Source organism: Trachurus trachurus, assembly GCF_905171665.1.
Source record: "Trachurus trachurus genome assembly, chromosome: 7".
NCBI classification, from domain to species: Eukaryota; Metazoa; Chordata; class Actinopteri; order Carangiformes; family Carangidae; genus Trachurus; species Trachurus trachurus.
The window spans coordinates 29,616,411-29,874,679 of NC_139901.1; the positions used below are offsets into that span (position 1 = coordinate 29,616,411).

The 258,269-nt window shown below is 42.1% G+C and overlaps 9 protein-coding genes across 11 annotated transcripts; 4 read left to right on the forward strand and 5 right to left on the reverse strand.

Moving 5' to 3' along the window:
• Positions 1 to 520: 520 nt before the first annotated feature.
• Positions 521 to 13,851, reverse strand: plp2b (proteolipid protein 2b). The gene is made up of 5 exons (XM_083975386.1): positions 13,426 to 13,851; positions 6,767 to 6,922; positions 4,664 to 4,762; positions 3,029 to 3,125; positions 521 to 1,642 (listed from the first exon to the last, which is right to left on the reverse strand). The coding sequence occupies exons 1-5, from the start codon at positions 13,519 to 13,521 to the stop codon at positions 1,629 to 1,631; spliced, it is 462 nt and encodes a 153-aa protein (XP_083831512.1). The 5' UTR covers positions 13,522 to 13,851; the 3' UTR covers positions 521 to 1,628.
• A 6,846-nt stretch (positions 13,852 to 20,697) lies between these two features.
• Positions 20,698 to 40,377, reverse strand: sypb (synaptophysin b). The gene is made up of 7 exons (XM_083975363.1): positions 40,356 to 40,377; positions 38,343 to 38,408; positions 30,103 to 30,227; positions 28,594 to 28,795; positions 26,589 to 26,780; positions 25,341 to 25,656; positions 20,698 to 20,814 (listed from the first exon to the last, which is right to left on the reverse strand). Exons 1-6 carry the CDS (start codon positions 40,371 to 40,373, stop codon positions 25,372 to 25,374), a joined length of 888 nt encoding a protein of 295 aa, XP_083831489.1. The 5' UTR covers positions 40,374 to 40,377; the 3' UTR covers positions 20,698 to 20,814; positions 25,341 to 25,371.
• Positions 40,378 to 47,822: 7,445 nt separating this feature from the next.
• Positions 47,823 to 82,472, reverse strand: cacna1fa (calcium channel, voltage-dependent, L type, alpha 1F subunit a; the record flags this gene model as incomplete). Its single annotated transcript, XM_083974670.1, has 46 exons — positions 82,287 to 82,472; positions 81,482 to 81,586; positions 79,590 to 79,729; positions 79,325 to 79,470; positions 77,707 to 77,859; positions 76,229 to 76,425; positions 75,937 to 76,040; positions 75,167 to 75,309; positions 74,936 to 75,004; positions 74,784 to 74,850; positions 74,641 to 74,667; positions 73,369 to 73,529; positions 72,563 to 72,788; positions 71,318 to 71,525; positions 70,008 to 70,128; positions 69,816 to 69,888; positions 69,010 to 69,073; positions 68,867 to 68,924; positions 68,671 to 68,767; positions 67,718 to 67,847; positions 67,556 to 67,615; positions 67,364 to 67,470; positions 67,175 to 67,262; positions 66,052 to 66,159; positions 65,880 to 65,932; positions 65,523 to 65,669; positions 65,122 to 65,323; positions 64,452 to 64,610; positions 64,241 to 64,351; positions 64,049 to 64,132; positions 63,337 to 63,357; positions 62,452 to 62,580; positions 62,286 to 62,351; positions 62,048 to 62,139; positions 60,541 to 60,700; positions 58,467 to 58,594; positions 58,269 to 58,365; positions 58,069 to 58,171; positions 56,380 to 56,481; positions 56,109 to 56,233; positions 54,991 to 55,343; positions 53,915 to 54,166; positions 52,661 to 53,046; positions 50,968 to 51,080; positions 49,896 to 50,234; positions 47,823 to 48,029 (listed from the first exon to the last, which is right to left on the reverse strand). The coding sequence occupies exons 1-46, from the start codon at positions 82,437 to 82,439 to the stop codon at positions 47,823 to 47,825; spliced, it is 6,234 nt and encodes a 2,077-aa protein (XP_083830796.1). The 5' UTR covers positions 82,440 to 82,472.
• A 2,655-nt stretch (positions 82,473 to 85,127) lies between these two features.
• On the reverse strand, positions 85,128 to 94,991 carry LOC310988694 (mitochondrial import inner membrane translocase subunit Tim17-B-like). The gene is made up of 6 exons (XM_083975381.1): positions 94,953 to 94,991; positions 93,426 to 93,525; positions 93,279 to 93,342; positions 88,916 to 89,044; positions 87,779 to 87,889; positions 85,128 to 87,389 (listed from the first exon to the last, which is right to left on the reverse strand). The coding sequence occupies exons 1-6, from the start codon at positions 94,976 to 94,978 to the stop codon at positions 87,283 to 87,285; spliced, it is 537 nt and encodes a 178-aa protein (XP_083831507.1). The 5' UTR covers positions 94,979 to 94,991; the 3' UTR covers positions 85,128 to 87,282.
• Positions 94,992 to 95,014: 23 nt separating this feature from the next.
• On the forward strand, positions 95,015 to 99,807 carry pqbp1 (polyglutamine binding protein 1). Its single transcript, XM_083975375.1, has 7 exons — positions 95,015 to 95,090; positions 96,413 to 96,480; positions 96,603 to 96,714; positions 97,442 to 97,542; positions 98,054 to 98,230; positions 98,328 to 98,385; positions 99,409 to 99,807. Exons 2-7 carry the CDS (start codon positions 96,414 to 96,416, stop codon positions 99,557 to 99,559), a joined length of 666 nt encoding a protein of 221 aa, XP_083831501.1. The 5' UTR covers positions 95,015 to 95,090; position 96,413; the 3' UTR covers positions 99,560 to 99,807.
• Positions 99,808 to 99,904: 97 nt separating this feature from the next.
• Positions 99,905 to 109,397, reverse strand: gpkow (G patch domain and KOW motifs). The gene is made up of 11 exons (XM_083975321.1): positions 109,203 to 109,397; positions 108,232 to 108,431; positions 107,605 to 107,750; positions 104,869 to 104,975; positions 103,567 to 103,771; positions 103,344 to 103,476; positions 102,063 to 102,258; positions 101,799 to 101,919; positions 101,604 to 101,673; positions 100,187 to 100,272; positions 99,905 to 100,087 (listed from the first exon to the last, which is right to left on the reverse strand). Exons 1-11 carry the CDS (start codon positions 109,385 to 109,387, stop codon positions 99,959 to 99,961), a joined length of 1,578 nt encoding a protein of 525 aa, XP_083831447.1. The 5' UTR covers positions 109,388 to 109,397; the 3' UTR covers positions 99,905 to 99,958.
• Positions 109,398 to 111,374: 1,977 nt separating this feature from the next.
• magixb (MAGI family member, X-linked b) lies at positions 111,375 to 180,656 on the forward strand (the record flags this gene model as incomplete). Its single annotated transcript, XM_083974671.1, has 22 exons — positions 111,375 to 111,457; positions 123,693 to 123,982; positions 127,507 to 127,623; positions 135,918 to 136,037; positions 138,600 to 138,773; positions 143,330 to 143,543; positions 145,784 to 145,854; positions 147,340 to 147,501; positions 150,281 to 150,845; positions 154,076 to 154,343; positions 154,386 to 154,469; positions 154,551 to 154,778; positions 154,891 to 154,954; positions 156,020 to 156,454; positions 164,385 to 164,585; positions 166,152 to 166,228; positions 166,325 to 166,471; positions 168,694 to 168,832; positions 170,117 to 170,208; positions 172,369 to 172,585; positions 173,180 to 173,551; positions 180,415 to 180,656. The coding sequence occupies 22 exons, from the start codon at positions 111,375 to 111,377 to the stop codon at positions 180,654 to 180,656; spliced, it is 4,362 nt and encodes a 1,453-aa protein (XP_083830797.1).
• Positions 180,657 to 181,868: 1,212 nt separating this feature from the next.
• iqsec2b (IQ motif and Sec7 domain ArfGEF 2b) lies at positions 181,869 to 223,959 on the forward strand (the record flags this gene model as incomplete). The annotated part of the gene is made up of 14 exons (XM_083975268.1): positions 181,869 to 182,401; positions 210,502 to 210,826; positions 212,008 to 212,325; positions 213,523 to 214,616; positions 215,548 to 215,709; positions 216,727 to 216,849; positions 216,952 to 217,118; positions 217,925 to 218,064; positions 218,647 to 218,772; positions 219,873 to 219,972; positions 220,085 to 220,246; positions 220,985 to 221,176; positions 221,379 to 221,428; positions 222,664 to 223,959. 14 exons carry the CDS (start codon positions 181,869 to 181,871, stop codon positions 223,957 to 223,959), a joined length of 4,788 nt encoding a protein of 1,595 aa, XP_083831394.1.
• Positions 223,960 to 228,808: 4,849 nt separating this feature from the next.
• Positions 228,809 to 255,150, forward strand: kdm5c (lysine demethylase 5C). 3 transcript variants are annotated; one of them, XM_083975265.1, is made up of 30 exons: positions 228,809 to 229,182; positions 230,974 to 231,121; positions 232,694 to 232,771; positions 232,882 to 233,004; positions 233,102 to 233,272; positions 234,289 to 234,423; positions 236,345 to 236,401; positions 239,537 to 239,660; positions 239,884 to 240,164; positions 240,791 to 240,856; positions 241,206 to 241,364; positions 241,467 to 241,586; positions 241,693 to 241,851; positions 242,555 to 242,736; positions 242,867 to 243,029; positions 243,801 to 243,920; positions 244,027 to 244,221; positions 244,373 to 244,554; positions 245,082 to 245,206; positions 245,307 to 245,454; positions 245,539 to 245,629; positions 246,764 to 247,146; positions 247,267 to 247,405; positions 247,530 to 247,709; positions 248,001 to 248,129; positions 248,617 to 249,390; positions 250,027 to 250,069; positions 251,355 to 251,554; positions 252,714 to 252,896; positions 253,868 to 255,150. In XM_083975265.1, the coding sequence occupies exons 2-30, from the start codon at positions 230,978 to 230,980 to the stop codon at positions 253,874 to 253,876; spliced, it is 4,863 nt and encodes a 1,620-aa protein (XP_083831391.1). In that variant the 5' UTR covers positions 228,809 to 229,182; positions 230,974 to 230,977; the 3' UTR covers positions 253,877 to 255,150. The 3 variants fall into 3 exon arrangements, with proteins under 3 accessions (XP_083831391.1, XP_083831393.1, XP_083831392.1); XM_083975267.1 differs by lacking the exon at positions 240,791 to 240,856; XM_083975266.1 differs by lacking the exon at positions 236,345 to 236,401.
• Positions 255,151 to 258,269: the final 3,119 nt, after the last annotated feature.

The following is a 258,269-nucleotide window of genomic DNA, read 5'->3' on the forward strand; positions in this document are numbered from 1 at the left end:
CACGGTGGAAAAAAACAAAATAAGAGAGGATTTTTGTTTTTTTATATATAAACGCAGTGTAATCTCAAAATGAAAAGAGGGGAACAGCGTGTATAACTGCGAGAAGATTTTCAGATGAGATTAGAGAGCACAGAGATGCATGCTGCACAAGGTCAGTCAGGATCTAACCAGAGAGGGAGGAGGACTGAGTAAAAACAGAGCATTTCCTGATCACATCTGAAACACAAACAGTCTGATAATCCTAAAACAAACCCCTTCCACAACTGTGTTGATAATTATTTCACTGTTAATTCCCCCAGTAACAGATGAGACAGGAGGCTTATCCCAGTTAATAACAGTCTGCTTCCATCTAGTGGCAATCTGATAGAAGACAAGTTAAATGAAAGCAAACACATCCAGACTCATGCGAGCAGAGGAGGTCGCTGTTGAGTAAAAAGCTGCAGGATATGGCAGATTACTGAACAACTTAAGCTACAAAACAGATTTCCTTTGCAGTAACAATGGCTTTTATTTCCCAAAGCATGGCTGCTTTTGAATTTTGAAATGACAAACCGCAGTAAAGCTTGTTAGAAAAAAACAAAAAAATAAAAAACAAGGCACTGTTTAAGTTGGACAAATAACCACCAAAGGAACAGTTACACAACATATTAAAACTGTGATATTCACAAAATAAAATTCCAACTGCTAATTCTCTCTGTACTGTATATTCATTTTCTTTTCTTTATCTGCTAAATCCATTCAAAATATATAGATTTTATTTTAAAACTGGACTGTACTACTACTGGACTGTGAAAAGTGACAGCAGAGAAACACTTTGCATTTTAACAATGCGTTACAAATGTAAGAAGAAAAACAAAAAAAAGAAACACAACCTGAGCAAGAATCAAAGTAGACAGGTAAAAGTGGAGGATGACACCGACTAAATAATGAACACGTGGTTGGTAGTTTGACAGCAGGCCACTTCAAAGAGATTCAGGAATAAAGGATGAAGGAACTGGTTAATGTGAATGTGAGTGAGATTTTAAGGCTCTGTAACACACAGGACGCACTCCGATTAAATAACAGACTCGCTGTGAGACCTCGCCGACATTACAGAAGTCATCAAACCCAAGAACAACACAGCACAACACAACACAACAGCACAACGATGTTAAACAATTCATAAAAGCACCGATTCATGTGTCAGTTACTTCTCCAAGTGACACAGTTACTATTTAATACAGCAGATGTGTATTAGACAAGCGGCTTGACGACATCAACCAAAGTTTTACATGTTTTCCTGTTATTTTTTTTTTACAGTTTCCCTTTTTTAATGGTGGTACATTGAGGTTGGACTAAAGGGGGCGGGGTCGGTGGTTGGTGGTTCTTGTGTGTAGTAGACAAGGTTTTGTTTTGTCCGACATGCAGGCACAGGTGTACAGTACTGTACCGCTCACTTTGGCTACGTCATCTTCTTCCTCTCAGGCACGGTTGGTTCTAAAACACATCTATTCTTCACCGTACAGTGGCGCATTAGCTTTAACTGTGACCTGTTTCATTTTGTCTGTCCATCGTCCTCTCTGCTCCACCCTTAACCCTTTACTTCTGCACATGTGGTCTTGACAGAGGCACATGTGTCTTGGGAGTGTTTAAACTCTGTCGTCTGCAAAAAAACAAAAAAAAAAAAACAAAGAGTCAGACATGTTGTCAGAGATGTTTTCAAACAGGATATTCCACAAACCCCCTGTAGTAACATTATTGGGAGCAATTCCTGAGGGTATAGAAGGAACACTGCAAAAACTCAAATATCTTACCAAGAATATTTGTCTTATTTCTAGTCAAAATGTCATTTTTAGTCAAAACAAATCTCATTATACTTAAAATAAGAAACATCACATTAAAAAGTAGCTTGTTTTTAGACAGTTTTTACTTCTTTCAAGCATATTTTCACTTGAATTAAGTAGAAAAATCTGATAGTGGAGCAAGTTTTTCTTCCTTATTACAAGCACAAAAAATTGCTTTCACTGGCAGATTATTCTACTTATTTCAAGTGAAAATTAGTTTGAAACAAGTGAAAATTATCAAAAAACAAGTTCATTTTTAGGTGATGAGTCTTATTTTAAGTGGAAAGAGTTTAGTTTTGACAAGAAATTGGACATTTTGACATGAAAAGGGACAAATATTCTTGGAAAGATTTTGAGTTTTTGCAGTGAAGGGATGTGAAATACCTCTTAAACATTTTGCTCACAGCAGCGTTACAATGCATAACCATCAGATGGCTAATAAAAGCCAGACCCTCCTACTTATAATGTGTGGATTCAGAAAATATGGGACATTTACCAGATGGAGCAAATTATATAATCATTAAGACTTCAAAAACCTATTTTTATTAAACGATGGAAACCTGTCATAGCTCTGCTAATACAATAAGTGTGTGGCATAAGACTCTTGATCAGGCAAGATGGCACTGTAGAGATGGCAGCCTTTCCAGTTGCTCCACAGCACCAAGTTCGGTGCTGTGCTGCTGCTGGAACCTCAATTTCCCTGAGGGTAACCTCCAAAGGGATCAATAAAGTACTATCTATCTATCTATCTATCTACTAAACACATTCACACCATCACAACATGTCATTTGATACCTAGAGTGGATCTCTCTCCTTTTATTTCTTCAAATTCAAATTATTATTATTATTAACAATATTATCATTCTTTTTATTATATTCCATAATTTATCTTCCTTTACATTCTTTTTTTTTTCTTTTTCTCACTTTAAATCTGTGTAATTGATTTTATGTTCTAATTATTATTATTTTTTATCATACTGCTTTATTATACAACTCTTGATTATAAGTGTTAAGATCATGTGCAGCTGTAAAAAGGGAAAAAATGTACAGTATATGAAGGGAAATGGATTTGTCATGTTACCATTGTGAAAAAAATAAAAAAAATAAAGTTAAAAAAACAAAACAAAGAGTCAGACTTTAGAGAAATAAAATCAGATTATAGGTCATTAACAGCATGAAAATGAGTGTGTGTGTGTTGCTCTCACCGGTGGGAGCTGCTGTGTGCTGCCTGTTGCTCCTGACGACCAGGAAGACGGTGTAGGTATCATAGGCAAACAACAGCCCGGCAACCAAACCAAATACCTGCGAAAACAACAACAAAGACAACTGATGAATGATGAAGAATAAATGTCATAGCGAAGCAAAGTGAAGACGTCAAGTGTTTGAAAATGTCAGAATCTCTTTCCTGTTCACACCACAAGAACTTTAGTCCCAAGTGATGCAACAAGTGCAAATTACAAAACCTTCTCCACTTTGAGAAATCCCCGACTGGAAAAAAAAATCCCTTCAATATTTCAAAGAACAAAGTCAAAGTTCATGTGGTTCATCGTACATTAACAAAATGACGTGCCTAAAAAGTAGTTCATGTTGCGTTTTACATGAGCAACAAGGAAAGTTGTAGTGGGAAATTTCCCTTTAATCAACAACACACATCTCCCTGATATCACACAGCACAGAATAAAAACTGAATAAACTAACAATAGTAATAAATATAAAACACTTCTTTATTTAACCAGATTTGTCCCATTGAGATCCAAGATCTCTTCTGCAAGAGAGACCATGGCAGCACACAGAGCCGACCCAAGGAATAAGCAAACTAAGCACCTGCTTGGGGCCCCGTGACCATTGGGGGGCCCCAAAGGGCAAGTAACTTTTTGAAATTGTAGTGCGTAACTTCTGTCAACCCTTGGAGAAACTCTGCGTAATTAGAAAAAACTTGAATTGTTGTTACATTTCAAATTGTTGTTGCACAACCAAAAATTTTAAAGAGCAGATGATGTGTTCACAGTAAATGCATTGTCTGTTGGTTTATTTTGTAACTTTTAGTCAATCCCAGTACTATATCAATTTAAATACTAAATGTAAATCAACCGCAGGCTGCACTTTTAGCTGAATTTGGTGCCATTTCAGAATAAAAACCATAGATGGGTAAAGACCTGCCAGGATATGATGATTCATAATGACAGATTAGAAAAACGAAATACAGTAGTATTATTGGCAGTAATAGAGGGCACCAAAATAAAGATTTTGCTTCGGGCCCCATGGAGGCTTGGGCCGGCCCTGGCAGCACATAAAGTTTCAACACATAGTCGCATTAATCATAGACGAAAAATTTGGCTGAATATCATCACTAAACCACAAAACATAGAAGAAGTGTAACTAGTGTAGTTACTATGTGCATGTTCTGCACATTTTGTAATGCCACTTCCCTTCCTGCTCATTTGCCAAATGCCTCATTCACTATTGCTAGAAAGTAGTGACTGTGTTTTTAGCTACTGTATGATAAAGTCAAACACAAATTTGAACTGTCACAGCCTTTGGGACAACTCTGAGGGAAAAGGCCGAGCCTCTGAACCAGAGGACATTACTGTATGTGGTGATGGATTATTGATTCAGTTGGAAGGAACTTTTCTGCAAAAGTCTTGTGGTTTGCACTCGATGTTCACAGGAAGGAAATGAGACATAGATTTAAGTTGATACACCACTTCTTGATCTTACACATGGCAGCTACAAAAAAACCAAGGAAGCCACGGTTGTCAAAACAAACAATGAATGATTACGAGCCATTTCAGAATTCAATGTAAAAAACGCTCAGACTGAGTCAGAGCGGATCGACTGACCCCGCCTGCGATGCGAGGGCCGTCCCCGGCTCCTCCGATGACAGTGATGAGGGAAGTGATGATGTAAGCCAGAGCGCCGCTACCGGCACGGAAAAGATCCTGCACAGAGAAGCAGCAGAAGTAGAAGATTTGCAATTGTGCATGATACAAATGAGTGTACATGTATGTGTTTGTGTGCATTGTGTTACAGTTTTAAAATCTTCAATCGCTTTTATTTTTGTTTAGCTTGCTTTTTTATTTCAGTTTAGTTCAACAAGTGATTAAGCACTTTTAGTTTAGCTTTTGTTTTTGAGGAATTGATTAGTTTTATTTTAGTTTTTATTTACAGTAGTCTTAGTCTTAGTTTTTCAGGTTTTAAGAGAAAGCCTCTGTGAGACCTCTGAAGATGAACTTCCGAATTTGTGGGATTTTCCCTTTTAGTTGCATCCCATAAATGTTACCATGAGTCCTCATCACGTTACATTCACTCTACCGATGGGTCGTACTCGAAGTCTGTGGCGTTTTCTTCCTGCAACTTTAGCCATCTCTCAGAAAACTAAAACTGTAAGCTAAGGTTATCTGCACTTCAGTTTAGTTTAGTTTAGTTTAGTTTTGCATTGTTCATTGTAGTTTTTATTTAGTTTCTTCGTTTTGTTCGTTTTTGGAAAAAAATGTCATTTTAATTTCAGTTTACTACAAACAACTTATACACACCTACAAAGGCAGACAGGTGCGTAGGAGAAGACCAGCGCGCGGTCAAACGATTAAGTATTTGCGCATGCGCGTTACGCAAGTAAACTACATCATGTAATTTTACATAAATACATTGAAATATCATCATTGACAGCACAAAGCCGATATAGTTCCATATTCATGATTTTTTACAACATTAAATGCGTTGAAATTACGTTTTGTTTAGACATAATTTTGCCTCCCTCATTTAGAGAAAAAATGTCAATCTAATCAATACAATCTCTTTTGAGAGCTACAACTGAAATAATTTACAACTGAAATTAAACAAATATGTGTTTTGTGACACATTGATGTTGTAACCGCTTTCTAGATGGTTGAAAAGAGGTTGAGAAACGTTCAAACCTTATATCAACCTGTTTTCAACTGGAAATCAACGTTGAAATTACGGTTTGTGTTTGCTGGGTTAAATCAAAGGAGGCTCCCGCACACTGTCTGAACTTGCATTGTAGTTTTAAAGGTACATTGTGTAGGAATTACTCCCATCTAGCGTTGCGGTTGTATACCGCAAGCAATTCAATCGTATTTTTCATGCTGCATTCACGTGAAATTGGGCAGACGGCAGACGGACGACAGCCTTAGAGCTTCATCAGGTTACATGATGTTCCTGGCCGTTTCCGGGGTCCAGTGGATGTTGTCTGTCCGGCACAGGCCTGAAGCCGGCCACTTCCCTGACGAAGCTCCAAGGGACCGAAACGTTGAGCTTTCATTAAAACTACAATGCAAGTTCACTTCATACAGTGTATTTTCTTTGTTAATAGAGATATAAATATTACAAAAACCATTGTATTATCTTAGTTTAGGCCCAGTCCATTACGGATTATTTACCTCATTGTTGCATAAGATTTATTTTTTTATTTTATGATCTTGGCCAGTGCGGACAAGCCATGTTGCTATCGTTTAGTTACAAAATGCTCATTTTTCTCAGTGGTAATGAAGTTGTTAAGTTGTTTTATCAAGATACAGCCTACGTAAAATGTTTGCGCCGATAAAGTTCTAAGATAACAGCTAATGTCATCTCCCATAGCCGCAGAGTTATCTGACGATAGTTACAGTTCGTGTTTACCTTTCAATAAGCCGTGGTATGCGGTGACTTTCAGCTGAATATGTCTGTGGTTTATGGTTATTTATACAGATTATTTGTTTGAAATATCAACTTATAACTAACTCAACTCACTGACACATCTGCATTTAAGGGGTGTCCCATTTCTAAGTCACAAAATAGCACATAACACTTGGTTTTGAGGGCTACTAAGATTAAAGGTTGAGTCTGAGGGTTAAGATAGAAATTGGAATTCACCCTTAGTCTTAGTTTTAATTAACTATAATATAATATAATATAATATAATAATAACCCTGGAGTGTGTCACTTACAGTCCAGGCCCAGTTGACCACTTGGATCTGTTTGTCGATCTCCATCATGAAGAGGAAGAAGAAGACCATGGAGAAGATCATCTCAAAGATGGCGACAGTGGAGAAGCCTTGATACACGGACGCAGCATAGCAGCAGATGATGACAAAACTCAAAAACTAAGAGCGATAAGAGAGGAAGAGGGGGAGGTGGGGGTGGGTAAAGACAGTAAAAAAGAAAAGAGACAATAAATATCACAAAAAAACGAACAGATGCTTCCTACAGTAAATTCCTCCTGTGTGTGTTTTGACTTCAGGTCGCCTGACAGAGCGACGGCCGTCTGAGCGCCCAGCGGCCATGACAGTAACAGATTTGTGTCCACTCAATAGCCGGGGCCAGACAGACAATAAATCAGTCCAACAAAGCCGCCACTGTTTCATTTACTCCACTTCACAGTTCACAATTCAACAACCACATAATAGGTAGGAAAAACTCATTTTCTACACAAATATACTGAGACGAGATGGATGGATCACGTTGCTGCAGCCGCAGAGTCGATCAGTCAGTTTTATCACATGGTGCTTTCTTGTTAGATAAAAGAAACAAGATCGTGTTGTGGTGTCGTTCCATAAGAGGGAGAAAAGCCCGCGTGCATTCTTCTCCGTGAATGCCACTGAAACGCTGCCAGTGTGGAAAAATCATAAACTTAATATGCAGCCTACGAGTCAGAAGCTGCTGCTGCTGCTGTCAAAGTGTGTGGGAAGATGCATTCACACAACAGGGGCATGCTCTATCTGTCTAACTGGACACTTTATTAGGAGAGCCACACACACACACACACACACACACACACACACACACACACGCACGCACGCACACACACACACACACACACGCACGCACACACACGCACGCACGCACACACACACACGCACGCACACACGCACGCACGCACGCACACACACACACACACTGCTGCTGGGAAGGGCCTCCCTTTGGCTCTACAGAAATAGCCTCAGTACTTTGTAGCAGGAATTCCACAAGATGCTGGAAACTTCCCTCTGAGAGTCACTAACAGTGTGGTGTTTAAAGGGATGCTTCACCCAAAATCGATAATTCACCAATCATCTACCCATCGTCATGCCAAGGAAGGTTTTGGAGAACTTTCAGAGTCATCAAAACGCTTTAGGAGTTCCAGGGGGGGTCCGGCTGGCAACGGGTTTTCATATAATGGCGGCGGATAGAGTTCACTTGTGAATCGTCCAAAACACACACTATGAAACATCCAGATACCTCCATACTGCTCGTCTGCACTGACCCAAGTGTCCTGAAGCCGCCACATGAAAAAGTTGTTCGGAAAAAACTTATCTGATCTCTGTTTTTATCCTTGTTGTAGCAGCAGCTCCCAGCGGCTGCATGAGATTTGCTGCGAGATGTTCGTTCGTCGTTGTAAACCACTGGATGTATGACGTAAACACGGAAGAACATCTCGCAGCAAATCTCGTGCAGCCACAGGGAGCTACTGCTACAACAAGGATAAAAACAGAGATCAAATACATTTTTTCCGAACAACTTTTCCATGTGGCGGCTTCAGGACACTTGGGTCAGTACAGACGAGCAGTATGGAGGTATCTGGATGTTTCATAGTGTGTGTTTTGGACGATTCAAAAGTGAACTCTATCCGCCGCCATTATATGAAAACCCGTTGCCAGCTGGACCCCCGCTGGAACTCCTAAAGCGTTTTGATGACTCTGAAAGTTCTCCAAACCCTTCCTTGGCATGACGATGAGTAGAGAATTGGTGAATTATCGATTTTGGGTGAAGTATCCCTTTAATAATGCTGCTGGAAGTTGTCAGACAGAGACAACACAGTGACAGGGAGGCTGTGGCAGGTTGTGTCCGTGGATTCGTGGCGTTGGTGCCAGATCGTGACCTTGATATCTGCCGCCTCAGCAGAAACCCTGTGTCCACTCACTGCAGCCTCCGATCTTCCTCTCATCTCCTCTCTCTTCTGACTGATCAGTTTGTTTTCCATATGCAGAAACAGTCAAACCAGCCCATCTGCTGCTGTCATCTGATTGGTTTGACTGCACACAGGTGCACAGATGTTCTAATAAAGTGTATAACATCTGCAGGAGCGGAAACTTAGCTACAAGTCCTATAGACCCTTTCAGAGAGTATAAACAAAGACAGGTGTGGCTCATTAGAAAACGCTCTGGTACACTAAATGGAATGGAGCCTTAATTAGTATCCTTGGTAACACCTGTCTTTGTTTATACTCTCTGAAAGGGTCTATAGCCTGATGATGAATGCTTTAATTATTTATTGCAATATAAGAGAGCAAATAGCATTTACTTCATATTCAATTTACTGTGAGTCAAACAAGGTAAATCAATCTTTTGCATCTTTGCTTGATAAGTGATGTTATCATGTGCTACAGCTGCATATTAGTAGCTCCCGGTTTCACTTTCTAACGTTTATTTTAACTCTTAACACCCAAGCTATTTTGGCAAAGCCATATGATACCGTGCAGGTATCATATCAGCATGTGACCTTTTATTAAAGTGGTTAATTATCTCATCTGCACTTACTGTAACACTTATCTGCTTCCTTGTGAGATAATTTTATTCTTGGAATTAAAAACGGCCTCTGATTCGGATGTGCAGTTTAAAAAAAGCACATTCTGCACATGGCTGTGTTTTATTCTCAGACACAGACAGACAGACACCTCCAGTGGTCAGTGTCAAATCACTGCCGTCCATATGATACACACATGAAGTAACTGACACGACGAACGACACCGACACCAGCCCTGCATCTGTCAGTGCTGCTGCTGCTGCTGCTGCGGCCTCACCCTCCCCTTCGCTCACAACTGTTACACAAACGCCGCAGCCAGATGCATCAGTAGTTCATGTGTTTTCGAGACTGGCACAAACTGCCTCTGTGGAGTAGCGGGGCGGACGGACGGACGGGGCCCCGAGGTCCCGCACAAAGGAGCCTCTATTCAGGCTGGAGCCGGCTGCTCTGAGGGCAGCAGCCGTCACACACAGAGAGAGAAACACCCACTACACTACAGAGTCCCGGAGAACAAGAAAGAAAGGCTCAGAGATGTTGACACCTTTATACAGCAGCAGATCTGTTTCCACGACTCGGCTTCTTTTCTTTTCATAAAAGATCCTCAACTAGGATCTATTCACATCAGTACTGTCCTACAAAGGCAAAGTGCAGTATCTGTAACTGAGAAAAACAGCTTTTTGTGTTTTTCATTGTCAGGTTAAGCATCAAATTATGAATAACTACGAATAACTAAGTCTATAATTGATTAGATAAAGGTGGACTGAATTAAATGTATTTTGTAGTTTGTCTTTTTGACCAATTTTGACCGTTTTATGGCAGATAACTGCACATTTGCCTTGGTATTAGCTACAGATACGGCACTTTGCCTTGGTTTCACAGTGCTTTTTTGGATGGACAGCAAAAATAAAAAGCCCAATAACTCTGGAAATTTTGAAGAGAGATTTGAAGAGAATACTGTATGCCACACTTTTGATTGGCCATTGGCACTTTGCCTTTGTAGGGCAGAGTAATAATGAGCCGCTCTTCTGCCCAGAGAGAGAGAGAGAGAGAGAGAGAGAGAGAGATTGTTGTGAACTGTTTGGCTAATTATAGTCGGCAGCAACACGAGAGCCAAGATGTAGTCCCGTTGTGCAGAGAGGCACCCCCAAACAGCAACAGTTGCTAGGGAAGTCTCTTACATTTTGAGGCGGTTTTTGCTGCGGCTCACTAAAGTGTATACCATGTGTGCTGAGAGGAAGATGGAAAGGTCGGTTTCGTCACTCCTCTTACTCAACATCTATTCATTTCAGTCTTTCCCTCTCTCTCCCTCCCTCTTTCTTCGCGCTACTTTTCTTCCTCCCTTTCTTCTGAAGAATTTTCTATAAGAAAATAGAAAAAGAAAACAGTTTGCAGTCTCTTTTACATACATGCATAACAGGTGGTGAGGTAGAAAATTAACTCATGACTCATCCTCACTTATCGCTACGGGTTTAACTGTGCTCCATGACAAACGGATATTTGCACTAGATGGGTGTGACTGTGACACGCTCAAAATTGTTCAAGTGTGGTCATGTCTGTGACATTTAGGATAAAAAAGCAACAGAGAGAGAATAAGTCTACATGTCGTTCAGCAGGGCATGGAAACATTCCTGCAAAAAAGTTGCTGACAGTGCATGAAAACATTTCTCCTCCAGACTTTTGGTTCACTGTAGGCTACAGTAACTGGAGGATTTGACTGTCGGTATTCCTGCCGTCGTCTTCCCAGGGGTTAAATATCCTATTTCCTATTAGATTGGACATAATAAGCAGTAATGACATTTGACTTCCTGTTTCACTCCCATAGCCCTCGCTGGCTCACTCCCTGCTCTGCAAACTATTTCAGACATCCAGCAGCATCACAGGCGACTTCCTTCAAGTGAAGTCAAGTGCCCAAGTTTGGGGAAAAGCAAACAACACAAACTCATGGAGGAGAGTCGTACGTGTGTCCTGCGGCGAAAGCACAAAGTTATCCTTGAATGAGATGTATGTGTGTGTGTGTGTGTGTGTGTGTGTGCTGCTAAGTAATTCACACATCCTTTGTTCCTCCTGGGGCCAAACTTCACACACAACCTGGAGTTTCCATTACATCCAGAAAAAAAAAGAAAAGAAAAGGGAAAAACGTTGGGTGAGTGGGAGGACCGACTGACCACCAGCATCATGTGAGAGAGAGGCTGCTGCTTTATAATGAGCTCGCTGAGTTATGAGAGCAGAGCTTTTCATCACCGACACAAAAAGCTTCCCTCAGATTTTGGAAACTGAGAGTGAGTAACAACATTGTTTTACAGTAACCCGACACATGTTGTTAAACTCTAACGCATGAGGAGGAGGAGGACGTGATAAACACTCACTGCAAAAATGCACAGGTGGTGGAAGAAGTATTCAAATGACTCGCTTCACTGTAAAAGCACACTATTATTGTATAGTCCTGCACTCTGTAGCTGCACTTAAAGGAGAATTCCGGTCATTTTTGACCCCTAAATGGTTTTCCTGATGGTCACCCAGTGTTGATGCAGGCAAACCGGAGTTAGGCTACACCATGGCTACCCGGAGCTAGGGATAGCGACAACGCCCATGGGGGCAATTCTTTCAACCACAACAAACACTCATAAAACAATCAAATATCTATGGTACATGACTGGAATCCTTAGAGACACCACTGAACTCATATAGTGAACAGTATAAACAGTATAAACTTTGTGTTTTTGCATGTAGTCAAGTCACTCACTTCAGATAGCCGAACTCTGAAACATCCTGGAAAGACATTACTATCCGATCGCAGAGCGCCTGCTCTCCCCGCCACAGAAACAAACACTTTTTCCTTGTTGTGATGATTTCTTTACAAAAATAAACGGTGGAGCAGTGCAGTGGTAATGTCCAAAATATCTCCGACCGTTTATCAACCGTTACCGTTATCAATTTTGGTCGCGTTTTTTGCTCCCCCACAACACTGGTTGACCATCTGGAAAACAATTTAGGGGTCAAAAAGGACCGGAATTCTCCTTTAAAGTAGCATGTGTAACTGTTTTTAAGTGAAGTTTCTAACAATGCATCATGTGTTTTTATAAATCCATGACATATTTATTTAACCTGTAAAATCTGAAGGTGCAACATTTCTCTTTGAAATGCTGCAGAGAAAAAGCATAAATGTGCAGAGTTAAGTGCAACAACCTCGAATTAGCACCGAATAAAGTTACTTTAGTTGAGCGTGTTAAAGAATTAAGTGCAACAACCTCAGATTAGCACTTTAATAAGTAACTTCAGTCAAGTGTAGGCCTATGTAAAGAGTTTAGGGTCAAAGTGACTCATGTGTTAAGAGAAACAGACCACTGAGACATGCAAACAAAGGTAATGAAGTGAAAATGTTGGTCAAAGACGGTATAAATACTTTCATTTTTAAAAGTATTCCCAGAAAAGGAAGTGGTCGCACAGTTTGCTGCAAACCTATTTATGATTAAGGACTAAGGTGTTTTATCTGGTGGTTCTGTTTCCTCCTGTGTGCCAGATGTGCAAAGGTGCACTGTAAGTTTATTTCCCTTTATACTACTGTAATAGGAATGTGATGTCCATTGCATTTTCTTTTCTTTTCCATATTTGGGGTTTTCTTCCTCTACTTCCCTGCACTCCCTACAAATAGTAGTAGTATACAGCCTCTCTGGTAATGAGGAGTTGACCCACCTGTCACCTTTTCATGTGCCATTAACACTCAGCATTTGGCTCTTTGGTGTCAAAAAAAGAGAAAACAGTGGAGCACATGTGACAGGTGGAAACCCTTAACCCCCTCAGTTCATGATCCTTCAACCCCCCACCCACATGCTTCTCATTCCCTGCTGACCAGACTGAACACATTGCATTAGAAAGCACTTGTAACATTTTAAATCCAATCAATAAATAGACTATACCACTTTAAATTTGAACATCTATCAAATATTGATACAGGTTGCTTGAGCAAACCATACACATACACATACACATACACATACACACACACCCACTCTGTACACACTATAGGAAAAAAAGAAAAAAAAAAAGAAAAATGCACAACAGAAGCTGAAAGTTACAGGTTTTTCCACCAGGTCAGTGAACTTACTACTTCAGCCGCCAGAATCATCCCTTTCTGGGTCCTCACGTAGCCTTTCAGCCGCCCCACGCAGTTCTCCGCGGTGCTGGAGGTTGTATCAGCCATGTTTTTAAACTAATAACTAACTTATTACACCGACGGAGAGTCGATTTAGTCGAAACAACCGACAATTAAGAAAAAAAAAAGCGAAAGTTTTCCCGAGGGGGGGAAGGTAAAGTAACGTAGACCTGCTGCTGCTGCTGCTGCTGCTTGCGCTCAAGCTTGCTGTGCTGGACGTTGTGGGTTTTTTTTTTCTTTCCTCCCCCCTCCACAACTCGGATGAATCAACTTCTCCGAAAGAAAAGTGCTGGTGTGAAGCCCTGGTTGATCTTAGTCACTCAGCACCGCCACAGACACAGTCGCCTTGTACAAACTGCTTTCGCTCTAGGGACAGAGAGAGAGAGAGGGTGGAGCCCAGGGAGACTTGACAGAGGGGCGTTGGCTTGTTCTGGTCCCGGGAGGAGCGGCATGCCAGGCGGGCAGGCAGCCTCCTCTCTCCCCCCTCCTCCCCTTCCTCCCCAGACGCTGCTGCCGCTCCCACTAGTCCTATATGGCTGCTGCAGAGTGCAGACCCGGAGACCTGCGCAGTCAGACCCCTTGGTTCTTCTTTGCTACAGCGCCACCTGTTTTGTATGCTAATGGTTAAAGGGATAGTTCAACATTTTGGCCAATTAGCAGTAGGTTCATCACCTTTAAAGGGATAGTTCACCCAAAATTGAAATTTCACTCATTATCATCTACTCACCCTTATGTCGACTTTATAAGGGCTGGGAGAAGTTTCAGAGTCCTCCGTGGCTTGTTTTGTAGCGGAAGCTTCTTGAAGCTCCTCTTCCTGGTTCGTCAAATTTGGACGAACTGGGAAGAGGAGCTTCTGCTACAAACAAGCTTGAAATATAGACTTATTTAATTTTTTCCAGGACAATTTCGCATTTCGGGGCTTCAATACAAGACGGACATTACATACGAGCAGCATGGAGGTATTTGGATGTTTTTTGGTGTGTCTTTTTGTTACGAAGACAGTTGGTATCCATTTGCAACCGTTATATGGACATGCACTGCTACGCCGAGACCCCCTGTAACTCAGAAAAGGCACGGAGGACTCTGAAACTTCTCCCAGCCCTTAGTCGACATGAGGGTGAGTAGATAATGAGTGAAATTTCAATTTTTGAACTATCCCTTTATTATCGGTGCATGTTGTTTTGAGATCCTCGGGGCAGAGACGTGAGCTGCACATTCACCACACTAGGAAATTATCACGTAACATTACACATGAAGCAAATACTCAGAACTACTTGCACTTTTGAAATCACTCCGCCCAGCAGCCGTGTCTGGAAAGTAGTTCCGGCTGCATTTGCCTCTAAAACAACTCTGTCTCGTAATGTTACATGATTATCTCATAGCGTGGTGAATGTGCAGGTCACAACTTGTCCACCAGAGCGCTGTGGAGTTGTTGGGTTGTGTATTTGATGAGTTTGATGAGGGACAGGGGACCTGTACCGTTCACCTCCATTGTGTTCACTGAGCAGCTCACGTCTCTGCCCCGCCGATCTCAAAACAACATGCACCGATAATTAAAGGTAATGAACCTACTGCTATGACTATGGTGATTATGGCGATAGGAGAATTTGCCAAAAATGTTGAACTATCCCTTTAAGTTAATGAAACCGAGATACTTGTAATACCGTGTGTTTAAATTAAACAGAAATAAAATTAGAGGCTGTGTGTGTGGGCCAACGTGTTCATAAAATATAAAATGTCATACTTTTGTGGAAACGTTGGCCCACACTGTCAGATAGATTTTCGACAAAAACTTTTATGACATTAAAGCAGATATCAGTGGAATGTTTTTGTTAATATAAGTCCTAAATAGTCCTATTTTCCGTCAGCAATCACTTACATGAAGTATTTCAGCCTAAACACGAGTCTCTCCGTCACTCTGCTCTGCTGTAACCCGAGGAGAACATTTTCCTTGTGGGATACAAGTGTTATCCAATGAGGAGAGAGAACGGCATGAAGGGCTGTGTGTGCAGCCAAGGGATGCGCGTGAATGTGGTGACGTAGCACGAGGACCAATTGATGCCTGACAAGGGCGGGGGCTGCTAACTCATGGTGCGTTCAAAGAAACTCGTACTTTGTGTTTTTCCTTCCTGTGAAGTCATACCAGTTCGATCTGGTACGAGTTCACGGGTCGGAAGTTACGAGTGGCCGTTATAGGGAACTTTCACAGACAACAGGATGGTAAAAACACGAGCTACGGGTTACCTGGAACGCTACCAAGTCGTAGTTGTGACTTGAAGCTGTAACTTACGGTTTCAAAAGCCTGCCTTGAACGCAGCATTAGCCGAAACGGCCGTGAAGCTGATATCTGCTTTAAACGAACAATGTGATTCACATTCAATACTCACGTTCCTACTGCCATATTGTCCATATTTCGTAGCCCATCTGTCATATCTGTATCCATTAGCGTACAAAACCAATAGTAACCCCATGCAATAGAACATTTAAAAGCATTTTATTTCATTATAAAACCATAGTGCAGGTCCAGACTGTGCAGTTGCAATTTTACAGTCAAATACTAGGTGGCATAAAGGGGTCTGAACATGCGGGTCCAAGTGTGGGGGTCTCCAGGTCTGCAGCCATATCCAGGCACTGCTGCTCCGCTTTGCCCTCCTCGCCTTCAGGGGCCTCACGGAAACTCCACAACTCTCAAGACTTGTTGCAACAAAGGTTTCCTTCCTCCCCTGCTGTGCCAGTTTTAACTCTGCACAGAGGTGAGATATATAGGGCTCCAGACTAACCTTTGTGCAGTGGCCCCTAACTTAAAATTTTAGGAGCGCAACCAGACAGGGTAAACACCATAAACTGACTTGGAAAGCAAACATTCACATTTTCCTTTTCCTTCATGACCCTCACATACATTGGCCTGACCCCTGTAATGACAGATTGCAGATTATTTGAGTTGCAGCTTCAATGTTTCACCAGTGGTAATAACTAAAGGGCAAATTTTACTGGTTGCACATGTGTAATAGTAGAAAGATTTATTTTCACTGTCTCAAATTTTAGGGGCAAAATGCCCCATTTAGGGGCAGTCTGGACTCTGGAGCCCTGTTGTCTCAAAAATCTGTGTAGCTATAGAATAAATAACAAACAAAAGCAGCATCGCAACACCATTTAGTTGATCTACTAGAATCACAATAATGATAACAACAACAACAACAACAATGCTTATAATACTACTACTACTACTACTTCTAATATATGAATATAATAAAAGTAATAATTAAATTAAAATTAATAAATAAAAGCATCATTATCATCATTATCATCATCATCATCATCATCATCATCATCATCATCATCATCATCATCATCATCATCATCATGGCCCTGGACCCACAAAGACACAGATGTGCAACAAATTAAAATAAATGAATTGCTGCAAAACCACAACACAAAATTAAATGTTTCCAGGGACACATAAAAAGTGACGGACCAAGCGAAAGCTTAAGCCTTGCTAACATATTTGCAAGTCAGTATCATATGATATATATATTAATAAATGATATAATAATAAACCTACACAATCTCATCTTATTTTCAAACACCATGAACAGATAGCCATCTTCACTATTTCTATACAGGCAATCAACGCTGCGCTGCACTAAAACGCCCCACACTCTGTCACATCCTCATCTTTTTGCAGGTTGAAAACTGACTAATACTAAGACTAATAATGTGCATTATTTGTATTTCATTTTTGCATTTCACAGTGGTCAGTTCTCTGAATACACGCCACACTTTGATGTTCAATTTATTTAACGTCATCATTTACATAATGTTTGGCCATTTTTAGTCGTGGAAGTATCTGTTTCCTCAAGTACTGTTTTTAGATACCTTTAATTCATTTGAGTATTTACATTTTATGCTATGTTACACTTCTTTTCACAAGATTAATTTAACAGCTAGAGTTACTTTTCAGATTAAGATTTCACATACACAATGTATGGTTTTCTTATGAACAATAATATTGTAGCTAGTCAAGGAAAATGTTTCAACTGCTTCACATACTGATGAAATAGCTGACTTACCTATAAGCTGATTATGATTTTGTATGTAGAATCTTTATTAGTAACGTAACAAGACACCGTTAAATGTAAATAAACGTCACTATTTGCCTATAAATTTGAATGAGGGGGAGTGTCATGTCTTCGCTGGAAACTTATTGTGAAAGGTCACTCGTATTATCTGTTGTGTGCAACTCCAGCAACAAACTGATAAGACCGGCGCACTGATAACAAAGGCGTCTCTGTGTGGCGCACATACACATTAACCCAGTAATATTATGATGTGCGTTCATTATTGCTCACTATAGGTTTTATTACATCGACTGAAGTCTTTGTAGACACATTGGCCTCCATACAGCAGAATATTTTAACTGTGCATTGCACTTCAATAGAATAAAAGTAAAAGAAATATCTACCTTTTTTTCTTATTATGATAACCTAAAGTGAGGTAGACTGTGCTCATTTAAATTCTGCTCATATTTATCTAAACTTATAGGAGGCGATCCCCTCTGTGGCCAGTAGGCAGCGTTCACCAAAACCATGAACTGGGCCAAATCATAGACTGAAAAGTAAAGTTTGAGGGTTATTTTTATATTAATGTTGAGCCTGCTGCTGAAGTTAACCTACATTTTGGCCCACAGCCTGCACGAAACTGTGTTTAAAGGGCACTGAGAAATATAGGCCAACCGAGGAAACACCATTAGTGTGACCTTTTTAACTATATACTGTAAAAAAAAATGAGAAAGCAGTAACAACAACAAAAATAAAGTGGTGTGTACGGTTTACTTTGAAGATATGAATGAAATATATTATCATTATTATTGTTTTTTGTAATAGAACTGGGGGGAAAAAAGATGGACAATCAACTCCTATGAACAGAAGTGCACATTTTAACCTTCAACAGAATAATTTCAAGTTTATTTCATTTTGTTTCACATGGATCCCATATAATAAGAATACAGCAGAATTCTGGAGAGAGTCTTGGATATTTTTTTTTTCTCTGACGGACTTATCATTATCATAAATACTAATATGTATACATCATCATACACAATAAACACAGCACTATCCAAAGGCGTAGAGAGAGTATCACAAGACATCATTCACCACTAACAACAGAGTATATTTCATTTCAGCATATTTATAAGAACTACAATGAAATAGAGGAGGAGAAGGAGGAGGAGGAGGAGGAGAAACAAACAAAAAAGAAGTGTGGGATGAAGAGGAGGAGAGAAAACCATGTGCTTCTACACTGCCTGAATCAAAGAACCCTGATTTTTAAAAAATAAAAGTGTGCACCGGGTTGATACAGTATACTGGAGATGGACGACGACGACGACGACGACGATTACGACGATGACAACGACTCCTTCTGATGAGGACTGTGGAAGCAAAAACTACCAATCGAAACAACCCATTTGGCAAACATGATCTTATATATATATTATCCAAACAGAGGAATTGGCATTAGTGCTTATACAGTATATGTTATGTATGTATATATATCTGGACAGGAGTAATTATTGCAGCACTTCCTTTGTGCTTTGAGTGGAGTACTTATAGCAGAGCTGCTGTATACTGTAGTCTACTGTATGTGCCGAGCAGAGTCTAGTACCGTGGCGGTGGATCAACGGTATACTGCAACATTACTGTTTAGTCTAATAATAATGCAGCTTTGAGCCTCAGCCTCTCAAACATGGCGCTTCAGGTGTGAGAAGGTGTACAATGCATGCAGTAAATTGACTTGCCTGCAGAAATATAGGAGATAAAGAAGGACTGTAGATGCAGAAGTAAATACGGAGATGCCTCCTGATAATATATGTTTATCATGGCATAACCAAGGTATGTATAATATTAGTGTGCATATTTTTTATTCTTTATTTTTTACCCATGGTTCATGTTGATGTGAGTTTGTGCATGTCGCTGATTGACAGTGTGATAGAAACACCAGTTTTAAAAAACTATATGACTCTTTCTGGACCACGTTATTATAATTATTATTATTATTATTATTATTATTAAAAGGCGATCGAAGAAACAGGACGAGGTTCACTTGACAAAAAAAAAAAAAAAAAAAAAACTCCGCTGGGAATAAACGAATAAACAGTAAAACAGTAAAACGATAAAACAAACACACGCCGCTAAAAAACTGACTGTTGTTCTCTTGCCCCGACTCACAATATTCATACTGACAGCACACGATAGAGCACACAGCAAATATGAGATGCTACCATGCTCACTAAGTTTCTTAACCCTATAAATGCTAGTTTTGTGATTCTCGGATGTCTGTGGATTTACATCCCAAGAGTTCGTCCTTTATTCTTGACGTTGATATTTGATGGAAAAATATATATAAAAACAAAAAAAACAAAAGTTGACACAACCTACATACAGTATAACCCTCTGTTGTCATATATTCACTGCTACTACTACTACTACTATATATACTGTATATATATATATCTCACTCTTTCTCGGCTCACTCTGATCAATAACTCTCCTCTGTTTTCCCTTCAACACTTGCCATCACACGAGGAAATCAAAAAATAGAGATGTTCACAGATTCTGAGATGAATACAGAATAAAAACCATCATCGTGGCATCATGAGTCATTTAAGGGAATTGAAGGGCAAAGGCTAAACTATGTGAGCTCCTAAACAGAACCAAAGTAAATGCAATTGAATAACTCTGTGCTCAACATTTGTTGTATAACAACTAATATGGAGTGCACAATTATTCAACTGTGTACATAATATAATCATATATATATATATCAGCATGTTGATATTTACACAGCACAGACAAATACATTCTCCCAAGTTAAATATTACTACAATATGTTTTTGTTTTTGTTTTTTTTCTCGTCATAAATGTCTTTTCCGTTACAAGATTTTCTCTTAAATGTTCGTCAACGAATGTTTTGGTATTTGTATTCAAGTTTTTCTCGTATAACCAAACAGACAATCCTCGGTTGTCTTCTACAGTTAAATACATCACGAGAATAAACATCATGTTACAGCAAAGACCCATTTCCCACATGTGTGTTTGTGTGTGTGTTTTCTTTTTCTTTTTTTAACCCTTTGCCCCCACCACCCTCCTCCAGATCCTGCTCCCCCCCTCCTCCCTCCCTCCCTCCCCCATCCCTCCCATCCCGTCCCCAGGGCTCCCACCAGTTTCTGCCCTCATGCTCGCCTCCTCTCCGCCTGTTAACGCACAGATACACAAACTGACAAACAGTGGAGTGTGGAAATGCAGGTGGTGGTCGACGGCCACACTCCGAAATCACAAGGTCGCCCTGAGGAGAGGAGGAGAAAAGGAGGAGAAGGAGGAGAAAAGGAGGAGATATTAAGATATTAAATAAACAGCAAACATGTGATTGGTACAAGTTGGATATAAAGGTATGTAATGATTCAGTCAATATAAAGATCAAAAACTGACTCTATGTGGAAAATGACACTTTATATTTATATGTGACATATTTCGGTAACACTTTATACTGTAAGTACACATTATTAAGCATTAGTTAAGCATTAAATACTGAATTCATCATTTATAACACATGAATACTTATTAGTATGTAGTTTATAAACACAGTTAAAGGGACAACAAGGAGTTTTGGAAAAGCGAAGCGTTTTCACACTACATTTATGAGCCTCCGCGCGCACCGTAAAATTCTTTGACCGGTGCAAGACGGACTCATGTTTTCATTCATCAAGAATTAAAGTCAGAGGTTCAAAGACGATCACATACCGTCGTAGTTCCGACCATAAACAGCGATTCGGCGGCGTTATTCTCATGACTCGCCACTAAACCGAAAGTAAGGAAACGCTGGTCGGCTCAACCAGCATTTCCGCCACCACTAATAATAACAAAATAACGATAGAGACAAAACGATATATTTATCGAAAATGGGCCCATTAACAAGTGGTAACGTAGATTCATCCACATTAACGTGAGACTTTTTTTTATAACCAAATAGAAACTCCTCATTGTCCCTTTAAAATGTTTTACTCGTCATTGATAGGCACTAACTGTATTTAGAAACTACATACTAATGAGTATTCATGTGTTATAAATGAAGAATTCAGTATTTATTCATTTAATGCTTAATAGACACCACACACACCACCTCTGCCACAATGGGACTAGAATGTGGACTTTTCATGTAGTGTTGATTTTGGCGGCCCCTGTGGACAAAAGCGGTGGAATGAAGACTAAATTTCCCACTGAAGACGATTGTCTGGCTGGCGCATGTAGATTTGTTTTGGAAATTTTTTTTTTTTAAATTTTTTAGCAGCTATCTGCAGAGTGTGCAGTAATGTATCTATTCGTATGGTTTCGTCAGTGGTCCGACCCGACCATGCCTTCCAGAGGTATAGAATTAGACTATTAGAAATAGCGTATCTTCACACTGATGGGCTCATTTGCTGTTGTAGGAAACAGAGACACATCAGCAGAAACCAGAGACTTTTGCGTATCCAGTTAAAAGCTCCGTAGAGGGGCTTTAAGCCCTACTTATGCACTTAATGTAACATATTAATGTCTTTGCGTTGTCTGTTTGTTTATGTTTATTTATACTATTGTGGATGAGTGGAAGTGTGGTTGTTTTTTATGAGCTACTGAACAATGTCTGTCTATCTATCTATCTATCTATCTATCTATCTATCTATCTATCTATCTATCTATCTATCTATCTATCTATCTATCTATCTATCTATCTATCTATCTATCTATCTATCTTGGTTTACAATAGTTAAATCTGATTGATTGGTGTATGGAAATACGTGAGAACACTTTTTCCCGATCGAGCACCTTCGACTTTGAACCAGTGAGATCAGTGGAGAGAAAAACACAAATACAGAAATTCATGAGGAGAAACAGACAAATCCCCTCTAACGTTGTTCTGTGGTTGTGTTTGATCCCAGTGGTGCATGTTACTGTAAAAAAACCTTTAAGTCACAGAATAAGACTCGATTTATCCAAAGGTTCTCAACACAGAGAGATTAAAATACCAGTGAACCAATGATGTTAAAAGATCTGGCTGGACGTTTTTCTAAATCTTTTGAGGACTGAGAGCACTTTTATCCAGTCACGCTTTTACTAAAACGTCTTTAGTATCAAAGCATCAGAGCGTCACCGGCTCTTTGACTGGAGCGGAGCAGCAGGTAAAGTGAATATACAGTAGCTCCGCCAGCCAGATAAGAGCTGCTGTAACAGGGGAACGCACTGTAAACCGCTTTGCAAGTCAGATGTTTTGTACACTCAACGTCACAGCTGCTGCTCAGCATAAAGACGTGTTGTGTCAATGAACAACTGCTTTTCTTCTCAGGGAAATGTAAATACAGGTTTATTTGTAGGTTCACATTTGGGTTGTTTCTTACTGTAAGTCCATTTACTGTTTATAAAACAAGTCGCTGTTGAGATGCCCTTGTGCAAAAAGAAATTTTTTTTTATAATCTGTGTACTATAATATTTTTTTTGGCCACTTGGGAGCAGCCAAGCCAAACATCATCATCATCGCGCCCTATCTGTCCTCCAGTAGCTGAACATTATGTACTTAGCTCTTATTTGGTCTGAACCAGCTCCTCTGGCTCTTTAATGGCTCAATGTTATGATTCTAGTCCTGTCACAATTATTACGTAATCGTCTGATCGCTATTATATGAGCTGACCGCAATTATTTTCATATAATCGTTAAAACCGTTTCTGTACAAAAAACAGCTGGATGAAACTAACAGAAATTTCAGGATTCAAAATTCAAGATTCAAGATACTTTATTGTCATTGTACATATGTGTACAACGACATTTAAGGTGCACAGTCAGGTATGGACTCATACATTTCATATTTCCATCACTATTATTTGTTATTATGAGCTTTTAGGTAAATTGATATGTAATTTCAGCTGTATTTTATTGCTTTGCTTTGGTTCTTAGGTTGCTGTAACATCTGGCCAGGGACAACGGATGAAAATTAGCCTTACTGGTTAACTCTGGCTCACTTGCAGTTTTTTTTTTAATTCTGTTGATCAGTGTTGCACTGTCCCTGTCAAATAAACCAATAAATTAAATTAAATTAAACTATTTCCTCATTGTTTTCCACCATTTCAGGTTTGAATGGTCCTCTTTTAATGACATCATCACATTGCTGTGTGCCACAAACTGTTTATCTCGATGTCTCTTCTTCTTCATAAGCTGTATGTGTATTGGTAAACTATGTTTGGGACTCATACTATAATAGCAGCATAAAATGACCAGAAAAAGACAATTAAATCCTTAATCGCAATTATCTGTATGACAATTAATCGTCAACTAAAATTTCATGATGTGGCGACCATAGTTATTAGTTAGTTGGAGCTTTTTGTGGGTTAATCTACAATAGCCACTTTCAGATTGTCAGATTATGTTATCAATTCATGTGTTATTGTTTAATAATAGCTTTAATAGTATCTGTTTTAACGTGAGCTGACACTAATATGAGCTTTCAGCAGTTAGAATTGCACAAATCCAGGATCTTCAAGTGTACAGGAAGTCCCTTTCTGCCTTTCCCCAAGATAGTTTTCTTCAAAGGACAGAAATACAACAGAGGGAATCTCGTATCAAACGATACTTTCAAAGATTCACACTTTGGTTTGTCAAACTCTAGACTGGTAAAGCCTCAGATTTTGTGTCGCTGAACTCTTACGTGGGAGTTACACAGAGGGGGAATCTCTCTGTGGCCTGGATCTAAATAAAGAATCAATGCTGCCGTTTTGCTCTTTTTTGAAAAATCTGTTTCTAAATACGTCGTAATTTGTCTCGTGACATTGTGAACAAGAAGGTTCAGGTCAGGTTATCTGCTCTACTGAGCTATAAAAGCCTGTGTGTGTGTTGTTGATCTGGACGACTTATGGTTTTTGAGCTGTGAAGTGTTTTCGGATGTTACAATGCCTCCGTATTTGAATATCAGCCAAGGGAAGAGAGACGCTCAGGAAAAGGTTTGTTTGTCATTTGCATAGCAATAATAGGCTACCTCAACTCATACTTGCTGATCACGGGCCCAAGGGACCAGCAGACAATAATAGAAACATGAAAGTTCAGCTAATATTCAGCAGAAACTGTTGGAATATAACACCAACTCCAGATTATTATTTACACTACCTTAAAGGGATAGTTCAACATTTTGGCAAATTGGACCATTGCCATAATCCCTATAGTTTTAGGAGTAGGTTCGTTAGCTTTAATTGTCGGTGCAAGCTGTTTTTAGAACGGCGGAGCAGAGCCACGAGCTGCTATGGGCTACGGCTAAAGGGATTTCTTGGTTTCCCTCATCAAACTCATCAAATACACAATCCAACAACTCCACAACGCTCTGGTGGACAAGTTGTGACCTGCACATTCACCACGCTATGAGATAATAACACAACGTTACCAGACAGAGTTGTTTTAGAGGTAAATTCATGCAAAACCGCTGATGCGCATTCCCGTCGGGAGCAGTTTTTCATCAAGCAGTCTCTGCATTTCCCTCTAAAACAACTCTGTCTGGTAACGTTCTGTTATTATCTCATAGCGTGGTGAATGTACAGGTCACAACTTGTCCACCAGAGCGTTTTGGAGTTGTTGGATTGTGTATTTGATGAGTTTGATGAGGGAAACCAAGAAATCCCATTAGCCTCCGTAGCGTAGCTCTGAGCAGCTCGCGGCTCTGCTCCGCCGTTCTAAAAATAGCTTGCACAGACAGTTAAAGGTAAAGAACCTACTGCTATGACTATAGGGATTATGGCAATGGGCCAATTTGCCAAAATGTTGAACTATCCCTTTAAAGACAGTGGTCCATGAACTCACCATCCTTCAGCTGTTGTTGAGCTGAGCATGTTTACATCTGATTAGAGAAGGAGGTGGGCTGCTGCTGCTCGTAGCCCTGGCTGTAGCCCCCGTCCTCGCTGTAGCCTCCCTGCTGTCCGTAGTCGGGCTGGTAGCCGCCCTGGGAGCCGGCGTACGGGTCCTGCTGGGCGTAGCCGCCCTGGCCGAAGGAGTCGGGCGCCGGCTGCTTCTCCTGAGACGGGGCGTACGTTCCAGCGAAGGCGGCCATCCAGCCGGTCTCCTTGAAGACGAACCACAGGTTTCCAATCCACAGGATCAGGTTGATGAAGCCGAAAGCCTGAGGAGCAGAGAGAGAGAGAGAGTAGAGGAGGAGGAGGAGATCAGAGATGGACAGAGTACTCCACCCCAGTACTTGAGTAAGAGTACAAATACTACTGGTCAAAATTTACTCCGTTACAAGTAAAAGTAGCTTAGTCAACATGTTACTCGAGTAAGAGTAAAAAAGTACTTGCTTCTAAAGGTACTTAAGTATCCAGAAGTACATGCTTTTAAATTTACTTTAAGTAAAAGTAAGAGTAAGAGTAAACTAAGAACTTAAAACTTTATCTATTTTCTTTTATTTTACTTTTATTTGCTCTTGCTTTTAACTCTGTTTTTAGTGTTTTGTTTGTTTTTATTCTGTCCTATGCTTCTTTTTTTTATGTTTTGTCTTTATGTAAAGCACATTGAGTTGCCTTGGTATGAAATGCGCTATATAAATAAAAATGCCTTGCCTTGCCTTGCCTTGCATAAAGAGTAAATGTCTTATTTTTCACATAAATGAATTACTATATTTTTTTCTAAATGAATTTAAGGACCTTTTAACTGTTGTTTCTGAGAATGAACTCTTTGAAAGCAGCTGCACTGATGTGCTGCTTTTAGGGGTTAAGGTTTCCTTCTTTGATAAACACAGCTTGTGTCCAATAGGATTTTAGAAAAGAAAAAAAGGAGCAGACCTGAAAGTAAGGAGCACTTTTCAGCCTTCCTAGAAATTAACTTGAGTAAAAGTAAAAAATATTTGTCTTGGAAATGTATTCAAGTAAGAGGAATAAGTACCAAATAAATCTAATACTCAAGTAAAGTACAAATCCTCTGGATATGTACAGTACTCAAGTAAATTTACTCCATTTCTGTCCACCACTGGAGGAGATGCATGTTTTTTTTCTTCCAGGGAGTAATTTAGTGTCGGTGTGCTCGCTCAGCGTCGTTGTTCAGGATGTCGGGACCTACCACTGAGGTGTTGAGGCCGGACACCTTGGGGTCGTAGACCTCACGGCAGCGGTTCTCCTGTTCGTCGCAGGCTGTGATCAGAAGGATGACCTTCTCTGGATCGGTGTTCGTCTTCACGTCCGACAGGCCTTTAGCCCAGGCACAAGACGACACCAGCCACATGAAGGAAAACACCGCCGTCACAACAAAGTCCTGGGGATCAACATGACAAAAAAAAAATCATGTTTAGCTCCAGCCAACAGTTGTTAAAGGGATAGTTCAACATTTTGGCAAATTCTGCTATCACCATAATCCCTATAATAGTCATAGCAGTAGGTTCATTATATTTAATTATCGCTGTTTTGAGATCAGCGGGGCAGGGACGTGAGCTCTATCTATCTATCTATTTTTAAAGGTACTTTATTTGTCACATATACAGCTAGTACAGTGAAATTCTTTCTCTGCATTTAACCCATCCCTGAGGAGCAGTGGGCAGCCGCGGTGCAGCGCCCGGGGACCAACTCCAGATTATGAGCCAGTGCCTTTGGTCAGGGGCGCTGACTGGAGGATTAACCTAGCTGGCATGTTTTTGTGGTTGGGGAAACCGGAGCACCCGGAGGAAACCCACGCAGACACGGGGAGAACATGCAAACTCCACACAGAAAGGACCTGGGCGGCCCGGGATTCGAACCCAGGACCTTCTTGCTGTGAGGCAACAGTGCTAACCACTGTGCCACCGTGCTGCCTCATCTATCTATCTATCTATCTATCTATCTATCTATCTATCTATCTATCTATCTATCTATCTATCTATCTATCTATCTATCTATCTATCTATCTATATATATCTATCTATGTATCTACCTGACTATCTACTGTATCTACCTATCTACCTCTCTGATTTTAACTCTGTCACTGAACAGCAGAATAAAATATTAAAATATTCAGTAACCATCACTATAAACACTCATAAATTACTGTAAGGCTTTATAAAGAATAAGCATAACACATCATAGAGCATTTTATAATGGCTTATAAGGTCAAGTATTATAATAGAGTTATAATGCTCTGTAATGTGTCATTCTTATTGTCATAAAGCCTTCTGATAATTTATGAGTATAATGACAATGATAGTTATACACATTTATAAGCCAATTATAACACATTATAACTATATTTATAATGCATTATCAATTTGGGCATTGTCAGCGAGTTACTAACAATTATAACGTATTATAATACCTGACCTTATAAGTCATGATACAATGCTTTATAGTGTGTTATGATTATTATGATAAAGCATTATGATTTATGAGTGTTTATAGCTATAGTTATATAGTGCTATAACGGCATTATAACTCAATATAAGTATGGTTATAGGCTGTACTACTAACACTTTTTCCCAATCGAGCACCTTCGACTTTAAACCAGTGAGATCAGTGTAGAGAAAAACACAAATACAGAAATTCATGAGGAGAAACAGGCAAATCCCCTCTAACGTTGTTCTGTGGTTGTGTTTGATCCCAGTGGTGCATGTTAAAAAGCCTTTAAGTCACAGAATAAGACTCGATTTATCCAAAGGTTCTCAACACAGAGAGATTAAAAAACAGTGAACCCCCGTCCAATGATGTTAAAAGATCTGGCTGGACGTGTTTCTAAATCTTTTAAGGACTGAGAGCACTAGTTCCGGCTACATATTTGCCTCGAAAACAACTCTGTGTCGTAATGTTACATGATTATTTCATAGCGTGGTGAATGTGCAGGTCACAACTTGTCCACGAGAGCGTTTATGGAGTTGTTGGATTGTGTATTTGATGAGTTTGATGAGGGAACCTGTACCATTCACCTCCACTGTGTTGACTGAGCAGCTCGAGTGGATCTCAAAACAACATGCACCGATAATTAAAGGTAATGAACCTACTACTCCTATGACAATAAGGATTATAGCAATAGGCGAATTTGCCAAAATGTTGAACTATCCCTTTAATTAAAAAAAGCTCCAGGTGTGGAGTATAAACAGACTCACGATCTGGGGTCCTTTGCAGTTTTCACGGTACTTCTCCAGGACGAAACAGTACGTGGCGAGGGCCGCCATGGAGTAGAGGAAGGAGAAGACACCGATGGTGACGAAGAACTCGGCGGAGGAGGAGTAGTCGCCGACCAGGAAGAGGCGCTCGGGCTTCTCCCCCGCGACACAGGAGGGGGCGTCGAAGTAAACCTGGTGGAGCCTGAGATCAGAGACACAGACATAGACACAGATCAAAGCGTGACACAAACAGACACAGCTGTAAACGTGTGTGTTCACAGCGTTTTGAAGGACAGGTGATCAAAGACTGCGGCATTGTGGGAAACGCTCTAGTTTGTTGTTGTTTTTTTCCTTGGAAAGATTTAGGTGAGAAGATCAAATATGAAGCTAGGAGTCGAGGACAGAGGACAGGAAACAGGGAGAAACAGCTAACTTTACTCAGTCCAATAAAGGTTAAAGAATCAACCTTGTTATATATTGTTTGTTTAAAGGGATAGTTCAACATTTTGGCAAACTGGCACATTGCCATAATCCTTATAGTCATATAGCAGTAGGTTTGTTACCTTTAATTGTCGGTGCAAGCTGTTTTTAGAACGGCGGAGCAGAGCCGCGAGCTGCTCAGAGCTACGCTACGGAGGCTAATGGGATTTCTTGGTTTCCCTCATCAAACTCATCAAATACACAATCCAACAACTCCAAAACGCTCTGGTGGACAAGTTGTGACCTGCACATTCACCACGCTATGAGATAATAACACAACGTTACCACACAGAGTTGTTTTAGAGGGAAATTCATGCAAAACCGCTGATGCGCGTTCCCGTCGGGGGCAGTTTTTCAGCAAGCAGTCTCTGCATCTACCTCTAAAACAACTAACCTATCTCATAGCGTGGTGAATGTGCAGGTCACAACTTGTCCACCAGAGCGGTTTGGAGTTGTTGGATTGTGTAGTTTGATGAGTGAAACCAAGAAATCCCATTAGCCTCCGTACTGTAACTCTGAGCAGCTCACGGCTCTGCTCCGCTGTTCTAAAAATAGCTTACATTAAAGGTAATGAACCTACTGCTATGACTATAGGGATTGTGGCAATGGGCCAATTTGCCAAAATGTTGAACTATCCCTTTAAACCAAATTTTACACCTTTACACTACTAATTTAAATGGTTCCTTCAACAAAAGGCACTAACTTTAGCAAATGTCCTGTTGTAATCACTCTGACACAAGCTAATGAGCTAATTATATGAATTAAGAATGTACGTAAGTGAGAACCAATAGAAAAACTCAAACTAATTTATCCAATTATAGATAAATAAACACATTAGAGTACAGAGTGGGTCATATAGGAACGACTCTGACTGGAACTAATTAGTAATAATAGTTAACTCAATACTAGTAAACAAAATAAAATCTTACTTTAAGGTGCTGAGTGTGTGTTTACAGTTTGCATTAGCCCTTTGGCACTTTATGTTTTATTTTCTATTGTCTGAGGACATTATTACAGTATCATACAAACCTGAATGGGTATTCAAATTCTACTTCTATGCCCAGGTCGCTCTCCGACCGTTCTTTACACTCCACGCTCAACTTGAACATGCCGGAGTAACTGCCACATGTCGAGAAGGCGAAGATGGCAAAGATCTGCAGGAGAGAAGGAGGAGGAGGAGGAGGAGGAGGAGGAGGAGGAGGAGGAGGAGGAGGAAGAGGAGGAGGAGGAGGAAGGCAACAGTCAGACAAACCCACAGATACAGATAAATACAATTTGTTTTTTCGTTTTTTTTAATGTCACACCTCTCCTCCCTCTGACTCAGTGATGATCACACATAAAAAATCTCTACACTCCTGTTTGGCTCAGATGATGTAACCATGTAAACAAAGAGCTGCACTGTAAAAAAACAAAAAAAAAAACAGAAAAAATACAAAAAAACAGGTGGAGGCTCCACTAAGACTCTGTCCCGCAGTGTCTCAGGCCGACAGACTGACTGACGTCTCCACCAATCACGTCCGAGCTGCTGAAAAATGCACACGGAGTGCAAATCAATGCGGCGTTATCACCAGGTTCCTTCTATGCAGGGGAGGGGCCTGCCCGCCTGCCCGCACCTGTTGCCATGGTTACCGTCACATTTATTTGAAATGGCTTTTCTGTCAATGTTTTTATAGTATTTTTTTTTTTAATGTTTGTTTTTTTGTGTGTGTTGTTCTTGTATATTCTGTGGTTTAGTAACAACAGTGACTGTGAATTCAATCGGTGACTGTGAGAGTCTTAGTCGTGTTTCCACATGCAGCTCTCCCCCCTCGCTTCGCCTCGCCTCGCCCGCCGCCTGTGGTGGTCACGTATGCAGCACAAACAGACATGCACAGAGATAAACTCACACACACACACACACACACACACAAAGAGCAGATTAGACACGTCAGACTATTTTTACCACACCCTTCCTACGCTGCAGGCCAGATCCGATTGGATAGAAAATCCAGCTATTAATCTGACTGAGGTGCTCCACCATCTGTCACCAAATACTCAACTACAAGCGATTGTGCATGCAGCCAGTCACAACACACACACACACACACACAAAGCCACACACACACACACGTGAGCTTGCACACAAAGGAATGTCACCTCCTTCTTAAGTCTGGTCCTGTAGTACAGTCTACCTGCTGCAGGCACCAACACACTAAACTATTTACAGTAATCTTTCAGCTGATGTGAGTCTTACACACTTAAGTGGCCTAAAGCGAGACTTCATTGTCATCACTTCTACTCCTCCTCTTCCTGCAGGTCTGTTTTCATCCTTCAGCTCAAACACCTTCCTCACACCACCGCCGTCTGCTAATTAACACGTTTTTTAGAGTTCAATGCAAATGCAAAATGCAAAAAAGAGGTGAAGCGTTATGGCGCTTTATACATTTGAATAAAAGGGTTGTTTGTTTGCCGTCTGCATGCAGGGTAAATTTAGAGATACTAAAATCCACCCTAAAACTCAAATAACGTCATATTATCATATATCACCAACTTAGATTTTTTACAATCTTCAGAACATGCAGCTTTTTAATCGTGTTTTTATGCAGCAACTCCGAGTTCAAACTGGTGTCCATTCACTCTGCATCAAAATCAAACAGAAATCCAAAGACGAGGCAGTAAAAAAAAACGTGATGTGACGTAACGAAACGTGGAAAAACCAGAGTGTAATGCTGCAGCAGCTCCAACTGATCAATACCTACAGCATGTGCAGAGTATCACATCTGCAGTGTTGGCACAATCCAAACATGTATGTGTGTAACATTGTGTTTTATCCTTAAAAATTACAAGTTATTCATCTTGTTTTGTTTATTATTATTATTATAGCTGCCTTAGGGTGGACCTGTTTTTTTAATTAATGAGGCCGTTCAATGGTTTTCAAGCTCCCCAGTATCTGTATCACTCCTCACTCCATCCCCCTGAGATGATACACAGATCAGATTTCATGAGACGGATCAATATGCAGATCAACATTTGGTGCTGCAGCTGTACGTTTGGATTTCCTGCCTCCTCCTTCTTCTTCTTATGTGACATTTTAAAGAGGAGAGGAGAGTAAAATAAAATTCACTCTAACAAGAAAGAAAAGGAGCCGTTTAAAGCGGCTTCATCTGAATCACCCTCAAGTGATTTGAATCGCACTGATACGACGTGAGGAATTAATGGGGGGAGCAGCTCGTAGCTACTGAGAGGAGAGGATGTAGGAATCCTCGCGTGTGCCGCCGTTGTACACGTGTATTTAAATATAATGAGACAGCAGCAGCAGCAGCTCTGGGAGCAACGGGCTACATGCTAATGTCAGCACGTTCACCATCTTGACTCTGCTGTGCTAACATTTGCTTTGAAACGTTGAAGGGATAGTTCAACATTTTGGCAAATTGGCCCATTGCCATAATCCCTATAGTCATAGCAGTAGGTTCGTTAATTGTCGGTGCAAGCTATTTTTAGAACGGCGGAGCAGAGCCGCGAGCTGCTCAGAGCTACGCTACGGAGGCTCATGGGATTTCTTGGTTTCCCTCATCAAACTCATCAAATACACAATCCAACAACTCCAAAACGCTCTGGTGGTATGAGATAATAACAGAACGTTACCAGACAGAGTTGTTTTCGAGGGAAATGCAGAGACTGCTTGCTGAAAACTGTCCCTGAAGGCAACACGCATCAGCGGTTTTGCATGAATGTACCTCTGAAACAACTCTGTCTGGTAACATTCTGTTATTATCTCATAGTGTGGTGAATGTGCAGGTCACAACTTGTCCACCAGAGCGTTTTGGAGTTGTTTTACGAGAGAAACCATTAGAAATCCCATTAGCCTCCGTAGCGTAGCTCTGAGCAGCTCACGGCTCTGCTCCGCCGTTCTAAAAACCGCTTGCACCGACAATTAAAGGTAACGAACATACTCCTAAAACTATAGGGATTATGGCAATGGGCCAATTTGCCAAAATGTTGAAGTATCCCATTAAACACCGCTGAAACTGGTGAAACGTCCGGGTCAAGAAATGCACAGAACGAGGAGATCACATTATTACTATTCAATCTGAATTCAAAACCTGAAATATCAACGTCGTTGTCGACATGAATTATTATTTCCCAGCTGTATTGTTTAGGAATCATGAATTCTTGAGATGTTTCAAGTCTTTTAAACCAACTGACCGACCGGTACGAGCCACAGCAGCAGCACTGGCATGGCTAAACAAACCAGTGGCATCATCATCATGGAAACAAAACAGTGAAGAGAGAAACGGTGGCAGAATTAAGAGCTCTACTTTTATGGTGACAGATGAGTGGAAGGACGGAGGGGGTGATGGAGAAGGAAGGAGAAGAGGAGGAGGATGATGAGGAGGAGGAGGAGGAGGAGAGGCACAGCCGGGCCGAGGAGAGAAATGGTGGCACACTGAGTGTTAGGTGCCATGGAAACACTGCTGGCAGCATCACGCAGCGAGGAGGCCGAGGCTGGTTTCTACCCCTCCTGGTATGCTGGAGGGTTGAAGACACACAAACACTGAGACACAAACAATCTGTCTGCTGCTGCTTTTCTCACGATGTCTGCTTCTCTCTCTCTCCTTAAAAACTGATCATCCACTCATGAATAAAAGTAAAAGCAGTCAGCGGTAAAGCCCAGAATATGATATTTATATCACAAATATCAAAAAATACCTGCTGATATTCTCCTTTTACATGTTTAGATTCGAACTTGGCTGTTATTTTTTTTTACAGTTTGTCATTTCTCTCTTGTGTAAATCATTGCTAAAATTATCTTTGGTATTCCTGCGCTGGCTTTTACAACCGGTTGTCAGCCAAAATAAACATCTGCAGTAACCTAATAACACTCGACTATTTGGTTATTTTATTCTAAAAATATCACACACTTGTCCAACTTTGAAACTCACCCTTATCAGAATAAAACTGTAACATCTAAATCCACATTATCTGCAGTGATTGCACTGTGCAGCGTTATACTGTATAAGGGAAAATAGAATGCATGCCAGCGTATATATATATACCCCAAAACCACTAAAAGTGCAAAAATAAACACAGTGTGGCTGTGTGAGGCTTCCTGGGCGGCCCTGGAGTAATAACCACAGAGAGTGCCTGTACAACAAAATCAACAGCCTTTATTACACATTAGGGACTGCAGCAAAGTGAATAAAGGCTCTCGCTTCATGTTCTCCCAAATAGCCATTTTATTCTCCGCCTGCCGGGTGTGAGTCAGAGAGTGAGTGAGAGTGAAATTTGAATGCGGATGAAATTCAACATAGCGGTGTCATCGTGCATCGTAGCTGTTGTACTGTAGCAGGAGAGACGTGTTCGCCTTGCTGCCGCCGCCGCTCTGTGGTCGAGCTCCAACATCAGCTGTGTTTGGGAACTCAATGTCTTCCAACATCCATCAAATCTCAGCTTTGTCAGCACTATTCCCAAGAGACAGAGGCAGAGAGGGAGGGAGGGAGGAGGGGTGGGGTTGGGTAAGGGTGAGGGAGGCAAAGCTACATGATTCACTCACACAGGACGCTGCTGCTGCTGCTGCTTAAAGCTCACACATTCACATGCTTTTGCACGTCGGTGTAATTTTGTTTTTAATGCTCAGGCGGAGGAAACAAAACCACAAGATCTCACACCTTCAGCCCACGAGCACGACTGATGCACAGAGATCCAGTCCAACTTTCTCTAACGTGCTAATTAAAGGTGTAATATGTAGGAATTCCCCCCATCTAGCGGTGCGGTTGCATATCGGAATGCATTCTTGATGTTGCATTCACCTGAAATCGGGCAGACGTCAGACAGACAAGCTATGACAGGTTTCCATCGTTTAATAAAAATAGGTTTTTGAAGTCTTGAAGGTATATTGTGTAAGAATTACTCCCATCTAGCGGTGCGGTTGTAGATCGCAAGCAACTCAGTCGTATTTTTCATGCTGCATTCACGTGAAATCGGGCAGACGTCAGACAGACAACAGACGCTGCATGTAACAGGATAAACAAGCGTCTATGTAAACAAGTGGTCCGCCAGCACGAGGCAAAACAATACAGGCGTGACAATATGTTGTCATGGTGATGTTGAGTAAAATGACATCCGGTTGGTTTGCCGACGGCCGTCTGCCTGACTGCACCTGAATGCAACACCAGTGCCTCCGTCCTTCCTCACACTACACAGTGGTGACAGTTTTAACAGGCGCTACCTGAAAAACTTTCTCCCCGACAGCTCCGCTGAGTTTCCGTGGTTACCTACGGTCACGCTGCCACTCAACGTAAAAAATGGCGATGCAACATGGCCGCCTCGGTTCGGTGCGTCGTCCACTTATGTATTTGTAACAACTTGTAACAACTCATTCTAAGGTACGAGAAAGCTTTCATTTGTATGCGGGTGTGATTCGACTTCGGTGAAATACGTATTTATGAAAGACATATTTGATTTTTGCTAATAAAAAGCCAAATAAGTTACACACTGGGGCTTTAAGATAAAAATGAATTGATTTGATCAGTGCAGAAGCTTTTTTTTCTTTTCTTTTCTGTCACTGCATGATGTTTCTGATGTTTCCACTGAACCCTTTGCTTCAGAAACTGGAAAAATACTTTTGAGGAGTGGCTCCTCTCTCTCTCTCCTCCTGAAAACACTGTGTTGCTGGTGGTGCATGCCCATATTAATCCAGAAAGAGCAGCAGCAGCAGCTCCAGCTCCAGCTCCTCCTCTTTATAGTCTGACGCTGAGGCACGCATGCCCTCTCTCCCTCTCTCTCTGACTCTGACAGATGATTCATGGGGCCCTGGCTTCCTGAGCGGCGCGCGGCTGCTGATTGGTGGTTGGGCTCGCCGTGACCCAGGCAGGCGGTATGATGAGGTGCTGGCACACTCACACTGCTCCAGGGAAGGACTACAGAGTCATGCGGTACACACACTGACTGCTCTCTGGCATATCTGCAGAACCCATTACAGCGACGGACTGCTTTGGCACGCACGTTTTCATCTGGGCTGTGTTATGATCGCAGGGCGTAGCTCAAGATTATAGGAGGAGGAGGAGGAGGAGGAGGAGGATGAACCCCCTCCTCACTTGTTCTTTTAATTAACATCCTAAAATGTGGACAGAAATATACTGTATGCATGTATTTAATGATCTGTTGTCAGGAGAGTAAACCTAGTTAGGGCTAACATGTTTTAAATGTTAAAGGTGACCTCTTCAGGTAGCCTACTTTGCTAGAAGACCAGTCCCAAACCCAAATATATTCTGTTTATTATGAAGGCAAAGGTCAAGTTTGCACCTTTGAGAAGCCAGAAAAAGGACATATTTGTAGTTTTTGCCCTATATGTTGTAAATCTATGTGTGTGCCTTTCTCTCTTTTAACATTTGTATCTATTTATATTTATTCTATTTCTGTCGCTCTGTCAAATAACATTCTTTAAATTTGAACTGAACTGAATTGAAATGAGTTGAGGATAATATATCACAGCCACAATAAAGTTCTAGTTTTACTTAATCATTTATTTATTTGAGTTATGATATTAATTTATGGTGCGTGCATTAAAAGTGAGACATATGTAGTATGCAGTATAGCACAGATATGTTTTGATCTATTTCTATGTCGTTAAATGTATGTTTTGTTGTAGATGTTTGTTGTTGAATATGTTACGTTATGTTGTAGTCTTATGTTGAATACGTGTTGTTTTGTGTTTGTTATAATAAAAAAAAGTTCTAGTTTGGACCAAATCGATTGTTCGCTCAACACCAACATGGCCGCCGCTGTAACCACGCAGAGCCACAAAAACCAGAATCGAAGCCAGAACGAACGAGGATGTCACAACATCACAATGAGGGCTTTAACTTAAGAGAGAAGCAGCAGCAGAAGAAGATGAAGAAGGAAAATAAAAAGGAAAGGACACTGGACTCCACACATCTGAACTTTAGCTGCGGGGTCTGCATGGGTAATTAGTACGTTACTATTCCCACCACCGCTGTGCATGGTGCCCCAGCTGTAGAGGAGAAAAAGAAGTGGTGCTGTTTCACCCTGCAGCTCCAACATGCTGCTGCTGCTGCTGCTGATGGTGATATGTGCAACTATTAGATAATAATATTAATGCTATAAATGGATGGAACTGAGATTTCAACTGTCATTATGGATCAATCTGTTTATTATTATATAAAAGGCCAAAGATAGGCAGTTTATGACTGAATAAGAAAAGCAAAACTGAGTGTTTTTGCTTGAAAAATCATAAATCGGTTGGTAAAGTATTTGGTTATTGATTGATCAACCAATTGTTTCTCATCTAAATGGACATGGAGGAACTCTCCATCACCATATCCTGTCTGATTATACACTAATGAATGTCATTTATATTTATTCTATTTGAATATAAACTGTCGCTCTGTCAAATAACGTTCTTCAAATTTGAACTGAACTGAATTGAGTTGAGTTGAGGATAATATACTGTACCACATTCACATATAAATGTCCTAATGAGTGAATGAACGCCTCCCCCCTCACATAATAAACAAATATAAGCAAAAATGTATCTTTATAATGCATAACAGTTCCTTAATCCTTAATTATAACATGCATTAAATAACCCATCTTAGATAAACTGCCATGTGAGTAGGTTGGTGGCTCCATCATCTGGTGGAAGAGACTGAGCACAATCAGAAATAAACGGTTCCAGTGTGCAGAGGTCGTGTCCTCTGAGAAGCATCTGACAAACTGTCATTATTATATTCCTACGCCGTGTTACTACAACAGTGACATAATAATCATCCGCCCTGCTGGTGCCTCCTGCTCGGGGCCGGCTGAGGGAGGAGGAGGAGGAGGAGGAGGAGGAGGAGGAGCCTCTTCCTCCTCCTTCTCCACCTCCTTAGTGTCTGTACATGAAGTTTTCTCCTCTCTAAAGATCAGACCTGAGGTGGAGTTTCATGTTTCAGGAGGAAATATAAAGACACATTAAGAACAAATGCGCTGAGAGGCTTTTTTTTTTTTTTTTCCCCTCTGAGAGTCGACTATCATCTATTATTAAGCTCCATGCAGCGTTATGACCTCTGCGTAACAGAAGGTCACAGATCTGTCAGTCAGAGACAGTCAGTGCTGTTATTATGATTTAATGCAAACAGCACACGAGACCAGTCCCAAGCTCTTTATCCTTATTAATATTTCCTTCTTTTTTCTCTTTTTTTTTAAATAAAAAATGGAAAATACTCATTCATTATTGCTGTTTGTTGCCATCACTGATATATATAAAAAAATTAAAATAAAAGACTTACCCATTGTAGAGCTTTTATAAATCCCAGAGGTTGTTTGATTATCGTGAACTGCCCTTGGGCCACCAACTGTCAAAACACAAAGAACAGAAAATCAGTGGTTATTTTGGTATTTAATTATAACATTTTTATCCTTTTACATGTGTCTCCCTGTGTGAGGAGGAGGAGGAGGAGGATAAGATAATGCTGATTAAAAAACAACAACATAAACCTAATTAGCTGAATACACACACACACACACACACACACACACACACACACACACACACACACACACACACACACACACACACACACACACACACACACACACACACACACACACACACACACACACACACTGCTCTGGCATCTGCAGGTGTTTATTTAGCAAATATTCTGCCTGTGAATAAAGTGAGTCAACTGTCACAGCTGGTGCCTTTAGGAGATGCTGCTGCACACAACTACACCACATTCATTTAGATATTGACTTCAAATGCTGTATGTGTGTGTGTGTGTGTGTGTGTGTGTGTGTGTGTGTGTGTGTGTGTGTGTGTGTGTGTGTGTGTGTGTGTGTGTGTGTGTGTGTGAGTGAGTGAGAGAGAGAGGCAGAGGGAGCTCCTGCCAGCATTACAATTACACAAAGCTGATTAACTGACTCTCTTCTCTGCTCTCTACACACTTCACGGCTCCAACCACCTTCTTCTCCTTGTTGTTGTTCTTCACCGTTAACCCGGATAAGTTGATTGTACTTAAACAACTTTCATCAAGTATCAAGTGATCGAGCCTCAAATGGTTTAAGTTATTGACAATAGAGAAAATGAATTTGTTCCAAGTATAGTCAACTGAAATATACAATGGTCAGAAGTCAAATACACTTAAAATCCTATTTTTTGTGAATTACCACACAATATAGTACATTTTATTAATTTTATTTCATTTTACACACAACAAAGCATCAAATATGTATTAACAATGATGCTCTGTGTGAAATTACAACATGCAAATCCAAAAATAACAGAGCAACTTAAAAAAAAAATGTGTCCTCTGTAGACTAATTGCAGTAAAATTAGCAATATCTGGTCTTCTATTTGATTCATTTAGGAGGAACCTGCATGTGCAGCCGAGGTGGAGGCGTCTGCTCTGCGCGCAGGTGAATGCGACACCGCAAAGAAGGCGGTGTGTGTATGTGTATATGTGTGTGTGTGTGTGTGTGTGTCCCTTGTGCATGTGCATCAATAAATGGCCGCACAGGAATAATAAGCAAAGCAGCAGCAGTGATGGAGACACTCGCTCCTCTCCAAAAAAAAAACATCCATATTGAACAGATGACGCATGAACTGAGTGGGGAAAAAAGGAATAAAAATAACTCCCGATTGTCTGCTCGTGTTAACCTGATTGGTTTTGTCACAAACCAGAGCTGTGAGCTGTAGTGGCCGTGTGGAGGTGCAGCAGCAGCAGCAGCAGCAGCAGGAGACCGTACATCCCAGTGTCGGGGCCTGTACACTGCGGCTCCTTGAAAACACCGAGGGCCTTGGAAATTAATCAGATTCCCCGTTTTGTTATCTTAGCAACGGTGCGGACTAATGAGACCTGAGCAATCTGAATCAATTAGCGGGATCTCTGGAGAAAGACTACACGGTTCCTGCAGCCTTCTCCTTCCCCTCTGCTACATGTCATTGCAGCAGCAGCAGCTCTGGACATCCTACACGTTTTTTCATTTTTTTTTAAGAGACTGCCATCGGGCCACTCGCATCAGCATCAACACTGGAAAATGATCCGGTGCCGTCGTGCTCTGTCGCGCCTTTACGCAAATGCATCCTTTTAAATACATGCAAAAAAAAAAATCTTACTATTTCGGCTCCAATGGAGAGAAAACGCTGCGTTAAACCCTTAAAAGGTCGCTGGTTATTGCCCAGAAAATTACATTTAATCAAACGCACGATAAAGGAGAATAAGAGAAATAAAAAATAAACATCAACCACCAAACGGAACAGTAATGAAATATATATTTTTTCCTCCACAAAAAGCCCTTACCTGGTTTGCAACATCCATCTTGGCCGCTTACTCGCTGATAAGAGGATCAGAGGGGCGGAGGGAGGGAGGCGTCTCATCCGGAACAGCCCAGGGGAGGAAGACGCCCATGGAGGAAGAGCCGGACTGCATGCGTCACGACGAGCTGGCGCGAGCAAGGACGTGCTAGGGGGAAGCGTCGTGACGTCAGGTTGCATCGCAGGGACTGTGGAGAGACTGGACTGTGTGTGTGTGTGTGTGTGTGTGTGGTGGAGTAAAAAAGAAACAAGCTACAGTATTACTCCAGCACCCGCCGGTCTCGACCAATCAGAGCGCAGCTTTATTCTAAGGGGAGCCGAGGTGGTGGTGGTGGTGGTGGTGGTGGTGGTTGTTGCCTGGAGGGGGTTTTATTCTAATGAGGAGCATGGAGCAGAGCAGAGGAGGCATGGAGACAGTTCACGCTTTAGTAGACAGGAGGAGGAGGAGGAGGAGGAGGAGGAGGAGGAGGAGGAGGAGAGATGGAGGGAGGGAGGGAGGGAAAAAAAGGAAGTGGAAGAGGAAGAGGAGGGGGGAGGATGAATAAAAAATTTAAAAAAAGGTCGGTGAAGGTTCGTGAACTGCTGCTGGAAGCATCATCATCATCATCATCATCACCTGGCTGCAACACAAACAGAAGAACACGTCTTAACTCTGCACATTCATTTAATTTAATTCAGTTTATTTGATAGGGACAATGCAGATTAACATAGTGACACTTCCACTCGTCAGGGCCGTTGTATAGGGGAGAAAGGTGATGATAATTCTAGGGGCCCAGCGCCCAGTAGGGCCCATAAAAGACCCCAGTAGTCTAATCTTTGTATGACTGATTTATTCTGCGTAAGACCCTGACTAATACTCATAGTACACTGTAAAAACTCAACATCTTTCCAAGAATATTTGTCTTATTTCTTGTCCAAATGTCTCATTTCTAGTCAAAACTAATCTCTTTCCACTTAAAATAAGACTCATTACCTAAAAATTAAAGCAGAAGTGAGTGATCCGGTCATTTTCGCTAATGCTGCGTTCCAGGCAGGCTTTTGAAATCGTAAATTACAGCTTCAAGTCACAACTTACGACTTTGTAGCGTTCCAGGCAACCCACTCGTGTTTTTCCGACCTGTTTTACCGGTGAAAGTCACTATAACGGCCACTCGTAACTTCCGACCGGTGAACTCGTACCAGATCGAACTGGTACCACTTCACGGTCGGAAAAATACGAGTTTCCTTGAACGCACCATAACAGTCCTCGTCGCTACGTCACCACATTCACGGCGTTCCTTGGCTGCACACACAGCCCTGCATGCCGTTCTCTCTCCTCATTGGATAAAAACTGTAGGATACGATAAATGTTTTCTCTTCGGCTCAGAGCAGAGCAGAGTGACTGAGAGACCCGTGTTTCAGTCCAAACACTCTATGTAAGTGATTGCTGTCGGAAGATATAACTATTTAAGACTTATATTAACACAAATATATCACTCACTTCTGCTTTAACTTGTTTTTAGATCATTTTCACTTAAATTCACAATAAATAGAAAAATCTGCCAGTGAAAGTAAGTTTTTTGTGCTTGTAATAAGGAAGAAAAACTTGCTCCACTATCCACTAGATTTTTTCTACTTATTCCAAGTGAAAATATGCTTGAAAGAAGTAAAAAGTGTCTAAAAACAAACTACTTTTAATATGATGTGTCTTATTTTAAGTAGAATGAGATTTGTTTTGACTAGAAATTACATTTTGACTAGAAATAAGACAAATATTCATGCTAAGATACTTGAGTTTTTGCAGTGTAATGCTGCATTAGCATCAAAACAAAGAAGGCTAAATAAAAAACGATAATACATACAGGTACGTAGTCTAAGAAAAAAAGAGGAAAAGTTAGGGGGAGGGGCCCACTTTAGTATTCTTTAAGGGGGCCCAGAATCCCTAGCAACGGCCCTGCCACTCGTTACAAACAAGTCAATGTGACTAATGTTCTGCATGTACAGAGATTATAGCTAATAATGCTAGTTTCCAACTCCCGTCCCTAGTTAGGCTTTTAGTAGGAAAAAAGAAGGTAAGAAAAGAAAAACATCAAAGTTACATAACAACATTATAAAATGTACAATACTTCTAAAATCATATACCAAGTCATGACACATTAAAAATGCATACAGCTCTGATTTTGTTCCAGCCAGATTTTAACCTTTGTATTAAAAATTCTAATGTCTCGAGTTAGTTTTATTTCGGTCGGTAGAGAATTCCACATCTGGGAACCCTTTATAGAAAAGGCTGATTGCTCAAAGGAGGTCTTACTGAGAAGTTGGTTGAAGGTTCAGGAGGAGGAAGAGTTTGATTCATCTCATCCAGATCCACACAAACACAACAGAGAGAGAGGGAGAGAGAGAGAGAAGTTCATTGTTTTGCATGTTTTACTTTGTGTTCTTCTGTTTTCTTTTCTTTTCTTCCTCATCCAAAAAGGAGAAGTGAAACCCAGATGTTGTTGCCGTCATCGTCCATCTGCCCCGGTCCATTAATGGTTGATTATGTAACTCGTTTTCCTTTTGTGTTTCTCTGCGGTCTTCAACGTAAACCATTATGGTGCTGACTGAGAACAAAAGTAGTACACAACTACTGTACATACAGCACCTTTCAGCTTCACTGTTCTCTAATGGTGTGTGCGGATAACAATAATTACAACAACATGCCTTTTTATACCAAACCCAGGCAATGTGTGTGTGTTGCTATATCCTGTTTACCAGACTTCTGGCAACTTTAACCCAAAATGGAAAAGAGGGGGAACAGCTTCGTATCATTTATCTTGGACGTTGGCTCTTATCACTATGTGTGTGTGTGGTGTTTTTCCCAATATTTCCCGGCTTTCCTGATGTTGTTGTCAACTTGTTCTGCGCCTGTACGGGTCATGTAACCTATAGTTCAAATCTTGGGTGTCCTGGGTTTCGCAATCCTAATGCCGCCCGGCCTACCAAGAACATGAGGTGGTGATGTGATTTGCACTTTTATTCTCCTACAAATTCTACAGGCAAAAGCACGCGGCTGTGCAACGGGCTCACCAGTATCGCCCATTGTGGCCAATCTATACATGGAAATGGTAGAACACAAGGCCCTATACTCCTACAAAGGAACGCCTCCAAGCCATTGGTTCAGGTATGTGGATGACACATGGGTGCAGATCAAAACCCAAGATGTACAGCCTTTCACTGAACACATCAACTCAGTGGACAAAAACATCAAGTTCACTAGAGCAGGGGTTCTCAACTAGTCTCACCCTGGGACCCACATTTTTCCATGGTCATTAAGTCGCGACCCACTGAATAGAATTCAAACCAAGATTTTTTTTTTTAAAAAGCCTTTAAAAACTCATTTTGCTCTTTATTGAGCAAAGTGCATTTCAGAGCACATGAATGAAACTGAGGAGGACCATGACAACTGCATGTACGGAAGTGAATAAAAAAATATCAAACTGCACAAAATGGAGACCAACAAAACGATATATTTGACTTCTAATGCATCTCTGCATTCAGAGCATATTCACAAAAGTGAATAAATATCAAATTGCACAAAATAAAGACCCACAAAACAAAACAAGATTCACTGCATTCAGGCCACATTAATAAGAAACCGATATCTTTGCATTCAGAGCAACTGCATGTGTTCATGTGACGCGTGCCTTTCAATATAAGTTATTTTTCAAAATAAAAGACATGTCCAACATCAGATGTGCATTAAATATTATTTACTTTTTTGACCAGCTGTCCGCGACCCATCCAGAACGGGTCCGCGACCCACTTTTTGGGCCCCCACCAGTTGAGAACCACTGCACTAGAGAAGATGTCAAAGAGAACCACTTACCATTTTTGGACGGTGACGTTCACTTCGATAAGGACAGGAACATCAACATTGGAGTATATACAGGAAACCCACACACACAGACCAATACCTTGACACCCAGTTCACGGCTCCGCAAATCGCGCGAGATTCCGGCAGAGCAACACTGGGCGCTTCCGCTACAAAACAAGCTTAAAATATAGGCCAATTTAATTTTTTTCGGAACAATTTCTCATGTTGGGGCTTCAATACAAGAGGGACATTACCAGTGATGGGAATAACAGCGTTAAAATAAACGGCGTTACTAACGGCGTTATCTTTTTCAGTAACGAGTAATCTAACTAATTACTCCACCGTTACAACGCCGTTACCGTTACCGACAATTAAATGAGGCACGTTACAAACTACTTTGAAGCCGTTGTCCTCCGACTTGGCTCATCTCATCTCAGACACAGAAGCTGCTAAACTGTTGTTGTTTTTTCCTCCTCTCCTTTGGTGAGGGGAGGGGGGAGGAGGGAGGGACGAGACAACCGCATAAGTGATGATGATTGGTTGAGGCAGAGTAAGGTTTCATGCTAAGCCAATCAGAGGCAGTGTTCAGTTTGTACACAAACCACACACGCACGCAGTTTAGCCTCACACACACAGACTAGCAGAGGGAAGCTGCCGAGATCGGAGGGAAAGTGGAAACAGACACTACTTTAATCTCCCTGAGGTAAAAGACAAGAACATGTGAGGTGTAGCTACATTATGTCCCGGAGCGAAGTGTTTGTCCTGAGCTTCTGCTCACCTGACTCTGTGCAGCTTCTTCATTAAATCCAAACAGTCCGACACAGCGACGCACTGCTCCTCTTGACTCTAAAGTCTCTGTAGCTCATCAGCTGGAACTCTCCCAGAGCAGCTACAGCAGCGTTGTGACCTCAACCATGGTTGGTGAGAGCAGAAATGTTGTTGTTGTAGTGAAAATGGGCGGGCTCGTGAAGACGCGAATTTACACAAAGTCAAAACGAGCGATAAATCGCATTTCTCGCGTATCTCGCGTTTGGTCGCGCGTATAAACTCGAGCGAAAAAAAAGCGTTCCTCGTGTTTGGCGGGAAGCCCCTTGCGGGTCTTCCCGCCAAACACGATGAAAAGGACGAAGACGCGAAGGTCCCGTCGCCATAAAAGAATCGGGTGTAGCGTCGCAAAAAAAAAAAAGTCGCGTATACCGCGTCTCGCGCCTAATCGCGTCTCGCGCCTAATCGCGTCTTTGCGTCACGGCCTTTTACACCGCGGACGTAACGAATAAACGGTGACGGTGTGAACGAACAACATAGAACAGGACCAGACGTGGCGTTGTTTCCTCTTTTCACCTACAGCTCCACCCTCCCTTACTTACACTAACTACTGTTATTGTTGAGAGCAGAGAATTGTGGGATTTGTAGTTTTTGACCAATCGTGTGCTCTTTCTTTTTGTGATTTTTCCGGTTCACACATGTTTGTTTTTTTTAGGGGCAAATGCGAGTGAAATGCTCGCCCATGGTGGGCATAAGAAAATGTAAGACCTGTCTAAAATTATTTAAGACTTGAACACAATAATTCAACAAATTTAAGACATTTTAAGGCCTAAAATTTAGATTTTCACATTTTAGACTTTTTAAGACCCCGCGCGCATACCCTGTTATTTCATATAAAAGTTTAAGTGCATACATATTTTATGATGCTGTGTATTATATATTTAAGACCATCTTAGAATTTTCTAATAAATTTAATACTTTTTAAGGCCTTAATTTTAGATACATGAATTTAAGACTTTTTAAGGATCCGCAGATACCCTGTTGTGCGCTCGCAGCAGGACAGATAATCAGATGGATAATCGGTAAAGTTAATAATTTCACTTAATGTGGCCATGAATAAATTAATTTCGATGTTTCGCCTGTTATTAAACGCAAATCTCGAATAGGTCTCCGCTGTTTTCACATTTAAAAAGGTCTTTGTTGTCTTTGTACAGAGACAATATGAGATTTGCTTGTAGCCACAGCACTTAAAAAACCCACTGTAACCTATTTTCATAGGCACACCAGCCTCGCTTTCAATAAATACACACTCGCATTCCATAATTGCGATCAGTGAAATATATGAAAACAATAAAATACAATTTAAAAATGAGAGAAAAAAAAATCCAAATTCTTCGACATATTTAAACTTTAAAAAAAGAAAGAAAAAGTAACGCAATAGTTACTTTCCCTGGTAACTAGTTACTATTATAGTGAAGTAGTGGAGTTACTAACTCAGTTACTTTTTGGGAGAAGTAATTAGTAACTATAACTAATTACTTTTTAAAAGTAACGTTCCCAACACTGAACATTACAGACGAGCACTATGGAGGTATTTGGATGTTTTTTGGTGTGTCTTTTTGGACGAAGAAAAGTGAGCTCCGTTCGCAACTGTCATATGGACATGCAGTGCTGCACGGAGCCCCGCTGTAACTCAGAGAAGGCACGGAGGACTCTGAAACTTCTTCCAGCCCTTAGTCGACATGAGGGTGAGTAGATAATGAGTGAAATGAGCAAAATCTGGTACATCAAAAGACAGAGTAACACACAGCCAGAAAAACAACCTGATAATGCCTATATGCTGTCCAATGCAGTGAACAATGCAGGGACACATACATTGGGGAGACAAAAACAACCTTTAAACAAACGCATGGCCCAACACAGAAGGGCAAACTGCTCAGGTCCAGTCTCAGCTGTCTATTCACAACTAAAGGAGAAAGCACACTCCTTTGAAGACAGTGATGTTAAGATTCTGGACAGGGAGGACAGATGGTTTGAAAGAGGAGTAAAAGAACGAAGCCATCTATGTGAAAGTGGAGAAACCATCCCTGAACAGAGGAGGAGGTTTGAGACACCACCTATCTCCCATTTACAACATCTGTACCCAGGAGATTAAACAACTCAATTTGCCCAGAAAACAACAACAAGAATGGAAAAAAATACATTTGAGATGTTTTTATTTGTGCACAGTGGACACTCCCCCTATCAGACAGGGTTGGAAAAAAAATACATTTATACATTTTATTTTGCTATGAGTTTGATTTTATCTTAGAGGATATTCAATATATTTCAATATTTCAATAGATAGTCAACACTGTCGGGCACTCACACACTGGATCTCATCACCTGTGTGACAATAACGTATAAAGGTTTTATTTATCTAAACGTTTTAGATTCTACTTTAGATTCAACAATTCAAGTATAGTACAAAATGAAAAGACAGTTTTCAAAGTGGTTCTTTGGTATCATCATCATCATCACATCGCAGAGCCACTGTTGTTTGCCGTCACATTCGGCAGCAGGAGGCCGATCGGTCCTGCCACGCAACCGACATGTTCTTAAAAATAAGTGCATGTGTGTGTTTTGGCATTCGCAAACAACAGCAAATCACACACACACTCGGGAAAACAAAGGAGAAGGAAGAAAAAAAAAAGGAAAAGTCCTGTCCCATTTGTAATCCCATCACATAATTTCTTTGTTCTCCACAGAAGATATAAACACACACCACATAAAAGACTCTTTTATATACAGTATATACTATATATATATATATATAAATGTATAAACTTGGTGCTTCACTTTCTCTCAGTTCTTTCAGTAAGAAATCACACAGTTCATTTCGTCGGCCAGTTCGTCCTCGAACCGAGCGGTCGACCGACTGGCTCCGCGGACGATCAGGTCGGTGGCGGCGCTCTCCATCTCGTCCATGCTCATGTGACAGGCCTCTGCGATCTCCCGCTTGGCAAAGCTCACGAACTTGGGGTCCCTGGCGTACATGCCGAGACCCTCGGAGATCAAGATCTGATGTTGGCGAAGGAAACAAACAAAAAGGTGGAGTGGTCAGAGTTAGAGAGGTGAGACGGGATCATTTTGTTTAATTCTTATTCTCTGTCTCTGACTCATAAAACGGCACATTCAGGTCTGTTGAGTCTCATATCCAGGTGTATTAAAGGCGAGGTAAATGTATGTACAGGGTATAGCACAGTTCATACACCTGGCCATTAAAAGTGCTTTACAGAGGCAAAAAAATACATTAAAATCAAAGAGAATAAAAGTACATTTAAAAGAAAAAGAGAAAAATAAGCCAGTAACAGAGGGTTTAAAAGACAAAGGTAACCCTTTAATTTACAGGCTGCTAATTACGTGATAATGTCAAGAAATAACAAGTAATTGCAGCATAATGTGTAAATATAGTCTAGAAATAATGATTGATTTGGAACATTGACTTGAAAACATGACATTGCTATGAAATTAACCATTATTTCTTTGCTATTTCTTTACATTATCACGTAATTAGCGGATTGTAAATTAAAGGGCTACCGAATATGGTATTTAATTTAACTAAATGCTGCAGCAAATAATAATAAGGTTCCCAACCCTGATTTAAACAACTTGACAATTAGATCTTATTACTCCTGTGTGCAGGGAGTTTGTTCCACAGATGAGGAGAATAACAACTGAATGCTGCTTTGGTTCTGGTTCTGGAAACACATAGTAGACCAGACGACCTGAGTGGCCTGAATGCTTCAGATGGACCTAATAAATCCAGCATGTAAGTTGGTCCATTCAGTGCTTTGTAGACCAACAGTAGGATTTTAAAGATAAACTATGCAAGTCTGGTCTCTTTTTCCGCTGTTTTGCTAACCCTCCTCTTGGCCATGTGCATTTGTTTACAAAGAAACCAGTGAGAAATGAATCAGTAGAGCGGTGGATAATGTTATTTATCATATACAGTGCTACGATGTGTATATCTGTGTAGTCTTATCTATCATAAACAAGAGATTACAGGTTACGGGGCGCGTTTGTGTTGCGGTGCCACAGAGACGAGAGCTGGGACACCGGGTCGGAGGCTCTGATCTTACAGGCTGTATTTCAAGAGATGCTTAGTTGAAGGCAGAGAGCCTCCATTCTCCTCCTAACAAGTTACATGCCATTTATTAAACCATTACAATTACTCTGAAGCTGTTAAATTAAAGTAAAATGTAGCATAGTTACACTAAAAATCCTGCGAAGCTCCTCTTTAAAGTCTTTCCTTTGAATGAAAGGATAAATCAAAGAGGAACTAAGCAGGATTTCTCCCGTGGCTATGCTACATTTTTACCTTAATTAAAAAGCTCCGGAGTAATAGTGATAGCTAACTTCATGACTTGTGACTTGTTACGAGTCGAGAACGGAGGCTCTCTCTCTCTACACAACAGCACATTGATATATGTGATACATTTGTACATCCCATGTTCGATCATGTCACCTCTGATATGTGTGTTGTCTATGTGTGTGGGTGATTGACTGTATTTCAATGGTGGACTGTAGAAACAGAATTGCCCTTCGGGGATTAATAAAGTTTCCTTGACTTGACAAACACACGTGCTGTAACATCGTATATGTTATGTAACGTTATCCACCGCTCCATTTATTGATTTTTCGCCAGCTTCGTTGTAAACAAATGCACGTGGAGGAGAGGAACGTAACCAAAACAGCGGAAAAGCGAGTGGACTTGCATAGTTCCCCTTTAAACCATCACAATTACCCCAAAGCAGTTTAATTAAAGTAAAATGTAGCATAGTTGAGCTAAAAATCCTGCATAGTTCCTGTTTAAAGTCTTTCCTTTGGATAAAAGGATAAATTAACAATTCGACCCAGTTCCTAAAAGGTGTGTTGTTCACTCACCGACTCCACCAGACTGTCTGCGCTGCCTTTGTCGATGAAGCCCTGGTTGGGCGGCGGCGGCATCCTGACGCTGGTGAAGGTCCTGTTCTGACCCGGGTACCAGCCGGGCCGCGTCCCCACCGGGAGGCTGGCCGAGCCGTCGTTCCACAGCGGCTGCGTGGCGCCGGTGGCCTCGTCCATCAGGATCATGGGCGTGTAGATGAGCTTCCCCCGGCGCCCCGAGTGGTTGATGATTCCTGGAACGGGGGTGGTGCCAGATGCTGCTGCTGCCGCGGTCGCCCAGGAGGCGGTCGACATGGAGGAGACGCTGCTGCGCCGCGAGTCCAGGCTGTGCTGGGCCTGAGGCGGCGAGGAAGCAAGGACACGAGAAGACCCCGAGGATCCAGGTGAGAAACTCTCTGTGTTCTGAAGGTTTCTTAACTCATATTTATCATCGTAATCTGGGTATGTCTGTCTGATGTCTTTATGTCTATTTTGAGTTATGATCTGTCTTGTGATTCTATGTTATGTTTTGTTTGGTAATATGTATTGTCTGTATTTTTTTTTGAAATTGTTTAAATATTGTGCAATGTGTATTTGTTAGCCTCTTTTACATACAGAGAGTACAGGCTTTGAAAAGGGTTTAAGTTCACTTTATAATGGAGTATGTTAATTTATAGGCTCCTACAGTATTTGTGTGCAGATAAATGTTAAAAATGAAGACTAAAAATCGAGAGAATCGGCAATATCGTAGAATCGCAATTTAAATCGAATCGCCATCCAAAAAATCGTAGAAGAATCGAATCGGGAGAAAAGCATATCGTCCCAGCCCTAATTGTCTCATTGCCTACGTGTATTCTGTGACGTATGTTTTGTCTTGTATTCTATCATGATTTGAAATATGTATGAATATGTAATACGTTAGTATTACGTTTGAGGCTCCCGCCATAAGCTTGAAATAGCTTCTTGGGAGACCTGGCGCTTCACACATCTGCTTCCGTTCTTTTCTGCTCTGTCTACTAAATGTCATGTGTGTTGTGCGAAATAAATACTGCAAAAATATAGTGGAAAAGATACACGGTGTGGTTTTTACCTGTAGACGTGATCTGGATGGAGACGTGTTCCCCGTGTAGTTTCCTGGGACGGGGACGTCGTCCACGCTGCTCTGAGGCCGCAGACACTGGAAGTTAAACGCCGGTTTATGGCCTGAAACAAGAAACAAAGAACTGTTAGTAAACTGGATGAAAGACAACAAGTCCATGTGGAGGGATTTAGCATTAACAGTAGACGCAAAACTGGTATTAGATTTAAAGGGATAGTTCAACATTTTGGCAAATTGTCCCATTGCCATAATCCCTATAGTCATAGCAGTAGGTTTGTTACCTTTAAAGCAGATATCAGCTTCACGGCCGTTTCGGCTAATGCTGCGTTCAAGGCAGGCTTTTGAAACCGTAAGTTACAGCTTCAAGTCACAACTACGACTTGGTAGCGTTCCAGGTAACCCGTAGCTCGTGTTTTTACCATCCTGTTGTCTGTGAAAGTTCCCTATAACGGCCACTCGTAACTTCCGACCCGTGAACTCGTACCAGATCGAACTGGTATGACTTCACAGGAAGGAAAAACACAAAGTACGAGTTTCTTTGAACGCACCATGAGTTAGCAGCCCCCGCCCTTGTCAGGCATCAATTGGTCCTCGTGCTACGTCACCACATTCACGCGCATCCCTTGGCTGCACACACAGCCCTTCATGCCGTTCTCTCTCCTCATTGGATAACACTTGTATCCCACAAGGAAAATTTTCTCCTCGGGTTACAGCAGAGCAGAGTGACGGAGAGACTCGTGTTTAGGCTGAAATACTTCATGTAAGTGATTGCTGACGGAAAATAGGACTATTTAGGACTTATATTAACAAAAACATTCCACTGATATCTGCTTTAATTGTCGGTGCAAGTTATTTTTAGAACGGCGGAGCAGAGCCGTGAGCTGCTCAGAGCTACGCTACGGAGGCTAATGGGATTTCTTGGTTTCCCTCATCAAACAATCCAACAACTCCACAACGCTCTGGTGGACAAGTTGTGACCTGCACATTCACCACGCTATGAGATAATAACAGAACGTTACCAGACAGAGTTGTTTTAGAGGTAAATTCATGCAAAACCACTGATGCGCCTTCCCGTCGGGGGCAGTTTTCCGGCGAGCAGTCTCTGTATTTACCTCTAAAACAACTCTGTCTGGTAACGTTGTGTTATTATCTCATAGCGTGGTGAATGTGCAGGTCACAACTTGTCCACCAGAGCGTTGTGGAGTTGTTGGATTGTGTATTTGATGAGTTTGATGAGGGAAACCAAGAAATCCCATTAGCCTCCGTAGCGTAGCTCTGAGCAGTTCGCGGCTCTGCTCCGCCGTTCTAAAAATAGCTTGCACCGACAATTAAAGGTAACAAACCTACTGCTAAGACTATAGCGATTATGGCAATGGGCCAATTTGCCAAAATGTTGAACTATCCCTTTAATATCACACCTCTATAAGGCAGTGGCTAAAGCAGTGGATCCTACATATCCCATAATGCAACAAATACACCATAATAAATGTAATTGAAACTCTTTTTTATAAATAAGTGAAAATCTTTGATCGCACATGTAAGATTGGTGCTAAACTGACATGATATTATGTTATGTAGCGTAGCCGACACAACGGTATGAACTAATAGATAATGACATTTCAGTTCATTAAATTACAGACAACCCCCAATATACCACAGAAGAAGAAGAAGTTAAGTTCCTCACCTCGGGGAAGGGAAGGAAGTAGTCGTCTCCTGACAAACTGTGAGCCGTTGCTCTCGCTCCCGTTGTAGCCGTTTCCCGTGTAGCCGCCGATGCTGCTGCCGTTGAAGCCGCTGATCATGCTTCCGTTGCCGTTGTTGCTGATGACGCTGCCGGTTTCGTTGTAGTCCACGTAGCCGTTTCCGTTGTAGCCGTTTGCGTCGTAGGGCGTGGGGCTCGTTGCCATGCTGCCTCCGTTCATGTCGGCGGTGCTGTAGCCGTTGCCGATGTAGCTGCTGGCGTCGGGGGTAACGCAGGGCATCTCCCCGATGCTGCTCGCCTGGTCCAGGTACTGTCCGTTGTAGCCGGACTCGGTCGGTACCGGAGAAACAGGTTCTGGATAAACGTAGCTGTAAAACACAAAACAATACTTTAAAGGTATAGTATGTAGGAATTCGTGGTTACCTACGGTCACGCTGCCACTCAACGTAAAAAATGGCGATGCAACATGGCCGCCTCGGTTCGGTGCGTCGCCCACTTATGTATTTGTAACGACTTGTAACAACTCATTCTAAGGTACCAGAAAGCTTTCATTTGTATGCGGGTGTGATTCCACTTCAGTGAAATACGTATTTATGACAGACATATTTGATTTTTGCTAATAAAAAGCCAAATAAGTTACACACTGCGGCTTTAAGCATTCGTTTATATATTTTTAAAAGGACAGTCACGTGTTTCCAAGAGTAAGCTGAGAAGATTGACACAAGCCTACCACCAAATCCAGAGCTATATAAATTAAAATCGTATGTATTTTATTTGTATATTCTATAAAAAACCAAAGCGTACAACCAACAAACTGTGGTTTTAAATACTTAGAGACTTCCTGGAGGAGTCAATAAACAGTCGTCTATATAACCGTCATAAAAAGGCACAGTTTGTTTATTTTGCAGTGTTTTTGTCTAAATTAACTAAAATGCATTACATACTGCACTTTTTAAGACTCTGAACAGAACCAGGCTAGCTGTTTCCCTCTGTTTTTAGTCTTTATGCTAAGCTATGCTAACAGATGCATTCATTGTACTGTATATCAATCCTCTTATAATAAATAATAATAATAATACATATTATTTATAACGCGCTTTTACAAGTGCTCAAAGATGCTTACATAAGCCAAAAAATTATAATACAGACAAAATAAAAATTATGATACAGAACACTGTACAATATCTGTATGTTGCCAGTATATTTTACAAAATGTCAAACTAGCTCTTTTCTTACCTGTCTAAAGCTGGAATGATACTCGGTGGCTCACTGATGTAAACCGGCTCAGGTGCAGGTGTTGGTGCAGGTGTTGGTGCAGGTGTTGGTGCAGGCGTTGGTGCAGGTGTTGGTGCAGGTGTTGGTACAGGTGTTGGTGCAGGCGTTGGTGCAGGTGTCGCTTCCACAGCCACCGGTTCTTCAGCTGCGACCACGGCTTCCACTATGATTTGCGGCGTGGGAGGAGGAGGCAGCTCGCTGATGGAGTCCATCCTGTGTGGAGGAGGAGAAGCTCAGAAGTCAGATTCTCTGTATTGTCATCGCTTAACGCAACAAAATTGAGGTAGCAGCTCTCCATTCAGCGTCGTATAAAGTGCAATTGAATAATATAAGACCCTCAGTGGTCCATATGTCCTTTTTTGGAAATTTTTCCCATTTTTCTTTTTTGGTTTGCTGATCCTTTTGGCTGTGTTACAAATAAAGGTATGGATTTCTGCAAGAAAGTTTCTTTTTTGACAAATTTTAAAATTTAAAATCATTATATATCAATATTTTTTCTGCTTTTTTTGCATAAATCTCTTAAACCACTTCAGCTCTGCTCGAAACTACCAAATGTTCATTAATTTTTGGGATTTTAATCCTTTAAATGCGAGTTTGAAGACATGTTGCCTCTTGTTTTATGAAAAAAAATCACAAAATATGAGATTTTTCTTATAAAATGAATAGTGGGGGGTTGGGGCATTGCTGGTTATTAGAGTCTTGGATATGTCAAAAAAATAGCACCAATATTGATTTCATTGCATTACTATTTTTTATGTGGTGCTAAATTTTGCACCCACTGGGAATCCTAGCGGCCAAAAATTGACAAAAATGCTATAAAATCATCATATATCAATATTTTTTTTCTGCATTTTTGCATAAATCTCTTGAGCCACTTCAGCTTTGCTCAAAACTACCAAACATTCAATAACATTCAGAATTTTAACCCTTTAAATGCCATTTTGAAGACTTCAAACTGGCATTTAAAGGGTGAAAATTCTGAAAATGATTGTGCAGAGTTCAGTCAGTGCGATTAACACAAATGGGAAGACGCTCACCTGATGACGGGGAGCGGCGCGGAGCACACGGGCTGCTCCGTCACCACGGCGACGCCCGCCAGCTCGGACCCGGGCCTCTCGTGCTCCTGCAGACCCGTCACCTGCTCCGTGATCACGCCGCCGTTGGCCACCTTGGGCTCCGGCTCGACCATCACCATCGTCTGCTCCACCAGCATGTCGATGGGCGGCATCGGCGTGCTGCAGGCCGTGTTGGTCGCCGACGTTCCCGCCTCGCTGTCGAAGATGTCGTCGCCCCCCGTCATCTCGATCTCCGCGGCCTCCTCCTCCTCCAGGTCGCAGGCCATCGCCAGGCGCATCTCTGGGGCCAGGTCCTGCAGCGTCCGCAGCCCTGCCTGTATTTGATAGCACATAGTGAGATAGACAGGAAAGGGGGAGGCAGAGAGAGGGGGAATGACATGCAGGGTCTGCCCAGTAGTAAATAGTATATTTCCGTCATATCTTGTTGTATTTAGTATTTTATAGGAGCTGCTCTCTCACAGCGGCTTTATACTTTTTATCCTTCAGTTCACTAATGCTAATTTAACAATAACAACAAAAAAAAACATCTTGAGGGAAATATATTTGATGTTAGTTTAGATTAGATTAGATTAGAAAACTTTATTGATCCCCAAGGGGAAACTGCTTTGCCACGCAATAAAAACACAAACATCACTTAACAAACAATACAAACATTTCCATACCATTGCACAAAACTTATCAACATGATTGGATACTTCATACAACAGAGTAGGCTGCTCAAAGCAAGTGATTTAAATTGATATTAATATAGGCAAGGATAAATAAATAAATATACACCTCCAGAAGATAAAAAAAAACAACAACAACAACAACAACAACAACAATAGACAGCCGCTATTTGTGGTTAAAATATCTGACTGCTGCAGGAACAAAGGAGCGTCTGAGTCGTTCAGTAGAACACCGAGGCATCACTAACTAGTTACTGTATTAGTTACTGTTTAATTAACTTTAATCAGCCTGACCCCAAGTCTCTAGTCAGAAACATCTTCACATCCCCGACTTATTTATCAAAAGAGATTTTTTTTCAGATTCATAAAACAAAGAAAATCTAATTTCAATGTCAAAAAGCATAAAGTCACCTGAAGAGAAGCTGCCTTGTCCTTCCTTTTGGATTTCCTCTCCCTCTCCTTCCTCTTGCGGAACTTTTTGAAATAATCCTGAATCAAGAAACTCGCGTAAAACTTCCCACACGTCACCTCGTCACCTGAAAGGGAGAACAAGAGAAACGTCAAACTGACAGTTGTGATAAATTCTCTTGTAAACATGATGGGATACAAGTGATGTCAAAAGCTTTCTGTTTTTCTAAATATTTCCTATCATGGCTGACAGCTCTGTAATTTTTCGATGTACCTCTAGGTGGAGGAATGACTTCATCGATGAGCTTGGGCTTAGTGCGCTTCCAGAGCTTCTTGATAATCACCTTCAGCTCTTCGTTCTGCTGGTCGATGGGTCCTGAGCAGTGACGACAAATCCTCTAATTAAACCAACACTCTGCAGCCTCGACACGACACATGTACAGCAAGTGTCCAAAGTTTACCACTTACAATACGGGAATGCCATACATACAGTACACCACTTTCAAAACACACTTAAAGAACTGGCTAAAAAGTAATCAAACTTGCACTCACTGTTAATTTTAATTGATAAACTGCACTTGAACGTACTTTATAATGTAAGGCACTGCCACCATAGCACTTTATTCTACCTCTTTGTCTCTGTGTTTTGTTCTGTATGTCAAGTTTTTGTTTTGTTGTCTGTTTTGAATGCCTGTTAGAGCACTTCTTTGTACTTCCTGATCCCTGTGCTTCGCTCTATCTGTCGAGTTTTTGTTGTGCTGTTTGTTTTGCTTCATCTGTCAGTATTGTGTCTGCTTTTTATGTTCGTCTCTGCTTATCTGCGTTTTGTGTCATTGTAATGAAATCTCTTTTGTGTAAACTGCCAGAGGACAGCGGGTGAAAATTAGCTATTTGCTAAAGGAAGAAATAGCTGATGTTATTCATGTACATTGTCCTTTAATTTTAACAAACAGATATCACCATGGAACTTCCCAAGTTTATCACTTACATTAAGACAAATATTTTTTGTAGGCCTACAGTATTAGAAGTTTTGTCTAATTTTATGTTTAAATATGTAAATGAGGCAATATCTAATGAAATATGCACTAATTTGCATACATTTCCAGAACCAAAATCTGAACAATGGATAAAGCCCCTTTCAAAATTCTTGTTTTATTTTGTTAACACATTAGAGTCAGAAGTTTTTACAGAGGGGATTTTGGATATCTCTTTTTATCACTCTGTAAATGAAAAAATACTGTCACCAGCCCTAAAAAAATCAGATTTCGCCCTGTTTTTAGGAATAAAATGTTATATAAATCAGGTTTTGAATGATATATCAACAAATCCCCTCTGTAGAAACCTTCAGAATATAGACAGGAATACAACTGGAAGGTTTGGTGTCTGTAGGTGCTGCTGAAGTGGAGATTTCTAGCTCAGAGTCTGAGGAATAACTCATTTTGAGAAAACGGCCTTTAAAGACTTGTACTGTAAAATTCCATAGATTGTTGATGTAAATCAAACTTTTACGATTGGTTGCGGATACAAAGGAAATGACAATTTTTGGAGCCTACATCATTGTTCAGGAGAGAGAGAGCTTTACAATGATACCTGACATGACATGGGTCAGACAACGGGCACAGCTCAGTATGTCACAGTAGCTGTTAACTTTTGGTGAATTTAGGAGAAATCTACTGACAAAAGAGACCAAATGAAGTAAAATAACTACTTTAATGTGGATTTTCTACCATTTCTTTCGACTTTTCTGAAAGAATACACGTTAAGGAAGAAAAATAGCCCAAAATTTCAAAATTGATCGGTGTATGAAAAAACTATGTTTTTGCCTGTAGTGTCTTGCATAAATAGATAAATAAATGAGACTCTGTGTGTGTGTGTGTGTGTGTGTGTGTGTGTGTGTGTGTGTGTGTGTGTGTGTGTGTGTGTGTGTGTGTGTGTGTGTGTGTGTGTGTGTGGAAGGTCTGACCTTCAGTCTTGATCTTTAGTGAAGTTCGCACCAGAGCGAACAGCGTGGCGCTGAAGGTGACCGTCCCATCTGCGTGCAGCGGGACATTCATGGCAACGAGTCTCTGAGAGGACGAGAGGAGGCGGAAGGAGTGAGATCGATGTGTTCGTGCACCAAACACCTGTGTGTGTGTGTGTGTGAGTGTGTGTGTGTTGCGTTACCTTGCAGGCGACACGATGAGGACACAGCTTCCCGAAACCAAGAGGAGGCTGAATCCTCCGCAGCATCGTGACCACGTCGATGTGTTTTATACGACCGCTGCAAGAAGCAGAGACACACAAAACAAACACAAAACAGCTGATTCACTGAGACAAAGTGACAAAGTAACTCTTCTTATAATAATAATAAACCAGTCTCACGATGCTTCGGGGTCGTAGTCGGACCAAACTCTCTTGAACTCGTCCAGGTGGTGAGTACCGAGCACGGTCCAGTCACGCGTCAGGTATTCAAAGTTGTCCATGATGACGGCGATGAACAAGTTGATGATCTGACGGAGACGAGGACAGAGACACGACAGGCGCTTCAGTGTGTTTGTCTCCAACAACGAAGACAGAAGAATCACAGTTTGACCCTTTAAAGTAACGGTTAGTGAAGGTCGATCGTCAACATGTTTTAAAGGTCCATTGTGTAGGAATTACTCCCATCTAGCGTTGTGGTTGTATATCTCAAGCAACTCAATGGTATTTTTCATGCTGCATTCACGTGAAATTGGGCAGACGGCAGACGGACGACAGCCGCTGCACGTAACGGCATAAACAAGCCTCTATGTAAACAAGTGGTCCGTCAGCACGAGGCAAAACAATACACGTGACAATATGTTGTCATGGCGATGTCGTATTGTTTACCTGACCCACGTTTTACCGTCTTTCTCTCCACTTCTGTGACTAAAATGACATCTGGTTTGTTAGGCAAGGCAAGGCAAGGCAATTTTATTTGTATAGCCCGTTTTTACAAACAGTTTGTCTCAAAGGGCTTTACATGGCATCGTAACAACATCCTCTGTCCTTAGACCCTCACATCGACTGAGGAAAAACTCCATGGAAACCCTTTTAACAGGGAAAAACAGGAGAAACCTCAGGGTGAGCAACAGAGGAGGGATCCCTCACCCAGGACGTGCAGACGTGCAATAGATGTTGTTACAGACAAGAAAACAGCGACGGCCGTCTGCCCGACTGCAGGTGAATGCAGCATCAGTGTAACGCTCCATTCCTCCTCACTGCGTTACCGCGGTGACTTTTCACAGACGCCACCTCCACCTGAGCCGACAGCTCCGGTGTCTCCGCTGAGTTTCCGTGGTTTCCTACCGTCACGCTGCCACTGAACGTAAAAACATGGCGACACCACATGGCAGCCAGCACCGAGCTTACCCGCTCCATGGAGATATGAATGATATGAACGGCTCATTCAGAGCTGAAAGGAACACTTCAGTTTGTGAAAAACATACTTTTGAACGAAATAATCGATTTTCATGAATAGATAACAAGAGAAGTTACACAATGTCCCTTTAAAGAATCTGTAAATGTTTAAATGTCAAATCAAAGAAAATGAAAGTATTAGTGCAGCTTTTAGAGAGAATATTAAAAAGTGATTAAAGGAGTTTAATTAGTGAGTTATTTGCACGTCGCTCCATCCAGTTCTCCTGCAGCAAACAAACCCAGCAGGACTCTGAGGTCTGGATCTACTTTTAGAAGCCGCGAGGGTCTCGGTGGGTTTCTGCTAAAAGGTCGAAGACCACACACAGACACAGACACGGAGACAGACTGATGGACGTCAGCTGTCCACAGGAGGAGAGGAAACCGGAGAAAGGACCACACGAAGAGCAGATCTGAACATGAACCTCTGTCTCCGTGGTTGTAAATCAGATGTCAAGGAAACAAGGAAACAAGGAAACGACTTAAGGAAAGGAACTGAGGAGAGGATTAGAGGTATACTGTACATAATTGGTTTGCAAATACAAAAACATGGAAATTACAGTTTTGTTGTGTTTGGATTAATATATTGTACCTGTAAAATGTACTTTTTCTGACTACTTCATGCAGAGTTCAAACTTGTTTAACCCATTTAAAGTCCCAAAATAGCAGTTTCAGAAGTCACTGCAATGCTACCAACATATCTGCAGCCTCTTAGAGTAAATCAGGGTTTTTCTGTCGGGATTAACAAAATCTTCTGGAAACCGGAGACGACAGGGTTAAGCTTTTAAAACTGCTCCTACACTGCCGGTGTAATACTATCCCCTCTACTCTCGTCTGACTTTGATCCCACAGACCCGAAAGTCTGTAAAAAAACAACAACTCTGAATTAATTAAGTCTCAAAATTTAATCTGGAGTCAGTCGGCCGTGTTCGTTTATATCAAAGTGGGCAAAGTGTTTTTTTTTTTTTAAAGGAGGAGCTGGAATCGATGTGATCCCTAATCCTCCCGCGGCCTCGCTCACCAGGTAAGCGCACAGCATGAAGAAGCTGATGAAGTAGATGTAGGCCAAGTTGCTGCCGCAGCTATACTCCTCGCCAGGTTCAGTGTCGGACTCTGGGTCACAGCGTCGGCCCGGCAGCGCTGCCAACATGATCTCCTGCCACTGCTCTCCGGTGGCACACCTACAAGGACACGGAGACGGAGATACGCTGTCAGTAAAGTCTGTCTGTCTGCTCAGGTTATTATAGTAACACCTTCAGAGGGTTGTTTCGTTTTAAAGGAGGACGGAGGGAATTAATTAATGCTGCAGAGAAGAAATGTTGTGTTTGGGCATAACTCATAAATAATGGTCGATCAATCTATTGCTAAGTACTCAAAACATGTATTTTCGTACTCTCTTACCGATATGTAGGCCAATCTCTAGCCACCAACATACGTATTCAGCTGGTTGTATATCTGTGTAATATATTACTCTGTTTAAATGTATTTTTTAATGAAATATATTTTTGTATTCTGCTTTGCTTATTTCTGTATCTATGTTGTGAAGCACATTGAGTTGTTTCTGACAGGAAATGTGCTATATAATATAGATAGATAGATAGATAGATAGATAGATACAGATAGATAGATAGATAGATAGATAGATAGATAGATAGATAGATAGATAGATAGATAATACTTTATTGATGCCATTGCTGGGAATGGGAAGCTAATCTAATCGGTAACACTTTATAATAAGCACACACTATTATGCATTAGTTAAGCATCAATAAATACTGAATTCTTCATTTATAACACATGAATACTCATTAGTATGTAGTTTATAAATAGTTAGTGCTTATCAATGATGAGTAAAATATTTTTTAACTGTGTTTATAAACTACATACTAATGAGTATTCATGTGTTATAAATGATGGATTCAGTATTTATTATTGCTTAACTAATGCTTAATAGTGTGTACTTATTATAAAGTGTTACCATTTGGTCTTTTTTAGCCGGGACAGTGGAGATGTGACGGGGGTAGAGAGAATGGGGAAACAGTTAATGATAATCTCCATTGGGAGTCGAACCAGCGATCTCCTGCATAAGGGCCAGAGCCCATATCAGACATGCTCTCTAACCACTCACCCCTAATTGATTGATCGAGGAAAGTGCATTTTCTACTTGTATCTGATCCATGAAGAACAAGAATAATGTGATTTTAAGAAAAAATGTGACAGAGAGTTAATCATCGGCCTGTTTCTGGATGTGCACGGTGGTACAGTGGTAAGTATTATAAACTCTCATCCCCCTGTGACCCTGCAGGTATAGACCTGGGGTGTCAAACTCATTTAAGTTCAGGGGCCACATGCAACGCAATTTGATCTCAAGTTGACCAGACTGGTAAAATAATAGCATAATAATCTATAAAAACAAGAAATCTAAACGTTTCCCTTTGTTTTAGTGCAAAACTATGTGCAATTTCAACAATATTAAGTCGTCTATGTAATTTTCACACTTGGTGGATGGATTTTTGTGGATGCTTCACCTGAAAAGCACGAGCACGGCCATGAAGAAAGTCTGGAAGTTGCAGTTTCTGTTGATGTGCGTATCGTCATCGACGGCCACTTTACCAAACGTCTGCAGGGAGAACAGAGCAACACGGTGTGAGACACAAACAGCTGCAACCAGAGGAGCAGCAGCTGGACTGATAATGATTTATTTTAAGTTTTAGATGGTGCAAAAAATGAAACAATTCAAAAGGTGATGATTTGATCTCATCTCACCTGCATCCCAATCACAGCGTAGATGAAGAAGATCATGGCGATGAGCAGACCGACGTAAGGCAGGGCCTGAGCAGACACGAGACAGAGGAGAGCACGGTGAAATCAACCTTTTATTTCATTACCTTTGGCATCATGTGACGTATTATTCTCTCCGTGCTGCACCGACCTGCAGGGACTTGACAAAGGTCCAGAGGAGCGTTCGAATACCTTCTCCTTTGCTGAGCAGCTTGACCAACCTCAACACTCGGAACAAGCGGAAGAAGGTGATGGACACTTTCCCACTTTCTCCTTTGCCCTGCACAGAAAACACACAGAGTTGAGACATCAGGTAAATAAATATAAACATCAGTATCACTTTATTTGATGCTTATCTCTATAACGCATTATAACCATACTTATAATGAGTTATAATGCAGTTATAGCACTGTATAACTATAGTTATAAACACTCATAAATTATCATAATGCTTTATAACAATAATCGTAACACACTATAAAGCATTTTATCATGACTTATAAGGTCAGGTATTACAATACATTATAACTGTTAGTAACTCGCTGACAATGCCCTCATCTATAATGTATTATAAATATAGTCATAATGTGTTATAATTGACTTATAAACGTGTATAGCTATCATTGTAAACACTCTTAAATTACCATAAGGCTTTATAACAACAAGCATAACACATCATTGAGCATTATAACGCTATTATAATACTTGACCTTATAAGACATTATCAAATGCTCTATGATGTATATGTTTATTGTTATAAAGCCTTATGATAATTTATAATATATTATAATACCTGACCTTATAAGTTATGATAAAATGCTTTATAGTGTGTTATGATGTGTGTTTATCACTATAGTTATACAGTGCTATAACTGCATTATAACTCATTATAAGTATAGTTATAATGCGTTATAGAGATAGGCGTCAAATAAAGTCTAACCCAAACATCTGTTACTCTGTCTACACTTGTCCTAAAGGTATGAAATCAGCAACCTAAGACGTATTTAAAGCAGCAGCGGCTGTGTTCAGCTCTCACCTCTCCATGGCCGCCTCCTCCCTGCATGGATCCATGTATCAGTCAGTGAACAACGAGCAGAGACAGGGCGTCGAAAGGAGAGAGATTAAAAAGTCATCAGGATCAGACACAAATGGTTTAATTATAGAGTAAAACATCTGCCAGTAAACCAAATAATAGGTCATAATTTAATATGTGCAAATAAATAGATATTAAAATAACAGCAACCTTTGGAGGATAGAGCATCCATTATCTGACACAAATTTACAAATTAGGACTTTAATCTGGCTTTTATGTTATAGTCTAATAGTTATTTTATTCTATTCTACAGTTTACAGTCTTCTATTTTATTACATTTTTCTCTCTTATTGTTATCTTTCTTTTGAGTGTTTTTATATTTTGTCCTATATTTCTATCCTGCATTTTATTCTATTTTATTTTATTATTTTAATTATTATTATTATTATTTTTTTTTTAATATTTTATCATATTTTATTGTGTTTTTATTTTATTTTTCACTATTGCTATATTTTATGTAGTTTTTGTTTCACTTAGTATATATTATATACTTATTCAACCAAAATGTAAAGCACTTTGAATGGCATTTATTTGCTTTGAAAGGTGCTATATAAATAAAATTTGATTGATTGATTAATGAATGCAACAATGACTGAGGGATTAAGTGACATTTGTGTGATTTCATGTAAAAAAAAACTGAATTTCTCGAACTTACACTAAACTCAGAGACTGCGATGTCCAACACGCTCCCCACGACGATCAAAGCATCAAATGAATTCCAAGGGTCGATGAAATAATGCTGCATAAAAAGAAACAAACACAAGTCAGATTTAACCAAACACAGTGGAGGCAGCTGCTGTTGAAAAAAAAAAAAAAAACCAAAACAAAACAAAAGCAGATGCCTCACATGAGCCCGTAGAGCCAGTAACTTGATGATCATCTCTATGGTGAAAACCACGGTGAAGATCAAGTTGAGGAGATCCATGACGGAGGTGAAGAGCTTCGACTGCTCGTAATGCTGAAAGAGAGTTAACACAACACCCACAACATTTAACACTGTAGTAATGTAAATTAAAAATATATTTTGTGAGTGATATGTGAATGATACTGTGTGGTACCTGAATAGCCAGAGTGAGCGTGTTTCCCAGAATCAGCACAAACATGATGTATTCAAACTGACTGGAGTTGATTATTTTCCAGAACTTGAGCTGCGACGGGTTTTTGGGGATGTAAATCTTTATCGGTTGAGCTTTCAGAGCGTAGTAAACACACTGACGCTGTGACGGGGCACAAAGAGGAGAGAGATGAAGTTACTGACTCTAAAACCTGGATGATAATTACAGTAAAAGTAATAAAGGGATAGTTCAACATTTTGGCAAATTGGCCCATTGCCATAATCCCTATAGTGTTAGCAGTAGGTTTGTTACCTTTAATTGTCGGTGCAAGCTATTTTTAGAATGGCGGAGCAGCAAGCAGTCTCTGCATTTACCTCTAAAACAACTCTGTCTCATATCGTTCTGTTATTATCTCATAGCATGGTGAATGTGCAGGTCACAACTTGTCCACCAGAGCGTTTTGGAGTTGTTGGATTGTGTATTTGATGAGTTTGATGAGGGAAACCAAGTAGCGTAGCTCTGAGCAGCTCGCGGCTCTGCTCCGCCGTTCTAAAAATAGCTTGCACCGACAATTAAAGGTAACGAACCTACTACTATGACTATAGGGATTATGGCAATTTGCCAAAAATGTTGCACTATCCCTTTAACATCAACATTTTGTGAATTAACTGACTTGATTTTTGTTGAGTTCGCAGTTTTTGAACTCGGCCTCTCCCTGTTCTCGAAACGTGATGATGACGAAACCTACGAAGATGTTCATCATGAAGAAGGCGATGATGATGATGTAGATGATGAAAAAGATGGAGATCTCCACTCGGTAGTTGTAGATGGGCCCTCGGTCGACGGCGTTGGCGTCCACGGCCCGGTAAAGAAGCCTTGAAGAAAGAAAAAAGAAACATTTCTCTGTAGTTGATTTTGAAATAATCCCACATTCAGAGCACCTAACAATAGATTTATTTTAGGAAAATGTTTAACCTAAAAGAAATATGAAACTATTTATTTTTTAAAGGGATTTGTCAGCACCCGTCTTCTCATCCTTCAAGATAAAAGCGGTGTGATGAGGCGGTTACTCACTGTGGCCAGCCTTCAAATGTCGACACGGTGAACAGAGCCAACATCCCCATCAGCACGTTGTCGAAGTTGAAATCACTGTTTTCCCAAATCCGCTCTTTCACCATGGGATGGTTCATGTCTCCGTCTTTATACACCACAAACGTCCCCCTGAAGTCAAACACACACACACACACACACACACACACACACACACACACACACACACACACACACACACACACACACACACACACACACACACACACACACACACACACACACACACACACACACATTTAATATCTTACACAGTATGTGAAGTGACGGACAGATGCTTTTTTATATTGTGTGGAGTAATAAACAGAGGTAAAAACTGACTTGCACTCGACCGGAGTGTGTTTGGCTTCGTCTGTGCAGCTGAAGAATCGGCCCTGTGGCACAAAAAAAAAAGGTAAAACCATTAAAAACCTTTCAGAAGCTACTTCCCTTTTATTATCTAAGAGTGTCGGGGAAAAAAACTGTTTAAATGGTTGAAAATGTGAATTTGCACCTTGAAGAGCTGAACTCCGATACAGGCAAACATGAACTGAAGGAGCGTCGTGACAATCAGGATGTTACCGATGGTGCGGATCGCCACAAACACACACTGCACCACGTTCTGTGAACGTTAAAGCAAAGAGGCCCAGATGTTAGCCATGAACTACATATAAACTATAAGTATTTATATTTAGGGTTGCAAAATTCTGGGAATTTTTAAAGTTGGAAAACTTCCATGGGAATTAATGGGAATATATGGGAATATATGGGAATATATGGGAATAACGGGAATATATGGGAATAAACGGGAATATATAGGGAATAACGGGAATATGTGGGAATAACGGAAATATATGGGAATAAATGGGAATATATGGGAATAAACGGGAATATATGGGAATAAACAGGAATATATGGGGAATAACGGGAATATATGGGGAATAACGGGAATATATGGGAATAAACAGGAATATATGGGGAATAACGGGAATATATGGGGAATAACGGGAATATATGGGAATAAACGGGAATATATGGGAATATGTGGGGAATAACGGGAATATGTGGGAATAACAGGAATATATGGGAATAAACGGGAATATATGGGAATAAACGGGAATATATGGGAATAAATGGGAATATATGGGAATTAGAAGGAATATATGGGAATAAACGGGAATATATGGGGAATAACGGGAATATATGGGAATAACGGGAATATATGGGGAATAACAGGAATATATGGGAATAAACGGGAATATATGGGAATTAACAGGAATATATGGGAATTAACGGGAATATATGGGGAATAACGGGAATATATGGGAATATATGGGAATAAACGGGAATATATGGGAATTAACAGGGGGTGGGGGTCATGTTTTTTGTATTATTTTGCATGGATGTCTGCTTATTACAAAACAAAATATTTACATTTATGTTTGGATAAGATACAGTTTGTTTAAATTATCCCCAATTTCCAGTTGATTCCCATAAATTCCCATAATTCCCATGGAAAGTTTCCAATTTGGAATATTTGGAAAGTTTCTGGTAATTTACCGGAAATTTACTGGAACTTTTCCGCCCCTTTGCAACCCTATTTATATTTATATTTAATAAACAGAAGAAGAATCTACCTTTAATCCTTTGGCTCTGTTGATGGCTCGAAGAGGCCTGAGCACTCGCAACACTCGGAGAATCTTCACCACGGAGATCGCACTCGAACTGGGAGCAGCAAGGATTTACAGGAATCAAAAAAGGCTTTTTGATAAATAAACAATGATCAGCATTAATGTGTAATAAAGAGAACAAGTTCATCCACTCACTGCAGGAAGAAGGAGGTGAGCGACACACCGACGACCAGCAGGTCCAGGAGGTTGAAGGCGTTCCTGCAGAAGGAGCCGCTGTGGAGAAAAGCTCCGTAGACCGTCATCTACACGACAAGAGGAAGAAGCTGTTAGGAACTTTTATCTAGTGAAAACATAACTTTCCATTTAATTTAGTCTATTTCTATTCACCTTCAGTACGATCTCCACTGTGAACACCGATGTGAACACGTAATCTGCATAACCGAGCACCTGAGGAAAAACAAAAATTAGAATGAGAATGAATGTTTCTAGTCATGAAGGCGATGATGATGAGCAGGTTGATGTGATGAGATATGATGCTGTCGGCCTTACTATGTTCCTGAATGAATGGGATTTGATTGGATCCTCAGCAGCCAGGGAAATACTACTGAGGATGATGAAGATGAGGATGAAGTTGGTGAAGTAGGGGTGATGGATGAGGTTGTGGCAGGCGACTCGCAAACTGAGAATTCAAAGGGAAATGAGAGAAGTGAATGAGAAACGTGGAGAGTTTGTAGGTTTCCATAGTGTTATAGGGCCTTAAAGGGATAGTTCAACATTTTGGCAAATTGGCCCATTGCCATAATCCCTATAGTTTTAGCAGTAGGTTTGTTACCTTTAATTGTCGGTGCAAGCTGTTTTTAGAACGGCGCAGCAGAGCCGCGAGCTGCTCAGAGCTACGCTACGGAGGCTCATGGGATTTCTTGGTTTTCCTCATCGAACTCATCAAATACACAATCCAACAACTCCAAAACGCTCTGGTGGACAAGTTGTGACCTGCACATTCACCACGCTATGAGATGAAGGCAACGCGCATCAGCGGTTTTGCATGAATTTACCTCTAAAACAACTCTGTCTGGTAACGCTCTGTTATTATCTCATAGCGTGGTGAATGTGCAGGTCACAACTTGTCCACCAGAGCGTTTTGGAGTTTGATGAGGAAAACCAAGAAATCCCATGAGCCTCTGTAGCGTAGCTCTGAGCAGCTTGCGTCTCTGCTCCGCCGTTCTTAAAATAGCTTGCACCGACAATTAAAGGTAACGAACCTACTGCTATGACTATAGGGATTATGGCAATGGGCTAATTTGCCAAAATGTTTAACTATCCCTTTAACAGCATCAACAATTGCTTATTCACCAGTCCCCCGCAGGGGCAACAACCCTTTTTTATTGGTTTAATGTTAAAATCAGCAACATAGCAATAGCAAAACTTACAAATAGCTCATTTAAAGAGTGAGATTAATCTCATTAGGTTCGTAATATACAATATGTAAATCTTCAGATTACCAGTTTTTCTTCCCGAGAATGAAGAAGGAGCTTCCATCAGGGATCGGTACAATCTTCTCTTTAGGCCCCGAGAACTCAGGCTTCAGCGGAGCCACTCCTGCAGTGAAATAAACGACAAACAACAAACAATAAACATATATAAGGAGACAGTTTACGTCTTAACGAGCAGGTCTAACTTCTCTGCCGAGTCTCTCACCCTCGAGTCCCTCGATGGCTCTCAGCTCCTCGTTTTCCGCCCAGTCGTCCTCCTCGTTCTACGGACAGATCACGAGATCAGCTGAGATCTTTAATTTTTTATGAATGACGGAGAAAAATATCAAACATTTAAACATTATCTACCCCTGCGTCCTCATCTTCTTTATCTTCATCGTCATCCCACTCTTCCTCCTCTTCCTTTTTCTCCCTGAAAAAAAACAGATACCAGGAAATGATTGTTAAAGGAATAGTTCACTCAAAATTGAAATTTCACTCATTATCTACTCACCCTCATGTCGACTAAGGGCTGGGAGAAGTCCTCTGTGGCTTCTCTGAGTTACAGGGGGTCTCGGCGTAGCAGTGCATGTCCATATAACGGTTGCAAATGGATACCAACTGTATTCGTAACAAAAAGACACACCAAAAAACATCCAAATACCTCCATGCTGCTCGTATGTAATGTCCGTCTTGTATTGAAGCCCCGAAATGCGAAATCTCGCGAGATTTGCTCCGGCGATTACTGACGCCGGCACAAATCGTGCGAGATTTGGACGGACCAGGAAGAGGAGCTTCCGCTGCAAACAAGCTTGAAATATAGACTTATTTAATTTTTTCGGAACAATTTCGCATTTCGGGGCTTCAATACAAGACTGACATTACATACGAGCAGCATGGAGGTATTTGGATGTTTTTTGGTGTGTCTTTTTGTTACGAAGACAGTTGGTATCCATTTGCAACCGTTATATGGACATGCACTGCTACGCCGAGACCCCCTGTAACTCAGAGAAGCCACGGAGGACTCTGAAACTTCTCCCAGCCCTTAGTCGACATGAGGATGAGTAGATAATGAGTGAAATTTTAATTTTGGGTGAACTATTCTTTTAAGCAAAGTTGGAAATGTCTGCAGCAGGAAACACAACAAGGATCTGTTATAAATATCTCTGACTTACTCTACTTCTTTCTTTCCGCCGCCTCCTGCTAAGTTGTCCACGGCGATAGCCAAGAAGACGTTGAGCAGGATGTCTGATCGTAGCGTTAAGGAGTTGTGCACGTTTTGTTTTTACTAAAGACTAATGTTAATCTGAAGTAGCTGGATCAGAAAGAAACATGTGGTTGTTGATAATTTCTTAGGAAAAGGATACAGTTACCGCAGACGAACAGGATGACGAAGTAAATGCACACCACCATGTTGGGGAAGATGGGTCCTCCATAGGCCATGATGCCGTCGTACATGACGGCGTTCCAGTCCTCTCCGGTGAGGATCTGCAACCACAGAGAGGAAGGAGAGAGAGCTGTAACAACTCACACGACGTGATGAATAAAAAGCAGCATGTGAGATGTAACTGCTTGTGCTAATTGGGAGTAGGAGTTCCCGAGTGATAGGTCACTGTTTTCAAAGAACAAGTCTTCACGATGTTACTGCGAAAACTCCTTAACAACCTATCTTTACATTGTTTTTTTTTTTCATTTAAAATATTTTAGCATTTCAGACCATACAGGTTTGAGCAAACACACTCAAAAACTAAGAGTGGATTTTTTGAAGAGTTTTTTGTGTCGCTGATCAGAAGCACACAGTTTTTTGACTATGCTGTGCCATTGTATGTATTGTTTTTCTTTTATTGATTTGGGAAATGTGTTTTTTGTTTTTGTTTTTTTCCAAAGAATTTCATCTTTTGTTTAGTTTTCAACAATAGAAAGTCAATCACCCCATCTAAACTCTACAGAATGGGCCTGTTAGCTAATAATTTATGTTGGAAATGTCAAGGAACATACTTGCATGCTATTTGGGAGTGTAAATTCATTAACCCATTCTGGGAAAAAGTGCTTGAATATATAGGGAAATGGGTGGGGTTAACAATACCGATATCACCAAGATTGTGCCTACTGGGAGACCAAACAGAACTGCCCAATATACCAAAATATAACCTGTAGTGATAAAGTTAGGGGTTGTTACAGCTGCTCGAATGATTCTCAGAGTATGGAAAAGTACATCCTCTCCAGATGTTAAAAAATGGATAGAGGTAATGTTGGAGGTTGTATCATATGAACACATGTTAGCCAGAATCAATGATGATGTGGATAATTTCAAGAGGTCATGGGAACCGCTTTCTCAAATGTGACAATGTGATGACTGACTGCACTGATGTGAATGTAACTGATGAATGTTTAGATTGGTTGTTTCAAATATGAGCATTTATCATGGGCCGTTATATACCTGAAAACAATACTGTCTGTTTGTATATGTTTACATAAAAAATAAAATAAAAAACTTTAATGACAAAAAAAACCAATAGAAAGTCAAAGAAATAAACCTTGGTTTTCAGTGGAAACTTCATTTGTCGTTTCATGTGTGCATGTGTGTATGAATGGGTGAATGTGATGTACCGTAAAGCGCTTTGGGTATCGTTCAGGTATAGTAAAGCGCTATACAGTATAAATAAATATAAATCACCTGGAAACATGTGAGCAGAGCCTGAGGGAAGGAATCGAAGGTGCTTCTCTTCATCTGCGTCTCGTCAAAGTTGAATTTGCCTCCAAACAGCTGCATGCCCAGCAGAGCGAAGATGATGAGGAAGAGGAAGAGCAGCAGCAGCAGGGAGCAGATAGCTTTCATGGAGTTGAGCAGCGAGTTGACCAGATCGGATAAAGCCGCCCAGTGCCTGCAATCAACAACGGAGCGATGAATACAACTCAGGACATCGCCAGAGATGGACAGAGTACTACACGACCCCAGTACTTGAGTAAGAGTACAAATACTACTGGTCAAAATTTACTCCGTTACAAGTAAAAGTAGCTCAGTCGACATGTTACTCAAGTAAGAGTAAAAAAGTACTTGCTTTTAAAGGTAAAAACCAAGCCTATTTTTTAGGCCTTTTCTCGAAAATTGCATATCCATAATAAAATGAGTATATCTCTGCAACCACAAGGTCTATTTGAATACTTTTGGTGTCATAGTAAAGGGAAGAAATTGAGGAATTGCTGAGATGTGTAAATATCAGTATATCTGTTACTGGTGAAGAGTAAATGAAGATGACACACAGAAAAAAAATAATAAAATTAATATTCGCCTAAAAAAAAAAATCATATTTTTGATGAGTGCCCTTTAGAATAATGCTAATGAAGCTCAAACTCTCTATAAAATCATTGTACAACATATGAACATTGTCTCTGCAGTGGTTGATTCTGATTAATTGAAGCAGGACAAAATTATTGAGATTTTACTACAAAATATTCAGGCGAACTTTCGAAAATGTCCATTTTTGGCACAGCTTGGAACCACCTGCCACTATAAACCATTGTTTAATCTTTATTTTCACACAATTTGCATAAACTAACTGAACAAGAATCAACCAGGACTAAATAAGAATTGCATTCTCAGAAACAAGAGTAAAAAGGTCCTTAACTCTTTGAAACCAGCTGCACTGATGTGCTGCTTTTAGGGGTTAGGGTTTCCTTCTTTGACAAACACAGCTTGTGTCCAATAGGATTTTAGGAAAAAAAAAGAAAAAAAAAGAGCAGACCTGAAAGTAACGAGTACTTTTCAGCCTTCCTGGAAATTAACTCGAACAAATCCTCTGGATATGTACTTAAATACAGTACTCAAGTAAATTTACTCCGTTACTGTCCACCACTGGACATCGTACATGAGTTGTTAATCTGTTGTTGTTGTGCTCGAGCTCTGTCGTGTGTGTGTTACCGTGTCATTTTGAAGATCCTGAGCAGTCGGATGCAGCGCAGCACGGAGATGCCGATGGGCGGGATGACTTCCATCTCGACGAGCAGCGTCTCCAGGATGCCGCCGCACACCACGAAGCAGTCGAAGCGGTTGAACAGCGCCATGAAGTAGATCTGCAGGCCGAAGGCGTACATCTTCATCAGCATCTCCAGCGTGAAGAGCAGCAGCAGGATCTTGTTGGCTCGCTCTGCAAGAAACCAAGAAGAGGAGGAGTCAGGTAGGTCGGGACAAGGTCTGACGAGTAGGAATGTCACAGTTACTTGTTTTCACAATTAATCGCGGTATTAGACGCCACAATTAATTGATCGTAAAGATTCCTAAATACCGTCACTTTCCGAAAAAGATTATGTCGGAACTATATCGGCAGATGTGGCGCCAAAGTAAAGGAAGATGCACGAATACTGGTCCATTTATCTTAAGTAACACTGAATTGGTGGGAATTTAAATGCTAGCGTGTCATTTGTAATTTAAAAAAATGATAAAATGAACTTAAACTTTTGGTATAAATGACAATTAGTGACTTAAATATTTCAAACACTGTCCCCGGGGGATTAACAGCTGGTCCCATATTAAGAGATTAGTAATGTAATTATATTTTGACTATATTTGATTTTACGCATTCAAAATCTTGTGAAATTTATTGATGCATAATAATCAGGATAATCGTAATACCGTGATTATTTTTCTGACAATAATCGTACCAAGAAAATCTATAATCGTAACATCCCTACTGACGAGAACATTAAAGTGTGTTTTTTTTTTTTTACCTTGCATTTCTGTGAGCCACTTCGGTTGCCCATAATGCTCGGAGGCGCTGGCCACCGTGTTGAGAAACACCAGCAGAAGAACCAGCCAGTAGAAGTTTGTGGTTTTAACGGCCACACGACAGTTCTTCCTCATGGTGTGATTGAGCTGACACAGCTGGTCACTGACGGAAGAGAGAAGCAGAAAATCAAAGACACAAAGTTAATGATGCATATTTGTCCAGATGTAGGTTTGTAGACCTAAGTGTTGATGCATTTAAAAAAAATATCACCATAGAGGTTTTATTTAAATGTTAACTGTGTTGTCAGTTTTGTGTAAAATGCTCACGAAAGAAGTGGAGCCATATTTATCCTATGTTGCACTACAAAGTCATAATCCATCCATAACTTTTACACTTTATCAACTCAGCAGCTCTGGACAAATGTTATGATTAAAGGAACAGTATGTAAGAAATCTAAAGCAAACAGTCATAAAATCATCCTAATATGTCACAGAGACTCAGGAATAATGTTGATATAACATACTGAACTCACCGACAACAATAGTACAACCAGAATATTCGCATTAAAATTATTTTTTTTTGCGGACCGAAAATCATGTTTATGTTTTGAATTTACATTTTGGCATCTGTCGCCACCCAGCGCTCTCTCCCAATCACAGCGCCAGTGGCATTTCAGCATCTGGGTTGCCAGATAAAACAAGCTTCAATTGAGATTGTGGAAAAAAAAAGATTGTTTACTTTTATCTGTAATTATGGTCATATTTCCTTGATATCACACGGTAGAAATAGGCGGCTTGTCGCTCTGCCGTTTGATACACCGCTTGCTGTTGTGAGCATGTAGCCTAGTTAGTTTGAGCTGCAGCTAAAGCTAAAGCTAAAGGGAGGAATTACAAAGTGAGAGTTAGAAAAGAGGGAGGAAATGTGGCGAAATGGAGCCGATGGCAAATTAAGTGATGGTGAACGTGTGGAGCGGTTCTTGTCGTTTATTCTGCGGTAGAACGTCTCATATGTTGGCTCATCTACGGCGTGAAGAACACGTTTGAGACTGACTATGTGAGTGAGCAGAGCAGAGGTTAGCGCGTCGCTATCTGGCAACCTCGAATCTGAAACAACGCGCTGATGTGTTTTGAATTCGACACAATTCAACAGTTTCGGCCACATTCTTACATACAGCTCCTTTAAAACAATAAAATGTTATAAATTACATACAATCCATTATTATTTCCCAACTTTAAGAGAGACGCAGATGTTCTTCATCACATGAACAACTTACCAGAAGCTGTTGGCCATCATCTTTGCCCTGAGACGACAAGAAAGAGGAAGAGAGAAGATTAATAAACAGTTTTAAATCACTTCCTGTCTGTGTGTGTGTCAATAAAACGTTGAATCTATGTCGTTGTTTCTCTGTTGTCTCACATGAGAGAGGCGCAGAAGCCGTTGTCATCGTCCAGGTAGGCGATATCATCATCAGAGTCGGACTCGGCTGGATACGAGAACGAGGAGTTAGAGAGAATCACAACAGATAAAACACACACTGAAACCAGGCGGTGACATCAGCTGCAACGTACCTCCACCGTCCTCGGTCTGTTTGTACCAGCCGAACTTCTTCATCATCTTCTTCTTAGCGATCGCAGCGCCTTCAGAAACAAACGCACACCGATTATGTGTAAAATGCACAGCTGTAGAGTGTGTGTGTGTGTGTGTGTGTGTGTGTGTGTGTGTGTGTGTGTGTGTGTGTGTGTGTGTGTGTGTGTGTGTGTGTGTGTGTGTGTGTGTTAGTGTGTGCGTTTAACACCAACGTTTGTTTCCTTCTTCGTCCACGTCCTCGGCCTCGATCAGCCAGTCCATGTAGCCGATCATGTCCTCCTGCATCTGTTTGCTCTCCTGCGCCTTCTGCAGCTCGCCACGCGCCACCGCCTTCTCTCTTTCTTTGGAGAACTCTCTGTGCACATAATATAAACACATACAAATGCTTAAAGGGATAGTTTAACATTTTGGCAAATTGGCCCATTGCCATAATCCCTATAGTTTTAGCAGTAGGTTCGTTACCGTTAATTGTCGGTGCAAGCGATTTTTAGAACGGGCAGAGCAGAGCCGCGAGCTGCTCAGAGCTACGCTACGGAGGCTAATGGGATTTCTAGGTTTCTCTCATCAAACTCATCAAATACACAATCCAACAACTCCAAAACGCTCTGGTGGACAAGTTGTGACCTGCACATTCACCACACTATGAGATAATAACAGAACGTTACGAGATGGAGTTGTTTTAGAGGTAAATTCATGCAAAACCGCTGATACACGTTCATGTTTAGGGGCAGTGTTTCAGCAAGCAGTCTCTGCATTTGCCAATTTGCGAAAAATGTTGAACTATCCCTTTAAGAAACTTAGAATAACTTAGAGGAGAAATGCACTTTTCAGTTTTATCCCAATGTGACAGGAAGTGGAGAACTGCAGTGAACCAGAATCAGAACCAAAATAATATTTTACTGTCATTGCCGGACGGTGCAATCAAATTGTGGTAGAAGCTCCCGAACAACAAATAACAACAGAGAGAGCAGTGACAACTCACCCGCTCAACACACCCAATACAAGATTGATGATGAAAAATGACCCAAAAATGACCAGAGAGACAAAGTAGATCCATGGAATCTCGTGGCCGATGGCGTCGTTCATCTGTGGAGGGAGACAGAGAGAAAGTGTGAGTCAAAAATAAACTGCAGCAGATCTAAGAAAAGGTATTTTCAAGATTCAAGATAGCGTTGTGAGTTTAATTTTTACATGTGCTCATTTATTTCTGGAGATTTTCCCATCGTGGGACGAATAAACAAATATCGTGTGTGTGTGTGTGTGTGTGTGTGTACCCAGTAGAGCACGTCTGTCCAGCCCTCCATGGTGATGCACTGGAACACCGTCAGCATGGCGAAGAAAATATTGTCAAAGTTTGTGATCCCGCCGTTGGGACCCTCCCACTTCCCCCTGCACTCGGTCCCGTTGGTGACACAGAAGCGCCCGCTCCCGGCGAACGCACACGGCGTGGGGTCGTCCTCAACCATGAGGCCTGGAAAAAAAAAATAAAAAAAATAATAAAAACGCAGCACAAAGGCAGTGAGAGAAACGTTTAATTTCCCTTAATTGGAAAAACGCTGATGCACAAAGAATTGGAAGATGGATTAAAGAGATGGCATCAAACATGACCTTTTATAAGTTTTTTAAGACGTAATGTTTGTTAATTTGCTTCAGCAGGAGGAGGCTCTGAGGGAGTAGAATGTGTGATATAATGTCTTGAAATTCATCATATAACTGGTATCAGTATTACTAATTTTTTAGTACTACTTGCTTGCTACTGCTTTTTATCATCTGAGGAACATATCAAAAGTTAGATGTTTCCTGTCTCAGTCAGACTCTGAAAAACTGGTTCATGCTTTTATTTCCAGTAGACTGGATTACTGCAATGCCCTTTTTGCTGGATTGAATAAGCAGACAGTAAATAAACTCCAGTTTATTCAAAATGCTGCAGCCAGAGTACTAACGAAAACCAAAAGGTTCGAGCACATCACTCCCATTTTATCATCTCTTCATTGGCTCCCAGTAAAACAAAGAATTGATTGTAAGATACTTCTTATTGTTTTTAAATGTTGTAATGGCTTGGCTCCCTCTTATGTTGTTGACATGCTCACCGAATACACAGCGGAGAGATCACTTAGATCATCTGATAAGGAGCTCCTCATTATACCCAGAATCAACTCCAAATCAGCTCATGGTCCTACTCTCTGGAATTCTCTTCCACATGAGCTACGGTCTGCTACAACAATGCCTTCTTTTAAAAGCAAACTAAAAACATATTTTTTCACAAGCTTTTAGTCATGTTTAAAGAGTGTGTTTTATTTCTGTCTTGTTTGCTTTTGCTTTTTATTATTATTATCTCCCTTTTTAAATGATGATAATAATACATTCTTGTGTGATTTTATAATGTCCTAATTTTTTTTTTTTATATATGTAATATTTCTTATCCTATATGCCATTTTATGTTATACACTGTATCTCTATTTTAACTTTTTGAAGCACATTGAGTTTACGCTTGTCGTATGAAATGTGCTATATAAATAAATGCTTTTTGCTTTATTTTCATCTTATTTTTATAGTTTTAATGTTTTACTTATTTAGTGAGGGAAAGAGAAGAAGGGAGGGAGAATAGGGAGAAAAAGTTTGCTCTGTTTCTTGCTTGTAAGAATGTCTTGTTTGATTTGCTGTAAATTGCAAACAAAAACTAAAACACATGCTTAAAAAAAAAAAAAAAGGCAGTGAGTGTGGAGAAAGTGTAGCAGTGTGCTTTGAAGACCTGTGCTCATGAAGTAGCAGGTCTTGTGCATCCTGCCGATGAAGAGCTCCAGGCCGATGATGGCGTAGATGATGATGACGAACATGACCAGCATACCGATGTGGAGCAGCGGCACCATGGCTTTCATGATGGAGTTCAACACAATCTGTAAACCTGATGAGGCAAACAACAACACACATTTTTGTTTTTTTCAGTTGTGCATGACGGAGAGACCACACACACTCAGCACCAGATCTTCCTCCAGAGGGGACTGTGAGGTGCCGTTCAGACGTAGCCACATAGGCCAAAACTCCCTAACTGTTAAAGGGATAGTAGCATTTTTTTAAAGTGGGGTTGTATGATCTACAAATAGCCCCTAAGTACTTTAATTGCAGTAGAAGACTCTCTGCACTCCTCCCGTTAGCAACGCCAGCCCATAATAGCCCTGCCCAGAGATTTACAACATACAGTGCTGTGAACAGACCCAAAGAAACGGCCTATTTTCGCGGCCTAAAAGAGGTTTTACCTGAAAAAAAATACACAGTTCCATTGTTCGCTATAATATAATTTTTTCCAGCCCTTCAAAGTGCAGGAAAAACACAGTTTTTATTTGGAGCTAACCAACTGCTGATCTGCGGGCGCTAACCCTGAGCGGAGGGATATGTGAGTTGGTTAGGTCCAAATAAAAACTGTGTTTTTCCTGCACTTTGAGGGGCTGGAAAAAAATATATTATAGCGAACAATGGAACTGTGTATTTTTTTTCAGGTAAAACCTCTTTTAGGCCGTGAAAATAGGCTGTTTCTTTGGGTCCATTCACAACACTGTATGTTGTAAATCTCTGGGCAGGGCTATTATGGGCTGGCGTTGCTAACGGGAGGAGTGCAGAGAGTCTTCTACTGCAATTAAAGTACTTAGGGGCTATTTGTAGATCATACAACCCCACTTTAAAAAAAATTCTACTATCCCTTTAAAGGCAGCACATGTTGGAATAGTCTCCCAACCCCGATTAGAGACAGTCCTACTTTTAATGCATTCAAAAAACAGCTTAAAGAATTGTTACTGTCTCACCAAATCTGCACCCATGAATGAAATATTGACTAGCACTTTAATACAGTACTACTGCAGCCCTTATTTTTTTTACCGTATCCTATTCTGTATTGTAATTTTATTGTGTATTTGCGGCTAATTTTCATTTTTTTCTTATATTTATGCAGAAAACAATGCCATGCAGCGCTGCATGGGATTGTTCTCTGTTTTCTTATTTCTTATCTTTTACTGATATACTGTAAATGCTGCTAGTACTCTGTCCTCTCTTATATTTATGCAGGTTGCTATCTGTTTTTCTTATTGTTGTTACTGCTGCTAATACTATGTTTTTTCATACTTATGCAGGTAGCTTCCTACTGTTATCTTTTTGTATGGTATGTCTGTCCGTCTTTAAATGTGAGGACTACAGATGGAAATTAGCTTTGAGCTAAATCCAGTATATTTACATGACGTGATGCGTGCGTCACAAATTGTTCATTAATGTGCACTGTCCTTGTCAAATAAACAATAAATGAAATAAAATGAAATGTTTAGTGAAGCACAGCGGCTGCAGAGACACACACACAAAGAAAAGAAACCACAAAAACGCACTCGGCACTCCAGAGACGAGTCGAAGAGGTCGTAACACCCTGAACGCCCTGAGCGCTTTGACGTCCAGGCCGCCGGGTTTTCCTGCAGCGTGATGAGCCTCTCCGGGCTTATGGTCCGTCATGGCCTCTGCTATCACACTGAACAACCTGCACAGACACACACACACACAAATAAGCTGTTGTTGACAGTCTCTTTTCTTTCTCTGTATGAATGACAGGCAGACAGGCAGAGCAGTTGTTGATGGACGTCGTGACAAAAAAAATACCCGACAATGACGATGACGAAATCGAGCAAGTTCCATCCGCTGCGTATGTAGGCGCTGGGGTGCATGACTAAACCGTAGGCGAGGATTTTAGTGAAGGTCTCGATGGTGAAGATGACGAGGAAGACGTACTCGACTTGTTCCTGAGAAGAAAAGAAGGCGTGTGTGGGGGGAGGAAAGAGTTTATTGCAAAATTGGAACAACCTTTTTTAAATGTTAGTCGCAGCGAGTGCTGAAGAAAATGTCAAGTGATCTTCCTGGTAAAAATAAAGACATTTTTTATTTGTTGTTGGTTGCTACTTCCTTTGCATCACATGTGTTGTCATCATTAAAGAGCCGACTGCAGTGGCTTCCTAACCTCTTAACCCAGTGCCTAACACAAGCTTAAGCCTGTAACTGAATCCTTTTTCTGTAACTTCAGCTTAATGCTTCTTATCACTGCAACAACACTGACACCGGGGCTTCACCTGAGGCTGCCAGAATAATAATCCACGCATCGTGTGCTGCTTTCGGTGTAAAAACCAACTGATATTCACATTGAAACTGTGTAAAGTTAATGCATAAATTGTTTGATTGATAATATTCACTTAGATTAGTTTCCTATAAGGAAGTGAATCTTTAAGTGTCAGGCCATCTCCTCAGTGAAATCCAATAAAGGGATAAACATCTATCCTGCTCCAAGTCTCCATGTCTGTGCGTGTGTTACAGTAATTTGCATGTGGATGCATGTGTGTCTGTTTGTTACTTTAATATTAAAACCACTTCAAATAAAACTCAGTCATCTGATCATTTTTACTCCCTGGATGTAACTGCGTAAGAATCATTTTAAGCCGTTCAGTGACATTAAAACACAACCCGACGATGTGACGTAAATACAGAAAGCTGCAGCTGTGAGGAGAGAAGAGAAAAACACTTCTCAGTTTTTAGTTTCAACATCGAGTATTTTCGTGTTTAACAGTTTGAAATGATCAGAAACCAGAAGAGGATGGAGAGACGGAGAGAGAAGAGGGGAGAGGGGGTGAGAAGAAGGGAGGAGAGGCAGATGGTTGGAGTTTAAGTCAGTCATGATCCCTGACAGGGTCACCTCACCGAGGTCACAGCACAACTTTTGCCCCCTCTAATACCATTACCACCCCGCACAGCACCGTTCACCTCTCACTGACTGACTGCTGCTACCTCCTCTCTGAATCGAACAGCCGTCCTCTCAACTTTTCATCAACTGTTTAAACTTTATAATGTGCACAGTGTCCTCGAATAACCCAGAGGACGAAGGACAGAGAGTTCAGGAGAAGTTTTTAATTTATGACTTGGAAAAGAGAAACGTAGAAACAAGTGAAATGTAAAAATAAATCTGCTCCCTTTTGTTATCATTGTGAATATTTTGTTAATTAAATAAGAATTTATGTTTCCAACAGTCAAAGACGAGACTTTGTGCTGTTCTTATTGCAACCCCTCATGTTTTTCTCCTCATCCTCTCATTGATTGATACAGGTATCGATCACTGACAAAAATGTGAAGCTTGGATATAAAAATCTGCAGAGCTTTATTTTTCAGTTTCCTGTTTTCATTTCTAATTTATGTAGATATATACGTTTTGGTCCATGTGTGTTGTGATGGATGCTCTAACTGTGTTGGTTTCTGTTGCTACAGACACAAAGACTCTGGAGTAAATAAACTGGGAAACTGTTTCTGGGTTGAAACACGTTGGTGACATGAAAAAAATCCGTCAAAAATCAGTGATATCTTCAGTTCTGTATATAATCATATGGTGACTAGATCAGGTTGTTGTTTTCCCCTGTGTGACACAACATCCTCACAACTTTTATTTGAACCTTACTTATGTTTTCTTTCCTTTCAGAATAAATCTGTAGTTAAATTTGTTGTTAAAAACTCACCAGTTGGTGATTGGTAGCATTGGAGTCGTCATCGGGGTACGGCTTGGTGACACCCATGGCCACACAGTTGGCAAAGATGGCGAGTAGAATGAAAATATCAAAGGGCTTGAGGAGGAAGTTAAGGATATAAATTCATCAACACATGACACACACATACATACATTCTTACTTTCTTTCTTTTACTAAAAGCCTACCGTAAATTAGGGATAGGAGTTGGAAACTAGCATTACACTGCAAAAACTCAAAATCTTTCCAACAATATTTGTCTTATTTCTTGTCAAAATGTCTCATTTCTAGTCAAAACTAATCTCTTTCCACTTAAACTAAGACTCATCACCTAAAAATTAACTTGTTTTTAGATCATTTTCACTTGTTTCAAGTAGAAAAATCTGCCAGTGAAATAAAGTTTTTTGAGCTTGTAATAAGGAAGAAAAACTTGCTCCACTATCAGATTTTTCTACTTAATTCAAGTGAAAATATGTTTGTAAAAAGTAAAAAGTGTCTAAAAACAAGCTACTTTTTTAAAAATGTGATGAGTCTTATTTTAAGTATAATGAGATTTGTTTTGACTAGAAATTACATTTTTGACTAAAAATAAGACAAATATTCTCAGTAAGATTTTGAGTTTTTGCAGTGTAGCTATAATCTCTGTATGCAGAACATCAGTCACATTGACTTGTTTGTAACAAGTGGAATTGTCACTAATATGTTAATCTGCATTGTCCCTATCAAATAAACTAAACTGAATTGAATTGAATACACTTTTGTATGAATGTGCACAGACACAGACGCTATAAAAAGGATATTTCCACTCCACCAGGGCCAGCGCTGCCATGCGGATGGGGTTGCTGAGGGTGAGGCAGCAGAGGGCTCGGGGGGCCCTGAGGGCAGACTTGTTCGCCTGCATCGCCTTCTTGGCCCCCCCTCCCCTTTTCCTGGCCGAGCCAGTGGACCCCATGGTGTCCGTCTTGCCCGCTTCGCCCCCGGGCGGGGCATCTGCTGAAAAAACATACAGCTGTGATGTTAATATGGATGTAAAATTTGGATATTAGAGGGTTAGAGGTTAGAGAAAATCAAAATCTAACTTATAAACAAGAGCAAACACTTGTATGTGTATATAATGTAGCCTATGTATAATTACTGCATTGCTAATATCTGCACACATTTTATTATCCACCATAATGAGGGGAGGATTTAACAGGAGGCTGCAGGTATTCTCTCTCCTGAAGGCCTCAGAGTCATATAAGACCAGATGTGACCTACTTCTTTATTGGGAGCCGTGTGGCACTTAGCCCAGCACTATCCCCAAGTAGGCCCATGGACACCTGTTGACGAGGCCCTGCACACACACTGAATAAGCCTGTGGGTACATGAACTATCTCAGCCATGAAAAACCTACAGAGGAGCCAAAAATATGTGCAGATATGAGCTGACAGTGACCCAGCTATTGAGAAAATGACGCCAGCTGTCCATTATCTAATGAATGTAAAAGTAGAAGTAGGTAGAAAACACCTTTACCTACCAGTGTGACCCGTGTTTAACCATTATTATCACTCACACGCTGTATCTTTATATGAAAATGCCATCGACCCCTACTTTCTACAGCTCCTATTCAACGTATGGATTTTTACAGTGTATATTGTGTCTAACGTGTAACCTCAACGCAAAGGTGCACAGTGTAGGCTACAATCGTGCAGGTATATAAACTTCAGAGACTCTACCTTTCTTTGCAGGATCCATGTTCGCAGTTTAACACCACGAAGTCACTCCAAAAAGTCCCACCATCAACTCCTCAGTGGATCACTCACAGACGCAACAGGCAGGTGAAACTTTCCCGGCGTTTTTCTTTGTATAAATAAATAAATAAAATAAAAAAGAAACAACCATGTGCAGCCTGTCATCTCATCTCCACGCGCAGCACGTCGTCGTGCAGCTGAGAGGCGCCGGCCGGGGCCATATCCTGCTCATCCCGCTGCGTGTTGCTGCAACAAACCCTTAGAAATCCAATTAAAGCCGCTTTCTGGTAACGTCTACCTGAATGAAAACTAATAAAGTTTATTTTCTCCTTTTCCCCCCCCAAGTTTGTTTATCTATGCAGGCACATAACGGCGAGGAATATCAAAACAAACGCGTGGTGGCCATATCCCCGGTGGTGGTCACTCAGCCCGTCAGGATTAAACCAGCTGAGCCGTTTAGAAAGGATGACAAGTGGAAATCTTTCGAGGGGAAGGTGGAGAGATAAACTCTGGAGAAAACTCTCAGGCTCTATGTGGGATTTTTTATTTTTGGTTAAAGACTTTAAATAATATTTAAAAGGAGCGGGATATTAATAAGTTAGTTGGTTGTTGTAGTGTAGGAAAGGTGAGATGGTTTTCTCTGCAGGAAAGTTAGAGGAACCTGGTTCAGGACCTTGGAGAGAAACCACCAGGTGGGTGCGGTACCAGCAGAGGTCGCTAGGGGGCGCGCTCCGACAGTAAATAGCAAAACAGCTCCCCCTGGCAGTGCTATAACATGAGGAGAAGAAAAGAGATATAATAACACTAGTTCAAGTCTTCCACAACAATAAGGTAGAAGAAGTATCTTTTAACCCTCCTGTTGTCCTTCTGGGTCAAATTGACCCAATCTGTTCCCTTCCTCCATCCTTCCTTCTTCCTTTCCTTCTTTCCACAATCAATCCTTCCTTCCTTCCTCCCTTCCTTCCCTTCGTCCTTACTTCTTCTTTCTTGCTCTTTTGATCCGATTGACCTGATCTGTTCCCTATCCCTCCATCTTTCTTTCCTTTCCTTCCCTTTTCCCTTCTTCCCTCCTTGAACAAATCTGTTCCCTATCCCTTCATCTTTCTTTCCTTTCCTTCCTTCTTTCCCTTCTTCCTTCCTTCCTTGAACAAAGCTGTTCCCTATCCCTCTATCTTTCTTTCCTTTCCTTTTCCCTTCCTTCCTTCTTTCCCTTCTTCCTTCCTTAAACAAATCTGTTCCCTCCCTCCATCTCTTTCCCTCCTTTTCCCCTTCCTTCTTTACTCCCATCTTTCCCTTTGTCCTTCCTTCCTTCCTTACGTCTTTCCCTTCGTCCTTCCTTCCTTTCTTCCTTGACCCAGAAGGACAACAGGAGGGTTCACAGAATTTACCCATCTAAAGTTTTTTTTACAACGATTTCAAAAAGATATAGATTTAAACTGCTCTTTCTGTGTAGGACACCCTGAAGATGTTTTTCATTTCTTTTGGTCTTGCCCTTTCTCAACCAAATTATGGTAAGATATTTAAATTGCAACCTGATTTCTTTTTCGATTGAACCTCATTTTTCCCTGTGCTTTGAACATAGTATATTGTTTGGCTTCACTGACAATCCATCTGCAAAAGAAAAACAATACTATATCATCAATCTTATTATACAGTTAGCCAAATGAAATGGCATATTCATGAATGTCGTTAAACTAATCAAAAACCACTCTTTCTTTCTCTTTGAAAATGAAGCCAAACAATATATTAAATCTACTAAAAAATCCATCAACATGAAAGCTATAAAAACTTTGAATTTATGTACACTTTACAATGTTTTTGTATGAAAGCTTGCCTCTTTATTGTTGAAACTATTGATTTGTATTGCACCATGTTGACTTAATAAAGTTTCTGAAAAAAAAGTCTTCCACAACATTTGATGTCTTTATTGTTTTTTTGTTTTTCTTTATGGACTATCAATATATTAAGACATTACACAAAATAAACATTCTCTCTATACATAATAAATTAATAACAGCAAAACACAGGATCATTCTGTGTCGGTCTCTCTGCAGCTGCAGCACAACACAGAGACCGGAGTTTACAAAAAGTGCTCAGTTGCTTGAGGGATGATGCAGCGATTAAAGTGATGAGGAGGAAAAACCTAAGTGAAAGATACAAGTCTCTTCAGTATTACACTTACACACACACACACACTCATACAAACACACACTCACACATACTACAATACTGGAGCTAATTCAGCCTAGTGTGTAATACCAAATACATTAACCGTTCAACAAAGAGTCAAAGATTCAAAAGCTGCCAGGGGATCAAACTGCAAACGAAGAAAGGAATGAGGTTTGTTTTTTTTTATTTTCAAGCACACGCATCGTCTAAAAAAAAAAAATCATAAATAGGTGTTTCCAGTGATTGTTTCAACTAAGACTTAGAAACAGACTCTCAGGTTTACTCGTGGTGAACGAACGCTCACTTAAAAATATGAGTTTGAGATGTCTCATATTCTTCACTACTCACACACAACTATTTTTGTGCCATTCAGCCATTTAAACAGTGGCTTTAGTGTTTATTAAATCTATGCAGACAATTATAAAATATCTGGATTGCATTTAAATATCGAAATATTCCCAAAGTGCTGAATAATAAAGTGGATTTTATGTATACATTTCAGAACTGCATATGTCAATACAATAAGTCAGTGACCACTGATACAGCAAGTGTTGAATGAGTTGCTGAGGTTTGTCAGCGTTTCCCCAGGGTTTACTGGTTTACAAGTGAATAATTGTTTCATACTCCCTGCTGAGTTACAGACACAAGAAAATATTCCCAGATAAAAATACTTTAAAGGGGAACTATGCAAGTCTGTTAGCTTTTCCGCTGTTTTGCTAACCTTCCTCTCGGCCATGTACATTTGTTTACAACGAAGCTGGTGAGAAATCAAACAATAGAGGGGTACATAACGGTATTTATCGTATTTGTGGGTATATTTGTGTAGTCTTATCTGTAATAAACAAGAGATTACGGGTTACGGGGCATGTTTGCGTTGTGGTGTCGCAGAGACGAGAGCTGGGACACCGGGTCGGAGGCTCTGATCTTGCAAAGTTGTTTTTCAGCCAAGAGACGCTAGTATAGGTGGAAGGCAGAGAGCCTCCATTCTCCCTTGTAACAAGTAACATGTCATTTATCAAACCATCAAAATTACTCCAAAGATGTTCAATTAAAGGGGAACTATGTAAGACTGCTCGCTTTTCCCCTGTTTTGGTTACGCTCCTCTCGCCCATGTGCATTTGTTTTCAACAAAGCTGGCGAAAAATCAATAAATGGAGCGGTTGATAACTTTACATAACATATACGATGTTACAGTGTGTGTGTTTGTGTAGTCTTAACCGTCTTAAACAAAAGATTATGGAGCGCATTTGTGTTGCGGTGTGCAGAGACGAGAGTTCGGACACCGGAGCGGCGACCAGGTAGGCTACTGTACTGATGTTGCATGGTTGGTTTTCAGCCGTGAGACGCCAGGTGAAGACAGAGAGCCTCCGTTCTCACTTGTAACAAGTCACAAGTCTTGTAGTTAACGATCACAATTACTCCAGAGCTTTTTAATTAAGGTAAAAATGTAGCATAGCCACGGGAGAAATCCTGCTTAGTTCCTCTTTAATGAACGAATATGTTCTCAGATTTAGAGATTAAAACGGCATATGAGCCATTTATAATTGAAATTAATTTATAATTCTAAATAAAACTGAGCTTATTTCTTGTGTCTGTAATTTGCTTTCACTTCACTCTCTACATGCGCTCCCTGCTCACTGCCGTCCACCTGCTAGGTCGGGGTGGTGGGGGCAATATAATCACACTGTTCATTGATAAATAACTAATACTTAACTGCAATTTGCCCCTGAGGTTTAAAAGCACATAGTGCGGCTACTTGACATGACACTGCAGTGCTAGTGACCAGTGTCTCCTCCACCTCCCAGCCGTCCTGATACCTGCTGCAGTCTCTCAGGTGTCTCCGTCCTGCTCTCCGGTCTGGCTCAGTGTGTCCACAGCCGGTCTCTTCACTGCTCTCTACTGAAACTGACCCTTTGCACCCTGCTGCTGCTGCTGCTGTTGCTGCTGCTGCTGACCGCCGTCCTTCAGAGGCAACTGACTGGGGTCGTCCGCAAAGGGAATAGCTGGGAGAGAAAGAAGAGGAAAACACAGAGTGGTTAGATTGTCAGGTTTCTGCAGTGATACTATACACTGTTAAGAAGTGAAAACTCTTGAGCTGAGATACTTGGAGAGTCTAAACCAATTTGTTATCCAATCCAATCCAATCCAATCCAACTTCATTTGTTGAGCACTTTAAAACATCCACAGTGGACCAAAGTGGTGTACAGGATAATAAATAAAAGTACCAGAAATAAAGACAAAACATCTTACATAAACATACAATTACACATAATAAAACAATAAAAAAAAGAGACAATAAAATAAGATAAAAATCTAATCAAATCAAGTCATGTCAAGTTATGTTTTTGCTGTAAATTTAATTCAATTCAAAAATTCAATCAGCTTCACTCACGATTCTGAAACTGCTGCGCTGTGTATCTGGTGAGGAGGATCCCAAAGCCCTCGATGAGAGCGAGCAAAATTCCCCCCATCATGGCCGAGCCCATCATGGCCAAAGGTCCACCTGAAAAAAAACACATGATTTATTCAATCAATCAATCAATCAATCAATCAATCAATCAATCAATCAATCAATCAATCAATCAATCAATCAATCAATCAATCAATCAATCAATCAATCTGATGCTCCAGTTGACACAGCAGGATAAGATCAGTACTACTTTAGTTTCTGTCTTTGGTTTTTTTTGTTCCTTTCTTACACACATAAATATATATGTTTGCACATTGCTGCTGAATCACAGCGACTACAACATGGGAAATGCAACGACCCAGTTTTTGTTTTCAGCTTGTTGTTTAAAGGGATATTCCGGCGTAAGTTTAACCCATGGTCCAACGCACTGTGACACCGAGTTAGACGACCCCTCGAGAGATGAAGTCTGCTAACCGCTAGCTTCCCTAGTTGTAGCAGCTTTAGTGGTCAGTGGTCAAGTGGTCAGTGTGTGGTCACTGCCTGCCAGTGGCCGCTGAAACCGAATGTTTGTGCTGCCAGTCGGACTTGGATGTGTTTTGTCAGTGCCTGGATGCGGAAAGTTGCTGCATTAACGTATAACTGGAGGAGAGTGGGTGAGTTGTTTTTGTCTCATTTCAACAGAAACCAGGCAAAGTTAACAGATGTTTGATGCCTTGTATTATGTGCTGGGACCCTGTTTGTACTGTTGATGAAGTTTGGTGCTGTTCTGAGCATTATTTGTGGCTATGAGTGGCTTTTTGATCGCGGGTTGCACATGGAGAAATAGACTGCGCTGTTTGTTATGGTGCGGCCATTGTTTAAGTTGCTACAACTAGAAAAGCTAGCGGTTAGCAGACTTCATCTCTCGAGGGGGGGTCTAACTCAGTGTCACGGTGCGTTGGACCATGGGTTAAACTAACGCCTGAATATCCCTTTAACATTACACCTTTACGGTACCATAACAGTAGGTTTTGATTCGCTATTTCTTTCTTGATGGTAACTGTGAACCAAGAGATTAATGTCTGCTGTGAAATGTAACCTGTGATAATAACAATAAAGAAAACATGAGCGTGTTCTTACTGCGTGCTGCCAGGATCGCTCCTGTCAATGCGCCGCTTGTTATGGAGTTCCAGGGATCTTCTTTCCCTCTGACGCGAACTAGACCACAGTCGATTGTGGAGAAGAGGCCGCCCCACACAGCAAAGCTACCTGTGAAGACGCAAAAAAAAAAAAATCTATGAGGGTTGGTAAGTCTAACTGAACATTTGTTTGATTCTTGGGAAACAAAATTGAGCTCCTAAATATACAAAATAACTTCATATGATTCGCTCGTGTTGTATTATGAACCATAATCATATACAATTCAGAAACTATTCAGGCCGCTTATCTTTTTGTGCACTGTAGATCTAATTGTAAATGGATAAAATTGTCATTTAGTCCATAAATCTACATTCAAACTAGAGTTTAAACTGTTTTAGAAGGTTTGAGAAGTTAAAAACTGAAATCTCTCATTTACAAAAACATTTAAAAAAAACCTTAATTAGACCCTTAATTCAGTACTTTGCAGAAGCTCCGTTGGCAGCAGTTTCGGTTGTTTGTCAAGTCTCTGAAAGATTTGCTCACATGGATTTGAACTGTTTATCCAGTTCTTTCAGGAGAATTGTCTTGAACACCATCGGACCATTTACCGTCTGTAAATTACCATCTGCAGATGCTCTATGGAGTTACAGTAAGTCTGGGCTCTGCTGCAGCACTGACTCTTTGCCTGTTTGTTGTGTTGTTGTGCTGACAGACAGCCACAGTCTCTGGAGCCGCTTTTCTTTGAGGACCCTCTGTATTTGGCTGCATTCAATTTTCACTTTATGATTAAGGATCATAAGGTGTATAATTAGGGTCAGGGAAATCATACTACATACTACCAGTGATGGGAATAACGGCGTTAAAATAAACGGCGTTACTAACGGCGTTATCTTTTTCAGTAACGAGTAATCTAACTAATTACTATTTCCACCGTTACAACGCCGTTACCGTTACCGACAATTAAATGAGGCGCGTTACAAACTACTCAGTGAAGCCGTTGTCCTCCGACTTGGCTCATCTCAGACACAGAAGCTGCTAAACTGTTGTTGTTTTCTCCTCCTCTCCTTTGGTGAGGGGAGGGGGGAGGAGGGAGGGACGAGACAACCGCATAAGTGATGATGATTGGTTGAGGCAGAGTAAGGTTTCATGCTAAGCCAATCAGAGGCAGTGTTCAGTTTGTACACAAACCACACACGCACGCAGTTTAGCCTCACACACACAGACTAGCAGAGGGAAGCTGCCGAGATCGGAGGGAAAGTGGAAACAGACACTACTTTAATCTCCCTGAGGTAAAAGACAAGAACATGTGAGGTGTAGCTACATTATGTCCCGGAGCGAAGTGTTTGTCCTGAGCTTCTGCTCACCTGACTCTGTGCAGCTTCTTCATTAAATCCAAAAATCTTTGACTCTAAAGTCTCTGTAGCTCATCAGCTGGAACTCTTCCAGAGCAGCTACAGCAGCGTTGTGACCTCAACCATGGTTGGTGAGAGCAGAAATGTTGTTGTTGTAGTGAAAATGGGCGGGCTCGTGAAGACGCGAATTTACACAAAGTCAAAACGAGCGATAAATCGCATTTCTCGCGTATCTCGCGTTTGGTCGCGCGTATAAACTCGAGCGAAAAAAAAGCGTTCCTCGTGTTTGGCGGGAAGCCCCTTGCGGGTCTTCCCGCCAAACACGATGAAAAGGACGAAGACGCGAAGGTCCCGTCGCCATAAAAGAATCGCGTGTAGCGTCGCAAAAAAAAAAAAGTCGCGTCTACCGCGTCTCGCGCCTAATTGCGTCTCGCGCCTAATCGCGTCTTTGCGTCACGGCCTTTTACACCGCGGACGTAACGAATAAACGGTGACGGTGTGAACGAACAACATAGAACAGGACCAGAGGTGGCGTTGTTTCCTCTTTTCACCTACAGCTCCACTCTCCCTTACTTACACTAACTACTGTTATTGTTGAGGCCAGATAATTGTGGGATTTGTAGTTTTTGACCAATCGTGTGCTCTTTCTTTTTGTGATTTTTCCGGTTCACACATGTTTTTTTTTTTTTAGGGGCAAATGCGAGTGAAATGCTCGCCCACGGACGTAATTTTAGGGGGGGACGCAGGGGACATGTCCCCCCCACTTTTTCAAAACGCCGTTTTTGTCCCCCGCTGTTTTTACCGTCCACAAACAATGTTACACTGTATTAACACTATTGCCATTGCACACTATATACCTATAACCGCCATGAGTCGTTCATTGGACGAACTGTAATAAAGCGTTAATTAGAGCTGTATAGGTGTTACATTTGTCGTAGTCTTTCAACAGCTACTCTGGGCCATGAAGTAGGCTGCACCCCGCAGCCTCCGCGAGGCAGGGGGGGCGGGGGGGGGGCATACCGTAGGAACCCCGCCCCCGCCTGTAAAGCCAGGTTTCCACGTATAAACGACCTTTTTTTTCTCTCTCTCTCTTTTACGGCAACATCCATAGTCCTTAGTGATCTTTGTTTGATATGTCAGGTGGAGCTGCTGCCCATCATACCGACGCAGGATATTTCATATAAAAGTTTAAGTGCATACATATTTTATGATGCTGTGTATTATATATTTAAGACCATCTTAGAATTTTCTAATAAATTTAATACTTTTTAAGGCCTTAATTTTAGATACATGAACTTAAGACTTTTTAAGGATCCGCAGATACCCTGTTGTGCGCTCGCAGCAGGACAGATAATCAGATGGATAATCGGTAAAGTTAATAATTTCACTTAATGTGGCCATGAATAAATTAATTTCGATGTTTCGCCTGTTATTAAACGCAAATCTTGAATAGGTCTCCGCTGTTTTCACATTTAAAACGGTCTTTGTTGTCTTTGTACAGAGACAATATGAGATTTGCTTGTAGCCACAGCACTTAAAAAACCCACTGTAACCTATTTTCATAGGCACACCAGCCTCGCTTTCAATAAAACACACACTCGCATTCCATAATTGCGATCAGTGAAATATATGAAAACAATAAAATACAATTTAAAAATGAGAGAAAAAAAATCCAAATTCTTCGACATATTTAAACTTAAAAAAAAGAAAGAAAAATTAACGCAATAGTTACTTTCCCTGGTAACTAGTTACTATTATAGTGAAGTAGTGGAGTTACTAACTCAGTTACTTTTTGGGAGAAGTAATTAGTAACTATAACTAATTACTTTTTAAAAGTAACGTTCCCAACACTACATACTACACACCAAAATTATGAAGTCCATCACTCTGTTTTTTTCAATAACTGTAAAACTTATAAAATCTCCTCCCACAATTTTTGCTCAATTGTCACCAAACTTGCTAGAGAGCATCTTCAGACTGTCCTTTTTATTGATTTATAGACTCCCTGAGTCTATTTGAGAAACCACACACCAGGTCTCACCTTCAGACAATTAGCTCAGTGAGTTAGGAGCTGGTTCTTGGTGTCAGAGGATGTGGGTTTAAGCCCCAGCAACGGTGATAATGATAATACGTCAAAATATCAGATAGTCTTCATGAAATAAATGTACAAAATCTTAGAGTCATAGTAGATGAGTCAGAATTTTACCTCAAAAACTGATTTTTTTTTTTTTTTTTTTTTTTTTTTACAGTGGTTTTAAATCTGCCTACATGACAGTGAATGGTTTACTCAATTTGTGAAGCCACTGCTGAACTGCCACTTGCCAATTAGAGCTCAGTGCGATAGACAATGGTCTTTGGTTCCAGAAATTGCGGATTCAAGCCTCAACTGGTGCAAAATGAACATTATCAGGTCAATTGGCTTGTCTTTTTTCCTGTTTGTTACTCAGAATTTGCCTAAATTTGCCAAAAATAGCCCGGACCCGACCCATCGCTGCGCAGCAGCTATAATTCTCGTTTGTTTTCCAAACACAAGACTTAGTCTTCTCATTTAATTTGCAAATACAAGGTATAATACGAACGTTTGATTTGCGAATGCAAGTTATAATATGATAATATGATTTGTTTTGGTTTTGTTTTGTTGCTTGTTAGTTTGTTAGTTTGTTTTTATTTTAATGCTCTTTATCTTCACTATGTCTTGTTGTTAGCTTGTCTTTTGTTTGTTTCTTTTTATTTTAATGCTCTATATTTTCACTATGTAAATGGAAATCTTATGTACAAAGGGTAGGCACAATAAGCTATTGCTTCAGTCTACACCTTTTGGTTGCATGTATTACTGACCAATCTATGCATTTTGTCAGTCTCTTCTTTTTTTAATCGACTAAATGTATAACTAAACTAAACTAATGAATGAGATAACTTATTTCACACAAGAAACAATACATTACACAAAGATAAAGTGGCTTGTTTACTTTCTGACATAAAAGTTAGTAAAGTGAACAACATTTTCTCACCTCCAATCTGTGGAGCTCTTACTCTCACTGCGTTTGCACTTCCTCTCAGCCGATGTCCGACACCCTGAAACATTACAGCACTGTTCAGCTCTGCTCCTTGACTCAGATAATCTCTTTAAAGTCAAACAATTGAATTTTGAAACTCACAGCAGGGGCATTACGAAAGCCCTTGACCGCCTGGAAGACCCCTCCTCCTAATGCACCCATGGTGAAGGCGCCTCCACAGTCATCCACTATCCTCCAGGGACTAAAGGAAGACAGTCAGAAGAGAGAGGAAGCAGATGAATAAATAAAATAAATGACAGCAAATTAGAGACAATAGTCCTCACATCCATTTGATTAATACTGTTGTTGTACAAGTGGTGCTGAATCAATTACTTGGCAAGTCAGCAGAACAATAATCAATATTATTCAACATTATACACCTACTGTTGCTAATCCTTGTTTCATGATTGTTCACTCAGTCTCTTTTAGCTGCAGAGTTTATTGGACAAAACAGTTGGTATGAAGCTATCACCTTATCCTTTCTTCTTTGGTAAAATTTTGTGTTTAAATGTGTAAATGAGGCAATATCTAATTAAATATGCACTAATTTGCATACTTTTTCGCAACAAAAATCTGAACGATGGATAAAGGTACTTTCAAAATTCTTGTTTTATTTTGTTGACATATTGGAGTTATTTTTTATCATTCTGTAAATTAGAAAATACTGTCATCAGCCCTTAAAATAATAATAATACAATTTTACCATGTTTTTAGGAACAAAATGTTGTATAAATCAGGCTGTGAATGATATATCAACAAACTCCTCTGTAAAAACCTTCAGAATATAGAAAGGGATAAAACTGTAAAGATTTGGTGTCTGTTGTAATGAATGCTGCTGAAGTTTATTTGAATTTGAATTTAAATTTATTTGAATTTATTTATTCAGGATAGCCCCTTGAGATGAATCATCTCATTTTCGAGGGGGTCATGTGGAGATTTCTAGCTCAGGGTATGAGGAAAACTCATTTTGAGAAAACAGCCTTTAAAGATTTATATCGTCAAATCCCATAGGTTGTTATTGTCAATCACACTTTTATAATTTGTTGCTGATACAGAGGAAATGACAGCATTGCAGTTCAGGAGAGAGAGCTTTACAATGATACCTGACATGACATGGGTCAGACAACAGGCAGGACACAATATGTCACAGTAGAAATGTAACTTTTGGTTAATTTAGGAGAAAACTACCGACAAAATCAAGTAAAATCATCACATTAATGTGGATCTTCTATCATTTCTTTCCACTATTCTGATAGAATAGCCAAACGAAAATGGCCCAAAATCTCAAAATTGATCAGTGCACGAAAAAACAATGTTTTTGCCTGTAAATGTCTCGTCTTAAAAACACCGACAGCTTTAAAAACACCGATGTATGTGTCTGTAAACTGCAGATAAAGCTGTAATAAACCTTACACCAGTTGCTGTTGCTGTGGGAACAACCTGACAACAGCTTTATCTCTTTAACATCCCTGACCCTTCACCAAGATAAACTGGACCAACTAACACACACAGAGCCGCTCTGTTCGCACAATAACCCGAATAAAACATTGAAAAACTCAAAACCACGTCCGAGTTTCACTGACAATTAAACAAGAAGAGAAAGACAAAGGTTTTAAAAACTAATCTCACCAGGGTTCACGGGCATATTCCTCCATGTTTGTTGTCGTCAAGAAGACGAACCGTGCTACGTCATCAGAGCGCGCCGCGTGTGCTGCAGTGTTTTGGGAAGTCGAGTCGTCTTTTCACTGGTTTTTTAACCTAAAGCAGGTAAAGATTAAATAGTTTTAATACCGTATTTTCTGTAAAAAATATGTTCTTTTATCATTATGTATTTAATGTTTTATCTTCCAGATGCACATGTGTGTTTGTTGGTTTAGATTTTCAGCTGTTGCCAATGCCGCGAAGCTACCGAGCGGGCGTGCAAGAAATGTTCTGTTGAAATTAATGTCGTATGGTAAAAAAAAAAACAACAACTGCCGATTATCTCCCTTTTTTGTTACGTTAACTTAGTCCAGACATGACCAGTTAACGGTAACGTGACTATACAAGCAAAAATAAACAATCAATCGTTTGTTTGGGAGCCACAAAGGGTTCAAAAGCAGCATTAGGAGCAGGATGACCTACACGACGTCGTAGTGAGTTTTCCGACCCAGCAGCTTCAGTTTCTCCATCACATCGAAACACCACAAAGAAATACTAAACAAAACCCTCAAATTTGGACTATGTTATTCCAGAGACCATAGATACTCTTTTAAAACATTTATTTTAGATCTGAAAGTGCCAACAAAAAAGAAGCTTTCATTATGGGGTGAAATTAGCAGCTTGTAGTTGGGTATTCAGCAGAAATTCAGATTAAGAAGTCTGTGGAGAGAACTAGAGTCAGAGTTTCTGTCTCTAGTTCTCTGAATACAGCAACAGATCACCTGCCCTCAAGATAATATTACATCACAGACCATCTGCGAATTACTGTCAGACTGAAACGTTGCATAAATGGTCCCATTGGGTTACACTGTGAAATGCAGGATAGTGCTCTTCTTATTGTTTTTGATAAATATTATGCTTGTGTGGTAACAGACTCTCATTGTTGCATATGTGCTAATCACTATTGCACTTAACCATCACTATGCATTGTTGTGGATTGGTTGGTTTGACTTTTCCAAGCTGATCCACAACTGTGTATTGTATTTATTTAACTTGGTAATCCTTGCACAAACAAGACAACACACATCAATCAACATTCCTGTAAATGTGTCACATTGTGTCCACTAAAAAGCTTGATGCTAAATTAGCCATTGGAGCAATAATAAAACACCCAACATTTGAAATAAGAACAGGAGAAGTGGCTGAAGAACTGTTCATACCAAAGTATTGTGTGACTAATGTCGTACAATATTATTAAATGTACAACAAAAAAGAAAATAGTCATCACATGTGAGAAGCTGGTACCAATTTGATATCAAACATGTGACATTTGGCTCAATGTGATGGTAAAAGTTTGATATATTAACCTAATCTACTAAATATTTTTCATTATATTGTGACTATCTGCTTCAGCCATTAAATCTAGACTTCCCTCCTGTGTGTTGCAGGATGCCTCTACCTCCGGCGCTGCTGGCCCGTTTGGCCAAGAGAGGGATCGTTAAACCCACAGATCAAGGTAAGAAGCAGCATGATGTAAAAAACACACTGAGTTTACAACATTCAGACATTTTTTCCTTATATATCACCATGTTTTTTCCTGACTCATGTGACATTGTTTCCCTCCTCTCTTTCATCCAGAGGTAGATGAGGAGATTATTGCTGAAGATTACGATGACAACAACGTAGATTATGAAGCCACCAGAATAGAGAGTCTGCCACCAAACTGGTACAAAGTGTTCGACCCTGCTTGGTATGTAAACTTGATTTCTACATTATGGACAATGTTGATTGATATATCTACATATCAAACATTTTGACTTTATAACTCTATACCCATAATGTGTAACCTGTTTTTTTAAGATGCGTTTATTATGGTGTTAAATTGAGATTCAAACAATTTTTTTTTCTTTAATCAAACTACACAGACTCATCAATGTGACTCTGATGTGTCTTAAATGTCATAAAATGATTAATATAGCTAGTCTGAATTATTACAATGATTATTTTAGGGACGTGTGTTATAGAAAAGTGGTTGAAATGACTTTACTATATAAAAACAGAGTTTGAGGAAGGACATTTTATTCTAAAACCTTAAACGACCTGTGATGAACTCACTTTCACTGTGAAAAGAATCGGAATAAAACATTTAAGAATGAGCTGAGTCTGCTGAATAATTCAAAGGTTATTCATGAATATTTTTGGGGTAATATTTATTTCATGTTTAGTACTTTTGGATTTCCAGATTTGTAGCCACTTCTGCTGCTATGTGTGTTTATGGTTTTATAGTTTAATACTGTGTAGTTGGAAATGAGCCCATTCTGTCTTATTATGGTTTTATTATCTCTAATGATTCGCTGATCATTGTAATCACATAAATTCACCAGTCAATCACTTTTCTTATAATATTACCTCCTAATATGTATAAGAGATTATTATATACATTGTGGCTGTAAATAAATCTGTGTTTTTGTCTCCAGTGGTCTCCCTTATTACTGGAACGTGGAGACAGACCTGGTGGCCTGGTTGTCCCCAAACGACCCGACTGCAGTCGTCACAAAAGCTGCCAAGAAACTAAGAGGTACGACATTATAAAGCCTCTACACTCTCACTTACTGTGTTTTCTTTTAATATCTGTTAATATAATTATCGTGGGGTGTGCTGTCGCCTGAGATATGGGAGATTTTGGAAGTCAAAGAGTTGAATAAATACAAATTTTCACTTTCTTAAAGGTATAATATGTAGGAATTTATCTATCATCTAGCGGTGCGGTTGCATATCGGAACGTATTCTTGATGTTGCATTCACGTTAAATCGGGCAGACATCAGACAGACAACAGGAAACATTTAACATGACTCCAAAACAGAAATGTTCACAAAACTGTTTCTGTAGTGATAAATATGAATTTAACATCTTGATAAAGCTCTTATTTGTGATCATTATTGCTCACGCCCATCTGTTTATACTTCTCATGTATGACTCATCGTTTTATCAGCAATCCCAGAATGCATTTTTTTAATTTGTCAAACTCAGGCAGTGTTTTTTTTATATTATTATTATGTGACTCTTGCCTTTGTTTTTTACGATCCAGTTGATGGAGGAGATGAACGAATTGAGAGACAGTTTGAGAAGCCGGACAGAGAGCGAGAGCGCGACAGAGAGCGGGAACGAGAGCGGGACAGAGAGCGAGAACGGGAAGACGGGAGGGACAGAGACAGAAGAAAACCGAGGCGGGAGGACACGGCACCGTACGGCAAGAACAAAAGAGGTGAGAGATGTTTCTGTTATTACACAAGCTTTTTTAAAACATTTTTTTTGTGTGCATGTTTCGGGTGTCACACATTTCATGTTTGTTTTCCTTTCAGGGAGAAAAGATGACGAGATGGACCCCATGGATCCGAGCGCTTACTCTGATGCTCCAAGGTAAAATGTTTACGGTCGTATTTACAGCGGTGCTCAAACAGTTTAGTGCTGCAAGTCCATAAAGTTCAGACTTGAGAGAGAGAACCACTAAAAAAGGAAACGGGGTTCCCACGTGTCCTGGAAAATCTGGAAAACACATGGAAAATTAGGAAAAAAAAGTCAAATGTCCTGGAAAAGCTTGAGTTGTCCTGGAAAATGATTTATCACAGCTACCAGAGCTCTATTTGACTTTTTCAGACCCTCCTAAGGATTTCGTTTCCAAAAAAAACAAAACAAAAAAAACATGTTTGTGCTGTTCTATGATAAATTTGTCATAATTTCTAAGCATTTAAGAGATTATTTCATAAATTAGAGCCATAGACTGCACATTTCTAAATCATATTTCTGGGAAAGAGAATGAGAGAGAGGAATAAACAGAAACAAACTGATTACATTTACAAAATAAGGTACCATTGTCGAGAAGAACAGTGTATGGCGTAAAAACGAATGTCCGTCAGATTGTAGCAGCTGAAAATGTCCTAGAAAACGATTTCAAGAAAAGAGTGGGAACCCTGAGGAAACAAAGTGTCAGGAGCATGAGAAGCTGAGATACTGAATTTCTGTTACCAGTGTGGATCAACGTATGCGTTATTATTATTATAAGTAAAAATACAAAATAAACAGGAGGAATAATGGCTACCTGGCTCCACGATATGTAAAAACACATTAAAGGTTATAATACATATTTTAGCTTCCAGCCTGATAAACACTCGTCTGTCAGACTCCACACCTCCCATTTGTGTTTTGTTGAAAAACAAGTATGTCCCCAAGATGAAGCTGAAATAGCCACAGTGACATCACTTTGACATCATCAGGATTATTTTCATAGACTTGACAAAGCCCCTGCAGAGCCACAGAGGACCGTTACATAATAACGTATCACAGGCTGAGTCGCACTAATCGTGCCCAGTAAACTGAGTTTGATGCAACAGTATAACGGCGTCTATTAAAGCACACACACTCTTTTTTTTTTTTCCGATACAGGGGGACGTGGTCGAGCGGTCTGCCCAAACGCAACGAAGCAAAGACGGGCGCAGATACGACGGCAGCAGGACCGCTGTTCCAGCAGCGGCCGTACCCGAGTCCGGGAGCCGTGCTTCGGGCCAACGCGGCGAACAAGATACCACAGGAGTGAACGGGTCGACCCAGAAAGAAAGAAAGAAGACGACGCAGCTCGTTGTTCTCCCGTCTATTCGCTCCCATCTTTACATTTACAGTTACAGACTGACATGTTTTAAGTTTTTGTTTTTCATTGTGAAACGGGTGCAGGCAGAGTGCTCAGCTTTTGTAACCACACAGTGCGTTCAACAGTTGTAAATATGTTTTTATATGACCTGAAGATCGGCATCGTTTGCTAATAAATTTAACGATTACTGTGAAAAATCAAAAGACTCATTGCAACTTTCCTTGACAGTATTTTATTATAAAATTGCAACATGATAAAATGCTATATCCATAATTTTCTGAATAATACAAAAAAAAAAAAAAATTCAGGGAGGGACACATGGGAATGAAAAGGGACAGTACGTGTAGTTCAGTGGCCGGCCGATCCCACATAGTGACAAATGATGTCATAGTCCAGTGTGAACACTTTCTCCTCGTATCGTTCGAGCTGGACCATCGCTCTGCACTTGTTCTTGTCCCGTTGGAGAATACGACCGACCTGAACAGACAAAATGTAAAATACTGAACTGATTAGTGGCTGTTCATCATGTACACAAGCTGCAGGGATGAAGATGATGATGATGAAAACAATCCTCACCTGACCCCTGTGTTCACCCAGTACAACCATTATAGAATCGTTTTCACTTTTTGGCACGATAGTTTCCAGCATGTCCTGCTTCACATCTGTACACAAGAGGAAACACCAGGTTATTCACCTCCATTTTCTTTCCTTTTCTACAGTATAATCCATTCAGCAGACCTTTGCCAATAATACACAGGTTGTGATTGCAGATTACATCAAAATGTAAGAATGAGCAGATAAAAAAACAAACCAGACTGAACAGGTGCTCTCACAACAAATCTCATATCTAGGAATAGGACACAACACCAATGAGTGATAAAAATAGATTTGAGGCATTTGCCGAAGTTAATGGACATGAATATGCTCTATATCAGAGGAACCGTTTTCAGAAATTGAAGGGGGTGGTTTGACATTTCAGGAAATATTTGCTGTGTTTCCGACCGATGAAAAGTTTAATACCCATCATGGCTATGCAGGAGACTATAGCTACGTAGCTTAGCATAAAAAACAGTGGCAAAGGGAAGTAACAAAAAAATGGCTTGGGTTAGGGTTCACAAAGAAGAAAGGTTATGTTTTAATCTTTCCATCCAACTCCTTGCAAGAAAACAAACACATTTCTCAAAATGACAAACTCTCTAAATTCTTAAAAACCCACAATATCTGTCTACTCTTTACAACCCTCAGGGGTCCCTGGGTCCTTTTTTGGACATTATTTCAATTTTTCTTTTTTGATTTGTTGATCATTTTGGCTGTGTTACAGCTAAACATATGGATTTCTGCAAGAACCTTTTGAAATCTTACAGGTCATTTATACACTGGTTACACTTTGCACCCTTTTGGGTGAAAATGGACCATCAAAAGAACTGCTATAAAATCATATATCAATATTTTTTTCTGCTTTTTTTTGCATAAATCTCTTAAACCACTTCAGCTCTGCTCAAAACCACCAAATGTTCTTTCATTTTCTGGGATTAAAAAAACAAAACACAAAAAATATGAGATTTATTTTATAAAATGAGTAGTGGGGGGTTGGGGCATTGCTGGTTGGTTATTAGAGTCTTGGATATGTAAAAAAAAAAATTAGCACCAACACTGATTTCATTGCATTACTATTTTTTATGTGGTGTCAGATTTGACATTTTTCACCCATTGAGGACCCTAGTGGCCAAAAATGGATGCACAAAAGAACTGCTATAAAATCATCATATATCAATATTTTTGCATAAATCTTAAAAAAAAAAGCAGAAAAACTATTGATGATGATTTTATAGCAGTTCTTTTGATGCTTTCTTTATGTCGTCTAAACAGAGTGCCGTGGTCTGACAGTAACACCAGGGCTGGTCACATACTTTGCACATCACATTTCTTGTACAACTTTAATTAGAGCTACTGCAGAGAGAGAGAAGAGACTGTGATGCCACTGATGACTCACCGTCTAGCAGTCTTCCCTCTTCAGTTCGACACACACAGGTATTTGGTGTCAGGACATCCTCCACACACATCTAGAAGAAAACCCAACAGACAGATATGACAGACGGCCGCCACCAACACTTATCATGATTAACACTGTGCAGCCAAATAAACACATGGTGATCAATAAAGGTGCCATATGAGTTAGTACCGGTACCTTTGAGTTGTAGTATCTTCCCCCTTTGAAAGCTTTGTCTATAAAACGAACTTTCAAGTCTCTCTGGAGCCACGAGGGCGGAGCCGGCGGCCGCCTCGCTTCCTTCACCGGAGGCTTCTCCCTGTGGAGGGAAAAACAAGAAAGATTAAGAATAAAACTGATGTTTGCTCAAAGAGAACAAGGGGGAAAAAAGACATCAACTAAATGAATAAATTATTAAAACGTAAAATACTGGTTGATATGATTTGATGTTTTGTTTTGTACCTATCCTGACTTGATTCTCTGTGTTTCCTCTTCCGCTCGTCTCTTCCTCCGTCTCTGTCTGAAGACCTGTGCTTCACCTCGTCACCATTGCTTTGCCTCTCTTTCTCCTCCCGTCTCCGTCGCTCCTTCTCTCGCTCTTTCTCTTTCTCTTTCTCCTTCTCCTTCTCCTTTTCTTTGTGTGCTTTACTGAGGCGACCTGCACAGTGGATAAACAGCGTGTTAAGGATACTGAAATATGGACACTGTAGAGTAAAATGTCAACGGACCAGCAGAGAACCTGTTTGGTCTATAAATGATGAAAGATTTCCCTCAGTTTCATAAATATAAAGACGAGAGAAGGAGCAACTTGTATAATTGCCTAGAAAATAAGTTCAATTATTAATTAATTATCAAAGTTGTTCAAAAATGTTCTCTCCATCAGCTAATCGATTCAGCTTTCAGCCACTTCAGACTGGAAACTTCAGGCATAATCATCTTAATTACAACCTTAAAGGGATAGTTCAACATTTTGGCAAATTGGCCCATTGCCATAATCCCTATGGTCATAGCAGTACGTTTGTTACCTTTAATTGTCGGTGCAAGCTATTTGTAGAACAGCAGAGCAGAGCCGTGAGCTGCTCAGAGCTACGCTACGGAGGCTAATGGGATTTCTTGGTTTCCCTCATTAAACTCATCAAATACACAATCCAACAACTCCAAAACGCTCTGGTGGACAAGTTGTGACCTGCACATTCACCACGCTATGAGATAATAACACAACGTTACCAGACAGAGTTGTTTTAGAGGTAAATGCAGAGACTGCTTGATGAAAAACCCTGAAGTCCCTGAAGACAATGCGCATCAGCGGTTTTGCATGAATTTCCCTCTAAAACAACTCTGTCTGGTTCTGTTATTATCTCATAGCGTGTTGAATGTGCAGGTCACAACTTGTCCACCAAAGCGTTTTGGAGTTGTTGGATTGTGTATTTGATGAGTTTGATGATGGAAACCAAGAAATCTCATTAGCCTCCGTAGCGTAGCTCTGAGCAGCTCACGGCTCTGCTCCGCCGTTCTAAAAATAGCTTGCACTGACAATTAAAGGTAACAAACCTACTGCTATGACTATAGGGATTATGGCAATGGGTCAATTTGTCAAAATGTTGAACTATCCCTTTAAGTTTGTTACTGGTTGTTTCTGCTTAATAAAACAGAATCAAATTGCAATTGTCACAATACAAAAACAATCCTAAGATCTTTAACTAGAGATGTCGCCCTTTGCACTTGTTTCACAGAGTCACTCACTGAGGTCTTTGCTGTATTTGTCATATTCCTTGCGTCCGACCAGCTTGATGGCGTATTGGCTGATTGTCACCGTCTTGCTGCCGATGGCCAGCTTCACCAGGACTCGAGCGTTGTCTGCATCGATACCTTCGATCTGCAGCACAGTGAAGGAAAAACGTCAGAGAAAACACAACACAGAAAACGACAACAGTGTGTAAACAATACGTATTCAGAACTACAGTACCTTTCCGTAAAGCTCTTTATGTGCCCCCGACTCCACCAGCACGCAGCCGCCAGGACCCATCACCAGCTCCTCCTCCTTCTCCCGCTCCTCGCCCGGCTTGGGGGGCCGCTTGTGTCTGGTGGGCTCCAGGTCTTTTATCGCTGAACGATCTGCTCCGAGGCCCAAACCTTTCGGACGAAGCTGGTGTTCGATTGGCTTCACATCTCTGCAGCAAACATGGAACAGGAAACATTATTATTATTATTCAAATGATAAACAAGAGAAGGAACAAAATGTGCAGGATGTAAAACAGACTGGAGGTGGACACAACTCGAGCTGAGTGGGTGAATTTAAAACAGTAAGAAATCAATACAAAATTGAAAGATCACTTGCTTCTCTGATGGAAAGAGAACAAGAAAGTAGTTGCTGCTTTTACATATTTGCAGTTCATCATTACCAAGCAATCTGTATTTTTAACTGATTGATCATTTAGTATATAGGAAGTGTTGCAATAATCGATTGTTTTGAGAGTTTCTGGTGACGTCTTAAAAAATCTTTTACAGTCTGACGAACAAACCAAAAACAAATAAACACCTCACACTTCTGGTGTATTTCTTTGATTAAAAGACTCAAGACAGTTGATTGATTAATGGTGTTCAGAAATGGCCGTTTGCCCTGTTTGTCGCGACTCCTTCCACGAGTTTTCACAAGTTGCCGCAAGAGTTTACCCGAGTAAGGAAAACAAATTTGATTGGTCGTTATCGAGCGGGCGGGATATTCAATGTTTGGGGTGAGACCGAACTCGGTGTGTGTGTGCGTGTCTCACACGTATCGTGAAAATAAAATAAACGGTCAGAGATATTTTGGACATTACCACTGCACTGCTCGACCGTTTATTTTTGTAAAGAAATCATCACAACAAGGAAAAAGTGTTTGTTTCTGTGGCGGGGAGAGCAGGCGCTCTGCGATCGGATAGTAATGTCTTTCCAGGATGTTTCAGAGTTTGGCTATCTGAGGTGAGAGGCTACATGCAAAAACACAAAGATTATACTGTTTATACTGTAACTATATGAGTTCAGTGGTGTCTCTAAGGATTCCAGTAATGTACCATAGATATTTGATTGTTTTTTGAGTGTTTGTTGTTGTTGAAAGAATTGACCCCATGGGTTAGCGTTGTGGCTATCCCTAGCGCCGGGTAGCCCTGGTGTAACTTTTTGCTCCCCCCAACACTGGGTGACCATCAGGACAACGATTTAGGGGTCAAAAATGACCGGAATTCTCCTTTAAATCTGAAAACAACTGCAGTCCAAGTTTGTTACTTACTGCTTAAAGGTGCGTCCAATGCCCTCCTCTTTCTTCCACCCCATCCCCTTCAGCATTGCGATTCCATAAGCCGCAACAGGAACGGTCTCATAATCGGCCTCTGTGGACTGAAAAATAACAAAACAGTGATATTATATTAGGAAAAAGACATACATCTAGTGCTCAGGCAGCCAAAGAAAAACAAAAAAACCACAGTGTGCATTAAAGTAAATATGAAAAAATGAGGCGCCGGTTATGTAATCTTTTTGAGTTGTTGATACTGTTTGTGGCAACTGACAGAGAGAGGCAGTTTGTCATGTCGGTCTTACTCAGCCTTTTGGCTCCAGGCTGTCAGCCTCAGCCCGGGCTGACTAAAGTCACCAGGCAGCAGCCGTCATCAGAGCCGTGGCCCCGCTCATCTCTCTGCGCTGAAGGCTTCCCCTCCGAGGGAAGCCGGGGGTTCAACAGCTCGCAGGCCGCGCTGCATTAAAATGAGCTCCGAGGGGGCCGCAGTGACTGACTCTCGTGTCCCGACAGTCACATCCACGGTGACTGAGAGCAGATATGGGATGACAGTGACGAGGTGCGTGAGGCCTCTGATGGAAAAGTAGCGGAAAGAGAGCTGATTGGCTGCCCGCATGTCTCTGGGGAGAATATTTGATGCCTATCTGCCACCAAGGCCTTTACTGTACTGACAGTAGTTCCCCAGTACACATGCACACACGCAACACAAACTGTGAGTGTGCACACAGGGTGTTATTCCACTCAGATGACGGTCAGCACTTTCTCACACTCAAATTTCAGTCTGACTCAAAGTAGCCAGTCTACTAGACATTTTGTGCTGTCAGGCTTTTTCATATTCCCCCCCAAAATGCCTCTCTAGCAGATTATATTTTGATCTTCACATCTCGTATCATTTTACATTTGATAGAGCAAATCAACCACCAGCAGCTACTAAGTAAAAGCATTATGGTGTCGAGTCGAGAACCACATGCTGTCAGTTTAGCATTATTATTATAGATGCTGAGATGGGTTTATTTTTTCATACATTACAAACCCAGGCACTAAGACTTAGAAACTGTTGTTCCCTTAGTGATCGTCGACTGGTCACGACTCAGTGACTGATCTAATTAATCATCACACCAAGATGTTCGTTACATCTGTTCTGTCAACTCCAACTGAGACGGTGACTCACCCGATTTTCACGACACAGTATGTTTACAAGAACGCTTGATATTAAACAGTCAGTAGGTTTAGATGACACTTGAAGAAAACAAAGTATTGCCTTAATGCGTAATGTGTGTATAAAAAGTGCGTGTAAATGCGTTAGTCCGACTAATATCGGCGTGCTCCAACTCCAATTAAAGGGATAGTTCAACATTTTGGCAAATTGGCCCATTGCAATAATCGCTATAGTCATAGCAGTAGTTTCGTTACCTTTAATTGTCGGTGCAAGCTATTTTTAGAAGGGCAAAGCAGAGCCGCAAGCTGCTCAGAGCTACGCTACGGAAGCTAATAGGATTTCTTGGTTTCCCTCATCAAACTTATCAAATTACAATCCAACAACGTTTTGAGACAGAGTTGTTTTGGAGGCAAATTCATGCAAAACCGCTGATGCGCGTTGCCTTCAGGGACAGTTTTTCAGCAAGCAGTCAATGCATGTGCGCATTCTCCACAACAGGAGAGACGGCACAAAGTGGAGCAGAGAAGCCGCCCGAACCCAGCCAAGGAAAGAAAAAAAAACAACGTCAACGTCGTTGAATCAGTGCATTTCACAAAGAAAGAAAGAAAGAAAGAAAGAAAGAAAGAAAGAAAGAAAGAAAGCCCGTGGAGCGTCATTTGTATCCTATTCTAGGCCTGAACCTGGCCGAGACCAGTGGGTCTGGTTGGAGACTGTAGTTGAGAATTTACTAAGCTTAAGTTGTTAAAGCAGATATCAGCTTCACGGCCGTTTCGGCTAATGCTGCGTTCAAGGCAGGCTTTTGAAACCGTAAGTTACAGCTTCAAGTCACAACTACGACTTGGTAGCGTTCCAGGTAACCCGTAGCTCGTGTTTTTACCATCCTGTTGTCTGTGAAAGTTCCCTATAACGGCCACTCGTAACTTCCGACCCGTGAACTCGTACCAGATCGAACTGGTATGACTTCACAGGAAGGAAAAACACAAAGTACGAGTTTCTTTGAACGCACCATGAGTTAGCAGCCCCCGCCCTTGTCAGGCATCAATTGGTCCTCGTGCTACGTCACCACATTCACGCGCATCCCTTGGCTGCACACACAGCCCTTCATGCCGTTCTCTCTCCTCATTGGATAACACTTGTATCCCACAAGGAAAATTTTCTCCTCGGGTTACAGCAGAGCAGAGTGACGGAGAGACTCGTGTTTAGGCTGAAATACTTCATGTAAGTGATTGCTGACGGAAAATAGGACTATTTAGGACTTATATTAACAAAAACATTCCACTGATATCTGCTTTAATATTGAGGTTTTTACTCAGGGACAGAAAAGTCAACAGGACAGGGAGCCGTATTAACCCACTGAAACGATGCACATCGCATGAGGAGGAGGACGCCGTCAGTTATTTGGTTTTCTCTGTTGCAACGTACTGAGTGTGCTGGTTGGCTGGTGCAGTCGTTTCATCAAAGTTTCTTCCAAAACATCAGTTCAATAATGTTCCTTTCCTGATCAAACCACTGGATAAACTCACGTAACAGAGGGAATATACAGTATGTGTCTCTATGCTGGTTGTTATACTTACAGATTCAGGCCGTAGATCCACCTTCACGTGGTCTCCATCCTCAAAGCCCTCGGGCACTTTGTTTTGCATCAACAGCGGGATGGAGAGGTTCACGTTAGTTTGTGACTGGGGGCCATTCTTCCACTCGTCGAGCTGCCGCCGTGATTCTGCAGACACAAGTTAGAGAAGTGTAAAGAGCATTGATTTAAGAGGATGCAGTACACAGCTACACACACCAAACCAGTCCAGTGCTTGTCATGTACAGTTGTATGCAAAGGTTTCAGTACATTGCTCATTTTGTGGGTATTTAAAGTGAAAGTAACTATATACAGCCTTATTATTATGTATTATAATAGATCTATCCACAGGTTGCCAATTCAATTTAATCTCAGGCGGCCATAAAGGTCTTTCCATAAGCTTCAGCTTACTTATTGATTGTGAATTGAGGTCTGCTTTGGATCCTTGTCATGATTTTGACACCAGACTCTTTTCATTATTAATTTATTGACTGACATTTACATCTATATGTAGTCAAGGCCATTCTTCCTTGTATCTGTGCAATGTACCTGTGTGTTGTGGTTTTTTTGTACTTTACACTTATAAATAAACATCAACAACACAGAAATATAACCAAAACTTTCTACATACCTTCAATGAGCTCTTTGACGGCCTGGGAGTCCACAGAGTCTGCATCTTGGGTGGCTTCCTGTGGTTTTCCACCTTTCTCCTCTGTCTGGGCCGCTGCTGCTGCTGCTGCCGCTGCTGCTGGCGCTCGGTCCGGTTTGTGCCAGCGGTTCTTCTGGATCAGAGGGATGATGAGCTCCTTGGGCTTCTCAGTCGGTTTTGAACTGCAGGACAGGAAGGAGTTAGTTAGCAAGCTAGAAGCAGAACAAGATGTACTAGTTCCCAGGGCTCCAGAGACGTACTTATTCTACCAGAAGCAGGACTGTTATGAATTCTCGGCCCACTGAAAAAATGCTGACCACTTTTTTGTTTTATCTTTTTTTCTGTTACTCAAGATGTTCTTGACAATGTTTGGTGTAATACAGCCATTTTTTTTGTTTTAATTACCTACTCAATAGAGTTACTGGGTATTTTTATGTAAAATGTGTATTATCAGAAGCACAGACAAGCACAAACAGAAAATTTAGGGGCTCACACATACTGTAAATACACTTGCAAAGCAAATATTCACATTTCCTTTTCATTCATGATCCTCTCACACATTGGCCTGACACCTGTGATGACAGATTGCAGGTTCTTTGAGCTGAGTTGCCCCTTTCACATTTCACCAGTGTTAAAAACAAACAAACACACAGCAAATTTACTGGTTGCACATGTACAAGTAGATGGAAAATGTACTTGCACTGTCTGTCTAAGATTTTAGGGGCAAAATGCCTCTATTTAGGGGCAAAAATCTGAAGCCCTTCTTCCTGTGGCCAGGTAACATATACCGTACACATAATTTACATCTGCTAATACATCCATAATATTATATTTTCTACTCAGCTAACTTATATAACCCATGGATGTATTATAGATCCATGATATAACCACGGAAACGTAACAGTTACGTTTTCACTAGCTAATATGAGTTAGCATTAGCATACGAAGCTTACCTCTGTAATTCATTTCTATCGATTCCCGTTAAGAAATCTTTCTCTTCTCTCTTCGTCCCGGCGTCAACAGCCACAGGTTTAAATTTACTGACTGTTTTAGTAAAACCAAACGACACCGCGGTTGTTTTTTTCTCCCCCTGCTCCTCAGACTTTGAAGCACCCGTGTCTTCTCCGTGCGATGCCATTATTGTTTGTAACCGGACAGCGGCAGCGGAGCCGAAAGGCATTCTGGGAGTTGTAGTTTAATATCGCTAGTCTTCATCGTCTTCATTCGATTTCCTCGTCGCAAAGCACTGCAATTCCCATCATGCACTGGTGTTAAAGGTACAGTGAGCCGTTAGCAGAGTGAGGGAGAGGCTTGAACAAACCCAGACAGGCAAACATAAAAGACGGAAAACGGTATATTTTCACATAAAATGAAATAATACGTTTGTCGCAGATTTTATTCAATGACTTTACATGATGTAGATTTAATTAATTATCAAAATAGTTATGGCGAGAAGGTACTTTTATTTTATTACGGCCGATATTTGATTTTGTAACTAATCCGTCTACATTAATTAGAGAATATTCCACTTTAATTTAATTAATTTCCTTTGTGACAGTTTGCACAATGGAGCCACTCGAAAGAAAGAAAAAATAAGAACGATATTGATTTAAAGAAAGAAAGAAAGAAAGAAAGAAAGAAAGAAAGAAAGAAAGACATTTTTCTTATTCTTTGTTTGACATGGGAATATTTCTGTGGTCAGGTTGACAGGACTGTTTGCCCCATTATGAGCTGTGGTTCTTGCAATATAGTCTACAGCCCTTTTTCCCTGTAGGGCTCATTAAAGTTTTATTTGAGCCAGACTCGCAGCTTTATAACCTCCAGATCTGTTGCTGTGTCCTTGTCACATCTGGATAGTCTAAATATTGCAAATTAGGCAGAGAGAGGGGAAAGGGGGGCAAGAGAGAAAAAAAATGATGTTCAGATATCTGGTTCTCACGCCTTTAAATCCAGGTTGTAACTCGTAAGCGAAAAGTGATGCTGCTGATGCAGGTAGCAGAGATAAGGGGCGGTACTTTTAACTCTTTTTATGCCCTCCCCTATTGTGCTTACTGTAACTTCCCAAGGTAAAAAAAAAAAAAAAAAACCCTTCACGTTTGCCTTTTTATCGGCCTGTGTGACTTGAAAAGTGCCTTCAGGAGCAGCAACAGCACTTACTTTACCTCAGCCTCCTATCTCATCTATAATCGTCTGCAATTGACGCTCGGTCGGTGTCCGGTGGGTGAAAGCGTCTCGCCTGCGGTTCAATGACACCTCATCCCCGGTCAAATTGATGTCAGCGACGTTTGTCTGTCTCTCTGCCTGTCTTTTGGTGTAGATAACAACACAACATCCACATTTTTGCATCCGTGAGTGAATGAACCTGATGATGATGTGACCAAACGGAGAGACTATTGGGGACTGGAGGATTTAACGCGGAGGAGAAAAGCGAAACCAAACAAAAAGAAATGACGGTAAGAAGAAGAAATTCAAACCAAAAAGTGCAGGAATTAATATTATTCAATATGCAAAAGAGACTTGAGTGTGTGCGTGCACAAGTTAACACGTGCACGTTTTGGACCATGACGTTTTTTTTCTTTCTCTCTCTCTCTTTCTCTCTCTCGTCCTCCACGTTGCATCGCCTATAGCAGTGCAGCAGCTGCTAAATTTATAAGCGGCCGCTGTCAGATTTGCCTGATGGTGTGTGTGTGTGTGTGTGTGTGTGTGTGTGTGTGTGTGTGTGTGTGTGTGTGTGTGTGTGTGTGTGTGTGTGTGTGTGTGTGTGTGTGTGTGTGTGTGTGTCTGTGAGTGTGAGTGTGTGTGTTCCTCTCTCCCTCTCTCTCCCTCTCTCTATCTCTATCTCCCCCCTCTACAAGATCGCCACGGCTCTCAGAGCATCACTAGAGTCCAAATATCCCGTCAGCCGTGCGCATCGTCTCTGACTTTCTTTGGGATAGGCTACGGTGCAGCCACATCATCATCTCTCTCCATCCCTGAATCCCCACGCTGCTTTTTTATTTTTTATTTTTTTTATATTTCAATCACACATCAGACGGCTGTTGCTTTTTTTTTCTAAAAAACCCAAACTAGTCGTAGGCTATTATTTATTCTAAGTGCAGGTTTATTATTCAACCTCAGTCGGGTCAATGTATATAGACGCGTTCAAACGGATCCTCTTTGAAAGGCTGAACTGCTTGAAAAGAATGTGTGTGTGTCAGCGCCAGGGCAGGTCAGTATATTTTTCCCTAAATATGTGAAATCTGAGAACGTGTTGTGTGTGTGTAACCTAAGAGTGTGGTGTGTGTGTGAGAGAGAGAGAAAGAGAGGGAGGGAGTGTGTGTGCATGTAAACTAGTCAGCCAGCCGGTGTAAGAGTGTAAGAGAGAGTGAATAATGAGGGTTTGTGATGATGGTGGCAGATATTTGGGATAGGAGTGGGAAGTTTAGCTCCTGCAACAGCAAGTGTGTGCAATGTGCATGCATGTGTATGTATATAAACCAGTGTTTTTCAACCTTGGGGTCGAGACCCCACTTGGGGTCGCCTGGAATTCAAATGGGGTCGCCTGAAATGTCTAATGATTGATAAAAACAAAACAAAAAATTACAAAACTAATTATTATTCTTTTTAAAATTATGATTAAAAACACCACATATAATCTTAAACAGCTTTATTCTATACTTTCACTTTCTCAAGTATAAATCGAGTTCAAATAAAATGCAGCATAGAAAAATACCTGAGCTGATGCATGATTGACGGCCACGGGGTCATGAGCCAAAAAAGGTTGGGAACCACTGATATAAACTCATGATTAGACGTGAAAAGTTTGTTGTAAATGCACAATGCTGTTTGTTTCTTTTCCACTTTTCTAATCTCCTGCTCCATAAATTGTCTTAATGAAAATGTAATCAGGAGCCCATGTCCACAGCACCTGTGCCCATTTAACCATGAGAAACAACAGACCGACTTGCATAACGTGTACTGTAACTGACAGCCCAGGTGTGTGCGTGCATGAATGTGTGTGTGTAGCATATACTGACTGTGCAGGAGTGCTTCGCAGCTGAGTATGTGTTTGTTTAGGGTGTGTCCCTGCTTGTGCTTGATACAGTGGAGCTTGTACAGAAGTGATGGATGTGTGACCCTGACTTAACAGCGTGCACTGGTCTGGGCTGTGCAGAGCAGTCAAGGTTATGCTGTTGTTACTATGAATCATTGATTTGCTGGAAGAGAAGAGGAGACATGTGGTGGTGGTGGTGATGGTGATGGTGATGGTACGACTGTCGCCTCATGCTCTCATTCTGTTTGTTTTTCCTCCAGTCTCACCCCGGAGCCCCTCGCACCTGTTTTGCACTATAACTAAGAACGGCCCTCAGCTTTTTATTCCGCATGTGTCCTGCTTTGATTCCAACTCTCAGCTCAAAATGAAACTGCAGCCAGTATAAGTGGAAATGCATGTCTATACAAACTAACACGACTCCGCTCTCTCACAAGAGCAGAGGATGGAAAGAAGTGCAGGAGCGTTTCTCTCTCCTTCTCTCTCTCTCTCTGTCCGTCGTAGTAATAATGCACGTCGTCGTTGTCGACTCGTCTGGGAGTTGTTGATTGTCTAATTATGTACCTCCTGTGTCCTTCGGCATCATGCATATTCATGCTGCTGTTTTAAGGTGCGATGAAAACAAAAGTGTGCATGTGTGTGTGTCTGTGTGTGTGTGGGCTGTGTTACACTGTGAGTGTGCATGTGTGAGGCAGTTTACCCTTGACAGGGCAACAGGGCTAACACAGGCACATTCTCCCATCTGTGGTCCAAACCTTTGCTCCCAGCCACTGCATTTGGATTCTGCAGTTGTAGCCGGCTCTATTCTTAGTTCTCCAACAGTTCATGTGGAGTCTGATATGAATTTCCAACAACCACAACAACAACAATAATAACACTCCCATGCTGGGTTGGAGGCGCCTATCGCTCACCTGGTACTGTATGTACATACATATACAGCTGAGATTCAGTTTGGATCAGATAAGCCCCCTGTTAAGTGGTTAGACTCTGACTTAAGGTGGCGAATCAATAACTAATCAATGCTCGTGTGTGGATTTACGATTTACACACAGTGCCATATTTGAAATGTCAAGAAGGCAATGAATCCGTGCATCCTTGAGTCAGATCTGGAGTTGGACAACTGGGATCAATATCAGGTGGTGAGACAGGCAAGGCGAGGGTCACCTTCACCCATCCCTACTGAATCAGCAGTATCTCTCTTACGCTCTCTCTCTCTCTCTCTCTCTCTCTCTCTCTCTCTCTCTCTCTCTCTCTCTCTCTCTCTCACACACACACACACACACACACACATACAGACACACACTTGGAAGCCTGCTTAGGTTACCAAACTGCGACCTCACAAAAATGCTCATTATAGTGAACTGAGCAGCCCCGCCCTCTCCTCCTGAATAATTCATGTTGTTATTATGACTTCAGCCACTCTTTCATAAGGTTACAGGTAGGGGTGTGACGATTATAGATCTTCTTGGTACGAATATAATCACGGTATTACGATTATCACAATTATTTTTGCATTAATTACACTATTAATGTATATAATTACATTACTAGTTATTTACACAAAATATTTTAAGTATCTGTGACCAATTATTAATCCCCCGGGGGAAGTGTTTGAAATATTCAAGTCATTAATTGTCCTCTATACCAAATGTTTATGTTTATTTTAATCTTTTTTTTTTTTTTAATTACAAATGACACTCTAGCATTTAAACTCCTACCAGTTCAATGTTACGTTAGGTAAATGGACCAGTATCTGTGCTTTTACCTTTACTTTGGCGCCACATCTGCCGATACAGTTCAGACTTAATCTTTTTTTTTGGAAAGTGAGGGTATTTAGGAATCTTTACGATCAATTAATTGTGGCGTTTAATACCGCGATTAATTGTGAAAACAAGTAATTGTGACATCCCTAGTTACAGAGCTCCCTGTCGATTCACTGTTGATTTCTACTGTTTCTATTCAACCCCACCACCCCCCCACCTCCTCCTCCCACCCCCCACCGCTTTTACAGCAGCTGTTTTCTGTATCATCCGCTCTTAATTTGCCTAATTTCTTCCCTCCGTCTTTCTTCTCTCTAACCGATCACCACCAACGCCGCCAACACTGAGGAGCTGATCTGCTCTGTTTAATTAAACTGCTCTCCCCTCCTGATGAGAGCTCATCTCTAATCGCAGCGAGGCGTCGTGATGCGTCCGGGTGAAGAGACGACCTGTTGTCACCGTGTGGTGGTGTTCCTCAGAGGAGCAGGAGTGTACACAACATTAGTGTGCCCCCGTCTCCCGGGCCCCCCCAGCCCCCCCGGTCCCCCCCGCCTTGACCTTGATCCTGTGACGTTAAAGATACAGTTTCACCGAAGGGAACATCACAGAGCTGGTGTTATCCCGTGTCTGTCTGTGTGTGTGTTTGTGGGTGTCATTCCAGTGCTCAACAATGTTGTAATCTTACACTAAGTCATGGGTGCAGATCCCGGGGGGACGGGGAGGACATTGCCCCCCCCCAATTTCTGAAAAACATGAATTGTCCGGTCCCCCCCAATAAAAATACCCTAGATTATTCAAAATTGAACAAATGTATTTTCAGATTTCACATTCTTCACATTTTAGATTCACATCTAAAAAGAAATGATTGAAATGGTGGAACAAATAATGTTTGACAAATATATTTCTGACTCCACATCCCATCTCTGGTCTCCTCCACTACGATGCAAATGAATGGGTAGTTTCTTCTTACACAGACACTGATGACATCAGCAGACTTTAAAGAAACAACCCCCTCAATCTTAGGGCTTCATATTTTGATATTCATCCATATCATTTAATCTTGCATAAAGTTCCATACACTGGGAGAAAAGGAAGATGGTGAAAAGAACTGGGTATCTGGGAAGGTCGGAGGAGGCTAAAGATAAGAACTTGAGTAGACGCCCGAGACCCTTAAAATTATGATTTATTAACACTTAAGTAAGCAGTGATTCGCAATGTTGGCTGTTTGGGACAAATGAACAAGAAAGGTAACCATAATAAATGATTCCCTGTGCAGTACTTTTTGAATGATATGGCCTCTACCAAGTTGTGATTTATGGTGGCATGGTATGAGTTGTATACGAGTAAAAAATCTGAAAGATTGCACCCCTGTCTGTGTGTGTGTGTGTGTGTGTGTGTGTGTTTGTGGGTGTTTGTGGGTGTCATTCCAGTGCTCAACAATGTTGTAATCTTACACTAAGTCCCTTTGGACGCAGGCAACACAAGAGCAGCTTTAATAAAATCACACAATGGAATAGATTTTGGATTTATGGATGGAGTGCAGGTCAGGAGAAGAATAGTGAATGTGCTGAGTCCCACTACTTGTATTCTTATCAGCTTGTTCATGTATTGAGTGTGTAAGTGAGAGTAATGTGTCTGGGCCAAGTGTGTGTGTCTGTATGTGTGTGTGTGACGGAGAGAGATATTTTGTGTTTTTGCAACTGCACAAGCATTTAATCTTTTATTTTTAAATCTGTCACTGTTGTCTGTTTTGTGTTGAGCACTCCCGTGCCCTAGATTCAAAAGTGAGTGAGCATCAGGGAGCTTTAGTACACCCCCATGTTGCTCGCACAGTTTGGTGTAACAGTTCGGAGGGAGAGGTCAGACACACACACACACACACACACACACATATATACAGACACACACATCAGATAAGACGATGGAGCCGGAGCTGATGGAGTCGGAGCTGGGAGGAGAAGAGGAGGCTCCCGGTGCGTTTTCCGTCTGCCTGCCAGTGCCACTCCACCAGAATATTGGTTCAGTTGAATTTAAGGTCACTGGTTATTTAAGATGCCTCAGTTGGCTGACCTCCAACGCCACCCATGGGAGGATGCTGTAAGATTAGGAGCAATGTGCTCCAATGCGCTACAGGTTAGAGTGGAGGAGATGAGCGCGGCGTGTGGGATGGCTTCAACCGGCGGAAACTTTAATTTCCTGTTACGTTCCATGTTATTATTATTATTATGTACGTATGTTGTCACGTCATTGGTGGAAATTTAGCTTTGATTTAAACTGCATTGCTGCTGCATTAGAAATCAATGTTGCATAATGTGGGGCGGAAACTATTAGCCAATTAATCAATTAGTTGTTTTACATATTGAATTGTAGGTGTGAATGATGAGCTGTGACAATTCGCCATTTTCCTTTGTGTTATGTAAGAGTAGATAGAAAACCTTGCGGCTTTACATTGTTGTGGCCCAAACAAGACAAATGAAAACGTCATCTTCAACTTTAGGAAATGGTTTTGTGCATTTTTCCCATGAACCAAACCAATCATCAGATCAACTGATAATGAAAACTAATTGTTAGCTGCAGCCTCAGTTAGTCAACACTAATTTTTGAAAGTCTCAATAAATATGTCTTATTTAGAGCTGCTATGACGGATTATTTAAATTAGCAATTAGATTTTTTAAATGAAGTGATTTTGGACAAATGGAAAATCTAGCCACAATTAGTTTCTCGAAATGAAGACATAATCCCGGTGCTTGTTTCGTTTGACCCATCGACCAAAACCTCACTCGATTTGTCAATTGGCGAGGAAAATAATGAGTATCTGCTTTGCAAATCAATTAATCATTCAGTCCTTTTCAGGTAAAACAGCTGCAGCTGCTCAAACATCAGGATTTGTTACGTGTGTTTGAGTTTTGGAGACTTGACTGGACAAAACAAAACTTTGCCTGGAGAAATTCTAATAATTATAAATATTACATATATATATATATTATATCAAGTGCCTCCAGCTGTTTGCCACTGTGAAGTGATGATTTCTTGGTTGAAGAACCAAATCACTGCAGCAACAGCACATGCGTAAAATACCAAATAAACTTACATAAATTCATAGAGCATTCCAGCTGAGCTAATTGAACGGGCTAATTTCATTATCGTGGGTCTCAATTAGAGCAGAAACAGAATATGTAACAACGACAGAGCATGTGAGAATGGCTCCACCAACAAGGCCTCAACCCGACAGGAGCTTTTTGTGAGAGTGAAGTGCAGGAAAGCTGCTCAGCGACGTGAAAACTCACAGCCTGGCAATCAGATCATCGGAGGTAGATTAGAGCGACATCTGAAGGTAAAAAGAAAAAAAAAAGCTGATTGTGTTAAAAGTTTCCTCGTCTTTGTAGAAGTTTAACAAACTCTGCCGTGGTCAAAGCCGATTATGTCAGGGAGCGATCTACCAGCTGAGATGAGCTTTGATGAGGATGAGGCCCGGCATCTAGATAGACATCAGGAACATGGGGGAGAATCACGAGAGCTGACAGTCACTGCTTTCCTTCACCGTCACCACAGAGCCTCACTGGCTCGCTCACGTTATTGATACAGGAGGAAAGTTAAAGCTCCAGTGTGTAACTTACTTGGCTTTTTATTAGCAAAAATCAAATATTGCTTTCATAAATACGTATTTCACTGAAGTGGAATCACACCCACATACAAATGAAAGCTTTCTTGTACCTTAGAATGAGTTGTTACAAGTCGTTACAAATACATAAGTGGCGATCGACGCACCGAACCGAGGCGGCCATGTTGCATCACCATTTTTTTACGTTGAGTGGCAGCGTGACCGTAGGTAACCACGGAAACTCAGCGGAGCGCCTGTTAAAACTGTCACCACTGTGTAGTGTGAGGAAGGACGGAGGCACTGGTGTTGCATTCAGGTGCAGTCAGGCAGACGGCCGTCGGCAAACCAACCGGATGTAATTTTACTCCACCAGAGAAAGACGGTAAAACGTGGGTCAGGTAAACAATACCACATCACCATGACAACATATTGTCACGCCTGTACTGTTTTGCCTCGTGCTGGCGGACCACTTGTTTACATAGACGCTTGTTTATCCTGTTACATGCAGCGTCTGTTGTCTGTCTGACGTCTGCCCGATTTCACGTGAATGCAACATCAAGAATACGTTCCGATATGCAACAGCACCGCTAGATGATACCTTTAAAGTAGGCGTTGACGCTGCCAAGTTGAAGTTTAAAGTCATGGCTAACAGTTGTTTTGGTCAGTGAAATTTCGTTTAAGTGGCGTTTAAAGTGGAAGTGTGTGAGTGTGAGTGCATGGAGGACCTCAACCTGCTGCATAAATCTGTCGAGACAAGCTGTTGCTGTTTTCGCAGCCTTGCCAGAGCTGCTTTTTACACGGCAATTCAATTATTCACTTGTCTTAATTGATGTGTTTGGCTTACACCCTTTCTCCTGAAGGTCTTTCAGGACTCTCTCCAGTACAATGTCAAGTACCGTCCCCTCTTGTCCTTGATTCGTTTGCTTCAAGCTGACTTTGAATTATTAAGCTTTGTGGCAAAGCTCATCTGTGTAACTTTAATAAATTAATACCCTGAAGAGCCAACCTGAAATAACTGCTTACTTAATTTGTCCTGTAATAAAGACATTTCGCTCATGACTCTGAGCTGCCAGCAGTAAAATGGCCCCAGCCCTTTTTATACTAATCACTGGGAAGAATTTAATTGCACAGGACCTGAACTCTCTGCTACACCGTAAGGTATTAATAAGCTGGGATGTAGGTTTGTTAAGATAATGCTTAAATTGAAGTTTGAGTCTCTTTGGGAGGAAGAAAACGAATCATTGTGGTTAATTAACTAATAATAATGGATTTTCACTGGATAACAGAAGTGTGAGCACTCATGCAATTTGGGCAAAAAGCCATATTTCAAAGAGAACGCACTGAGGGGCGCAGCTGTTTATACTGTACACCGACTCATAATGGCCTCGAGCATATGCTTTATGCTTTCTGAATAAACAGATTCGACGAGGGAATGAAAAAATTACCTCTAAGAATAGACTCCCAAGTCCAGAGGATGTGTGTTTTGCCATTGACAGATTGCTGTGGTTTGAAATTACACTGGAGGGCCAGGGCTGCAAGTCGTAGAGATCCTGAGCAGGTCGCTGGTGGAGAGGAAGTCAGTGAAACTGGATCTGTATCGGTCAGCTCTTTCCTGACCTTAAGGTCAGAAATCTCAATAGAGCAGTCTTTTTATAGGGTAAGATATCCTTGAATCTGTATATTGTGTCCTCCTCTCTCTGCACAACAGTTAGTCAGGAGTGATATAGTGTTTCTACATGTACATGTCGGACAGCGTCAGTCCGTCCAGGCTGCTCGTTCATGGTCGCCATATGAATTCAGATATCTTTCATCATCCTCTGGATTTTCTTAAGCCAAGATGAGTGAAAAAAAATCCCATCAGTCTCATGTTCTGTTTTCATTGATGAAATTAGATGATGCAAACACCAAACGAATACACTGAACATATACCTGCACACACATCATCATTGTTAGCATGTTAGCACACCTCACCGTCACATATCGTCATTTTAAAGTAAAAAGAAAAAGCACTCTGTGGCAGCTTAAACACTAAATTCATTGTATATGACTGGTTGCCTCATATAATCCACTGAATTACACATTATATAATTCCCCCCCTCGTGCCTTAATGGCAAGGCAGCCCAGCCCTGTGTTTGTAGTGGACACAGTAAATGGAGAGTGCAGGGCCGGTTTGTAGCATCAACACCAACAGCAGAGCGAGACCAAAGCGGTGTCAGGGTGTGTGCGTCTGCAGCGGGACGAGTCCGGGCTTCAGCGGACCTGACAGGCTGTGGCTCATTAAACCCCCATCAGACACACGAGGTCAAGACAACAGCTACGGCTCCAACAAAAACACTCTGCCGCCCTCCACGAGTATGATAATGTAGTGTAGGCCTGCGCTGCGCACAATGCAACTGTGTAGGATAATACCCTCAGATCTATCAGTCGTTTTATTTTTAGCGTTTTAATCATTACTTCTCAGAAGTTCAGAGAAATCTTCAGATAAAGCATGAAGAGTCTAGGGGCTTATAGAATTATGATTGTAGATTGATGCACAAAGGAATATGCTGTGTATGATTAAATGGGGGGAAAAGTACTTTTGTTTTTTATTCTCCTCTCACGACACACTTAATGCATGTTGTATTACTGTGTTTACTGTGTGGGTGGATGGATGGCTGGCTGGTTGGGTTTGGGGAAGCAGGTCGACAATGTGGCTGCAGAAGGTTTCACAGTGGGGTAGAGCGAGATGAGCTGGGGGCAACACTGCTTTGGCAAGGTTGAAGCGATTAGCATAATTTCAGGTTGAAACGCGGAGGTGTAAATGTCACTTATTTGATCGCATTTACTCGAATGCGGTAGAGCTACACTTGACAGCTGGTGGGTTGTTGTTTTTTTTTCGTTTTTAAATCAGGGCTGAAATGAAATGCAAGTCATGGACTTCAATGTTGTGGCAAACCGACTCGACGGTTTTCCAAAAAAAATCTGACTCATGTTATGTTGCCTGAGCTGAAATCCTGCAAGGTCAAGCAATGAGTGTAATGCCAACCACAGGCTCCACATGGTGCCTTTCTGCCTCTATCCAACAGCATGGGAGAAAACAAGCACAATCCACCAGTATTTCAGTTTATTCCCACCCTATTTCTCAATTTATATTTCAGTATATCCACTCCATACTGTCCTCTTCCTTCATTTGTCCATTTCTGTACATTAAAAAAACCCACCAGGGACCTCCCTCGACCCCTCTTTTGGCTGGCTGGTCAGCAAGAGAGAGGATATAGAGGAAGAAGAAGATCTCTGTCAGATCTGCCAGTCGAGTGACCAGTCAAGTGGAAGGGATTACTTACATCCTGTCCTTCTCTCACACTTTAAAGCGGTCTCATTAGGGCTGCCGGGGCCAAAGGATTCAGGGTGCTCCCGAAAGGGCTGGCCTGGCGCTGAGGGAAAGCCCCGGGCGACGTGTTATCCCCATCCAGCCCAGGGTTATCATAGTCGCACAGTTACTTAAGAGGATTGCATTGTGATGTGTAATTGCTAATCTCCTGACCACAATGGAAGTGGAGATCAGCATTGTAATGTCCATTCATTCCAAGTATTTGAGCTCGTCTGTATCAGCGTAGGAGGTGTTGACACAGGACGTTACCAGGAACAGTTTGACATTTTGGGAAACGCATCCGTTAGCTTTCATAAAGGGGTGACACTGTTATCTATGAAGATTAGGCCGAGGCCAAGAGGAGTGAGTTAGCTTAGCTTAGCTTAGTTTAGCTTCTAGCCTGGCTACAGTACATACACAGGTTATGAAATCTGCAAAAACTAGCACATTTTACTGGCGCAAAGTTGTGCTATTGCTTCATAGTTGTTTAAAGGATAGTTCAACATTTTGGCAAATTGGCCCATTGCCATAATCCCTATAGTTTTAGCACTAGGATCATTACCTTTAATTGTTGGTGCAAGCTATTTTTAGAACGGCGGAGCAGAGCCGTGAGCTGCTCAGAGCTACGCTACGGAGGCTCATGGGATTTCTTGGTTTCCCTCATCAAACTCATCAAATACACAATCCAACAACTCCACAACGCTCTGGTGGACAAGTTGTCACCTGCACATTCACCACGCTATGAGATAATAACACAACGTTACCAGACAGAGTTGTTTTAGAGGCAAATGCAGAGACTGCTTGATGAAAAACTGCCTCCTAACGGGAGGAAAACTGTCTCGTAACGTTCAGTTATTATCTCATAGCGTGGTGAATGTGCAGGTCACATCTTGTCCACCAGAGCGTTGTGGAGTTGTTGGATTGTGTATTTGATGAGTTTGATGAGGGAAACCAAGAAATCCCATTAGCCTCTGTAGCGTAGCTCTGAGCAGCTTGCGGCTCTGCTCCGCCCGTTCAAATGTATTTCCCGAAATGTTTAAATATTCATGAAATAATGAGTTTCTTTCTACTTTGTGTTTGTCAATGCGATTGTGTTACTTTGTCTTGTGTGTCTGTCTCTGTTGCCGTGTGCAAAGGTGACAGAACTGCTCTGATAATGTCAGAGCTACATTGACCGCTCTCTCCGGACATCACTGCTGTCACATCACGGACGTCTCAAATGTGTCAGCTACATCTTCAGCCCACACACACACACACAGACACACACATACATACACAACGCAGCTGCTCACCAGGAAGCATGGTGCAGAAGAACATTATTTTCAGACCAGCTTTGCCGTGAGGCGTCTCACCTTTTCGTCCACACACAACACACAGAGAGCACAGACAATAGCAGAATCTGTCCAGTGCAATACGTTGTCCGAACAAACAGGGTAATTAGTCACTGTCCAGAGAAATCTATAAAAATCTATTTTCCTGTGAAAGCGTCATGCATCTCTGTAGATATAGAAAATGACTCTGTTGTGCAGCTGCTGCAGCTACAGGTTCTCAGATTGCATGTCAAAAAAATCCATGTGCGTTCATTGACCCGTACCTTTATCGAACACAAACTAGATTTTCCCATGTGACGGAGGATGTGGTGGAATGTGCACAAACTCCTCCATTTGTTGTGTTTACATGACAACATAACGTCAGCCCGCAGCAGCAAGCGAGCGCAGCGGACATGAGGGAACGTTCCCTTGTTCCTTTTGGTTGGTTGAACGGCCGGTCATCATACACTGTGCCGTAGTATGTTTGCATAAAACAAAGGTGTTGTGTCGTGTTGTTCCCAGGGCCGTTGCTAGGAATTCTGGGCCCCTGCCCCCCTGACTTTTCCCCTTCTTTCTTAGACTACGTATGTATTATCATTTTTTATTTACTTTGTTTTGATGCTAATGCAGCATTACATATGAGTATTACACTGCAAAAACTCAAAATCTTACCAAGAATATTTGTCTTATTTCTAGTTAAAATGTAATTTCTAGTCAAAACAAATCTCATTATACTTAAAATAAGACAAATCACATAAAAAGTAGCTTGTTTTTAGACACTTTTTTTTACTTTTTTCAAGCATATTTTCACTTGAAATAAGTAGAAAAACCTGATAGTGGAGCAAGTTTTTCTTCCTTATTACAAGCACAAAAAACCTGCTTTCACTGGCAGATTGTTCTACTTATTTCAATTGAAAATCTGTTTGAAACAAGTGAAAACTGTCTAAAAACAAGTAAATTTTTAGGTGATGAGTCTTATTTTAAGTGGAAAGAGATTAATTTTGACTAAAATGGAGACATTTTGACAAGAAATAAGACAAATATTCTTGGAAAGATTTTGAGTTTTTACAGTGTAGTCAGGGTTACAAAGATTAGACTACTGAGTTTTTGTGTGGGCCCTACTGGGCGCTGGAATTATCATCACCTTTCTCCCCTATACAACGGCCCTGGTTGTTCCCGACGATCAAACTGCTCAACCTGTGAAGCTGGAATTATTCATGACTTTTAAGCATTCAGCTGTGAAACACTGCAACTCCCCAGACCTCAGACAGTTGACAGCTGACAAAGGTTAAATAACACAACTCCCCCACCCTTCCTCCTTTAAAAAAGAAAAAAAACCGTCTCACACTTTCTGCTCACCCTGCTCTGATATCGTTTCTTTGTCTCTCTGCAGCTCGTTTGCCATGTCTAAGACAGCGGTGAAGAAGCTGCACTGGCGCTCCAAGGTGCAGGACAGCTTCGTCCCCTTGTTGGGCTCGTCGGGGGAGCTGGGGATCGCCGTCGGTGGAGGGGCAGATTACGGAGAGTTTCCTTTCGTCACGTCGGCCCCCGGGGGCGGACTCACAGTGGGCGACATCGTTCTAGAAATCGGAGGCACACCTGTATTAGGGATGACATTAGGAGACGTCCGTGGTGTCCTCAACTCCTGCCCACATCCAATCCGCATCAAAACTGTGTCACCAGGTATGATTCAGCAAACTCCACAACACATTAAGAAAAACGCGCTGCAAAAGTCACAACACGACACATTAAAGTGATACGCCAACATTTTTTTTTCGTGTCTTGCCTCACTCCCGAGTCCATGACCAGCAGATAGACACCATCCTTTCGACTGTGTGTGCAGTAACAAGGGAGATACGGACAGAGCTGGCGCACCGCTAATTAGCTTAGCTCAAACGCTGGAAGTGTATGGGTAGTGTTAGCCTGCCTCCTACCCGAGCCGTAATCAGCAGTCAGAAGCTGATTTCGTTTTAGCTCTAAACTCTGTAAATATATCACTTTATCGACATTTCAAACATGTTTAGGTGAGAAAGTAGCCGTTTAGATCAGCAGTGTGTCGTTAATTTGTCTAAATACCAGCTGTTTACAATTTTGTTCGGACGAATTCGGCGCTACTCAAGCTAGCCGTTGTGACCAACGCACTTCTGGTTACTTTCACAAAATAAAACACCCGTTGCTCTTTACATACCTACAGAAAACCATGACGATAGAATTTGTGCTTTTACTTTGAAATAGGAAGCTAACCTACCCTCGATGTAGCTAGCTTGAACCAAAATAAACCGTCTTTGCTTGAACCCTCCGTTTTGACCGATCTCTGAGACGAAGATCGGCCCGCCGGTTTCCGTTTAGAGTTGCTGAAGAGTTTCTCTGATGACTTTAGGTGGAGGCAGGCTAACACTACCTATACACTTCCAGCTAATTACAGGCGATATGGGCTCTCTCTTGTTACTGCACGCACAGTCGAAAGGATGGTGTCTATCTGCTTGTCATGGACTCGGGAGTGAGGCAAGACACGGAAAAAAAAAATGTTGGCGTATCCCTTTAAGAAAAACACGCTGCAAAAGTCACAATACAACACATTTAGAAAAACGCGCTGCAAATGTCACAACACAACATGCTAAACATCTCATGGGTAAGTTGTGTTGTGACATTTGCAGTGCGTTTTTCTTAATGTGTTGTGTTGTGGAGTTTGCAGCGTCCTGACCCCTCAGGGCCACCGTACTTTGATTTGGTAGATGTGTAAATGATCAGCCCACAGGCGAGAACAGGTCTTGTTATGCACTAGGTGCTCCTCCTCTCGTCTGGCGTTTATGTATCACATGTCACCAGTAATAATGCATTCAATCTTTAATTCTCTCCCTTTAATCCCGCAGGCAGTTTAACTTGTTGCTGTTTATGTCGCACTCCATCGCACTTTGCTTCATCAGGCTGCACCCAAACAATCTGTTACACTGGCGTCCAAGCTGTCAGCCATAATAATCTTACTCAATAACCCTCCTCTGACTCTCGCAAGCCAGATCTATCTGCAGCAGCCTGTAGCGTCCCGATGCTGATTTGCACTCGTCAATTAGTCTGGGTACGTGTCAGGCCGATCGGTCAATATGCGGGTATAGGGAGGAGCGAGGCCGGAATTGCTGATGACACATGACAAGAGTGTGGCGACTGGCGATATCGTCGTTGCCTGTCACCCACACGAGGGGCCTTGATGTTTAGAACAGGGGGGCTCAGGGAAACGGATGTCTTTGTTGGCTCTGAACGGAGCAATATGTCACCGGAGTGTCACCTGACTGCGGCTCCCGATGGCCTTGCTCTCCAGATTGATAGCTGATTTGGCCACAGGGGTGTAAATGTGGGACCTTTGCTCCCGGTTCCCCGTGTCGCTGCTAGATCCATTATCATTTCTGAAGTCTGCGGCCTGGCCCCTCCCTGGGCAGCTTGACTGCATGTAGTGTGGACAGTGATGGATGAGCTGATGCGCCGGCTTGCTGCTGTATCACACCTCCTCCTACTCCCTACTACTACTACTACAACAACTCCCTGTGCTCCAGCCCTCAAAATAAAAGGACACTAGGCTACATTCCCCCAGAGGCACCGAGCAGTTTAAAGGTTTTAGCACTAATGCCGGTGCTCTGTGGAAGAATCCAAACAGCACTAACATGATCTATCCATCAGATGATGTTGCTGCTTTTAACCTTGATATCTGACTGCCTCACTTTAATGGCATCTTTTGCATGTGATACAGGAATGTTTGCACAATGCACAATGGATTTAAAGCCCCAGTGTGTAACTTATTTGGCTTTTTATTAGCAAAAATCAAATATGTATTTCACTGAAGTCGAATCACACCCGCATACAAATGAAAGCTTTCTCGTACCTTAGAATGAGTTGTTACAAGTCGTTACAAATACATAAGTGGGCGACGCACCGAACCGAGGCGGCCATGTTGCATCGCCATTTTCTACGTTCAGTGGCAGCGTGACCGTAGATAACCATGGAAACTCAGCGGAGCTGTGGGCTCGGCCTGTTAAAACTGTCACCACTGTGTAGTGTGAGGAAGGACGGAGGCACTGGTGTTGCATTCAGGTGCAGTCAGGCAGACGGCCGTCGGCAAACCAACCGGATGTCATTTTACTCAACGAGAGAAAGACGGTAAAACGTGGGTCAGGTAAACAATACGACATCACCATGACAACATATTGTCACGCTTGTTAATCCTGTTACATGCGGGTTGTCTGTCTGACGTCTGCCCGATTTCACGTGAATGCAACATCAAGAATACGTTCCGATATGCAACCGCACCGCTAGATGGGGGTAATTCCTACATATTATACATTTAACGATTGTTATGAAATCTGCTATTCACATGAGAATTTTGCAGAAAACTGCAGCTGTTTCGTAACAAGATGAGCAAAAAAAAGCCCATTGCAAGATTCATTTCCCCCTTTACAAGCAGCAGCCATATGTGGCCAGTCATACGTACGTGCAGTTGACTGCGTTCGCTAATAAAGTTATACCACTGTGCTGTTTTTTTTTCTTCTTCATTTTTTTTAATAGTGCACCGCAAATTCAGTCTGCTACTGGGCAGAACCGCTGTAACAGACGGCGGAGGGAGGGTATAGCGGCGGGGGCTGCAGGGGGAAGCACCGGCAGAACGGTCGTCTGTCAGGAGTGACAAGCTGTGGATCCGCTCAGCCGCCATCCATAACAGCAAGTGGCCTGTCATCAGAGGCCGTAAAGCACTCGAGATGATATTAAGAGATCAGAGAGAGAGAAAGAGAGAAGGGGGGGTGGGGGGGTGGGAGTGAGCCCCCCAGTAGTGATCAGCCCTGCCTCTCCTGGTGACAGCCTCAACTGTTTTTGTCTGGAGCAATTAACCTCAGCTGGTTTGTTATGTATGCATGAATTACTCGGGGAAGTGGGGAGACACACTCGATGTGCAGTATGTGTGAAGTGATATAGGAAGATCAGTAGCCTATGTGTGAATGTGGAAGTCTCAGGTTGTATAAAAAAAAAAATGATGGTGTTAAATCTGGCCTGGCAGGAGGAGTAAATGATAAATTTCAGCCTCTATTTGACGGCACACAAACAAATCTCTAAGAGTAAACATACATCACTGGACTGTTTGTGCTCACAGAGCTCTCTGTCTTTTTTTTTTTTTTGTTGCTGCACTTTTATTTGTTCCCTCTGCCCTTCCTTCTCCCGTGCAGGCTCCACATTGTGCAAGGATCTCAGGTTGTATCTGAGTAAGTGCTTCACACCCGGCTCAGTGGACAGCCAGCTTCAGCAGGTCATCCGTGAGAACCTCTACCTCCGAGCCGTACCGTGTAAGTCTTTTTTTCTCTTTTGTGCCTTTCTTTCTTGCTCTCACCTTTCTGCTGTGTGTCTCACTACACACCACCTTGTCTTTGTGTATCTCGTCTCATCTGCTCCAGTTTCACGTTCTTCGAGCCTTTCCTGTGCAGAGTCACTGACTGCATTAATTCTTCGCTGTAACACATCCTCCTGGTTGCCGCCCTGCGAATGTCTGGGTGTTAATTGGCGATAGAGCTGTGTGTTTTCCACACCCCCCCCCTCCTCTTCTGTCAATGTATGCAAGCAGACCTGAGGTGATTTAAAGTAATATGTATTTACAACACTATCAGGGTGTTGTTAAAGGAATAGTTCACCAAAAAATCAAATTCAGTCATATATATGAGAGTCAATAGCGCCCGAGACAAATGTCTGTAAAACTACACAAAAACCTTATAATATTCCTCCACACTGCTCGTCCGCTGCAATCCAAGTGTCCTGAAGGGATATAGTCCAGAGTTTACTCGAAACGACGTCATTTAGGACATTTTTACAGCCTAAACAGTCCTAAATTGAATTTGGCTGGGGCACGTGAACTTCAGAGCGCGATACAGGACTGTTTAGGCTGTAAAAATGTCCTACATGACGTTGTTTCGAGTAAACTCTGGACTATCTCCCTTCAGGACACTTGGACTGCAGTGGACGTGCAGTGTGGAGGAATATATATGATATATAGTTTTATGTCTTTTTTGTGCCGGGCGCTATTGACTCTTATATAAAGTTTTCGTTGGACTACGAACCGGCCTCCCAGGTCTCCAGGTGCACTTTGAGGAATAAAAAACTACTCCGGAGTATCACAGCATCATTTTTTGGTGAACTATTCCTTTAAATGAGATAGAAAATACCACATGTGCAATCAGTTTGTGCATTTCCATAGCAACAGCTTCTATTGCCACAACACAGGGTTTATCCTCAGTGTCAGTCCCCCCTCGTACAGTCCTCACCCCGAGCTCCGGGGGCTGTTCGTTTGTTTGTTTTGGTCGTGGTGGTGGTGGTGGTGGTGGGATGTTTGATGGTCGCTATGTTTGACAGGATCTTTTTTTTTTCTTTTTTTCCCCACACATAGTATCTGTATGATGAGCAGGACGCCCGCCGTCCTCACAGTCAGTTTCATTTTGATGCTTATGAATAAAATCAAGCACAATGGCAGCCAAAGGCAGCTAGTTGTAGTACATCTGTTGCTATCTTAATCCTCTGTAATGTGACGTCACTGGGAAACAGCTAGAGGTTATAACAGCAGTGTAGGGTGTTTCTGAGGGGGTTTTGTGTGTCTGTGGTGTGTGGTGTAATTCCTCCCGGCCTGCGTCGTGTCTTGTATTGGGGTTATAGGCTTTTTTTTCTTTCTTTCTCGTCCAGGTGGTGTGTGTGTGTGCGGAGGAGATCGACCACCTAGTGTGTCTGTAGTCTTAACCTTGCTGTGTGTGTGCCTGTGCGGAGTTGTTGCTAATCTCTCCTTTAGTCCAGGAAGTAGGTCATACGGGACAGTCTGCCGCCGCCGCCACCAGCACCAGCACCGGCACCAGCACCGATCGCTGATAGAACAAGGCACACAGGTCACAACTCACAGGAGAAGATAAAAACTGGCTCTCTTAAGTGAACAAAATGCATTTTAATACGAGGCTATAAATGCAGCTGTTGTAGTACTAGTAAGCTCTCTCTCTCATTACTTAGCCATGCATCATGCACAGCAGCATCCTGTTACGTGGGCGAGCAGCTGCTCAGACAGACAATTGCCCAAATAAACTGAGCTTTTTTAGCCATTTTCTAATCAGAATAGAACAAAAAAGTGGAGGCTGGTCTTGTCAGAGATGAATTACTATACTTTTGACAAGATATTGTATTATGTTACATAAAGCAGCTCAGCTCTGCTCCTGCTGTTTAGCGTCCAACTTTTTTTTTGTCCAACTCCCAACTCGCCATCTCTGGGCGCTTTCTTTTAGTTAGAGTGACAACAAGGCAGACAGGCAGGCTCAGCCCTCGGGGGTGTAATCCTCTGATCTGCAGGAGATGCCACAGTAAGATGCTGTTGTTCTCATGCCGATAGCAGCGCAGCAGCACGCCACATGCACGCCCGCCCTGATCCCGGGACGGCTCCCTGACCCATCGCCGCGTCTCATTTTTCATTTGTAGATTACACGTGTGTGGAAGCAGAATTATCTTCTCCTTTTTCGTTATTTTGTTTTGTTTTTTAAATGATTCTCTCGGAGGAGGCAGCTGTGCGTGATGTAACAGGAACTTAAAGCTGAGGAGTTTTTTCCATCAGTGGCTCATTGTGGCCCCCTTCAGGATCATATGTACGTTCCTCCACTCTTTGTTGTAGTGTGTGTTTTTTTTTGTAGTAGAACGAAGACTTTGATTACATAATATAGATTTATTAGCTTTTAGAAGCTGTTAAAGCTTGTAGTTTAAATATCCTCCACTGCAATACAGCAAAGATAAGATAATAGCTTCAGTTTTGATTCCTTTAATACTTTTTATATTGGATTTTTAGATGCTGTATCTCCCTCTCAAACTGTGGCTTCACTGTTCACATCACTGTGCTATTTACAGAGCATCTCAATCGCCGAATCCGTTTGATGAGACAATGTTCTCTGATGTTGGAGTTGGCACTGGTGCAAGAAATATCATTACAAAGGCTCAGTCAGGAGGGCAGTGCATAAAAATGGAAATGAATGACAGAATTAAGTGAACGCAGGCTACTGTATCAATAATCTAGAGGCGGAGTGGGTGGGGATAGAATTAAATTAAAAGCAAATGTCCATCAGTGCCAAAGTGGAGGAGGGGTTGACTGCAGTGTAATGACTCTGTGTGGCAGATATGGTGTTTACTGTGTATATTACACCATATGTTAACTTTTTAAAGGGACATTGTGTAACTTCTCCTGTTATCTATTCACGAAAATCGATTATTTGGTTCAAAAGTCTGTTTTTCATTAACCAGTAATCCCCCCCATCAACAAACTGAAGTGTTCCTTTCAGCTCTGAATCAGCCGTTCATATCATTCATATCTCCATGGAGCGGGTAAGCTCGGTGCTGCTGTCATGTGGTGTCGCCAATGTTTTTACATTCAGTGGCAGCGTGACGGTAGGAAACCACGGAAACTCAGCGGAGACACCGGAGCTGTCGGCTCAGGTGGAGGTGGCGTCTGTGAAAAGTCACCGCGGTAACGCAGTGAGGAGGAATGGAGCGTTTACACTGATGCTGCATTCACCTGCAGTCGGGCAGACGGCCGTCGGTAACAAACCAGATGTCATTTTAGTCACAGAAGTCGAGAGAAAGCCGGTAAAACGTGGGTCAGGTAAACAATACCACAACGCCATGACAACATATTGTCACGTGTATTGTTTTGCCTCGTGCTGGCGGACCACTTGTTTACATAGACGCTTGTTTATGCCGTTACGTGCAGCGGCTGTTGTCTGTCTGACGTCTGCCCGATTTCACGTGAATGCAACATCAAGAATACGTGCCGGTATGCAACCGCACCGCTAGATGGGAGTAATTCCTACACAATGTACCTTTAACGATTGTTATAAAATCTGTCGTCTGTCTGCCGTCTGCCCAATTTCACGTGAATGCAGCATGAAAAATACAATTGAGTTGCTTGCGATATACAACTGCAACGCTAGATGGGAGTAAGTCCTACACAATGTACCTTTAACTTTTTAAATAACATATCTTTCCATTTTATGCTTCTGTAAATCCCCCTCCACCTCCCTTTTTTCCCTCCCTCTCTCTTCACTCATGCCATTATTTCCTGTGTGCAGGGTTTGCAGACATCACATTACCCTCTTGAACTTTCCCATCCGTATTTTGTATAATCGCTGTAAACCATTTGTACCATCATGTGCCCTTGGATGATTCAGAGCCAATGTCATCAAGACTGGCTGTCTCCTCCGCCATAAAAGACTTTTTTTTTTTTTTTTTTTTTTTTCTAATTGTCTTCAGAGTGAGTCAGAGATAAGAAACATCATCATTTAGTTATTCTAATGGGCTCGCCCGCCGCTGTCGCTGCCATCAGACAGACAGACTGTGGCCTTTTCAACTGTATAGGACTCATTGTTAGTTATTTGTGTGCGGTGATCTTGACAGACAGCTCTCTCTCTCTCTTTCTCTCTCTCTCTGGGTGTTGATACGGAGTTGTGTGTAATTACCTCCTCACTCCCGAGCTCAGCCACAGTCCCAGGGGATCAGTGTGCGACGCCTACAGGGACAGGCAGGGGAGAAGAAGATGTCAATAATCCATCCCGCAACCCCCCCCACTGACATGTCATATATATCTCGGAGGAGGGTGCCTAGATAATGAATCCCTGCCTCGCCAGCCACCGTTATCAGCCTGAGAGATACAACATGTCCTGAGGGGAGGAGAAGAATTACACACGTCAGATGTCATCAAGCGATTTACTATCGGGGTCTTTAATTAGACACAGAAACCTCTTAATTTCCTTTCACTGGGTACGACAAGCTCAAACTTGGGGTGCGAGGCAAGCAGAGAGGACGGTTTTGTTGTTTTGTTTTGGGCAATTTTCAGACAGCAGAGGTGTGAATGCGACCGTGGCGCTGCTGCGTGCCGCAACGTTACACGACAACAGGATCAGCAGGTGGTGTCACATCAGCTCAGCTCATTTAAATATTTAAAAGCACCACACACACAGTTTCCTATTGAGCCAAGCAGCGGCCTTCTCCAGAGAGAAACCTGTCCAACCAAGGATCGACCCGATTGATTAGTTGATCAGTCGATTTGTCGAACAGAAACTTAGTCAGCAGCAATTTTGATTCTTAAGGGGAGACACTACAGGTGAATAGGGATAAAAAAAAAAAAACTAACAGATATCACCATGAAACTTCCCAAGTTTATCACGTACATTAAGACAAATGTTTTTCGTATTACGAGTTTTGTCAAATGTTATGTTTAAATATGTAAATGAGGCAATATCTAATGAAATATGTGCTATTTTGCATACATTTCCAGAACCGAAATCTGAACAATGGATAAAGCCACTTTCAAAATTCTTGTTTTATTTTGTTGACATATTAGAGTCAGAAGTTTTTACAGAGGGGATTTGGGATATTTTATCACTTTGTAATTGAGAAAATACTGTCACCAGCCCCCCAAAAAATCAAATTTCGCCTTGTTTTTAGGAATAAAATTTATATAAATCAGGCTGTGAATGATATATCAACAATCCCCTCTGTAAAAACCTTCAGAATATAGACAGGGTTAAAACTGCAAGGTTTGGTGTCTGTAAGTGCTGCTGAAGTGGAGATTTCTAGCTCAGAGTCTGAGGAAAAATTCATTTTGAGAAAACGGCCTTTAAAGACTTGTGCTGTAAAATTCCATAGATTGTTAATGTAAATTATACTTTTACGATTGGTTGCAGATACGGAGGAAATTACAATTTTTGGAACCTACATCATTGTTCAGGAGGGAGAGAGCTTTACAATGATACCTGACATGACATGGGTCAGACTAACTTTTGGTGAATTTAGGAGAAATCTACTGACGAAAGAGACAAAATGAAGTAAAATAACCACCTTAATGTGGATTTTCTACCGTTTCTTTCGACTGAAAGAATACATGTTAAGGAAGAAAAATAGCCCAAAATCTCAAAATTGATCAGTGCATGAAAAAACTGTGTTTTTGCCTGAAGTGTCTTGCCTTACTATTTTTGCTCATGTCTTTTATAGATGGTTATATATAAAGAGTTGTCAGGAGGTCAGTAAGTTTGTGAAGGTCACTCAGAGTTCATGTCCAACCTTTTTTTGTTGTTGTTGTTTTAATTTTCTTAACGACACAACATCCCCCACTAAGCTTGAAGACAGAAAAATCTCAAAAACAAACAAACAAATAAACAAATAAACAGTAGTACTATATCATTATGTAGCTCTCTACACTGTAGTAGTATTAGAGACCAGACTATGGTTTATTTTTTTTCTGATTCACCAGCGCTGCATTTTTAAGTTGTACCATCTGTTCGTCTCGTTTTAGCGCTGATTGACCATTGCCATTTGCAATTACTAGTGATTTTTTTTACCAGGCTCTAGTAGCGAGCTACAATCTGTTAGCTTCACCTGGCCAATCAGAGGACAGGCTCAAAATGCCTTGTTTTAGAGAAACACGAGAGAGGAGGTCGATACTGAGCCGGCTTTTGGTGCTAAGAGCTACGGGCAATAGTAAAATATGGGATCTTCTGATTATCAATGGGTTTTTTGACCTTTTGATTTGAGTTCTCACTATTTTAAAATGATCTACAATTAGGTTTGCAAAATTCTGGGAATTTTCACTGGAATTAATGGGAATAAACGGGAATGTATGGGAATTAACGGGAATGTATGGGAATAACGGGAATATATGGGAATAAACGGGAATATATGGGAATTAACAGGAATATATGGGCATAAACGGGAATAAATCTGAAATTTACAAAATTGAAGGTTGGCCCTTAATGGGGAACTTGATGGGGGGAATTTGCATGTATTATTTTGCATGGATGAACAAAATATTTACATTTATGTTTGGATGATACAGTTTGTTTAAATTATCCCCAATTTCCAGTTAATTCCCATAAATTCCCATTATTACCATAAATTCCCCAAATTCCCATGGAAAGTTTCCAATTTGGAATATTTCCAAAATTCCCCTGCTTAACTTCCCATGGAAAGTTTCTGGTAATTTACCGGAAATTTACTGGAACTTTTCCGCCCCTTTGCAACCCTATAGTAATAATAATGAAACATAATTACAAACTGGCCCAAAACCCAGCAGTGTTTTTTACATAAGGCTGTATTTACATCATCTAGCAAATATAAATGCACTTGTTTTTATAATGCAAAGTGGTGTTCAGGTGTTCAACACAGCAAAAAATAGCATTTCATCATCCACTGCTGCACAAACCGATGCGGACACACACACGTGCACACACACTGTACAGTCACACAACACAGTAAACACACTTTGTTCCACAGAGAGAGGAGGTCACACTGAGAGAGGTTTCTCTCTACTGTTAATGTGCGTCCAGTGACAGTCCTTTGTGTCCACATGTGTGTGTTTGCGTGTGTTGACTCTAGTGTAGTGTTTGGGTTTCTTTTTTTCTTTTTTTTTCCAGTGCCCTTTATGTGTGTGTGTGTGTGTGTGTGTGTGTGTGTGTGTGTGTGTGTGTGTGTGTGTGTGTGTGTGCGTGTGTGTGTGTGTGCGCTGTGTGCAGTCCTGCATGTGTCATTGTGGCTGCGAGAGCTGCTCGGCTCCCTGGACGGCAGTGCATTAATCACGGGTTTTATTGGGGATCTGGGTGTGACTCCCTCCTGCCGGCCTCACACTGACTTCACATGTGGTCCCTCCAGGAGAAGGACACACATTCGTCCTCCTCGCTTTGGGCTCAGTGTGGATTTTGTCTTGGGGGGAAAGGAATAAGAAAGGAATTACTCGTCTCAAGGTCAGGACGGACGGACGGACGGACGGATGGGCGCCGTTGTCGTCTAGTTTGCAAATTTAATTACTCCACTCGAAACTGGAATGTGATCTATTTTTCTGTTACAGGTTAGGTAGATCTGTCTGGGTCAAAACACAACAAACACTGAGCCCCCCCCCCCCCCCCCCCCCCCTCTCTCCTGTAATACTATGTAATGCTTTTTTTTTTTTTTTCCATCCTGTGCTTTGGAGCCTCTTCTCTCTCCCAGGCCAAGGTCAATGTGAATCAATTACGATGACAGACCATTGATCATCTGAGTGCTCCTTCTTTGCGATTGTGATAGAAAGACTTTAAGACTTTCACACTGCCTCATTAATGTTTCATCCTGTTCTTCTTACTGATCTGTTCATATTAAAGAAAGAGGCCCAGTTTGGTAAATGCCACGCCGTCGTGCTCTTTGTATCCGAAAGGGTACATTTTCGTTTTAAGTGCGGTAATTAAAGCAGGCACTTGTTAATTGTTGCTATGAATCAAGGCTCTACTTGAATTTGTTTTGTCTCCTCCAGACTGTTTATGATGTTAAATACAACGAGTGCGCAGCCTTCAGGGTGTTACTTATACCTCTCACCGGACTCCTGCTATATAATTCATCAAACTAACACTTGGACTATTTATAGTCTGCTGAGTTGCTGTTTTGTTTAAACACTGAGCTGAGATTGATAACTCCCGATGAGAGGAAAAGACCGTGATTAATTGACACATCATCCCGTAGTGGAGCTGGAAGTGTTTCTCACCTCGTGGCTCTGATGTATTACAAAATACCTCCTGTTGTCTCTCTCTCTCTCTCTCTTTCTCTCTCTCAGGTACGACCAGACGGCCCAGGGACGGGGAAATCTCAGGGGTGGACTACAACTTTGTCTCCGTCGAGGAGTTCTTCTCCCTGGAGGAGTCAGGAGCGCTGCTGGAGAGCGGAAAGTTCAAAGGTGAAGAACATTTCTGATCTGACAACCTGGTGTCCTGTCTGTATGCATGCTGTGAATACTGTGTAGTTATCCTATTATTTAAAGGGATAGTTCACTCAAAATTGAAAATTCACTCATTATCTACTCACCCTCATGTGGACTAAGGGCTGGGAGAAGTTTCAGAGTCCTCCGTGGCTTCTCTGAGTCACAGGGGGTCTCGGCGTAGCAGTGCATGTCCATATAACGGTTGCAAATGGATACCACTTTTCTTCGTAACAAAAAGACACACCAAAAAACATCCAAATACCTCCATGCTGCTCGTATGTAATGTCCGTCTTGTATTGAAGCCCCGAAATGCGAAATTGTTCAGAAAAAAATTAAATAAGTCTATATTTCAAGCTTGTTTGTAGCGGAAGCTCCTCTTCCCGGTCCGTCCAAATCTCGCGAGATATGCGCCGGTATATTGAGGTATTTGGATGTTTTTTGGTGTGTCTTTTTGTTACGAAGACAGTTGGTATCCATTTGCAACCGTTATATGGACATGCACTGCTACGCCGAGACCCCCTGTAACTCAGAGAAGCCATGGAGGACTCTGAAACTTCTCCCAGCCCTTAGTCGACATGAGAGAATTTTGGGTGAACTATTCTTTTAACTCTAGTACAGTGGGTATTTTGCTTGAATTTCTCTGTGTTTTAAAAACCTAAAAAAAACCAACCAACCGTCAAGGTAACTAAATTATTAACCAAAATTTAGCACACACATTTTAAATTATGTATTGCTCTTAAAAAGAAGAAAAAGAAGAATATATTGTTGCAGTTGCAAGTTGTTAGGAGTTTATATAACGGAGAGGCCTTTGCAAATATGTCATATTAAAAAACATGCTAATATATTTTCTTCCCAAAAGCTTGATAAGAAGATTATATATATAGTGTCTTATTCTCATGTGGAGCAGGAAAGATAAGATAAAGTAAGATAAGATAAGATAAAAATCTTTATTGTCTGTTTGTATGAACATTTGTGTTGCACAACAGGCTCCACAATGATACACGACTCAAACACTTGCTAAATGAATTAAATAACATGCAAGGAATATATAAAATATATACCTGGTATATACCTGGTGGCCAGTTAGCTTAGCTCCATGTTCTTCAACCTTGGGGTCGGGACCCCACGTTGGGTCGCCTGGAATTCAAATAGGGTCACCTGAAATGTCTAGTAATTGATACAAATTTCTGATAAAAATATAATTTTAACCAATTACTAAATAATGATTAAAAACACCGCACACAATCTGAAACACCTCTATTCTATACTTTCACGTTCTCGAATATAAATCAAGTTCAAATAAAATGCAGCTTATAAAAATCTGAGCTGGCGCATCTTGATTGACGGCCACGATCGCCAGAAATTTGTGATGTCAAAATGGGGTCACAAACCAAAAAAGAAAGGTTGGGAACCACTGGCTTAGTTTATCATAAAGACTGGAATGAATGAAAAACAGCTTTTATTACCAGGCTAGCTGTTTGCACTCGTAACGCTAAATTAAGCTAACATGCTTCATATTTACCATATAAATCCTATTGGGAATAAATAAGATACTATTTCCCTAAAACCAGCTCCTTTAATGAACTTTTTCTCCTCATTTTTCTAAGTCATCATTGTGCTCCTCACCAATGAAACATTTAGCAGTTTTTGTTGTGATGAATGAGGTTTACATAATTAATGATCGGAGGAAGGGGGCGAAGAGTCAGTCGCAAAGTCTAAAGTCCTGCCTGGCATATTAATGGCGCCGTCAGGTGTTGCTCACCTCAGTCGTATCTATTTACCCCGCAGACTCCTCCCCTCATCAGGGTCAGAGAGCTGCCTCTGATTAAAAAGCCCCCATACATTAGCATCCATAATTTATAAGAGTTTAATGGGAGCAATAAATGTCATCCTCCCCTGCCTTACATGTGACATTGACAGACACATCGCTACAGCAAAGCAATCAGGAGTATCGGCTGCAGCGTGCGAGCAGTAGCCTGCAGAAACCTGCAGTAAATGGTGACGGCTGGTGACCTTGTTGCTGAGTTCACTAATCTAATGTTTCCCCCCCTCAACCCATTTGGAGCTCCGTGAGCCAAATGGAGGAGGTGGAGGTAATTTCATTTCTTCTTAAGCAGCTGGAGCAGATGGCTCGAATTGAGAATATAGAACATGCTATATATATATACGTGTATGTGTACCGTATGATGTGATCTCGGGGGGACACATAATGCACATACATGGAGTCATGTAGCATGTGTTGTTTTGTCTATGATAACATAACCCTGCCCTGCTTCTGAATATTTGAATATAAAGTGTTTTGTTTAACTCGATTTGTCTCAGTAACATGTTTACACAGACTGCTTAACCTATGACAATGTTGTATCAGTAGATTTTTTGTTTTATTTTGGCATTTTCATTTATTTTAATCTCATTTGTGATGTTTTGACCGGGGTAACAGTATTTAATTTTACCCTTTTGACATGTGCGCCGGGTTTCCATTTCTCCACATTTCTCAAGTCACATCGTCGTCTTTCCCCTTGCCCTTCTCTGTCTCAGGGAATTATTACGGCACACCTCGGCCTGTTCACATCAGCCCCGAGAGCCCCCCCATCACCTACCAGGAACACCGCAACCTGCTCAGAAACTTCCGCACACGCAGCAAATCGCTCAGCAACCTGGAGAAGGCTGCAGAGGACGGCGAGAACAGCGAGGACGACTCCGGCCTCTCAGGCAAGTGTCTCCATGAGTCACGGATGTAAATCTGAAGACAAAAACCAAGAGGTTGTCGCTTTCCTTTTTAAGAGGCAAAAGATTGAACGCCGTATTGACACAAGGAGATGTTTCTGTTAAGCCCTGCACTGTAGCCAGCAGCTAAATGCTGCATTGTCCCCCCTATCTATAGCTCCAGTCTCTGATACACAAATTAATCAATCATTAGCACGATTAGTATGCCTCTAAACTCTCAGAGGGGCTGTGGCCCCATCGATCGCTGGATCACCTCCAAAGGAAGGTCGGCCTGCCTGAGGTCGAGCAGGCGAGGAGGTAAGCACCGAGCAGAGAGGCAAACATGCACACAGGGAGGGGACAGGTTTAAATCATGTGATAAAAATTTAATTGTTTGAACTATGTCATGAAACTTAAAGGGATAGTTCAACATTTTGGCAAATTGGCCTATTGCCATAATCCCTATAGTCATAGCAGTAGGTTTGTTACCTTTAATTGTCGGTGCAAGCTATTTTTAGAATGGCCAAGAGCTACAGTACGCTAGACTCATGGGATTTCTTGGTTTCCCTAATCAAACTCATCAAATACACAATCGAACAACTCCAAAACGCTCTGGTGGACAAGTTGTGACCTGCACATTCACCACGCTATGAGATAATAACAGAACGTTACCAGACAGAGTTGTTTTGGAGGTAAATTCATGCAAAACCGCTGATGCACGTTCCTGTCAGGGACAGTTTTTTGGCAAAGCAGTCTCTGTATTTACCTCGAAAACGTCATAGCGTGGTGAATGTGCAGGTCACAACTTGTCCACCAGAGTGTTTTGGAGTTGTTGGATTGTGTATTTGATGAGTTTGATGAGGGAAACCAAGAAATCCCATTAGCCTCTGTAGCGTAGCTCTTAGCAGCTCGTGGCTCTGCTCCGCTGTTCTAAAAATCGCTTGCACCGACAATTAAAGGTAACGAACCTACTGCTATGACTATAGAGATTATGGCAATGGGCCAATTTGCCAAAATGTTGAACTATCCCTTTTACCACAGATATCTTTCCTCTATAATAAAGAAACCTTTTTAATTTTAGATGTGATGGATGACTCACTGCAGCAGATATGGTTTATTACGTTAAATAGACGTCTTTAAAGGATTATTATTCACCACCAGTGATGGAAGAACTGTTCATTTACTTTATTCAAGAAAAAAAAACTTCCCATTAAAAGTAATTAAAGCCCTTCACTCAAAATCTGACTGTAGTAAAAGAACAGAAGTGCTACAGTACCTGCAAAATGGATTTTAACCATCAACGTGAAAGTGCAGAGAAACGTCCCCTGTGACTGATATATTAATAGATATTATATTATGGGGTTGTTAATATTGATCGATGTGTGAGCGGTATTTTACAGCTGATGCTAATGGTCCCGCTAAAACTCACTGACTCAGACATTAGTGCACCATATTTTATCATGTGATGATCTGTTGTTTCATATAAATCTTTCACATGCAAAATAACAAATATATGCAGTAGAGAAAAAAAAGGTATAATATTTTCTGAATATAAAATGTGCAAGTATCTCAAAATGTTGTTTTTTTTAATTTACTTTTTATTCATTTTCTTTTAGTATGCAAAACAATACACATGTGCCAATATGTGGGCACAAGAGACATAACATAACGGAATGGAACGGAACGGAACATATCATAATGTATACTAATGTAATATGACATAATATAATGTATCATAACATAACATAACATATCTCATCTCACAATTAAAGTTTACTTGTTTTTCCTTTCAGTTTGCAAAACAATACACATGTGCCAACTGGGCACAAGACACATAACATAACGTATCCTAATGTAATTTGACGTAACGTAACGTAACGTAACGTATCCTAATGTAATTTGACGTAACATAACATAATGTATCATAACATAACATAACGTAGTGTATCATAACATAACATAACATAACATAACATAACATAACATAACATAACATAACATAACATAACATAACATAACATAACATAATGTATCCTAATGTAATTTGACATAACATAACATTACATAATGTATCATAACAGAACATAACATAACATGATATAACATGTACATTATACATACCTTTTATACATACACATCCTGTCTTTTTCCAGTGTACTACAGTATAGACAGTATACAGCATACAGTACATACAAGCATACAGTATTCGTATTTGTGTTTATGCATCCTATACTCTTATACAACATACTTCACAAAAAACATAAAGATTCTGCTGTTGGAAAGAACAAAGACCATTTTCAATCGGAGGGTTTGACCTTATACTACTGCTATTTATACAAAATCAGGTCTTACAGTTCCTTCAACAACATCAGCCTGGTGGTTCCTTTAGTTTGAATGTAACTCTCTCCATCTCAAAATGTTTGATTAAATCTTAAGTTTCCTTCATGTTATGTGTTGGAGAAGTGATGGCGAGCGAGATGGAGAGAAACTAGAACACAAGAAGAGCTGAACAGACGGAGGGAGCGAGATAGATTAAATGACCGAGGTAAGAGAGCAAGGCGGCGGCGACACAGCGTGGTGTGTAGATGTAGATGTAGAGGCTGTGCGTTAGGAAAAAGGTATAGAGGCAGGGAGCCAGACTGGTACACGAGATAAGAGAGAGAGGTAGAGGTAGAGGCAGAGTGGGAGGTGAGAAATGCAAGGCAGGCGGGCAGAGATCCAGATAGTTAGGGACGAGCTCCAAACAGGCAGGTAGGGCAGCAGGGAGGGATGGGGAGGGAAGAGGAGGAGGAGGAGGGGGAGGAAGAGGGATGAGGGGTGAATACAGGATGCAGGCAGCAGGATAGAGTGGGAGAAAGCCATCCAACACCCTGACCTCTGCTGCTGAGTCATTTTGTGAAGTGAAAAGTGTGTGGGTGGATGGCTGCAGCAGGACTCAGTCAGTCAGGACGCCCCGTGTGATGTCCGACGTCGTTGCCGGCTTCACGGCTGAAGGACAAACTACAGTACAAGGACAAGCCAAGCAGAAAATATGCTTGTTTTCTCCTCCTCTGGTAGCACGGCATGGCATGCATGCACGGTCACACACTCTGCTACTCCTTAGAGAGAGAGAGAGAGAGAGAGGGAGGACAAAGCGGGCTAAGATGCTGACCTCAGGACTTTTTCCTTGACAACATCTCCACACCTCCCTCTCCCTCTCCCTCCTTCCTTCCCTCGCTCCCAATGGAAATCCCAGCAGCATCAGGTCATTAGGGAGTGCAGGAGAGAAACTTTTTCACCTTCAGTAACATGTCACCGTTTCATTGAGATGTCTTAAAGGAGAATTCGGGTCATTTTTGACCCCTAAATCGTTGTTACACCATGGCTACCCCGCGCTAGCGATAGCGACAACGCAAAACTATGGGGGCAATTCTTTCAACCACAACAAACACTCAAAAAACAATCAAATATCTATGGTACATGACTGAAATCCTTACGAGACACCACTGAACTCATAGTGTAGGCTACAGTATATACAGTATAAACTTTGTGTTTTTGCATGTACACTGCAAAAACTCAAAATCTTTCCAAGAATATTTGTCTTATTTCTTGTCAAAATGTCTAATTTCTAGTCAAAACTAATATCTTTCCACTTAAAATAAGACTAATCACTTTTTAGATAATTTTCACTTGTTTAAAACAAATTTTCACTTGAAATAATAGAAAAATCTGCCAGTAAAAGCAAGTTTTTTGTGCTTGTAATAAGAAAGAAAAACTTGCTCCACTATCAGATTTTTCTACTTATTTCAAGTGAAAATCTGCTTGAAAGAAGTAAAAAGTGTCTAGAAACAAGCTACTTTTGATGTGATGAGTCTTATTTTAAGTTGAATGGTATTTGTTTTGACTAGAAATAAGACAAATATTCTTGGTAAGATTTTGAGTTTTTGCAGTGTACCTCAGATAGCCGAACTATGAAACATCCTGGAAAGACATTACTATCCGATCGCAGAGCGCCTGCTCTCCCCGCCACAGAAACAAACACTTTTTCCTTGTTGTGATGATTTCTTAACAAAAATAAACGGTCAGAGATATTTTGGACATTACCACTGCACTGCTCCACCGTTCATTTTAGTAAAGAAATCATCACAAGGAAAAAGTGTTTGTTTCTGTGGCGGGGAGAGCAGGCGCTCTGCGATCGGATAGTAATGTCTTTCCAGGATGTTTCAGAGTTCGGCTATCTGAGGTGAGTGACTACATGCAAAAACACAAAGTTTATACTGTTTATACTGTACACTATATGAGTTCAGTGGTGTCTCTAAGGATTCCAGTCATGTACCATAGATATTTGATTGTTTTTTGAGTGTTTGTTGTGATCGAAAGAATTGCCCCCATATAGCGTTGTGGCTATCCCTAGCGCCGGGTAGCCATGGTAACTCCAGTTTGCCTGCATCAATTTTAGTCGCGTTTTTTTGCTCCAACCAACACTGGGTGACCATCAGGAAAACGATTTAGGGCTCAAAAATGACCGGAATTCTCCTTTAACGCTGCCCTCTGATCTGATCTGGTCTCTGTGTCTTTTACAGGAGGCTCTGCGGGAGTCAGCGGCAGCACCCCCCACGCCCACGCCCACGCCCACTCCCACCGCTCCCCCAGTCGGCCCCGGGCGTACAGCAGCAGCGGAGGGGATGGCCGTGTTGTAGAGAACGGGATCATCGGCGGCAGCAGGAGGGTGAGAGCCGTGATGCCGGACCACTGGGAGCAGGCCTTCAGTGACCCGGGGGAGTCGCACTACATGGAGTGAGTGTCCACATGCATGGTCGAAGACTATTTCAGGAAACTTGTTCATTTTACTTCCATGGAGAAGGAAAACAAAACACCTCTAAAAGTTTGACACTAAATATGAGTAGGTAGGTAGTTAGCATAGCTTAGCATAAAGACTGGAAACAGAGGGAAACAGCTAGCCTGGCTCTTTCTGCAGGTGAAAACTTATCAGCAGCATAAATAAAAGTCACTGATTTCACATTTTCTGCAGAAGACAGAAGTTGTTTCAGGCTCCAAGCCAAGACTGTTGTTAAGTCAATGTTTGTTTCCACACTAATTAGAGTTTCCACAACTTTATGGAGAAGAAAAACACCTCTAAAGTCTGACACTAAATATGAGTAGGTAGGTAGTTAGCATAGCTTAGCATGAAGACTGGAAACAGAGGGAAACAGCTAGCCTGGCTCTTTCTGCAGGTGAAAACATATCAGCAGCATAAAAGTCACTGATTTCTGCTTTTCTTTCTGCTTTGACTTTTGTTAAGTCAATGTTTGTTTCCACACTAATTAGAGTTTCCCACAACTTTAGTGTTAGCTAAGGTTAACCCTAACTTTTTTTTGCTATCAGTTAATTAAACCTAACTCAATCAGTGAACAATACATAACTATAATCTAATTTAAACTCTAAGTCTAACCACAGAAGCGATTGGGTATTAAACAGTATCTGAAAGTAAGAAAAAAGAGGACTTAAGTTTCATTACAGGAACACAATCCTCTGTGAACTCCATCTTGTTGTTTTTACACTCAGGTTTTGTATAGGCCTAGATTAAAAACAAGGTGTGGACCATGTTAGTCCCTGAACTCCAGAGGTGGAGAAGAAAAACACCTCTAAAGTCTGACACTAAATATGAGTAGGTACAGTAGGTAGTCAGCATAGCTTAGCATAAAGACTGGAAACAGAGGGAAACAGCTAGCCTGGCTCTTTCTGGAGGTGAAAACTTATCACCAGCATAAAAGTCACTGATTTCACAAGACAGAAGTGGTTTCGGCTCCAAGCCAAGACTTCTGTTAAATCAGTGTTTGTTTCCACACTAATTGGAGTTCCCCCAACTTAGTTAAGGTTAAGCCCAACTTTTTTGCTATGTTAAATTAAAGCAGAAGTAAGTGGTCCGGTCGTTTTCGCTAATGCTGCGTTCCAGGCAGGCTTTTGAAATCGTAAATTACAGCTTCAAGTCACAACTTACGACTTTGTAGCGTTCCAGGCAACCCACTCGTGTTTTTCCGACCTGTTTTACCGGTGAAAGTCACTATAACGGCCACTCGTAACTTCTGACCCGTGAACTCGTACCAGATTGAACTGGTACGACTTCACGGTCAGAAAAATACGAGTTTCCTTGAACGCACCATAACAGTCCTCGTCCCTACGTCACCACATTCACGGCGTCCCTTGGCTGCACACACAGCCCTGCATGCCGTTCTCTCTCCTCATTGGATAAAAACTGTAGGATACGATAAATGTTTTCTCCTCGGCTCAGAGCAGAGCAGAGTGACTGACAGACCCGTGATTCAGTCCAAACACTCTATGTAAGTGATTGCTGTCGGAAGATATAACTATTTAAGACTTATATTAACACAAATATATCACTTACTTCTGCTTTAACCGTAACTCAATCAGTGAACAATAGGCTATGTAACCATAATCTAACCTACAGAAGTGATTGTGTATTAAACAGTAGGAAAACTAATTTCACTTGAGGGTGAAATTAGTTTCATTACAGAAACACAACCCTAAGCGAGCTGCATTTTGTTGTTTTCACACTCAGGGTTTTATATGGATTAAAAAACAAGGTGTGGACCATGTTAGTCCCTGAACTCCAGAGGTGTAGCCTACATCCTCCAGTCTTTGCACCGAGTCTGTTTCCCCCTGTTCACAGTCTTTATGCTAAGCATAGCTAATCGTCTCCTGGCACCGGCTGCGTGTTTGATGGACAGGTAGCGGGAGTAGCGGCATCGATCTTCTGGTTTAACTCTCGGAAAGCAAGCCATTAAGCCTGTTACCCAAAATGTCAAACTATTTGTTTAAACGTGAGCCGAATATAATAATACAGTCAGAGCTGCTGCTGCTGCTGCTGCTGCTGTGTAAAGTTGTCGAGCCCATCAGCCGCATGTCGGCATCATCTGTGTTGTTGACTGTGATACATTCTGATGCTGTCATCTTACATCCAACACTCTGACGTTTCTAAAGAGGGTGTCTTTTCTTTTCCTTTCTTTCCCCACAAGTCGCAACTCAAAGAGGACCAGCTGGCAGAGTCCTCGAGCCTCAAGCAGGGAGACGGTCTACAAAAATGAATGTAAGGCTCCTTTGTTTCTCCCTGTCTTTCTCTCTCTCTCTCTCTCTTTGGAGGTAATTATTTGAACACCGGCGGTGACACATCTGACTGCTGAACAGCCTCAATGGAGCTAAACGTGTTTGTCAAGAACAGGAAGTAGCAGACGCAGCCAGCTTGTTCGAGTCAAATGAGATGGAATGAGCTTTTTAAACCGAACAGAGACGTGTAAGTGATTAAGGCCTGAAGCTCGGAGCCGCTGGCAGAGAGCCAGACTCTCTGCCGGGGGCTTGGCAGGGTCCACACGTGGTGGGTCGCATGTTGTTGTCTGGTAACTTCATTTTATCATTTTGGCCACATGACTCATGCTCGTTTTTTTTTTTTTTTTTAAAAGAACAAGGTCATCGTCTAGTTTTCTGATGTCTGTCTGACATATCTGATTGCAAAGTGTAAGAAACCCATCTGTTGTTATTATTATTATGCTGTAATTCCAGCGAGAGGTGCAGTACACTCCTCTCGCCAGCAGACGGTGATATAATCGCCTTTATGGTCAGAGAGATACCGGCACACTGCAAAAACTCAAAATCTTTCCAAGAATATTTGTCCTTTTTCTTGTCAAAATGTCTCATTTCCAGTCAAAACTAATCTCTTTCCACTTAAAAGAAGACTCATCACCTAAAAATGAACTTGTTTTTAGATAATTTTCAATTGTTTCAAACAAATATTCACTTGAAATAAGTAGAAAAATCTGCCAGTGAAAGCACGTTTTTTTTGTGCTTGTAATAAGGAAGAAAAACTTGCTCCACTATCAGATTTTTCTACTTATTTCAAGTGAAAATATGCTTGAAGAAGTAAAAAAAAAAACAGTCTAGAAACAAGCTACTTCTTAATGTGATGTTTCTTATTTTAAGAATAATGAGATTTGTTTTGACTAGAAATGACATTTTGACTAGAAATAAGACAAATATTCTTGGTAAGATATTTGAGTTTTTGCAGTGCATGTGGAGGGGTCACAGTCACATCTGCTACATCTGGAGCCCAAACCTGCATTTTTATACTATTACCAGGCTGATAAATGAATGTAAATACAGTTAAAAAGTTAAAAAAAAAAATCGTGTGTGGTCATGTTTGACATTTTCCACACGTTTGGTGATGCAAAGTGACAGGAAAAGAGTAAATGAACACACACACACACACACAGATTACAGCACTGAGTTGGGTCAGTGTAATGGATTAGGCTGTAATGGACGCTGCCTTTTAATGCAATCTTCCCTACAAATACTTTGGTTTGTGTGCGTGTCGATTTAGTATTTTTTGTTAAAAGCCATCTGCCGATTGGTTTGCAGCGTCCTGACTGTCTCTCTCTCTCTCTCTTTTCCATCGGTTGTAACCATTAAGTCGTATGAACACGCAGTAGCTACACTGTACTGTAAAGCATCATCATCGTCGTCATTATCTCTTCCTTGTCTCTGTTTGTTTTTTTGGGGGGGATATTTCGGTGACCACCAGGGTTCACGGACCATCCCGGGGAGCTACGGGGTTTCCCTGTGCACACACACCTGACCAAGGGCTCCAGAGGGTTCGGCTTCAACATCGTTGGGGGCAGCAGGCCGAGGGAGTTCCTGCAGGTCTACAGCGTGACTGCAAGTGGACCTTCAGCACTAAAGACAGGTAAGAAAAAATACAATGAACCTGAAGCAATTAGGCTACGTTCATACTGTGGGATTTTTTTGCTCAGATCCTATTTTTTGTTTGGCTGTTGTTCACATCACCATCTAAAATGTGGCCTGTATCAGATTCCAGTGTGAACGGTTGTGAACTGACTCGCATGCGCAAAAAAACAATAATAACGACACCAGGCCTATCAGCCGCTGTACAGAAAACATACTGTAGAGGGAATGAGTATTTTCACTTTTATTTTGAAATGTCTGTGAAATGGAAGATGGAAAATGTCTGAGCAGCTGCTGAGGAGGAAAAGAGTGAAGAAAAAGAGACAAACTCTGTGTTTTAGTTTCAGTTACCATTACTTTAGTTTGTACCCTATATAGAAATAAACCTCCTAAAATGTCTTAACGCGCTGGGCAGCGTTCGGTTTATTAACCTTCGTCTTGTGTTAGCTTTCTAACAGCTGTAAAATACACTAAAAACTTTTTTTTTTCATTCAATTTGTTTTTCTCTTGGTTACATTAGGCTTCCTTATCCATGATAATGTTAATGATGTTAATGATAATAGAGGTTCCCGACAAAGTCAAAAAGCCTGGATGCAATAAACACATTTATGTGGTACTTTTATGCATTTAAAACCTGAAAACGGGTCACTGGTGACCTGAACACAAGAGGAAGGTTAAGAAACAATGTCAACAAGGTTGTTACAACCCAAACTGTAACACCACGTGTCGTTTTTTATTTATAATCTCCTCTCCTTCGGCGCTCACGTTCTCACTACAGCTGTTCTGTTGTCGGTAAACACATGCCGCTACACGTCAAATTATATTATTTTTATTGCTCTGTGTGTGACCTGTGGAGGTCTATGTTCCTGCTGCCATCTCTTAAAACAAAACCTGGAGTAAAGTTTACTCCGTAAACATTGTAAAGTGACGTACAGTAAAAGTCCCATCTAATCCGCCTTAGCTGTTCACACTGGGGTCGCATTGGAAAAAATGAATTCTGATTCAGAAATGTCAATGCAACTTGTTCTGTTCACACTGTCAAGTAAATTGGATATGGGTCACATTTGAGCGAAAAAATCGGATTCAGGTCACCAACTTACTGCAGTGTGAACGTCGCCTTACTTAAAATGAGCAGGAATGTGTTGCTATGAAAAAGATGCACGAGATAAATCCTGTGAAACATCTCAAAAGCAAAGCGGCATAAACTTCTAGCGTGATATGAGTGATGATAATAGACTTGTTATGAGTTGCAGCCTGAGATCTGTAATTACTGTAAATCTGACAAAATATAAAAACAGTTTAATGAGAAGTGTTTTTTTTTAGCAGCAGGTCCCTGTGCTTCTCTCTTTGAGATTATTCTGCTGTTTTCTGATCTCCCACAGCAAGTGTATATCACAAACGCTCCTTAATCCTCAAGGCTAGCACAACATAATCTAGCTATCATAACACATGCACGCACAAACACACACACATAAGTGCTCATGCAGGCAGATATTACCGCTCTAGGAAGCCAGAGCACAGGCTGTCTCTGCAGGGACTGATCTAGTTCATATATGTTAATAGGCTGGTTTAGAGGGATTAGTTGGTTGGATTAGTCCACGCCTACACTAAACACACAGACGGTGCTGCATTTGCAAACTACACTTATCTGCACACTCAAGCATATGAAAATGGTTAAAAAACAGAAAAAAAAGAAGTTAAAACAGGGAGATAAAGAGACTTTTAAAGGGATAGTTCAACATTTTGGCAAATTGGCCCATTGCCATAATCCCTATAGTTTTAGTAGTAGGTTTGTTACCTTTATTTGTCGGTGCAAGCTATTTTTAGAACGGTGGAGCAGAGCCGCGAGCTGCTCAGAGCTACGTTACAGAGGCTAATGGGATTTCTTGGTTTCAATTCAATTCAAAAAACTTTATTATCTGTCACAGGGACAGAAAATTGTCATCAGTTTGGGCTCAGTTAAACATAAACATACAGTACAGACACCAACATAAAAACTCACATTAAAAAATCTCACATAAAAACCACAAAAATCCTAAAATTCCTGTGGCGCTCACATAAAAGCTGCAACAGCAGATAAATCTTGCCCTAAAAACAGGTACCTATTTCTTTTCGTTTAAAATAACTGCAGTAGGGATAAAAGAGTTCTTGTAGGTCTTTTTTTTTCCCTCATTAAACTCATCAAATACACAATCCAACAACTCCAAAACGCTCTGGTGGACAAGTTGTGACCTGCACATTCACCACGCTATGAGATAATAACACGACGTTACCAGACAGAGTTATTTTAGAGGGAAATACAGATACTGCTTGATGAAAAACTGCCCCTGAAAGCAACGCACATCAGCGGTTTTGCATGAATTTCCCTCTAAAACAACTCTGTCTGGTAACGTTCTGTTATTATCTCATAGCGTGGTGAATGTGCAGGTCACAACTTGTCCACCAGAGCGTTGTGGAGTTGTTGGATTGTGTATTTGATGAGTTTTGCGAGAGAAACCATTACAAATCCCATGAGCCTCCGTAGCGTAGCTCTGAGCAGCTCACGGCTCTGCTCCTCCGTTCTAAAACAGCTTGCACCGACGATTAAAGGTAACGAACCTACTGCTATGACTATAGGGATTATGGCAATGGGCCAATTTGCCAAAAATGTTGAACTATCCGTTTAAAGGAACCAGAAAGACGTTTGAACTTTTGAGTTTAAATGCAAAGTGTTGGAATAAATCTGTTTTTATTAATTAATTCATCTGCCTGTATTTTTTGTTTCCTTCATGACTCGTTAGCCGACCTCCTCGTCTACATCAATGACGTCTGCGTGCTGGGCGTGTCTCACAAAGAGGTGGTAGAGATGCTCAAGTCGGTCCCCGTGGGTCACAGCGTGGACGTGGAGGTCAGGCGAGGCTATCCCATGCTCTACAACCCCGACGGCTGCCCCAAGCAACCCTCGCCACGGCTCCTGGGCGGCGGCGGCGGTGGCAACGACCTTCTCCTGCTGCCTCCCACGACCACGCAGCCTCAGCCTTTACGCCTCCCGACGCCGACCCCCCAGCAGCATCAGCAGCACTTTAACTTCAACGGGATCCACAACGGCGAGGGCAGCTACACCGAGCCGGGCGTGACGCTGGACACCAACGGAAACCACCACCACGCCGCCACGTCGTTCGTCATCAGACAGCCACCGTCGCCAGCGCCGCCCTCGTACAGACGCTCCAGCCTGAGCAACTCCGGCTGCTGCTCCTCGCCCCCCATGCGTCCGCCTCGCTCCCTCAGAGCCCGGCTGCAGTCGCTGGACCAAACCTTCGCCAGCCAGAGCGACAGCGAGGTCGTCTCTGCGATTGGTTCACACAGGTAGAAAGAAATAGCCTAGAAATCTAGCTGCACCCTAGCGGCAGCAAATATATTTGCTAGGGGTGGGAGAAAAAATCGATTCACATAGATATCGCGATATCTTTTTTGACGATTTTTAAATCGATTTATTTTTTAAAAAATCGATTTTTTTTTTTTTTTTTGACATTTTTTAAATATTGTGCAATGTGTATTTGTTAGCCTCTTTTACATACAGAGAGTACAGGCTTTGAAAAGGGTTTAAGTTCACTTTATAATGGAGTATGTTAATTTATAGGCTCCTACAGTATTTGTGTGCAGATAAATGTTAAAAATGAAGACTAAAAATCGAGAGAATCGGCAATATCGTAGAATCGCAATTTAAATCGAATCGCCATCCAAAAAATCGTAGAAGAATCGAATCGGGAGAAAAGCATGTTGTCCCAGCCCTAATATTTGCCCCGTAGGTGGGTCTAGAAACGAGCCATAGGAACTTTTTTAGTCTCGAACACCGATTGTGTTCACCAATCACAGTGCTCTATCTGTTTAGAGAGTCGTTGGGCGGCTTATCGCGATGACGACATAGATTTTAATTGGCTTGTCAGGCTAACGTCATCCTGCTCTTTGCTCTGATTGGTCGTAGCGCTACCCTATTGGTGCAGAGGCAGTTTGAAAGACAGCCTTCATCCCGCCCCCTGGATTGAGCCGAGGTCTACCGGTCGTTTCCAGACTAGACATTTTAGTGATATACTCTGGCTTGTCAGGCTAAGAAAGAAACACACACACACACACACACGGATTGACGCCTGCAGAGACTGTACTGTAGCTACATGTGACCTGAATAATTAGAATCTGTAATTCCTCTTTTCAGCGTTCAATTACAATAATTAGCGGCTGATTGCTGCTATTTAGAAGCTCTTCTGATTACTAGTTGATTTAAGTGTCATTTGAAAGTTCGCCTCTAATTTAAAGTCCATGTCTGTCTGAGCTACAGTATGACTCACTGAGACACGAGATTCAACCCCATAATGATCGAAAAAAGATTCTGGTTGTTACTTCATATAGTTTATAAAGGTGATTTATACTGTTAACAGGCTGCAGTGACAGACCAGAGATGTGGGGAACAGGATCTAATGTAGCTTACAGATTCATCCCTATGAGCTATTTAAAGGGATAGCTCAACATTTTGGCAAATTGGCCCATTGCCATAATCCCTATAGTTTTAGAAGTAGGTTCGTTACCTTTAATTGTCGGTGCAAGCTATTTTTAGAACGGCGGAGCAGAGCCGTGAGCTGCTCAGAGCTACGCTACGGAGGCTCATGGGATTTCTTGGTTTCCCTCATCAAACTCATCAAATACACAATCCAACAACTCCACAACGCTCTGGTGGACAAGTTGTGACCTGCACATTCACCACGCTATGAGATAATAACAGAACGTTACCAGACAGAGTTGTTTTAGAGGTAAATTCATGCAAAACCGCTGATGTGTGTTGCGTTCAGGGACAGTCTTTCATCAAGCAGTCTCTGTATTTACCTCTAAAACAACTCTGTCTGGTAACGTTCTGTTATTATCTCATAGCGTGGTGAATGTGCAGGTCACAACTTGTCCACCAGAGCGTTTTGGAGTTGTTGGATTGTGTATTTGATGAGTTTGATGAGGGAAAACCAAGAAACCCCATGAGCCTCCGTAGCGTAGCTCTGAGCAGCTCACGGCTCTGCTCCGCCGTTCTAAAAACAGCTTGCACAGACAGTTAAAGGTAACGAACCTACTGCTATGACTATAGGGATTATGGCAATGGGCCAATTTGTCAAAATGTTGAACTATCCCTTTAACATTAAGTGATATGGTGTCAAAAGCTGAACTTGAGTTGGTCATTCATGCTTTTATTTCTTCTCGTCTAGACTACTGTAATAGCCTTTTCACCTGCCTAAACAAGAAAGAGCTTGACCGTCATCAGACTGTACAGAACGCAGCTGCACGGCTTTTAACTCACACTCACTAGAAGCCACACATCGCCTCTGTTTTAGCTTCCCTGCATTGGTTACCAGAGTCAATATTAAAATTCTGGTCCTTACTTTTAGAGCCCTACACGGGGTCAAACACCCCCTTACATCTCTGACCTGATTAAACTTCATGTACCTGCCTGTACTATGAGGTCGCCTGGTCCTCACACGCACTTTAAGACCAGAGGTGACCGCAGGATTTTAGTTATAGCTGTACAGATAAGAAAAATGAATTTTATTCCACTCTGGGTCATAAAATTAGTGTAATAACTCATCTATCAGACGATGTAGGCCAAACTTTGCGCAAAATTCTATTTTCAAGTAAATCCGGGATGAAAGTGGGGTAGTTTTTTTTATCTGTTTTGTGATCTGTGAAAGGTGCTATATAAATAAACCTTACTTATACTTAACAATTCAACAATTAATCGATCAATTGTTTTAGTAATTTACTGTTAAATGTGTTGCTTCTTTGACAAAAAAAAAGTGAATTACATGATAAAAAAAACAACCACTTTTAACTTTAAAGGCCCCATGGCATGAAAAATGTGATTTTGGTTATTTTGTCGTGCTTGGGGAGGTCTCTGGGCCACGTATATACTGCCCCATGCATCAAACTGGTCATAAACGGAGAAACACACACCGCCCATTTGTAGGAACATTCTCTTTAAGACGAGCAGATAGCACTTCCTCCTTTCTGTGATGTCACACACAAGGTAACTCCGCCCACCGTGACCAGTTTTTTTTTTTTCAATTTTTATGAATGCAGCTTAGGTTTCAGTTACTTGCCTGTGATTGGCCCGACCACATGCCGCTCAAAAACAGTCAGCCAATCAGAAGAGAGGTTCTCATTCTCTCTTCTGATTGGCCAAATGACCTGTGCCTGCTAGAGCTCCAGAAAGAGGCAACAGAAAGGGGCAGTAGAAACGATATTAAGCAGATCACAGGTACTCAAAACCAATGATACATCTTGTTAGGGATATCAGCAGGTAAATAAACCCAGAGAAAAGTGCACAGCATGGGGCCTTTAAGCAGTCTTTGCACTCTAGTCCATTGTGATTAAAACTTTATTTTTAGCATTTATCAACCAGAAAAAGGGGCTGATTCATCAATAATGAAAATAATCTTTATTTCCATGTATCAAATGATTTTCCTCTTCCTCTTCTTCTTCTTCTTCTTCTTCTTCTTCTTCTTCTTCTTCTTCTTCTTCTTCTTCTTCTTCTTCTTCTTCTTCTTCTTCTTCTTCACCAGAGCTTCAATGATCCGTAACCACAACAACAACTCCCTCTCGGCGCCCCCCCACCCCCACCCGCTGCGCTACGGCACGTCCAAGTCGTCGGAGAGCGACCTGTCCACCTGCACGCTGTCGGGGTCGCGGCTGCCGCTGCCTCAGTCGCCCCGGAGACCGTCGTCCTCGCCCGGCGGCGGCGGCCCCCCCCGCAGCAGCGCCCACTCACGCCTCTTCGCTCCACAGACCTCACACCTCAGACCCCCACCCAGCCCGGACCACCACCACCACCACCTCCTCCATCACCAACAACACCAACAACAACATCAACACAATCACCGCATCTTCAACGGCTTCCATGGCAACACCAGCCCCACTGCCAGCCCCAGCAGCGTGTCGTCTCCCGGGGCGATGAGCGTTGGCGGCAGCGGTGGGGGAGGAGGAGGAGGAGGAGGAGGAGGAGGGGGAGGAGGGGGAGGAGGAGGAGGAGGAGGAGGAGGAGGAGGAGGAGGAGGAGGAGGAGGGGAGCTGGTGCCGGTGGCGTTGGCCCAGATCGAAGGCGACAGAGGCCTCGGCTTCAGCGTGGCGGCCGGCGGCGGCGGCGCGGGCGGCATGACGACGGTGGTGAAGAGAGTGTGGGACAGGAAGCAGTGCAACGCTCTGCAGCCGGGCGACGCCATCGTCAAGATCAACGGAGCCGACGTCCAGAGTCTGAGCTTTGCACAGGTAAATTAATTGATTGATAGGAGGGAGGAGAGAGGAGAGGAAAATATGAAAACAAGTAATGAGAACTGATGATGATGCATTCACTGTTGTTCGTTTGTTCGTTTGTTCTCAGGTGCAAACAGTTCTCCAAGAACACACCAAACAGGGAGAAGTCGTCTTACTGGTTTACAGAGGAGGTAAATGAGTTTTGCGTGTCCTTGAGAACCTGGAAAATGGTTGACCAGTTTTCCAGTCATGGAAAACACATTGAAAATGAGAAAAAAATAAAAATAAAATGTCCTGGAAAAGCTTGAGTTGACATCAGCTACCAGAGTTCTTCTATTTGACTTTGACAGAGAAAAAGAGAAAAGAGAGAAAACTAGCGACTCTGAGTTGATCAGAAGTTATCATACAACTTCTAAGCATGTAAGAGATGGTTTCATAGGTTAGAGCCACAGACTGCACATCTACAAATACAAATAAGGTACAACTGTGGAAAAGAACTCTTCTCCGAAGCATGAATAGGACGGGGGATGTAGTAGTGCGGTGGTTCTCAAAGTCGGGTCTGGGGACCCTCATTGGTCCTTGAGAGGGTTCAAGGGGGTCCCCGACTTTTTCTCTGAATTTTATCACTTTTTTTGAGACATTTTACCACTTTTTTCTTGACATTTTTAAACTTTTTTTTTTTTAGAAATTTTACCTTTGTTTTCTAGAATTTTTAAAACTTTTTTTCCAATAAATTTCACCAGCTTTTTATAATTTAGATTTTTTTTAAAAACTTTTTTAAAGAGAAATTTTACCATTTTTTCTTTTTTTTTACTTTCTTTTTTCCAGAAATTTAACTACATTTTCAAAAAAATTAACACCAATGACCCTAATTTGAACATACATTTACTAAGAAAGTAACATTATTCAGTCTCAGAACAAATATTTGTGTATTTCTGGTGTTTGTTTCAAAATTCTGTGCAATGGGGGTCCGTAAATTTAGGGGTCCTTGATGTAAAAGAGTTTCAGAACCACTGGTGTATGGTGTGATAACATGTCTGTCAGACTGTAACAGCCGAAAATGTCCTAGAAAAGTCCTGGAAAACGATTTCAAGAAAAGAGTGTGAACCTGTTTTGTTATTGTTCAGTTGTTTTTGTAGTTGTTGTCCTTATTCTGTATGTATGTTTATATTTAAGTACAAAAGGATGAAGCAAAACCAGAGTGTGCACTGATTCTGATTCAGTTTATTTTCTCTCTCTCTCTCTCCATCATTTAGGCGTCTATCATCCGCCCCCCTCCCCCGGCTCTCTCCGGAGACTCCCCCCGCCTCTCCTCCGGCCCCCTCCCCCACCTGTTGGCTCCGACGACTCCTCGCTGCTGCTCCCGGAGGCGCTGCCCGTGCCCCGCGCCTCCCTCAGCACGCCCCCCTCCCCGGTCCCGGCGCGCTCCTCTCTCATCCAGAGCACCAGCTTCTTGGAGTCGATCCCCGTCACCCTGACGATGGAGCCCAAGGACTGGATCAACACGGGGCTGGAGGACGAGGCGGCCGGCGTCACCGCTCCGGACTCGGGTGCACAGAGGGAAGGTGGTGGTGGCGGTGGCGGTGGTGGTCAAACCCGGCCGCTGCGAGGGTTCGACGTGGAGCTGAGGAGGAAACCCGGAGAGGGCTTCGGCTTCGTCATCGCCTCTCAGGATGTGGAGAACGGGAAAGGTGAGAGCCAGAAAACTCATGAACTGTGATTCGTGTGTTCGGTTTATAAAACTGCATTTTTCTTTTTATTATCCTCTCTATGAATCTTTAAATAAAGCTGGAGTTGAACTTCTCTGGCTCAACAAAAACCATTTGGTTACCTGCCCGGTGGGGGGGGGGGGGGGGGGTGCGCTTGATCTGGACGCCCTTGTGCACAGATGCACCATTAGCTAATTACAGATTAAAGAGTGGTCACCATGGCCACAAGCCACACGATGAGTCATGATGCATTGTTCACCCTCTTCTTCTGCCAATGAAAGCAGGTTTTTTGTGCTTGTAATAAGAAAGAAAAACTTGCTCCACTATCAGATTTTTCTACTTATTTCAAGCGAAAATTTGCTTGAAAGAAGTAAAAAGTGTCTAAAAATAAGCTGCTTTTTATGTGATGAGTCTTATTTTAAGTAGAATGAGATTGTTTTGACTAGAAATTAGATAAATATTCTTGGTAAGAGTTTGAGTTTTTGCAGTGTACCGCAAAACAGGAGCAATTAAACTGAAAATCTTCAGATTCCTTCTTTTAGACCTAAAATGTTAGGAACATACAGCCCCGAGTTGAATTTGCCCGGAATTGTCCTTTAACTAACTTATTATGGACTCATTTTCTGCAAAGATATTTAAAATGCAAAACAGACTTCCCACAAGGCCCTTTGGGTGTTTGTTTGTTTTTGTGGCCGCAGCATTCGGTTTCAATTTAGAAAAGATTAAGAAAACATCCACACAACATCTGGATCTCATCAGAGCCCATCTGCATCTGATTAATTCAATAAAGCATCTGCAGAACCAGTAAAACAAAACAATATGAGCAGCACTTAGTTAGTACACAGTAACTGTAGGATGTTGTTGGGAGCAGTTATCATCCTCTCTACCTGACGATCGGAGAAGCCGACGGGTTCACTTCACACAGTCAGTCAGAGAAGGATTTTGTTAATTAGCCATTTTACAAAATTCAAACTGGGAGACTTCAGAGTCTGTGGAAGCCGTTTATTAATGATGCTGCATCTTGCAACACCTTACTTTGCTTTTAAAAAACACATTTCCACCTTTGTTCCTCTGCCTCAGGGGACGATATTTTCCTCATTATGTGATCGATCATCCTTGGGCTCAACACCCGACGGGCAAACTCACTGAATAAACAGTTGTGCATTTGGGGGAAATGTGCTTGTTTGCTTTCCTGCCAAGAGTTAGATGAGAGGACTGATGCGATTGTGCGCTGTGTAAATATGACACTGTTATCTTAGCCCAGCATAAAGGTAACAACAAACTCTCTCCTCTGAAAAACTATGAGTCATTTTTACGCTTCTGTGTTTTTGTATTGATTAAAACAAACAAAACATAATAATAACAGCACAGATACGAGAATGGAATTGGTATTGATCTTCTCACCTGTGCGAAACGACGAGAAAACAAATTATTACAGGTTGAAGGTTTTATAAAGTGTCTAGATTTAATTCAGCATGACGCTGTGATGTCTATAGTAAAGTAAAGGGATAGTTCAACATTTTGGCAAATTGGCCCATTGCCATAATCCCTATAGTCATAGCAGTAGGTTTGTTACCTTTAATTGTTGGTGCAAGCTGTTTTTAGAACGGCGGAGCAGAGCCGCCTGCGAGCTGCTCAGAGCTACGCTACGGAGGCTAATGGGATTTCTTGGTTTCCTTCATCAAACTCATCAAATACACAATCCAACAACTCCAAAACGCTCTGGTGGACAAGTTGTGACCTGCACATTCACCACGCTATGAGATAATAACACAACGTTACCACACAGAGTTGTTTTAGAGGGAAATTCATGCAAAACCACTGATGTGCGTTGCTTTCAGGTTTCAGTTTTTCATCAAGCAGTCTCTGCATTTACCACTAAAACAACTCTCAAATCCCATGAGCCTCCGTAGCGTAGCTCTGAGCAGCTCGCCGCTCTGCTCCGCCGTTCTAAAAATAGCTTGCACTGACAATTAAAGGTAACAAACCTACTGCTATGACTATAGGGATTATGGCAATGGGCCAATTTGCTAAAAAAATGTTGAACTATCCCTTTAAAAGTCTCTGCTCACTCTGATCCGACTGAACGTTGTTGTAGTTTGTTTATGTTCTGTCAGGGACATAAACACATCCGGTAGTGAATACAGGAGAGCTGCACCATCCCTATGATGTGATGTATCACCCCCCCTCCTCCTCCTCTCCTCCTCTCCTCCTCTCCTCCTCTCCTCATGTCTTACATTGGCTTCGCTCTTGCGTTTTGATGCGGTTCAATTTGCTTTATGGCCCCGGCGAACACAACATTTATGTTTTCATGGTGAGATTAAGGTTATCTGTGCACCTGAGTCCGCAGTACAGAGACTCCTCCTTCCCTCCCTCCCTCCCTCCTTCCCTCGCTCCCTCCCTCCCTCCCTCCCTCTCTCAAACCTCCACCTCCATCATGTCCCTGCGCTCCCTCTTCATTTCACACGTCCCCTTTGTCTCTTCATATCTCCCTTCTTTTCCTCTCCTCTTATCCTTTTCTCTTCCCATCCCTCTCTCCTTCTCTTCTCCTCCTCTACTCTCAGCCTTTCTCTCTCTCCACATCCCTCTTCCCTCGCGAGCTCCCGCCCACTCCTCTCCTCTACTCTCCTCTCCCTCCTTCTCTCTCTCACTCACTCTCCTTTTACTCTGCAGTAAAACCGTCCGGTCTGGTTTTTCAAAAGATTAAAACTCTCCCTCTCTCCCTCTCTCCCTCTCTCTCTATTTCCCTCCCTCTCTCTCTCTCTCTCTCTCCCGCCTCCCACTCTCCCCATCGCTCTGTGAATGCCTAAGAGAAATGCTACGATGAGCATTTCCCTCGCAGAGGAGCAACAGAGGCGACGGGCGGCCAACCTGTGTTTTTAGCTCCCGTTGTCCGTCACATGTGAACTCAGCACCTTCAACAATCCTCCTGAAACGGGATATAGGACCTTTTTTTTTTTTTTTCCTCATCATTTTTATTATTTTTTTCTTCATTTTTAAAAAAAAATCTACTAATGAAAGAGCCATGCTGGAGAGACTACAGTCTGCTTTGAAAACTGTGAAGGAGTCCAAACGTAATTATTAGCTCCATGCTTTTTTAAAAATATATTTGTGTTACTGTTTACCATAAACAGGCAGGTCGGTCGGTTGGTGGTTTTGCTGCAGTGTTTCCTTTCCTGTTCATCTATCTTTGTGCACGAGTGAGAGGTTTTTAGATTTAGATTGTGTGTTGCTCTCTGAAGTTTGCTCGTCGTCGGTCAGGTGTGTTGACTGCATGAAAGTTAGCTGCACTAGCTCACATGTCTCTGAACTGATGCAGTGAGTGATGACAGATGTGTTTGTTTTGGGTTTTTTTGACAATAAGAGATGAGAGAGAATAAAATGTGTTTTCTTTTTTTTTAAATCTATTTTTATTTATTTTTTTTATTCCCAGCCAGGCTTAAAGCAGCACTTGACGTGATCTGATAATGGTCTGTGTATTATAGCCATTAGTGTGTGACACGTGAATAGATTTGTCAGATTCAGTGTGAATGATCCTGCCACAGATCAACAGTGTCTCTGTCTGTCTTTCTCTCCCTGACATGTAGTAGTAGACATCTGCATGCTGCTGCTGCTGCTGCTGCTGCTGTGGGGATGTCTGCACGGGCCGTTGCATCTGGGCTGCAGAGGGGGGATTTTACGATGGCGGGGGGAGGAGAAGGAGGGGTGTGTGGGGGGCATCTACGACTGTGGAGCAGTGATCAGTGCAGCGCGTCACAGGCTGGCTGGCTGGCTGCTGGGCATACCGCAGTGGGATTACTCTGGACAGGAGAACATGGAGAGCCAGAGGAAAAGACACTACGATATAAAGCAGCAGTCCATTTGGATGCATCTGTGTGTGTGTGTGTGTGTGTGTGTGTGTGTGTGTGTGTGTGTGTGTGTGTGTGTTTGGTTCGTGCATGTGCGGCTGAGTACATCTGTCCCAATCCCTCTGCGTGTGTGAGTCACTGTGTGTGTGTGTAAATGTGCGTGCGTGGCCGTTTCTCACGTATTCATGTGTTTTGGCGAGCGTTGATGTGCGACTGACTGATGTATTATGCATGATAAGAAGACTATTTGCAAAAAGCTGCCTTGGCTTTGATTTGACCTGATTGCCGTTTCTATCCCGGGTCACCCAGATTACGTCCAGAGTCCAGACAGATTGGAGATGTGTCTCTGGGCTCTGAATCATAGGCTGTACCTTTTAACGGGATCATCGTCCCTCAACGTGACACACACACTTCATCTTATATCACATCCGGACTGCAAGACACTACAGGCAAAAACACTGTTTTTCATGCACTGATAAATTTTGAGATTTTGGGCTGTTTTTCTTCCTTAACATGTATTCTTTCAGAAAAGTCAAAAGAAATGGTAGAAAATCCACATTAAGGAGGTTATTTTACTTCATTTTGTCTCTTTCTTAAGTAGTTTTCTCCTAATTTTGCCAAAAGTTAACTACTGTGACATACTGTGCTGTGCTTGTTATCTGACCCATGTCATGTCAGGTATCATTGTAAAGCTCTCTCTCTCTCCTGAACAATTATATAGGCTCCAAAAATTGTCATCTCATCCGTATCCGCAACCAATCGTAAAAGTACGATTTACATGTAACAATTTATGGAATTTTACAGTCAAAATGAGTTTTTCCTCAGACTCTGAGCTAGAAATCTCCACTTCAGCAGCACTTACAGACACCAAACTTTCCAGTTTTCTGAAGGTTTTTACAGAGGGGATTGTTGATATATCATTCACAGCCTGATTTATATAACATTTTATTCCTAAAAACATGGCGAAATTGAATTTTTTGGGGGCTGGTGACAGTATTTTCTCAATTACAAAGTGATAAAAAGAGATATCCAAAATCCCCTCTGTAAAAACTTCTGACTCTAACATGTCAACAAAATACAACAAGAATTTTGAAAGTGGCCTCATCCATTTTTCAGATTTTGGTTCTGGAAATGTATGCAAATTAGCGCATATTTCATCAGATATTGCCTCATTTACATATTTAAACATAAAATTTGACAAAACTTGTAATACGAAAAATATTTGTCTTAATGTAAGTGATGAACTTGGGAAGTTTCATGGTGATATGTGTTATTTAAAAATGTTACCCTATTCACCTGTAGTGTCTCCCCTTAAGACAATATACGTAAGGCTGCTATTTTATATATTTTCTAGGTGTAGACTGAGGGGACAGGCGTGTAGCTACCTCGGCTGAATGAGAGTCTCAGAGTGTTTATGCTGCCTGATGGGTTACATAAGGCCACTGGCAAGACTCTGGAGGGGCCAGCTGTCACAGCACGGCTCGGCACAGCGTGGTACGGCACAGCATCCCCTCACTGGGGTCATGGGGAGAGTAATAGGGAGTTTACTAAGATACAGGAAGATAGACGTCGTCATCCCGGGGGAAAAGACGATCGCTAATTAACTTACCCGCAGGTTTTTAAAGGTTTACCGCCGGGTAGTTACGTACATTCTTTTTAGGAGATAAATGATGGTCTTATTAATGAAATGTAACAATTGTGGCAGTCGCATTAGTTTGTTTGAATTAAAAGTGAATGTTCATGTGTGTATTGGACAGAGGAGCAGCACTGCCTCTGGGCTCTGTAGCCTACGTACAGAAATCACCACATTTACATTAAGTTAACATGGTTTTGAATACAGGATTTGTGGCAAAAGTTTGTCACGTCTGCTTATGTGAAAGCCAGCAGAGACTACTGATGACGTATGTGATTGTTGAAGGGGTTGACTTTCAACCCCTACCCCTTGTAGCTCCGTTTCAAGGGGCAAGGGTTAAGGGCTAGGGGTAGGGATGAAAAATAGAATTGGAATTGGACAGGATAGTAATGTCTTTCCAGGATGTTTCAGAGTTCGGCTATCTGAGGTGAGTGACTACATGCAAAAACACAAAGTTTATACTGTTTATACTGTACACTATATGAGTTCAGTGGTGTCTCTAAGGATTCCAGTCATGTACCATAGATATTTGATTGTTTTCTGAGTGTTTGTTGTGGTTGAAAGAATTGCCCCTATAGGTTAGCGTTGTGGCTATCCCATAGCGCCGGGTAGCCATGGTGTAACTCCGGTTTGCCTGCATCAATTTTAGTCGCGCTTTTTGCTCCCCCCAACACTGGGTGACCATCAGGACAACGATTTAGGGGTCAACAATGACCGGAATTCTCCTTTAACTGTGAGCAATCTCTTTGTGCAGAAGGTGAGTTGATGATGAGGCTGGTTCTTCCTCCTCACATTGTTGTTTTGTTGCTTCTCCTCGTTTTCAAAAAGGATTTCAGAATCTGCTTCACACCCCGCCGGCCTCTCTAGGAGTTATTATATATGTGCTGTGTTCTCTTGGTGCGATCGGTGCAGAGGCAGAGGGAGAGGAACAGCCAGCACTTTCCCACACAGAGGAAAATATATTTTGTGCTGCCAGCAACTATAACTGTCCGTGTGTGTGTGTGTTTTTATGTGTGTGTTCAGTTGTTTTGTATTCCAGTGGCGTACCAGTGCAGACAGTTTGCAAGTTTTGGGGGGATCTGAGTGTGGGACTCACTGACGCTGTATAAACCCAAAGTGTAAACATCTAAAGTCTGTTGCTGCGTGGAGTTTGACAGATTCAGGACAGGACAATATTGCAGGAAATATTGCGAGCTCCGTGACGGTTCGCCGCTGAGGAGGAAGACAAATTATTGAGCGGCGAACAACTGTTAGCCTGACAGCGTGTCTGTATAAGCAGATGGAGAGGGGATAGGTTGATGGATGGGAAGATGAAAGAGAAGAGGAGAGAAGTTACAAGGAGACGATGGGGGGGAGGTACAAGAGAAAAGTGTCTGTGGGAACTAATTTATAAAGTAAATCCTGCCAAAAACAATCCAGAGCTTAATTACAGCTTGTTTTAGGAAGTCTGGCACACGGACAAGTGAGATAAATCTCCCTGCTTTTAAATTAATCTACATTTGACCCCTGTTATTAATCACCGCCTTCAGTTAAAAGCAAAGTTTTTTGGGGGCTGCGTTGAGTCCAGCGCCAACGACTGTAACGTCTGTAACGAGCAACAAGTTGTTTAAAACCCTCCTATTGTCCTCCTGGGTCAAGGAAGGAAGGAAGGAAGGACGAAGGGAAAGAAAGAAAGAAGGAAGGAAGGAAGGACAAAGGGAAAGATAGGAGGAAAGAAGGAAGGGAAAAAGGAAGGAAAGATAGAAGGAGGGAAGGAACAGAATGGGTCAATTGAGTCAAAAAGAAAAAAGAAGTAAGGACGAAGGGAAGGAAGGAATAAAGGAAGGGAGGGAAAAAGGATTGTGGAAAGAAGGAAGGAAAGAAAGACGGCAGGAGGGAACAGCTTCGTTCAAGGAAGAAGGAAGGAAGGGAGGGGAAAATTATTATAGAAAAAGAAGGAAGGGAAAAGGGAAGTAAAGATAGAAGGAGGGAAGGAACAGATTGGGTCAATTGAGTCAAAAAGGAAGGAAGAAGTAAGGACGAAGGGAAGGAAGGAAGGAAGGAAGGGAGGGAAAAAGGATTGTGGAAAGAAGGAAGGGAAAAGGGAAGTAAAGAAAGTTGGAGGGAAGGAACAGATTTGTTCAAGGAAGGAAGAAGAAGGAAGAAGGGAAGTAAGAAGGAATGGAAAAGGGAAGGAAAGAAAGATGGAGGTATATAGGGAACAGATCAGGTCAGTTGGATCAAAAGAGGAAGGAGAAGTAAGGACGATGGGAAGGAAGGAAGGAAGGAAGGAAGGAAGGAAGGAAGGAAGGAAGGAAGGAAGGAAGGAAGGAAGGAAGGAAGGAAGGAAGGAAAAAAGGATTGGGTCAATTTGACCCAGAAGGACAACAAGTTGTTTAAAGTGGGATTAAGTGACTGTTTAATGTGTTTTTTGTTGTTGTTCTCTCCTCAGCTGCTTCTCTTCTCCCTCACCGGTTCGTGACGGTGCGTCGCGGCAGCCCGGCAGCCAAGAGCGGCCAGATCCGCCCCGGAGACCGACTGGAGGCGGTGGAGGGACGGTCGGTGGTGACTCTGCCTCATCGGGAACTCGCTCAGATACTGCGCCGGGTTGGAAACACGCTACGGCTCACTATCGTCCCCCGTCCAAGCACCTGTAAGCATAGTGTTAAACATCAAACACACTGAAACACTTGATCTTGTCTTTTGTATTATATTTTTTTTCATATTTTGATCAACAGCTTATGAAGTATACATAGAACTCAAACCCCCACATCTCATGTTCCCTCACACAGGATAAATCAGAATAAATCAAACAGAACACACATTAAAACAAACTTGACAACATAGAGAAAATAAAATTGTTAGAAAAGCAAAACACTTCATATCACAAGTTTCCAGTCCTAAATGGGGGCTGGTCCCATTCACAGCAACCAGAGAACCAAAATAATATCCAAATATACAGTATACCCTCAAAACAAAAACAGACACTGACAACAAAACAAAAACAAGTAACAAACAAAAAGTCGGAAATAACCACTCACAAAAATAAACCAAAAAAAAACTACCACAACAATACAACACAAACTATTACACTCAGATCTTTATTTATATAGCACATTTAAAAATAACCGTTATTAAAGCAGAAGTAAGCGATACGGTCGTTTTGGCTGATGCTGCGTTCCAGGCAGGCTTTTGAAACCGTAAATTACAGCTTCAAGTCACAACTTACGACTTTGTAGCGTTCCAGGCAACCCACTCGTGTTTTTCCGACCTGTTTTACCTGTGAAAGTCACTATAACGGCCACTCGTAACTTCCGACCCGTGAACTCGTACCAGATCGAACTGGTATGACTTCACAGGTCGGAAAAACACGAGTTACGAGTTGCCTTGAACGCACCATAACAGTCCTCGTCCCTACGTCGCCACATTCAGGCGCATCCCTTGGCTGCACACACAGCCCTGCATGCCGTTCTCTCTCCTCATTGGATAAAAATTGTAGGATACGAGAAAAGTTTTCTCCTCGGCTCAGAGCAGAGCAGAGGGACTGACAGACCCGTGTTTCAGTCCAAACACTCTATGTAAGTGATTGCTGTCGGAAGATATAACTTTTTAAGACTTATATTAACACAAAAATATCGCTTACTTCTGCTTTAACCAAAGAGCTGTACAAGTCATATCAGACACATAATATCAGTTCAAACACATTCAGACTCCAATTCCACATGCACATACACAAATAAACAGTCCCACAAGCATACATAACTGAGTTTCCCGTATTTAACCCGTGTTGAAGGCCAAAGAGAATAGGTAGGTCTTGAGCGAAGACTTAAATTGATGGACATCTTCAGCAGTTTTTATATGCGTAGGAAGCTTATTCCAGAGCCTGGGTGCTGCCACCTTTACTTTTGCATCTCGATCTAGGAACCTCTAGGAGAAACTGATGTGATGATCTTGTTACTCTGGCTGTAGTTTGAATTTGAAAGCTTAAAAGGTCGCAGAAATAGGGTGGGGCTAGGCCATTTAAGACAATAAAACGTAACATACAATAAAATCTTAAAATCAATCCTAAATTTGACAGTATGTATCATTCAATATGTATCATGTATCAGTATGTAATTTGAATGTAGCGAGGCCAACACTGGTGTGATATGGTCCCTTATAGATATACTGTAGATCTTAATTTATCCATTAATCTAATCTCCAACTTCATCTCTTCCAGACACTTCTAGCCTTTCAGAAGCAAATGACTTTGACCCCAGTCACAGAAGCAGAAAAGGTCAGAGGTCACGTCCAAAGGTGCGATCATCACCATCATCAGTGTATGATATACTAACTGTAAAGTGCAGTGACGATGGTCCGTCCTCCCTCTGACTCTCTGTCTCCGTCTCACAGCGTGACTCCAGGTATTACAGCGTGGACCTGGACCGCGGCCCCTCGGGCTTCGGCTTCAGCCTCCGAGGCGGCAGCGAGTACAACATGGGCCTCTACGTCCTGGGGCTGATGGAGGGGGGGCCGGCCTCACAGAGCCACAAGATGCAGGTGTGTTTGTTGTTAACTGTAATCCTCATCTTATTTTATCGAAGTGCACTGCAAAAACTCAAAATCTTTCCAAGAATATTTGTCTTATTTCTTGTCAAAATGTCTAATTTCTAGTCAAAACTAATCTCTTTCCACTCACATACGACTCACCACCTAAAAATGTACTTGTTTTTAGATAATTTTCACTTGTTTCAAACTAATTTTCACTTGAAATAAGTAGAATAATCTGCCAGTGAAAGCAAGTTTTTTGTGCTTGTAACAAGAAAGAAAAACTTGCCCCACTATCAGATTATTTTAAGTGAAAATATGCTTGAAAGAAGTAAAAAGGGTCTAAAAACAAGTTACTTTTTATGTTATGAGTCTTATTTTAAGTATAATGAGTTTATTTTTGACTAGAAATAAGACAAATATTCTTGGATTTTGAGTTTTTGCAGTGTGTTATTGCTGTAGAGGGTGTGTACACTCCTGTAAATGTTTTTATTTATTATTAATTCACAGCACTTGTTCCAACGCACAGATGGTGATGTCACGGTTGATTAATAACAGCATCCTTGTCGTGATGTACCATGTACTTAGAAATACAAAAAAAAACAAAAAAAACATGCACCTGTCCTGCATTGTGTTTGTTGCCAAAAAAATGTGCTGTTATTACAGATAGATTTAGAAAAAAAATCAGTTCAAGCTGTGAGAGCCACTGGAAACAAGAGTAAAGCTTAAATGTTATTTATTTTAAAGCTTAGCTTAGCACAAAGACTGGAAACAGCTAGCCTGGCTTTGCCCACCAGCACTGGTAATGGAGCTACGTTTTGCTATTGCTGCATAGCTGACGTTAGCATTAACAGCTGCTCACTTACAAGTCGACAAGAACTTTTGTAAATTCAGCATTAAACTTCACTCCTTTAATCACTATGAGTTGTCTCCAGCAGAAGAAAGCAACACTACAGTAGTTTTAAGTCTTGTTTCTATCTCATCTTTTCTTCTGCTGAGGCCTGAGGGCCAATTTATAACCTCATGTCTTGTAAAAACAATGATGGCTGAAGTTTTTATCATGCAGCAGTCATCATCACCACCTTTTCATAGTAAGAAACCATGTTTGGTGGCAGGGAAAACTTTAAAGGGATAGTTAAATATTTGGCAAATTGGCAAATATAGTTTTAGGAGTACAGGTTTGTTACCTTTAATAGTCGGTGCAAGCTATTTTCGAGGCAAATACAGAGACTGCTTGCCGAAAAACTGCCTCCAACAGGAACGTGCATCAGCGGTTTTGCATGAATTTCCCTCTAAAACAACTCTGTCTGGTAACGTTGTGTTATTATCTCATAGCGTGGTGAATGTGCAGGTCACAACTTGTCCACTAGAGCGTTTTGGAGTTGTTGGATTGTGTATTTGATGAGTTTGATGAGGGAAACCAAGAAATCCTGCTCTGCCGTTCTAAAAATATCTTGCACCGACAATTAAAGGTAACAAACCTACTGCTATGACTATAGGGATTATGGCAATGGGCCAATTTGCCAAAAAGTTGAACTATCCCTTTAAAAAAAGACCCAAAAACTCAGATAAATGCTTTATCAGGGTTTTGTGAATTTTAATTCTTGGTGGTGCACATGAGTACATATGAACTGGTATCACCACCAAAAGCAAGAAGAACTGAGACAAACTGGGGAACCGATTTATGTAGAATAACCAAAGCTGTTCTGGTTGAAAAAACATAGTTCTCCCATTACTCTGTTTAGTTTTGAGGTTCTTTGAGGTTGCAGGAATTCCTTAAAGTGACTTGGTTTATGATCAAATGCCTACAAATGTATAACATCCAACATCCAGTTTGTGCGTCGTCACCCAACATCAACATCAACACCATGTTAGCTCTGGTAGGAGCCCGAGGTCGCACCAGTTTCCTCACTTCAAGTAATGAAATCTTGAAATGTCACAGTAGCACAGGTGTAAATAATAAAATCTGTGGTTTCTGCTTCACTCTCAGGCTCCAGCTTTTGGTTTTGTTTGGTTTTGTTTTGTAGCTGCTGGGCGTCATCCTATAATGTCATTAGTAACACCTGTGCTCCTCCTGCTGTGACAAAGTCCAAACCTTTATTTTCTTTATACCGTCGCTGGATGTCGATGTCGTGCTGCTTTTAATGAGCGACCGCCTTTCAGATTCAGATTACAGTCTTTAACCCGATGTGGATGCTGCTGTGTTTTTGCTTCGCTGCGTCTCGTTGCCGCAGGTGAGCGATCAGCTGGTGGAGATCAACGGCGACAGTACAGCAGGGATGACACACAGCCAGGCGGTGGAGCAGATCCGCCGGGGAGGCCACCGCATCCACCTGGTGCTCAAGAGAGGGAACGGCTACGTGCCCGACTATGGTGAGACCGAGAGACGTGGGTGTGAATTCAAGACGCTCCCATGAGGTTCACAGTTTTTCTCAGTTGGTTTGGCTCGTTTCTCTAAACAGAAATTACATTCTGAAAACTCTAAGATCATTTGGCACCATTGAAAAAGCTCATATCTCTCCTAAAACAGTTCACTCATGTGTCAAAACGAAATTCTTTTCTCATATAAATAGTCAGTTCCCCCAAAATGCGTCGTCCCTTTGGCATCGTGTGAGCACTGCAAGTCAACATGTTTAGATGTTTTGTCACTATGGCAGAGGAGCATTGAAATGTCCCTCATGTCCTCCTCTCAGTCTGAGCCCAGTCCTTCATTCACAATCGTTCCTGTACTAGTTTTATTATTTTGTCTAGATAACAGAATACAATTGTGTATAAAACTTTAAAAAATAGAATAAAAAAAACAAACAAACAAAAAAACAGGATTTTAGGGTAAGAGTAGCCTATAAGGTTTGACATCACACATTGCACTCCTACTGCCAAGGAAAGGTAGCCATTTTTATTCACACGTGAAGTAACTTCCATTCATCAGAGTAAGAAAACGTATACAGCAGAATATACTGTAATATAAACACATTATAAGTAGCCTACAGTACTGTAAATAAATATATGGTATTCATGGTTGTATGTTCTTGACTAATGTTGACAAGTGAACAGACTATTGTACATGTGATGACTTATAGAATGAAATGAGGCTGACATGTTTTGGAGAGTTCGACCATTAGACTGAGAATCAGCAGTTTAGATCAACAACATCTATTCACTAACTAGAGGCTACCTGTAGTTAATCATTTGCAAAGATGTACGAAGACATTTGCAATTTGATGAAATGACTGAGAAACAGAATTCTGTTGTGAACATTTGCCAAGTGGTTTGGAGGTTGGCCATGTTGTTTTGAGAATGTAATTTCTGTTTTGAAAAATTTGCCAAACTAATGGAGAAAAACTGTAAAACATTAGAAACAAACGCTGCTTGTGATGCATTTCTCTTGGGTGTATAATCTATTTTCTTCCTTCTTCTGCATCATTGATTCTGACTAAAACACTTATTTCACTATTTTCTTTTTCTTCTTGGTGTTTCCCCTCCTTCATCCCCTTCCATTCTTCTGGTTAATTGAATATTTGTTTTGTTTTTTCACAACATTTTCCTCACTCCTCCATTTGGCTCGTCTCGGTTTCTCCCGCTTCCTCTCCCAAATATTTCTCTCCTTTCCGCTCCACTCCTTTTTTTCCTCCCTCTCTCTTTCTCTTTCTCTCTCAGTGGAGCTCTCCAGTTTGTCTCTATGTATGACCAACTCCAAGCTAGGCGAGCCTTGCTTCTATGTCATTGGACGGACAGAGAATACGCGGTTGGTAATGGTTCCTGTTAGTTCTCCCATTTTCTGTCTCTCTACATTCCTCTGCTCACTCACCACTGCTGTCTTCACTTGTAGTGACACAGACCTGTGTGTTTGACCTCCTCATTCTCACTTAGTGTTGATTATCGGCTACAGTTTGTTTTTACGATCGCTATGACCCATTTTACAATACTTTCAGTACTACACACTTAAAACATACAATTCCCCAAACAGTTAAAGCCCCAGTGTGTAACTTATTTGGCTTTTTATTAGCAAAAATCAAATATGTCTTTCATAAATACGTATTTCACTGAAGTCGAATCACAGCCGCATACAAATGAAAGCTTTCTGGTATCTTAGAATGAGTTGTTACAAGTCGTTACAAATACATAAGTGGGCGACGCACCGAACCGAGGCGGCCATGTTGCATCGCCATTTTTTACGTTCAGTGGCAGCGTGACCGTAGGTAACCACGGAAACTCAGCGGAGCTGTCGGCTCGGCCTGTTAAAACTGTCACCACTGTGTAGTGTGAGGAAGGACGGAGGCACTGATGTTGCATTCAGGTGCAGTCAGGCAGACAGCCGTTGGATGTCATTTTACTCCACCAGAGAAAGACGGTAAAACGTGGGTCAGGTAAACGATACGACATCACCATGACAACATATTGTCACGCCTGTATTGTTTTGCCTCATGCTGGCGGACCACTTGTTTACATAGACGCTTGTTTATCCTGTTACATGCAGCGTCTGTTGTCTGTCTGACATCTGCCCGATTTCACGTGAATGCAACATCAAGAATATGTTCCGATATGCAACCGCACCGCTAGATGGGGGGAATTCCTACACATTATACCTTTAATTTCATGCCCAGAATCACACAGTGTAACTAAACACAACTCACCAAATCTACCAAAACACTGACACATGTTGTCTTCCAACAGAAACTTGTAGTCAGTGTCATAAAAAACACGAACAACTGATGGAATAACACAAACTGAATCACTTTACATGTGTCAGCTCTACTGTTTTACAATAGACAGATTTTTGTATTGATCATGAATTGATGTTCGTGCTGTAGCCTACAGTAGTAAATTTTTAACCCCTCTTCATTTTTCATTTGTTGGGCATGAATTTTGTTCCTTTTTTCGTAACACTCAGTACAAAAAGTGAACGACCATCTCAGTGCAGCTTTGCAGAATGTAAAGTTTATGAAAGAAGAAGACAGTAAATGACAGGATTTGCAGTAAACACTGTAAATGAAAATTACTTAGAATAAAGAGGGAAAAAAATCAGCATTTACAGTAGCTGTCATTCACTATTGTCAAATATACAAAAAGAAAAAGAGAATTACTGTTACTGTAAAAAGAAAAAAAAAGTATCAGCTGTGATGATGTATTTGCATGAGTTCAATTAACTGTTTTTCAAAAGCAATGAAACAAAATAAAGGTCATGCATTTGTTTCAGTCTACAATGTGAACTGCTGTTCACTTTGGCTTTGAACATGAGGTTTTCTGCAATTGAAAATTAACTAGTTAACATAATATACTGTTTTGGTCTTGGTTCAGCTTGTGTATAAAAGAAGTTAAAACAACTGTTACATAAATGTGTTAAATGTTATGTTTTTGGGTCAAAAGAACAAGAAATGTGTTAATTGTATAGCCCAAGTGTGTGAAGAGTTTTGAAAAGTGTTTTAAGTATTGAAAAACGGGTCATAGCGATCGTTAAAAAAAAACTGTAATGTAGTGATGCTTTGGGTCTAATATACTGCCCCCCCCCCCCCCCCCCCCCCCCCTCCAGAATCCAAAGTGTAGAAAAGAAAACTGCATAATTGCACCATTAGAGAACATATGATAATGAGATATGTGATGTATTTCTAATGAACGGTTATGCAAAAATAGAAAAGCATCTGTCGTTACACCATCTAACCTAAGATAAACTCCCACAAAAAGAAAAAAAGAAAAACACTGTGGCTGTCAGAGCTCCTTAATAACAGGTTACATAATGTTCTCTGTCTGAGATTGTGCTCTTCCTCTCAATTACCTGCCCATTCAGTCTGTTTTCTCTCTTCCTTTCTCCATCATCCCCTCATCTTTCCTCCCATCATCATCATCTATATAATGTGCTTCCAGGCCGTGAGCACAGACTCGCCTCCCCCTCCCGCCTGCATCACCCCAAGGAGCCGGGTCTGGCTGCAGTAGACTCCACCGGGCAGAGGAGAAGCAGGTCTTCAGACGGACGCGAGAAAGATAAAGAGAGGAGGAGGAGGAGGAGAGGAGGAGGAGGAGGAAGGACGGCCTCAGAAGGAGGGGGGCGCTCAGGTGTGCAAAGCCCCGTCTCTGAGCTGGGAGAGAAGTCTCGAGAAGCCAGAGACGAAGGCAGAAGCAGAAGCAGCAGTAGGAGGACGAGGAGGAGAAGAGGAGGTGCTCAGAGTTTACCCAGAGACGCCCTCAGGAATTATAACGACAGTGACACGGAAAAAGGAGCAGAGAGGGGAAGAAAGAGCAAGACGGAGGAGAGGAAGAAGAGGAGTAGGAGTAGGAGCAGGCAGAGGAAAAGCAGGAGTGAGGAGAGGGAAAGGAGGAAAGAGCAGGAGGAGGGAGAGCAGGAGGCAGCTGCTGTGGAGGAGAAGAAGAAGGTGGAAGTTCAGGATAAGGAGGTGCAGGTGGAGGTGGAAGTGGAGGTGCATGAAGAGGAGGAAAAGGAGGAGGAAAAGGAGAAGGAGGAGGAGGAGAGGGTGAATTCAGAGAGCGGAGGAGGTGAGGAGAATGTCGTCTTACCGATTCCAAGTCCAAACCAAAAGCTTCCCAGACCCAAAGAAGATATAAGGGAGGAGGAGGCGAAGGAGGAAAACTGGGACATGGCAGCGGAGTACAGGGAGCTGAGGAGAGGAAAGGAGGAGGAGGAAGAGGAGGAGGAGGAGGAGCAGCGGAGGAGGTCAGGGGGCGATGACAAAGAGACACAGCTGAATGAGGACGATGAGGACGCAGAGAGCGGTGAAGGCGTCAAGAGGCCGTTACCGAGCGTGGACATCGTGGAGAGGAGACCCTTCTCCTTCCTCACCTCCACCGCCTCCACGCTGTCCCTGCAGCAGCTGGAAGACGAAGTCAAAGACGACGACGATGAGTCAGACTCTGGAAACAGCCAATCGGATGGTAGCGTGTCTGCTGCCAGCATCTCAGGCCTTTCCGTGGCCGCTTCCGCCGCCGCCGCAGCAGGAAGAGGAGGAAGAGGAGGAGCGGTGCTGCCCGGCCGCTGGCTCACACCCAGCAGACAGAGGCTGGAACAGGACGGAGGAGGAGGAGGAGGAGGAGACGGGAACGGGAACGGGCCGGAGGGAAGAGGGAGAGGAGGGAGCATGGGTGCAGATCCCGATGGGGGAGGGGCACGGGGGCCGACATGTCTCCCCCAATTTCTGAAAAACATGAAGTGTCCCCCCCAATAAAATAAAAGGTTCAGGTTCAGGTGACTTTATTGATACCTAAAGGGTAAACTAGTTTTGCAGTCGAGAGTCGAAACAAGCGACAGAAATCGAACAATCAGAATCAGAACAGGACATTGAAACAAACACATACACATAAAACAAGAAACTAATTAGACTCGACAGAAAGTGCTGCAATTCATGAAATAAATATAATAAAAGTAAAAGCATGAAACTAAAAACAAATAATTAAAGCAGAAGTAAGCGATCCGGTGGTTTTGGCTAACTTCCTGTCAGCCGATGGAGTTAGCAGTCCCCGCCCTCGTCCCTACGTCACCACATTCACGCGCATCCCTTGGCTGCACACACAGAGAGGACCGCCCCTTTATGCCGTTCTCTCTCCTCATTGGATAAAGGTTGTAGGATACAGGAAAGTTTTCTCCTCGGCTTACAGCAGAGCAGAGTGACTGATAGACCCGTGTTTCGGACCAAACACTCTATGTAAGTGATTGCTGTCGGAAGATATTATTTATTATATTATTATTATTTATTTATTATTTACACAAATATTCCACTTACTTCTGCTTTAAAAAGCCCTAAATTATTCAAAATTGAACAAATGTATTTTCAGACTTCACAGATTCACATCTAAAAAGAAATGATTGAAATGGTGCAACAAATAATGTTTGACAAATATATTTCTGACTCCATCTTCCATCTTTGGTCTCCTCCACTACGATGCAAATGAACTGGTAGTTTCTACACAGACGCTGATGAAATCAAAAGGCTTTAAAGAAACAATCCCCTCAATCTTAGGACTCCATTTATTGATATTCATCCATATCAATTAATCATGCATAAAGTAGTCCCATACACTGGGAGAAAAGGAAGATGGGAAGAAGAACTGGGGATCTGGGAAGGTCGGAGGAGGCAAAAGATAAGAACTTTTGTGTCCCCACCAATCCTGACATCGGATCTGCACCCTGGGAGGGAGGGAGGGAGGGAGGGGGAGAAGGAGGGGGGGTTTGCACTGCCTCTTGACTTTGAAAACAGGAAGTTGAAGTTGTTGAATTATTAAAAACGAATCAGAATCAGACTCCGTCGTCCATCTCACAGCGTTTAAAGACCTCCACTTGTTTTGTCTTGCAGCTACCCACACTACCAACATCTTCTCTCTCTCTCTGGTCACTTTGAAATCTACAGTCGTAGTATGAAGTCATATTCTTTGTGCCTTTTTACAGCTGACCTCTGGCTGACGTTCAATGTCGAGATCACATTTTATCCTGTAAATGACACCAGTATGGTAATCTTTGGAAACTTTGGAAACATTTTTTGGGTGTTTTTTTTTTATTATTATTATTTTTCTGGGGCAACTGTCGCCCTCATTATGTTGCACTGCTCTCTTCACGTCTTGCAGCATTTCTGATGGATATTTCTGGGACGTCGGCACAGCTTTTGTTTAACCCACCTCCCTCCTGTCTCTCACCCACACCTTCCTGCTTCTTTCCTGGCTACTTCAGCACAGTGTCCTCTCTTAAAGGATAATTACCGTTTTTTACAATCTGGACCTTATTTCTAGCATAAAATATGATCATTTACTCACCCAGATAGCTTTGGCATCATTACAAGTCGTTCCCGACGAAATTAGCTCCAGCCGAGAGCCGCGCATATCCGTATAATGTGAGGCAGCAGAATGCAGCCTCTAAATAACACATTATCCACTGCAAAACTCCTTCATTTCACCAATATTTAGTTCTGATAGGCTAGTGCTATTCCCCTCTGAGTCCGGGGTTAGCTGTTATCAACATCCGGGGTCTGTAGGTTGACCTACTGACCTCTGACCTGGATGATGTCATCTCTGAGCGCCGCGCGGCTTGTTGCTACCGCTAATGCTACGGTTAGTTTCTGTGTGTTTCCGACTTGTCAGAACAAAATGAGCAGCTGGATGAAGTTCAGCTTCCACAGGCTTCCTCTCCTCAACCTGGACTCACTAAAGCTCCGGCTAGTTGAGATAAAAATGGACCCGAACGCCGAAGCAGAATGATTATTATCAGAATGAGCCGCGCGGCGCTCAGAGATGACATCATCCAGGTCAGAGGTCAGCAGGTCAACCTACAGACCCCGGATGTTGATAACAGCTAACCCCGGACTCAGAGGGGAATAGCACTAGCCTATCAGAACTAAATATTGGTGAAATGAAGGAGTTTCTCTGCAGATAATGTGTTATTTAGAGGCTGCATTCTGCTGCCCTGTAGACTCCATTATACGGATATACGCGACTCTTGGCTGGAGCTCATTTCATCACAACGACTTGTAATGACACCAAAGTTATCTGGATCTAAATGATCGTATTTTATACTAGAAATAAGATCCAGATTGTAAAAAACGGTAATCATCCTTTAACTCAAGTCCCCCCCGCCCCTCCCTCTCTAAAATGTACAGAGACTTTCACTTATACCTCATAAAGACACTGAGCAATAATAATGCAACAGTCCGAGACGATCAGCCATTCATTCATTCACATCATCCACCGCACCACCACCACGTCGTCCACCCGGTCTGGAGAGGAAACAGCAGCGTTAACGTGTTTGTACAATATCCTCTTTGTCTTATGTGGACACTTGCCTCAACTTGTAATGTTTTATGTCTATATAATATAACGGAATATATGATTGTGATAATGCAAATCCCTTTTGACAGCGGGTGTGAAATATATAATCTGTAAATATTTGTAGAGAAGAACCTATTGTAAATACTCTACTAACTGGAGCCAAGCCCTAATATGTATTACTGTATTTTAATACATCATATATAAATATATATATATAAATATATGCAGTATATCTATATATTACATACAACAGCTACACATTCAGATTATTTATTATTGTGTGATGATGAGAAACGACATATAGCTTTTGTGAAGGCCTCGACGTGTAAACAGATTAAGAATTATATTGTACCTGCCCTGTTCATAAATGAATGTTTTGTAAAAAAAAGAAAAAAAAAGAAAAAGAAAATGCTGCTTGAGTGTGGATTAAGATGCTCAGTGTCGTACAGTACCCTACTTCAGAAGTCAGCAAAAGATGCCAAAAATATGCATCTGGTGTGCATATTTCAAGTACTGTTATAATATGGTGTATGTGCAGTCAGAACAAAACAACACAGAAAAAAAAAAGAAAAAAAAAAACACTGTCTAGTTTCTAGAGAGTGCTGTGCCCATCGTGCCACGTACAGTTGCCTTGGTAACATAAACCACTTTATCCTAACCACTGACTTTTCTTACTGTGAAAACCCTTTGCTCCGAGGTTTCTAACACGAGAGGTGGGCGTGCCGTTTAGCCGTTTAGGAATTTCAGTCATGCCAAAAAGAAAAAGAAAAAAAAAGAAAACATAAAAACAACAGGGCCCCTTTACTGTAAATCCACGAATATATATAAGGAATCAAATCATGAGCCTCTGCAGAATCTGAGCTCAGTGTTGAGTCTGAGATGATCAAATAGCACATAATTGTTCTTTTGCTCTCTTTTTTTACACATTCTGTTGTGGGAATTTAGAGGAGCCAAGCTGGATGGATACTGTGAGATGTTATTTTTCTATGAAATTATCTTTTTGGAAATACTCAGGTTTTCAGATACTTTTGCTCTAGACAAGCCATGAGGAGGGAAGGGAAGGAAAACTACAGAGTGACTTCACGTCATTTTCATATTATAACGCTGAGAGGATTCATATTATTTCAATGTTAAAAGCAACATTATGTTTTATTATTGATGCTAGCATTTGGAGACGCAGACTGTTAAAAGCCTTTTTTTTTTTGGTCGTTTTGTTTTGTTTTGTTTTTGTTATACCAGCCCATAATTATCTAAAGAGGATGATGCTGTAAAGTCTTTTCCCCCGGCCCCTTCATGTGTGCCCGCCATTAACAAAAAACCACAGGACTGAAATGAACTGCTGTGCCGTTGTTGCCCTTGTCCATGTGTTTGCATTGCTGTGCTGTCCAGATGTGGACAGTCCAGATGTGCGTACTGCACCTGCACCCCCCCACCCCACCCTCAAACAACCAACCAACCAACCAACCAACCAGTGACCATACACAGTAGCTTGGTAGCCTATATATGTGAGACTTATTTTATAACGTTTGCTAATGTTCTTTTTTTAGACATTCATTTCCTAAAGGGGATTATGTGGCTGAACTGTAAACACGTTCTAATAAAACTACAAATAAACTGCTGAACCAATTTCCTTCAGTGGTCATGCATGTCTTTTTTCTTTTATTGCTTTTTTTTCTTTTTTTGTGGAGCAGCAGGGGAACCCCCGTCATGGACAGCAGGTGGCAGCAAAATAATAGGCTACATGTAGTAGTAGTGGAAGTGATAGTGGAGGGGATTTGATGGGATAATGAGCAATAGAGAGAGGGATTATTTTGAGGATCCTATTAGATATGTGTTCAGGAAACAAAACCAAAAAAAAAAGAGGCTGAGATGCATAAAGAATACATCAGAGGACAATGGAGACTGTAAAACTCTGGTTATGGATGAAAGAGGTCAAAGTCTGATCATTTTTTCCCCACAGATCAATTATTAAATCTGCTTTTTGCACTAACATGGATTTTACATTTTCCACTTTTCTCTCTTTCACTCTCACTTGGTCTAATATTAGTTTCCTCTGCAGTGAAGCACGAGCAGCCTCACATGTGTGTGTGTGTATGTGTGATGGTGGGCTATATAACACACAAACACACACACGCACAGAGGAATTGACAGGGTCTGGGCTCAGATATGAGCACTTAAGTACAGCCACTATAAATAACATCGCTCTGAGGCCTGTGTGTTTCTCTCCTGTTGTCCTGAGCCGCATCCTTCTGTTCAACTCAGCTCAGATACGCAGGCTTCAATAACATAAAAACCGCAGTCTACTACTAACATCATCGCTGCTCCCAGATCAGCTGCATTTCCAGAAAAACTTCATCATGAATCTGAGCCACAGAGAAATGTTCAACACACCTCACTCACCGTGTGTGTGTGTTTGCTGCTGTTTTAGAGATGTCTGTGCACCCCGGGTTGTGAGGCGCTCAACAGGATCCCTCAAGTCTGTGAAGCTACAAGAGAAAGGTGCAAAATGAGCTTCCGGTTGTACCTTCAAAAAAAAAATACCACCTGTACTCTATTAGCTATATGATAGGCTGATAGGCAGAACAGTGAATGAAAATGGTTGAATTCAAGTTATGAATAGGTAGGCTATCCTTATCCTTTGTTGAAAACTGTATTTCTTTATTACCTTGATAAGAACATAATTAAAGTAGCCTAGGTAGCCTAACTATAGGCTAATATTATAAAGCTGTATTGTGAAACGTTTAGCCTACATGTCCATTTAAGGCCGAATAGCCTACACCCAAGACATTAGATGAGATAACGAAACAATTCAACTTAAAATCATTTTATTTCATCTCATCACTTATTTCTCAGTATTTGTTGTTTTGAAATGTGTGTCTGTAGGCTATGCCATGCACACGGGAAAATGAGGCATTTTATATCAAGCAGGAAGACAGACCTATAGGATCATAGATTCATAGATCGTTTGAAAATATGCATCTGTCTCAGTCCATACACATTTTTACTTTTATGCATGACACAAAAATGTAATTCATTATTTTGGTTTCCATCAAGGAGCAGATTTGTCCCTACCAATATTTGCATCACAGTGGGGGTGAGGGCTTCTGAGCTCTGATTGGCTGAGCAAGACAAAATCAAGATCAACTTCCTGCCTTGTTAAACTATCCCAGGGTAAAGAAGAAGCATAACATTTGTGGATTGTGCATTAAAAACAAAAGAGTTAACAGGATACAGTCGTGTGGCCGTGACGAGGAGTGAATCATCTGGCTGTGCTTTGACATCTTTGTAGAAACAAAAAACAAAAACGTGCTTACGTAGGCTACAGTAGCCTACCTGCGTACGTCGTCGTGCAGTTTGAACCAACATGGCGGCGGCGGCGTGGTGCAGTTTTCATAGAGCTCGAACTCATTTGCTAGTGAAAGTAAAGCCTTTAAAAAGACAACAAAGACATAACATGATCTTTTCGGAGGAGAAAACTATTCTCTCCACCAGTTTGTCAACAAGTGCCAAATAGTTAACTTATCTCGATAGTGATGTTAGCATGTTGGCCTCGTCAAACACTTTTTGGTAATGAAGCACTAAAACAGCCCGCCACAGTGGACACTTCACATCATGGACGATGGAAGAGAACTGACTGAGCCATTGGACAGTACAGAAACAATGTATGTGTCCAACAGAGTCCTGTCATCATCAAAAGTAAGACAATTTACTATTTTATTTCCTATATCATTACATTAGTGTCATTACAGACACACACATCCATTATGAATCCAGGCTGTTTGCACCTCTCTGACCCATAATGTAGCCTATAATGGGAGTTTCTATATAGGCCTAATGTGCAATATGTATGGTGTGTATGTGTGTGGGATACATTAAAAAAAATTTTTTTTCTATTGCTGCTGTATTTATACTTTTGCACCTGGGATTGCGACCATTTCGCAATTTTGTGCTTGTGCAATGACAACAATAATATCTATCTATCTTTAAAAAAAAAAGGGCATTTAGTCCTAGCACATGACGTCACTGTATGCAAAAAAAGATGTTGTGTCCGTGTCCCTACCAATGTTGAGGACAAACCTACACCATTGGTTTCTTATTGCTTACAGAAACTTAGAATGCATTCTTTGTTTTCACCTACTTACTTTCTGCGCATTATTCTTGTCGTTTTATTTTGAAAACCTCTATCCCGGAAGTCGCTGTGTTGCCGCTGTCGAACTTGACGCTGATGCGCTCCGGAGGAAAAAAGCCGCACGCATCGCTGCAGCTCAGACGCGCAAGGAGCGAAACCTCCGTGTGTTTGAGCCCCACCACCACCACCACCACCACCGACAGAGAGACAGACACACGCTCCCCGCCGCTACTAACAGCCGCTGTCCGTGGATTTTACCCGAGACGTGATGATGTGACGCCGTGGAAACTCGCCTCAGATAAGTAGGAAACAACTCAACCTGTGTGTTTTTAGACGGATCTCAGATCAGCATCGAAAGCGGCAAAACACTTCATGAGCGCAGTTAAAACATCTCATTCAGCCCATTGAGACTTTCAGACTGTGATTTCTTTCTTTTTTCTTTCTTTTTTTTTTATTCTGGAGAGTTTTTTTTTTTTTATTATAGCCTAAATATTATTTATTGGTGCCAAGTTTTATGAATGCGCGTCGTGGAAGTCCTAAACTCTGCGTTTTTCTTGGATGGAAAAAAAGCCCAGAGAGACGCGCTTTGGGAACTAATCTGAATGTAAAGCAGAGGAGGGATGTAAGTTGTGTCGGACCAGAGAAGAGGATCTGGACCCTCGACGATGAACTTGGGTGAAGCGGCTCTGCGCTCACTTTCTGCGCTTTGAGGACGCGCCGAGCCATGGGTTGAAAGCGACGATGATAGACTGCGGGGATATTCATCGTGGGAGGGAGCAAGCATTTTCTGTGTTATGTAATGATTGACGGTGCCTGATAATTAGCGGTAGATCACAACCGGCAGCACCCCCCCCCTCCCCTCCCCCCTCTCCTCCCCCTTTCCTCCCCTCTCTCCCCCATGAAGCTGGAGGTTCATGTATAAATGACATGTTTAGACTCCAGAGCTCAGGATAAACTATTTTATTTCCCTATAGAATCAGGGAAGTTAAAGTTCATTATAAACCTCATTTACCTCCCCCTCCTCCCACTCCCCCTCCTCCATCCTCCAATCTCAGTTTGTTTTTAAAAAAATAACATTTTGGTTAATGAATTATTAAAGATTCATCATGATTCATCACCAGACACCTGGACTGCTCCGTGCCGATTCGACCACGACGATGGCAGCGGTGACTTCAGGGGATAAAACCGTCTTCAGCTTCTTTTCATTCTTCCTACTTTCTTCTCGGTGTTTCTATGTTTTTCTTTTTTCTTTCTAAACGCCACTAAGATGCTGTGATGCTCATCTCTGCCCTCGGGGTCGGGGTGGATATGTAGTCGCTCTGAACTTCTTTCCACCTCTTAAAAAAATCTCTGTGACTTCCTTGTTTCTGAACACAACTAAAAAGAGCTCATAGTCCGTCCTCCAATCAGAGCCCCTCGCCGGTCCCTCCCTCCCCCCCACTCATCAGGGCTGGTGGGGGGGGCGGATCGAAACCGTTGGCGACAGGGGGGGGCATGGAGACCAGCGCCCGCAGAGGCATGGAGACCAGCCCGGAGAGCCCCAACCGGGCGGTGGAGTACCTGCTGGAGCTCAACAACATCATCGAGAGCCAGGCCAAGCTGCTGGAGACGCAGCGGCGCCGCATCGAGGAGCTGGAGGGGCAGCTGGACCGCGTCAGCCAGGAGAACCAGGACCTCAGGCAGGAGCGCGGCAGCGGCGGTGGCGGCGGCGGATCGGACACCACACCGGATCAAAACCAGAACCACAACCAGAACCACAGCCAGCCTCTGTCCCTGCCCATCCATCATGGCACCACCACTGCTGCTGCTGCTACGGTTGGTAGCGTTGGCGTTGGCAGTGGGAATGGTAGCGTGGCGGCAGCAGTGGTTGGATCGGCCACAGCTGGATCGGCCACAGCTGCCGGGCCCGGCGGTGGCGGCGGCGTTAGGGAGCGGCGGACCCACACCAGGCTGACCCGAGGCCTGTCGTGCGGCTCCAACACCACGGAGCGAGACCGACTGGAACGCACCGACAGCACCGACACCAACACCAGCGCCACCTTACGCAGAAAGTAAGTCCTCGCCAAGTAGGCTACTGTAGGTGATGATGAAAGTGTGAAGTGTTGTATCATAAATTCAGGTAGAGATGCACCAATCCGATACCTGGGCCGGATCGGATATCGGATATGAATGAGGCCGATCCGGCTTTCCGATCCAGTCATTTCTGTTTTATTAATATCATACACAGCAATACAGTTACAGTGATCTACTGTTATTTATTTCTTTTTGCTGCTAATGTAAACTTGTTGTCCTCCTGGGTTAAGGAAGGAAGGAAGGAAAGAAGGAAGGATGGAAGGAAGGCAGGAAGGACGAAGGGAAAGAAGGAAGGATGGACAAAGGAAAAGATGGGAGGAAAGAAGGAAGGATGGACAAAGGAAAAGATGGGAGGAAAGAAGGAAGGGGAAAAGGAAGTAACGATAGAAGGAGGGAGGGAATAGATTCATTCAAAGAAGGAAGAAGAAGGAAGGTAGGAAGAAGGGAAAGAAGGAAGGAAGAGAAAAAGGAAGGAAAGAAAGATGAAGGGAGGGAACAGATTCATTCAAGGAAGGAAGAAGAAGGTAGGAAGAAGGGAAAGAAAGAAGGAAGGAATAAGGGAAAAAGGAAGGAAAGATAGAAGGAGGGAGGGAACAGATTCATTCAAGGAAGGAAGAAGAAGGTAGGAAGAAGGGAAAGAAAGAAGGAAGGAATAAGGGAAAAAGGAAGGAAAGAAAGATGAAGGGAGGGAACAGATTCATTCAAGGAAGGAAGAGGAAGGAAGCAAGAAGGGAGGAAAGAAGGAAGGGGAAAAGGAAGGAAAGATAGATGGAGGGAGGGAACAGATCAGGTCAATTGGATCAAAAGAGGAAGGAAGAAGAAGTAAGGATGAAGGGAAGGAAAGAAGGAAGGATGGAGGAAGGGAACAGATTGGGTCAATGGAGGGTTAAGTACATTTATATCTGTGTTAATTTGTTACCTTTTTTGTAAACAAGGCTAAATGTTTATGTCAAGCCTGATGCCTTCACTCACAAGGCAACGTATACGGTTCATTCATTAATTCAACAGTAGTATTATTGGATCGGTAACGGGTATCAGTATCGGATTGGATCGGAAAAGGTGGCGGCTGATGACGAGCACCGTGTGCGTACTGTAACATCTGGATGTTCATGTGCTATAAGCTTCACGTCGTAATGACAGAGCTGCTGTATTGTAGTCGTCATCACAGATATAATCCTCGCAGTAATGGCACTAAAACCTTGGAAAAAGGATATTTTTAATACACCGTCCAACCGCCATGAGGAGGAGATATGCAAAACCCCCCCTCTCGAGGATTATGGGTAAAAAAAAAATATGATAAGTGCTCAAGGTGTCCATTTTATCGTGCTGTGTGTAATTTCGCCCTGCAGAAGGTTGGATTTGAGTAATGATCACAGAAGTCTATTATGTGAGGCGCGTAGGAGTTGCATAGTAGTGGAAAGCTGAGGAAAGCTGGGAGGGGAGGGAGGCTTTTTTAAATTATTTTTTTTATGGTGCTGTGAACTTTCAGGACCAGTGAAAGCTCCTCCTGTAGGGAAAAGAAAAAAATCCACCCACTGTTGGCTAAAAGAGTGCGTTTCTTTTCTTTTCTCCTTCACTCTCCTTTACTGTAGGATGATTGGGCTCTAAGGAAGAGTTAAAGGGATAGTTCAATATTTTTGGCAAATTGGCCCATTGCTATAATCCCTATAATTTTAGGAGTAGGTTTGTTACCTTTAATTGTCGGTGCAAGCTATTTTTAGAACAGCGGAGCAGAGCCGCGAGCTGCTCAGAGCTACGCTACGGAGGCTCATGGGATTTCTTGGTTTCCCCTCATCAAACTCATCAAATACACAATCCAACAACTCCAAAACGCTCTGGTGGACAAGTTGTGACCTGCACATTCACCACGTTATGAGATAATAACAGAACGTTACCAGACAGAGTTGTTTTGGAGGTAAATGCAGAGACTGCTTGCTGAAAAACTGTCCCTGAAGGTAACGTGCATCAGTGGTTTTGCATGAATTTCCCTCTAAAACAACTCTGTCTGGTAACGTTCTGTTATTAATCTCATAGCGTGGTGAATGTGCAGGTCACAACTTGTCCACCAGAGCGTTTTGGAGTTGTTGGATTGTGTATTTGATGAGTTTGATGAGGGAAACGAAGAAATCCCATGAGCCTCCGTAGCGTAGCTCTGAGCAGCTCACGGCTCTGCTCCGCCGTTCTAGAAACAGCTTGCACCAACAATTAAAGGTAACAAACCAAATGGGCCAATTTGCCAAAATGTTGAACTATCCCTTTAAGACTCCTTTCCCCTAAAAAAAAACAACCAAAACAAAAAACTCAAGACTGACCTGAAGTTTAGAGTCCTGCGAACACAGCTTTGGCAAACGACGAGTGCATCTGTCTTCACTTTTACTTCACCACACACAAACACACACATGGGTTGAGTTTTGTTCTGGAAGCATTAAGCTTTGTGAGTAGGCAGTAATTCATGTGCAAAAAAGAAAAAAAAAAGTACACAGTGAGTGAAATATACTGTTGCAGTCTTAGCTACCAAAAAAGAAACCACTGGGCCTTGTTGTGCATATGATCACATTCCCCCCGCGCACAGCACACTGATCTGAGCAGTCATCATCACTGTTGTTTCTTTTTTTCCTCGCTGTCTGTTTTCCTAACGGTCTCAGTTCCCTGATCAGTGACTGACGCTGCTGCCTTTACAAAATCCCCTATCGATTAGCGCTGTCTTTTCTTCTCCCCTCTCTCTTTCTCTCTCTCTGTCTCTGAGTCTCTGTGGCCTCCTCCTCCTCTCATCGTCCCTGGTGTTGACTTAGTCATTACACAGAAGCACACAAATGTGGGTGTTGAATGTAGTGACGAATTGCAATGCAAATGTAGATCTTCCTCCCTCCCTCCCTCCCTCCTTCCCTCTCCCTCTCCCTCTCCTTTCCTCTTGTTAATTGCCCGTAGGAATTAACACGGCCTGCAGCTGACTTTGGATCCAGGCTCAGACAAGCGTATCATATGAAGTGTCACATTTAATAAAGAGTCACCCGCACAGTGGAGCCATATTGTCCCTGTCGGACGGTGACTCAGCCTGGGCCCAAAAAAAAACAAAAACTGGCCTGTTAGCTGAGGTCAGCAGCCGATACCCTCCTCCTTTAATAATGGATCACACAAACAGCAACAGAAACGGCCACAACGACATGCGTTTCCTCATCACCAGAGCGCCACGATGCTCTAAATATGGCTCCAATCAGAGGCACAGACAGAAGGAAAGATGTGGGTAGATGGGGGGACGACAAGGGGGAGGAAAGTGACTGAGCGACCTTACTCAGCGTGCTTCAGTCTAAAAGAGACAAGGTGGAACACACACACTGGTTTGCCATCTGTCAACAGGGTGTGTGAGTGAGGGAGGGAGGGAGGGAAAGGATGGAAGGAAAGGATTGAGGGAGGTAGAGAGGGAGATGAGAGAAGCTGAGGCGTCTTTGTTTTTGTCCAATCGACCCTTTGTCAAGTCCCGCCCTCCACGGTTACTGTTGCTAGGTTGGACAAACAATAATGGTCACGGAAAGGGTTAACTCCCATTGGAAACCATTGAAAATTAGGCAGATTTAAAGGGATACGCCAACATTTTTTTTTCGTGTCTTGCCTCACTCCCGAGTCCATGACCAGCAGATAGACACCATCCTTTCAACTGTGCGTGCAGTAACAAGGGAGATAGAGCCGTATCGCCCGTAATTAGCTTAGCTCAAACGCTGGAAGTGTATGGGTAGTGTTAGCCTGCCTCCTACCCGAGCTGAAATCAGCTGTCAGAAGCTGATTTCATTTTAACTCTAAACTCTTATATATATCACTTTATCGACATTTCAAACATTTTGAGGCGAGAAAGTAGCCATTTAGATCAGCAGTGTGTCGTTAATTTGTCTAAATACCAGCTGTTTACAATTTTGTTCGGATGAATTCGGCGCTACTCAAGCTAGCTGTTGTGACCAACGCACTTCCAGTTACTTTCACAAAATAAAACACCCGTTGCCCTTTACATACAGAAAACCATGACGATAGAATTTGTGCTTTTACTTTGAAATAGGAAGCTAACCTACCCTCGATGTAGCTAGCTTGAACCAAAATAAACCGTCTTTGCTTGAACCCTCCGTTTTGACCGATCTCGTCCCGTTAGCGGCATTTGACAGCTCAAGATGCCTTACGGGAGAGTTTTGTCAGCTCTGAGACGAAGATCGGCCCGCCGGTTTCCGTTTAGAGTTGCTGAAGAGTTTCTCTGATGAGTTTAGGTGGAGGCAGGCTAACACTACCTATACACTTCCAGTGTTTGAGCTAAGCTAATTAGCTGTGTGCCAGCTCTGCCCGTATCTCCCTTGTTACTGCACGTACAGTGGAAAGGATGGTGTCTATCTGCTGGTCATGGACTCGGGAGTGAGGCAAGACATGAAAAAAAAAGTTGGCGTATCCCTTTAATCTCCGCCAATCTCCCGTTTCTTCTCGTAAAACTTCACAAAGTTCAAAAGACATTAGCAACAGTAATGTTACGTTTGCAAGTATGTTTATTGATGTCTTGGGTTTGGGGAATGGGATAAAAATGACTCCAGATATCCTGAGTCGCCATTGCGGGAACCCCAGGCACATTTGAACCATATTGAAAAATTATAAAGTAGTTTTGCCGAAAAAATTGCTGTCTCCCTATCTAGTTTCATAGGGTTTTATCCCAGGGTTGTCCAACCTTAGAATGCTGCGCAACACGTGACATGGGGAGAAGCGCTCCGATTGGTGGATCAGCAGACCAATCAGAAGGCCAACAGGGTCAATTAGTTGTTTTGCTCCTCCAGCGGGCGAACTCCTCATCTATGCTCTTTGCTTTCTGTGAATCACACAGCTCGGCAATTTTCTTTTTCCTGAACAAGGAAGTTGAATAAACTTGCCCGCCCCCGAGCCCCCTCTTTCTTTTTTTTTTTTTTTTTTTTTAAATAATTTTTGTATCCATGCGTGCAGCAACTGCATCAAAACAAAGTTGCCCCCCTCTCCCTCCCTCCCTCCTCTCCTGTTGTTGCTCCCAGCGGCGCGCCGTACAAACAGCTGTCCCGAATGTTTGGTTCCTCTCCTCCTGTTAATGGCAGTGTGAACAATGTGAGAGTCGGAGGCCTTCGGGGGGGGGTTGGGGGATGAAGTATATTTGACGTCAAGTCCTTCCTCCTCCTCCTCCTCCTCCTCCTCCTCCTCCTCCTCCTCCTCCTCCTCCTCCTCCTCCTCCTCTCCAAGAGGCAGCGGGGTTGAGGGCATCGCCGCAGCTCGCTGTGAGCACGGCAGATGTTTTTTTGTTGTTATTTTGGGAGAGAGGTCGTGCAAGTGCATTTTTTTTGTGTATACATATGTGTGTGTGTGCATCTTTATATAAAAACCTGTGAAAGAGGGAGGTAGACACACACAACACACACAACACACACACACACACATATTAGAGTGCATGAGAGATTAATTAGTGTGACCAGAGTATAATTACCACTGGCCCAGGGGTGATAATTACTGCTGAGCATATATGTGTGATTGGTGTGTCTTTTTCTTATTTTTTTGGTGAGTGTATATGTGTGCACTGCAGGATATCACCTGAGACGTCCATTATTAGACAGATAATGTGACCCTGCAGCCCCCACCGACACACACACACACACATGCACGCAGGCCGTCGCCACCGTGTCCCAGTGATTTGACCGTTCCTGTTCTTCTCTGCACGGCTGCAAGATTGCATCCTTCATTATGTGCTTTATTTACATGCAGCTGTGCAGCTCATGCAGCTCACAGGATGAGAAGCCGGGGCAGCCAGAGGACTCGGTGACAGCCTCCACCCCCCCCCACTTCACCCCTCCACCTCACCCGCCTCACCCCCCCTCGCCCCCTCACCCAACCCCCTGTGGTGCTGGAAGTCAGGACAGTGTTATTATATAACATTATATAAAGGAAGGAAGGAAGGAGAGTCGTCTTTGCCCTTCTTCACTCGCCTCTGAAGAGACGGTGAAGGTGCTTGTGTCTCTAATCATCCATCCATCCGTCCATCCATCCATCCATCCATCCGTCCATTAGAGCTAAACGATTTTAGGAAAATATCTAATTGCAATTTTTCTGGCAGATATTTCGATTTGATTCCCGATTTTCTTCAAATCAAGCTTCAGTGCGATATTCATAATGTACAGTAACATTTACAAACATGACAGAAAATTATATCATAAAACATTAAATGCCATTGCTCTAATCATGCAAGAAAGAAAACTAAAGTTAAGTAGTGGGGGCGTGTACTAGTAGTGGTATAATCTAATTTTCATTAACATTTTACATGTTAAACGCTCAGTGTAATGTCACATCAACATATGTATGAACTGTCTTAACAACAGTCAGTCAGGAGCACTGCAAAAAATCGCAGCTTTTTGTCTAAAATTGCAATTTCGATCAGAAAATGATAAATTTATCCATCCATCCATCCATCCATCCATCCATCCATCCATCCATCCATCCCACCGTAGGCCTCTGCTCTGCTCTGCTCTCTCACAAATTGACATTAATTCTGTTTCTGGAGCAGTGACGAGCTTCATTTTGCTAATTTCTGTCAAGATCTACTACACATAACCCCCCCCCCCTTTTCACAACCCCCACTCCTTCTCTCTCTCTCTCTTTCTTTCTCTCTGTCTCTCTCTATCACATACCCACACACACACACACACTCACACTCACGCTCTCCCCCTCGCTGTTTCTGTTTCCCACTGCTGCAGATATGACTCAGAGAAGCTGCAGAAATTACTTTTGTGCTATTCTCTCTTTCTCTTCCCCTTCTTTTCTCACCCGCTCCTTCTTTTTCCTGCTCGTCACTGAAATCACAGCTATTTTTTTTTCTCCATTTAGGTCAATTGAATATTCGCTAATATCGCGCTTGCTTGTGTGTGTGTGTATGTGTGTTTGTGTGTGTGTGTATGTGGAGTTTAAGCACCTTCTCCTCCTGTGTTTTACATCCTATAGCCGAGCAGCTGAAGATGTGCAGATACAACTTAGAGAAAGAAAACCGGCCTCGGGCGAATGTGTGGGTTCGTTCAGCTGAGCCTGTACTGACCTGCTCCGAACGGTCTGTGTGATGTGATGGGAGGAAATCTATTCTCTGTGGACTCGGCAGGACTTTCTAGAAGAAAAAAACAACAAAAAACCACAGTAACACAGCTGCAGCTGCTGTTTTTCCTCAAGAACCTGATCGCAGTCTTGTTTTTGTGTGGGTTTTTTTCTAAGTAGTGGTTTTAAATAATGTTCAAATCGTGCTAGAAGTAAAATATCACACTGTTGCTAATGATTCAGTGCGATGTCGTTTAGGTTGATGTAAATTTAAATGATGGATGTGTGTGTGTGCGTGTGTGTGTGTGGGAGGCAAGTGTGTGTGGGTGGTGTGTTTTTTGCTGCTTTCTACTCGTCATTTCTGAGTGAAGTGAGCGTTCATGGCTTCATACAGCAGCGTGTGCTCACAAAATATCATCATCATACTCCTTTTTTTTTTAGTTATTTTTTTTTAAAAATCATTATATTTAACCACAGGTTCCTCAGGATTCATGAGGACACGTATTTTATTTTCCGGTAAACGTGGCCTGATGCAATATGAGGCCCTGGCTGCGTTCCCTCCCTCCCCGATGTAGACTGACCACTGACCTTGGCGCTGTCTCTCTCTCTCTTTGCAGATGGTCATATTCAGCAGCACAGTGCACAAACTTAACATGCACATCACATGTAGAAGCAGAAAAGATTCATAGTTATTCATAGGCATATCAAACTTATTTTTGTATTTTAGTTCAGGGGGCCACATACAGCGCAATGTGATGTCAAGTCGGCCAGACCAGTAAAATAAGCATTTATAACCTATAAATAATGAGAACCCTAAATTTTCCTTTTGTTTTAGTGCAAAGAAGTACACAATTAAAGGGATAGTTCAACATTTTGGCAAATTGGCCCATTGCCATAATCCCTATAGTCATAGCAGTAGGTTTGTTACCTTTAATTGTCGGTGCAAGCTGTTTTTAGAACGGCGGAGCAGAGCCGTGAGCTGCTCAGAGCTACGCTATACGGAGGCTTATGGGATTTCTTGGTTTCCCTCATCAAACTCATCAAATGTGCGGTTTTGCATGAATTTATCTCTAAAACAACTCTGTCTGGTAACATTCTGTTATTATCTCATAGCGTGGTGAATGTGCAGGTCACAACTTGTCCACCAGATCGTTTTGGAGTTGTTGGATTGTGTATTTGATGAGTTTGATGAGGGAAACCAAGAAATCCCATTAGCCTCCGTAGCGTAGCTCTGAGCAGCTTGCGCCTCTGCTCTGACAATAGCCGACAATTAAAGGTAATGAACCTACTATAGGGATTATGGCAATGGGCCAATTTGCCAAAAATGTTGAACTATCCCTTTAAAATGTTTACATAACTATTCTTTTACGAAACATTATGAACAACCTGAAATTTCCCAAGAAAAATCTGTGCAATTTCAACAACATTATGCCTCCTTCTTCTCGTCTTCTATGTAATTTTCACACTCATTCATCCCACGGGCCGAATTGGACCCTCTGGCGGGCTGGTTTTGGTCCTCCTGCCAATGTTTGACATCCCTGGTCTACAACATGACCTGAGGAGTTGTTATTGTGCCTCCAGATGCTCTGACCTCGCCTCTCTCATTCCACACGTCTCACCTGCTTGTCGACAGCTATTCTAGATTCACCATCGTCACTATCTACGGTCACCGGCCGTCACCTGGAGAGGAGACAAGAGGAGACTTGTTGTCTAGCTGTAGCTGTGGTGGTGGTGGTGGTGGTGTGAAGTTGTTGGGTTTTTCACAGAGAGTGAAATGTCCTTGGACCCCGAGCTCTGGCTGTGAGAGTTATAGTTGCTGTGGAAACTGTAAAGCTGCCGTCCTCTAGGCAGTTGCAATATTGCATTTCCATCTACTCATCTTCCTCCACCTCCACCTTCAGCTCCAGCTCCTTCACCTCACTCCGGGGTGTGGTGGATGACGATGATGATGATGGCGGTGGAAGTGGAGGTTGAGGGAAGCAGCTACAAATCTTGATCCTGGCACAACTCCCTCCTCCTCCTTCTCCTCCTCCTCCTTCTCTCTCGTCTGTTGCTTTGTCTTAAATCTGCAGCTGTGTGTCCAGTGGTAAATTAACACAGAGGTTGGCGCTGCTGCTTTGTTATTAGAGAGGTGGGCACAGCGCCGAGCCCGCCGGCCGCTCATTGGCGGGTTAAACATCACTGTGGATCCCATCATTCCCTACTCACTCCTTACATCACTCCTCAGCAAGCAGGGCGTAACTTTGGTTAATCATAAGATCTCTGCCCATATTAGGTTTTCCTTTTTTTTTTTAAGCAACAATGTAAATGTAAATGTGTCCCAATGCGAGGAAGAGTACAAAATCATTAACTTTGATAAAAGGAGAAGGCTAATTTACCTCTTTATTTTGTCATTTCCATATTTGTTACAGTAGTAAAAGGTATTTCAGTCATTGAACACCATTATTTAACATAATATATTTTATTTTGTTGTTAAAGGGATGTTTTAACATTTTGGCAAATTCGCCTATGGAGTATAGGTTCGTTACCTTTAATTGTCGGTGCAAGCTGTTTTTAGAACGGCGGAGCAGAGCCATGAGCTGCTCAGAGCTACGCTACGGAGGCTCATGGGATTTCTTGGTTTCCCTCATCAAACTCATCAAATACACAATCCAACAACTCCAAAACGCTCTGGTGGACAAGTTGTGACCTGCACATTCACCACGCTATGAGATAATAACACAACGTTACCAGACAGAGTTGTTTTAGAGGTAAATTCATGCAAAACCGCTGATGGACGTTGCCTTCAGGGACAGTTTTTCATCAAGCAGTCTCTGTATTTACCTCTAAAACAACTCTGTCTCGTACCGTTCTGTTATTATCTCATAGCGTGGTGAATGTGCAGGTCACAACTTGTCCACCAGAGCGTTGTGGAGTTGTTGGATTGTGTATTTGATGAGTTTGATGAGGGAAACCAAGAAATCCCATGAGCCTCCGTAGCGTAGCTCTGAGCAGCTCACGGCTCTGCTCCGCCGTTCTAAAAATAGCTTGCACCGACAATTAAAGGTAACGAACCTACTGCTATGACTATAGGGATTATGGCAATGGGCCAATTTGCCAAAATGTTGAACCATCCCCCCATAAATGACGCCCCTTGCTCCTCAGCATCCACACTGTATAGGTCATAGTTTCATTAACACGGCTGCTGCTGCTCCATCGTTTCTCTGCCTGTGACTCCATTCACTGCCCTTCACTTCATTTCTTTTTTTCTTTTTTTTTTAAAAAGAAAATGCAGATAAGTGGCACTTTTTGAGGCGGGATGTTTGTCAAACACTCATACACACACGTTTCTGTGGAGCAGAATAGGGAGACTGGTTACCGTGGGAACGCTGCGAGCTCTTCTGTGAAGAACTCTGTGGGCGAGAGACACAGAATAGAGAGAGGAAGAGAGAGAGATGGAGAGAGATGGAGAGAGAGGGTAGGAGTGGGAGCGGGAGCAGGAGGGTGAAAGACAGAAGCAGGATTGAATGACGGCTTGATGGGGATGGAGGAGACGTGTTGAAGACGGATGAGTGCCGTTCTCTGTTATTAATCACAGGTTACCGTACCTGCTCTCTCTCTCTCTCTTTCTCTTTCTGTTTTTCATTGAAAAGTTTTTTCAATCTCTGGTCGACAACTGCGGAACCATTAAATCATGTTTCATAACCTCTGGATCTGTTTTCAGACTTGGCAGTCCTATAAAAACCCCTTCCCGTCCCCGTGGTGATCTGATCTGAGAGGATCATTTTCTTGAATTACTCCTTCTGTGCTACTCCCACTTCACATTCAAATGAAGTCTAATTGTTCTTCACTGGGTGAATCATATCCAGTTCAAGTCCAACACACACACACACACACATGCACACACACATGCACACACACACTCATGCACACTCACAGGGTACAGCAGGTGCCTGGTGCTGCTGCGTAGTCGAGTCGTAACTGTAACTGTTGCCCCTCCTTGTCAGTGCTTTTCGCCTGGCACTCAACGCCAAAACGCCCACACAGGCAGTCCGCACTGTTGCCAAGCAGCAGGAGACTCAAGCTCGCTGTGGATGGTGGATGTGTGTGTGTGTGTAAGGAGGGGTGGTGGGGGGGGGTTTGCACATGGAAGAGCTGGTGAAAGGAGAAAGAGTGGAGGGAAAGGAGGGGATGTGGGGCTGTGTTATTAGAAAGAAAAAAGAAAAACACACTTAACTTTAGGCGGCGACGCAGCATGTGTGGCTATGGGGTGTGTGTGTGTGTGTGTGCGTTTGTTTGTTTGTCGGCGAGGAGTCGGTTGGAGTCGGGCGGGTGGAGTGACGATGATGACGCAGTCGCTCGGCTCCCACACTCTGAGCTCATACAGGAGAAAAGGGGGGTGATGATGATGAAGACGTGAAGTCGCTTGTGGCACGTTTTGTTTGTATTTTCAGATTATAAAGCTACCTACACTTTGTTTTTGTTGCTGCTTCACACACACACACACACACACACACACACACACACACACACACACACACACACACACACACACACACACACACACACACACACACACACAGCCGATGATGTCGTCTTCTTCCTCTTCTTCTTCTTCCTGTGATCGCTGCATGTGCGCCTCGCTCCCACTCTTCCTCGCTCGCTCCTTCGTCTATACATAGACTCACCTACACGCCGACGCCCCCACACACACACACACACACACACACACACACACACACACCCCGCTGCTGCTGCTGCTGCACAGGTTCGAGGAAACACTGACTCCAGCAGCGCTCCTCCTCATCATCACCACCATCATCACTCCACATCCTGTCTCCGTTTCCCATCGCTGTCCTTCTTCTCTCTTGATTATTTTCACCCTTGCACTCCTCCGTTATTCACCCTCTCCCACTCTCATGTAGCTCTCTCTCTCTCTTTCTCTCTCTCCTCCCACTCTTCCTCCTGCCTCCAGCCTTTTGTCAACTCACTGCTTTAAATATACGCCACCTCACACGTTCTCCCAATGTACCACTTTTTTTTTTCTTTTGGCCTTTTGAGCCTTTGCTCTTCTCTGCTCTTCACAAATATTTCTCAAACCTTGATTCATATCTTTTTTTTTTTCTAGTTTAGTTTAGTTTAGTTTATTTCGGTCTTGACATGTCGCCTCATTTTACATTAGAAATTAGATCAGCTAGGCAAGGTCTTAAAGGTAGGTATAATGTGTAGGAATTCCCCCCATCTAGCGGTGCGGTTGCATATCGGAACGTATTCTTGATGTTGCATTCACGTGAAATCGGGCAGACGTCAGACAGACAACAGACGCTGCATGTAACAGGATAAACAAGTCTATGTAAACAAGTGGTCCGCCAGCACGAGGCAAAACAATACAGGCGTGACAATATGTTGTCATGGTGATGTCGTATTGTTTACCTGACCCACGTTTTACCGTCTTTCTCTCGTGGAGTAAAATGACATCCGGTTGGTTTGCCGACGGCCGTCTGCCTGACTGCACCTGAATGCAACACCAGTGCCTCCGTCCTTCCTCACACTACACAGTGGTGACAGTTTCAACAGGCCGAGCCCACAGCTCCGCTGAGTTTCCGTGGTTACCTACGGTCACGCTGCCACTGAACGTAAAAAAAAATGGCGATGCAACATGGCCGCCTCGGTTCGGTGCGTCGCCCACTTATGTTATTTGTAACGACTTGTAACAACTCATTCTAAGGTACGAGAAAGCTTTCATTTGTATGCGGGTGTGATTCGACTTCAGTGAAATACGTATTTATGAAAGACATATTTGATTTTTGCTAATAAAAAGCCAAATAAGTTACATACTGGGGCTTTAAAATATACAAATATCAGCAAATAACAGTCAGAGATTGACAGCTGTTACCGTTGTACATCTTAATTTGGTGTTGGTTCTGATTTTTGACTTGGAGAATATACAACACACCCCTCTGAGGTTATATCTCTATTCACATCTTCATCTGTCATCATCATTGTCACTGTGCTAAAATGCTAACAAAACACACACAGAGAGATGTAGCTGCACAGTGAGAGTGTGTGTGGGTAGCATCATGTGTGTTTGTTTTTCTATGGAGGAGTAAAAAAAGGAGGAGGAAGAGGAGGAAGGTGTGTGTGTGTGTGTGTGTGTGTGTGTGTGTGTGTGTGTGTGTGTGTGTGTGTGTGTGTGTGTGTGTGTGTGTGTGTGTGTGTGTGTGTGTGTGTGTGTGCACTGTGGGATTAATGCGTAAACTGTATCATGAAACAGAATTCAGTTCCTAGATGAGCCTGTCAACACTCAGCACCACACTGGGGGATGCTGCACTCTCACAGGAGGAATCAGTTACTGCTGGTAAAAAAGAAAAGAAAAGAAATACAAATCTTGGCAGTGAGAGACCACACAGTGTATGTGTGTGTTGTGTGTGTCTGTGTGTGTGTGTACAAGCACAATCTCTTACATAACAGCACCTCTGCCTCTCCTCACATCTCCATCTGAAGCTGAGCAGGTCAGAGGGTTCATGTGTTCGCGGTGTTTCCTCTGCAGAGCCCTAATGAAAGAGGAATTAACCAGTCACATGCAGGTCACATCTTGACAGCAGATACTAACTGTACGTTTTCCTCTTCTCGCAATTTAAGCCTCAAACTCTGCTCATCTCGCCGCCGTGGCAGCGTAATCTTTAAAAATAGAAAACGAACAAGAAGCTCCTGTTCCACACAGTCCTATTTAAAATAGCCCATAGCAGCTTTATTCTCTCTCTTTTTTTTTCTTTTTTTAATTGGGACTTTTTTATCGTCTGTACTAAGCAAACGCTCCACCTACATGATTATATCCTTAAACACTTTCATTTCCCCCTCCTCTGGTTAGTCACCCTTAAACTCAGCTAACAGCAGCTCAGTGCAGGAATCTCCAGAGTCTTCTTCACATTCAGAGTCGAGTTAAAGATCCCCCAGAGGAGTTTGTATTTGGTTATAAAAGAGTCTCATATTAATGTGGATGAATCTACGTTACCCGCACTTGTTAATGGGTCCGTTTTCTATAAATACATCGTTTTGTCTTTATTGTTATTGTGATTATTATTTAGTGGTCGACTCACCCTGCATTTCCTACTTTCGGTTTCATGGACGCTGCCCGGCGAGTCATGGGAATAACGCCGCCGGATCGCCATTTATGAACTACGATGGTATCTGATCGTCTTCAAACCTCCGACTTTCATTCTTGATCAATGAAAACATTCTTGGCAAATGTTTTCACTTTTGTCCGTCTTGCACTGGTCCAAGAATTTCACAGTGCGTGCAGAGGCTCATGGGAAATGTAGTGTGAAAACACTTTGCTTTCCAAAACTCCTCGTTGTCACTTTAAAGCAGATATCAGCTTCACGGCTGTTTCGGCTAATGCTGCGTTCAAGGCAGGCTTTTGAAACCGTAAGTTACAGCTTCAAGTCACAACTACGACTTGGTAGCGTTCCAGGTAACCCGTAGCTCGTGTTTTTACCATCCTGTTGTCTGTGAAAGTTCCCTATAACGGCCACTCGTAACTTCCGAACCGTGAAATCGTACCAGATCGAACTGGTATGACTTCACAGGAAGGAAAAACACAAAGTACGAGTTTCTTTGAACGCACCATGAGTTAGCAGCCCCCGCCCTTGTCAGGCATCAATTGGTCCTCATTCTACGTCACCACATTCACGCGCATCCCTTGGCTGCACACACAGCCCTTCATGCCGTTCTCTCTCCTCATTGGATAACACTTGTATCCCACAAGGAAAATTTTCTCCTCGGGTTACAGCAGAGCAGAGTGACGGAGAGACTCGTGTTTAGGCTGAAATACTTCATGTAAGTGATTGCTGACGGAAAATAGGACTATTTAGGACTTATATTAACAAAAACATTCCACTGATATCTGCTTTAAATATAATATAAATATATAATATAATATAAAGAGTAATGTTGTGGTCAAGACCACCCAACCTGAGACCGAGACTTTGAGGGGGGTGAGACCAAAGTCCAAGACCGAGACCAAACTAATGCGAGACCATTTTCAATCAAGACCATGTCTGTATTCGGTGCCAGTTATCATAATTATCATGTGGCTTGATATTTACATTATTCCTCAGCTAAAAAGAAAAAGACACAGACCTTGGAAATGTGGTCTTCAGTAGGCGCAACACTAATAAAGAGCAAGACTTGTTTTTTTCGTTATTGTGAGAAAAAAAATCAGATAAAACCCCCCAAAAGTTCATCAATTTCCAATTTTCCTACCCTTTCCTGTGGCTCTTGAACGCAACATTGACATTTAACCACTCATATAGGGAACCTGTGAACAAATAGTTGCTTATTTACACACCTGGTTGCTATGGAGACTCATCTGGAGTCATGTAAGTCTGGTGTTATTAGTCTCTACCAACTCCTGAGGGAAACGTCTGGATCTTTTTAGCAGCTCAACGCTCCATCAGCTCGTCAGTAGCTGTTTGCTGTTTAGCTGCTGGACTTTGCCATAATGGTTTTCCTTTTTTTTTTTTTTTTTTACCATTATTTGTGTTTACTCGGTTGTTGTTATTATAGAGATTTTAATTATAACTCTGAGGCAACGCCATGAGGATATCATTTCATTTCTAAAAACAGGCTCAGTGATTTAGTAAAACAGCAGGGGAGTGAAGTTTTCAGCAAACGGGGCTCAAACAGGATTAAACACATCTTTGTCTGGAACTATTTTCAGGAGGTGGATTTGTTGCACTAGTGTGAATTTTACGACCATGTGTGTATTATGTGTGTGTGTGTGTTGTGTTTTTCACTTTTACACACCGGTTATGCTGGAGCTGTGAGCTACAGATTAAAGGAGAATTGCCGTTTTTTAGATTCTGGACCTTATTTCTAGCATAAAATACGATCATTTACTCACCCAGATAACTTTGGTGTCATTACAAGTCGTTCCGATGAAATTAGCTCCAGCCGAGAGCCGCGTATATCCGTATAATGGAGTCTACAGGGCAGCAGAATGCAGCCTCTAGATAACACATTATCTGCAGAGAAACTCCTTCATTTCACCAATATTTAGTTCTGATACGCTAGTGCTATTCCCCTCTGAGTCCGGGGTTAGCTGTAGCCGTTTCTGCGTGTTTCCGACTTGTCAGAACAAAATGAGCAGCTGGATGAAGTTCAGCTTCCACAGGCTTCCTCTCCTCAACCTGGACTCACTAAAGCTCCGGCTAGTTGAGCTAAAAATTAACCCGAATGCCGACGCGGAATGAGCTGGGCAGCGGTCAAAGGTCAGTAGGTCAACCTACAGACCCCGGATGTTGATAACAGCTAACCCCGGACTCAGAGGGGAATAGCACTAGCGTATCATAACAAAATATTGGTGATATGAAGGAGTTTCTCTGCAGATAATGTGTTATTTAGAGGCTGCATTCTGCTGCACTGTAGACTCCATTATATGGATATACGCGGCTCTTGGCTGGAGCTAATTTCGTCAAAACGACTTGTAATGACACCAAAGTTATCTGGGTGAGGAAATCGTATTTTATGCCAGAAATAAGGTCCAGATTGTAAAAAATACAGCAATTCCCCTTTAATCTGAGCTCTGTCAGTCCGACTTGAGGAGACATTGTGTTGACTGGAGCTTCTCTTAACACGTTTCTGTTGGGTCACCTCCAGCGTCACTGCACTGTCTCACTTCCTCCATGACTTGGAGAATGACGGGGACTGCGTGTCCTTGACAGCAGCTGGCCCCAGTGAGAAGGGAAAAAAAAAAAAAAAACCATCCATCCATTTACATGCTAATCTTTCCCAACCACTGCTCACTCTCCAGCTGCTCGCTCACGATCTGCAGATGGAACATCTCAGCGGAGGCAGAGAGGCTTTTGTGTTACATGTGCACTTTTTTTTCCTTTTTTTTTTTTTTTTTGCAGCATGCATTACTGAAAAGTGGTTTCCCATTTCCATGCAGGATGATCACACATTAGATACTATAGAGTGTTATATAATCCATCAATGGAGGAGCAGAAACTCTCATTTAACAGCTCTGGAGATTTTAGATTTATAGATGAAATGACCTCCAGTGCTGCTGCTTCTCCTTCTTCTTTTTCTTCTTCCTGGTGTTTTTCAATAAACCACCTGTAGCAGTTGAGTGTGTCTGTGCTTTCAACAAAAGCCTTTTTCTGTGTTTGTGAAGCTCCATCTCTTGAAATGTCAGCCTGCTGTTGAGTCTGGCACAAATTACCATCTTTTCTCCATTTAAATGTGCCATTCCTTGTATAACCATGACCACTCTATGATTTGTCACTATATCAGTGTGCAGCTTCAAACCAATGCTCTCTGTTTCTCTTTCTCTCTCTCTTCCTGTCTCTTTCTCTCTGCTTCGGCGCTGACTGCCTGTGTGTGTCTGTCTCTCTGCTTTCTCCATGTCTCTCTATGTGTTTCTGTGTGTATGTATGTATGTGTGTGTCCTGTCTTTCCTGTCAGTGTCCAGTGTCCGCCGTCGTCGTTGTCCTCGTCCTCGTCTATCTCAGGGCAGCCCGCCTCGGCTCCCACCACTCCCACGGCGGCGGTGGGGTTGGCGGGGGGGTTGGGGGGTGGGGGCAGCGCTGCCTACGCCGCCGCCCTGTTCCCCACCAGTCTGACCATTCACAGCTTCGTCAGCCTCCATCAGTACTGCTGCCCCTCCGCTGACCAAAGCTCGCAGCAAGACAGGTAAGGGACAAAAAAACAAAAACATCCCCCCTCGTCCCCCATTAAAGGAGATTTCTGGTCATTTTCTAAGTAACGCTCTACAGCTCTACGTCCCCGAGTCCGACCATAGGAAAAGACCGGAGAAAAATATGTGCAGCCAGGACCTAGCTCTCCTCCTGCTAGCTGTGCTACATTGCAGTTAAACAGCGAAGTAATGGGGGCAGAACTTTAAAGGGACATTGTGTAACTTCTCCTGTTATCTATTCACGAAAATCGATTATTTGGTTCAAAAGTCTGTTTTTCATTAACCAGTAATCCCCCCCATCAACAAAGTGAAGTGTTCCTTTCAGCTCTGAATGAGCCGTTCATATCATTCATATCTCCATGGAGCGGGTAAGCTCGGTGCTGCTGCCATGTGGTGTCGCCATGTTTTTACGTTCAGTGGCAGCGTGACGGTAGGAAACCACGGAAACTCAGCGGAGACACCGGAGCTGTCGGCTCAGGTGGAGGTGGCGTCTGTGAAAAGTCACCGCGGTAACGCAGTGAGGAGGAATGGAGCGTTACACTGATGCTGCATTCACCTGCAGTCGGGCAGACGGCCGTCGGTAACAAACCAGATGTCATTTTAGTCACAGAAGTCCAGAGAAAGACGGTAAAACAATACCACATCGCCATGACAACATATTGTCACGTGTATTGTTTTGCCTCGTGACGGACCACTTGTTTACATAGAGGCTTGTTTATGCCGTTACGTGCAGCGGCTGTCGTCCGTCTGCTGTCTGCCCAATTTCACGTGAATGCAGCCGCAACGCTAGATGGGAGTAATTCCTACACAATGCAACTTTAAAACCGTGACTTTGGCCTCTATATAATGCTCAGAGTATCACTACACATGCTTTGCAATATCCACCAGTTCCTTATGACACAACACTGAGTGTGCATAACTCTGTTAATATGAGAGAGCAGTGCTACATGTGTGTTTTTATCACATAGCTCTGTTTACTGTAGCTTCCTGGGTAGATCTTACTAGTCGACTGTCGAGCTCGGGACTGTTTCCATCAACAAAGACAAAGAAATGTGAGGAAAACACGAATTTAGGAGGAAAAAATGATTTTAGATGGGGAAAAAATCAGTTATAGTCATATTGATGCTTTTTCCCCACCCAAAATCATTTTTTTGCAAAGCATGTGTAGTGATATTTGACCATTATATAGAAGCCAAAGTCGCGGTGAGAAGAACTGCCCCCCATTGCTTCTCTGCAGTGTAGCGCAGCTAGCAGGAGGAGAGCCAGTCATATATATACATACATATTTTTCTCAAATTTCTTTCCTATAGTCGCACTCGGGGACCTAGAGCTGATGATGAAATTCTTTATTCAGTCACATCACATAATAGCTACAAACATTATCAACAAGGTAGTGACTGAAAAGGCACAGGCAGAAGCATAATGCTTACTGTATATTAATGCCTGTCCTACATACCAAATTAAGCTACACAGCATTTTTACAATATGAAAAACAAACAAACATAAAAGCAAAATTAACCAGAAAAAGACAGAAACCAATGAGGTTAACAGTACTTAAATATATAATAGTAAAGAAAATTAAATATCAGAGAAAAAAAGAAAACGGGAAAAACAAAAAAAAACAAACACTAACATTTGTATCCTTCAAAAATTGCCCGCATACCATTTTTTTGAAAGCCGAAAATGAACTACACATTCGTAAATCCAGGTTAGCGTCATCATTCCATAGTTTAACTCCAATAACAGATATACATCTCCTTTTAGTCTCTTTTCTGGTACAACAAATTTACAAACATCTCACAAATTATATTTTGACTCATGTATTGAGAAAAATCTTTGTACACAGACAGGGAGTAACTTTAATTAATTTAATCTGTAGTGCATTAGTTAGAAAATGACCAGAATTCTCCTTTAAGAAGCCACCTGCAACTCTCCCCTAAAGCCTGTCAGCCACCTCCAACTGTGGCCTCTCACTCCTCCTCCTTCCTCCTCCTCCCTCCCTCCCTTCCTCCCTCCATCCTCCAGCGCACGATGCTCCAACACTGCCATCTAATGGCATCAAGCCACTGTGAAGCCCCGCACTCTGAATGTATAGAAAACATTTATTTCTAGTGTCCATACAGTGTTTTCTTTCTGCTCTCTCTGCTTTTTTTTTGCTCATGTTGTTTTTTCGCTCTCTGTCCTCCTCCCGTCCTGTCTTGTCTTGTCTCTTCCTGTCCTGTCCTGTCCACCTACCTGGTTTATTTCTTTTTCTTTTCCTTCTTTTTTTATTGTTTTTTATTTCTTGTGACTTGCCCCATGTTGCTTTCTAAGAGAGGAGGGTGACGATGAGGGCGCCCATCAGTTCTGCTGCTCGGCCTCGGGCTGCAGCAGCCCCTCCTCTCGCTGAGCGGAGCTGGAGGTGTGAAACTGACCGCACAACGACTCGCTCGCCCGCCGTTTACCTGTGAAAAGACGATCTCACTTTATGCTGCCAGAAAAAAACAAAAAACGGAGACCTCACTGTGTAACCAAAACAAAAAAGCATGCATCTTGTAGTGTTTGTGAGAGTTTTGTACTCTGTGTGCTGTCATTGATTTGTTCATGTATCATATGGTTTGTGAGCCGGTTTCTCGATGTTGTCGTCTTCTCTCTGTATTTCTCTCTCTCTTTGCTATTTAATTCTTCACTTGCAGCCATATCAAGCTGTCAGAACGCATCACCTATGTCTGCTCATTACTGTCGCACTCATGCTTATCTTTAGATCCACTAGTTGACTCATGTCAGTTCTGATGTGCTCGCTAGTCATTATTTGTTATCTGTGCAAACTGCTCCTGTCCTACGACCTCCTTCTTGTACCATTATGACTTGTTTGTTTTATAACATATTCATCTGACTTGTTTCCGCACACATTACCTTGTTTATTCATCGCCTATCCTGTTGGTTTGACACTGAACAACAATAAAGATCTACTCTATATTTCGTGAACACACTTCATTCCTTTCGTTTTTTCTTTTTTTTTGAAAGAAGCCATCTGAAGGTGAAGTATCTATCTATCTGACTGTCAGTGTAATTGCTCAGCCACAGGAATGTGACTCGCACACACCCGCTTCGTTCGGCTGCTCCTCCGTCACAATGTACTGTACTCATCCAAACAACGATCAATTATAGACGTTCTATTTACAGCCTTATTATTGATTATAGTGTCTGTGTCTAATCCCTGAATGTTAATGATCACACACACACACACTGTTATTATGATAATCTCTAATTGTGGATGAAAATCTACTTTATAAACTTCCACAGTTCGTCGTGTCATTTTTTCATTTGGACGAGAATCAAACTTTTGTAGCAGGAAGGAACCGACAGTTTATGACACATTTATGTGAATTAATTAATTTTAATTTTTATTGGCCTTCCTGTTGGTGTTACCTGCCACACAAGTATGACACATAAATAAACAATTTAAGATTACTTTCAGTACTCAACTACATATCGCTCTTCGTCTCGTTGCCCAAGCCTTTTCAAGAAATGAAGAAAATGCAAATATATTCAACTGAAAAAGATGTTTTAGCTTCTCAGCATCGTCTAACCACACAAATTCGTAATTTGGATCTGCTTTACTAAACTATTTCATTCTCCAATCTCCACCTCTTGGATGTCACATAAGTTACAAATTCTATCGTCTTCTGCCAACATATCTGCCTATCTCAATATGAACCCACATTTATATTACAGAAAATTGTTAAGTATCATATTTTAATGCATTTTTTATTGCACTTTTATTGCTTTCATTTTCATTCATGCAGTCGGCCCGTCAGGGTGAAACCAAAACATAGAAGCAACAGAAAGAACAACATGTTTTAATAAACGATGCACACTGTCTGCCCTGTGTGTGTGTGTTTGTCTGTCCCTTCAAGCTGCTTTGTCGTGATGTGTTTGTGCGTGTTGTGTTGTGTAATAAATGTTTTGTAAAAAAGTCTTGAAGTCATGAAGAGAGGCAGGCAGGGAGGGAGGGAGGGAGGGAGGGGGAAAAGCCTGGGCAGGGTGAGGGAAGTTCATAGCTGTCAAAAGACTGTCAAGAATGCAGCTTGTACAGCTTTGCAGGGCGAACGAGCACCAGTGTGTGTGTGTGAGAGAGAGAGAGAGAGAGAGAGAGGGTGTGTGTGTGTTATTACGCTGGCCCAGTCAGTGTGGGACCTTTCTCTCTGACAGTAGCAGCATGGTAAGAACTGAGACTTTATTTATTTATTATTTTACTACTTTTCTTTTCTTTTCTTTTATACTTTTATTTCACTTTTCAAAAACATGTAGATATACTGAGAAAAAAATGTTGTTACTCTGGTGTGTTTGTACCGCGGCCTCCGCTGACACTTGTACAGAAGAAAACCTACAGAGTCACTGAGCCATCACACACACACACACACACACACACACACACACATACACACATGTGGTGTTTTTAAAAAGAAAGAAACATTTGCATTTTTTTTTTTAAACAAGCAAAACCAAAACCTAATGATATGAGCAGTGAGTGATGGCTGCTGACAGGCGCCTGTGTGAAGGAGTGTACGTGCCGTTCAGCTGACAGGTTACATACTTTTCAAACTCTGGCTGCTTTTTACTGTCAAGTCTTGAGAAAGTGCACACGCAGCATTTAGCTGGAGAGCAAATACCACAGTCACCTCCTGGAACAACTCTTGTTAAAATTACAAACTTAGCTGCAAAGAAAAGAAGTTGTCAGATTAAATGTGGAAAGTGCTGAGAACAGTTTCACATGTTGTTGCGTCAGATGCCAAGTTAAAAACGTCACTACGCTCAGGATGGAGGAGTCGTCCAGCGCTAATCAGAGTTTACTTTATTTTTTTTGCATACCCGCCTGTGTATACAAGACTTATCTCTTCTGTCTGTCTTGTTGCTGTGCCAGAGATGATCTGATAAACTTGTGCTTACAAAACACGGTCATGCTTTTTATTTTTTATTTTGGCTGCATCACTGCAAACAATACGGTGATATTATAGAATTAGAATGAACTTTTCTTGAATTTCCCGCTCTCTCCATATCCCACATCCTTACTCTGTCTTTTTTATGATTTCAATCTATGAATTTTTTACCTTATTTCCATTGTCTCTATTATATCTCCTCGTTTTTGCTAATTTTTGCTCATATAACGTTGGTTATGTAGCACTTTATCTCTTTTTTTTTCTCTAGCCATAGAAATTTGTCTTGTTGTAATTAGTGACAGGGGTGGAACTTATGTACAAGCCAATCGGCTTTGTTCCCTCCTTGCACCATCAAATATAAATGTGTGCTAAATAAATAAACCTAAACCTAAACAGAGTTTTAAAATGGTAGATTTTATTATAATGAAGTGAACAGTGTGTGTGTGTGTGTGTGTGTGTGTGTGTGATGGGAAGCTGACAGACGGAGACAGTGAAGTGGCTGCAGAGAGTTGGCGGCTCAGGAATCTGACCCATGAATGATTTTGATTGTCTCCGTTCTGTCGTTTTGTCCTGTGGGGGGCCACAAAAAGACGAGACAAAGATCCCAAACTGTTCCGGTTGTAGATTTGTGTTTTTTTGGAGTCAGAGGACATTTGTGTTTTCAAGTTTGTGTTTCCCAGTCTCTCTCTCTCTCTCTCTCTAACTGAAGTTAATAGTCAATCCTCTGCAGCTCACACATCAACAGAGTCATTATCGCTCAGAGGATCCATCCTGCCCGAGGCCGTTCTCTGCCTTTCTCGCCCCCCACCGTTGTGTCGATCTGATTATAAGCTTTGGGAACAATTGGGAAAAATTGACACAACAGTCAGAAAGGCAATTAGGAAAAGCATATGAGATAACGACGCTGAGTCAATGCTCAGGTGAAAATGAGTCAGCAGACGGATCGATGCGGTTATCGGCATCTCCATGGCAGGTTAATCCCCCCCCCCCCACCCCCACCCCCAGTCTCCATGTCCTGCTGTGTGGGTTCGATGGCACTGTTAGACCCACTGCTGCTCTGTTCATACACACACACACACACACACACACACTGCCAGCACATCAATATTATATGAGTGAAGGCCAGGAGTCGGGGGACTGCTGGCTGCTGCATTTGGAGTTTATGTTATACTTTACTTTTCAGCTTCCCCATCGTCTGCCCACTTCCTTTTATTCATTTTACCACTAATCAGTGATCACTCTCCCTGTTCGTTAGACTTTCAACCATCTGTTTCAGCTCCAATTAAATGGTTGGAGGTGGTGGAAGTACTTCATGACGGAGCCTCTGGAGAGGAGAGAACCCCTCTCCCTCTCTCTGTCTCTCTCTGGCACTGTAACGGGAACACAGGGATTCTTACATAAGTAATGAGGTGCAGGTGTCAGCTGCGATATGGCCGCACTCATGTTTTATACAACAAACTTTTTCTTTTTACTCGATATCATCCTCCACCTCGTCTCACAACATGGTATTAATGGCTGCAGGTGAAACCAACTGAAAGTCCTGTTTTAATGCATGCATGCTCAGGGGTGGGTTGTACTGTAGAGGCCGTGCATGGGTATAAAAATAAAAGTCAATGTTGAAACAGAATTAATGTAAAGCTTAGAGTTGGAGAATGAGTATGTTTCAATGTGAATCTGTCTCCAAGTGCTCAGAGGCAGAAATTCAGAAATGTGATATTTGCACAGGTTTTGCTGCAGAGAGACGAGAAAGGAGAAAAAAAATCACTGTGGATACAGTCACATAATCCATAAAGTTGAACTCTGATTCAGACTCAAGAGAAAATATCACAGTCTTTGAAGGTTTTTTTTTGGTTGTTTTTTTATGGGCTGTGAACAGGTGACAGGTGACAGGTGACGTGGAAATGAAAAATTATTCCAAGAATCAAATGAATGTTTTTTACGAGATCCGGTCTTAGTGGCGCTGGCTGATGTTGTGCTGCTCACGTGTATATTTCGGTGGCTGTGACTCAGTTTTGAATGAAAATACCATCTGTGCCTGAAGATGTGGATGGCAGGAAGTTACAGAGCGACTGAATCTATAAAAGCTACCTGTTGTTGGCACTGCGCAGACCGACTCGGGTGGCTTCTTTCCGTTCCTTAAAAGGGAGCAGTGCAGTTTTAACGGCGTCTCTGCAGAGGATTTTTTCTTTTCTCCAAAGTTTAAATAAAAAGACAGAGATTTAAAGGGATAGTTCAACATTTTGGCAAATTGGCCCATTGCCATAATCCCTATAGTCATAGCAGTAGGTTCGTTACATTTAATTGTCGGTGCAAACTATTTTTAGAACAGCGGACAGAGCTACGCTACGGAGGCTCATGGGATTTCTTGGTTTCCCTCATCAAACTCATCAAATACACAATCCAACAACTCCACAACGCTCTGGTGGACAAGTTGTGACCTGCACATTCACCAATCACCACGCTATGAGATAATATCAGCGGTTTTGCATGAATTTACCTCTAAAACAACTCTGTCTGGTAATGTTCTGTTATTATCTCATAGCGTGGTGAATGTGCAGGTCACAACTTGTCCACCAGAGCGTTTTGGAGTTGTTGGATTGTGTATTTGATGAGTTTGATGAGGGAAACCAAGAAATCCCATGAGCCTCCGTAGCGTAGCTCTGAGCAGCTTGCGGCTCTGCTCCGCCGTTCTAAAAATAGCTTGCACCGACAATTAAAGGTAACAAACCTACTGCTAAAACTATAGGGATTATGGCAATGGGCCAGTTTGCCAAAATGTTGAACTATCCCTTTAAAAGTCAAAACAGCCCAATGAATAACAAGTTCTGGACAACGCCGTGCTCTTGCGTGGTTACATTTTGTTGTGTTCACTGTTTTCATAACAAGACATGTATTATGCAGACTGTCATTCACAACCTGTGGAGCATCTTCAACACCCACCTCAATGGCGATAACAGTCAATACATTGTCATGGCAACTACGCTTCTCTTCCTAACAACTGCCTCACCGCCCACAGAGGTCCCACAGCAACCGTCACCAGGCAACCCCCTCCCTCCCTCGTCTCAGTTTCTCTATTTAAGGAGCAGAGGAGGTGGAGGAGGAATGATAAATGATGCTGCAACAAATAAATAAAATTAAAATTAAGGAAGGGGGGAGTGGGGGGGGGGTGCTGATGGAGTTGTGCACCCAAAAAAAAATTGCAACTTGTAATTGATTTGCTTAAAATGGAAACAAAGCACAGTTGTTAATTCTGTGATGAATATAAACACATATTAACAACTCGGCCTAGTTGTGGTGATGTGAGTTTTCCTGCAGATGTCAGAGTTGTGTCTCTTCTTATTTATTTTTTATTTTTTGTACATGACTTATAGTATTATGCAACAAAATGGAGCTATGGGCCTACTCAGTGTTATTGTTCGAGTCGACAATAATTTAGCTGGGTCATGTGTTGCTTGAAGGCACAGGATGTCCTGCTGAAAAGACCCTGCATTGTAAAACATTTCCCTCTCCCCTCCTCTCTGGTGTGGTGTTTGTGTTGCAGTGATAAGAAAAAAAAGAAGAAAAAAAAGCTGCAAGATCAGAACTATAACCGATTGAAATACCTACAAGTTATTTCCTCGTTCCCGGTCGGAGAAGTACTTTTCTTTCACTAACACAGGAAGTCTCTGCGACCGACGCCAGCAGCAGGCGTTTGGCTGCTGACCCACTCAAGGCCAGAATGGTTCACATTCACATCAACATGGCACCACTCCTTTTTTGTCCATCAAATTAATGCATGACTCAGAGCCGGAAGTATGCAAAATGGTAGAAACCAACCGCACACACAACACAAGATTTGCCTATTTAATGAAGTGAATGCAATGCCCAAAAAACACCCCTGACTTGACCCCGGCTCTCTCCTCACTGTGGGACAGCTGACAGAAGGGGGTGTGGCTAAACTGGAGCAGGAAATGTAGGCTGGAGCATGTGACTGTAGAAGCTGCTGTGCTCTCCCTCTCTTCCCAGACTGTGTGGATTTTTTTTTTATATGAGGCAAAAAGTTTTCATGACACGGGAGGATTTATGGATTTACTCGACTCCTTGGCGCTCTAATAGGATGGATCCCCTTTAAGTGTTTTTGTTGTTTCTGTGGTTACTAATCGTAGCTGCTTGTTGTTGTAATGTTATTATTACGTCTTCTCTGTGATAGACTACGTGAGAGTCAAGCCGGGGAGAAGAAGTGTCGGGCGGGGAGAGGAGGAGGATGTTAACTGTTTTGTCACAGTGAGCCGTGTTTTGACACCTGCTCCTCTTAACTTTTTAACAACCTGGTCTTTCCTGTCAGCTAATGGTGTCGCTGGTATGTGACAGTAGTGAGGTCGGTATGTGTGTGTGTGTGTGTGTTTTTTTTCCTTAAAAATGTACGATCACTGCTACACACACACTCTCACTCACTCACAGAGGGGAAAAAGAGATAGTGGGAAGACGACACTACAAAGGCTGAAGGTAGTAGTAGTAGTAGTATATTAACTCATCCTCTGGACTCATTAAAGGAAGGAGACAGAGGGCAGAGGCCTTTACCTCTATTGGATCATCAAGTGCATGATATAGACAAGGATTGTTGTCAGGTCTTTACGTAATAGGAATTTACGGATGACATAAGTCCACCATGAGCTCCTCTAAGAGATGGTTAGCGTCACGCCGCTCGAAACTCTACATGTAAGTCCTTAAAACTCACATCTTCACTGCTTTCTGTGATTCTTTCTCTAGTTTGCTCTTAAAGGGATAGTTTAACATTTTGGCAAATTGGCCCATTGCCATAATCCCTATAGTCATAGCAGTAGGTTTGTTGCCTTTAATTGTCGGTGCAAGCTATTTTTAGAACGGCGGAGCAGAGCCGCCAGCTGCTCAGAGCTACGCTACGGAGGCTCATGGGATTTCTTGGTTTTCCTCGTCAACCTCATCAAATACACAATCCAACAACTCCAAAACGCTCTGGTGGACGAGTTGTGACCTGCACATTCACCACGCTATGAGATAATAACACAACGTTACCAGACAGAGTTGTTTTAGAGGCAAATGCAGAGACTGCTTGCTAAAAAACTGTCCCCGACGGAAACGCGCATCAGTGGTTTTGCATGAATTTACCTCTAAAACAACTCTGTCTGGTAACGTTGTGTTATTATCTCATAGCGTGGTGAATGTGCAGGTCACAACTTGTCCACCAGAGCATTTTGGAGTTGTTGGATTGTGTATTTGATGAGTTTGATGAGGGAAACCAAGAAATCCCATTAGCCTCCATCTAGCGTAGCTCTGAGCAGCTCGCCGCTCTGCTCCGCCGTTCTAAGAATGCCAAAATGTTAAACTATCCCTTTAAGGTGACATATGATTCATTTTACACATTGTTTTACCTTCTGTTTCTTTCCCCCCTCCTCAGTGTGGAAGGAGACTCCCAGTGTCCAGACACGGGCGCCCACAAAGACAGCCCGTTCAGCCAGACACCTTACCTGCGCGGCTCGGAGCGCTACAGTGACGGCAGCAGCAGCGGCGTCGGTGGCATCGGCGTCGGCATCGGCGTGCCCTCTGGCAGCAGGGGCCCTTCATGCGTGGCCGCCTCCAGCTCCGCCAGCTTGGCCTGGGCGCTACGAACGCGTCACCAGCCTGCGAGTTTGGCGCTTCGCAAGCAAGAGGAAGAGGAGAACAAGAGGTGCAAGGCGCTCTCGGACAGCTACGAGCTCTCGACGGACCTGCAGGATAAGAAGGTATCGATGCCGGTGGTCGTGTTGCAAATAGGGATGTCACGATTATACATTTTCTTGGTACGATTATTGTCAGAGAAATAATCACGGTACTATGATTTTCACGATTATTATGCATTAATTAATTTTACAACACTATGAATGTGTAAAATCAAATATAGTCAAAATATAACTACATTACTCAATGTTTACACAAAATATTTCAAGTATCTATTAATATATGACCAGTTCTTAATCCCCAGGGGAAGTGTTTGAAATATTCAGGTCATAAATTGTTATCTATACCAAATGTTTGTGTTTATTTTAATCGTTTTTTGTTTTGTTTTGCTTTTTTTTTTAATTAAAAATGACATGCTAACATTTAAATTCCTACCAATTCAATGTTACGTTAGTCAAATGGACCAGTATCTGTGCATTTACCTTTAGTTTTGCGCACATCTGCCGACAGTAACAGTATTTAGGAATCTTTACGATTAATTAACTCATTGAGTGCCGCGCTCCTTTCCAAAGTTTTAGTCAAGTGTACCGGCAATTTAGACCATTTTTGACGGTTTTTGTAGAGCCACAGTGTATTCTATATTATTGCCACCAACACATACTGTGGCTCATTCGAAAGGTGAAACTTTCTGCTTCAAATGGCCACAAACCGTTTGTTTCTGCGTGCCTCTGTTCCTGAGAAAAGTCAAGCTAAACATGGCTGGGTTTCACCAAAATCCCTCCTTTTTTTCTAGAAAAGGAGATAGAGCGTCTTTTATGAAAGGTGCTCTGTTTGTGCCTGTCGCTCTTCTGACACTCGCATTTCTGGATCAAAGGGCTTGTGTAAGATAAATATATACAACAATTGTTGTTCTATGAGTTTTTGGTCGTCATCTATTTCAGTTCTGCTCGTCGTAGAGTCCCCAAATTTACACATACAGGTGTGTTAAAGTGTCTATTTTCATAATTTAAAAAAAAAAGCAAAAAACTTAAAATTACGCATGGGAACGAAAAACGAGAAATTACGTGGTTGGCACTCAATGAGTTAATTGTGGCGTTTAACCACGATTAATTGTGAAAACAAGTAATGGTGACATCCCTAGTTGCAAATGTTTTATGTGAGAGGTGAATCGTGCATCCAGAGAGTGAATATGTAATCTGCCTTCTTCTTTGTTTGTCTCTCCCTCCTCCTCCTCCTCCTCCTCCAGGTGGAGATGCTGGAGAGAAAGTACGGTGGCTCCTTCGTCAGTCGCAGAGCAGCGCGGACCATCCAGACGGCCTTCAGACAGTACCGCATGAACAAGAACTTCGAGCGCCTCCGAAGCTCGGCCTCGGAGAGCCGCATGACCCGGCGCATCATCCTGTCCAACATGAGGCTGCAGTATTCCTTCGACGAGCGACAGCCTCAGCAGCAGGCTCAGACGCAGACCAACTTCACCCACAGCGTGGCCATCGGGCCGCCTCACTCCCCCGACACAGACCGCCCAGGAGATTACACTCACCTGGAGGACTCCTTCTCCAAACAGGTAGCTTTTCCTTTGGGTCAGAAAGTCATTTAGTTCCTCTCAAACTCATTTATTCAGCCCTAAAGGTATTTTTAAAGGTGAAATATAACTTTTTGAAGGCTCTTTAACAGATATGTGGGTGTTTGTCTTGCCTTCCGGCCCCTAAAAATGTGATAATTGACATAAAAATCTGTAATGTGCAGGTTCCCTAGGTTGAAATCCATGTGGTTTTATAAACTGTTCCCTCAGATGTCTTCCAGTGATGTAACTAGCTTTTGAATTTGCATAATCCCACCCCTACCTGGTACCAGTAGAAGGGGCGGGGCAAACAGTGGCTCATTTGCATTTAAAGGGAACTATTTTAATCTGTGGAAAAGGGACAGAATATGTCTCCTTTAAAGATGCAAAACCTGCAGCTGACAGAGAAAGTGCATGTGCAGATCATCCAATAGCTGCTATAGAACTGTAATTCAATAGCAGGTACTGTGATTTCACTGTACTTCTGTATCCACCCTTTTCCGAACGCAACGTAAACGTTAGCCGGTTTTGCTCTTCCGGTGGAATTTTATGTTTACGTCTCCATGGTTTCGGTAGTCGCGGTAAATGCATGGATGTTTTTTTTTTTCAATGGAAATCTGTAAAACGCATGGATCATCACACCAGCTTTTAACAATGGATATCACACAAATTGACATCCGTGTTAAAAGCCAGTGTTATCATCCATGCGTTTACCGCAACTATTGGTGCGTTCCAGGCAACTCTTAACTCATGTTTTTCCGACCTGTTCCTATGGTTACCCGTTGGAACGTACAGTCAAACTCGTAACTTCCCACCTGTGAACTCGTACTAGATCAATCTACTCCCAGTTCCCAGTTGTAACTCGTAACTTGTCTGGAACGCTACAAACTCGTAACTGGTGACTTGAAGTTGTGACTTACGGATTCAAAAGCCTGCCTGGAACGCACCATATGACAATGACTGAAAACCATGGAAAACGTAAACGTACAATTCCACCGGAAATGCAAAACCGCCTCCGGTTTTTACCATAGATGACGTTCGGAAACTTGTGGATAAGTGACAATAAAGGCCGATTCTGATTCTGATTCTTTAGAACCAAGTCTTGTTTCCAACACACAGGTAGGTTGATGCAGGAAGCAGCAGGTCGTGCTCCCGTGTCTTCAGACCCACTAACTACCAACTTTTCCTTCCTTCCTCTAGGTCAAGTCTCTAGCTGACTCGATAGACGACGCCCTCACCTGCCGCGCAGGTCGCGATGACTCCCAGGAGGGCAGCAGGGAGGGCGGCGGGATCAGCGAGGACTTCGGGGAGTGCGTGTGGAGCAGCAGCAGCAACCCGTCGTCCCAGCGCGGCCTCGGGGAGCGAGCCCGCGGCGCCGGCGGGGGCCTCAGCATGCACGGCGACAGCACGGCCACCTCGTACAGCGACGTCACCCTCTACATGGACGACGGCATGCCCTCCTCGCCGCTGTCCCTCGACCGGGCGCCCAGCAGCACCGACACCGAGTACTGGGGCCCCGGCGGCGGCAGCAGCGGCGGCGGCGTCGCAGGCCGCGAAGACAGCCGGGACACGGAGGGAGGCGGCAGCAGCAACAGCCGCCGCAGCACGCCGTGCACCGAGTGCCGCGACTACCGGCTGCGAGGCGCGCACCTGCCTCTGCTCACCATCGAGCCGCCCAGCGACAGCTCGGTGGACATGAGCGACCGGTCGGACCGCGGGTCTCTGAGCCGACAGCTGGTGTACGAGCAGGAGTCGGGCGTGGGAGCCGGCTCGCCTCAGGGAACCCTCAAACACTCGCCCAACGCCGCCGGCAACGCCCAACGCGCCTCCTCCACGGCCGCCGCGCAGGGTCAGACCCGCGCGCCGGGCCGACCGTTACCCACGCACATCCCCCACCAGGTGGCCGCTCACCACCACCACCACCACCACCACCACCCCATCCACCACCACCAGTACCCCGACACGCCCTCGTCCTCCTCGTCGCCGCAGCAGCCGCCCACCACGCCGCTGTCGTCCTCGTCCTCCACGGCGGCGCTGCCCCCCGGCGTCGGCGGCCTGGAGCAGCCGTGCTGCTCCGACGGAGACAACGACTCGCTCAACTCCACCACCAACTCCAACGAGACGGTCAACTGCAGCTCGGGCTCGTCGTCGCAGGACAGCCTGCGGGAGCCGCTGCCGCCGCTCGGCAAGCAGACGTACCAGAGGGAGAGCCGCCACAGCTGGGACTCGCCGCCGTTCAACAGCGACGTGGTGCAGAGGCGCCAGTACCGCATCGGCCTCAACCTCTTCAACAAGTACGACGTTTCACTAACAAACACAAAATACTTCTTGATAACAGTCTGGATCGTCGTGATTAGGGATGTCACAATTACTTGTTTTCACAATTAATCGCAGTATTAAACGCCACAATTAATTGATTGCAATGATTCCTAAATACCGTCACTTTCCAAAAAAAGATTATGTAGCCTATGATTAGGAACCATATCGGCAGATGTGGCGCCAAAGTAAAGGTAAATGCACAGATACTGGTCCATTTACCTAATGTAGCATTGAATTGGTAGGAATTTAAAGGGACAACAAGGAGTTTCTATTTGGTTATAAAAAAGTCTCACGTTAATGTGGATGAATCTACGCTACCCACACTTGTTAATTGGCCCATTTTCGATATGGTCCAACCAGCTTTCTTTACTTTCGGTTTCGTGGCGAGTCATGAGAATAACGCCCCCGAATCGCCGTTTATGGTTGGAACTAAGACGGTATCTGATCGTCTTCCAACCTCTGACTTTAATTCTTGATGAATGAAAACATGAGTCCGTCTTGCGCCGGTCAAAGAATTTCATGGTGCGCGGAGGCTCATAAATGTAGTGTGAAAACGCTTCGCTTTTCCAAAACTCCTCGTTGTCCCTTTAAACGCTAGAGTGTCATTTGTAATTTTAAAAAAAGATTTAAATGAACTTGAATATTTCAAACACTTGCCCTGGCGGATTAATAATTGGTCATATTTTAATAGATATTTAAAATATTTTATTATTAGTAATGTATATTTTAACTATATTTGATTTTACACATTCCTAGTGTTGTGAAATTAATTAATGCATAATGATCGTGATAATCGTTGTACCGTGATTATTTCTCTGACAATAGTCGTACCAAAAGAATCTATTATCGTGACATCCCTAATCGTGATAAATCATTGTGAGGAAACATGTGTTCACTTGACTGCAGGAAGCCAGAAAAGGGGATCCAGTACCTGATTGAAAGAGGGTTTGTATCGGACACTCCGGTCGGGATCGCTCGCTTCATCCTGGAGAGGAAGGGGCTCAGCAGGCAGATGATCGGAGAGTTCCTGGGAAACCGACAGAAGCAATTCAACAAAGATGTTTTAGAGTGAGTATGGGAGTCTGTACATGTTTTGATCCAACTCTGAATGGATCAAACTAAACAAAAACAAAGCTCAGGCAAGTTTAAAGGGATAGTTCAACATTTTGGCAAATTGGCCCATTGCCATAATCCCTATTATAGTCATAGCAGTAGGTTTGTTACCTTTAATTGTCGGTGCAAGCTATTTTTAGAACAGCGGAGCAGAGCCGCGAGCTGCTCAGAGCTACGCTACAGAGGCTCATGGGATTTCTTGGTTTCCCTCATCAAACTCATCAAACACACAATCCAACAACTCCAAAACACCTTGAAAACAACTTCTGTCTGGTAACGTTCTGTTATCTCATAGCGTGGTGAATGTGCAGGTCACAACTTGTCCACCAGAGCGTTTTGGAGTTGTTGGATTGTGTATTTGATGAGTTTGATGAGGGAAACCAAGAAATCACATGAGCCACCGTAGTGTAGCTCTGAGCAGCTCGCGGCTCTGCTCCGCCATTCTAAAAATAGCTTGCACCAACAATTAAAGATAATAAACCTACTAGTATGACTATAGGGATTATGGCAATGGGCCAGTTTTCCAAAATGTTGAATTATCCCTTTAAGTTTAACTTTAAACCTTTATTTATAACTCATTTTCAATGGGGCCGAGTGCACAAAACAGAAGTCACGAAAAATACAAGCATAACAATTCACAATTTATCAATCAAAGCAAGAACAAGTCATTTCACACTGTTGAGCAACTAGTTGCTTAAATTCGTTTAGGGATGGTGGAGAAACCAATTTTAAGGTGTTTTGCAACGAGCTCAAGGAGTGTGCAGCGGCAATGGAAAAGGCAGATTTGCACCTCGAGAAGAAACCACTCATTGTGTCGAGTAGAACAATGATGATGATGGGATGAGGATAACAGAGAGGAGATGTAGTCTGGAGTGCTTTAAAAATAAACAGTAACCAGTGGTGTGACGTGCGATAGAAGAGGTTAGACTCACCTGTGCTGTGTGTGTGTGTGTGTGTGTGTGTGTGTTTCAGCTGTGTGGTGGATGAGATGGATTTCTCAGGTATGGACCTGGACGACGCTCTGAGGAAATTCCAGGCTCAGATTAAAGTTCAGGGAGAAGCCCAGAAAGTGGAGAGGCTCATAGAGGCTTTCAGGTTTGTTTACTGCTATCCAGACAGAGAGAGAGAGAGAGAGACCAAAGAAAAAAGCCTGTGTTTGACAGTGTTTGAACCGTTTTGCTTCTGTCTCTCACGCAGCCAGAGATACTGTGTTTGTAATCCAACCCTGGTGCGGCAGTTCCAAAACCCGGACACCATCTTCATCCTGGCCTTTGCCATAATCCTCCTGAACACGGATATGTACAGTCCCAACGTCAAAGCTGAGAGGAAGATGAAACTGGAGGATTTCATCAAGAATCTGAGAGGTGCTGGACTACACTACACTTCATACAGGATTTTATGAGACACATATCTATGATGGCTCTATGAATTATTTAATACTTTGTAACTGTCCTGTTTAACAAACCTGCTGTTAGAGCAACTGCAATATGGAGAAATCACAGTATAATGTCATTACAGGAAAAGTACACTGCAAAAACTCAAAATCTTTCCAAGAATATTTGTCCTTTTTCTTGTTAAAATGTCTCATTTCTTGTCAAAACTAATCTCTTTCCACTTAAAATAAGACTCATCACCTAAAAATGAACTTGTTTTTAGATAATTTTCACTTGTTTCAAACAAATATTCACTTGAAATAAGTAGAACAATCTGCCAGTGAAAGTTTTTTGTGCTTGTAATAAGGAAGAAAACCTTGTTACACTATCAGATTTTTCTACTTATTTCAAGTGAAAATATGCTTGAAAGAAGTAAAAAAATGTCTAAAAACAAGCTACTTTTTATGTGAGGTTTCTTATTTTAAGTATAATGAGATTTGTTTTGAATAGAAATGACATTTTGACTAGAAATAAGACAAATATTCTTGGTAAGATATTTGAGTTTTTGCAGTGTATTTGTATGAGTTTGAGTTGTCTATTTAGTGTGTGGTGTTTTTTTAGCCTCTCTGTCTTGCTCCCTCTTGTGTGTGAAACTGTTAATATTCACCAGATTCTTTCCATTAGATAAACTCTGTAATTTGTGAGTTGCACAGAGCGGTTTTAGTAAACATCATTTCCTAAACCCCCCTCTCTCCCCCTGCCCCCCGTCCCTTTCCCCTCCTCTGTCTCCACCCAAGGCGTAGACAATGGTCAGGATATACCCAGGGACTTGCTCGTTGGGATCTACCAGCGGATACAGAAATGGGAGCTGCGGACCAATGACGACCACGTGTCCCAAGTGCAGGCGGTGGAGAGAGTCATTGTGGGAAAGAAGCCTGTGAGTTTCCTTTTCATTTTAATTTCTCCTTTATTTATTCAGGGAAGGTCAATTGAAAGCAAGCTCTCTTTTTCAATGATGCCCTGATTACAAAAACACAATTTTTACAATCAACAAGGTCATGATCCACAATTACATACAGGCTGTAAAACATTCAATAATACGTTTTTAAAACTATCTAAGGAAATAAGATGATCCAGTTTCAGACAGTTTTGTAGGTTATTCCACTTTTGGAGGGCATAAAACTGAAAGGCAGTCTTCCCCAATTCTGTCCTGATACTGGGAATTTGTAAAACCAAGGTGTCCTGTGAACGAGTGTGCAAGTTACAAATTCTAAATGAGATTAAGCTGGTAAGATAAACAGGAAAACTTTCAAGTAAAGCTTTGTAAATAAAAACCATGCAATGTTGTTCCCTCCTTACACTTAAGGATGGCCATCCAACCTTATTATAAAGAACACAGTGATTCCTCAAGACGAACGGACTGTGAAATCATTTTGTAACCAAATGAGACAATATAAAGGTTTATTTTAGTTGATATGTTGTCAGCTGGAGTTAAAAGTTCAATTCTTCCTCTCTGTAGGTGCTGTCTCTCCCCCATCGGAGGCTGGTGTGTTGCTGCCAGCTCTACGAGGTGCCCGACCCCAACAGACCTCAGAGGACAGGAGTGCACCAACGAGAGGTCTTCCTCTTTAACGACCTTCTGGTGGTAAGACTCACACCGATACAGTCGTGGTGCCTTTCAGTTAAAGGGATAGTTCAACATTTTGGCAAATTAGCCCATTGCCATAATCCCTATAGTCATAGCAGTAGGTTTGTTACCTTTAATTGTCGGTGCAAGGTGTTTTTAGAACGGCGGAGCAGAGCCGCGAGCTGCTCAGAGCTACGCTATTCTTGGTTTCCCTCATCAAACTCATCAAATACACAATCCAACAACTCCAAAACGCTCTGGTGGACAAGTTGTGACCTGCACATTCACCACGCTATGAGATAATAACAGAACGTTACCAGACAGAGTTGTTTTAGTTCTAAAAATAGCTTGCACTGACAATTGAAGGTAACGAACCTACTCCTAAAACTATAGGGATTATGGCAATGGGCCAATTTGCCAAAATGTTAAACTTGCCCTTTAAAAGGCTGTGCAAGATAATGCAGGGAATCTTCTCCTTGTCCATTTGTCTTAGACATGCTGTTATTTTAGTTCACCTCAGACGGTGAGGTTAGTCTTTCTAAGATCAAAGCTGACATGGACCCCATTTGTGATCGACAGGATCCAGCCGCTCTGTTACACATGTAACGTGTCTGAAGCTTTGCACTTTCTGGCAGTCCATCTCTGAGAAATTTTCTAAGGTTTTTGGCCCTGTCTCATTGGTGTGATTGATGTGGGAAAGAGCTATGTTGGCTTTCTGCTCTCTCCTAGCAAGGAGACTGATATTATTGAAATGGAAAGACCCAGCACTTCAACATACAGTCACTGGATGGAGGAAATCATGTATCAGATCAAGTTGTAGAAGATCAGATACACAATCATTGAGTTTACTAGAACGTTTTATAATACTTGGTTGGCAGCCTTTCTTAGTGTTTGTTGAAGATATGGAGGCCAATAATACAGTACTGTTTTGTTTGTGTGTATTAAGTGTCTGGCTATGTGAACTCTGTATTGGTATTTGAGGAAAGGGGGGTTTAGTTCCCTGTTTTTGTTTGGTTGGACCTGTGTTAAATTGAATTGTAAAAAACAAAATAAAAAGACCTTGGTAAAAAAAAAAAGTGTGCAATAAAAAAAACAACTCTGTTTATCTTGTGCACCAGGTGACCAAAATCTTCCAGAAGAAGAAAACCTCAGTGACTTATAGTTTCAGACAATCTTTCCCTTTGGTTGAGATGCAAGTGCACATGTTCCAGAACTCATGTAAGAAAACAATCCGTCCGTTTTTCACATTTCAACTAATTTAATTCCCAATTAATAATGCCTGAATGTTGATTAATTTGTTTTTTATTTCTCTTGTGTCTGCATCTGTTAGACTACCCTCATGGAGTTCGTCTGACCTCAGCGGTCCTGGGAGGGGAGAGGAAGGTTCTTATCGTCTTTATGGCACCCAGTCAGCAAGACCGCACCCGCTTTGTTAGCGACCTCAGGGAGAGCATTGCTGAAGTGCAAGAGATGGAGAAATATAGAGTTGAATGTGAGTGTTCGCCATCTGCTGGCCATTGGTATGAACTGCAACTTCTGTAAAAAAAAAAGTCTGTTTCTGAGGAACTGAAAGAGTTTGCCGTGGTGTGGAGGTGTTAAGGGATAGTTCACCCAAAATTCAAATTTCTTTCTCTTTCTCATTATCTACTCACCCTCATGTCAACTAAGAGCTGTGAGAAGTTTCAGAGTCCTCCGTGCCTTCTCTGAGTTACGGGGTGGGGGGGGTCCGTGCAGCAGTATTTGTCCATATAATGGTTGTCAATGGATACCAACTTTCTTCATCCAAAAAGACACACCAAAAAACATCCAAATACCTCCATGCTGCTCGTCTGTAATGTCCCTCTTGTATTGAAGTCCCGACATGAGAAATTGTTCCGAAAAAAATTAAATAAGTCTATATTTTAAGCTTCTTTGTAGCGGAAGCTCCCAGTGTCTCAGTTCACTGCTCTTGTTGGGGCTTCAATACAAGACAGACATTACAGACAAGCAGTATGGAGGTATTTGGATGTTTTTTGGTGTGTCTTTTTGGACGAAGAAAGTTGGTATCCATTGACAAACTGCTGCGCAGACCCCCCGTAACTCAGAGAAGGCATGGAGGACTCTCACAGCTCTTATTTGACATGAGGATGAGTAGATAATGAGTGAAATTTGAATTTTGGGTGAACTATCCCTTTAGTTGTTTCCTGTTCGGGGCTCATTTTAAATTGTGTCCTCTGTGTTTTATTCACAGCGGAGTTAGAGAAACAGAAAGGCGTGATGCGGCCAAGCTTGCTGACTGGAGGCATGGTCGGAGGCGTAGGTGTGAAGGGCGACGTGGTGAACGGCACCATGGGAAGAACGAGTTTTGACGACAACTGCTCAGTGGGTGAGGGCCTGAAACGCACAGCGCTCAGCTCATCTCTCAGGGACTTATCGGACACAGGTGAGACCACAGAGACGGCTCGTTTCTATTACTTTCCTGAATTAAAAGGTTTTTTTTTCTGTTTCTACTGCTGCTACATCCTGTTCCTCTTTCTCACTGACACTCAGACTCAGACAGCTTATCTTTAAAAAAAAAACAAAAAAAAAACATGTCGACCTTTCCGCTCTTTGCTAACCTGACTCTTCCTCGGGGGGCTGTGCAGGGAAACGTGGTCGCAGGAACAGTGTTGGTTCTCTGGACAGTACCATGGAAGTAAGTCTAGATGTAGACTAGATGTCACCTTTGTTAGACTCTTCGTACATTTTCCCCTTTTCTGGTGCTTTCTTATCTTCCCAGGCACGCTCAGTCAGTGTGTGTACAGTGTGCATATACTAGATGGTGTGCGCGTGTACATGCATGTGCGTGTTCAGTTGTCTCGCCATATGTTCCTGTCCTGCACTGACCTCCTTTGCATGGCCGTGAGCGTTTTGTATTTTTGCCCCCAGCATGTTTCTCCTCCTCCAGATAGAAATATGTCCCATGTTTGTCTGGTGATGTAAGTGGGTTGGGGGGCTTCGCTCTTGGGATAGACCGATGAAGCAGCATAAAATATTTTTTCGATAACTGATATTGGCTGTTTTTTCACCAATAACCAATAAAATTAATTAATTGTTAAAGTGACTACGAGGAGTTTCGGAAAGCGAAGTGTTTTCACTCTACATTTCCCATGGGCCTCCACGCGCACGATGAAATTCTTGGAACGGCGCAAGACGGACGAAAGCGAAAACATTTGCCAAGAATGTTTTTATTAATCAAGAATGAAAGTCGGAGGTTCGAAGACGATCAGATACCGTCGTAGTTCCGACCATAAACGGCAGCGCCCGGGAAACCGAAACTAGGAAATGCTGGGCGAGTCGACCACTAAATAATAATGTCAAAATAACTATAAGACAAAACGATATATTTATCGAAAATGGACCCATTAACAAGTGTGGGTAATGTAGATATAAGACTCTTTTATAACCAAAAGCAAACTCCTCGGGGTCTCTTTAAAACGCACTCCTTTGGCTCTAATGTCACCGCGCTTCCAAAGCGTCACCAGACGAGAAGTTGAGCCATGGTTAACTTTAGGGTAATTAGCATAATTTAGCAATGACGCGGTTCGGCCGCAACCTGTCAGAATAGAGATGTCCGTCACACTACATTTTTTTTCTTTTCTTTTTTTCTCCTTCGGCTCCCCAATGACCAGCGCGATCGAACTTTGACGTCAGTCATGTGACGAGCGACCAAAGTGGCTGAAAATATTTGCCGTTTTGGAAGCTGTCGTGCCTGAAGCGCATCCTCGAGCGTTTTTTACACTTTGGAAGCTTTTGGTGTGAATGCACAGTAATAATCGGTATCGGTATCGGTAAATAAACAAATCGGTCGATCCCAACTTTGCTTGACCCCCCCCCCCCCCTCCTGCAGTGCCGTTTCCAAACCATGACGATGCTTTTTTTTCCTCCCAGGGCTCCATCATTAGCAGCCCACAGCCTCACCAGCGCTACCCGCTGCCGGGCGTGATCCCCGGCTGCTACGCAACAGAAGACTTCCGGCCTCACCGCCCCATCCTGAGCCCCGGATCGGGGGTGGGGGGTGGGCCGGGGCAGCAACATACCACTGCTGGGACAGGAGTTGGGGGAGTCTCCAGCAGTGTAGAGAGAGCAGGAGCGGGGGGGAGCGGCGGTCCTGGGGGGAGCAGCAGCAGCAGCAACAACAACAGCACTGGCTCCTTCCTGGGCTCACTATTCGGCAGCAAACGCGCCAAACCGCCCGGGCCCCTTATTCCACCGGGGCCACCTTACCCCGCGCCTGTGCCCCCACTGACTACGGGAGGGCCCCCCCTTCCTCCTCACTCCCCTTCATCGCTGTGCCAGCTGGAGGGGGGGCCTTCCAAGATCCAGGCGCTGCACGCACAGTACTGTCACGCGGCCGCCGTGCAGCCGCCGCCACCTTACTACCATCACCATCGCTACCACGTCCAAACTGTCCCGCCGCCGCCGCTGCCTTTGCAAGGTGTGGCGGTGGCGGCCCCCCCTCATACTATACAACGAGGCCCGCTGCTGCCCTGTCGGCCGCCGCCGCTTGGCCCTACGCACGTCCAGCACCCGCAGCTGGCCCATCTCTCCCAGCTCTCCCAGCATGGGCTTCCGGGTCGCTACGGCAACATGGTGGTGGGATGTCCCCCCCCCCTTTCTCCTCTCTCCCAACACTCCCAGAACCCCTCCCAGCCCCAGTTCGCCCTCTACCACGTGCAGCCCACACACTCTGTCCGAGGGGGGAGCGGCGGCGGCGGCCCTGGCTGCATCAAGCAACCCCTCACCTTGTCGCACTCTCACCCGCACCCCCACGCACACTCCCACTCCCAAACGCACCCCGGACACGTGCACACGCCCCACCCGGGCAGCAGCCACTCCGCCACGCATCATCAAACACACTTCATATTCGGCACGCTGCCGCACAACCTGCCGTCCGCCTCCGTCAATGCGCATCATCACGCAGCAGCTGCGGCGGCAGCGTCCGCCGGCCCGTATCTGCCCCAGTACCCTCCTCTTTCTTCTATCCCCCCTCCCCCACCACACTCCCCTTTACCCCCCCCTTCGTCCCCCCTTACCCCTCTTACACCTCTCTCCCCTCACCCCCCCCAGCACCCCGGGCAGCCTCAGCAGGGGCCGCCGCAGCAGGTGACGGGAGCTGGTGCGACAGGTACAGGGGGCAGCAGCTCCAAATCCAAACCTATCAACCGGATAAGTACCGTGGTGTGAGCAGGGTGTGGGGCGGCGGCGGCGGCGGTGGCGGCGGCGGCTACGGCTACGGCTACGGCCCGCGGGGTCAGAGGTCAGACGATAGAGGTGGCGGCGGGGAGGCGGCAGGCAGAACCAGCAGGGCGAGAACCAAATCTGCCCGGACGGAGAGTAACAGCAGCAGCGCTAGCGACAAGAGGAAACGCAGTTTGCTTCGTCTCTGTTACTTCCACCTCCGTTTCCCACACATGTAGGCGGAGATTAGGGGATGTCACGATTACTTGTTTTCACAATTTTTTTTTTTTACACATTATAAAACCTGCATAAACAATGAAAATAGTAAAATTAAACATTGTGCAGGAGAGGTAGAAGCCAAAAAAGGCTTATAAAAATACCTCCCCTATGTAAAAAAACAACAACAACAACAGTGGTGGTCCTCAGAGTGAGAAGACTTAATTAATCGCAGTATTAAATGCCACAATTATTTAAAGGGATACGCCAACATTTTTTTTTCGTGTCTTGCCTCACTCCCGAGTTCATGACCAGCAGATAGACACCATCCTTTCGACTGTGTGTACAGTAACAAGGACAACAAGGGATACGGGCAGAGCTGGCGCACCGCTAATTAGCTTAGCTCAAATGCTGGAAGTGTATAGGTAGTGTTAGCCTGCCTCCTACCTGAGAAGAAATCAGCAGTCAGAAGCTGATTTCGTTTTAGCTCTAAACTCTGTAAATATATCACTTTATCAACATTTCAAACATTTTTAGGCGAGAAAGTAGCTGTTTAGATCAGCAGTGTGTCGTTAATTTGTTGTTAAATACCAGCTGTTTACAGTTTTGTTTGGACGAATTCGGCGCTAGGCCTACTCAAGCTAGCCGTTGTGACCAACGCACTTCCGTTTACTTTCACAAAATAAAACACCCGTTGCCCTTTACATACAGAAAACCATGACGATAGAATTTGTGCTTTTACTTTGAAATAGGAAGCTAACCTACCCTCCATGTAGCTAGCTTGAACCAAAATAAACCGCCTTTCTCTGATGACTTTAGGTGGAGGCAGGCTAACACTACCTATGCACTTCCAGCGTTTGAGCTAAGCTAATTAGCGGTGCGCCAGCTCTGCCCGTATCTCCCTTGTTACTGCACGCACAGTCGAAAGGATGGTGTCTATCTGCTGGTCATGGACTTGGGAGTGAGGCAAGACACGAAAAAAAAAAGTTGGTATATCCCTTTAAATGCCACAATTATTTAATTGTAAAGGCTCCTAAATACCGTCACTTTCCAAAAGAGATTACGTCGGAACCACGTGGGCAGATCAGCGCAACATGCACAGAATGTAAACAGAGTTACGCAACATTATGAACGATATGAATCATCACCTGTGGGATAACCACCTTGCTTTGTACCCCAGAGTAAAGGTAAATACACAGTAACTGGGTTAAATTATGTTAATGTCAATTTACCTAATGTAACGCTGAACTGGTAGGAATTTAAATGTTAGTGCCTCATTTGTAATAAAATAAAAGATTAAAAAAACTTAAACATTTCCTCTGAAGGATTAATAATTGGTCCTATATTAATAGATAGAGCTACTTTAAATAATTTGTTTATATAATTGGTAATGCAGTTATATTTTGACTATATTTGATTTTACACATTCAGTGTTGTAAAATTAATGAATATAATAATCGTAATACCCATGATTATTTCTCTGACAATAATCGTACCAAGAAAATCTGTAATCGTGACATCCCTAGTGGAGATAAAAAGCACAGCTCGAGCTTGAACGGCGTGTGCACACATCCTTGAAAATTGCACACAGAGAAACACACACACAGACACACACATATTCCACACACAATGTCAAAAGAGTCTATAGCCATATAATCTAAGATGAAGCTACATCTATATCTAGGTATTTTTTGCCTCAGTTTTACTCGTCTGAAGTCTAGTTGAGTCTGTATGAGACTATTTTACATGTATAGTACCAAGATGTGATAATGTGACACTGGAAAAACATGGAGACACCATATATAAACAGCTGCTTACATGGGGATGTACATAAAGACTCGACCACCAAATGGCATTCCAGCGGAGTTTGGCATTAGAAACAGCAGAGAGTTGCAAAAACAAACAAAAACTAAAAAAAAAAGAAATGAAATGTCCCTTGACTTTGCAATAATTTACCTGGCTTCATGATGTCTCCGTCCACTCTTGCAGGTTCCCGCTTTGCAGACAGGCATCTTTTTTTTCTAAAGAAGAAGACCTCAGATATGTTGCTTTGTCCCTAAACTTTAAAAGAAAAAAACCAGTGCACGGTTTCATGACAGTCTTTTGCTTAATGGTCTTTTACATGTCAAACAGGAGCCACCTGTGGCTTTGTAATGCATTCCTTGTGGGGGTATGGGAATTAACGATACAATCAATAATATATTTTGAATGTTTCTGAAGCTTCTTGCTGTTTTATTGATATTATAATATACCTGCTATGAGTATGATGAATATTGTCCAATAATTGTTTTGACCAGTGATTAATTAATATCAGCAGATGTTTGTACATGGTTATAGAGAGTATATGCACATATAAATTCCCTCAGTTTGCCATAACGACTAAAGGGTGTTTTGATATGTGAAGTGTGATTTATTTCCATTGTACCATGCTTTCCATTGAGTTCGCCACCTTTTTTTTTTTTAATTAGTGGTATTGATTGTTGAAAAATAATGAATGGGGTTTAGTTTTGTTCACATTCCTCCTTTTTTCTGTTTTGTTTGATGCAAGCAAAAAGGGGCACAATTTCTTAAATGGGGTTGAATAACAAAACTTGAATTTAAAGAATGGATCTGAGTAAATGGTTCATTTTTTTATTGAATTTTTTTTCATGAGGAGGCTCCCATAAAGAAAACAAAAAAACAAACATAGTTGTTGGAAAAAAAAGACTTGGATTTTGCAGGATGCCTTTCCCTCATGTTTATACAGGGCATCATTTTGTCATTTTGTGTTTTTCTGTTTTGAAGAAGCACGCTTTTTACATGAGGTTTTGTGGTTTTTTGCACACGTGATGTCTTAAGTCAGAAATGGCCTTCTTCTAATCCTCCCTCTCCTCCCACATTTAGAAATGTCTTATTATATTTTCTGATGCATTGGCATCCAGCTGAGGGCTCCTTGTTTAAAGAATATATAACAAGAGTCAAGAATGTAACATAGCCTACAGGTACATACTGTATTTCCCTTTCTTTTCTTTTTCTTTTTTTTCTGTGGGCCTTGTGTAAGTGTTATTCCTTTTGCTACTGCAATTTTTGAAGTTGAGATTTGAGCACTGATGCGGTTTACCTCCAGTGCCATGGATTACCAAGGGAAAAAACTACAGTACATATATTCTGATTCAGGTAGGGATGAATCACTGAGGACAAAGTACAGAGATCTATTTGAACAAGCTATTGAAAGAGATGAAGAAATCCAGAAGGATTTGAATCCTCGAGTTGAAACAGGATTTTTCCAGATATTTGGAGAGAGTCACGAATGTCAAATGAGGATTTTATAAGTATGTGTTGGCTAGCCTTTTTCTTTTTATGGTGTCCATTTGACTCTTCTTGCATGAATATATCTGCACTTATTGAATAGATTGTACTGTATAAACCTGAATGTACATATTATATTATACATAGGCTTCTTATCATTACTATGGGATGAACTAGTCCCAGTCTGTATTCAGGTGCGTGCATGTTGAGTGCCACTACGTATGTACATACAAAAGAGGGACAGGGGATGTAGAAGATGTTGGCTAAAAGGAACAATCAACTTCTTTTTTCTTTTCTTATTATTTCAGACTGACGGTGAGAGAATGAGTTTACTCTGATATAAATTATAAATTATTAAAGCCTAAAAAAAGTTTATATGTCAGTGCACTTATTGATATTATTTTAAACAAATTATTTCAATTTTTTTCTTTGTGTATGTATTTTGTGTACTGAAAGAATAGAGAATTGAGATGTGAATATTTATTGCTTCTGATAAATTAAAGTGTCCTTGCAGTGAAATAGTGTGTGTCTATTTTTATGCAACAATGCCTTCACTATTAAATGGCTCACAATAAGGGCCATTCTGTCATAAGATTAGCACAAGGGGGCCTTGCAACCACATAATATGAACTATATCAATGTGCAATACATGATTTCATTAAATTTAGGGTATCACCAGTGTCTTATTTTGAAATTTAGAGCGATTACAAAGCAATACAACACATGACATGACAATAAGGCTTTAGATTTGTGCCAAAATTAGATATTGTGAGCCACTATTTTGATATTGATAATCTATTGAAAAGCAGTGGTGGATCTCATAACCATAACAAATATAATCAGCATTAACAGGGTTTTATTACTTCTCTCTGACAAAGTTAGTTAAATATAGGCTAGGCTAACTTTTTTTATTGTACCAAAGTAAATATCCAGTGGAGCACATAATATAATATAACATATAGTCTAAAAAAATGATTTTGGCCACTTCTGTTTTAGTGTTTTAGAGAAGTATTGTTTTAGTGTCTAATAACAGACACGCGCCCACATGAGAACATTCTTTTTATAGCTATGATGCACTGTAAAAAATTAAATTACATTAATTAGATTACATTTTAATGTAATTTGGATACTTTTAATTATATTTTGCTTCCGTTTTGCTCACTTCAGTGTGGTGTGGTGATGACTCGAATAAAAAAAACCTGTGCTTCCCCCAGCCACCGCAGCTTTCATGACAAGACTCAAGAATGGCGTACGTGGGTACTAGTTTCAGGGAGTAAACGTGACGGACGTGCCGTGAAGATGTGAGGTTGTGCTTCGGTCGTGAGAAAAAAAAAAAAAAAACTAAGATGGCGACTCGTCAAGAAAGATCATAGGATGGCCTGAAGAGAGTGATGATGGTGATGTTAGACGAAAAAATGATTGATAACGACATACCTGATAAAGTTTGAGAGTGTCGTCTGCTATCAAACAAACAAACCTTTTGCCATCTTATCCATGTTTTTGAACCCGTGTCGGAGTTATATGGAGAAAACCGAGCCGAGGCTGGGGCGAAAAAACGGTCAACTTTGCTAGCAACGGTCGCTAGCCAGCCACTAGCCAACTGGACCGAGCACAGCACCGCACAGCTGGCCAACGTTAGCTAACCAGCAGCAGTCATCACAACAACAGAGGAAGGAGAGCGGCCACCAGCCCTGTCATACCCCGGGACATCGAGGGTGTCTTCGGGTCAGTCATGGGGAATATATAACGTTAACGAAGACATTTTTTTTACAGTTTAAAAAGAAGGGGGTCAACAAATAACAGCATGGGGATTTTCTTCTTACAACACATAGCCTACACACCAAGAGTAACGTTGACTAGCTTAGCTGGTTAGCTAGCGTCGATTTGAGGGCTGATGATGAATGAAGTCTAGTTTGCCTTATTGCGTTACTTGCGGTTATATTATTGACTTGGGTTGTTCTCATGTTAGCTAAATAATGCTAGCTGGTTACCTAAATATCGTGGGAGGCGATGTGACTGAGCTGAGAGAGAGTGGAGGCCTCGATGCTAACGCTGTTAGCTGTGAGCGGCGATATCGCCTCTGATAGATGAACAATAGAAAACAAATAAGACTTCATCATTATTGGCCGAAGAGGAGAAATTATTAACAGACACCTAGCTGCCACACCTGCTTTAAATTAATAAATAACTGAATTGGGGTTAATTTTTTTTAACACACACCTTCATTTTTCTTGTTATGGCTGTCGCTGGAAGGTAAGCTTAGTTTTAACGTCAGTTCTCCCCAAGTTTAGTAGCTAACAGTGGTCAGCCAGAGTGGGGTTTTGTTTTGTTTTATTTTACAACACTAATGTCCAAGTGGGACTGACTATTTCACATCTTCACTATCGAGTATATGTGTATTTGTTGTCATTTGTCTCGCAAGAGCTTACCAATTAATCTAGCCCAGCCCACTTGCGAGTAGTGATGCCTTCATGGCCTTCTTCTTCTTTACCTCAGGGTTCATGGCCTCCACGCCATTGTTTGTCTCAAGGCCCCATCAGGAATGCCCATAGATTGGATACATGCTATTGAGGTCCCAGCATTAAAATGTGTTAATTGTTTTTAAATGACTTTAATTCGAGGGCCTTGTGGCTATATAATATACTCTTTTCTTACTCTTAGACCTGCGCCAGTTACTCAAAGTATTGCTCATCGTTTGATTGCATAAACAGATGTTGAAACCATCTCTGCATTTAAGCCATTTGATTATTGTTGTGTACTGCAGTTGTTTTAGTGCCATTTAAAACAAAAATTGTCTGATTGCCCCCTTTTTCCCATTGGGCCTTGTTGATTCACCAGAGCATGGCATTTGTTTTGTTGTGTCTGGTGTTGGGGGAGGGGGCTTCAACAGGGATCACTAAAAAAATGATGACCAAAGGAAAAAAAAAAAATATATATATATATATATATATAGGTAGAAAATGCTCATTCTCTGTTTTCATAACTACCATAACTACTATGTAAAGGCATATAGAGGAACTAACTACCTCACATATAAGGTTGGTTATGTAGGCCAGGAAGTAATGGTTTGCCAAAAGTAAACAAATGCAGTAACCTTAAGTGTCTTGAATTCTTTCCCACACTGGTCCATTTTTACCATTTCTGTGTTTTACATTGCTTTTTGTAAAACTGAATCTGTTAATTAGAAACTAGTTATTGAGATATGTGTTGTGTAAATATATTTCAGTGTAATACAATTTACAATTTAAAATCAAAACCAGTCATACATACAGACATACCGCTACTTTATATATATTTCTCGTAACTTTTTGACGTAACATCACTCAAGTGTGTGTAGAGGTCACTAAGGAATAAAAAAGTGGCTTTAAATTTCACACAGTGTTTTTAAGGTTTTGTGTTTTCTCCATAAAATGACAGCGTTATTCACATGAGTAATGCTTTTTGGGATGCCGTGTGATACACGGGTCTGCTGAAGTTCATTAACTTATGTTGCGTTGTCAATCTTCTTGTTATCAGGGCGATGGAAGGGGAAGAGTTTGTACCTCCTCCGGAGTGTCCAGTGTTTGAGCCATCATGGGAGGAGTTTCAGGATCCTCTGGGCTACATCGCCAAGATACGTCCAATTGCAGAGAAGTCTGGAATCTGCAAAATTCGACCTCCACAGGTAAATACTCACTTGGGTTATGTTGAAGAAATCACATGATGTTCTCTGCTCTGTGAGTAATGTAAAGCATGCACTGGTTCTAAGGGGGGTTATGCAGAAATGTTCTGTCTAAGGTATGTGGCCTTGCAGTTTTATTCTTGAAGTAGTTTCAACAACCACTTGAGAGGCTCCGTCACTTCCCTCTAATTCACGTAAGATCTCTATTTTAATAGTTATGCTTGTCAGGTTATGTTAAAGTTAGCAGGCCACATAAAATATCAGTGTTCCTCTTATACACATAACATTTTATGAAGTCCCAATTACAAAACAGAGAGTTTTTTTAATTTAACCAACTCTCATTAAGTTAAATACATTTTTATTACCTAGAAATATTCACTTTCATCTGCCACCCACGTACAAATGAAAACAAAACCAGATGAAAAGGCAACAGAACTCCCTTTCATTCATAATTCTGATGGTTTCTTTCTGTCATGCATTTGCAAAGACCCAGCCTGTTCAGCACTGACAAATTTGCAGCATCCACAACGTCTACTTGCTTGTAATATTCAAAGCATTATGCAACTTTTCACAGAGGTGTTCAAACAAAAAGGTGTACAGGTGACCTGTTTATGTATAAATATTGGTCCACTGCAATACTTAAACAAATAGCACTGAGCCTCATGGGCGACCCAGCCAAAATTGTAAAAACAATTGTGGGGGAAAACGCAGAACAGGACCCTGCTGATCCTGTATAACCAGTCTAACAGAGTTGGTTATACAAGTGTCGTCCTGGTATGGATGTGAACTGTGTCATTTTAGAAATTAATTGCCATCACCTCTGCCTAAGAAAGCACAGCATCTTTAATATGATATGAAATCAAGTGACCATTTCCCATGAACGTTTGTGTTGTTGCAAAGACAAACATGATTCCTCAGCAGGATGGAATATGTAAATATTTACACCAAGATGAACTATAAAAAGCTTAGCTGCAGCTATAAGGTGCACTAACCATAGCCAACAGCCGTAACAAGATAGAAATTAATATTACTTTACATAACACGATATTACCATACAGAATACAACATGAAACAATAGTGAAGCTGTTTGTAGCGGATGACAGAGAGGATTAGGAGAGAACAATTAATAAATGAAGCATTGTGGTGCTACTACAGAGGTGTACAAGCCTACAGATCATATTCTCGTAAAATAATATCCTTACAAATGTCCCTCCAACTGAAGTCGTGACTCGTAAAGCAAAAGCAATATCTGCTGGAGAGCCACAATGGGGAATTTTTTATGCATATTGTCAAACTCTTGAGAAGATGACTGGAGGAAATGTGCAAAAGGTTTAGGTTTGCAAGTTAACAGGCTCAGTGCAAAGGCAACGCAGCATTTTTCTGTATCAAACTCATGTTTTCATTTCCTCAATTTATTATTGTGAAGGTAAAAGGCGTTAACACACTACTTCTGCATTTATTTGTAAACATCTTCTTATTTTTAAGTAACCATAACTCCTTACATTCAAATTAATATTTCTACCATTTTATAGACCTGCCGAAGTTGGTAACAAATATCTCTTTTCTCCCACGTAGGATTGGCAGCCACCATTTTCAGTGGAGCTGGATACTTTCCGCTTCACACCCCGCATTCAAAGGCTTAATGAGCTGGAAGTAAGTTCCCTATTTTCTCTAATCATTATACATTGTTGACCGACATTTCAAGTTGTTGATGGAGCAGCAGCAGCAGTGATGCCAACGATCCCTCTTGCATTTCGTTTCAGGCGGAGACCAGAGTGAAGCTGAATTATCTGGACCGCATCGCCAGGTTTTGGGAGATCCAGGCATCCTCCTTGAAAATCCCGCACATCGAAAGGCGCATCCTCGATCTTTTCAGCCTGTCAAAGGTGAGCGTGAACTGAAAGGAAAAAAAACTAAACTAAACATTTTAAAGTATGTTTGCATTCTGTACTTATAATTAAAAAACTGCTTTTTTGTCCCTAGATTGTGACGGATGAAGGAGGTTTCGAGATGGTGTGTAAGGAGCGGCGTTGGGCTCGTGTGGCCCAGAGGTTGGGCTACCCTCCGGGCAAGAACATCGGTTCTCTGCTGCGCTCGCACTACGAGAGGATCGTCTACCCCTTTGAGATGTTCCAGTCTGGTGCCAGCATGCCGGTATCACCACCCACTCCCCCGCTTCCTCTTTGTTTCACCAGGGTCATCAGTTTTAACTCATTGAATGCCGCGCTGTTCTCCAAAGCTTTAATCCTGGTGCCAGCAATTTAGACCATTGTTGACGATTTTTGTAGAGCCATAGCATTTTCTATATTGTAGCTATGGGCACATACTATGGCTCTTTGAAAGGTTAAACTTTCTGCTTCCAATGGGGACAACCCGTTTATTTCTACATACCTCCATCCCAAGCTAAACAGTGGCCAGTTTTCATCAAAATCCCTGCTTGTTTTCTAGAAATGGAGATGTAGCGTCTTTTATGAAATATGCGCTGTCTGTGCCTGTCGCTCTTCTGACATTTACATTTCTGGGTCAAATATTGTCGTTCAGTTCACAAAACCACCATGGGGGGCGCTACAAAACAACAATAACACATTTCATTGCACATTGCTAGGCGAGAGAAACACGCATCTTGTCGCACAGTAAAAGGATAAAAGTGGAGCGGCTGTGCTCCAGTCAAACTCTTTTTTTCCTCAGATATTTTGCATAAAAACACACACAAATGACGTCAGGATTGAAGCTGAACGTGTTCGCTAACTAGTGGTACGTAACATAAGACAGTAGATTTAAAGATATGCGCTGTTCTTTCAGCCATGTTTGGCGCCTAGATGGATTAGATGCGCGACTGATTCTACCTAATGCGGCAACCATCAGAAGCCGAATGATAAAATGTCTAGATCGTGAGTTTTCATGAGTTTTTGATCGTCATCTATTTCAGTTCTGTTCATCATAGAGTTCCCAGATTCACACATAGGGTCTGTTTTCTTAATTTAAAAAAAATGTAAAATTGCATTTCTGGCACTCAACGCATGGGCACAAAAAACGTAAAATTAAGTTCTTGGCATTCAATGAGTTAATAGATGGCATTCAGGATGAATCAGTCTAATGAAGAAGATGAGTTGTTTTTACCTCGGTACATTTTCTGTAACAAAGTTTCTGTCTCTTCCTGTCATTTCTAGCATTGCAAGCCAAAGCACTATGACGGCGAGGACGTGGATAAAGAGTACAAGCCCCACTCCATCCCCCTGCGACAGTCTGTGCAGCCATCCAAAATGAGCACTTACGGGCGCAGAGCAAACCGCTGCCAGCCTGATGTGAGTGAGAGTATCCATCCTTAACTCGTCATACAGTACATTTGCATACACCTGAATATCACTGAACCGAACCCTACATAAATAAGGTTTTTGGATGACATTTACAAACCCACCTTGTCGCACAGTAAAAGGATTAATTTTGTGAGAAACTAAATATTTGTATAATCCAACCACTTTTTTTTAAGACAGGATGCAAACACTGCATTTGGTTTGATGCAGCTGATCGAGAGGGATTTCATTTTAGCGGTGACACTTCATTTAAATCGCGATTCAAGCTTTATCACAGATGGTTTCATACAGGACTTCATCAAATCACCTATCTAAATCATTGCTACTGATGATATAACCTGGATTTGTTGTCTTAATAGTAACTGCAGCCTTGTAATCACAGTTTAATTTTATTATTTATTGAAGTTTTTACTACCGGTAATTTTTGTGCAAACTACAGTGTGTTGTCACAACGTAATATTCTGGTCGTTCTTTCCAGATTTAAATCAATATACTTAGTATTTGGTATGTGGAATAACTGATTCTCCATAGTAGTACAGTTTACTGGTTTAATATCTGCCTGCTCACGAGCCAGTTCAAGAGTTTCCATCATTACAGGCTAACAAAAGGTCAAGCCAACAATCTACACAGGTGTTGGCTTACAACCTCCCAGTCTGTATCATACTGTCTCGTTCAATGTGTGTCTCCGTGCTCATCCTTGTGCCCTGGTGCATGAGTTAGTGTGTATATATATATATAGCGTTGGTTTAAAACTGTGAAGGTGCACTCACAGCGCATCCCAGCTTCGCTTATTCTCCATCCTGCCATGCTTCTGTGCTTAACTCTGCTGATGTTGCTCTCTGCTCCACGGCTTATTTGTGTCCTCTGCTTTGATTTTCTTTCACTCCATCCCATCTCTGAAGTAGGTGCACAACTGTTGAATTCATAAGCCACATATTAAAAAGATAAAACATTTTTTTCCATGTTTTATCAGTTTTTTCTTTACATTAATGTTGCCAATTCACAGCAGCACAACACATAATGTTTGGACTAGCTCACGCTTGTTACACGCAAGCTAATGCTGATACACATCTACTGTAAACCCTCTGCAGGTTTTAATGAGCTGCTCATTGCACTGAAACTACACAGCTTTTTAAATTTCTTATGCTGGAAAAGGATTTTTTTCCTGCATATTTAGTTACATGTGAAACTCATTTTTTACATACAGTATAATAAAAAGATCCCTCGAGGTGATTGATGCATTAACTGATAAGTCCTAAAGCATTTTATATTAGATATTTTTTTGCTTCAAATAGATATTATTTAGACATATTACATTTTAATCCAATTTTTAGATCCAGCAGATAATTTAATCTTTAACGGTGCCAGCTGCTGGACAGGAGCTGACTTATCCAATATGTTGGTTGTCAGTTAACATGCATGATGTCACAAAAACACCTTTCTAGCCTCATGTCTGTTTTGGTATCAAAGCTGAATCATGTTGGTGCTGCAGCAGAATCACCCATCACTTGCTGGAGGCAACATGCCGCATCAAGGTCGAGATTAGAAATGTCATTTTTCCCCTCTCAAAATAGTATTTAATGCATCTTAAATTTTTTTTAGACACAAACCAATTCCTGTAACCAAAGACTGTAGTGTAAACAAACTAACCTGTGATGCAAAGCATAGCTAGACATCACAAACAGCCAAATCTAGAGAATTTATAAGGTATGAATTTATGCAGATCCACAGTTTCCTATTGGACTTGGACGTATCCTACATCAGACGTGAGCCTTTTTCTCTGGATGTGTCCCACTGATATTTTTCCTTCAACTACTGGCTCTGTTTTCTCCAGACTCTCTCCCCCTCCTCTCTCATCTGCGTTCTTCCTCTTGTCTTAGTTTATTGTTGCTGTTATTGTCTCCCCTTGCAGGGTCCAGAGGATCTGGCCCCCCATCCTCTCACCACTGGCTCTCAACTCATCTCTGCGGTACTGCCTCTCGAGCATTAGAGCTCACCTTCCGCCCCCCCCCCGCCCCCCTCCTCCCGCTCTCTTCCTGCCTCTCTCTCTTCCTAGACCACCTCACCCCTTCTGAAGTTGTCTAGATGTTTTTTTTGTTCTCTATTTTTAACTAACCACTAAAACATTTTCATTAACATGCAGTCATGCCACTGCTGTGTCTGGGGTGGCATAGTACTGTATGACTGTTGTGGACAAATTGCCATACAAAACAAAACAAAACACTTGTGCCATTGTAATTATATGTGCACTTTGATCTCAAGACCAGACAATGAACAAAGAGAGGAAGAGTTCGCTGGCCTATTCTGTTCTGTTTTTTTATGTTTTCCATGAACATCTTTCAATCATTTTGAAAGTTCACAGCATGTAGTCTCATGTCTCAAGGTGTTTTGGGGGCCTTGTCGTTGTTGTTGTGAAGTTATTAATGCAACTAAATTGGGATCAAACTTGCAGAGAGCTAATATTTCACACGTGCTATGGCCAAAGTTGACTGTAGACCTTTAAAGAAAAGTTCACAGGATCCCAAAATACATTTTATTCCTTAGTCCAGGTGATTCCTCTCTTTCACTCATGCACTTTCCCTGTGGTTGCCTCTGACTTGCTGGGCTGGTCTGTGTCCCCTTTGCACTCTTGCTGCTGTCCTGCCTTGCTGCCGTCTCACTACAGCAGCGAAGAGTGTGGCTGGCTGCATGCAGTCTCTTTTGGGTGCACTCAACACAGAGGACTAGCAGGTTTAATTACTAGGCTTTTCGCTTACAGAGCACTATAATCTGATGACGGGCCGTTAAAGCGCTGGTGTATTACCTTCTTTGAACATGTGATTGCAGTTGCCGCCGTAGTCTCTTGATAAGAGGCTAAACCCCTTGGATGATTGATCGGCCCCAGGCCCCCACCATCAACTTCTACTGATCTGCTTTTTGTTGTTCACTGTTTTAAGTCCCTCATTCCACATGCACAGTTCCTTAGTCGACAAAGTTTTGGTGCCTCTTTTTTGTGTGTGCAGTGTATGGCCGGGCGGTCAGAGTTGTGTTTACAGGACTGAGGTTGCAGCTGGATACAAACTACAAAAAGTGGAGTTGTATGTCATAACATGAGAGACGTTTCCTGCTGTTTGTGTGTGTACAGGTTGTGTTCTACGGGTTTCTTGGTGTACACTTGAGTGTGAGTGTTCATATACCAGATCAGGCCTGAGCTTTCACTTTGAGGAAGTGCGTTAAAAATTGATGTTTTGAGACAAGTTTCTGAGAAAGAGCCTATTTTAATTTTCCCAAATCATTTGTTTTTGCTTTCATGTGCTTATGTAGCTCCACTGACTGTTCACTGAAAGCGGTGTTAAGACCTGTGTTTCTGTCTATACACTGCCGATGTTTGCAATCATACGGCTGACTGGAGCTGGAGCGAGGGCCCAAAACTTAAAAAGTTAATAATGAAACTGAAATGAAACGACTCTGTTAAAATAATGTCTTAATGGAGGAACTGTAAAATGTCAAATCAGGCCCTATACGACCATGATTCTTCAACTGGTTTGTCTAAAGGTTGTAAAATAAGTTAATTCATAATAAAATCCAGGATGAGTGATTATTATCATTATTCTCTAGCAAGAAGTAGATTTTTCTGTTCTGATAATGTCATTTCAGCCAGTAATTCTGTCTTATAAGGTGAACTTTATGATTTCTGCCTCTCTCTCTTTCTTCTGCTCAACGTTGATAAGTGGTCACACATGTTCTGGCTTGGCCAAGCCTGTCAGATACAGACACACAGCTGACAACAGAGCAGAGGCCACAGGGGAGAGAGAGAGAGGGTGAAATGGACCTGACAAGAGATTTAACTTCAGAGTCACAGACGATAATGATCATATGGGCAACGAAGTCTGAACACAAACTCGTAGAAACATCCTCCTCGTGCTAATTACAGCAAATAGTTGTAAGAAGCAACGAATCAAAATTGCACGTATAGTTGGGGAGGTTTCTCTTCTCACATCATTAGCAGAGGAGAGGGCGATGCCACAACAACATTAGCCAGTTTAATATAAAAGGGTTGCACTTGTGTTTAATAACTGCTAATATAACGATGTCATACAGCCCTAAATTTCTAAGAAAGATTCATGAAAAAACAGTTCAAGAGAGTTCAAGACAGCAGCACCTGTTCTTCCTGCTTCATAGTGAGAGTCAACTATGATGCAACCTTACTAAGTTCAGGCTGTGTTGTGGCTTCAGAAAGGTTTGACATGTGATAGGAAAATGAAGCAACAGTGTTTTAGCACAGTGTTAAAATGCAAAGCAAGACCTTTAAGTGCAGGGAATAAAGTTTTTACTTGTTTGCATAAAACTGCATATCAAAAATGAGGGTCATGAAATTGGGTACAGACATGAAGGAGGGATCTAGGAGGGAAGTATCTGACAGAACCATATAAATGACAAAAGAACTGATAATTTTATGTTTCGACTGACGTGGAGCTGACAGCAGAGGAGAGTCTGTCCAGTCTGTCATGAGACACAGGGCCAACAAAAAAAATGACTCATGGAAACCAGAGGCTGTAAACCCCAGATGACTGAAAAACATGTTGAGGCCAGACCAGAACAACCGCTGGTAAAACCCTGCTCTCTGGTCGCATGGCCTCAGATTCAGCCGCTATTAACACATCCAACTCTGTTAAAAAAATATATGTGAAGAAAACAGTTGAAGGTATTTTAATCTTTTGGATATGTCGATATTTTGCATAATTTTCCTCTTTTTTCCAAAATAACTCACCAGTTAAGGTAAATTAAAGCCTAAATAAATAGAATAAACTGGAATAAAATCTCAATAACACCTGATGCTAACTGTATGGTTGCAACTGCTGGTGATTGTGTGTCATGGTGGTGGGTCTTAACCTTCAAGCTTTCACTGTGGTGTAGGTTAACTTTTCCTTATACTTTCTAACCTGTAGCACAAATCCCTTCTTGTGATGCATCGCTACGCTCTCATGTTTTAACTGTCCGTTCTTGCATTCGGCCTAGACCCTTTTGCTTTGTGCTCTGTGTGCTTTGGAGAATAGTAGGCAGCCGTTACCCGTCTGTCCCTTTTAAATGATGGAAATGTGCTTTTTTGTTTTTTTTAATCCAGCCTGAACCAACAGAGGAAGATATAGAGAAAAACCCAGAGTTGAAGAAGCTGCAGATCTACGGCGCCGGGCCTAAGATGATGGGACTGGGACTGGTGGCGAGGGATAAAGGCATCAGGAAGAAAGGTAAGTGCCACGCTCAACTTAATGCTTTTGAAATTTGAAATCTGACGCAACACCATACAACAACAATTCATTTGATGCAGCTCAAGCATGCAAGTTGAGAATGAGCCAAATCCTCTTAGATCCTGTTTTTAGTTTAGATAAAGCTGTGCGGCCGTCTTACAGCCCTGCAGCCTAAAGATAACAACCTTTTTGATTCTGAAACGCCCCGCGCTCTCCTCGCCAGACGAGCTGCCGCAGACTGTTACCGTCAAAGAGAATGTGTCGGCCGCTCCCGGCGATACCTCAGTCAAAGCAGAGCCACTGGAGCCTCAGGAGAAGCCGAGCGAAGGGGCCACGTCCACTCCTCCGCCGCCGCCCCCGAGCGTCACGATTAAGGCCGAGGTGAAGAAAGAAGAACCGGAGGAAGAGGACGGGAAAGACAACGACGAGGAAGACGACGACACGAACAGACCCTGCACCAAAATGACGATGAGGCTGAGGCGCAACCTCAACAACCCGCAATGTGTAAGTAGACTGAAGGATGCACCTGAGTGGCAAAACTGAGTGTAATATCAGGAAAACTGTGAAAAAAAACTATTGCCCCCTCTTAGGATTAATCTTTAAACCAGTGTTTCTTAATCAGCGGCAGTCGGACCCCTTGTGGTACTTGGTGTAATTGCAATGGATACTTAAAACGATAAAAAATTATTTTCTTGAGTGACCCTAACCCTTTACAGATGTTTATCATTTTACTAAAACATTGAAGGACCCATCGTTATTGCCTAAACTGCAAAAGCTAAGCTAAATGGTGTTTTTCCCAATCTCGTAGGCTTCAATGGGAAATTGGTCATATTTTAATAAGAGGCCACATTTTGATGGTTTACTCCATTATGCTGTCACTACAAACTCAACACTTTTCAAATTATGAGCCCCCCAGCAGCATTTCAGCAGACGGTCTCCATTCATTTCTTAATTGGACGTTAACTGTCAAATATCACACAGGAAGACGGTGTACAGCACTGAAATGATATATTTGCCTTAATAAATATGCGATTATACAATTAAAAATGCAATTTCTGTTTCTGTCAAATTGGTTTGGGACTACCCCCCTCCCACCCCCCACCCCCCACCCCCACCTCACACCTGGGTAGTGGAGGGGGCAAGGGAGGTCCTCAGGGTCGCTGAAAAATATGCAGGGGCTCCAGTGCCCCAAAAAGGTGAAAACCCACTGCTCTAAACTACCTCAAAAAGTCAAATGATTTTATCTGGCTATGTATGTGAATATGCGTGCGTGCTTGTGTGTATGCATATGGAAGCATAGGAGCAATATTCCCTGTATTTATTTTCTGTGCTTTATAAGGCTCCTGTATATTTCTTTTGCTCTAAGTGTCTTGTCAGCCCATGAGGGCTGGGCACCTCTGGTGTTAAAGATACTAAGCTAATAAAAATAAACTAAAAACTAAAACTCCAGAGCGCTGTTCAAGCCTCTGAATTGTATTTGTTGTAGAGCGGGTTAGCAGTGCTCCACCTTCACTCATGTGTTTTCCATATGTCGCTGTTTTAAAGGTGGATTCCTTTGTGTGTCGAATGTGCGGTCGGGGAGATGACGACGAGAAGCTGTTGCTGTGTGATGGCTGTGATGATAACTACCACACCTACTGTCTACTACCGCCACTCACCGATCCTCCCAAAGGGAACTGGCGATGTCCTAAGTGTGTGGCAGAGGTGAGTGACTGTCGACAAGCACTCGTTTGTGTCTGTTAGGTTCATGTCTTCCTACTAATCCACTAAAACACTTTTATCTGTTTTGATTTTTCTCTCCTGCAGGAATGCAAGAAGCCGGCGGAAGCGTTTGGCTTCGAGCAAGCTACACGAGAGTACACTCTGCAGAGTTTTGGGGAAATGGCAGACGCCTTCAAAGCGGATTATTTCAACATGCCGGTCCATGTAAGTGCACTTATTCATTATGAAACGTCATGGCTCTGCCCTCACTGGATAATGAGAGACTTAATCTGCAGCTCGTGTGTGTGTGTGTGTGTTTTTGTGCGTGTAGATGGTTCCCACTGAGCTCGTGGAGAGGGAGTTCTGGAGGTTAGTGAGTAGCATTGAGGAAGACGTGACCGTGGAGTACGGAGCGGACATTCACTCCAAAGAGTTTGGCAGCGGCTTCCCAATGAACAATGGCAAAAGGAAGCTGACAAAGGAAGAGGAGGTATTCACATTGTTTTCTGTTGTAACCTCACCAGAGTTTATGAAATACAAATACAAAAATGCTCAAATCACAGAAAGCAAGATATTTTTAGGTTAGGTACCACTCAAGGACAAAGCTCACTTCTACTGGCAGACTTTAAATAAATACAGTATTATAATGGGGCTTTATGACTCCAGTGTTATTGCAATTCAGTTCAACAGGAACTGAACTGGACAGTTTTTATTAGAAAAGTAAAAGAGGATGAGTTACATTAATGTCAGTGTCTATTAGTAAGTGGTGAATAGTCAATGATTGAGTGTAAAGGATGAACATTAACCTCTTGAAGAAGTTTGACAATGTTTGAAAGTCTAAATTCCGCCCCAAAATTTGGATTTATGTAACCAACAATTATTTGGTTAGCAATTAATCAGCCGATTACTTTTTAAGAGGTCGATAACAGTTTTGAAACGTCAAAAATAATGAAAAATGTCCACTATATGCAGTCGAATGGGAAACATATAAAATTTACTATCATATCCAACAAAGAAAACCATCGAAATCCTCAATTTTTCCTTTGAGAAAGTGAAATTGTTGACTAGTTGATCATATAGTTTAGATAAAATGTGCATTAAAGCTGCTCAGTTAAACTGGAAGTACTGTGTATAAATGTTGGTAATCATATGAAATGAATCACCGAGTCGTTATTTCTGTCTGGTCCTCTCAGGAATACGCTCGCTCTGGCTGGAACCTGAACGTGATGCCCGTGCTGGAGCAGTCTCTCCTGTGCCATATCAACGGAGACATCTCTGGGATGAAGGTGCCGTGGCTTTACGTGGGCATGGTGTTCTCGGCTTTCTGCTGGCACATCGAGGACCACTGGAGCTACTCCATCAACTACCTGCACTGGTACAGAACACCTGTCATGTGGTTTGCTGTTGTATGTAGCAGGGTTAAAAAAAAAAAAAAACAGCGGCGACTGTAACGATTTCAAATGAAACTCTTGATTTAAGCTTCTCTCTGTGGTCGTCGTCTGCAGGGGCGAACCTAAGACGTGGTACGGAGTTCCCTCGGTGGCGGCCGAGCGACTTGAGGGGGTGATGAAGAAGCTGACGCCAGAGCTGTTTGAGTATCAGCCCGACCTCCTGCACCAGCTCGTCACCATCATGAACCCCAACATCCTGATGTCTCACGGCGTCCCGGTCCGTCTCACATAAACACATGAACACAACACAAAAATAGACAGTTTTCTTACCTCTATTAGTGATGTGCGGATCGATAATCAAGCATCGATACTTCCAATACCAAACGTGTCTGTTTTAGGATCGATACTCATAGGAAAGTGTCGATACTATCACCAGTCAGCACTAATCTGGGGTTAACAACTACTTTTTATCACAGTAAACCGTTATTTTGCATCTGCTTCCACCTCTGAGGCGAACTATGGTTGTGTAAATGAATCCACACACACATGCATCTCAACTCATAGACCTAATGAGAGCAGGAGGATTAAAGTTAGGATGTTATTGGAAAAATAGTGTTTCTAATGAAAGAATAAGAAAGATAACATGTGATTTATTCGCTGCTATCTCAGACTATTCCTTTAAATGTGAATTCAAATGGTCAATGTAGTCCTCAAAACTAGGCTCGCAAATTTTCATATATTAATGCCATAGAATTGTGGGAAATGCACTTTCCCCCTTGTATTTAATGTCTATTTTTCATTGTTTTATTGCCACTGACAATTAAAACTAAACCAAAAAAAAGGTAGTTTGTGTTTTAGTGTCATTGTACAACTATCATTTGAAACTGTCTGTTCTTCCCCCCTCTTCATACATGAAGCTTTTGTAAAAATGTATCGGTATCAGTATTGGTATCGGCACTACCACTTTGGGTTTTATTTGGTATCGGATCGGAAAGAAACTCAGTGGTATCGCACATCACTAACTCTCCTCCATGTTCCTGATTGGCAGGTTGTACGCACCAACCAGTGCGCCGGTGAGTTCGTCATCACCTTCCCCAGAGCGTACCACAGTGGCTTCAATCAGGGATACAACTTTGCTGAAGCTGTCAACTTCTGCACTGCAGACTGGGTACGTGTCTGTTTTTACACGGCTGTCTTGTCTCACGCTGTCATTTCAAATCAGCCACAAGACAACAATGATTATCAACATGACTCCTCCCTCTCTCCCCTTCTAGCTGCCTGCCGGTCGCTCCTGTATTGAGCACTACCGCCGCCTGAGGAGGTATTGCGTGTTCTCCCACGAGGAGCTCACCTGTAAAATGGCTGCCACACCAGAGAAACTGGATCTGAACCTGGCCGCAGCGACGCACCGAGAGATGTTCATCATCGTTCAGGAGGAGAGGAAGCTACGGAAGGGACTGATGGAAAGGGTGAGATATAAATAGATCCTAATGAAGTTTTTTTTTCCATTGATTTATTGTCTTGTCTAGTGTCGTCTAATAATAGTTTGATGCCTCGGCGATGTTTAATAATGGAATAATAATAATACACTTACTTATTAATGTGCTAATGTACCTTCAGGGCATTACTGAGGCAGAGCGTGAGGCGTTTGAGCTGCTGCCGGACGACGAGAGACAGTGTGATAAATGCAAGACCACGTGCTTCCTTTCTGCTCTGGCCTGTTCAAACTGCCCCGAGCGGCTGGTGTGTCTGTATCACACTCAGGATCTGTGCAACTGCCCCACTGAAAAACTCTACCTCAGGTATCCAGCTGGTGTTTGCATTTTCTGCATTTTCTGTAGGATAAATAATTTAATTTCATTCATTTATTTGTTTATTTGTAACAGGACTCTGCATATTCATGAACATACAATATGTAAATATGCCAGATTTAGCTCTAAAGCAGTCCTGCAGTTCACACTAAAACAACATTAGACAAGGACGAGAACAAGAACAAAGCACAACATGGTACAAATAGCATATCACAATATACATACATTATATCACACAGTAGCTTCAGTCAGAAGGAGCAAGGAGAAGTACAAAATTAAAATGCTTTTAATCGACAAAAGTGTTGTATAGTGCTGTTAAGATTCATTAAAGTGCATCTGTTATATTTTTAAAGTGCATGGAGTAAAGTGCCTACTATTTTTAGTAATCTAAAGTAAAAGAACTACCCTTAATGTTTACAGACCTGGTTACCAGTAAGCCATGTTTTCAGTTGTTTTTTAAATGCTACATACATTGTTGTTAATCTTCAAATTTGTTTTATTGTTTCGTCACCTCACAGGTACAGATATACCCTGGATGAGTTGTTAGCCATGTTACACCGACTAAAGGTTCGGTCTGAGTCGTTTGACTCCTGGGCCAACAGAGTGAAAGAGGCACTTGAGCAAGAAGAGGGAAACAAAATAGGTGGGAAATCCCTGAAACACTGTTTCAACATAAAGCTGCAAATGAGATGAGGAAAAAAAACAAAAAAACATGTTGAGACCAAACTGTTGTTGAATTTCAGGAATTCAAGACCTGGAGATGTTGAAGACGGAAGCGGCTGAAAAGAAGTTTCCAGACAACGAACTCCTCCGCAAACTCAACACTGTTCTTAAAGACATAGAGCGCTGCCAGCAGACGAGCACTGAACTCCTCGACGACTCCAAGACCAGGTAGAATAAAGAAGCACCAGGTTAATGTTTCCACTGTCTGACCAGTGTTCAGTTTCATGCACATAACATGTTTCTGTCTTTCAGTGAAACTAAGATGACGCTGGCAGAGTTTAAGTCGTTGGTGGAGACGATGCAGAACCTGCCCTGTGTGATGGAGCAGCTGGAGGACGTGCAGGTGAGAGGACGTGTCAAAATACTCTCTGCTTTAGAGTTGTGTTTTTATTCAGTGTTCTTAAAGCAGAAGTAAGCGATCCGGTCGCTTTGGCTAATGCTGCGTTCCAGGCAGGCTTTTGAAACCGTAAATTACAGCTTCAAGTCACAACTTACGATTTTGTAGCGTTCCAGGCAACCCACTCGTGTTTTTCCGACCTGTTTTACCTGTGAAAGTCACTATAACGGCCACTCGTAACTTCCGACCCGTGAAGTCGTACCAGATCGAACTGGTACGACTTCACGGGTCGGAAAAACACGAGTTACGAGTTTCCTTGAACGCACCATAACAGTCCTCGTCCCTACGTCACCACATTCACGGCGTCCCTTGGCTGCACACACAGCCCTGCATGCCGTTCTCTCTCCTCATTGGATAAAAACTGTAGGATACGATAAATGTTTTCTCCTGGGCTCAGAGCAGAGCAGAGGGACTGAGAGACCCGTGTTTCAGTCCAAACACTCTATGTAAGTGATTGCTGTCGGAAGATATAACTATTTAAGACTTATATTAACACAAATATATCACTTACTTCTGCTTTAAGGTTGACCCCTGTACTTTGTAGGGCTGTCCCAAATCAGATTCAAATTTCTAACGCTTCTAATGTTAAAAACTCAAATTATATTTGAATTTTTAATGTTTTCATTCATTATATAGGCCTACATCTTTACCATCTTATTATTACATCCCGCGTCCACTAAAGGGCATTCCAAACAAATCTGTTCTGTAATGTTTGCAACACACTAAAGTTTTACCAACTGAATATAAAACTTCAAGAAGGGAAATCTAAATATTATAACAGGGCGCAGTTGATTCATGATCGGTGCAGTCCACGGATCGATGGATTAAAAAGAAGGTGTGCGTGCCGAATAAACAAGCAATAAAAAAAACTCCCCTCGTAAAATTTGACTCTGCAGCTCTACGTCGTGCACAACAACAAAATTGTTTGTCGCAACACGCCACGTTAGTTTGCATCGTTGGGGAAGGCATGCGTTGGAACGTCAGTTTGCACCTTCAAATGTTCTCATTTTTTTAATTATTTGAATTCTGTTCGAATATCGACGTTCGTTCTGATAGCCCTCGTACTCTGTGATTTTTAAGGCGGTCCTGCGGACGTTGGAGGAGTTCCAGAGCCGAGCTCAAGAGCTGGTGAACAACAGGGACTGGAGGAGGGACAGTCCGGTGCCGGAGCAGCTGCAGTCGTTGTTGGAGCAGGGCGCGAATCTGCGCGTCGTGGTGCCGGAGTGCAGTTTACTGCAGGGGCTGAAGGAGCAGGGCCACTGGCTGGCCGACGTGAGGCGCACGCTGGGCACCGAGGGAGGCGAGAGGCAGGAGGTGACGCTGGACGTGTTGAGGAACCTGATGGAGGCCGGCTGCAACGTCCCCCAGAGCGTCTCCGTGGAGACGGCCATGGCCGAGCTTCAGGAGCTGCTCACGATCGCAGAGCGTTGGGAAGAAAAAGCACAGATCTGCCTGGAGCAAAGGTGAGACGGAGAAGTCGCTGTGTGAATGTTCAGCAGAGGCTCCGCTGTTCTCGTTCAACCGCCAGGCGCTCCTGTTTCAAAATCGTCAACGTTTCTCTGTTGTGTTTTTTTGTCCTTCAGGCAAAAGCACCCGCTCTCCACCCTGGAGGCAATAGTTAATGAAGCCCAGCTGATCCCAGTCAAGCTTCCCAACATCCTGGCTCTACAGGGATGTCTCACACGAGCGCGGGCCTGGGTAACAGACCTGGAGGAAATCCAGGTAAAATAAAAAAGATTGGTCCCATTTGCTTCTTTTTTTCTTTTCTGATACTTAAATTTGTAAATAAACAAAAATAACCCTGAACTGTAAAATGCACTGAGCTGGTATTGTTATCACTCGTCAGAATGGGGAGCATTACCCGTGTCTGGACGACCTGGAGGGCCTGGTGGCCATCGGGAGAGACCTGCCCGTCTTCATGGAGGAGCTGCGGCAGCTGGAGCTGCAGGTGGCCAGCGCTCACTCCTGGAGGGACAAAGCCACCAAGACGTTCCTGAAGAAGAGCAGCCAGCACAGTCTGCTAGAGGTGAGCAACCTGGAGGAGACTATCAACATTTAAAGGTCCAGTGTGTAATTAGTTGTCAAGGTTTATTGGCAAAATCTGAATATACTACCAATGAATTATATAAGTGTATAATGACTATAAGATAAAATCAGCACGTTTTCATTTAAATAGATCGATAATAGATTGGGAATGCTAAATGTCACTGTTTTCTTCCCATTTTATACACTGGACCTTTTAATATGATGAAGGTTAATTTTTTACTGAAGTAACCTTCATAGGAGTCTGAGTTAAACTCCAGTGTTGCTGTTGCAGGTTTTATGTCCGTGTGCAAAAAGGCGAGAGCGGCGCGACGGACCGGAGCTGCTGGATGATCCGTTAGAGGATTCAGACACCAACACTCTGGGTCTTTCTGCTCAGGACCTGAGGGACCCTGCAGCTATTGTGAGTTTTGTGTTGAAGCTTTAAAGGACAATTCCAGGCAAATTCAACTCGGGGATGTATTTTCCTAACATTTTAGGTCTAAAAGAAGGAATCTGAACCCAGAGTTGACGCGCTCGGTGTGTTTACGTGCAGTCGGAAGCTCCCGTTTGTGTCATAAACACAGGAATATCAACTCTTGACTCGCTTGAAGTAAACAAACTTCTCAGTGCATGTTTGAGTAGCCATCTGATGCTGTCTGTGGAAAAACATTGCGGCTTTAAGGGATGTAAACTCGCTGCCGGGCGATGCGGGGACAGACACAACTACTGCAAAACAGGAGCAATTCAACTCCTCAGATTCCTTCTTTTAGACCTAAAATGTTAGGAAAATACAGCCCCGAGTTGAATTTGCCCCGAATTGTCCTTTAATTCTGCTGTTTATCAATGTGCACAGTTTATCCCTGAGCTCTGGTTGTTGAAGTTGAAGGTTTGTGCGCCTTGACCTCTAGGTGATGGCGTTCAAGGAGGGCGAGCACCAGGAGAAGGAGGCACTACTGAGGTTACAGAAACTGAACATGTGTAAATCTGGACTTAACGCTGCGAGTCGCAAGGAGACGGACAAGGAGAACGGGAGGTGGGACGTCGACCCCATGGAGACGGACGCGTCCGGCCGCTCAGAGAACTCTGTAAAAGAGAACGGGAACAGTAACCACACCGCCGGCGCCGCCCCGTCGGTGTGCGTGTGCGCCGCGCCGCCTCGCGCCCCTCAACTCCGCTGCCACCTGTGTAAGGACTGGTTCCACGGTGGCTGCGTCCCCTTCCCCACGCTGCTCCCCTCCGCCGCCGCCGGACCGCCGCTGAACCCGCTCTGCTGGTGGGACTGGGACTCGCGCTTCTTGTGTCCGCGGTGCCAGCGGTCGCGGCGCCCTCGCCTGGAGACGATCCTGGCGCTGCTGGTGGCGCTGCAGCGGCTGCCGGTGCGGCTGCCCGAGGGCGAGGCGCTGCAGTGTCTGACGGAGCGAGCCATCACCTGGCAGGGCCGAGCCAAAGAGGCGCTGGAGACGTCGGAGCTGCAGCAGGCGCTTCACAAGCTGCAGGAACTCAAAGAGACGCTCCGGCGCGAAGCGGAGAAAGACGATAATAATGGCGCCGAGAAGGAGGCGGAGAGGGGATCCTCGGTGATCGTCCTGTCAGACTCCGAGGGAGGAGAAGGAGAGGACGGAGTCATCGATCTGACCGACGACAACTCACCTAAGAAGAACAAGGAAAGAAACGGCACACAGGTCAACACGCTGTTCCCCTTCTTCCTCTTTAGATATGAATAGGGATGTCACGATTATAGATTTTCTTTGTACGATTATTGTCAGAGAAATAATCACGGTATTACTATTATCATGATTATTATGCATTAATTAATTTGCATCATATGAATGTGTAAAATCAAATACAGTCAAAATATAATTACAATACTAATTACTTACACTAAATATTTCTATATAAGTCTCTACTATTAATATATAACCATTAACCAATTATTAATCCTCCAGGGGAAGTGTTTTAAATATTCAAGTCATTAATTGTCATCTATACCAAATGTTTAAGTTCATCATTGTTTGCTTTTTAGCACAAATTCCTTAAATTCCTACCAATCGTATGTTACGTTAGATAAATGGACCAGTATTTCTTACATTTACCTTCACTTTGGTGCACAAACATCTGCCTCTGTGTTTCCAACATAATCTTTTTTGGAAAGTGACGGTATTTGGGAATCTTTACGATTAATTAATTGTGGCGTTTAATACCGCGATTAATTGTGAAAACAAGAAATCGTGACATCCCTAGATTTGAAATAATCAAACTATGTCATTACAGCTGCAGACTTTCTGTATCGTCATTGACTGTTTCTTGTTTGTCCACAGGCTGGATGTGAAAATGGCATCAGCAAGAAGTCAAATGTTACAGGTAAGAACAGTGCGTTAACTAGGGATGGGAATCTTTTACTATCTCACGATTAGATTAGATTCTGACTTTTGGGGCTACGATTCAATTCAAAATGATTTCTGCTTCAGTCTATCGGTGTGCAAACTAAGGATCCTCATGATCTACTCCAGTCTGCTTTGCAAGACAGAATGACTAAAGTGTCTTTTTCACATTTATTGAGTTTTCAACATTTATCCATGCTCAGATGGAATTGTTGAAAATGTTGTATAAAAGCAATATCACATATTGCTTAAAGCAGAAGTAAGTGGTCCGGTCGTTTTCGCTAATGCTGCGTTCCAGGCAGGCTTTTGAAAATGTAAATTACAGCTTCAAGTCACAACTTACGACTTTGTAGCGTTTCAGGCAACCCACTCGTGTTTTTCCGACCTGTTTTACCGGTGAAAGTCACTATAACGGCCACTCGTAACTTCTGACCCGTGAACTCGTACCAGATCGAACTGGTACCACTTCACGGTCGAAAAATACGAGTTTCCTTGAACGCACCATAACAGTCCTCGTCCCTACGTCACCACATTCACGGCGTCCCTTGGCTGCACACACAGCCCTGCATGCCGTTCTCTCTCCTCATTGGATAAAAACTGTAGGATACGATAAATGTTTTCTCCTCGGCTCAGAGCAGAGCAGAGGGACTGAGAGACCCGTGTTTCAGTCCAAACACTCTATGTAAGTGATTGCTGTCGGAAGATATAACTATTTAAGACTTATATTAACACAAATATATCACTTACTTCTGCTTTAAGTAACAAAATTAAAAGTGCCTCTTTATTAAAAAAATAGTGCAGTTAAACATGCTGCCTTTTGAATTCTAAGGAAATGGAGGCCGACAGCCAGCAGATTTGTTTAACTTTTTAAATGTTTAAATTCTAGGGGTGTGACGATACACTCATCTCACGAGAACGAAACGAGACGAGATTTTAAGAAAACTACAATGGCAAAATATGACTGGACCAACAGACTTTTATTTAACCGACTTGCACATGCATTTTGAAATGTTTTATTATAACTCTTTACATGCATGATGTAAGCATGAACTTCTTCTTCCACAAATTGAAACTAAAACGTATAAAAGTTTAAATAAAATGAATAAAATAAAATATTATATAAGTGCAAACAATATTATGTGCAGTGTTTCCGTCGTATTAAATGAGAATTGCGATTGGCACACCGCTAGCATTAACCATCAGTAAACTTGTTTCCCCACATGCTTCAGTCCTGACCTCGTTGTGTCTCTGTGTGTCTTCTCCAGGCGTGGCGTCTCTGCCGCCGCTGCTGCCGCTGCTCAAAGGCCAGGTGGTGGACGTGTCTCCGGCCACCAGGGTCCGGCTGGAGGAGCTGCAGCTGGAGGGAGATCTGCTGGAGGTTTCTCTGGACCAGACGCACATCATCGACAGAGTCCTCCAGGCGTCCTCGGCCCCGCCCAGAGAAACTCTGCACACACTCATTCAGGTCAGGAACACAAACACCGCAGAAGCTACAGTACATCACTGAAAATGAGACCTAAAAATAACAGACAACAACAATTAACACCTTTTTATACAACAGGAACTCGTAGCTCAACTTTCTTTTTACATTTTTTACTTGATATTGTGTTGGTCTAATCACTGAGCACAGGTTCATATTGATTATGTGGATGATTACAGCCTTTGTCCTCCCGCCTTTCATTTTGATAAACTGAGCAACAGATTGATTTTTTAATTCACTTCCTGAAAGAAAACGATAAATGTTTCAGTTTCCTAATGGGAGCAGGATGAGATAATAATAAATAATACACACTGTCAGCAACGTGAGTGAAAACACAGTTTGTTTTGAATCATTTCTACTGATTAAACAAAGCAGATCGATCATATAAACGTTGGTTGTTTACACATTTATAGTCTTGATACAAAACTCATCTAATTGCAGCCTCATATTTTAAAAGGCACATGTTGTATTGATTTTTTTTCAAAACTATTCTTCCAACTCATTAGATATATCTCGAACATTATAGATGGATTCTCCAAAATAAACACTTGTTAAATTGGATTATTGTTGGTTTTAAAACCCCAAGCATCACAAACACTTTGCTATCATTTCAACAATGACACAGAAACCCTGATGTATTTAATGTTCTTGTCCCCTCTCTTTCAATTTCAATTCAAAGGCTTTATTGACATGAAAGTTTAAAAAAATACTTGCCAAAGCATCAATATTTAAAAAAAGATGATAATAATAAAAAACTAACAGTTAAGTTTAGTAGTAGTTTATTTCAAACATGTAAAAGAAACAAGGAGAAAAACATTCTCAAACATAATTCCTCCTAATACTCAAAATAATCTGTAACCCTTTATAATAAGTAGTTTAAGTACAGTTAAAAATGTTTTACTCATCATTGATAAGCTACATACTAATGAGTATTCATGTGTTATAAATGATGAATTCAGTATTTATTAATGCCTAACTAATGCTTAATAGTGTGTACTTATTATAAAGTGTAACCAAATAATCATAATTTGATCAATCTGAAAATAAATTACATGCCTGAAAAGGAGTAGGAAGAATTGTAATTCTTATTCACACTAAACGATATATTAAAATAAACTTATCAACGTTTTTCTCTCTCTCTCAGATTGAGCTTGAAGAGCAGCGACGAACGAGCCGCAGCCGACCGAAGGACTCGAAGCGGAAGAGGAAGAGCCACAGAGGCGTCAGTGGGGAGGGGGCGGGGCCACTGGACGCCTCCGAGTCAAAGAAAACCTGCCCCCTCAGCCACAGCCCCTCCCCCCACTTACCTGTCCAGACCCATCCAGAGGTAACACTTTGATCTTTTTGGCCCAATTCCAATTCTTATTTCCATCCCTACCCCTAGCCCTTAACCCTTGTCCCTTGAAACGGAGCTACAAGGGGTAGGGTTTGAAAGTCAACCCCTTCAACAGTCACATACGTCATCAGTCTCTGCTGGCTTTCACATAAGCAGACGTGACGAGCTTTTGCCACAAATCCTGTATTCAAAACCATGTTAAAGGGATAGTTCACCCAAAATTCAAATCCTCTTCCTGGTTCGTCCAAATTGGACGAAATCAATATTTATTTATTTATGTAAATGTGGTGATTTCTGTACGTAGGCTACAGAGCCCCCAGGCAGCGCTGCTCCTCTGTCCAATACACACATGAAGCTTCACTTTTAATTCAAACAAACTAATGCGACTGCCACAATTGTTACATTTCATCAATGAGACCAGCATTTATCTCCTAAAAAGAATGTAACTACCCGGCGGTAAACCTTTAAAAACCTGCGGGTTAGTTAATCTTTTCTCCCGGGATGACGACGGAGGTTGGCCGGCTGACGAGCTCTCCGGACGGGGTGTTGTCTCTGTGACGAGCAAAGGTCTAAACAGCCGTCATTTGGATAAACCGACCTCACATTGGGGATCTAAACATCTAAACAGTTACTTTCTCGCATGGAAAAATATTAAAAACTTAACAAAGTGACGTAATAACAGCGAGAAATAAAACAGCTGCCGGTTGCCGCAAGATGTATTCTGGGAAACTCGTCATACCCCTCGGTTTGAAGTGTGCCACTGAAAAATCTCCGTTTGAAGGGCGAGATAGCCCAACCACTTCCCCCTAACCCCAGTCTGAACCAGAATCGGGACACCGCCACTTCACGTGAACGCGCAAAACGAAGGGTTAGGGCTAAGGGGGGGATTGGTATTCACCCTTTGACTTTACTCTAAATCATAAGTTTTGAAACGTGTTTGTTGTTTTTTCTTCCTGGGACAGATTTTGTGATATAGTCAACGCTGGAGCTCTGTTGAAGTGGATCAGTCGAAGGAGTCGAGGGACAGAGCGATCTGTGCCAGAAACCCGTGTCAAGCTACAGAAAGATGCAGGACATCCCCCCCCCTTCCTCCACCTCCACCTCCACCTCCACCTCCTGCTCCTCCTCCGCCCTACGTCCGTTCTCATCCCTCATTCAGACACTAACAGAGCGATGACTCTTCTTCTACACTCCACTGTCTCATCCTTAACTCAAGACGTATCTTCACCCATCGACATCTTTTTCAGACTCGTCGCCCACGCCCCCCCCCCCCCCCCCCGCCCGTCTCCTCCATGCTTTTACTCTCCACCTCCCCTGGACCCATTTTTTCCTCCTCCTCCCCTCCCTCCCTCTCCTGTGAACATATTAAGACTGTGTTGGACCGATGTGGGACTTAACCGTAATAGGAGTGTCTATGGTCTTTAGAGTTGTCTCTCTGAGGTCAGTCAGTATGCTATGTTATCCCAACTGTATTAAAAAAAAGTTCGTTCGGCGGCCGAAGCATCGATCGTCTCAGCACCGGCGGCCGTTTTCAACAGTTTTCAACCCGACTGGTTTGAAGTTGGATAAGCTATTGGGTTTTTCTCTCTCTCTCTTTTTACACATAACGTTGTGTTTGGGCCTGGATCGTGGAGCTGAGGTACAGCAGCAGCAGCAGCAGCAGCAGAGAGAGATTGGACAAGACAGCTGGCCGTAGATAACAGCGCCGTGGTTACACGTGTATTTTTTTAGTTGTACTGAATCTTGTGTTTGAAGCTGTTTTTGAAAGGGGGGATATGCATTTTGAATAAACTGAGTACATTTTGGGAAGTGTTAAAAGCAGGCATTAATGTTTTTGGTGCTACTTTCCCAAAATGGATAACTGTACCTCTTGTTTTTGCCCCCCTCCCCCTCCTCCTCTCCCCCTTTTCCTCCAAATGATGCGTTTTCTTACCTTCTTTTTTTTGTTTTTTTTTGTTTTTTATCCTCTTGACTCCGAGTTTCATTCCTTTTCAATTTGACCTCTTTTTCTTCCTCCCTCGTTCTCTCTCTCTCTCTCTTTGCTGATTAAGGTAACTTCACTGTAACTTCACTTTGTCACAAATTATTTTGTTTTCTGGGTTCAAATTATATTATCATTATTATTATTATTATTATTATTATTGATATTGCAGACACACAGATGTCATGAGTTTATGTATAAACTTTTCATTTTACTGTTGCCTTTTGTTTCTTTTCACTCTTGTTAGAAAAATAAAGGTTTAGACTTGTTTAGGAAAAAGTCGACTCATTATTTTTTATCACCGTTAAATCATTTAAAAAAATCTAATCGACACATGAAACCGAAATGTTTTCGTGATCACAGCGTTTATTTAAAAAAGCTTTTCACTGTAAAATGGCAGACACTGGACATCACAATATTGAACAGACGAGTTTTACACCATGTTTTTCTTTTCTCTACGCTATGAGCAGATTCATAGAAAGACATCCACAGACACAGTATGTTAAAGGCTTTTAGTCTTAAGGTACATTTAATTAAAAAAAAAAAACCTCAATATCAAAACATGCATGTAAGCCAAATGGACAAAACAAAAAATTAGCTTTTATTTATAAACCAGTCACCCAATTCTTGGCTTCTATTGCCGCTCTAGCTACTTGCTGGATAATCATCCAGTGGCTTGTTCTGAGACTGAATTTTAAAAAAGAAGGCAGAAAAGTGACGGGAAATGTCTAGAAAAAATCCACATTTAATGCAGCTGCAGAGTCAAATAACAGTGTTTTAGTTTTCTTCATAAAGCTAAGAATAATCTTTATTTGCAATGAAATAGGCAACACCGAAATCCATCATATTGCAATGCATATACTGAGCGAAATAAAAAAAAACCTAATCGGTTTGGAAAGAAAAGGCTTCGATATTTTGTCTCCCCTTGAAACGTATCAAATGTTTTCTGTGCTTTTGAATCAGTCACAATCACACAATGTGCCTTTTATTTCAAAAACAGCAAAAACTCCCCCTCAGTCACTCTGTGCTTCAGTTTTTTTTGTTTTTTTTTGTAACGCTTTGAAAATTGTGCTATTATACAGTCAAGTCGAGTCAAGTCTGCCTGAGAGGAAGGCACCGCTCGGCTCCTCATTATCAGAACCAAAAAAAAACACAAACAGAAGAAGCCTCTGTGGTCTGACGGTGGTGGTGTTGCATTTCCTGTGTCAAAAACAAAGGAGCGTTTGTACACGAGCGCTGCAAGAATGAGAGGAAATGGAGTAACTATACACACACACAGACACACAACTGGCTTTGGGAATAAAAAAAAAGAAAGAATCGTTAATCAAAAAAAGTCATTAACGGACACTAAAATACACAGCGCTATGGCACAGAAGTGTTGCGTTTTCACAGCTCCGTGGTTTTTCTTTTTGATTTTGACTTGATCTGTCATTCACAAAAATATAATAATAATAGTAGTAGAGGCCCCTGTGAAGATAGTCGCACCACTTCTCTGAGGGTAAAAACAGCAGGTGGTGACATCTCTGACAAGACGCCAGATCGCTAATAGTGACTTATTTCTTTTATTTTCGCAGTATTGTCTTGTTGTGTATTGAAATCTGACAAGTGTATGATAAAAAAAGAAGGAAAAAAAATCACATTTTTCATCATGAAAGAGGTGAAACATCATGAAAACAGATGTCAAGTGTCTTCCTGCCTGGTTTAGTTTTATTATTTATCCACCAGACACGTTTGAAGAAGAGTGAAGGCAATGTGTTTTCAAGATGAACTGCAGTATATTCCTAGAGCGTAGACTACTAGAGCCTTTGTAAAATCTTGAATTTTGTGGTTGTGGACTCCGACAAACTTGTGTGTTGTTGGGCTACTTGGAGACGAATCCTGGCAGCTTCAGTCATGAGATTTACTGTATGGGGTTTAAGGTTTTGCTACTTTAAATGACCATCATAGCCTTTGTGTTGCAGCCTGCCTATTTTGTGCCAAGGTGGACTTAAAGGGATAGTTCAGTTTTTTTTTTAAGTGAGGTTATATGAGGTATAAATGGCCACTAAGTATAATATCTGCAGTAGAAAGGTCTCTGCTTCCCCCCCGATTGAGAAATACCAGCCCATCGCGCTGCACTGAGACTCAGGCAGTACATAGTTGGGAATAGAGCACGATTAATCAGCGTATTTTCGCCGCCTATGAGAAGTCCCATCCTAAAATAACACACCAGTTCAACACAACGATATAAATTAAAAAATCAAAAATGCATCAACTGGTAAAAAAAAAAGTTGGTTTATCTGGATCTAACCAACTCACTTGTACAGGTAGGGTTCAATCAATTCGCCTATCTATCAGCTGTTTGGTGTCATAACCGGGGTAGTTCAACTTTTCTAAATATTTAGAAGATGGTCCGTGTTGTATGTTGTGTTGTTTTCCAGGATGCATGAACAGAAAATGTGTTAGAGTCCGCTTACAGCTTTCACCGTATTCCTCTTCGTGATATTTTGTTGTACTCAGACCCAAACAGCTGAATTGGACAGACGAATTGATCCAACGCGTCACGAAGCCTGCCTGCGCTGAGGAATACTGAGTGAGTTGGGTAGACTACCAGATGATGCATTGTTAATTTTTGGTGTATTATATATTTTGAGATGGGACTTCTCATAGGTGGCAAAAATACGATGATTAATTGTGTAACAGTCGGTGCAGCACGATGCGGCGGGAAGCAGAGACCTTTCTACTGCAGATATTAGGGCTGGGACGATATGCTTTTCTCCCGATTCGATTCTTCTACGATTTTTTGGATGGCGATTCGATTTAAATTGCGATTCTACGATATTGCCGATTCTCTCGACTGCACACAAATACTGTAGGAGCCTATAAATTAACATACTCCATTATAAACTGAACTTAAACCCTTTTCAAAACCTGTACTCTCTGTATGTAAAAAAGGCGAACAAATGCAAATTGCACAATATTTTACAAAATTAAAAAAAAAAAAGAATCGATTAAAAAAAAAAAATCGATTTAAAGGGACAACGAGGAGTTTCTATTCGGTTATAAAAAAGTCTCACGTTAATGTGGATGAATCTCCGCTATCCACACTTGTTAATGGGCCCATTTTTGATAAATATATCGTTTTGTCTCTATTGTTATTTTGTTATTATTAGTGGTGGCGGAAATGCTGGTCGAGCCGACCAGCGTTTCCTTACTTTCGGGTTTGTGGCGAATCATGAGAATAACGCCTCCGAATCGCTGTTTATGGTCGGAACTACGACGGTATGTGATCTTCTTCCAACCTCTGACTTTAATTCTTGATGAATGAAAACATGAGTCTGTCTTGCGCCGGTCCAAGAATTTTACGGTGCACGGAGGCTCATAAATGTAGTGTGAAAACGCTT

Coding starts and splice junctions, on each gene's coding strand:
- plp2b (XM_083975386.1), bottom strand. CDS start 13,521: ATGGCTGATACAACCTCCAGCACCGCGGAGAACTGCGTGGGGCGGCTG. Junction 6,923..13,425: donor TGATTCTGGCGGCTGAAGTA/GTAAGTTCACTG, acceptor TATCGCTCTTAG/TTTTTGAGTTTTGTCATCAT. Junction 3,126..4,663: donor GCCCTCGCATCGCAGGCGGG/GTCAGTCGATCC, acceptor TTGTTTTCGCAG/GTATTTGGTTTGGTTGCCGG.
- sypb (XM_083975363.1), bottom strand. Junction 30,228..38,342: donor TTATAAAAGCTCTACAATGG/GTAAGTCTTTTA, acceptor TCTCTCCTGCAG/ATCTTTGCCATCTTCGCCTT. Junction 26,781..28,593: donor ACTGCAAAGGACCCCAGATC/GTGAGTCTGTTT, acceptor GTTGATCCCCAG/GACTTTGTTGTGACGGCGGT.
- LOC310988694 (XM_083975381.1), bottom strand. CDS start 94,978: ATGGAGGAATATGCCCGTGAACCCTG. Junction 93,343..93,425: donor GCTTTCGTAATGCCCCTGCT/GTGAGTTTCAAA, acceptor GTAATGTTTCAG/GGTGTCGGACATCGGCTGAG. Junction 87,390..87,778: donor AGCGCAGCAGTTTCAGAATC/GTGAGTGAAGCT, acceptor TTTCTCTCCCAG/CTATTCCCTTTGCGGACGAC.
- pqbp1 (XM_083975375.1), top strand. CDS start 96,414: ATGCCTCTACCTCCGGCGCTGCTGGCCCGTTTGGCCAAGAGAGGGATC. Junction 96,715..97,441: donor AAAGTGTTCGACCCTGCTTG/GTATGTAAACTT, acceptor TTTTGTCTCCAG/TGGTCTCCCTTATTACTGGA. Junction 98,386..99,408: donor GCTTACTCTGATGCTCCAAG/GTAAAATGTTTA, acceptor TTTCCGATACAG/GGGGACGTGGTCGAGCGGTC.
- gpkow (XM_083975321.1), bottom strand. CDS start 109,387: ATGGCATCGCACGGAGAAGACACGGGTGCTTCAAAGTCTGAGGAGCAG. Junction 108,432..109,202: donor GATAGAAATGAATTACAGAG/GTAAGCTTCGTA, acceptor CCTGTCCTGCAG/TTCAAAACCGACTGAGAAGC. Junction 101,920..102,062: donor AGAGAATCAAGTCAGGATAG/GTACAAAACAAA, acceptor TTCCCTCCACAG/GGAGAAGCCTCCGGTGAAGG.
- kdm5c (XM_083975265.1), top strand. CDS start 230,978: ATGGAAGGGGAAGAGTTTGTACCTCCTCCGGAGTGTCCAGTGTTTGAG. Junction 240,857..241,205: donor GGCTCCAGTGCCCCAAAAAG/GTGAAAACCCAC, acceptor GCTGTTTTAAAG/GTGGATTCCTTTGTGTGTCG. Junction 245,207..245,306: donor AGAAGAGGGAAACAAAATAG/GTGGGAAATCCC, acceptor GTTGAATTTCAG/GAATTCAAGACCTGGAGATG.